Source organism: Oncorhynchus tshawytscha, linkage group LG05, assembly GCF_018296145.1.
Source record: "Oncorhynchus tshawytscha isolate Ot180627B linkage group LG05, Otsh_v2.0, whole genome shotgun sequence".
Classification (NCBI taxonomy): Eukaryota; Metazoa; Chordata; class Actinopteri; order Salmoniformes; family Salmonidae; genus Oncorhynchus; species Oncorhynchus tshawytscha.
This window is the reverse complement of record NC_056433.1, coordinates 25,425,541-25,653,476: the sequence shown is the minus strand read 5'-3', so window position 1 is coordinate 25,653,476 and position 227,936 is coordinate 25,425,541. Positions and strand designations below refer to the sequence as shown.

Below are 227,936 nucleotides of genomic sequence, written 5' to 3'. Positions count from 1 at the left end.
AGAGAGAGAGAGAGAGAGAGAGAGAGAGAGAGAGAGAGAGAGAGACAGACAGACAGACAGACAGACAGACAGACAGACAGACAGACAGACAGACAGACAGACAGACAGACAGACAGACAGACAGACAGACAGACAGACAGACAGACAGACAGACAGACAGACAAACAGAAACAGACAGACAGACAGAGGGAGGAGGGGGAGGGAGGGAGGGAGGGAGGGAGGGAGGGAGGGAGGGAGGGAGGGAGGGAGGGAGGGAGGGAGGGAGGGAGGGAGGGAGGGAGGGTGAGATGTGACAAACATGTGAAGACCTGAATTTAAGAACAAATTATTTTAACCAGTACTTGATTGTATTTACTGGTAACTGTGGGCAGTTGTGTTGTGGGGTCAGCTGTAGTAATTTGTTCTGTAGTGCTGTCCTCGGGTGTTGTAGAGTCTAAATTAGAGAGAGAGAGAGAGAGAGAGAGAGAGAGAGAGAGAGAGAGAGAGAAAGAGATCGGGACAAATGTGTGAATAACTGGAATTCTGAACAAATTATTTTCACCAGTACTTGATTGTATTTACTGGTAACTGTGGTCAGTTGTGTTGTGGGGTCAGCTGTAGTAATTTGTTCTGTAGTGCTGTCCTCGGGTGTTGTAGAGTCTAAATTAGAGAGAGAGAGAGAGAGAGAGAGAGAGAGAGACAGACAGACAGACAGACACAGACAGACAGACAGACAGAGAGCGAGGGAGGGAGGGAGGGAGGAAGATGTGACAAACATGTGAAGACCTGTATTTAAGAACAAATTATTTTAACTAGTACTTGATTGTATTTACTGATAACTGTGGTCAGTTGTGTTGTGGGGTCAGCTGTAGTAATTTGTTCTGTTGTGGGTGCAGATGTTGTAGAGTCTACATTAGGGGAGAAACACACATTTTGTCCTCCAGAACTTGATGATACTTACTGGTAACTGTGATCAGTTGTGTTGTGTTATCAACTGTAGTTATTTGTTCTGTAGTGCTGGCCTCAGGTGTTGTAGAGTCTAAATTACAGAGAGAGAGAGAGAGAGAGAGAGAGAAAAAAAGAGAGAGAGAGAGAGAGAGAAGAAAAAAAAAGAGAGAGAGAGAGAGAGAGAGAGACAGACAGACAGACAAACAGCGAGAGAGCGAGGGAGAGATATTGTCACAAACGTGTGAAGACCTGAATTTCAGAACAAATTATTTTCACTAGTACTTGACTGTATTTACTGGTAGCTGTGATCAGTTGGGTTGTGTTATCAACTGTAGTAATTTGTTCTGTAGTGCTGGCCTCAGGTGTTGTAGAGTCTAAAGCAGAGAGAGAGAGTGACAGAGAGACAGAAAGATTGTGACAAATGTGTGATGAGTTCAGAACAAACTCTATTCACAGGTACTTCATGGTATTTGCTGGTTATTGTGATGTGCTGTGTTGTGGGATGAACTGCTTTATCTCATTGGACAGCCCTCACTGGTTACTGTGATTAGTGCTGTTGTGGGGTCAGCTGTAAATGATAAAACTATAACTTGAATAGCATGAAATGTAGCCTACTGTAGGTTATCGATAGACATGACAACAGTACTATTCTAAGGATTTCAAAAACTATGTCATGTTTTTCAGTAGGTATTTCTAAAGGTACCTGTTGTAGGAGAGGCTGTTGTTGTTGGACATGCTGTGAAGTCTTTAAGGTGAAGAAAATAGAATATTGGTTACTTACACATATTAGAAAATGTTAACAAAAGTCAAATGTGTGAGGATGTTGGTTCTTACTTTGGTGGTGAACAGACTGGCAGTACTGTCCATCTGGAGGAATGGCATTGATACATCCACACGTGTCAGATGTGATGTCATCACATTTCCCATAAGAGACACACTGGTCACATGACCAACGATACTGGTCCTCACATCTGCACTGGAATCCAGTACCATTTGGGAAGCAAACTGAGGACATGAGAGTAGATTAAGAAATCAAAATGACACTTAATCGGTATGTAAGCAATTAAAAATAATAACTTGCATATGGAAGTCTTACCTGTAGACATGTTAACACCAGTGATTTGTATCAGATTATTGATTCTGACAGGGTAAATAGCATTTCTCAGAATGGCTCTCAGTTGATCTATCACTGTAACGTCTGTGGTGTTCAGTTCAATTTCAATCATGTACTCATAGAGAGTCAGTGGTACTGTTGGAACTGAAAATGAACAATGTCAGTGATTAACTTGCTAATATTAAATAGATTTAGATCCATCAATATCCCAAAACAATTGTCATGCGTATACTGGTAACTGTGGTCAGTTGTGTTGTGGGGTCAGCTGTAGTTATTCGTTCTGTTGTGGGTGCAGATGTTGTAGAGTCTACAGCAGGGGTGAAACACACATTTTGTTCCCCAGAACTTGATGATACTTACTGGTAACTGTGATCAGTTGTGTTGTGTTATTAACTGTAGTTATTTGTTCTGTAGTGCTAGCCACAGGTGTTGTAGAGTCTAAATTAGAGAGAGAGAGAGAGAGAGAGAGAGAGAGAGAGAGAGAGAGAGAGAGAGAGAGTGATAGACAGAGACAGACAGACAGACAGACAGACAGACAGACAGACAGACAGACAGACAGACAGACAGACAGACAGACAGACAGACAGACAGACAGACAGACAGACAGACAGACAGACAGACAGACAGACAGACAGACAGACAGACAGACAGACAGACAGACAGACAGACAGACAGACAGACAGCGAGAAAGCAAGGGAGAGAGAGAGATATTGTGACAAACGTGTGAAGACCTGAATTTCAGAACAAATTATTTTCACTAGTACTTGACTGTATTTACTGGTAACTGTGATCAGTTGTGTTGTGTTATCAACTGTAGTAATTTGTTCTGTAGTGCTGGCCTCAGGTGTTGTAGAGTCTAAAGCAGAGAGAGAGAGTGACAGAGAGACAGAAAGATTGTGACAAATGTGTGATGAGTTCAGAAAAAACTCTATTCACAGGTACTTCATGGTATTTGCTGGTTATTGTGATGAGCTGTGTTGTGGGATGAACTGCTTTATCTCATTGGACAGCCCTCACTGGTTACTGTGATTAGTGCTGTTGTGGGGTCAGCTGTAAATGATAAAACTATGACTTGAATAGCATGAAATGTAGCCTACTGTAGGTTATCGATAGACATGACAACAGTACTATTCTAAGGATTGCAAAAACTACGTCATGTTTTTCAGTAGGTATTTCTAAATGTACCTGTTGTAGGAGAGGCTGTTGTTGTTGGACATGCTGTGAAGTCTTTAAGGTGAAGAAAATAGGATATTGGTTAGTTACACATATTAGAAAATGTTAACAAAAGTCGAATGTGTGAGGATGTTGGTTCTTACTTTGGTGGTGAACAGACTGGCAGTACTGTCCATCTGGAGGAATGGCATTGATACATCCACACGTGTCAGATGTGATGTCATCACATTTCCCATAAGAGACACACTGGTCACATGACCAACGATACTGGTCCTCACATCTGCACTGGAATCCAGTACCATTTGAGAAGCAAACTGAGGACATGAGAGTAGATTAAGAAATCAAAATGACACTTAATCGGTATGTAAGCAATTAAAAATAATAACTTGCACATTGAAGTCTTACCTGTAGACATGTTAACACCAGTGATTTGTGTCAGATTATTGATTCTGACAGGGTAAATAGCATTTCTCAGAATGGCTCTCAGTTGATCTATCACTGTAACGTCTGTGGTGTTCAGTTCAATTTCAATCATGTACTCATAGAGAGTCAGTGGTACTGTTGGAACTGAAAATGAACAGTGTCAGTCATTAACTTGCTAATATTAAATAGATTTAGATCCATCAATATCCCAAAACAATTGTCATGCGTATACTGGTAACTGTGGTCAGTTGTGTTGTGGGGTCAGCTGTAGTTATTCGTTCTGTTGTGGGTGCAGATGTTGTAGAGTCTACAGCAGGGGTGAAACACACATTTTGTTCCCCAGAACTTGATGATACTTACTGGTAACTGTGATCAGTTGTGTTGTGTTATCAACTGTAGTTATTTGTTCTGTAGTGCTGGCCTCAGGTGTTGTAGAGTCTAAATTAGAGAGAGAGAGAGAGAGAGAGAGTGATAGACAGACAGACAGACAGACAGACAGACAGACAGACAGACAGACAGACAGACAGACAGACAGACAGACAGACAGACAGACAGACAGACAGACAGACAGACAGACAGACAGACAGACAGACAGACAGACAGACAGACAGACAGACAGACAGACAGACAGACAGACAGACAGACAGACAGACAGACAGACAGAAAGCAAGGGAGAGAGAGAGATATTGTGACAAACGTGTGAAGACCTGAATTTCAGAACAAATTATTTTCACTAGTACTTGACTGTATTTACTGGTAACTGTGATCAGTTGTGTTGTGTTATCAACTGTAGTAATTTGTTCTGTAGTGCTGGCCTCAGGTGATGTAGAGTCTAAAGCAGAGAGAGAGAGTGACAGAGAGACAGAAAGATTGTGACAAATGTGTGATGAGTTCAGAACAAACTCTATTCACAGGTACTTCATTGTATTTGCTGGTTATTGTGATGAGCTGTGTTGTGGGATGAACTGCTTTATCTCATTGGACAGCCCTCACTGGTTACTGTGATTAGTGCTGTTGTGGGGTCAGCTGTAAATGATAAAACTATGACTTGAATAGCATGAAATGTAGCCTACTGTAGGTTATCGATAGACATGACAACAGTACTATTCTAAGGATTTCAAAAACTATGTCATGTTTTTCAGTAGGTATTTCTAAAGGTACCTGTTGTAGGAGAGGCTGTTGTTGTTGGACATGCTGTGAAGTCTTTAAGGTGATGAAAATAGAATATTGGTTACTTACACATATTAGAAAATGTTAACAAAAGTCAAATGTGTGAGGATGTTGGTTCTTACTTTGGTGGTGAACAGACTGGCAGTACTGTCCATCTGGAGGAATGGCATTGATACATCCACACGTGTCAGATGTGATGTCATCACATTTCCCATAAGAGACACACTGGTCACATGACCAACGATACTGGTCCTCACATCTGCACTGGAATCCAGTACCATTTGGGAAGCAAACTGAGGACATGAGAGTAGATTAAGAAATCAAAATGACACTTAATCGGTATGTAAGCAATTAAAAATAATAACTTGCACATTGAAGTCTTACCTGTAGACATGTTAACACCAGTGATTTGTATCAGATTATTGATTCTGACAGGGTAAATAGCATTTCTCAGAATGGCTCTCAGTTGATCTATCACTGTAACGTCTGTGGTGTTCAGTTCAATTTCAATCATGTACTCATAGAGAGTCGGTGGTACTGTTGTAACTGAAAATGAACAATGTCAGTCATTAACTTGCTAATATTAAATAGATTTAATCCATCAATATCCCAAAACAGTTGTCATGCGTTTATTTTTTAGGTAATTCATCAGATATGGTTTGGTCCGACATTACCTGTTGTAGGAGAGATTGTTGTTGTTGTAGGAGAGGCTGTTGTTGTGGGACATGCTGTAAAGTCTTTAAGGTGAAGAAAATAGAATATTGGTTACTTACACATATCAGAAAATGTTAACAAAAGTCAAATGTGTGAGGATGTTGGTTCTTACTTTGGTGGTGAACAGACTGGCAGTACTGTCCATCTGGAGGAATGGCATTGATACATCCACACGTGTCAGATGTGATGTCATCACATTTCCCATAAGAGACACACTGGTCACATGACCAACGATACTGGTCCTCACATCTGCACTGGAATCCAGTACCATTTGGGAAGCAAACTGAGGACATGAGAGTAGATCAAGAAATCAATATGACACTTAATCAGTGTGTAAGCAATTCAAAATATTAACTTGCACAATGAAGTCTTACCTGTAGACATGTTAACACCTGTGATTTGTATCAGATTATTGATTCTGACAGGGTAAATAGCATTTCTCAGAATGGCTCTCAGTTGATCTATCACTGTAACGTCTGTGGTGTTCAGTTCAATTTCAATCATGTACTCATAGAGAGTCAGTGGTACTGTTGGAACTGAAAATGAAGAATGTCAGTCATTCATTTGCTAATATTAAATAGATTTAGATCCATCATAATGACAAAACATGACAAGACAATAGTAATGCCATGGCTCTTAGTACAATTCATCAGATATATATTTCTCCATTATTACCTGTTGTAGGAGAGGCTGTTGTTGTTGGACATGCTGTAAAGTCTTTAAGGTGAAGAAAATAGGATATTTGTTAGTTACACATATTAGAAAATGTTAACAAATGTCAAATGTGTGAGGATGTTGGTTCTTACTTTGGTGGTGAACAGACTGGCAGTACTGTCCATCTGGAGGAATGGCATTGATACATCCACACGTGTCAGATGTGATGTCATCACAATTCCCAAAAGAGACACACTGGTCACATGACCAACGATACTGGTCCTCACATCTGCACTGGAATCCAGTACCATTTGGGAAGCAAACTGAGGACATGAGAGTAGATTAAGAAATCAAAATGACACTTAATCAGTGTGTAAGCAGTTAAAAACATAAACTTGCACATTGAAGTCTTACCTGTAGACATGTTAACACCAGTGATTTGTGTCAGATTATTGATTCTGACAGGGTAAATAGCATTTCTCAGAATGGCTCTCAGTTGATCTATCACTGTAACGTCTGTGGTGTTCAGTTCAATTTCAATCATGTACTCATAGAGAGTCGGTGGTACTGTTGGATCTGAAAATGAACAATGTCAGTCATTAACTTGCTATTATTAAATTGATTTATTCCATCAATATCCCAAAACAATTGTCATGCGTTTATTTTTTAGGTAATTCATCAGATATATTTTGGTCCTATATTACCTGTTGTAGGAGAGATTGTTGTTGTTGTAGGAGAGGCTGTTGTTGTGGGACATGCTGTAAAGTCTTTAAGGTGAAGAAAATAGAATATTGGTTACTTACACATATTAGAAAATGTTAACAAATGTCAAATGTGTGAGGATGTTTGTTCTTACTTTGGTGGTGAACCGACTGGCAGTACTGTCCATCTGGAGGAATGGCATTGATACATCCACACGTTTCAGATGTGATGTCATCACAATTCCCATAAGAGACACACTGGTCACATGACCAACGATACTGGTCCTCACATCTGCACTGGAATCCAGTACCATTTGGGAAGCAAACTGAGGACATGAGAGTAGATTAAGAAATCAATATGACACTTAATCAGTGTGTAAGCAATTAAAAATATTAACTTGCACAATGAAGTCTTACCTGTAGACATGTTAACACCTGTGATTTGTATCAGATTATTGATTCTGACAGGGTAAATAGCATTTCTCAGAATGGCTCTCAGTTGATCTATCACTGTAACGTCTGTGGTGTTCAGTTCAATTTCAATCATGTACTCATAGAGAGTCAGTGGTACTGTTGGAACTGAAAATGAAGAATGTCAGTCATTCATTTGCTAATATTAAATAGATTTAGATCCATCATAATGACAAAACATGACAAGACAATAGTAATGCCATGGCTCTTAGTACAATTCATCAGATATATATTTCTCCATTATTACCTGTTGTAGGAGAGGCTGTTGTTGTTGGACATGCTGTAAAGTCTTTAAGGTGAAGAAAATAGGATATTTGTTAGTTACACATATTAGAAAATGTTAACAAATGTCAAATGTGTGAGGATGTTGGTTCTTACTTTGGTGGTGAACAGACTGGCAGTACTGTCCATCTGGAGGAATGGCATTGATACATCCACACGTGTCAGATGTGATGTCATCACAATTCCCAAAAGAGACACACTGGTCACATGACCAACGATACTGGTCCTCACATCTGCACTGGAATCCAGTACCATTTGGGAAGCAAACTGAGGACATGAGAGTAGATTAAGAAATCAAAATGACACTTAATCAGTGTGTAAGCAGTTAAAAATATAAACTTGCACATTGAAGTCTTACCTGTAGACATGTTAACACCAGTGATTTGTGTCAGATTATTGATTCTGACAGGGTAAAAGCATTTCTCAGAATGGCTCTCAGTTGATCTATCACTGTAACGTCTGTGGTGTTCAGTTCAATTTCAATCATGTACTCATAGAGAGTCGGTGGTACTGTTGGATCTGAAAATGAACAATGTCAGTCATTAACTTGCTATTATTAAATTGATTTATTCCATCAATATCCCAAAACAATTGTCATGCGTTTATTTTTTAGGTAATTCATCAGATATATTTTGGTCCTATATTACCTGTTGTAGGAGAGATTGTTGTTGTTGTAGGAGAGGCTGTTGTTGTGGGACATGCTGTAAAGTCTTTAAGGTGAAGAAAATAGAATATTGGTTACTTACACATATTAGAAAATGTTAACAAATGTCAAATGTGTGAGGATGTTTGTTCTTACTTTGGTGGTGAACCGACTGGCAGTACTGTCCATCTGGAGGAATGGCATTGATACATCCACACGTTTCAGATGTGATGTCATCACAATTCCCATAAGAGACACACTGGTCACATGACCAACGATACTGGTCCTCACATCTGCACTGGAATCCAGTACCATTTGGGAAGCAAACTGAGGACATGAGAGTAGATTAAGAAATCAATATGACACTTAATCAGTGTGTAAGCAATTAAAAATATTAACTTGCACAATGAAGTCTTACCTGTAGACATGTTAACACCTGTGATTTGTATCAGATTATTGATTCTGACAGGGTAAATAGCATTTCTCAGAATGGCTCTCAGTTGATCTATCACTGTAACGTCTGTGGTGTTCAGTTCAATTTCAATCATGTACTCATAGAGAGTCAGTGGTACTGTTGGAACTGAAAATGAAGAATGTCAGTCATTCATTTGCTAATATTAAATAGATTTAGATCCATCATAATGACAAAACATGACAAGACAATAGTAATGCCATGGCTCTTAGTACAATTCATCAGATATATCTTTCTCCATTATTACCTGTTGTAGGAGAGGCTGTTGTTGTTGGACATGCTGTAAAGTCTTTAAGGTGAAGAAAATAGGATATTTGTTAGTTACACATATTAGAAAATGTTAACAAATGTCAAATGTGTGAGGATGTTGGTTCTTACTTTGGTGGTGAACAGACTGGCAGTACTGTCCATCTGGAGGAATGGCATTGATACATCCACACGTGTCAGATGTGATGTCATCACAATTCCCAAAAGAGACACACTGGTCACATGACCAACGATACTGGTCCTCACATCTGCACTGGAATCCAGTACCATTTGGGAAGCAAACTGAGGACATGAGAGTAGATTAAGAAATCAAAATGACACTTAATCAGTGTGTAAGCAGTTAAAAATATAAACTTGCACATTGAAGTCTTACCTGTAGACATGTTAACACCAGTGATTTGTGTCAGATTATTGATTCTGACAGGGTAAATAGCATTTCTCAGAATGGCTCTCAGTTGATCTATCACTGTAACGTCTGTGGTGTTCAGTTCAATTTCAATCATGTACTCATAGAGAGTCGGTGGTACTGTTGGATCTGAAAATGAACAATGTCAGTCATTAACTTGCTATTATTAAATTGATTTATTCCATCAATATCCCAAAACAATTGTCATGCGTTTTTTTTAGGTAATTCATCAGATATATTTTGGTCCTATATTACCTGTTGTAGGAGAGATTGTTGTTGTTGTAGGAGAGGCTGTTGTTGTTGGACATGCTGTGAAGTCTTTAAGGTGATGAAAATAGAATATTGGTTACTTACACATATTAGAAAATGTTAACAAATGTCAAATGTATGAGGATGTTTGTTCTTACTTTGGTGGTGAACCGACTGGCAGTACTGTCCATCTGGAGGAATGGCATTGATACATCCACACGTTTCAGATGTGATGTCATCACAATTCCCATAAGAGACACACTGGTCACATGACCAACGATACTGGTCCTCACATCTGCACTGGAATCCAGTACCATTTGGGAAGCAAACTGAGGACATGAGAGTAGATCAAGAAATCAATATGACACTTAATCAGTGTGTAAGCAATTAAAAATATTAACTTGCACAATGAAGTCTTACCTGTAGACATGTTAACACCAGTGATTTGTATCAGATTATTGATTCTGACAGGGTAAATAGCATTTCTCAGAATGGCTCTCAGTTGATCTATCACTGTAACGTCTGTGGTGTTCAGTTCAATTTCAATCATGTACTCATAGAGAGTCGGTGGTACTGTTGGAACTGAAAATGAAGAATGTCAGTCATTCATTTGCTAATATTAAATAGATTTAGATCCATCATTTTGACAAAACATGACAAGACAATAGTAATGCCATGGCTCTTAGTACAATTCATCAGATATATCTTTCTCCATTATTACCTGTTGTAGGAGAGGCTGTTGTTGTTGGACATGCTGTAAAGTCTTTAAGGTGAAGAAAATAGGATATTTGTTAGTTACACATATTAGAAAATGTTAACAAATGTCAAATGTGTGAGGATGTTGGTTCTTACTTTGGTGGTGAACAGACTGGCAGTACTGTCCATCTGGAGGAATGGCATTGATACATCCACACGTGTCAGATGTGATGTCATCACAATTCCCAAAAGAGACACACTGGTCACATGACCAACGATACTGGTCCTCACATCTGCACTGGAATCCAGTACCATTTGGGAAGCAAACTGAGGACATGAGAGTAGATTAAGAAATCAAAATGACACTTAATCAGTGTGTAAGCAGTTAAAAATATAAACTTGCACATTGAAGTCTTACCTGTAGACATGTTAACACCAGTGATTTGTGTCAGATTATTGATTCTGACAGGGTAAATAGCATTTCTCAGAATGGCTCTCAGTTGATCTATCACTGTAACGTCTGTGGTGTTCAGTTCAATTTCAATCATGTACTCATAGAGAGTCGGTGGTACTGTTGGATCTGAAAATGAACAATGTCAGTCATTAACTTGCTATTATTAAATTGATTTATTCCATCAATATCCCAAAACAATTGTCATGCGTTTATTTTTTAGGTAATTCATCAGATATATTTTGCTCCTATATTACCTGTTGTAGGAGAGATTGTTGTTGTTGTAGGAGAGGCTGTTGTTGTTGGACATGCTGTGAAGTCTTTAAGGTGATGAAAATAGAATATTGGTTACTTACACATATTAGAAAATGTTAACAAATGTCAAATGTATGAGGATGTTTGTTCTTACTTTGGTGGTGAACCGACTGGCAGTACTGTCCATCTGGAGGAATGGCATTGATACATCCACACGTTTCAGATGTGATGTCATCACAATTCCCATAAGAGACACACTGGTCACATGACCAACGATACTGGTCCTCACATCTGCACTGGAATCCAGTACCATTTGGAAGCAAACTGAGGACATGAGAGTAGATCAAGAAATCAATATGACACTTAATCAGTGTGTAAGCAATTAAAAATATTAACTTGCACAATGAAGTCTTACCTGTAGACATGTTAACACCAGTGATTTGTATCAGATTATTGATTCTGACAGGGTAAATAGCATTTCTCAGAATGGCTCTCAGTTGATCTATCACTGTAACGTCTGTGGTGTTCAGTTCAATTTCAATCATGTACTCATAGAGAGTCGGTGGTACTGTTGGAACTGAAAATGAAGAATGTCAGTCATTCATTTGCTAATATTAAACAGATTTAGATCCATCATTTTGATAAAACATGACAAGACAATAGTAATGCCATGGCTCTTAGTACAATTCATCAGATATATCTTTCTCCATTATTACCTGTTGTAGGGGAGGCTGTTGTTGTTGGACATGCTGTAAAGTCTTTAAGGTGAAGAAAATAGGATATTGGTTAGTTACACATATTAGAAAATGTTAACAAAAGTCAAATGTGTGAGGATGTTGGTTCTTACTTTGGTGGTGAACAGACTGGCAGTACTGTCCATTTGGAGGAATGGCATTGATACATCCACACGTGTCAGATGTGATGTCATCACAATTCCCAAAAGAGACACACTGGTCACATGACCAACGATACTGGTCCTCACATCTGCACTGGAATCCAGTACCATTTGGGAAGCAAACTGAGGACATGAGAGTAGATTAAGAAATCAAAATGGCACTTAATCGGTGTGTAAGCAGTTAAAAATATAAACTTGCACATTGAAGTCTTACCTGTAGACATGTTAACACCAGTGATTTGTATCAGATTATTGATTCTGACAGGGTAAATAGCATTTTTCAGAATGGCTCTCAGTTGATCTATCACTGTAACGTCTGTGGTGTTCAGTTCAATTTCAATCATGTACTCATAGAGAGTCAGTGGTACTGTTGGAACTGAAAATGAACAATGTCACTCATTAACTTGCTAATATTAAATAGATTTAATCCATCAATATCCCAAAACAATTGTCATGCGTTTATTTTTTAGGTAATTCATCAGATATATTTTGGTCCTACATTACCTGTTGTAGGAGAGGCTGTTGTGGTTGGACATGCTGTAAAGTCTGTAATGTGACGAAAATATAACATTGCTTCATTGGTTCAACAGAAATAGGAAAAATATTATGACAATTAAATCTATAAAATACAGGACTTTGGCGTTTACTTGGGTTTTGAACCGACTGGCAGTACTTTCCATCAGAAGGAATTGCATTAATACAGCTACAGGGTTTATCTGTATTTTCTTCACATGCCCCATAGATGGCGCAATTGTTACACGACCAACGATACTGGTCCTCACATCTGCACTGGAATCCAGTACCATTTGGGTAGCACACTGAAAAACAAAATATCAGTATAAATCATCATTTTCTACGATTTAAATAAAATAATTCATCAAGAACATAAATATTTCTTACCTGTAGTAATGTTGAGATCAGTGATGTTGATCATGCTACTAAGTGCGAATGGTAAACTGAGGTTTTTCAGAAGGTTCTTCGGTTCGTCTATGGCTTTTAAGTCATTGACATTGACCTCAACTTCCACAAAGTACTCCAGAAGAGTTACAGGTTCTGTTGAATCACATATATGGAACATGCATTTGCATTGTTATGTCAAACCAGAGCAGTTATTTGTGTTATTAAATTGCAATTCGAATATCAAGTTTATTCAGTTTTTATATCAAGTTTATTCATTAATACAGATTCAAGTATTTTATAAACAAATAATAAGTTACTTGTGTATGGCTGGCAGTACTGTCCATCAGCTGGATTGGCATTGATACATCCACATGTTTCACCAGTGATGTCATCACAGGATCCATATGTGACACAGTTGTTATATGACCAACGATACTGGTCCTCACATCTGCACTGGAATCCAGTACCATTTGGGTAGCACACTGAAATGGAAATGGGTTTCAGGACATGTGCATGTAAAAAAAAATGTCAATCAATTATTTTTCTCCTACATAATTAGAAAAGCAATGCTTAGCACTAGCAAGCCCAACAGTATAACTACCAGTAGTGATGTGTACGTCAGAGATTTCAGTGGAGTTGTTGATAGTGAGGGGAAGACTTGTTGAATTCACAGCTGACTTCATTTGCTCTATTGTTTTGATGTCTGACACGTTCACTTCAACTTCAATTATGTAGTTCCATCGATTGGATAATACTGTAAGGATTGAAATAGAGGAAATTGTGACGTTCAGGAGAAGAGTCCCTATGCTCTTTTTAAATACATTGTTTGAATTGTCATTCAAGAGGATGATGTTTGGCTTTGCAAGATCATTTAAAGGTGATCCGTTGCCTAAACTCACCTGCTCTTTTTTCCCTAACATGTGACAGATGTGGGTTGTACTCTGTGTTGAATGCCTTTACCAAGAGAATGAAAGTCAGTATCCACATTTACATTTGCTTCAGAGAGTCCATATCATCTTAGAATATTTTCCACATTTAGAATATCCTGTTTGATAGCTTTTGGGGGTTTCAAGGGTGGTTCAATACTGTATGATCATCTAATCACGAGACTCCACACTAACCAGTTCAACCATTAATATGTCCAAAAAAATCATGATAGTTATGGTGCAAGAACTTAACAGTAGACCGCCTAACTCTTACTAAGATCATCAAGACGCTAAGTTTCTCATATTCTGTTACATTTGTTCCTAAATATTGTCGGAAGGTTTCTATTGGACAGCATGAGGTATTGTTAACATAATACCTGTGAAAAAAGGCTGGAAATCTCAAGGAATTCCCGTGTTTCCAAAACAGAGCATGTCACCAGGAGAACAAGGACACTCAGCCCATTCTTTGTTATTGCCATTCCTGTTATAGGGAAACAAGGCAAAGGAGTTGAGAAAAAAAACAGGAAGAACTGTAAAAACCTACATTCACTATAATGTTTAAAGTACACAATAAAACCCCAAGCACTCTGAAGCACTTATATCATGCACGCTTCATTTTAAAAATGTCCATGGAAGTATCTATTGTTTCATTTCATGATTTGTAATTCTGAGATAAAAAAAATAAAAAAATCTGATTAAGCTGAATCGGGGGATTTGTGATATCATTTTCATTATAACCTTATGTAATGTGCTAATTGAAATAATGAATCTCACCTGGACTTATTGTACAAAAACACTTAGTGTGCAGCCATTTATTTGTAAGTAGGAAAGACACTGTTTGAAATGTGATCTGCTATTTTTACAAAACATTTATGTTATGTTAAGTATAATAGCTGAAGTTCATTCCTCATTCCTAGAATGCCATTGCCTAGAATGTCCCTGTCCCTGGTGAGTGGACAATTCCCAACATGTTCCAATGTCATGTCGAAATACATTATGTAAGACAATTAATTGTAAACAACATATAATAAAGGGGAAGGGAAAGGCGGAGACCTAGTCAGCTGTACAACTGAATGTATTCAACTGAAATGTGTCTTCCGCATTTAACCCAACCCCTCTGAATCAGAGAGGTGCGGGGGCTGCATTAATCAACATCCACATCTTCGTCGCCCGGGGAACAGTCGGTTAACTGCCTTGCTCAGGGGCAGAACGACAGATTTTTACAGCTCAGGGATTTTTTTGTCAGCTCGGGGATTCGATCCAGCAACCTTTCGGTTACTGGCGCAACTCTCTAACCGCTACAGAGTATTCCTCCAAAAAAGTGTCAAAATACATTTCTGAATGATGTGCGGACGGACGTACTGTAGGAAATTCATATAACATAAATATTATTTCAAAGTGAAAATGTTACTGGATTTCTGAAAATATAAATTAATTCTGCTGCATATGGAAGTCGACATTCACTGAATGAAAAACAGATTCTGTATATCTCATCTAACATTATTGATACCCATATTGTGACAAAAGTACAATCATAAACATGAAAATGGGTTACAAATAGCATGGTAGGTCTATAATCAAAGAAATGTGCTTGACAACCACTGTACCATGTCAAACAGATTCATCTTATATGTAATGACAACATGTTTTACTGGCATAATCTCAGTTCTTGTATGGCCATATTGGTCACATCTACGTCGTGGGCCGGGCCCCAAGCCCTGGTGTAACAGACTAGGGCTCTGTTGTCCTTTTGTAGGCCTGCTCTTCTGATTTAGATTAGTAGCCTTCTCTGCGTGAAGGTAGTTGACATTTGATTTAGACATTTCCAGTCCCTTTGTCTGTGCCAGTCTGATGACTTCTTAGCCAGCTTCACTGTCAGTTCTGAATGGAAGATCCTACTGAACTGTCTAAATCAAGTGTCAACTCCATCCTTAGACACGTTGCTATGCAAATCAAACACACTTCTGAAAGTGCAGTGTGGGAAAAATGTATTTTATGTGCCATATTATTGTTCAGGTAGATTTTCATAAATATTTAACTTTACCTTTATTGGCCACACTGCTCTTCCTATGATCATTAGCACGTTGATCACTGAAGTGCTGATGTCCAAATTGTTGCAGGTTTGTTCAAAAGCAGTTGACATCAATCATCAATCGTGTCATGTCTACCACACAAATAACAAAAGGAACACAAGAAAAACAAGCTTGATGTTTAAAAAAATTAAATCGAATGATTTAGCTTTTCAGACAGGAAAGGATCTAATAGGCACCAACAACAGGCACCAGAAAAATATAGGCACCAACAGGCTACAGAATATTTATATAAACACCAATAGGTAGCAGAGAAAACTTAATGGAGCTACTGCTACCACTACCAGAAAGTCTTACGTATAAAACTTGACAGCACAAAATATCTTTAACTAATAAACCAACTAAGGAAATCAATGTGACTACAGATAGCGTATTGTTGGGCCAGTCAGGGCAAATGAATCAGCTGAAAACATGGAAACTCAGATATTCAATCTGTGCTCCTGATATGCACTGTTTTTGATGTTGCTTATATCATGTCAGACACTAAGTAATAATGGGTACAGATACAACAGAAACATTTAGATTGGTATTTAAGCCTCAACTCAGAAAGGAGGTCAGTCTCATTACCATCCAAGTGAAGATCCCATGTAGGCCAATTTCTGTCTCTCCCCCCTCCTTTTAACATTGACCTAAATTATTATTCAGTTCTTCACTATCATCCTCATCTATCATTTCACTGAAAAACAAACGAACAAAAATACCTTACCTTGCTTCTCCTTACTGTTCTGGTTGACAAGTGTAGTATTGTACGTTGCAGGGAGACTCAAAACCCACATCCAACACCGTTTACTGACTGTCACACCCTCAATACCGTGAACTACGGGAACAATTCCTGAAATATGGTAAGGGACTGACTGACTGTGACAGAGCACCTGCTCAACAGGTTTCATTATTTATTCTGTTTCCTTGTGTCACTAAATGAACCTGAGTTAGTATTGAAGAGCAGCGCACAGACACACTTGAGCCATCAGTACAACCATCGTTATAAATTAGAAGTAAAAGGTCATCATGTAAAAACACCAGTGCAGTGGGTCAGTGACTATACATTGTCTGAACTGTCATGAACATTGTGTCTCAACAAAACTAAAATACACTTGATTGCTCTGTTCAAAGGACCGTCAGTTAAACAATAGAATACAAAGCAGTGAATACACACAGCTTGAATTGAACAGTGACAGATGAATACACAGTGAAAAGGTAACTTATTATATTTAATGAACTAAATTGAAGTTGTTGGGTTATCAATATACTTCATGAAGATGATCCTACAGATGATTTTACCAGTATCCATTAGCCTTTACATATGCTTAAATGAGTGATTCTGACTGTAAAATGTATCATTTTGTTATTTCAGGGGAGATTGGCAATGAATAGACCCTTAAGCACAATTAGTGTGTTAATATTACAAATATATCATGTTAATAGTTTTGTTCATTGTCTCTCACACGGGTATACCTGGTTTATGTGAGTTTTGGTAAATAGGGTTGTCAACGACTTCCGCCGAAGTCGGCTCCCCTACTTGTTTCCGGGTGGCGTTCGGCGGTCGACGTCACCGGCCTTCTAGCCATCGCCGCTCCATTTTTCATTGTTCCATTTGTTTTGTCTTGTTCCCCGCACACCTGGTTTACATTCCCTAATCACACTGCATATATATAGATATATATATATATTCCTCTGTTCCCACCCATGTCTTTGTGTGGAATTGTTTTGTTTTGTGTTTGTTGCATTGCGCCAGTCTGGTTTTTCACCCTGGGCATTGCCTGTACCCTATTTGGGGAATTATTGGTGAACCTTATTGTTATATTATTGACGGTATTTTGCGCTGGTCACTTTTGCCGGTTGGCTTGAGTTGTAGCTGTTTGCGCCCGTCTGTTTGTTTCTCTTGGCTAATAAAGTCGTCTGATCACCAATTCTCTGCTCTCCTGCACTTGACTCGAATGACCAGCAGCGAAAACCCTGACAAGGGTAGACCTGTTTTATTTAAAGTATTGAATATAGCAACAGGTGTAAATCTGGTTTGTATGGGTATATAAGGGCTGCAGTGCAGGTGTACATCTGTTTTTCTATGAATATTGAGGCTTGGGCACTGGGGTAGACCTGTTTTATATGAATATCGAGCTTTATGCCCATGATTTGACCTGGTTTACAATTATATATATTACATGTGTAACTCTGTGTTGTTGTATGTGTCAAATTGCTATGCCTTATCTTGGCCAGGTCACAGTGGCAAATGAGAACTTATTCTCAACTAGCCTACCTGGTTAAATAAAGGTGAAATAAAAATAATACAAAAATATACAGGTAACTCCTACAGGTAATGAGTCTGAATTTAAGTCTACTGCCCTTTAACATCCTTTTTGGTAACACGTTTGTGTTAGACAAAAAGTGAAAGAGGCTAATGTAATGTACTTTGAGTTTATATAGGAAATGGTTAGGGTATAACAGGTTAGTGGTCACAATACTAAGATATGCAAACAGGGTTGGGGTGTGGAGCGGATAGCTGCGTATACTGTAGGTACCTTTTGGTGACCTGGGGGAACACAGGCCTTGGCAAAGTGGGTAACAGGGCTATACTTTTTCAAAAAGCAATATGGATTACATGTAAGGGTTACTAATGGTATAAGACTTTCATAGTGGTATGTCGGAAAACAATTGGGAACAAATGGGTTAAGTAGGTTACTTGTGACATCACAACCAGGGCAGACTGCTTTTCATGAAACCCAATCATCAGGATGGGTAGAGAAGTCACATGGTATTTCAATAAGAATCTAAAGAATGCAGTTTCTCTTAGAGGTATAGCGATTGCTGTGCTGTGCTCTGCTAACATTGGTATTGTTATTGAAACTGAACATTTTATATGTTTTAGTTGTCTTTTACCTACGGTTGCAAGGGGAGGGTATATTACTGGAAGGTTGGTTTAAAAATAAATGTGGGTACAGTACTTCAGAATATCACAGGTGTCTGTAATTATCTCTGGCCCTCAGTGTGGCATTATCACATGTAAAATATATACAATCATCAAGTAAGAAGATTTAAAAATATAAAAATAGACCAACAAAGCTGTAAAACATTATCCTAAATAAAACCATACATTTTGTTTAATTTAATGCCATTGAAGTTCAGCATGGAATCCATGATAATTCTTTTTTACACACTTTTATTTATTTTACTATGTCAGTATGTATTTTTTGTAAATGATTTGGCACCAAACCCATGGCAGTTGTGAAAAGTTAAAGTTAAATATTGCATACAATCAAATCACATTTTATTTGTCATGTGCTTTGTAAACCACAGGTGTAGATTAACACTGAATGCTTACTTATGAGTCATTTTCCAGCAATACAGAGTTAAAGATAAAGATAAAATACATATAGAAATAGTGACAAATGGAATAAATACACAGTGAATAACAAATAGCAATAACAAGTAAAAATAACATGGCTAGATACAGGGAGTACCAGTACTGAGTCAATGTGCAGGGGTGCAAGGTAATTGAGGTAGCTATGTACATATACAGTACCTTCAGGAAGTATTCACACCCCTTGACTTTTCACCCATTTTGTTTTGTAACAACTGTCACACCCTGATCTTTTTCACCTATCTTTGTGCTTGTCTCCACCCCCAACTAGGTGTCTCCCATCTCCCATCATTATCACCTATGTATTTATACCAGCGTTTTCTGTTTATCTGATGCCAGTTCGTCTTGTCCCGTCAAGTCATTCCATCATGTTCTGTGCTCTAGTCCAGTGCTCTAGTTTTTGTTTTTCTAGTCTTCCCAGTTCTGACCTTTCTGCCTGTCCTGATCCTGCCTGCCTTCCTGTACCTGCCTGACTCTGATTTGGATTACAACTCTTTGCCTGCCTTGACCTACCTTTTTCTTGACCCTTGTACTATAAGAAACTCTGAGACTCGTACTATCAAATCCAAATAAAATCAAATAAAATGTTATTAGTGACGTGCGCCGAATACAACAGGTAGACCTTACATTGAAATGCATACTTACCCCTAACCAACAATGCAGTTAAAAATATATATATATTGTTTTAAACATACGAATAAGAATAGGAAATAAAAGTAACAAGTAATTAACGAGCAGCAGTAAAATAACAATAGCGAGTCTATTTACAGGGGGTACCGGTAAAGAGTCAATGTGCGGGGGCACCGGTTATTCGAGGGTAATTGAGGTAATATGTACATGTAGGTAGAGTTATTAAAGTGACTATGCATAGATGATAACAACAGAGAGTAGAAGTGGTGTAAAAGGAGGGGGGGGGGCAATGCAAATAGTCTGGGTAGCCATTTGATTAGATGTTCAGGAGTCTTATGGCTTGGGGGTAGAAGCTGTTTAGAAGACTCTTGGACTTGGCGCGTACCGCATGCCGTTCGGTAGCAGGGAGAACAGTCTATGACTTGGGTGGCTGGAGTCTTTGACAATTTTTAGTGCCTTCCTCTGATACCGCCTGGTATAGAGGTCCTGGATGGCAGGAAGCTTTGCCCCATTGATGTACTGGGCTGTATGCACTATCCTCTGTAATGCCTTGCGCTCGGAGGCCGAGCAGTTACCATACCAAGCGTTGATGCAACCAGTCAGGATGCTCTCGGTGGTGCAGCTGTAGAACCTTTTGAGGATCTGAGGACCCATGCCAAATCTTTTCAGTCTCCTGAGGGGGAATAGGTTTTGTCGTGCCCTCTTCACAACTGTCTTGGTGTGTTTGGACCATGTTAGTTTGTTGGTGATGTGGACACCAAGGAACTTGAAGCTCTCATCCTGCTCCACTACAGCCCCGTTGATGTGAATGGGGGCATGCTCGGTCCTCTTTTTCCTGTAGTCCACAATCATCTCCTTTGTCTTGATCACATTGAGGGAGAGGTTGTTGTCCTGGCATCACACGGCCAGGTCTCTGACCTCCTCCCTATAGGCTGTCTCGTCGTTGTCGGTGACCACTGTTGTGTTATCAGCAAAGTTAATGATGGTGTTGGAGTCATGCCTGGCCGTGCAGTCATGAGTGAACAGGGAGTACAGGAGGGGACTGAGCATGCACCCCTGAGGGGCCCCTGTGTTGAGGATCAGTGTGGCGGATGTGTTGTTACCTACCCTTACCACCTGGGGGTGACCCGTCAGTAAGTCCAGGATCCAGTTGCAGAGGGAGGTGTTTAGTCCCACAGTCCTTAGCTTATTGGTGAGCATTGAGGGCACTAGGGTGTTAAACACTGAGCTGTAGTCAATGAATAGCATTCTCACATAGGTGTTCAATTTGGCCAGGTGGGAAAGGGCAGTGTGGAGTGCAATAGAGATTGCATCATCTGTGGATCTGTTTGGGCGGTACTCAAATTGGAGTGGGTCTGGGGTTTCTGGGATATTGGTGTTGATGTGAGCCATGACCAGCCTTTCAAAGCACTTCATGGCTACAGACTTGAGTTCTATGGGTCGGTAGTCATTTAGGCATGTTACTTTAGTGTTCTTGGGCACAGGGACTGTGGTGGTCTGCTTAAAACATGTTTGTATTACACATTTGGACAGGGAGAGGTTGAAAATGTCAGTGAAGACACTTGCCAGTTGGTCAGCGCATGCTCGCATTATACGTCATGGTAATCCGTCTGGATTACCTGCGGCCTTGTGAATGCTGACCTGTTTAAAGGTCTTACTCACATCGGCTGCGGAGAGTGTGATCACACAGTCTTCTGGAACAGCTGGTGCTCTCATGCATGTTTCAGTGTAATTTGCCTCGAAGCAAGCATAGAAGTAGTTTAGCTTGTCTGGTAGGCTCGTGTCACTGGGCAGCTCTCGGGTCTTAGTCTGAGCCTTGATAGTACGAACTGGCCATGACTGACCCAGCAGACTCGGACCAGCTCTGCAACGCTGTCTCCTCCCAAGGAGCCACTATTGGAAGACTTGAGGAATTACTTCATAACCTTATGGAAGGACTCCAGAACTTGGCAGAACGTGCCATAACTGTGCTTTCAATGTATTGCTGGAGCAATTCAACGGATATTCTACTAGGCAGCAAGCCTCTACGGTAACCCCCCAGACTCTCAGTAACACAGCTACCAGTGGCACTTCTCCCCAGCCTATCCTGGCTTCCTGAGAACACCGCTACGCCAGAGATCCAAGAACCTTCCAAACGTTTCTCTCCCAGTGCTCCCTCATCTTCAAGCTGCAGCCCTCTTTGTTTCCCTCTGATCGCTCGAAGGGTTCTCGCCTGGGTGACAGTGGTGAGGAAGCAACAATCCACCATTTTCCTCAGTCTGGAGGAGTTCATCGAGGAGGTTAGGAAGGTGTTAGATTCTCTGTTGTCCAGGAGAGAGGCTGCTCGGAAGCTACTCTGCGTGAGAGGCCTCCCGAAGGGGTCTAAGGCACTGCATCACATTGCTAGCTGAGCCACTTGAGATCATGGTTCGAGTCCAGGTTCTGTCGACGCCGGCCACGACTTGGAGACCCATGGGGCGGCTCACAATTGGCTCAGCGTTGTTCGGGTTAGGAGAGGGTTTGGCCAGCAGGGATGTTCTTGTCCCATCGCGCTCTAGCGACTTCTGTGGCGGGCCGGGCGCAATGCGCACTGACGTGGTCACCAGGTGTACGGTGTTTCCTCCCACACATTGGTGCGGCTGGCTTCCAGGTTAAGTGGGCATTGTGTTTCGGGGGCACACGGCTCTCGACCTTTGCCTCTCCCGAGTCCGTATGAGAGTTGCAGCGATGAGACAAGACTGTAATTACCAATTGGATATCACAAAATTGGGGAGAAAAAGGGATAAAAGTTTTAAAAACTCCCGTAGTGTGGCAGACTATGCTGTAGACTTTCACACGTTTGCTGATAGTTCCTGGAACCCGGAATCTCTTTTCGACACGTTCCTTCACTGATTATCGGAGGAGGTTAAAGACGAGCTCGCAGCCCGAGAGCCTCTCATGGACCTCAACTCCCTCATTGCCTTGACCTTGTGGATCGATGGGGGGCTATGGGAATGTAGGAGGGAGAGGAGGCCTGTTCCCTGGTTACTGCTCCCACCTCGTCTCCGAGGAATCCCAGAAGTTCCCGACGTCCACCTTACAGAGAGAATCCGAGGTCACCCGAGTGTCCACGGGAATCACAGAGGGCGTTTGACTCGCCTCTTCCAGAGCCCAAGCTACTGAGAAGGGCTAGATTGTCTCCGGATGAATATTTATGCAGGTTGAGTACCAGGAGCTGTCTGTATAGTAGGACTACAGGACATTATATTTCCACCTGTCCATTAAAAAGACCAGGCTCATCAGTAGGTATGAGTACTCTGGTGAACGGTACAGAGATGTTCCAATCTCCCATTATTCATACCCCTCTTCATGCCACCCTGTTGTGGGGTGAACAGGCCAAATCTCCCCGGGTGCTCATTGACTGGGGCCGATGAGAGATTTATCGACGCTACCTTGGTTTTGGAGCTGGGAATCTTCACTTAACCCCTCTCCATTCACATGGACTTCAGAGCGCTGGATGGGTGCTCCATTGGCAGAGTCACCCGCAATACAGTTCCCATCAAACTACGAGTATCAGGAAATCATAGTGAGTGTATGCAGTTCCTGCTCATAGAATCTCCCCATGTACCCATGGTTTTGGGGTATTCATGGCTCTAGAAGCACAGCCCTTTCTGCCATGCACGGTGTCTTAAGTCATCACAGCCTGCCCCGGGACATTTTCCTGCGGGCTTGGGAGAAGTCTCGAATCTCTCCGCCATTCCCGCGGAGTACCTAGACTTCCGGGAGATCTTCAACAAGGCCCGCGCTATATCTTTCCCTCCTAATCGACCCTACGACTGCGCCATTGAACTTCTCCTGGGCACAACACCACCTCAGGGGCGGCTTTACTTCCTTTCGGGTCCGGAGATCAAGGCTATGGAGGAGTACATTGAGGACTCTCTCGCTGCAGGGAGTATTCATCGATCTGCCTCTCCCGATGGCGCAGGGTTCTTCTTTGTGGAGAAGGACAAAACCCCGCGTCTGTGTTTTGACTACCGGGGCCTTAATGACATCACAGTGGTGGATTGGCCTCAACCCATCCAGAGTGCAGCTGCAACATTTCCTGGGATTTGTTAACTTCTACATGGCTTCCCCCCTCTCAGCACTCACCTCTCCTAAGGTTCCATTCACGTGGTCTCCAGCAGCTGACCGGGCGTTCTCATACCTCAAACATCGATTCATTACAGCCCCCATCTTAATCTATCCGGACCCGTCCCATCAGTGTGTGGTGGATGTCGATGCCTCGGATCTCAGAGTGGGGCCCGTCCTGTCTCAGCATTCTGCCCAGGACCAAAAGCTGCACCCCTGCTCTTTTCTCTCCCATCATCTTGCCCCTGATGAGAGGAACTATGATGTGGGAAATCGAGAACTCCTCACCGTCAAGATGGTGTTGGAGGAGTGAAGGCACTGGTTGGAGGGGGCGAAACACCTATTCTTACTGTGGACTGACCATAAGAACCTGGAATATCTCCGCACCACCCGTGGGGGGGTCCGGCTAACCAGATGTTTGTCCCGGACTCGGCCCGTTCCCCGGTCCTGGAATGGGCACATTTCTCAAGATTGACCTGCCAACCAGGGTCCCGTCGGACACTGGCTTTCCTCTGTTAATGCTTTTTGTGGCCTTCCATGGTTCCTGATGTCTCCACATTCAACGCCGCCTGCAATGTGTGTGCACAAAATAAGACTGCGCGGCAAGCTCCGGCTGGCCTTCTTCAACCACTCCCTGTTCCTCACTGCCCCTGTTCCCATATATCCCTGGACTTTGTTACTGGTCTTCCTCCGTCAGATGGCAACACCACGATCCTGATGGTGGTGGATAGGTTTTATAAAGCTGCCCATTTTATTCCCCTTCCCAAGTTACCCTCAGCCAAGGAGACGGCTCAGCTCATGGTGCAACACGTCTTCCGGCTCCATGGACTTCCGGTCGACATGGTCTCTGATTGGGGTCCTCAGTTCTCGTCCCGGTTCTGGAAGGCGTTCTCCACTCTCATTTGATCGTCGGCCAGCCTGTCCTCTGGTTTTCACCCCCAATCTAATGGCCAGTTGGAGCGAGCCAATCAGGACCGCCAACCCCACCACCAGGAGTCAGCAACTCGTGTGGGTGGAATATGCCCGTTTCATCGGCCCTTTCCCCATCTCTTTTCATTTGTCTAGGATTAAACCTTGATAACAACTTGAACTTAAAATGGATTAAATTCGTATTTTGTGTCAGAGGCTGAGGTTTAATATGGGAGATCCCTCCCCTTTCCCCCTATGAGAGCCTTTCTTCACACACAGTGCCCTGAGTGCATGACACTTCACACCTCTGTACATACAGTCCCCAGGCTGTTCAATCATTTACAGTGGAAGAGCAGCCAGGAGACCCTCTCAAGATCCGTAGCCTAGCATCTACAGTATCTGAGTCAGGACTTTTTACAGTGGCTCTCCCAGCAACGCAATGTTGAACATAGTTCCATTTTGACTTACTGGTAAAGCTGGTTCATTGGGGAAACTTTCTGTCCAAAAATGATGCAGAAAAATGTATCCATGCTTTTGTTACTTCTAGGTTAGACTACTGCAATGCTCTACTTTCCGGCTACCTGGATAAAGCACTAAATAAACTTCAGTTAGTGCTAAATACGGCTGCTAGAATCCTGACTAGAACCAAAAAATTTGATCATATTTCTCCAGTGCTAGCCTCCCTACACTGGCTTCCTGTCAAGGCAAGGGCTGATTTCAAGGTTTTACTGCTAACCTACAAAGCATAACATGGGCTTGCTCCTACCTATCTCTCTGATTTGGTCCTGCTGTACATACCTACACGTACGCTATGGTCACAAGACGCAGGCCTCCTAATGTACGAAGGGCTATTTAAATACATTTGATTTGATTTGTTTCCTGCACCGTGTTAAATGTCAGATAGCAGCTAGGCTATCAATGTAGGAGGGAAGGTCTCCCAGCTACAGAGTATTTGATGTTGGGAATTAAGATGTTTATCCCTGATATCAGGAAACTGTCACCCTGTAACCAACATTGGTCATTATTAGTAAGTACTAGTTTTGCTCACTTTATGACCACATTTAAAAGTAAACCACAGAAACTTCAACTGGTTTTGTTACTGGTGTACGGTAGGTTCTGCAGTATTCATGAATGCACAACCGTTGACTGCTGAATAAGTAGGAGAATTTGAGTATTGAGTTAAAGTGTACAAGTTAATTGCGCCCAATTGTTTGTGTAACGGTTGTCGTCGGGAGAAAGAGAGGACCAAGGTGCAGCGTGGTAAGTCTTCATTGTAGTTTAATAAAGAATGAATACTGAAACAAAAACAATACATGACAAACAAACAGCCCTGAACGGTGCAACAAAACACAGAACAGAAAATAAACACCCACGAAACCCAGGTGGAAAAAGGCTACCCAAGTATGATTCTCAATCAGAAACAACTAACGACACCTGCCTCTGATTGAGAACCATAACAGGCCAAACTCAAAAACCAACATAGAAAAACAATCATAGACTGCCCACCCCAACTCACACCCTGACCAACTAAAACAACGACAAAACAAAGGAACTAAGATCAGAACATGACAGTTTGTGATGACTTTAGCTGAGACACCAGTGATGTGACTTGATGAACGACATTCCTTTGGAAGACATTGACATCGCTTCAACATAAAAGATTTACTGAAATACCAGATCAGCCAGTCTGCCAAGGAGTCACCAGAAATCAGTGTTATCTTATCCTCTGCCATGTAACATCAGCATCAGGCTCTGGCAAGAACAATTCTTCTTAAATGTGCCAACTATTATTGAATAAATACAAAGACATTATTAGATATAGCAATATTGTGTGTAAGAATGAGTAAGAATAAGTGTTCTTGTTATGTGAAGTGTAATGCCACAGATGCATAACATAATCTATGGCAGTGGTGGAAAATGTACTCAATTGTCATACTTGAGTAAAAGTGAAGATACCTTAATAGAAAATGACTCAAGTAAAAGTGAAAGTCACCCAGTAAAATACTACTTGAGTAAAAGTCTAAAAGTATTTGGTTTTAAATATAGCTAAGTATCAAAAGTAAATGGGATTGCTAAAATGTACTTAAGTAGCAAAAGTAAAAGTTTAAATCATTTCAAATTCCTTATAAGCAAACCAGATGGAACCATTATTTTTTTATTTGACGGATAACCAGGGGCACACTCCAACACTCAGACATAATTTACAAACGAAGCATTTGTGTTTAGTGAGTCCGCCAGATCAGGGCAGTAGGGATGACCAGGGATGTTGTCTTGAGAAGTGTGTGAATTGGACAATTTTCCTGTTAAAATGTAAGAAGTACTTTTGGGTGTCAGGGAAAATGTATGGATTAAAAAGTACATTATATTCTTTAGAAATGTAGCGAAGTAAAAGTTGGCAAAAATATAAACAGTAGAGTACAGATACCCCAAAAAACTACTTAAGTAGTACTTTAAAGTATTTTTTTTCTTAAGTCATTTATATCACGATCTATGGAGATATTGTCCAAGACAGATATGTAGTGGTTATGACTGAACATTAAACTAGTATGTTGTTACTGAATCTTCTTTCCCTTTTGTGCTGTCATACTGTGCACATTTTGAAGCACGGAGACACCTACAGGATCAAATAGAGCAGGGATGTTTTGTCCTCTCTCCAATACGCTAGTGACTGGGTGGAGATGAAAGAAGCCTACCCCTCCCCAGCCCCAGTTCCATCTCCCTTACCTATTATCATACACACAGACAACACCAGCCAGTCTTTTATGGAGACTAAATACATCTACTAAATACAGATTTTATGGAGACTAAATACAATAGCAGCCTTTGCAGTAAAACGCCACCCCATTATATCCGTGTCACATGACAGGAAAGACTGTGCAGCTTCAATATCAACATTTAGCTCCTCACCTCCTTGAATTTGGAAAAGTACCAGCCCCACAATAACACGAGAAGAATTTCAGAACAGAAGGAGTATTTTCTTATCAGGAAGAGAAATTGTAACCAACGCTACCTTCAGAAAACGGACATAATGAATATCAAAATCACACACTAGGGTTTGTGCTATATCATAAAAAATTATTGCTGAAAGAGTAATGCAGTAAATATGGCATAAAAGTAAGACGCACACTCCACATTATGACAAATTCTGGAACTTTAATTGGTTTGATTTAAGAGGTTACATAATAGTAAACGTTACACGTGTTAAGTTTTAAAACAGCCACCAGAGTACATGTATTCAAACCTCAGCTTCAACGTTTCAGACTCGTACTATACGCTCACAGTCGCACTCTTACATTAGACCCAACAGAGAAGTGGATAGCTCAAACAGCACTTTTCAATTCAGTCCAGCAAAGTCCACAGCAGCTGCATCTTCTTTACCCTCCGCAACGTCCAGAATACTTCAGTAGCCAATGTCCAGCAAGCCCCCCCAATATCATCCTAGTATTATGCACAACCAGAGAATTTCAAGTCTAGCACCAGAGTAGCTTGATATGACTGGCCTGGCAAAAAGACAGTCTGTGTTCCTTTCATAGCATTTGTGAGTTGAATACTGACCCTTTTACAGCAACATGTTTTTTGGTGGTGCTTTTTTAAGATCCGGAAGGAACTATAGTTGTACATTATCTTCTGTTTTAATCAAGTTCAACAATCCAGGTGACAGTCAGATTCAAGTAGAATAACTATGCATGTCTTACATCCAGTAAGATGGTCTCATTACACGAAGCTGGGAAACAAACATAGTTGCTAAGAAATCTCAAATCTAAAAATGATAATACATTGTGAAATGTTAGTAAACAGCATTTCAAAGAGACATTGAAGCACATGTGGCAGAATGCATACCAATTAAATGGTTATGTTACTCAAAGAACAAGAATTAGTGCATCAATCATATTACATACTATTAGTGTTAGACATTGCGCACCATGAGTGTGCGTCATAGTATGTTTTACATTGTTAGACATTGTGCATGAGTGTGTGTTGTTGAAGTTTGCTTGCATGAATGAGTGAATATTGGTTTATAGCACTGGCTGATACACCCACAATAAGCCCCAAAATGTCAAGAGAACACTGTTTTAACGTTACATTGACACGAGTGCAATAGCAAGGGTTTAATGAGCATAGTGGTGATGGTGGTGGTGGTATCGAGGTGTCTGTCTGTCCAGAACTCCAGGCTGGGGTACAGAGCCTGGCCCCTCTGTCCTGCCCTTCCTCCAGGCAGGTAGGCTTGCCACCTGGTGAGAGATGGGGACAGCCTGGTCCCCTTCCCTCAATATGGGGGGAGTGATGGAAGGAGACTTCCAGAGAGGGGAGGGAGGCTCCCTAATTATTGTAGGAGTGGGGGACTCAGTCAGGCTACTAGGAATGGAGGATAGCCAAGGGGAACCCATCGGAGGTCTCGAAGGCGAGTAGGTAACTGTAGCCAGAGTCAAGTAGTCTCTCACTACTTGGGGGTGGGGGGGCAAGAGAGGAAGCCACACCCAGGTAGCCACACCCGGGAAGGAAGGGTTTGCAGTAGAAGGAAGTGGGGTGTCCCCTGACCACAGTAAAGGTCTATAGCACCACAGCAGCAGTCTATAGTAGGTCAGGCAAGTGGCTGTAGACCGAGTCCAGCAGGGTCTGGCTGGCCTCCTGGCTCTTGACCCCGGCAATCTCAAAGAGCCGGTCCAGTTTGTCCTCGGCCATGGGGATCTCCTCGATGACGTGCAGCTCGTCAGGGTTTAGGATGTGCAGCATGTCGTCGAAGATGGGTTGCAGGTCGCACCGGTCCAGCCGGACCTGACGTAGCACCGTGTCTTTCTTCTCTGGATGTCACAGAGGAAGAGATGAGGGGAAAGGAAACAACGTCAGAATGAGGATGAGGACAGACTACAACATAGTGTTGATGTTAGCTACAGCTTGTTGTTGTCCATATAATATGAAATTGGGAATGACTAACTGGGAATAAAAGCCCAGTCATCCTTATGTTGACTAAGATGCATCTGATTCAGAAGGGTTTGGTTAACTGTGGAAGACACATCTTCCCCCCTTTTTCCTCTCTCTACCCTACTGATGTTACATTTGCAAAACCCTTGGTTAACATAGAGACTCTGGGAACATCAGAAGGTGGGGGGAAATTAACTATATTCTGGTAATCTGACCAATTGAACATATGCGGTGGTACTTAATGAATATGATGTCAGTTCGGTTGTCATCTGAGACATTCTCATCAATGATAAGATGACATAAACTCTACAGTGGAAAGTCTACACATCAGAGTTATCGGATTCACATGGAATTGTAGTTCAATTTAAATGTTTGAAAATGAAATTATTTGTGATGGGATGAAATGTGATTTTAGCTTCTAAAATGTGAGATTTGGGTTTTCATAAGATAGGGCTCTGCTCAATCAGTGGCCCGCTCCTGTGAAGGGACATAGGCTATAAAACTTTTCAAACACACCCTCCTCTCCCTTCCTATATAAAGCCTTGACGACATTATAATCTCCTGTTCCGAGGATGTGAGGACGACGGTCCGATGTCAGAATGGTTCAGATAATAACTACAGAACGAAGCAAGCATCAGCGTGAGCTTTGGTTGCGAATGGTATGAACTTTGAACTCTTATTCACTACAGAAGTGATACCTCCTAGCCATTGAGTTAGCAACAGCCGCTGCAAACGCAGGTTAGGAAGGAACAGACAGAGTATCCCGTCTACCACACAACGACGTTACTACAACGTATCCCGATTTACCAGCAGATACATTCTTCAAAGGACAAAGGACTCGGTTTGGCAACACGGCCTTTCATCTACCACCAACCTACTGAAGCGCAGCTCAGAGTAAATATTTATTGCATTTTCCTTTTCCAAATGGGCGGTAATTTAGAATGCATAAGATATTGTATTTACGATAGCACAGCTTCGCCCTTTGTTCCTCAGTCTTCCCGCTCTTTCACTCAGATCATTTTCTTTTGTGTAACAAGCTGTCATATCTGTCATATCTGTTCCGCCCGCTAGGGATGTTTTCCTTTATGACGTCATTTGTAATCAAGTTATGATTAATTATGTGTATGTGTAATTCTGTGTGATTAGTTAGGTATTTAGTAAATAAATAATTAAACCCAATTTTGTATTGCTGATTCAACTTGTTAGCCAGGGTTCGTGCAGATAACCGACAATTTACAACTTTCAGAAGAGACTGAATTAAGATGACGATTAATATTGACTGCTATTGACGTAAAATATTACTTGGTCTTTAAGAGTTTATTCGGAAGATAACAGCCCTATAAATATTATTTTGTGGTGCTCCGACTCTCTAGTTAATTACATTTACATGATTAGCTCAATCAGGTAATATTAATTACGGAGAAATTATTTTATAGAATAGCATGTCATATCACTTAATCTGGCATAGCCAAAGACACGACACTAGGTTTCCCCCTTTCCCTTTATTTCTCAAAGTTTTCATAGTTGATGACTTCCTATAATGGAGTATAGAATCAGGTGCAATTGGTAACCAGAAGGGGGCAGTAAATGAAAATGCATCACCTCTGTAAGAGACGTTGTCTAGCATAGTTCCTGAAACAGGACTGCATCATATGTGCTCACCTTTGGTAATGAACGAGCCGGTCCTGCTGAGGGCGGAGTCTTTGCTGGAGGTGGAGTCACAGCGGAGAAGGGGCTCTGATTCATCGGGGAAGAAACCCTTGGTCCGGTGCACAGGAGACTGCTCCACCAACACCCTAGGAGAATCCAAAGGCTTGTGGACAGGACTGTGGCTCGGGGTTACATTCACAGCGGTCATCAGCTGGTTCAGATCAAACTGCAGAGAGAGAGAAAGGAGGAAGAGAGATATATAGAGAGGGGGGGGTGAGCGAGAGAGAGACAGAGAGAAAGAGCGGGTCAGAGTCACTGTCGGGAAACAATGGCTGAGGAAGCAGTGTCCTGAGTCACTCTGGTGTCCGGACAGAGCACAGGGACAGGACAGGGAGCTCCTGTGTGCCAAGCCCCAGCCCCATGCAGCCCGGGTCGAGTGACACAGCGGGGCCAACCTCCCAGCCCCCAGACCACCCACACTCACACCCGCGCGCCTCTCTCTTCCTTGCCTCAGGGAGCGTACACAACCAGCCAGCCATGAAAGGGATTCTGTGGACTTGCACAGACCGGAATGTACTGCCCACGGACCACATGTGCCCAGTCACACACTAACAGGCATAGTACACCACTGTGTCTGCCCTGGGGCACATGGAAGACATAAATAACAGTCTTATTTGGTATGGTAATGGTTTGAACTGGTTGTGACCAGACCGGATGAGCTCATGGTAGAATAATATTTGTCTTCGGTACTGTAGAAAGAAAGGCTTTGCTCTGTGATGTGAAGCACAAAGGACATGGTAGAGGGCATTTCATACAGGTGATGGAAATGCAATGGAAAACCTTCAGTGTTAAAAATCCAATAAAACACAGTTCAATATGGCTTCACAGGAACACAGTGGAAAAGTTCTGATGCTAACATAAAATCTGATATAAAACAGCTCGATGTGGCATCAGACAGACTTCCCTTACTGTACATCTGTGTGTATGTATGACCCATATGCAGCCCCTGCTATCTCCCCTATTCAATAACAAGTTAGTCTGTGCACTAGGTCAGTTTGGAGGTGGATGACACACATCTACTGTGATAAGAGCACTGCTCCCTCCCGCCTCCCACAGAGAACAGATGTGGCCAAATTATGTTACAAACAAATGTTACAAAACCTACCAACTAACCCTTAAGAGAAACCCCTAGAGGCTACAAAGAAAAGACTCATCGTGGAGAGTTAGGAGAAAACAGGGGAAATGGTGTCACTGTCCCAGAAGCTTCCAGAAGCTTCTCTGAGTTGTCAGTTAGTAGCCAGTGACTGAGTCATTAGATGAGAGATTGTGATCTGGCCGAGTCACTGACATAGCATGTAACACAGAACCACTCAGCCCTGATAAAATCCCAGGTTAGGGACAGTGACATTCATCACACCAACATACAGGTGCATGCACGCACGCACACACATACACACACTCAAACACACAATAAATACGCTAGAGGGTCAGGCCCTGTGTAGGGAGGAACTACTGAGGCATCAGAGACACAGAGAACATCTACGTTTTAATTAGATCAAAAACAACACTTTAGTGAATCTGCTTAATAATCATTCCCTGCAGAGTAGCTGTGAATAATTCAAGTGAGTAATTACTAATTGTGGAGAGATGTGTTGCATGTCTATTCATAAACCCTATTCAGCAGAAAAATACAGTAGGGTCTGAAAAAACTGCAATGTCGTAAGACATTGTGAGTAAAGAGAGCCTTTACCATTGAAGTGAATCTTCATATGTTGCGGTTTCAAGACATAAGTGCTAATACTGAGACACCCTAGCATCACTTTGGTTATGTAGGACACTGGGTGTGTTGTTTATTTGTTGCAACCCCTATTACCAGCCTGTTCAACCTCTCTTTCGTATCGTCTGAGGTCCCCAAAGATTGGAAAGCTGCCGCGGTCATCCCCCTCTTCAAAGGGTAGACACTCTTGACCCAAACTGTTATAGACCTATATCCATCCTGCCCTGCCTTTCTAAAAATCTTCGCCAAGTTAACAAACAGATCACTGACCATTTCGAATCCCGCCGTACCTTCTCCACTATGCAATCTGGTTTCCGAGCTGGTCATGGGTGCACCTCAGTCACACTCAAGGTCCTAAGCGATATCACAGCCGCCATCGATAAAAGACAGTACTGTGCAGCCGTTCCTCATCGACCTGGCCAAGGCTTTCGACTGTCAATCACTGCATTCTTATCGGCAGACTCAATAGCCTTGGTTTCTCAAATGACTGCCTCGCCTGGTTCACCAACAACTTCTCTGACAGAGTTCAGTGTGTCAAATCAGAGGGCCTGTTGTACGGCCCTCTGGCAGTCTCTACGGCGGTGCCACAAGGTTCAATTCTAGGGCAGACTCTTTTCAATGTATATATCAATGATGTCGTTCTTGCTGTTGGTGATTCTCTGATCCACCTCTATGCAGACAACACCATTCTGTATACATCTGGCCCTTCTTTGGACATTGTGTTAACAAACCCCAAAACGAGCTTCAATGCCATAAAACACTCCAACTGCTTTTAAATGCTAGTAAAACTAAATGCACACTCTTCAACCGATTGCTGCCTGAACCTGCCCGCCTGCCTGACTAGCATCACTATTCTGGACGGTTCTGGCTTAGAATATGTGGACAATTACAAATACATACAGTGGGGCAAAAAAGTATTTAGTCAGCCACCAATTGTGCAAGTTCTCCCACTTAAAAAGATGACAGAGGCCTGTAATTTTCATAATAGGTACACTTCAACTATGACAGACAAAATTTGAAAAAGAAATCCAGAAAATCACATTGTAGGATTTTTTATGAATTTATTTGCAAATTATGGTGGAAAATAAGTATTTGGTCAATAACAACAGCTTATCTCAATACTTTGTTATATACCCTTTGTTGGCAATGACAGAGGTCAAACGTTTTCTGTAAGTCTTCACAAGGTTTTCACACACTGTTGCTGGTATTTTGGCCCATTCCTCCATGCAGATCTCCTCTAAAGCAGTGATGTTTTGGGGCTGTTGCTGGGCAACAGCTACATATTCGTCACCAAACCCACTGGAACCAGGTCATCTATAAGTCTATGCTAGGTAAAGCCCCGTAGCACCATAGCAACACCCACGCGTAGCACGTGCTCCAGCAGGTATATTTCACTGGTCATCCCCAAAGCCAACACTTCCTTTGGTTGCCTTTCCTTCCAGTTCTCTGCTGCCAATGACTGGAATGAACTGCAAAAATCACTGAAGCTGCAGACTTATATCCCCCTCTCTAACTTCAAGCATTAGCTGTCAGAGCAGTTACCGATCACTGTACCTGTACACAGCCAATCTGTAAATAGCACACCCAACTACCTCATCCCCATATTGTTATTTATCTTCTTGCTCTTTTGCATCCCAGTATCTCTACTTGCACATCATCATCTGCACATCTATCACTATAGTGTTAATGCTTAATTGTAATTATTTTGTCTCTATGGCATATTTATTGCCTTACCTCCCTACTCTTCTACATTTGCACACACTGTACATACATTTGTCTCTATTGTGTTATTGACTGTACGTTTGTTTAGGTATAACTCTGTTGTTAGTTTTGTCGCACTGCTTTGATTTATCTTGGCCAGGTCCCAGTTGTAAATGAGAACTTGTTCTCAACTGGCTTACTTGGTTAAATAAAGGTGAAATAAAATAACAATATAAAAAAGGCATCTCTTATCTCTGCCTCTCTGTCATAGACAGGAGCCATGGGACACTGCAATCACTGATGTTACAGCTGACACTTAACATCTTCCCCAACAGAAGTGATGAAGGGGTTTCCTCCTACTTCTCCTCCTCCTCCCCCTGCTCACATAACATATTTACTGGCTGTCCTGAAACCAATTAGTCAGATAGATGCTATTGAGAGAAACCACACTGTCTTTCTGGTGTTCAAAGTAGTAGGGACCTTTGTCCCAACTGGGGATAAACCCAACAATCAATGAAGCACTAAACAATTTATATTGCTATTCACACAGCCCTAACACTTCTGGACAAGAGGAACCCCTATGTGAGAATGCTGTTCACTGGCTAAAGTTCAGCATTCAACTTTATTGTTCCTTCCAAGCTCAACACCAAGCTCAGGGCCCTGGGATCTGGACACCACCCTCTACAACTGGATCCTGGACTTCCTGAAGACTAGACCACAGGCTGTGATGATTGGCAACAATACCTCCTTCACTCTGACTCTTAACAAAGGGGCCCCCCAGGGTTGTGTCCTGAGTCCTCTGCTGTACTCCTTGTTCACCTACGACTGTGTGGCTTTGCACGACACCAACTCCATCATCAGGTTTGCTGATGACACCACGGTTGTAGGCCTGATAACTACCAAGGACAAGTCAGCCTATAAGGGAGGAGGTATGTGAACTGGCATTGTGGTGCCAGTACAACCACCTCTCCCTCAATGTCAGCAAAACAAAGGAGTTGACTGTTGACTTCAGGAAGCAGAGGAGGGAACATGTCCCGATACACATCAACGGGACTGCAGTAGGTAGAGTCAGTAGTTTTTAGTTCCTCGCCGTCACTGAGGACTTGGCATGGACCAGCACCACCAACCTTGTCAAGGGGGTGCAACAGCGCCTCTACTTTCTAAGGCGGATGAAGAAATTAGGCATGCTACCCTGGGTCCTCTCCAAATACTACTACATCATTGAAAGCGTCCTAACTAGTTGCATCATGGCCTGGTATACATCTCAATCGATCTGCGACCGCAAGGCACTCCAGCAGGTGGTGAAGATGGTCCAGTACATCACTGGGACTGTGCTCCTATCCATCCAGGACATCTACTCGAAACGGTGCCTGAGGAAGTCCCGCAGCATCATCAAGGGTCCCACACACCCCAGTCACGAGCTGTTCACTCCCTTACCATCGGGCAGACGTATTGGAGCATGAGGTCTGACACCAACAGGCTCAGAGACAGTTTCAATCTACAAGCCATCAGACTGCTGAACACTTGAACTGGACTGACTCTCTGCACCTTAGCACACATACACTCATTCACGCACACGTAAAATGATCTCTGTTTCCTGGTGTGTAATGCTACATTGTGCCGAGGCCCTTCAGCGTGAGTGGTTTATGGGTAGGCCTCATTTAACACTAACAATGCAGTGACATCAGTCAGGCTGTAACCAGCTGAGACAGAGGGCTGGAGGAGAGACTCACTCAGCAGCTATGGCTCACCTCTCCCTGGGACTATGACTTGGAGGAGTGGGTCATCTGCAAACTGAAACATGAGGACATCATGCTCCACACTCATACCAACACACGCTGACACATGCAAGAGCTGCATGTTCTGAAAGAGCAAAACCTGGACCTGTACAAATCAGCTGTGCTAGACAATCTGGACCCTCTCTTTCTAAAATTATCTGCCGCCATTGTTGCAAACCCTATTACCAGTTTGTTCAACCTCTCTTTTGTATTGTCTGAGATCCCTAAAGATTGGAAAGCTGCCGCGGTCATCCCCCTCTTCAAAGGGGGTGACACACTAGAAACAAACTGTTATATACCTATATCCATCCTGCCCTGCCTTTCTAAAGTCTTTGAAAGCCAAGTTAATAAACAGATCACTGACCATTTCGAATCCCACCGTACCTTCTCCACAATCCGGTTTCCGAGCTGGTCATGGGTGCACCTCAGTCAAGCTCAAGGTACTAAACGATATCATAACCGCCATTGATAAAAGACAGTACTGTGCAGCAGTCTTCATTGACCTGGCCAAGGCTTTCGACTCTGTCAATCACCGTATTCTTATCGGCAGACGCAATAGCCTTGGTTTCTCAAATAACTGCCTCGCCAGGTTCACCAACTACTTCTCAGACAGAGTTCAGTGTGTCAAATTGGAGAGCCTGTTGTCCGGACCTCTGGCAGTCTCTATGGGGGTACCACAGGGTTCAATTCTCGGCCGACTCTTTTTTCTGTATACATCAACGATGTCGCTCTTGCTGCAGGTGATTCCCTGATCCACGTCTATGCAGACGACACCATTCTGTATACATCTGGCCCTTCTTTGGACACTGTGTTAACTAACCTCCAAACGAGCTTCAATGCCATACAACACTCCTTCCGTGGCCTCCAACTGCTCTTAAAAGCTAGTAAAACCAAATGCATGCTCTTCAACCATTCGCTGCCCGCACCCGCCTGTCCGACTAGCATCACTACTCTGGACGGTTCTGACCTAGAATACGTGGACAACTACAAATACCTAGGTGTCTGGCTAGACTGTACACTCTCCTTCCAGACTCATATCAAACACCTCCAATCCAAAATCAAATCTAGAATGGGCTTTCTATTTCGCAACAAAGCACTCACGCCGACAAACTTACCCTAGTAAAACTGACTATCCTACCGATCCTCGACTTCGGCGATGTCATCTACAAAATAGCTTCCAATACTCCACTCAGCAAATTGGATGCAGTCTATCACAGTGCCATCAGTTTTGTTACCAAAGCGCCTTTTACCACCCACCACTGCGACCTGTATGCTCTAGTCGGCTGGCTCTCGCTACATATTCGTCGCCAGACCCACTGGCTCCAGGTCATCTATAAGTCTATGCTAGGTAAAGCTCTGCCTTATCTCAGCTCACTGGTCACGATAACAACTCCTACCCGTAGCACGCGCTCCAGCAGGTATATCTCACTGGTCATCCCCAAAGCCAACACCTCCTTTGGCCGCCTTTCCTTCCAGTTCTCTGCTGCCAGTGACTGGAACGAATTGCAAAAATCACTGAAGCTGGAGACTCACCTTTCCCTCACTAACTTTATAAATCAGATATCTGAGCAGCTAACTGATCGCTGCAGCTGTACATATTCCATCTGTAAATAGCCCACCCAATCTACCTACCTCATCCCCATATTGTTTTTATTTACTTTGCTGCTCTTTTGCACACCAGTATTACGACTTACACACCATCATCTGCTCATCATCATCTGCTTATCTATCACTCCAGTGTTAATCTGCTAAATTGTAATTACTTTGATACTATGGCCTATTTATTGCCTTACCTCCTCATGCCATTTGCATATAGACTTTTTTCTTGTTTCTATTGTGTTATTGACTGTATGGTTGTTTATTCCATGTTTAACTCTGTGTTGTTTCTGTTGCACTGCTTTGCTTCATCTTGGCCAGGTCGCAGTTGTAAATGAGAACTTGTTCTCAACTAGCTTACCTGGTGAAATAAAGGTGAAATACATGTTTTTTATTATTTTTTAAATGCAGTATTACATGTACATGCTGACACACACACAACCTGGAACAGCCTCTGTCCTTTCCTCTTCAGGCTCCTTGTCTTACAGCTATGATGAAATCACTCTATTGGAATGAGAGAGTATCAACTGGGGAGGCAGTGAGATTAGCAATGTTTGGGGCTCACCACCTGTGGTTTGTGTAAAAATAACCCAGTCACGGAGCTTAGCTCCAAACTGTGTATTAATGAATAAACAAGACTGGGGTGGCAGCAGGAAAATGCATCCTCTCCCTCCCTACTTTCCTCCCTGTCTCCCTCCTTCCTTGGCTCCATTCCTCCCACACATAAGACAGCCTGCCCACTCTGGCGGAATCACCACACACAGACCTCCTTTATGACTCACATGGCTGGGGAAGTCTTATGTCAATGGAACCACACAGTTGAACTTTATAGCTCTCTAAGGAGGAATACCATACGTGTAGACCTACAGTACACTCTGTCTGGTACCAATGAGGCACATGACGGATGTATGATCATTTCCTGGTGGTTTTTTACTCTCACGTCACTTACACCACATGACCCAGTGCTAATTTAATGGAATGAGGAGAAAACCTGTAGTAATGGCCAAAAGTTTACTGAGGGAACATGGGAGACGAGCGAGGGAGGAGCCTCCAGCACACTATGCTCCCTACTCCTGTGTTTCTGCTTCCCTATTCCCTCCCTCACCAAATGATGTATTACCTGCCATCTCATCCACCATGGATTGAGATAAACCACACCATATATTACCAACATTATTAAGTGGTGATGACAAGCAGAATTACAAAAGGCAGTCTGTAAGATATCTAAGGGTCTCATTATATTTCCTAAGAGGACTATGACAAGCCCTTAACTGTAAGAATCTAACCTTGAGCAGACAAGGACACTGGACATGGGGATAATATGAAATGTATCTGACAGAGGGGAGAAAGAGAAGAAGAAAAGTGGACGACGATGAACGATCCACTGTTCCCTCTGACCTCTATAGCGCTAGGAGGCCAAACCAGGACAGTCAAAAGGGCACTTAAGGCAGGAGGGTTGGCCACCCCGCTTGCGACTTCTTTAAAACTAACGTTGGCATCCCATATGTGATTTCTATGTTTGTGTGCATGTGAAGTGACTTGGTACACTGGAGATTTAATGAGATATTATGAGAGCCTGAAGACTCATAAGTGAGGAGTGTCATTTAGTCCAAAGAGCCCACCTGTGATTCAAGATGGGTGAGTACACTGGGATACATAACATATTCTTTATGCCAGAGATTCAAGGTACTGTAGTAGAGCATACCTGAGGATTGTCTTCCATGACGCCCCGTATCTTCTCCACCACGTCGATGCGGCGGTGGCGGTGCAGGGCGTTGATGAGCTTGGCCAGGTTAGCGTCCCCGTCGCGGATGGTCCAGTGTTGCAGGGCAGCGTATGCCCGGTCGTGGTCTGACTGGTAGCCATTGGAGAAGGCTGCCACCTCGCGCTCTGTGGCATTGGCCAGGGACTGGTACATGTCGATCCACTGGCTGCCAATCTGAGCTGCCACCAACTTCAGGATGTCCACACCTGGGTAAAGAGAGGAGACGACAGGTTATTCTTATGCAATGTGTGGAATGGACTGGAGCCATGGATGAACAATGGAAGTCGCTCTTGACTATTAAGTCACATGGATCCATTGTTGATCATGTGACATCATATGATCATTTAACCCATTTTGCAAACCCTTTTTATTTATTTACAGTAATTATGCCCATTAACTACTTAAAGTCACATTAAAAAAGCATGCAATTAGATTACATGATTTCTACTTAATTTTAAGGTCACAGTTCAACGCAACATCCAACTAAACAACCTACATTGCTAATAAGATACAACAACAAAATAATTGGGTCATCTTCAACCACACTAAGCCCTTGTTCCTTTCTTATAAAAATGTAATTTAAAAAATGATCTAACATTTGAGTTGTAGAGATTTAGAGTGTGAGTGTGTATGTGAGTGTGCACATGCGTGTGCGTGCTTGCACTTGTGCTCACATGCGAGTGTGTTACATAAGGGGTTATGACCTCTCAGTTACCATGAGCCTGAGGTCTCAGAAGGTAAACAGAACTGTTTTAGCTGGTTAGCGCTCATGAGGAATAAGCTAGTGGAATCCAGGAATTCACTCTCTGAAAGTGATCTGTCACAGAGCGTTACCTCAGCAGATGCATCTGAAGTTCACCACTACCCTCCACCTCTTCACAACCCAGATCAAATCAAATGGTATTGGTCACATACACATGGTTAGCAGATGTTAATGCAAGTGTAGCGAAATGCTTGTGCTTCTAGTTCCGACAGTGCAGCAATATCTAACATGTAATCTAACAATTCCACAACTACCTAATACACAAATATAAGTAAGGAATGGAATATATACATATCAATATACGGATGAGCAATGACAGAGTGGCATAGGCAAGATGCAATAGATGGTATAAATACAGTATATACAGTACATATGAGATGAGTAATGCAAGATATGTAGATCTGGACACCCTGTCCAGACAGACCAAGCGTGACTCCGTCCTAAGACATTGGCAGCTCATAAAGCTGAATTGGTAATCAGATGGAGGAAGTGTTATTTTCAGTATGTGAAGACAACCTCCTGCTGGGTTCAATGACCCTTGAGGAATCGCCTGCCTGTCCTCCTGTCCAGCCTTTTGTGCTTTAAATTGAAGAACCCTTTTTGGTTTCAGGTAGAACCCTTTCCACAGAGCATTCTACATGGAACCCAAAAGGGTTCTACCTGGAACCAAAAAGGCTTCTCCTATTGGGACAGCTGAAGAGCTGAAGAGTGTAGGTGTGTGTGAGAGTGGCTGGTGCTGACACAAAGGCCTCTCTCTTCTGTTCATGGCAGCTAGATGACATACAATGCATTTTTTACTGATGATTGTCTTATGTGGGCTATGTGACAGGATTGAGAAAATGCTGACTCGCTGGTTTTCATGTAAAAATAGTACTAAGCGACCTCAACTTGTTTAGTGTGAAACGACGCGAGCGGAAAAAGAGAACATGGGGTTCTCCTCCTCACCACAGCCTTGCTGAAGCTGATGGATCTTATCTGAAAGATATCATACACCGCGCCCTGCCTAGCTGTCTCACTTCTGAGGAACGCAGCAGAACATGTTGACTTGCATATACAATAATAGAAATATGTCTGGGGAAAAAACTGTCACTACAGGAAATTTACCAGGCGTGAATACTCTAATTTATATTCAGACTGCCAGGCAGACATATAACGTCACTAGGTGTTATAACTTCACTCAGTCAAAACCGAACATGATCGCTTCAAAACAGGTGTAGAAAAAAACCCATGTCTGTGCCATCCCTGCAGGCATAACCATATTCAATTGAAAGACAAGTCTGTGCATCATAATTCAACTTGAATTAATTGAAATCAAAAACAAAAGCTTAATTAAAAGTGTCACACCCTGATCTGTTTCACCTGTCTTTGTGATTGTCTCCAACCCCTCCAGGTGTCGCCTATCTTCACCATTATCCACTGTATAGTTATACCCGTGTTCTCTGTCTGTTGTAAAAGTTAGTTTTGTTTGTTCAAACCTACCACCGTTTTCCCCCTTGCTCCTGTCTTTGCTATAGTTCTTGTTTCCTAGTTTCCCGGTTTTGACCATTCCTGCCTGCCCTGACCCTGCCTGCCTGCCATCCTGTACCTTTGCCTCACCTTTCTGGATTACTGACCTCTGCCTGACCTGACCCTGAGCCTGCCTGCCGTCCTGTACCTTTGCCCTACCTATCTGGATTACTGACTTCTGCCTGACCTGACCCTGCCTGCCGTCCTGTACCTTTGCCCTACCTATCTGGATTACTGACTTCTGCCTGACCTGACCCTGAGCCTGCCTGCCGTCCTGTACCTTTGCCTCACCTTTCTGGATTACTGACCTCTCCCTGACCTGACCCTGAGCCTGCCTGCCGTCCTGTACCTTTGCCTTACCTTTCTGGATTCTGACCTCTGCCTGACCTGACCCTGAGCCTGCCTGCGGTCCTGTACATTTACCCCACCTTTCTGGATTCTGACCTCTGCCTGCCCTTGACCTGTCCTTTTGCCTGCCCCTGTTTGAGTAATAAACGTTGCTACTTCGACACTGTCTGCGCCTGGGTCTTACCTTAAACCTGCAGTTGTAGCTGGGAGATTGACTGTAAGCCAGCAGTGGTTGGCTTATGATCTGGAAGAGGCCAAGGCTCCACTACAGTTGTCCTGCCCGGAGGGTCAGTGTCACGCCACGAAATTACTTTGTGTTGAACGATGAGACCGACAGACCCTATATACAGTTGAAGTCGGAGGTCTACATACGCTTAGGTTGGAGTCATTAAAACTCGTTTTTCAACCACTCCACAAACTTCATGTTAACAAACTATAGTTTTGGCAAGTCAGTTAGGACATCTACTTTGTGCATGACACAAGTAATTTTTCCAACAATTGTTTACAGACAGATTATTTCACTTATAATTCACTGTATCACAATTCCAGTGGGTCAGAAGTTTACATACACTAAGTTGAATGTGCCTTTAAACAGCTTGGAAAGTTCCAGGTAAGGATGTCATTTCTTCAGAAGCTTCTGATAGGCTAATTGACATAATTTGAGTCAATTGGAGGTGTACCTGTGGATGTATTTCAAGGCCTACCTTCAAACTCAGTGCCTCTTTGCTTGACATCATGGGAAAATCAAAAGAAATCAGCCAAGACCTCAGAAAAAGAATTGTAGACCTCCACAAGTAATTTCCAAACGCCTGAAGGTACCACGTTCATCTGTACAAACAATAGTACGCAAGTATAAACACCATGGGACCACACAGCCGTCATACCACTCAGGAAGGAGACGCGTTCTGTCTCCTAGAGATGAACGTACTTTGGTGCGAAAAGTGCAAATCAATCCCAGAACAACAGCAAAGGACCTTGTGAAGATGCTGGAGGAAACGGGTACAAAAGTATCTATATCCACAGTAAAACGAGTCCTATATCGACATAACCTGAAAGGCTGGTCTGGTGTGAACTGTTTGGCAATAATGACCATCGCCGAAGAACACCATCACAACCGTGAAGCACGGGGGTGGCAGCATCATGTTGTGGGGGTGCTTTGCTGCAGGAGGGACTGGTGCACTTCACAAAGTAGATGGCTTCATGAGGAAGGAAAATTATGTGGATATTTTGAAGCAACATCAAGACATCAGTCAGGAAGTTGAAGCTAACGGGTCTTCCAAATGGACAATGACCCCAAGCATACTTCCAAAGCATACTTCCAACGGCAAAATGGCTTAAGGACAACAAAGTCAAGTATTGGAGTGGCCATCAAAGCCCTGACCTCAATCCCATCGTAAATGTGTGAGCAGAAATGAAAAAGCGTGCAAGCAAGGAGGCCTACAAACCTAACTCAGTCACACCAGCTCTGACAGGAGGAATGGGCCAAAATTCACCCAACTTATTGTGGGAAGCTTGTGGAAGGCTACCCGAAAAGTTTGACCCAAGTTAAACAATTTAAAGGCAATGCTACCAAATACTATTGATTGTATGTAAAATTCTGACCCACTGGGAATGTAATGAAAGTAATAAAAGCTTAAATAAATAATTCTCTACTATCATTCTAACATTTCACATTTTTAAAATAAAGTGGTGATCTTAACTGACCTAAAACAGGATTTTTTAAAACTAGGATTAAATGTCAGGAATTGTGAAAAACGGAGTTTAAATGTATTTGGTTAAGGTGTATGTAAACTTCCGACTTCAACTCGCGTGACAGTCACTTTCAGTTCCTACCAAGCCTGCCTACTGTCATCCGCTTTAGGGGAAACATTTATTTTTTAAAGTGACAGAGCTTGGTTAGGGAGAAAGTCCCTCTCTGTTTAAAAAAAAAGTCCCTCTCTGGATATAATAGATGACCTACATAAATCTAATCCTGATGATTCAGTATGTTAGTGGATGTGTTCAGCAGTGCTATGTCAGCTTCCTAAACCACCAGGCATATGAACGCAGCGGTGGCAGATTGTTTATATTCAAACTACAGAATGCCTGACCTAAAATGGCTGCTAGTAAGTAAATAGAGAGGCAGGGTTGATTTATTTTAAACGCTTAAAAGTAAAAAATACTCTTAGTTAGATGTAAAATAGTTCTCACCGTGATGATGGTGCATAGATATGAAGCAACAATATAACGTTGCCTGCAGGGCAGAGAAAGCGAGCTACTGCATGTCAGATGTGTAAGGTAAAGACGTCCGCATGCATCCCAGCCGAAACGGGCAAGTTGGTGGATATATTATGATGACATTTTGCTACGTTTTTGTTTGTTTTGGACTTTGGTAAGGTTTTTTTTTGGCTGTTCGGGCACACACATTTTTTCTTGAGGCATGCCGAAGTTGGTAGACGAAGTCTATGCCCCTTCGTTGGTGATTGGTCAACAGTTGGGATTCTTCAATAAAGTCTTGTCATTCAATGAGAGATGGCTCGTTTTCATGCGCATTTATTCACTGAGAAATAATGCACCAAACATCTTAGTTCGATGTCAAATTGAATGACAGATTTCTTGAGATATCAAAATCGGACTATTTTGAGGATACTGACTATGGCGTCTCAAAATATAAAAACAGTACTATTGCTAATTTTTCAAGCAAAGGTTTTTTGAAGGGAGTATGCGACCACACTCGTTCAGCCAAATTGAAGCACGCTGACGCCTTTATTCAACGGGTAATTCAGAGAGTCACACAATACCAGTGGTGTCTATTCATGGACGCCAAGGGAAGCCAGGCTTCCCCAAAATAACAATAATAACATCAATTATTTTATCTTTCGTCTCTCTGTGTTTCATAATATTCCTTCAATTCACAAGAGGCTGAATGTATCTCACAGGAGAAAGCAACTGAGCGAGTGAAACACCACCCCTCTGTCTCTCTACGTGTAAGCCATCTATCTGATACTGTACGGTCCAAACAAGTATGACTTTATTGCCGCGTGTGTCATGGAAATACTTCTTAAAAATATCTCTTAGACACCGGAGCATGTGAATTCAATATAGACTTTATTACAAAGTAACAAGCCAAGCCTGTCCATGGAGCAAACTGCCGGTCCCAGAATCAGAGATCTCTTTACATACAGTTTCAGTATGACACAACATACATAGTCACTCATCTTCATGTATATCATCCACATCTTCTGGTATTCTGACACTATTGTTCCCTATTCTTACTTCTAGTCTATCTACGTCCATCTTTCCTTGGTTTCTCCTCCCCTTCTTGGCACATATTCCAGGGAATAGATTATATTGGTGGCGTAAATGATACAAAAAAGTATACAGACATACAAATATTGCAGGTGCATGTCCAAGGACATCCACAAGACTATGCAACTGCCTCCCTCAATCCCACACTGACCCTGACACACACACACACACACACACACATTGATTGTGCTCACCACTCTGAGACACACAACACATGCACCGGAAAAATCCCCCATACCTGTAACATTGAATGCAAGTGAAGCCAGCGAGCATTTGGCCTCCCTTGACAAAAAAAAATTATACAAAATTTGACAATCAGCTTTGAGCTAAACTGAGTGAACTCAACTGTGAATGGTTCTGGCAACAACAACAACAAAAAGCTTGGATTTGGCGTCTCTCCAATCAAATCGCTTTGAGAGCATTAAGATAAAATCGTCCCATTCCTAAATAGCGATGGATGGAGTTAGGGATTTGGACTTGTGGTTTTACTTAATTCTCCATACTGGCCAATAATTATAACGGCAATTTTGATCCAACCACATTGTTATGCCCGAGGCCTGAGGGGATGGTTCAATATTTACAGTAGCTAGATGTAGAAGGCTAATGTTAACTAGCTAACGTTGCTCATGAATGGAAGTTAGGCTAGCGAGCAAGCATTTTAGCCAGTCTAGGACAACAAAAAATAAAAGTGTGTACTGTATGACAGTATGATAGACTGTTTCATCAACATGAGAGGAGGATGGTATTGGCGTTTCTCTACGAGTAGGGTGAGTCAGCATGTTTTTCTACTTGCACGCACGCACACGCACACACACACACACACACACACACACACACACACACACACACGCAATCAGAGATCAGAACCATGGACAGCCAAGTCATATGTTGATTGGACTAAATCGTTTTTGGTATCTTTTAGTTGTCACTGTATTAGACTAAGCAGAGGAGATTTAATGATGTTGAAATGTTGAAGTTGAAATGGTGCTGGAAAAGTGGAGGCAGCTCCTGTTTTCTTTGCGACTTGCGGTAAATCTCTGTGGTTCTAAATCAATAGTTGTTTAGTGGTCCGAAAATGTCGGAAACATTAACTTGCTTAACCATGTTGATGGTCATGTAACTGTTTGTTACATACAACATGCGTTGTGAACAGAGGTTGCTGTCCACTTTTGTGATTGAATTTATTCTGCCACTGTCTTCTTATTGTCTTGGCCTGTCACGGTCGCAAGGCATATCAATTAACAGCAAACAACGCAATTATTACAACACATACAGATTTTACCCAAGCATCGCTACTGCACAATACAAACATATTGTCACATAGTCTCCATCCATTTCAAGCAGAGGACCTGACGATTATCCAGTACCACAGACTATAATGGGAAGTGGTGGTGCTGTAATATTTCCATTAGAAAACTCCTTTGAGACAGCAAACCAGCCACAGCAGGTCTGAGCTGAGTGGGCTGGATGACAACGAGGACACAAACAGCCCACAATGGCAGCCATGCAGTTTTTCTCCTCCAGTCCCGTTTGCTCTGAGCCTCTCTGGGGATTGTCGCTGGTGACAAAGTAAGCTTGTCATTGTAATAGAAGAGACAAAGTGGTCACATAAGACCAGCTTGCTGCTTAGTCACTTTTATTGTTTCAATCTCTTGATTGCCTAGTGCTGTGGTGTCTTGCTCAGTTTTGATTATTTTGTAGAAAATGTTGCTGCCATTCAAATAACACTAAACAACACAACATGAATGTAAGGGATCATATTCAAATCAATCTGCATTGAAAAAAGTTATAATATGAAAGCCTGTTCAAATCCAAGAAGGAAATTACTTTGTCAGATCACAGAGTACACAATGATAGGGACATTTGACAGATTTCCCTATCAAATTGCGCTGATTTCCGAGGCACGTGAATGCAACAGAGCCCACACAGCAGGCCCAACCGACCCAGTCCTAGCCAAAGCCCAGGTCCAATCCCCGCTGCCTGTCCATGTGGCCCACCCTGGAGCTGAGCAGCACGGCCACCTGGGTACTTCCCCACCTGTTTGGCGTTCGTAAACAGCAGGCCCACAGGGGGGATTTTTTACCCTGCTTGCCCTTCACGCCACTTTCTGGACTCGTATGAAATAATGAGCTATTTGTATGATCTTGCCTTTTTCTTATATATATATATGTTTCCCATTCCACTGTTTAGTGTGCCTTTTAACTACTCCAGTAAATAGACATTAAAGCCTTCAGGGTAGCCAATTACACACCTTGGAAGAATTAAGAAACTGTTTTGTTTTGTACTCGAGAGAGTAAATAGCTGTGTAATCACACACACACACGGTCTGAATGTAAAACTCTGCATCTACTTGATAAACATTCTGTAATCCTTTTAGAACATGCCCTAAATTCTCTTGTTTTTTGAAGATTCAAATACAATTAAATTCTCTTTTTTGGAACTGAATGTAGATAAACAACGCAGTAAAAGTGAAGATCATTTGTGTATCTGATCTGGACATGTATATAAAAATATTACTACTCTACTATTTATAACAGTAAAGAAAAGTATGGGAAACATTCCTAAATTCTGAAACTACTAACATAGCAGCCTGAATCCATGTGAATGCAAAAGCAGTTTATCATTGAGGACTTTCTTTGAGGAGTCAATTGTTAAAGAAAAAAGAACAGTCAGATTGCTAACTGAAATACTTTCAAAGGGTATTTTCATGAGTAACAAAAAAGGGAAGTTTAATGTAGTAAGACAATGTGAAGATTAGACTATTGATCATGTTTCAGTTGTACTTTTCTATCTTCGCAATGCCTACATCCCTACTATACATTCCTAGAACATTCTCACGTGGTGTGAGCAGACCGGTACAATGTGCTAAGATCTTCAATTCACACGGTGGGAGCTCTGACCACCGACACTTTCAGCGACACATAACTTTGAAAGCCGCGGCCCACCCAGCGTTCCCCAGCCCTCACTCCACCCTTTCCCGGGGGCATGTGTCTGTGCAATGATAAAGTTGAGTTTCTCTCCAACCACAGAGAACTGGAATAATCTGGTTTGAACTGAACTGCACTGGGTTAGAGCTCTCCCTCTCTCTCGCTTACAAGCGGATGGATATCTGAGGCTGACATCAGGCTGCGGCTGGCGGTATCTTCCTCCTGCCCGCCTGCTGCGGTACTGGGGTTTCACTACTGTAACCTAGCAGCCCCATGTGGCCTCCTCGGCTCCCATGGCTACAGACAACCAGACACATCAGAGAGACAGTTAGAGAGAGAGAGAGAGATACAGACACACAGAGAGAGAGATACAGACACAGACAGAGAGATACAGACACAGAGCGAGAGAGATATGCAGACAGAGAGCGAGAGAGACAGAGATAAAGACAGAGTGAGAATGAAAAGAGGAAGAGAAGGAGGAGGACTGAGGGGTGGGGGGGTGTAAAGGTACAGGGAGTAAGGCAGGGGGGAGAGGGTAAAGAGAGAAGTAGAGAAAGAAAGCGAGACAACAGAGGAAGGGAGAGGTAGAGAAAGATAAAGGGAGATGCGTGTGGGGAGGTGGCAGTTACAGTCTGTTGCAGGCCATGCCCTTGCTTGTGTAACAGCTATACTGTTCTGCTATGTGTCATGTTCTCTTGGGCAGAATGGATTGGATTTAGATTTCCCCACTGGTGCTATAACAGATGGTCGGTCTTCTCGGCTGAAAGTCTCGCCAATATATCGTTGTACCAAAAATGTATTTGTTTGTATGTTTTCTGTTATCTGTCTTTATAAAGTATGTGGCTATACTGTATATAAAAAAGACTTGATAACAAAGTTGCATTTCTTTCTATAAACCTTTGAGAGGTAAAATAAAGCGTCCACTCACCCTGTCCGTTGGAGTAGTAGATCCACTTCTCCTTGGTCTGTGTCGGGGGGCAGGTCTTCTTCTGGATAGCTTTCTCAATGATGCTGCTGGGGTCCTGAACCGGTCCCTTCTTCAGCACTCTGGAGCTCCTCTTCACGCTGCACACCACGATCACCACCAGCACCAGCAGCAGCAGCAGCACGATCATCCAGGGCAAGTGCTCGTTGATGTCAAAGTGTGTATGAGTGCTGGGCCTGGGGGAGCCCCTTCGCGTGGGCCTGTACCCTGATCTTTGCACACCCTGACCTACCCCTACCTCCGATCCATCCTCTACGCCGTCCATGGCCCGCTTGTTGGCTGCTGGGTGGGTGCGGCGGTGCTCACTGGGCACAGAGTGCTTGAGGTGTGGTGGACTCTGTGTGGGGTCCTGGGCTCCGGCAGTAGTGGCCAGGTTCAGCACCTCTCCATCTTTGGGGCTGGCCTCGTAGGAGCCTGCTGCGGTGGAGTCCTGGCTGTTGCCGGAGCTGGGTAGAGTCGCCGTGGTACTCAGTAAGAGCTCTAAGACCTCAGAACCTGCTGTCAGGCTGAAGGCATCTAACCCACAGAGACATACGACCACAAATAGAAAGGGAAAGAGAGAAAGGGAGAGGAGAAAGAGCGAGATATAGGGGGAGGGAGATGCGGAGGAAGATAATAAAATTTAGTCAAAATTGTAAAACTTTAATCCCACAGGCAATCTGCTGGAGGAGCAGAGGAGGGGGAGGGCCACGCCCTGGCCAGACCCCAGCAGTGCTCTCCAATCTAATGTGACACAAGAAGAGCACTAGATTGATCCTTCTACAGCCACCGCATTTATACAGTACTCTACTAAAGATCGAGTGAATTCCATTATAGCTCCAGTCTCAGCAGGGGATGAATGGGAAATTGATTTTGAGTTGAAAAGAGGTCAACAAAATATGCCTGAACACATTCACGTCACTGTTAGTCAATTGACATTGAACTAGATTGACCCTGATAAATTACTATTGCAGGTACAAACGTTGAAGCTACACTGCCTCTATAGGCTAGTGTTAAAACCAAAACAACCAATAAATAGGGGAGTTGTGTTAACTGCCACTGAACCAGAATCAATATACTGTAAAAATGCCCTTACCCTGAGCTGGAATACCCCTGTCTACGACTACAGTATTAAACGGATTAGCATTTCATTATGGCATCCTATAGGGGGATGCTTTTGGGATTGGCACCTGGATCACAGGTTATCCCTTTGCACAGGTAATTCAGAAGCAAGCTGTGTTACCACACATCACCATCTCAACTACACTGATTTCAGTTCTTCACTGCATGGGGACACACTGTCCTGTCTGCGAATTTTGTGCAACAACCTCCTTCACCTCCCCTCTCATTGATAGACACAGTTGAGACTGAGGCATTGCGATCTCTGTAATACGTGTGGAAGTGGAACACCACCTTCAGCTATTCTCACTGAACGAAGGTGCAACTTAGGTGAGAGGCTATTTATCTACACACAAGACAAAGAGCAGTGGCATTAATGGTCTGTTACGGTAGGTTGAAACGGTGAAAAACTACTGACTAAACTGTGGACTAAAGCACCAGCAGAAGAAAACATGTAAGAGAGACTTATACCGTCCTGTGGCTGGAAATACTGTAGCTCTTCCTTAAGTTCCAGACGCCATAAGGTTTATTTTGACAGTCTCAAATGTCTATCAACTTGTAAACCATCAGCAACAACAACTAAATAGTTAGTTAGTCTCTGAGAACTACACTACTATTCAAAAGTTTGGGGTCACATAGAAATGTCCTTGTTTTCAAAGAAAACATACATGACATGAGTTGCAAAATGAATAGGAAATATAGTCAAGACGTTGACAAGGTTATAAATATTGATTTTTAATTGAAATAATAATGTCCTTCAAACTTTGCTTTCATCAAAGAATCATCCATTTGCAACAATTACAACCTTGCAGACCTTTGGCATTCTAGTTGTCAATTTGTTGACTTAATCTGAAGAGATTTCACCCCATACTTCCAGAAGCACCTCCCACAAGTTGGATTGTCTTGATGGGCACTTCTTACGTACTATATGGTCAAGTTTCTCCCACAACAGCTCAATAGGGTTGAGATCCAGTGACTGTGCTTACCATTCCATTATAGACAGAATACCAGCTGACTGCTTCTTCCCTAAATAGTTATTGCATAGTTTGGAGCTGTGCTTTGGGTCATTGTCCTGTTGTAGGAGGAAATTGGCTCCAATTAAGCTAGGTATGGTATGGCGTTGCAAAATGGAGTGATAGCATTCATTCTTCAAGATGCTTTCTACCCTGTACAAATCTCCAACTTTACCACCACCAAAGCACCCCCAGACCAACACATTGCCTCCACTATGCTTGACAGATGGCGTCAAGCACTCCTCCAGCATTTTTTTTTTCTGCGTCTCACGATGTTCTGGTTTGTCATCTGAACACCTCCAAGGTAGATTCGTCTGTCCATAACACTTTTTTCCAATCTTCCTCTGTCCAGTGTCTATGTTATTTTGCCCATCTTAATCTTTTATTTTATTGGTCAGTCTGAGATATGGCCTTTTCTTTGCAACTCTGCCTAGAAGGCCAGCATCCTGGAGTCGCCTCTTCACTAATGACGTTGGGACTGGTGTTTTGCGGGTACTATTTAATCAAGATGACAGTTGAGGACTTGTGAGGCATCGGTTTCTCAAACTAGACACTCTAATGTGCTTGTCCTCTTGCTCATTTGTGCACCGGGGCCTCCCACTCCTCTTTCTATTCTGGTTAGAGACAGTTTGCGCTGTTCTGTGAAGGGAGTGGTACACAACGTTGTACGAGATCTTCAGTTTCTTGGCAGTTTCTCACATGGAATTGCCTTCATTTCTCAGAACAAGAATAGATAGATGAGTTTCAGAAGAAAGTCTTTGTTTCTGGCAATTTTCAACCTGTACACACAAACACACAAATGCTGATGCTCTAGATACTCAACTAGTCTAAAGAAGGCCAGTTGTATTGCTTCTTTAATCATTACAATAGTTTTCAGCTGTGCTAACATAACTGCAAAAGGCTTTTCTAATGATCAATTAGCCATTTAAAATTATAGACTTGGATTTGCTAGCACAACGTGCCATTGGAACACAGGAGTGATGGTTTCTGATAAATGGGACTCTGGCCCCCTATGTAGATATTCCATTAAAAATCAGCTGTTTCCAGCTACAATAGTCATTTCAAATCAAATCAAATCAAATTTTATTTGTCACATACACATGGTTAGCAGATGTTAATGCGAGTGTAGCGAAATGCTTGTGCTTCTAGTTCCGACAATGCAGTAATAACGAGCAAGTAATCTAACTAACAATTCCAAAAAAACTACTGTCTTATACACAGTGTAAGGGGATAAAGAATATGTACATAAGGATATATGAATGAGTGATGGTACAGAGCAGCATAGGCAAGATACAGTAGATGATATCGAGTACAGTATATACATATGAGATAAGTATGTAAACCAAGTGGCATAGTTAAAGTGGCTAGTGATACATGTATTACATAAGGATGCAGTCGATGATATAGAGTACAGTATCAACGTATGCATATGAGATGAACAATGTAGGTTAAGTAACATTATATAAGGTAGCATTGTTTAAAGTGGCTAGTGATATATTTACATAATTTCCCATCAATTCCCATGATTAAAGTGGCTGGAGTAGAGTCAGTGTCATTGACAGTGTGTTGGCAGTAGCCACTCAATGTTAGTGGTGGCTGTTTAACAGTCTGATGGCCTTGAGATAGAAGCTGTTTTTCAGTCTCTCGGTCCCAGCTTTGATGCACCTGTACTGACCTCGCCTTCTGGATGACAGCGGGGTGAACAGGCAGTGGCTCGGGTGGTTGATGTCCTTGATGATCTTTATGGCCTTCCTGTAGCATCGGGTGGTGTAGGTGTCCTGGAGGGCAGGTAGTTTGCCCCCGGTGATGCGTTGTGCAGACCTCACTACCCTCTGGAGAGCCTTACGGTTGAGGGCGGTGCAGTTGCCATACCAGGCGGTGATACAGCCCGCCAGGATGCTCTCGATTGTGCATCTGTAGAAGTTTGTGAGTGCTTTTGGTGACAAGCCGAATTTCTTCAGCCTCCTGAGGTTGAAGAGGCGCTGCTGCGCCTTCCTCACGATGCTGTCTGTGTGAGTGGACCAATTCAGTTTGTCTGTGATGTGTATGCCGAGGAACTTAAAACTTGCTACCCTCTCCACTACTGTTCCATCGATGTGGATGGGGGTGTTCCCTCTGCTGTTTCCTGAAGTCCACAATCATCTCCTTAGTTTTGTTGACGTTGAGTGTGAGGTTATTTTCCTGACACCACACTCCGAGGGCCCTCACCTCCTCCCTGTAGGCCGTCTCGTCGTTGTTGGTAATCAAGCCTACCACTGTTGTGTCGTCCGCAAACTTGATGATTGAGTTGGAGGCATGCATGGCCACGCAGTCGTGGGTGAACAGGGAGTACAGGAGAGGGCTCAGAACGCACCCTTGTGGGGCCCCAGTGTTGAGGATCAGCGGGGAGGAGATGTTGTTGCCTACCCTCACCACCTGGGGGCGGCCCGTCAGGAAGTCCAGTACCCAGTTGCACAGGGCGGGGTCGAGACCCAGGGTCTCGAGCTTGATGACGAGCTTGGAGGGTACTATGGTGTTGAATGCCGAGCTGTAGTCGATGAACAGCATTCTCACATAGGTATTCCTCTTGTCCAGATGGGTTAGGGCAGTGTGCAGTGTGGTTGAGATTGCATCGTCTGTGGACCTATTTGGGCGGTAAGCAAATTGGAGTGGGTCAAGGGTGTCAGGTAGGGTGGAGGTGATATGGTCCTTGACTAGTCTCTCAAAGCACTTCATGATGACGGATGTGAGTGCTACGGGGCGGTAGTCGTTTAGCTCAGTTACCTTAGCTTTCTTAGGAACAGGAACAATGGTGGACATCTTGAAGCATGTGGGAACAGCAGACTGGTATAGGGATTGATTGAATATGTCCGTAAACACACCGGCCAGCTGGTCTGCGCATGCTCTGAGGGCGCGGCTGGGGATGCCGTCTGGGCCTGCAGCCTTGCGAGGGTTAACACGTTTAAATGTCTTACTCACTTCGGCTGCAGTGAAGGAGAGACCGCATGTTTCCGTTGCAGGCCGTGTCAGTGGCACTGTATTGTCCTCAAAGCGGGCAAAAAAGTTATTTAGTCTGCCTGGGAGCAAGACATCCTGGTCCGTGACATTTATAACATTAACAATGTCTACACTGTATTTCTGATCAATTTGATGTTATTTTAATGGACAAAAAATGTGCTTTTCTTTCAAAAACAAGGACATTTCTAAGTGACCCCAAACTTTTGAATGGTAGTGTATGTTGCCATAGTAACATTTTCAATGAGTAACTACTTTTGGATATGAGTAGTGACTTCTCTGACCCCCAAAAAACTGTTTAACATTTTTCACATACAGTATGTGACTCACCACCTGGATTCAGTCTTACAGTGTGTAGCAAAATCTGAAATGTTGTTTTTTTACATTGGATAAAAGTAGAGACTCAGAGCTACAAAGGGACAATGGGAAGGTAATTCTGCATTGAAAGTTGATCAACTTGTAAACTCACTTTTGAGAAAATGGCCTTTGAATGTTTTGGTATCTAGTGAAGAGCTCTTCTTTGTCTACACCCATTCAGCATCGTTCACACCTTCTTAAACTTTAGCCCCACCCATCTCGCTTTGCTCTCGGAGCACACACTTGACGCTCTGGCCGATGATTTGTTTACCTCTGGATAACATGAAAACAGCCTAACCAGCTCTGCTGGCAAGAATTTCCTTACACTTTTTGGCAGACTTTTCCTGACACTGGCCACATTCAACATGTGTTGTACACACATCACGTAAAGTTAGCTAACGAGCCAGCCAGCTAACGTTAGCTAGTTAAACAACAATGAACAGTTCCAACAATGACACAGTGCTGGTAGCTAACCAACAAGGTTCAATGTTAGCTAGCTAACAATAGGCTCTAACTAGAAAAGCAAACGGCTCTGGAATACAAATAATAACGTCAGCTAGGGAGCCAGCTAGCTAACACTAATGTTAGCTAGCTAGCTAAGACATATACAGTGGGGCAAAAAAAAAAATTGTCAGCCACCAATTGTGCAAGATCTCTCACTTAAAAAGATGAGAGGCCTGTAATTAAATAATTTGCAAATAAATAAATTTAAAATCCTACAATGTTTTTTTCTTCTCATTTTGTCCGTCATAGTTGAAGTGTACCTATGATGAAAATTACAGGCCTCTCTCATATTTTTAAGTGGGAGAACTTACACAATCGGTGGCTGACTAAATACTTTTTTGCCCCACTGTAGTCTATATTATAGACAGCCTAATATTTGGTTAGTAGAAAAAAAGAGTAACGTTTCACTTCAATGCTTATATGTGTTTCCGATGAGAAACCTTTGTGATATTTTTCAATATGACCTGTTAGGCTACATAACACTTGGCTGTTGAGAAGAAAAAACAACAGCCACTACAAAGGAACCTATCTCTCTGTTGAATGTATAGCCTTAATGGCTTCCCCTGGTGTTCCTAAGCGTGTGATGTGTCTAAGTAAAAGGGCAGCCGTTTACCCAGTTTATTCCACTTTCCCCTCGATAAGCAATTACAGAACAAATGTACAGACATGACCTTTGTGGACAAGAGTGAGAACAAGCAAGTGAGGAGTTTGGGATTGAATGGAAACAACAACATGTTTTCCGCCAAAGCAGTGTTGTCTGTGACAAGATCAAACATGTCACTTTATCACTGTACAGTACCTGTTGGCCAGGTCAATGTTTGATATGACGGACTACATAGGGAGAATAATAACCATGTGGGGACATTTTGTTGAGGAACAGAAGCCTGTTCTACAGTCTGGGCTTCCCCTTGAGTTTCTACATGAAACAACCCACTTGAGGCGATGTCTAGAGTGATACTCAAATTAAACACATAGCAAAATAGCCTGGGTGGGGGAGCAACAGATATAAATTAGTTTAGGGAGTCGGGTCCACTGTCCCAGGGCACTGCCTTACCTTTGTGTACTGGGCCAGCTGAGGAATAGGAGGGCTCCTGGATGAAGGTAGACTGTGCAGGTCCCGGGAGGATGGGGGAGTTGGGAGAAGCAGGTCCACAGATGTTGTCTGTCTCTCTGGTGCCTTCTGCCAGTAGGGGCAGACCCTGGGCCAGACAGTCTGTGTGTGTCCTGCACCTCAATACACTGGAAACCACATCCGAGAAGCTCCCTCGCGTGCACACCTTACAGCTCACATCCTCCACCTCGCTGCCCCTTTTCTTCACCCCTGAGCCCACAGGGCACAGGAAGTGGGGAGTGCAGGTGTCCCCCTTGGCGAAGGTGTCCGGGGGGCAGTTGCAGACCCGGTCCATGGTGGCCGTGCAGGGGAACTTCTCAATGAGGGGGGCGCGGCAGGGCCTCCTGCAGCGGTGGCATTGCTGAACCCCGTTCTCTCCGCGCGTGAATGTGCCCTCGCCACAGCGGCTGCACTCCCTCACGTTGGTCTGGTTGCAGTGCCTGGACACGAAAGTTCCTGCGGGGCACTTGTCACAGACCAGTTGACTGCCCGTGCTTTGGTCTGTGTGGTAGTAGTGGCGGGCAGACAGGGCCACTATCTCAGTGCCAGGGCTGGGTGTCAGAGGCTGGCTAGAGGCCTCACCAACCACACTGTACAGTAGCTGAGAACAGAAAGAAATGACAACAGAGACAGTGTTGAGCTTAGACAATGTACTGCCGAAAAGATGGCAACACATAGAGTCGCAGGTAGAGACCCAGGCCACAGCTCATTTACCAAATAAATGGATGAGTGAAGTCACCCCTAGAAACCCCCAAACTCTCTGTAGTTAAAAGACAGTGAGTCAGAAACATTTGCAGTGAGTCAACATTATAGGACACATTCTCAACCCTAACATGCTGACCAGACCAGATACGTCGCGTGCACAAGCGTCACAAAATAAATGTAGAAATCCATGTTATTCAATTATTGCACCCACACTGCTCACGCTCGCCAACGAGCGTCTGCGATGCCAAGGGCTAAAATAGAACTCCTTTCTATTTCTGACGCAGATCACGCTGAAAGTCCTGCCTCTCCCATCTCCTCATTGGTTCATAGAAGCAGGTACCCACGTGCCATCTCCTCATTGGTTATACCCACGTGGGTGGTTGAAAGACGAACTGTTGCCGGTCTTGGTGGTAATAATATGAAAGTTTAGATGCCGATCACCGTATAAGTTCAATGATGAAAAAGTCTGGAAGGAGGAGAGATGACTAGAAACGATCCGGTTGGACGTTTTATGTGTGGATTAATTGTCGGAGTAGAGGACCTTGTGCATTTCAGGTAAAATAACAACTCAATGTTTATATCCCAGGATAAAATTAGCTAGCAAAAGCAAGCTAGCTAAATAGGAAAAAATTAGCTAGCAAGTGCAAGCTATCTAGTTAAATTACCATACATGTTTAATGCTTTTCGATCTGTCCCCAAATTAATGTAATTGGTTCAGAGTTTGTGTTGATATTTTAACCTGCGTGTCGTGATCGCGTTTGGTGTAGGGGGACAAAATAAATGTATGCACGATAGCGCACCTGCGCAGCCAGTTTGGGTTCCGTGTAATGCTAAGCCACCTACAGGCTTTCTCACTTACTGCAATGTGACAGAAGCTAGGTCATGTGTCATGCTCTAACGATGCCACCACTATGGAGTACTCCGAGTCAATATTCACGTAATAATAAGAAATTATCCTACGACTACAACTTCATTGTCGATTTTTTGTTATACAGAAATAACAAAAAATGCTGAAAAACTGCTGTTGTGGTCAATGTACATGTAACCAGGTCAAAAATCCCAACCCTACGGTTCGTAATTCTCTCATGTTGGGAAATACAGACTGCAAGAAGAGCCCTGTGGCTTTAGGATATTTGGCGTGGGAAATGTGGGGACCTGGTGTTGAATTAGGCTACACGTAGCTATGTGTTTGGAAAACATTTCGTCACAGGTAAGACATTTAACTTGTTTATTATAGTCCATTTGTACCTCCACTCACCACTTGTAGCTGTATAGTCCGTTTGGTGGGTTGTTGGTCTTGACTAGCTTAATTAATGTTCCGGTCCGTAGCTAGCTAGCACTCACGTAACTGCTAGCACCGTCATAAAAAGGGCCATGAGTGAGGGAAGCCCTACAATATTACGTTTTCTATGCAGTGAGTATGCTCTGGAGCAGGCAATGTTGAAAAGTAATCTTTAAACATCTTGTACTTTTCTTAAATGTAGTTTTGTAATACACTAAAACAAGTAGACAACAAGAAAATTGGGTTTAAAAAATGTCAAGTTTTTACTGTGGGTTAACCTATGTAACCACAGGTTGTTTTTCCCAGAGGCGGCAGGTACGCGATGTTCTATCTAATACCGACTTGGACTATGGATAAATATATTATGTCTACAATCAATATAATTCCATTAGTACTAATAGAATGTTAAGTTTTTCTGTTGTCATCAGTCTTTTGGTGTTGTTGGTACAACCTATAATAGTCCCAAAAAATGAATTTGAAATAACTTTGTAAAGAGACTAAATATATATCAGTCTATTTTTAATCAAGTCGAGCTCAACATGGTTGTATTTAGTTATTTTAATATTTACAGTGCATTCGGAAAGTATTCAGACACCTTGACTTTTTCCACATTTTGTTACGATACAGCATTATTCAAACATGGATTAAATGTTTTTTTCCTCAACAATCTACACACAATACCACATTATGACAAAGTGAAAACATGTTCTTAGAAATGTTTCCAAATTGTATTTAAAATAAAAACAAGAAATACATTATTTCCATAAGTATTCTGACCCTTTGCTATGAGACATGAAATTGAGTTCAGGTGCATCCTGTTTCCATTGATCATCCTTGAGATGTTTCTTTAACTTGATTGTAATCCACCTGTGTTAAATTCAATTGATTGGACATGATTTGGAAAGGCAAACACCTGTCTATAAAAGGTCCCACAGTTGACAGTGCATGTCAGAGCAAAAACCAAGCAATGGGGTCAAAGGAATTGTCCATAGAGCTCCGAGACAGGATTGTGTCGAGGCACAGATCTGGGGAAGGGTACCAAAAAATGTCTGCATCATTGAAGGTCCCCAAGAACACAGTGGCCTCCATCATTCTTAAATAGAAAAAGTTGGGAAACACCAATACTCCCCCTAGAGCAGGCTGCCCTGCCAAACTGAGCAATCGGAGGAGAAGGGCCTTGGTCAGTGAGGTGACCAAGAACCCGACGGTCACTCTGACAGAGCTCCAGAGTTCCTCTTTGGAAATGGGAGAACCTTCCAGAAGGACAACCATCTCTGCAGCACTCTATCAATCAGGCCTTTATGCTAGAGTGGCCAGATGGATGCCACTCCTCGGTAAAAGCTACATGACAGCCCACTTGGAGTTTGCCAAAAGGCACCTAAAGACTCTAAGACCATGAGAAACAAGATTCTCTGGTCTGATGAAACCAATATTGAACTCTTTGGCCTGAATGCCAAGCATCACGTCTGGAGGAAACCTGGCACCATCCCTATGGTGAAGTATGGTGGTGGCAGCATCATGCTGTGGGGATGTTTTTCATTGGCAGGGACTGAGAGACTAATCAGGATCGAGGGAAAGATGAACGGAGCAAAGTACAGAGAGATCCTTGATGAAAACCTGCTGCAGAGCGCTCAGGACCTCAGACTGGGGTGAAGTTTGACCTTCCAATAGGACAACCACCCTAAGCACACAGCCAAGACAACGCAGGAGTGGCTTTGGGACAAGTTTCTGAATGTCCTTTAGTGGCCCAGCCAGAGCCCGGATTTGAACCCGATCTAACATCTATGGAGAGACCTAAAAATAGCTGTACAGTGACGCTTCCCATCCAACCTGACAAAGCTTGAGAGGATCTGCAGAGAAGAATGGGAGAAACTCCTCAAATACAGGTGTTCCAAGCTTGTAGCGCCATACCCAAGAAGACTAAAGGTTGTAATTGCTGCCAAAGGTGCTTCAACAAAGTACTGAGTAAAGGGTCTGAATACTTATGTAAATGTGATATTTTCATTTTTGGGCAAACATTTTGAAAAAACAGTTTTTGCTTTGTCATTATGGGGTATTGTGTGTAGATTGATGAGGGGGAAAACGATAATCAATTTTAGAATAAGACTGTAACATAACAAAATGTGGAAAAAGTCAAGGAGTCTGAATACTTTCTGAATTCACCGTATGGTAAGGACATCCATCCAAGGGACATGAAAATATGTTAGATTCTCAATAGCAAGCACTTGAAAATCCATTCAAATTACAGGTACCACAACTTGGCTGATGTTCTAAACAGCACATTGAGGAACTTCCTCAACATGTTATCTGGTGAAAAAACAGAGTAGCCAGTGTTCTGTTGATGTGTGATGACCTTCTGTTTGACTTTCGCTGAAGGGAATTCTTTCAGGACCAGTAAACGCTGCCATTCTGAAGTGATTATGGCTTGAATGTGTTCCATGGCAGTGAAATGCCATCCGCATCCACAACAGCCCTCCTACAATCCTTTCACTGCATTTACAGTACATCCAGTCTAGCCCTAATGCATGTTTTATTTCCTCTTAAATGTGGAGCTGGCTGGGATGTGACTCTTTTTTTCTAAATTCTTTGGCCAGTGTGCCAATTTGTCACAGAAATATGATGTTTGAGGCAATAACCGCTGATAGGCAGGGAGAGCAAGGGAAGCTGCATCATCATTTTCTGTACATGCAGGATCCTGTTAAAAGTTGGGAGGCAAATCCAGAGTGCTTTTAATGGTTTACACACTGCAGTAGAACTCACAGAGAAATGAGAATGCCCTAATTCAGGCGTTTTCAAATTCTGGGCCTCCCTTCAGAAACAACGATTTGTTGCGCAATTGCACCTTACCATGGGCACATTCCTTTACCCAGGCGTTGCTGACGCATGGCAGATCTTACCATGCCTGGATAGGTCATTTATGTATCAGCTAACCACATCAAGGTTGCGTTTCCTTGCTCAGACGTCGCATGAATTGACCAATGGTTGCATGCCACACAATCTACTGTGCCGTAGAAAGTGGCTGGAGTTGAGTCAGTGTGTTGGCAGCAGCCACTCAATGTTAGTGATGGCTGTTTTACAGTCTGATGGCCTTGAGATAGAAGCTGTTTTTCAGTCTCTCGGTCCCTGCTTTGATGCACCTGTACTGACCTCGCCTTCTGGATGATAGCGGGGTGAACAGGCAGTGGCTCGGGTGGTTGTTGTCCTTGATGATCTTTATGGCCTTCCTGTGACATCGGGTGGTCTAGGTGTCCTGGAGGGCAGGTAGTCTGCCCCCGGTGATGCGTTGTGCAGACCTCACTACCCTCTGGAGAGCCTTACGGGTTGTGGGTTGAGCAGTTGCTGTACCAGGCGGTGATACAGCCCGACAGGATGCAACCAATGGTTGCATGCCACATCATTGACTGCCATCAGGCACCAGATTGCTATAACACATGGGGCTGTTGCTCTGCCCAGGCATTGCTGATGCAGGCCAGATCTTAAAACGCCTGGATAGGTATTTTACTTATCAGATAGCTGCTAACCACATCAAATATTGTCTGTCATAGTTGAAGTGTACCTATGATGAAAATTACAGGCCTCTCCCATCTTTTTAAGTGGGAGAACTTGCACAATTGGTGGCTGACTAAATACTTTTTTCCCCCACTGTACTGTACTCGATACCATCTACTGCATCTTGCCTATGCCATTCTGTACCATCACTCATTCATATATCTTTATGTACATATTCTTTATCCCTTTACACTTGTGTATAATGTAGTAGTTGTGGAATTGTTAGGTTGGATTACTCGTTGGTTATTATTGCATTGTCGGAACTAGAAGCACAAGCATTTCGCTACACTCGCATTAAAATCTGCTAACCATGTGTATGTGACAAATCAAATTTGATTTGATTTGATGCATGCAACGTCTGTGCTGGGGTACGCAACCACCTCTACAAACCCTGGTCTTAATTGCATTTTTAAAACAATGCCATGCATATTTGAAGTCAGGCACTGGAGGAGACAGTCATCAAATTCTGCTGATGACTGGACAAATTCCCCTCTACAGACCAGGGGCCCTGAGGAGTCTGTCCACTTCCCAGGACTCATTACTAATCAGTAACAGTGGTCTCAGGACTACATTTTTTGTAGATGCTTCTGAGTTTCATTCGGTTATGTAAAATCATCATGTGAAAATCGACCCCTTGAGAAGGAAAGCACATTTGAAGATTAGGGGTAATTAAGGGCAACATCATTACTCAAACCATCTAATTGTTAGCTGACACACTCTGCCTGTTGATGATGATCATGAGGAACAAAATGTTCCAGCTCCAGCCACATCACATATTTACCCAATAAAAAGCAAGTGTGCAACTGGTAATATTCAACATGTGACACAATGAAGGTACATTGGTTTGGTGGCCTGAACAGCGGTGTGTGTGTGTGTGTGTGTGTGTGTGTGTGTGCGTGCGAGAGGGAGAGCGTGCGAGGAAAGCGAGTGAATGTCCCTCCCTTCTAGCTCAGATAAGAGAGCAGGCTCGTGTCCCTGCATCTCCTGTTTGAAAAAACGCACTGCTGGCATCCTGTCAGGAGACTGCTGCTGTCGGAGAGAGAGTGCCCATCAACACCACACCTCGCCTGTGAGTGGCCATGAATCACTGATAACTACCTCTATCACTCTGAATCTACCTCAAGCCTCTTCAGCATTTCATACCTGCCATGCAGGATACAAAGAGAAGGAGGATACATACTGTAGTATAATCTTGTTTGTAGATATCTATTCAATCGTATCCTCTAAATCTAATACATTTGATACATGATGGATGTGTGTAGGCTACACAGCTGTTGATAGGACATTATTAATACTGAAGGGAAAAGCTAAAACCATAGCATCACTAGTTCTATGACTCATATGTTTCGAGCTGAACCCCAGGAGGTTAGTGATAGTGATATCAGGATGCTACCTCCCTGGCTGGAGGACAGAGGGGAGAGAGGAGAGGAAAGGATGGGCCAGCCCGTTTATGCCGTGTCACTGCAGTGCTGCTGCTGGTTGCAGGGCTGGTTCCTGGAGACAGCCAGACTCAGCAAAATCTGCACTGCCTGCCTGAACACTTTGTAATTCAACCTCCAACAACAACACGCCTGTCCCAAGACGTACACAACCCCTTTGTACAGGGCCTCTTTGCACATCATGCACCCAACAGTAACACAAAGAAAATGCTTAGGCGTTTGGGCAATGGTTTTCAATCAGCATGGTTCAGTGACATATTGAACCAGAACCATCTATCGGTTTCAACAATTTCTCATCCTTACTGTGAGAGGATGATGTGATCCATCTTCACATTTTCTGCATGAGACATCTGTGACAAGATGGCACACCCAGATCCCTAAGTATACTATCAGTTATGTGCCTAAGGTCTAGGGGTCGAGTGCACATGATGACAACCCCTGTGATTGTAAGTGTGTGTGTGTGTGTATATGCCTGTCCACGTGTTAGGTAACACCTCAAAATTTTGCCGACTGCATAGGCAAGCATATCTCTGAGCACACACAAAGGGAAAGTGAAAGCATTCATCAGAAATCTTTCACTGAGAAACGGGAAATGGACAGACACTGCCATTTGGCAGGTGTATTTATTTTATTTTACATTTCCTGACATTATCTTAAAATAACCGCATATACAGTATATACATGTGCCGCAACATGCTGCATTCCAGTGTTGTTGTCAGAGCCTCTAGTATCATCCACAACATCTAGCTCACAGCCTAACTGTGCTGTTGTACATGGAAGATATGGATGTTTGCCACAACAGTGCAAAAGTAACTATGTGTGTATCTTGAACATCATTGAGATTTCCATAAGCCATTACAATAACAGATAACACACAACCAAACCAGCACCTGTTGCAACATCATCATGCAACTAAACTTAGAGGAAAAGTGAGTCTGTTAGGATGCAGTCATGCCTCATTTATCACTGACAAAAGCCAGTGAAGCCTCCTCCTTCATGGGCCAGTGAAGAATATTCTTCCTAATGTCACAATGTACTGCCAACAACGCATCACAAACAACCAGTGGACTTCGCCTGAGAGAAGATGCACAGAGGGGCCCAAACACTGAACTGACTGACATGCATTGTAATATTTGAATGGAAAATATAATTTTGTTAAAATATCTGTTCCATGGTGATTCTAGGAGATAAGGACACCCCATTTACTGCTTAAATGTTAATCATTGATTGTAGTGGATGATGGACTACATTATCTGTAAAGAAGGTTAGATACCACCCTACTATCAGGATTTGGCCAGATATTACAAAAATTTAAATAAATAAATAAATTGATAACTAAACATGCATAGATTTCTATTTGGTATGTTCTCTCTGGCTGATATGTTGGTATAGTGCTCATATAAACATTGCCCTGCACTGTAAGTTCTGAGTCCATTCCGAAATGTCAATAAGGCCAAAATACATGGATCTATGTATAAATGAAAACATTACTTAAATATACATGTTAAATTGGATGGAGGCAGGGTGGGTCAACATCCACAACAGTATTTCAAATGTAGTCAATGTTTTCCCTATGTTTTTCTCCAGCATGGAGAAACAAAGCTTGAAGTCTTTGTATGTGAACCTGAAGTCTTTTTTTATGGGATGTTTTCAGTACATATATGATCTCATAGGGGTAGAGTCCCATGGTAGCTGTTTGAATACAGGGCTTCTTAAGATGATATTATATATCATAAATATTTTACAGTAAATTAGTGTACAATGAATTCATGCTAGCTAATAACAAGAAATGATTCCCATTTACAGGTAACCTGCAATATGATGAATATTTGTGCCATTCTCATTGGGCAAACAATAGTCATATTTGTGCCATTGTTCTCCATCCTTCCATTCTGTTCTGACAATAGATATGTTTATATATATATATATATATATATATATATATATATATATATATATATATATATATATATATATATAGTAGCCTATTATATAAGATTACCTGTACAATACATTAATTATAGAATAATCAAAGTTAACAATATATTAACTTGACTAATTGCACATACCGGCAAGTTTAAATCGGGACAAACGCAAAAATAGGCGATGTCTCTTTAAATCGAGAACCTGCCGGGGAGTAACGTTACTCTTATAATAAGAAAATAATAGACAAAGGTGCCTTGTACTTACCGCCACAGACATACAGAGCACTGACATTTTCCAGTTCTGAGCAAATGTTTGGCTACTTCTCATCGCACAGGGTGGTACATCATTCCTGCATGAGCAGGACACATATTCTAGAAACACTACTGGCTATGAAGCAATACCAACAATCTACTGCTGGTGTTCCTTCAACCGGCAGTTTTTTATAGTCTGTGTGGCGAGGGTGGACTAGCTTCAGATAGTATGAGATGAGAGATTGGTTCTGAAAGAATTGTATAATTCCCATAGCGATAATGGATAAGAAACTGAAATTCTGCCTCCTTTGGTCCAGGTTCCTGTGCGGTCTATGCAGCAAAGCCAGGGCGATGACTGAATAGGGCGGGTACTGGCGACAGACGTCACCAACGAAACTCGGTACTGGCGCTCCGCTCGCCCAAACCAAACGCAGTTGACTCGGTTTCCAGGAAGAAATTGCATTTACATTGGGAGACAAATGGAAATACAGTATGTCGGCTTTATATGTCTGGTGTCCTTTACTTTCAAATACACCAGCATGAAAAATAACTCTGAGGCTCAAACTGAGGTTACATTTCATGTTGATGAAGCTATGTAGATTATAGGTAATACAAATCTTGACTGATCTAACGTTAGCACAATGACTGGATGTCAATGGTAACAGCTGTTAAAGTATAGAGTTAGCAAGTCATAGTTAGCAAGTCATTGTGCAAACGATAGTTAGCAATTGAGCTAACACTAGTTAGCAACTTCAAACTGCAGGAAGAGACATAAAAATGGTATCCACAAGTTCATCTGACTCTGAGGAAGTAAATAAAGGGTAAATTGCCAAAATCCCGGAGGTATAGCTTTAAATATGTCCAGTGGGCTTTAAAGGCCCAGTGCAGTCAAAAACGTGATATTTTCTGTGTTTTATAGCCCTATTTAAACTAGGGCAAATCACATACAATTTCCCTATGTTTTCCTACTCGCTCACAATGTCAATTAATGGACAATTAGTCCATTGTCGAGCACAGGGATGGGATGTTACCCTATATTAGCATGCTGTTCTGTGATTTTTAAAAAGCTAAAAGATCCACTACCGAATGGTAGCCTTAACCCATACTTTCTGTTTTGTGATAGGGGATTTGCACATATTTTTGCATATCACACAAAGAGTGGGATTGGGTTCATATTGGCATAGTCATGCGGACTCTGCACATTTTAAGAATGGGAATTCTCTGTTTAATCCCCAAACCATTATTACCATGAGACTACTACACAGCTGAATGAGCCGTTCAATTCATGTGTGTCAGTGGAAAAGCAATGGTCCAGCATCAGTGATGCAGGATATTGTGCTTTGCCTTCAGACAGTGACTCCAAATAGAGCCAGCGGATCGAGGAGCACAACACTATATCTGACGTGCACGTGGAGGGGGAGACAAAGGGATGAAATGGGAAAAAGCCCTCACATGCCACTATGTAAGTGGGATAGTGACTCAGCAGATGGATAGAAAAGGCAGATATAGTGCCAGAGACTGTCTGGGGATTCGCCTGCCTGGCCAACATTCCTGTGCAATCAAGCTGTGACGTGACATTCAACATGGATTTCCTTCCCTTCGCCTTAGGGGCATCTCTGTTGCCCTCAGATTAAATGTCACTAGATTGCTTTAAATATAACCAGATATAGGAAGGTGAGAAGTGTCTCCAAGTTCTGCGCTCAAATCAAATGTTTTAATCAAGTATAAAATAATGTTATGGGGACTGCTGGGTGCTCAGTATCTGTTGAAATGTGACCAGGAAGTAGGGCAAATATCTAGTGAAAAATGCTAGTTGGCAGGTTTTAACAGAGTCTGCTTAATTCACTCATCTGGTACATGTGGGATAAAAATATGTTTGACATTCACTGGGGATTTAGGCTACACCAGAAGGGCATAGGGTGTGGTTGAATCAACTGGTTGAATCAACGTTGTTTCCACATAATTTCAATGAAATTACATGGAATGTAGAATCGACTTTGAATTGACGTCTGTGCCCAGTGGGTACCTTATATTAATAATATATTGCAGTCCGAGACTTTTAAATATATTGTTTTTATATTTGTTACTAATGTTTTGGAATTAAATGAACGTGCGGCCTTGATGTTTTGGGAGAGAATGCATGCCAATTTTAGGAATTGAAATGATAGGCTGATATTCATCAACCTTCTTGATATTGATAACATTATATATTAAAGTATTTGACCATTTGTCCACTAGCTACAAAACAATTAGACATTTTGAAATGCCTTATAGATATCTAATATAAATTGCCTACTAATCTTAGAGGCAGTTCTATTCAGCATAGGTCTACTCCGCTGTTTGTGTCTATCCTTCCCAGACTGTTTCACAAGCCAACTGCTGCAATAGGAATGTTAAGTTGGACCTCTGCTGGTCATCTTGGTCTGTTACAACCTGACGAGTGGATGTGTCTTGACTGTCTTCTGAAGTTTAAAAAAAACTTTATTTAGCCTACTGTAACTGCTCTATCATCTATAATCAAGCTCTGTGTATTCTATGTTTATTTAAGTAGACTATTGTTGGCTATTGTATTATCTTGTGTGATATGTTTCTAAAATAAATTGAGTATAGGCCTTTATGAATTTGTGATAAATAGGCATAGGAAAGGCAAGGGAGAGTAGCCTAAGCTACGTCTAAAATTAGTGTGACATTTGCCTCACTTAGCACCAAACTCCACACTCTAGACGCCGCATTCACGTGCTAATCGGACCTAGGAAACTCTGCAATATCTGACTTTCTAACTGGTTGTAGTTTCACAGTTCTGATTTGGCAATTTAGATTATTGTTTGTTATTTTGTAAGTATACCTCTATGTCAAGGTTTGGCAACATCCAATAGTCTATACATTTTGTTTTATCTAGTTTTATTCACCTTCTCAGTTTTGCACCTGAATCCTTCTTGACTCCTGATGCTTTGCACCCCCCTGACAAGACAGTAGGGTTGACTATTTTACAATTAGCTTAAATACACTGAACAAAAATATAAACACAACATGTAACAATTTCAAAGATTTTACTAGGTTACAGTTCATATAAAGAAATCAGTCATTTGAAATAAATGCATTAATTCCACTAGCCTCTGCGTAAAAACAAAAAACAAAAATCTATGGATTTCACATGATTAGGAATACAGATATGCATCTGTTGGTCACAGATACCTTACAAAAATAAGGTAGGGGTGTGGATCAGAAAACCCGTCAGTATCTGGTGTGACCACCATTTTCCTCATGCAGCGTAACACATCTCCTTTGCATAGAGTTGATCAGGCTGTTGATTGTGGCCTGTGGAATGTTGTTCCACTCCTCTTCAATGACTGTGCGAAGTTGCTGGATATTGACGGGAATTGGAACACGCTGTCATACACGTCGATCTAGAGCATCCCAAACATGTTCAATGGGTGACATGAGTATGCAGGCCATGGAAGAACCGGGACATTTTCAGCTTCTGGGAATTGTGTACAGATCCTTGTGACATGGGGCCCTGCATTATCATGCTGAAACATGAGGTCATGATGGCGGATGAATGGCAAGTCAATGGGCCTCAGGATCTCATCATGGTATCTGCATTCAAATTGCCATCGATAAAATGCAATTTTGCTCGTTGTCCGTAGCTTATGCCTGCCTGCCCATACCATAGCCCCACTACCACCATGGGGCACTCTGTTCACAACATTGACATCAGAAAACCACTCACTGACACAACGCCATGCACACTGTCTGCCAACTTCCCGGTACAGTTGAAACCAGGATTCATCCGTGAAGAGCACACTTCTCCAGATGTGGAGGTCCTGGGCTGGCGTGGTTACACGTGGTCTCCGGGTTGTGAGGCCGGTTGGACATACTGCAAAATGATGTAAAACAACGGAGGCGACTTATGGTAGAGAAATTAACATTACATTCTCTGGCAACAACTCTGGTGGACAATGCTGCAGTCAGCATGCCAATTGCATGCTCCCTCAAAACTTGAGACATCTGTGGCATTGTGTTGTGTGACGAAATTGCGCATTTTATGGTGGCCTTGTATTGTCCCCAGCACAAGGTGCACCTGTGTAATGTTCATGCTGTTTAATCAGCTTCTTGATATGCCCCACCTGTCAGGTGGATGGATTATCTTGGCAAATGATACATGCTCACTAACAGGGATTTAAACAAATTTGTGTACAACATTTGAGAGAAATAAGCTTTTTATTCATATGGAACCTTTCTGGAATCTTTTATTTCAGCTCATGAAACATTGGACCAACACATTACATGTTGCGTTTATACTGTATTTTTGTTCAGTATACGTACCATAGTTTTCAAAAAGGATTTCAGATTACACTCTGTGTCAATGTTAGGATTTTCAACACAAGGTGGCAGCACATCTCACTAAGTGTCAATGTTCACTGATCAGAGACATAGGCTATAGTATAAAAGCCAGCAACCAGCAAATTAAAGTCCATTGTTTTCTGACAGTGGTTGCATTAATAATATAACATATATTCCCAGTATACAGTTTCAATATACAGTAACTGAAAATAGTTGCTACTTTGCTTGCCATTGCAGTATTACTGTAAAAGTTTAGTGTGTGTATTTATTTGACTGAATGAACCATAAAACATACCAATAAGAGATCAAAGTGACGGTACTGAATCTTCATTCTCTACTCTACTATAAACTAGATCTCTATTCCCCAGTCTGAGCCGGCCCTGGTGTCCCTCCATGTTTAGCATTTCTGTGGTTAGATTCATTTGAATAGAATTTGTGTTTACGCTGCTTTCTATAGGATGTTGATACTCTTCTCAAATGGACCCACTCAAGCGAATTTGCACTCTGTACTTCCTTTTAAAGTGACACTGCATGTAGTACAGATAGGCCAAACATGGATTTCTCTGCTAAGAGGGGACAGGGGAGACAGATGGGACTCACTGGACCAACTCTTCATTGGAATTTAGGACCAGCAATTTTTCCTGACCATATGAACTGACAAGGAGAAACCTGGGCCCTAGTCATAGCCTATCAGCAGAGGTATACAATTTATATAGTTATTATAACAATTTGCTATAGTATAGGTCCCCAACTTTTCCCTCGTCAAGTAATGTGGTCAGGAAAAAACCCAAGCCCTAATCATAATGCAACCTATGCAACAGTATAACTTTAGACAGTCCCCTCGCCCATACCCGGGCGCGAACCAGGGACCCTCTGCACACATCAACAACAGTAACCCACGAAGCATCGTTACCCATCGCTCCACACTTGCTCAAGGTCTCAGAGCAAGTGACGTCAGCGATTGAAACGCTATTTAGCGCGCACCACCGCTAACTAGGGGAATTATGAAATGGGACATATTGGCTTTTTGGCCAGAGCACCAAGGTGTGTACCCCCCACAACACACACCTCTCTCTCACTCAAAACGTGGTATGGGACACTACGTGGATATGTAGGTTTATCACACAGTGCCATTCACAAGCTCAAATATTTATTTATAAGAAACAAATATTATACAATAAAATATCTTAGTTACCTATTTAATACAATGAAAGCGTGGAATGACCATTATATTCGCTGGACAATGGTCCGGTCAGGGCTACCCCCGAATTCCCTACAATATGATCAAGATAGGCTCCATGGTCCCATGTCGCCCCCATGGACCGATTGTCGTCTGATGATGCAAATGTCGAAACGAATGTTCACCAGGAAACTAATGGCCACCGTTGACGCTCAACACTGATTCAAGAGATGGACTTCTTTGATCCCAAACCATTACACTGTTCATGCTCTCGGCTAATGAACGAATGGCAGTCCAACTTCCTCTCGCGGGACTCTCCTTTCTAAATATCGCGGAGTTTCCTTCTGTTTTGTATGTGTGTGGCAGGCGTAGTTTCGGGCAAGTCTAAGAAAGGTGGAGACTTTCGGGATAACTTCCTGTACAGTAATCTTGATATCATTAGCTACAAAGATAGGTTTGGTTGGCTATCCAAGCAAAGACGAATGGCTTAAGTAACGGTGTGCTAAACTTGATTATCGGTTTTGAATTAAATACACATACAGTAGCTAGCATTCAAGCTGCTATATAACTCAAGCAACCGGATAGCAGATTCCAAACATCTCATATAGCGAGACGGTCCTGGCCACATTGAAGGACAGTATGGGTGAGTATTTTCGTTGTGTGGTTTTGTTTATCGTTATGCTTATCCGATGTTCCCCGCTTCAAATTGCCTTGTTTTAACCAATAAGAGGGATACATTGACATCATCAATCGTGACTGGATTTGGAGTAAAGTTATGCTCCTTGTGAGATGGATCAATCCACAAACGTTAAGTTAGCTAGCTAGTTACAATAAGTTAGCTACCATCAAGACGTGATAATGTCAGCTAGCTAGCTAAATCCATAGCTTCCATGCTGTCATTAGCTGCATCTTGCCAGCAAGTTAACTCAATTATCTAACTACATAGCTGGCGCTAAACAGGCAATTAAATGGCCATGTTTTTGCGCCAGGAGTAATGGCTGCTGTATGCATGTACAGTGGTTAGCTAGCACCAACTAATAATTTCACTGTTTTAATAGCTCCAGTGGAAAAGCAAATGGGATGCCATCTTCTCCACCCTCGCCGTTGTACTTGTTTGTTTACTTAGCTAGAAAGGGTTGTGCGTTGAGACATAAGTAACGTTGGCTAAGAAGCAACATTTCCCTCCTGCTTGTTATTTTTGTACAGCATTCCAAGCTAGGTTTGCCCTTGGATCGCTTTCTTGCAAATATTGGGTCAAATAGGTTTTCCTTGACTTTCGACAGTCTGTTCCACACCCAAAGTATGGAGGAGATGATCTTGACACGTTGAAAATGTGAATCTGCATTTCATGAAGCCAGTTAGCTGAAAGCATAATGTTGGATGTGTAACATTCAGAGTGAAGTTGTTCAACACTTCGCTATGTTGTGGAACTGGTTCAGGTTAAGACTTATTTTTAAACATACTGTTCACACGACAAGATTGTGTCTTCTGTTTATTACTGTGTTGTCGTTTCTTATAGAGTTCAGTAACTAACTTGCTTTGCAGTAGCTGATATGTTTAAACATGTCAGAGACAGTTGTGAGCCCCTCACATTCTCTCTCTGTGGCATGCTCTCAATCTTTCCATCTCATACTTTGCACATCTGCAGTGTGGTTTGTCTTAAAGGGTAGTTAGCATAAACATAACATATGGATTTTCATCACAATCCGTATCAAAGTCCCAATGTAAAGTTACACCTCAATTATTTTTTCGAGTTATTACATAAAACGGATCAGAATACCAAAGAATGCTGACGTCATGCCTGAAATAACATTTGCAGGGTGTGACGCAATATGGAGGACCTTGCAAGCCAGCCTATTCCCCACAATGTCAACTCCAACAGAAATAACGTAAAATGTATAACTTTAAATTAAACCAAATCGTAGGTACTCATGACTATTGGTTTCAGTACAATGTTCTGCCAACTTACAAGCAAATACTTTATGAATTTATATTTACAAATCAGCTTGCATGGTTGCTAGCCTGCTCACGTTAGCCCTACTATCCTGTTAACGTTACCTTAGCACTGAGTGAGTTAACTAATTGCTATCAACACCAAGCTTACGGCTACATTAAAGTAAACCAACATTTTGGAAATGCATAACGCCATCTAACACATTTTCAAATAATGTGTCCGATAAATTTGTTCATATGGCTGAAGGCTAAAAACAGACAATATCTTGTTTCTACAGTGTGTTTTAGTTTGAAAGAATGTATTTTCCGCTTTTATCAAATGTGTACATCACACACCAACCATTCACTATAAAACCTTTATCAACCGAAAAAGCTTAGAACAATACCCAAAATTATGGGGAAAAAAATAAGTATGCCTAAAACATTTATTTAAAATAACAAAAAAATACGAACAAATAAGAGTAGGCTAGATGACAATGCAGCGCCATAAAAACAAATTCAGAACAAATCGTCCAAGAATATGCTGAATGTTCTGGATGTTCTTATAAGGATTTTGGAGTTATTGAAAGGATTGAAATTGAAGAATTGTCCAAGTAGGCTAGGTGCAAAGATTTCTCAGGTACATTTTGGAGAACTCCCAACTGCAACTTGAAAGTGTAGGCAACGCTCTTCAGGTAAGACTCCAGCTGTTTAGTTGTGGTGTACTTCTGAACCAGTGACTTCAGATCCTTCTTCCGGCGCTGACAGAGATGGCCGCCTCGCTTCGCGTTCCTAGGAAACTATGCAGTATTTTTTTTATTTTTACGTGTTATCTCTTACATTGGTACCAGGTAATCTTAGGTTTCATTACATACAGTCGGGAAGAACTACAGAACATAAGAGCAACGTCAACTCACCATCAGTATGACCAGGAATATGACTTTCCCGAAGCGGATCCTGTGTTCTGCCTTCCACCCAGGACAACGGAATGGATCCCAGCCTGCGACCCAAAACAACGACGTCGTAAAAGAGGCAAACGAAGCGGTCTTCTGATCAGGCTCCGGAGACTGGCACATCGCACACCACTCCCTAGCATAGTACTCGCCAATGTCCAGTCTCTTGACAACAAGGTTGATGAAATCCGAGCAAGGGTAGCATTCCAGAGAGACATCAGAGACTGTAACATTCTTTGCTTCACGGAAACATGGCTCACTCGAGAGACTCTTAACGGAATCGGTGCAGCCAGCTGGTTTCTTCACGCATCGTGCCGACAGAAACAAACATCTTTCTGGTTAGAAGAGGGGCGGGGGCGTATACCTTATGATTAACGAGACCTGGTGTGATCACAACAACATACAGGAACTCAAGTCCTTCTGTTCACCTGACTTAGAATTCCTCACAATCAAATGTCGACCGCATTATCTACCAAGGGAATTCTCTTCGATTATAATCACAGCCGTATATATTGCCCCCCAAACAGACACATCGATGGCCCTGAACCAACTTTATTTGACTCTTTTCAAACTGGAAACCACATATCCTGAGGCTGCATTCATTGTAGCTGGGGATTTTAACAAGGCTAATCTGAAAACAAGACTCCCTAAATTGTATCAGCATATCGATTGCGCAACCAGTGCTGGTAAAACCTTGGATCATTGCTATTCTAACTTCCGAGACACATATAAGGCCCTCCCCCGCCCTCCTTTCGGAAAAGCTGACCACGACTCCATTTTGTTGCTCCCTGCCTACAGACAGAAACTAAAACAAGAAGCTCCCGCGCTCAGGTCTGTTCAACGCTGGTCCGACCAACGCTGGTCCGACCAATCTGATTCCACGCTTCAAGACTGCTTCGGTCACGTGGACTGGGATATGTTCCGCATTGCTTCCAACAACAACATTGACGAATACGCTGATTCGGTGAGTGAGTTCATTAGAAAGTGCATTGACAATGTCGTTCCCATAGCAACGATTAAAATATTCCCAAACCAGAAACTGTGGATTGATGGCAGCATTCGCATGGAACTGAAAGAGCGAACCACTGCTTTTAACCAGGGAAAGGTGACCGGAAACATGACCGAATACAAACAGTGTAGCTATTCTCTCCGCAAGGCAATCAAACAAGCTAAGCGTCAGTATAGAGACAGTAGAGTCACAATTTAACGGCTCTGACACGAGGTATGTGGCAGGGATGACAGTCAATCACGGATTTCAAAAAGAAAACCAGCCCCGTCACGGACCAGGATGTCTTGCTCCCAGGCAGACTAAATAACTTTTTTGCCCGCTTTGAGGACAATACAGTGCCACTGACACGGCCCACAACCAAAACCTGCGGACTCTCCTTCACTGCAGCTGACGTGAGTAAAACGCGTCCTCAGAGCATGCGCAGACCAGCTGGCTGGTGTTTTTACGGACATACTGTATTCAATCAATCCTTATCCCAGTCTGCTGTTCCCACATGCTTCAAGAGGCCCACCATTGTCCCTGTTCCCAAAAAAGCTAAGGTAACTGAGCTAAACAACTACTGCCCCGTAGCACTCACTTCCGTCATCATGAAGTGCTTTGAGAGACTAGTCAAGGACCATATCACCTCCACCCTAGACCCACTCCAATTTGCTTACCGCCCAAATAGGTCCACAGACGATGCAGTCTCAACCACACTGCACACTGCCCTAACCCATCTGTACAAGAGGAATACCTATGTGAGAATGCTGTTCAACGAGACGGCCTACAGGGAGGAGGTGAGGGCCCTCAGAGTGTGGTGTCAGGAAAATAACCTCACTCAACGTCAACAAAACATAGGAGATGATTGTGGACTTCAGGAAACAGCAGAGGGAGCACCCCCCTATCCACATCGATGGGACAGTAGTGGAGAGGGTAGTAAGTTTTAAGTTCCTCGGCGTACACATCACGGACAAACTGAATTGGTCCACCCACACAGACAGCGTCGTGAAGAAGGCGCAGCAGCCTTTGTCTTGTCACCAAAAGCACTCACAAACTTCTACAGATGCACAATCGAGAGCATCCTGTCAGGCTGTATCACCGCCTGGTACGGCAACTGCTCCACCCACAACCGTAAGGCTCTCCAGAGGGTAGTGAGGTCTGCACAACGCATCACCGGGGTCAAACTACCTGCCCTCCAGGACACCTACACCACCCGATGTCACAGGAAGGCCATAAAGATCATCAAGGACAACAACCACCCGAGCCACTGCCTGTTCACCCCGCTATCATCCAGAAGGCGAGGTCAGTACAGGTGCATCAAAGCAGGGACCGAGAGACTGAAAAACAGCTTCTATCTCAAGGCCATCAGACTGTTAAACAGCCACCACTAACATTGAGTGGCTGCTGCCAACACACTGACTCAACTCCAGCCACTTTAATAATGTGAATTGATGGAAATTGATGTAAAGATATATCACTAGCCACTTTCAACAATGCTACTTAATATAATTTTACATACCCTACATTACTCATCTCATATGTATATACTGTACTCTATATCATCTACTGCATCTTTATGTAATACATGAATCACTAGCCACTTTAAACTATGCCACTTTGTTTACATACTCTACATTAACTCATCTTATATGTATATACTGTACTCGATATCATCTACTGCATCTTGCCTATGCCGTTCTGTACCATCACTCATTCATATATCTTTATGTACATATTCTTTATCCCTTTACACTTGTGTGTGTATAATGTAGTAGTTTTGGAATGGTTAGGTTAGATTACTCGTTGGTTATTTCTGCTTTGTCGGAACTAGAAACACAAGCATTTCGCTACACTCGCACAAATATATTTGATTTGATTTATTATTATTTTTTAATTCTGTTGCTTGTGGTGGAAAGTTGCTGCTCCATTTTCATTTCTGATGCTGTCGTTGCAATGCCTCTGAACTTTCAAATGGTGGGGTGAGATAGCGCCAAGTAAATGTTATGCCAGTCCTCCTCGCCGTTGTTGGTCTTCGCCAAGTCTTGCATCATAGCAGTTCTATAATTCTGAAAATATAAAATGGAGAAGCAGATTATCAACCGTGTTATTGGCCTTGGGCATGCTGTCATTAAGAATAATAAAGCCATTGTTATGGTAAACAAGACATACCTTTTGGTAACATTGGCTTTCTTCCAAATTCGGGTTCCATTACTTGTCAGGGATGTCACTGGGACCTTGGATAACTGAGTGCCACTGGAAATTTGGTGGACTATAATTTCCTCTTCATGTTGTAAGCCTACACTCAGTGTATCCACTCTTTGCTGGCTGAATACTGATTTGTGTCATTGGTGACCTGGCAGCTTTTCATTGTTCTATGCTATTGATTGTGTTTAAGACATGGGTCTTTAGTTTTATCTTGTAATTTGTGGTATTAAAAAATGTGAATGTAATTTTACATGAATGAAGACATTATGTAGAATTGCAGGAAATTATTTTAGAAAACGTAAACTTTTTTCAGACCCGCAAATAGGATCTCTGTCAGCCCATGGTCTTCAGGGATGATTTTGTGATGTCTTATATTAAATGGACATATTAGACTGTTAAAATGTTGGAGGATATATAAACATTGGATTTCAGTAGCTCTAATTTCATAATTTTCGTTAGTAGGCCTACCCATGTCTCTCCTCACTCAGAAATCCTGCTCACTGATGTCAGTACCAAAGCTGATAATTGTGACTTGATTCAATTGTAATGACGTGAATAATAATAATGATGGTGAGAGCCCAGTAGAGCCCTTTAATCATAGGCTATTGCTATGCATTATTTTAATGAAAAGAATCAAACGTTGTTTCACGTTCTTTAATAAAAGACTCATAAACAGAAACTGCCAATAAGCTATACAGCTGGCTTCAGTTTCTCCGCCAAATAGGCCTACAAGGAAACTTGACGACGTTGAGTGCGCAAGGGGGGGTCTGTACGCTGCGTAGTACCTTCCACAAAAACATTTGCACTACAAAGACACAAGTGGAAGTTCTGACAGTTGAAGTCAGAAGTTTACATATGCTTAGGTTGGAGTCATTAACTTTTTTCAACCATTCCACAAATGTATTTTTAACAAACTGTAGTTTTGGCAAGTTGGTTAGGACATCTACTTTGTGCATGACACAAGTCATTTTTCCAACAATTGTTTACAGACAGATTATTTAACTTATAATTTACTGTATTACAATTCCAGTGGGTCAGAAGTTCAAATCAAATGTATTTGTCACATACACATGGTTAGCATGTTAATGCAAGTGTAGCGAAATGCTTGTGCTTCTAGTTCCGACAATGCAGTAATAACCAATTCCAAAACTACTACCTTATACACACAAGTGTAAAGGGATAAAGGATATGTACATAAAGATATATGAATGAGTGATGGTACAGAACGGCATAGGCAAGATGCAGTAAATGGTATCGAGTACAGTACATACCCTACATTACTCATCTCATATGTATGTAAAAAAAGTGACATAGTTTAAAGTGGCTAGTGATACATGTATTACATAAAGATGCAGTAGATGATATAGAGTACAGTATATACGTATACATATGAGATGAATAATGTAGGGTATGTAAACATTATATTAAGTAGCATTGTTTAAAGTGGCTAGTGATATCTTTACATACATTTCCATCAATTCCCATTATTAAAGTGGCTGGAGTTGAGTCAGTGTGTTGGCAGCAGCCACTCAATGTTAGTGATGGCTGTTTTACAGTCTGATGGCCTTGAGATAGAAGCTGTTTTTCAGTCTCTCGGTCCCTGCTTTGATGCACCTGTACTGACCTCGCCTTCTGGATGATAGCGTTGTGAACAGGCAGTGGCTCGGGTGGTTGTTGTCCTTGATGATCTTTATGGCTTTCCTGTGACATCGGGTGGTGTAGGTGTCCTGGAGGGCAGGTAGTGTGCCCCCGGTGATGCGTTGTGCAGACCTCACTACCCTCTGGAGAGCCTTACGGTTGTGGGCGGAGCAGTTGCCGTACCAGGCGGTGATACAGCCCGACAGGATGCTCTCGATTGTGCATCTGAAGAAGTTTGTGAGTGCTTTTGGTGACAAGTCGAATTTCGTCAGCCTCCTGAGGTTGAAGAGGCGCTGCTGCGCCTTCTTCACGACGCTGTCTGTGTGGGTGGACCAATTCAGTTTGTCCGTGATGTGTACGCCGAGGAACTTAACTCCACTACAGTCCCGTCGATGTGGATAGGGGGGTGCTCCCTCTGCTGTTTCCTGAAGTCCACAATCATCTCGTTTTGTTGAGTGTGAGGTTAGTTTCCTGACACCACACTCCGAGGGCCCTCACCTCCTCCCTGTAGGCCGTCTCGTCGCTGTTGGTAATCAAGCCTACCGCTGTACTATCATCCGCAAACTTGATGATTGAGTTGGAGGCGTGCATACCCACGCAGTCGTGGTTGAACAGGGAGTACAGGAGAGGGCTCAGAACGCACCCTTGTGGGGCCCCAGTGTTGAGGATCAGCGGGGTGGAGATGTTGTTACCTACCCTCACCACCTGGGGGTGGGCCGTCAGGAAGTCCAGTACCCAGTTGCACAGGGCGGCGTTGAGACCCAGGGTCTCGAGCTTGATGATGAGTTTGGAGGGTACTATGGTGTTAAATGGTGTTAAATGCTGAGCTGTAGTCGATGAACAGCATTCTCACATAGGTATTCCTCTTGTCCAGATGGGTTAGGGCAGTGTACAGGGTGATTGCGTTTTCATACACTAAGTTGACTGTGCCTTTTTAAATAGCTTGGAAAATTCCAGAAAATTATGTTATGGCTTTAGAAGCTTCTGATAGGCTATTTGACATCATTTGAGACAATTGGAAGTGTACCTGTGGATGTATTTGAAGGCCTACCTTCAAACTCAGTGCCTCTTTGCTTGACATCATGGTAAAATCAAAAGAAAGCAGCCTCAGAAAAAAAACTGTAGACCTCCACAAGTCTGGTCCATCCTTGGGAGCAATTTCCAAACACCTGAAGGTACCACGTTCATCTGTACAAACAATAGTACGCAAGTATAAACACCATGGGGCCACGCAGCTGTCACACCACTCAGGAAGGAGACATGTTCTGTCTCCTAGAGATTAATGTACTTTGGTGCAAATCAATCCCAGAATAACAGCAAAGGACCTTGTGAAGATGCTGGAGGAAATGGGTACAAAAGTCTTTATATCCACAGTAAAACAAGTCATATATTGACATATCCTGAAAGGCCGCTCAGCAAGGCAGAGGCCACTGCTCCAAAACCGCCATAAAAAAGCCAGACTACGGTTTGCAACTGCACATGGGGACAAAGATCGTACCTTTTGGAGAAATGTCCTCTGGTCTGATGAAACAAAAATAGAACTGTTTGGCCAAAACGACCACCGTTATGTTTGGAGGAAAAAGGGGGAGTCTTGCAAGCCAAAGAACACCATCCCAACCGTGAATCACAGGGTTGGCAGCATCATGTTGTGGGGGTGCTTTGCTGTAGGAGGGACTGGTGCACTTCACAAAATAGATGGCATCATGAGGGAGGAAAATTGTGGATATATTGAAGCAACATCTCAAGACGTCAGTCAGGAAGTTGAAGCTTGGTTGCAAATGGGTCTTCCAAATGGACAATGACCTCAAGCATACTTCCAAAGTTGTGGCAAAATGGCTTAAGGACAACAAAGTGAATGTACTGGAGTGGCCATCACAAAGCCCTGGCCTCAATCCTATAGAAAATTTGTGGGCAGAACTGAAAAAGCATGTGTGCGAGCAAGGAGGCCTACAAACCTGACTCCGTTACACCAGCTCTGTCAGGAGGAATGGGCCAAAATTCACCCAATTTATTGTGTGAAGCGTGTGGTAGGCTACCCGCAACATTTTACCCAAGTTAAACTATTTAAAGGCAATTTTACCAAATACTAATTGAGTGTGTAAACTTCTGACCCACTGGGAATGTGATGAAAGAAATAAAATCTGAAATAGTTTTCTCTGCTATTATTCTGACAATTCACTTTCTTAAAATAAAGTGGTGATCCTAACTGACCCGAAGACGGGGAATTTTTACTAGGATTACATGTCAGGAATTGTGAGAAACTGAGGTGTATGTAAACTTCCGACTTCAACTGTACATAGAGGTCGACCGATTTATGATTTTTAATAATGACAATTACAACAATACTGAATGAACACTTATTTTAACTTAATATAATACATCAATAAAATGAATTTAGCCTCAAGTAAATAATGAAACATGCTCAATTTGGTTTAAATAATGCAAAAACAAAGTGTTGGAGAAGAAAGTAAAAGTGCAATATGTGCTAACGTTTCAGTTCCTTGCTCAGAACATGAGAACATATGAAAGCTGGGGGTTCCTTTTAACATGAGTCTTCAATATTCCCAGGTAAGAAGTTTTACGTTGTAGTTATTATAGGAATTTTAGGACTATTTCCCTCTATACCATTTGTATTTCATTAACCTTTTGACTATTGGATGTTCTTATAGGCACTTTAGTATTCCCAGTGAAACCCTATAGCTTCCGTCCCTCTAGTTAGCGCGCGCTAACTAGCTAACCATTTCACTTCGGTTACACCAGCCTCATCTCGTGAGTTGATAGGCTTGAAGTCATAAACGGCGCAATGCTTGACGCACAACGAAGAGTTGCTGGCAAAACGCACGGAAGTGCTGTTTGAATGAATGTTTACGCGCCTGCTTCTGCCTACCACCGCTCAGTCAGATACTTGTATGCTGTCAGATTATATGCAACGCAGGACACGCTAGATAATATCTAGTAATATCATCAACCATGTGTAGTTAACTAGTGATTGATTGTTTTTTATAAGATCATTTAAATGCTAGCGAGCAACTTACCTTGACTTACTGCATTCGCGTAACAGGCAGTCTCCTTGTGGAGTGCAACGAGAGAGAGGCAGGTCGTTATTGCGATGGACTAGTTAACTGTAAGGTTGCAAGATTGGATCCCTGAGCTGACAAGGTGAAAATCTGTCGTTCTGCCCCTGAACAAGGCAGTTAACCCACCGTTCCTAGGCCGTCATTGAAAATAAGAATGTGTTCTTAACTGACTTGCCTAGTTAAAAAAAATTGGGGCAAATCGGCTCCCAAAAATACCGATTTCCGATTGTTATGAAAACTTGAAATCGGCCCTAATTAATTGGCCATTCCGATTAATCGGTCGACCTCTAGTACATAGTAGCTCAGTAGCACCAACATTTGGTTTGGACTAGCTAACGTTAGTCAGTTGGAATTCAACTGAACAAAAATATAAACGCAAGATGTACAGTCTTGGTCCCATTTTTCATGAGCTAAAATAAAAGATCCCAGAAATGTTCCATTTGCACAAATAGCTTTTTGATCTATAATTTGTGTACATCCCTGGTAATGAGGATTTCTCCTTTGCCAAGATAATCCATCCACCTGACAGGTGTAGCATATCAAGAAGCTGATTAAGCAGCATGATCATTACACAGGTGTGCCTTGTGCCGGGGACAACAAAGCTACTCTAAAATGTGCAGTTTTGTCACACAACCTATGTCTTCCCAGTCACGTGATATCCATAGATTAGGGCCTAATTGATTGATTTCCTTATGAACTGTTGCATTTTATATTTTTGTTTGGTAGCATTGGTTCTCCATATGACGTTGACAAATAGCGACATTGTACGTGTGGGTGCCCCGAGAATCGAGCCCACAACCCTGATGGTGCAAGCACCATGCTCTACCTACTGAGCCATACAGGCATTGTAGGTAGTTCCGCAGATATCCGGAAATCAATTCTTCAGTATTTAAAAACACTAAAATATAACTAAGTCTTTGATCCCACTGTGTTTTTACTTTGAGTAAAAACCAGTCGCTTCCTACCTTTTTAAGCCTTTAGGTGTAGTTAACCTCGTACCTTGTGCAAAGTCAAAGTATCAGGCCTCCAACTTGAACTTTGCTATTTAACTACCACACACACACACACATCAGAAGCTTTTCCGATCAGTGGGAAAGTATGAAGTTATGAGTTTCCTCTCTGCTGATATGGTGGATAGCAGTTAGTCAGTCAATGTGTGTGTGCATACTGTGTGAGCGTGTACTACATTCTAGAGGAGCCTGGGTCGAGCTGCTCAGAATGCGGCTGGCATGCAGGTCGCCTTCGTGGCCTTGACTGTTTCTCCCTCTCCAATTTTATACATCACTGGGTTACGTAAGCCACACATTGAAACAGAGCCCAACCAGGAAGTACTGTAGTGAGGGAAACAATCATCTGGATCTGGAGGTCTTTTCTATCCAGCTGTCTCTGACTCGAGCCTTGAGAAAATGTCCTTCTTGAGTAATTTCACTTCTACACTAGGCCAGGGTAGGCCCTGGGGCCGTTGTACATTCTGTCTCAAGCAGCATGTAAATTCTAAATTGAAACTCTATAAAGGAAAAAATAAATACATATATATATATATATATATATGAAGGATACAGTGTGTCAGACTAGCTAGACTGGACGTGGAAGTATGTGCGCGTGCGCACCTATTTGTGTAAACACAATGGTCCGACTCAAAATGGTCTGGATGTAACAGCTTCTAATAAAGTAGGTAAAGGTGCCAATGTTTAGGCCTAGGTATTGGCTAGATAGTAATGAGACTAGATCATTGTCTGGCTCTCTACACTTCTCTTTTATAAGGTGTTAAAATCAGAAATCCCAGTCACAGAAGCTTTATGATCAACTAGGCTACATGTTTAATGGCCAACTTATGACAAGTTTAGTTGAGCTTGACCTTTATGACCCCCTCCCGGATGTTGACTAGTTCATCCCTAATGTGTTCTGTAACTGCACCACTGGTCATTGATTGAACAGCAGTCTCAGATGGGATAACTACAGCTTTTACGTCAATATAGGACTAAGATTGTTTTCAACTACACCGGCTCTGACGCTCTTCAGATGTGGCAGGGCTTGCAAATGACCTACATGCCTTCTATGCTTGCTTCGAGGCAAGCAACACTGAACCATGTGTAAGAGCACCAGCTGATCCAGACGACTGTGAACACGTGCTCCGTAGCCGATGTAAGACATTTAAACAGGTTAACATTCACAAGGCCGCAGGGCCAGATGGATGACCAGGACATGTACTCGGAACAAACACTGACCAGCTGGCAAGTAGTGTCTCCCTGACCCAGTCTTTAATACCTACATGTTTCAAGCAGGCCACCATAGTCCCTGTACCCGTAGCACTCACATCTGTAGCCATGAAATGCTGTGAAAGGCTAGTCATGGCTAACATCAACAACACCATCCCAGACATCCTGAGTCCACTCCAATTCACAGAATGCACCATAGTGCCCTCAAAACTCATCCCTAAGCTAAGGTCCCTGGGACTGAACATCTCCCTCTGCAACTGGATCCTGGACTTCCTGACGGACTGCTCACAGGTGGTGAGGGTAGGCAACAACACATCTGCCATGCTGAACCTCAACTCGGGGCCCCTCAGGTTAGTCTCCTCCTGTACTCCCTGTTCACTCACGACCGCGTGGCCGCACATGACTTCAATACCATCAAGTTTGCAGACGCCACGACATTTGTAGGCCTGATCGACAATGAAACGGACTATAGGGAGGACAGCCTCTCCCTCCAGTGTCGGTAAGAAAAAGGAGCTGATCGCGAACTATAGGAAAGGGGGGACTGGGGACGCCCCTCATTCACAATGAGGGGGCTGTAGTGGAGCACGTTGAGAGCTTCAAGTTCCGTGGTGTCCCCATCACTAAGGATCTATCATGGTCCAAACACACCACCACAGTCGTCAAGAGGGGACGACAATGCCTTTTGGAGACAGATTTGGCAAGGGCCCTCAGATCCTCAAAGTTCTACAGCTGCACCATTGAGAGCATCTTGACTGGCTTCATCACCACTTGGTATGACAATTGCTTGTCATCTGACCAAGGCACTACAGAGGGTAGTGCGTACAGCCCAGTACATCACTGGGGCTGAGCTCCCTGCCATCCAGGACCTCTATACCAGGCGGTGTCAAGAGGAAAGCCCTAAACATTGTCAGACTCCAGCCACAGACTGTTCTCTCTGGTACCTTATTCTAAATGGATGAAATAATATCCCATAATGACAAAGCAAAAAAAGGTTTGTAGACATTTTTGCCAATGTAAAACTTTTTTTTTTACTGTGAAATACCACATTTAGACCCTTTACTCAGTACTTTGTTGAAGTACTGAGTAAAGCGATTACAGCCTCGAGTCTTCTTGGGTATGACACTACAAGCTTGGCACACCTGTATTTGGGGAGTTTCTCCCATTCTTCTCTGCAGATCCTCTTAAGCTCTGTCAGGTTGGATGGGGAGCATCGCTGCACAGCTAATTTCAGGTCTCCAGAGATGTTCGATCGGGTGAAGTCCGGGCTCTGACTGGGCCACTCAAGGACATTGAGACTCATGTGGTGTCTTGGCTGTGTGTTTAGGGTCATTGTCCTGTTGGAAGGTGAACCTTTGCTCCCAGTCTCAGGTCCTGAGAGCTCTCTCTCTGTACTTTGCTCTGTTATTCTTTCCCTCGATCCTGACGACTAGTCTTCCAGTAACTGCTGCTGAAAGACATCCACACAGCATGATGCTGCCACCACCATGCTTCACCATAGGGATGGTATTTGCCAGGTGATGAATGGTGCCTGGTTTCCTCCAGACGTGAAGCTTGGCATTCAGGCCAGAGAGTTCAATCTTGGTTTCATCAGACCAGATAATCTTTTTTCTCATGGTCAGAGTCCTTTAGGTGCCTTTTGGGAAAACTCCAAGCGGGCTGTCATGTGCCTTTTTACTGAGGAGTGGCTTCTGTCTGGTCACTCTGCCATAAAGACCTGATTGGTGGATCGCTACAGAGTGATTGATAGAGTGCTGCAGAGATGGTTGTCCTTCTGGAAGGTTCTCCCATCTCCACAGAGGAACTCGGGAGCTCTGTCAGAGTGACCATAACGTAACAAAATGTGGAAAAGTCTAGGGGTCTGAATACTATCCGAATGCGCTGTATACAGCTATTATATTTTCTACTCCCTATATATAGCCATGTTATTTTTACTCTTTATTTTTTTGTTATTCACAGTGTCACTTTCATTTAATGTTTTTTCTTCTTTTTTTACTCTGCATTGTTGAAGGGCCCGTAAGCAAGCATTTCACTGCTAGTCTACACCTGTTGTATACGAAGCATGTGACAGTTAAATATTGTACCTACTTTTTCCATTACTATGATTTCAGCCCCCTTGGTAATGCATTGCTTTGTGTTTCAAAAACATCCCTCTCTTGAAAGCAAACGCGGTCTTCATGAACCGGGCCCCATTCTGCTCTGTCGGCCGCTGGCAGACGCATCATAAAAGAAGCTTCTCAATCAGTATTACTGGACAGCAGCTCAACATTGGGATTGGTCCAGGGGGAAAACACCCTTTTCACTAGCAATCAATTGAATCTGAAATTGCAGGTCATGGCATTTGCCTAGCCTACAACATCCACCAATGACCCAGCCTGCATGGCTGGCTGTCTTGGATTATGTTTTATCCCATTGTCTGATAAACATCTCCTTTCTCAAATAGCACTTTTTTAAAAAGCATTTTCACAGGCTAGTTCCCAAGACATACACAGACAGACAAGCAGAGAGAACTGTAGGATATTGAGCAATGGGAGAGAGAGAAACTCTAAGTGCCTCCCTTATGAAACTGCTGTGGAATGAATCCCAAAGCTTTTGATCATCTCTATTGCTGACTCTCCCCTAAGTGTTGTTGTGACACAGTGTGTTTCTGTTGCCAAAGGGCCTGAGTGAGTTACTGAGCCCAGTCTCTCCCCTTAGTCTCCACTTCATTTAGCATTAGCATATAGCCTAGTCCTACCCTCCCTATTATGTTAGTTAGATCTATTCCTATGCTTGCCAATAATGGTGACTCACAAGAATGTGTACACTTACTTGGGGTTATTCATAGTGTTGTATGTTGAGTTGTCTTGGAATGTGCTCTGAGTTTAAGGCTTTCCCCCACCCCCTTCTACTTACAGAGAAACAAACCTGTGTTTATTTGGTGACCTTGTATGGAACAGAATGCTTCAGGCTTGACTTTCAGAATGTGTTGTTTTGGTTTTATAGTGGGGCCCTTGGAATCAACACCCAGTTGCAAATGGTGTAGACTACATTCAGCCTAACTGAAGCAAACCAATGCTTTACATGGCATGCCTTTTATTATTGTGCTAATGTGTGTGAAAGCAACTGAAATGTTTAATCAAAAAATGTTTCAGTCATCTTTTGTATCCAAAGATAGGCTATATGATGCTAGTAGTATTCAAGATTGTTCTTCTTTCACTTCAAGTAGGGCTTCACTTCTATTTCAACGGGTATGCTCTTAAGTCAGTTTGTTACAAGGCCACCACCTGTGGTGTGCTGTGTGTGTGTGTGTGTGTCGCCTGCCTGTCTCCCCTTGAGCGGGAGAGGATGCTGATTAGAGAGTGGAAGCCATGGTCCTGTTCTAATGACACAGTAATCTAGCAGCAGTGATGGCTCTCATAAAGTCAACCCAACATGAAAGCTTTCTCTGCTTTAAGTCTGTCCGGCCCTCTTTGTTAGACATTTTAACTAGCCTTCTGCAGGACTGACTTTCCATGAAAAACACAAGTACCGTACACTGTAGGATAAAGAACATTTTAAGACATGTTTGTGTAGACAACCATTGGTTAGCGAGACAAGCCAGGCTAAGTGACCACCGTCTCAGTCATCTGAATCATGGCAGCTCACTATCATGACAAAACACTATTTATGTAAAGCCATGCTTTCAGACATTTGACTCAATATAATTTATGTCTATAATGATGGCCACTTCAGCAGAAAAGCCTATTGGTAATTTGAAGCACAGTCAGTCGAAGCCTTTCCCCTGCTGATCCTCAATGACTGCGGACCAATAGCCATCCCATGGTACTGTATGTGTTCTGACTAAGGCATTGTCAGCCTGGCAGCCCCGCTGACCTAAATCCTCAATAGTATGCCATTTAATGCACAGGCATGTCAGAAAGGCAGACAGGCCAGCAACGGGAAGCATAGCACGACACTGAATGGATATCTGAATCACAAATTAATCTAAGGGTTGTCATGTGTAGCCTGTGTGTCTGTGAGGGATGCTGGCATGCTCTCACGACTTGCAAGTGTTCCATGAAAAAAAAGATCACTTTCCAATGTTGCAGTTGGTTTAGTACTTGGCCTGGCTGTTGGCGGTTCATTGGTTTTGTGCTTTGGTAGATCCAGGCTTGGAGCAGTGGGAGTAGTCGACAGGACATTGGTTTTGTGCTTTGGTAGATCCAGGCTTGGAGCAATGGGAGTAGTGGACAGGACATTGGTTGCATGGCCTCAAGCTACATTGGGACTCTACTGTACTGAAGCCCCCCCCCCCCATCGTCTGTGGGCTGCTCTCACTATTGTGTCTTGGCGTCATAGTATTGATTGGTGTGATCTTTCCCTGTATATATTTGTCTACAGTGTTTCTTCCTGTCTTGGACGTGCCAGTGGTGTTATTTCATTAATCAGCGGACCCACTTTGTTCCAGTAGCACGCAGGGCACAGCTAGTCTGGACCTCTCTCTCACTGTGAGCATGTGCTTTAAATCCAGCCGTGTCGGTGCAGTCCGCGCCCTAGGCCTACAGCAACTAAGCTGTTTTGAGCAGGTTGAAGTATTACATGTTTTATCAGCCCAGGTCTCCTTCAAATCTCATGAAAGATAACTGGAAGGAAGTTTCACCCACTGGTCAACATGGCACCTGAATGGAAGTATTCAGAAAGCCCCCAGCCTACTGTACTGGAATAGATGGCCATGCTGTTGTACTAACAACCTATGTGCTGTGATGTTTTTAGGAAGGGATTTCATCCTGAGGAAAAACCAAGAGGGCTTTCTTTGTCTCATTACTCTGGCAGAAAAAGAACGAGTCAACACAGGACGATCTAAGACAAAACGGAGATGATTTAGCCCCTTTTATAGGTCAACGAGGATGCCTTTGGTAAAGGACACTTGGAGGCAAAACACGGTGGTATGAAAGCGGCTTGTGTCCCCATTCGGTGAATCTCCATTTACCCACCACTTATCTATATTAGCAGTGGTGTAGCCTACATTGAGAAGGCTCAGCAGGCCATGAAGCTGGATTCAGTCTAGAGGTTGACCGATTATGATTTTTCAACGCTAATACCGATTAATCTGACAATTTTTTTTACATTTATTTTTATTTATTTGTAATAATGATAATCACAACAATACTGAATGAACACTTATTTTAACTTAATACATCAATAAAAATACATTTAGCCTCAAATAAATAATGAAACCTGTTTTAAATAATGCAAAAACAAAGTATTGGAGAAGAAAGTAAAAGTGCAATATGTGCCATGTAAAAAAGCTAACGTTTATCTTCCTTGCTCAGAACATGAGAACATATGAAAGCTGGTGGTTCCTTTTAACTTGAGTCTTCAGTATTCCCAGGTAATAAGTTTTAGGTTGTAGTTGTTATAGGAATTATTTGACTATTTCTCTCTATTATACCATTTGTATTTCATATACCTTTGACTATTGGATGTTCTTATAGGCACTTTAGTATTGCCTGTGTAATAGTATAGCTTCCGTCCCTCTCCTCGCCCCTACCCGGGCTCGAAACAGGAAAACACGACAACAGCCACCCTCGAATCATCGTTACCCATCGCTCCACAAAAGCCGCGGCCCTTGCAGAGCAAGGGGAACAACTACCAAATCTCAGAGCGAGTGACGTCACTGATTGAAATGCTATTAGCGCGCACCCCACTAAGTAACTAGCCATTTCACATCGGTTACACCAGCCTATTCTCGGGATTTGATAGGCTTGAAGTCATAAACAGCTCAACGCTTGAAGCACAGCGAAGAGCTGCTGGCAAACGCACGAAAGTGTTGTTTGAATGAATGCTTACGAGCCTGCTACTGCCAACCATCGCTCAGTCAGACTGCTCTATCAAATATCAAATCTCCAGTTCTCTGCTGCCAATGACTGGAACGAACTACAAAAATCTCTGAAACTGGAAACACTTATCTCCCTCACTAGCTTTAAGCACCAACTGTCAGAGCAGCTCACAGATTACTGCACCTGTACATAGCCCACCTATAATTTAGCCCAAACAACTACCTCTTTCCCAACTGTATTTAATTTATTTATTTATTTTGCTCCTTTGCACCCCATTATTTTTATTTCTACTTTGCACATTCTTCCATTGCAAAACTACCATTCCAGTGTTTTACTTGCTATATTGTATTTACTTTGGTCAATCCCTATACCAGTCTGCTGTTCCCACATGCTTCAATCCCTATACCAGTCTGCTGTTCCCACATGCTTCAAGAGGGCCACCATTGTTCCTGTTCCCAAGAAAGCTAAGGTAACTGAGCTAAACGACTACCGCCCGTAGCACTCACATCCGTCATCATGAAGTGCTTTGAGAGACTAGTCAAGGACCATATCACCTCCACCCTACCTGACACCCTTGACCCACTCCAATTTGCTTACCGCCCAAATAGGTCCACAGACGATGCAATCTCAACCACACTGCACACTGCCCTAACCCATCTGGACAAGAGGAATACCTATGTGAGAATGCTGTTCATCGACTATAGCTCGGCATTCAACACCATAGTACCCTCCAAGCTCGTCATCAAGCTCGAGACCCTGGGTCTCGACCCCGCCCTGTGCAACTGGGTACTGGACTTCCTGACGGGCCGCCCCCAGGTGGTGAGGGTAGGCAACAACATCTCCTCCCCGCTGATCCTCAACACTGGGGCCCCACAAGGGTGCGTTCTGAGCCCTCTCCTGTACTCCCTGTTCACCCACGACTGCGTGGCCATGCACGCCTCCAACTCAATCATCAAGTTTGCGGACGACACAACAGTGGTAGGCTTGATTACCAACAACGACGAGACGGCCTACAGGGAGGAGGTGAGGGCCCTCGGAGTGTGGTGTCAGGAAAATAACCTCACACTCAACGTCAACAAAACTAAGGAGATGATTGTGGACTTCAGGAAACAGCAGAGGGAACACCCCCCATCCACATCGATGGAACAGTAGTGGAGAGGGTAGCAAGTTTTAAGTTCCTCGGCATACACATCACAGACAAACTGAATTGGTCCACTCACACAGACAGCATCGTGAGGAAGGCGCAGCAGCGCCTCTTCAACCTCAGGAGGCTGAAGAAATTCGGCTTGTCACCAAAAGCACTCACAAACTTCTACAGATGCACAATCGAGAGCATCCTGGCGGGCTGTATCACCGCCTGGTATGGCAACTGCACCGCCCTCAACCGTAAGGCTCTCCAGAGGGTAGTGAGGTCTGCACAACGCATCACCGGGGGCAAACTACCTGCCCTCCAGGACACCTACACCACCCGATGCTACAGGAAGGCCATAAAGATCATCAAGGACATCAACCACCCGAGCCACTGCCTGTTCACCCCACTGCCATCCAGAAGGCGAGGTCAGTACAGGTGCATCAAAGCTGGGACCGAGAGACTGAAAAACAGCTTCTATCTCAAGACCATCAGACTGTTAAACAGCCACCACTAACATTGAGTGGCTACTGCCAACACACTGTCAATGACACTGACTCTACTCCAGCCACTTTAATCATGGGAATCGATGGGAAATGATGTAAATATATCACTAGCCACTTTAAACAATGCTACCTTATATAATGTTACTTACCCTACATTGTTCATCTCATATGCATACGTTGATACTGTACTCTATATCATCGACTGCATCCTTATGTAATACATGTATCACTAGCCACTTTAACTATGCCACTTGGTTTACATACTTATCTCATATGTATATACTGTACTCGATATCATCTACTGTATCTTGCCTATGCTGCTCTGTACCATCACTCATTCATATATCCTTATGTACATATTCTTTATCCCCTTACACTGTGTATGACAGTAGTTTTTTTGGAATTGTTAGTTAGATTACTTGCTCGTTATTACTGCATTGTCGGAACTAGAAGCACAAGCATTTCGCTACACTCGCATTAACATCTGCTAACCATGTGTATGTGACAAATAAAATTTGATTTGATTTGACCATGGCCTTTTTTGCCTTTACCTCCCTTCTCACCTCATTTGCTCACATTGTATATAGACTTGTTTATACTGTATTATTGACTGTATGTTTGTTTTACTCCATGTGTAACTCTGTGTCGTTGTATCTGTCGAACTGCTTTGCTTTATCTTGGCCAGGTCGCAATTGTAAATGAGAACTTGTTCTCAACTTGCCTACCTGGTTAAATAAAGGTGAAATAAATCAAATATATAAAAATCATAGACTGAATTATAACATAATAACACACCAAGCCTTTGGTCATGGATTTGGTCGAATCCGGAAACTATCATTTCGAAAACAAAACGTTTATTCTTTCATTGAAATACGGAACTGTTCCGTATTTTATCTAACGGGTGGCATCCCTAAGTCAGAAATGATCGTTTCCGGATTCGACCATATCAATGACCAAAGGCTCGTATTTCTGTGTGTTATTATGTTAGGGATTATTATTATTATTATTGCTGTTACATTGTACAACTTTCAATGTTATGTCATGATTATGTACAATTCTGGCAAATTAATTACGGTCTTTGTTAGGAATAAATGGACTTCACACAGTTCGCAACGCGCAAGGTGGCCCAAACTGCTGCATATACCCTGACAATTTCCCTAATTATAAGAAATTCATGTTAGCAGGCAATATTAACTAAATATGCAGGTTTAAAAATATATACTTGTGTACTGATTTTAAAGAAAGGCATTGATGTTTATGGTTAGGTTTATTGCAACGACCGTGCTAAATCATCACCCGTTTGGCAAAGTAGGCTGTGATTCGATGAGAAATTAACAGGCACCGCATCGATTATATGCAACACAGGACACGCTAGATGACTAGTAATATCATCAACCATGTGTAGTTAACTAGTGATTATGTTAAGATTGATTGTTTTTTCATAAGATAAGTTTAATGCTAGCTAGCAACTTACCTTGACTTCTAGCTGCCCTCGCGTAACAGGTAGTCAGCCTGCCATGCAGGCTCCTCGTGGAGTGCAATGTAAGGCAGGTGGTTAGAGCGTTGGACTAGTAACCGGAAGGTTGCAAAATCGAATCCCTGAGCTGACAAGGTAAAAATCTGTTGTTCTGCCCCTGAACAAGGCAGTTAACCCACCATCCTAGGCCGTCATTGAAAATAAGAATGTGTTCTTAATTGATTTGCCTAGTTAAATAAAGGTGTAAAAAAACAAAATAATCGGCCAAATCTGTGTCCAAAAATACAGATTTCCGATTGTTATGAAAACTTGAAATCGGCCCTAATTATTCGGCCATTCCGATTAATTGGTCGACCTCTCGTTCAGACCAGCAGTCTGTCTGCAGGGCATTGTTTACCACTGGCCACAGTCAGACGGTATCTCATCCTGTTGTTACACGGACAGAAATTAGGGGCTCATCCCTCCCGTCAGGGGGCCTCCATAAATGTGTTGTGGTGAAGCGAAGCGCAGTGCTTACAGAGATTAGCTTAAGGAGAAGTAAATAGCCTTATCTGTTGTGCCTGGGCAAATGATCGACGCTAGGGGAATAGATGGCATGGATCATTTAAGGAGAGTTTTTCTCTCTCTGTCTCTCTCTGTCTCTCTCTGTGTGTCAGTGAAGTAGCAAGAGTGTCCTTGCCAGGCCTGAGTGAGGATGAGGATCTGAGTGTCTGGTGGCAGCCTAAGGAAAAGAGGCTGTTGCCTGGCTCCCCAAACTCCTTGCTCTGGCCAAACGCTACGCCACGCCCACAGACATTTAGTTTCATCTCCTGTCTGGATCTGAGTACCACCCCTACGATATCTAGAATGGATTGGGTAGAGATGATCCAATCGCTGAGTACCACCCCTACGATATCTAGAATGGATTGGTTAGAGATGATCCAATCGCTGAGTAACACCCTTCCATTTTGACGTCCCCACAAACTACTTCAACAATGGCAGTCTCAGACTGAAGTATGTAGCAAACAGAGCTACAGAAGAATTCCGTTTGCGTCGTCAGGCAAAAGAGGCTGAGGGATCTTTCTGGCAGTCGTTCCGTTCCCACAGACTGGTCCCAGTCCAGCCTGGTGTTTTCAAGTCGTAATGGTTGAGGGTTTGGATCCGGGGAGGGAAATCTTGGATCTGCGATTAGGGTTAATTTCTCCCTGGCGCAGGCCCAGGCTGCTGGGCCAACACAGAGGATGATAGAGGAGCAGAGCCACCGAGCAAGCCTCTGCTGCAGTAAGCTTGGTTGGTGTGTGTGTGTGTGCTGCTGCCCAGTGTGTGTGGTTTAGTGCTAAACTACGCCTCAGCTGGCACCGAGGCTCAGCCAAAGACGTTGCCAGCTACACTGCTGTGTGTGCGCGTGCATATTCTCACAGCCTTTCCCGACTGTGTGCACCATTGACTCATTGATGTGCGTGTGTGCTGGAATGGTGTTTCTTTGTTCTGCTTGTCTGTGTTGTCTAATGGTCCCATGTGTGCTGGCTAGGTTAGCACAACACCGCTCCTGACTAACATGGCACGCTGGATGCTCATTGGGCTACAAACTGTTGCGTAGTCCTATATTTATAGAAACGGCCTGCCCTGACTAGCCAGCTGTTCCTCCTCCACATCATCATGGCCTCCGACACTGAGAGGGCAGGACACATCAGACAGAACAGCAGTGGCTGACTGGGCTAACACACTAGCTATCATTCTAATGCGAAAAACAGTGGGCCAGATGACAGAATAGGGTCACAGGAGAGGATTTCACTCTGAGTTAACAGCTCTGGTTTAACAGATAGTTTGGTCCCATTGATCCAGACGTGGTGTCCTCTGAGAGGAAGCAATAGTAGGCTGTTATGAGACTCTCATCGGTCTCTTATACAATTCCATTTTAAAGATTTTCATCTGTAGCTCTACTTCTTTATATTTTCTCAACTTCCAGTTATAGGATTTCGTCTCTGCTTATTGTAGGGGTTTAGTCAGCGTTTTAAGCATATCTTTCAAATGGCTCTTTTCTCCGATAGTTTAAGACTAAGTCTAACAATCTCTCTCTGACTGTAACCTTATTTCCTTTGTTGCCACAAGGAGACTGGCTAGTACACTGTACCGCACTGTATCGCTGTGGCTTGCTTATCTCCCACATCGCTATGTAAATAACCGTGGTCAACAGAGATTGCGTCTGTGTGTGAGCGAACAACCAATCGGATTGGTTTCAGGCGTGTGAATGACTGAGTCGCTAGATATAGCCCATTCCCAGGGCACTGTAGACAAAATGACATGGCTAGGAACTACAAGTCTGTCATCTAGCAGATGACTGTCTTCTCTTTCCCAAGGCTTGTTTTGGTGTGCTGTGGTCGGCTGACGATGATCACTGGATGGAGAAGTGGCAGACAGTCTAAAGGCCGGTTACTCGTTTTGAGAGCGTGGTCAATGTATTGACTGAGCCTCACTGAGTCACAAGGTGGTCTAGACTGGATTGGTTTAGCAGAAAGTAGCAGATACCTAAAGAGTTCATACCATAGTAGGTTATGTGGTTTGATGCATCTGTGTTTTCCCCAAAATTTGCTTTGCTTTGTTCACCCTCCTAAATGCAAAAACATTCTTCATCCGCATCATGTTCAAGCATGCAGGGATGATCGGCGTCAATATTGAGTGAAGAGCTAGGATGATCAATTGCAATCATGAGTTGTGTGCAGTGATGCCCCCATATAGGCTAGCTGTTGCAAGGCTTAAATCTTAAGGACCAGACTTCTATTGACATCAGGACTGTCCTGCCTCTACATGTCAAAACAATGTGTCTCGCAATCTCTATTGTTCTAATGGTAGGTCTTTCCATGGCTCTCTCCATCTCTCCAGTAGAGGTTGTGGTGGAGTATGAGTACGAAGCCCTCCATGAAGATGAGCTGACCCTGAGGCTGGGAGAAGTGATCAGGAATGTCCGCAGGATCGAGGAGGAGGGATGGATGGAGGGAGACCTCAACGGGAAGAGAGGACTCTTCCCTGACAACTTCGTCAAGGTGAGCAGAGCCTCTCCCTATTTAGACAATGTTATGAGAATTCCGGTTGACAGGTACAGTAACGAAAAGGCCCATATAGGAATCAAGCTGACAACTCTGGCGTTGCAACATGAACCGTGTTCCCGGTTTTAACAAACAATCATGACTGCTGGTTGCAGACTTGGGACTCATAAACCCTGGTGCACCAGGAAATCTTACATTCCAGTTGAAGACATGCACACAATTCTCTTTCTAATGTACCGTGAAATGGAGTTGTCATAGTACTCATTGCAACTTTTACATCAAGCTAGTTTTTACCATTGAGGACCACTTTGGAAACAAGTGTTTTTTAAAATTAATACCTTAACCCTTTGCTCTCGTGGGATTTGCCCGGTATGGATAGGGCTAACTTGAAATGTTTCTTACAAAATAAATATGTAAAGCCTATGCATAACCATGGTAACAATTGAGAAGAGAACAGTTAGGCGATTATGGGAACATTATTAGACCAAAGGTGAGGGCACAACAGTTCACTTGACACAACACTGAATTCAAATGTTACTGTTGATTTTATGTACATTTTACATTTACTGTATTTTTTGCCGCATTTGTTTAACGAAATCTGAAAATAATCTCAATACATTCAGTACCATGATATTCCTGAAAAAGGTGAAAAAAAATGACAAGGGTTTGAGTGAGAGGACTAATTAGTGTCTCCAAGTGGCCGCACACCTCTCCAAAGTGTGCACAGTTCCTAAGTCATTTCAATGCACTTTTATGACTGAAAGAAGAGTCTCCGACCAAAAGGTGTTTTTCGTTTTTTTTTGCTCCTAGCTGTGCGGTTGAGGAGCTAGCACACTTGTCGTTGTTTTGTTTGGAACACAACCCTGCATCCCGGCATCACACAATTACCGTTTACACAATCCCAAAAATGTCAATTTTGTAAAACGCTGTCTGTGTCAGGTGTGCATCATTTGAAAGCCTGTTCTATTGCCAACATGACTAGCTAAGTTCTAAAATAGAATATTACAGTGTTAGTCTTTAACAATGCAATTCAGGGAAACAGATCATCGTTTTGGTGCGTATAGAAAGGAGTGCATTCAGGTCTGTGACAAACAGGCTCATTCTGTTCAGAACAACCCATGAAATGACGCCATGTCATCTTGTAACTGTACATCAAACATAGTGACATAGTGATTAAACATTGACACATAAAACTCATGATATGGACATTTGAAGTGCACATTTGGTGTTTTGGCTTGCTTGTATGACATCAAATCAGTATTTATTCTAATCCTCAATGCCTCATCTTTCAAAATAGATTGAGTCCTCTTAAGTTTCAGCATTTCTCTCACTCCGACAACAAAACATTTGCAAAAATTGCCCAATTACTGTGAGGGCTGGGGGCAACTTCTTGTCGCACACGGTGCTCAAGTTCAGAATGGCTGTCAGTCAAAACCCATACAGCGCTGTGAAGCGTAGACCCAGAGCTCTGATGTCATTTATAGCATGTTACTGTGTTCCCCTTTTGGCGTTTATCAGTGCCTTAATCTGCCATTTTCAACCCATATACATACGGGTACGAGTGTAAATGGCTACGTATGTGCTCTGTGCGATCCTCTGGGAATACATTGTACATCTTTTATTTATATAAAAAATATATATATAAATTCTATGAAAGTTTTATAATGAAGTCACAGAGAACGGCTGCTCTTCCCTCTTCCATCCCTCCTGACTGTAATCCAGAGTAGTGAGATAGATAATTCTCTAAGGAGTCTGGAAGCTGTGAGGAAGGATATATTGCTGTACTGAACTTTGCCCCCGGAAGCTGTTAGAAAATGTTTCGTCACAGAGGCACTTATAAAGGAATTGGTCTTTACTCAACGCCAATATGACAAGGTTCTTTGAGCTGTTGCTGAAGTGCATTATAATCAACAACTCTGCTCTGTGCCGGTGGAGGTGTTACTGTTTTGGGTGTTGGCAGTGCTGTCACACGTCTTCACCTTGTTTGCAATTTTGTCACCTCAGAGTCTTACTGAAATCAGTTTGTTTGGCCCTCCAAGGAGAAAATGGATGAAACTCCTTTCCTCAATATGTGATTGTTCTCAGTTTGTTGGAAATAGTGGCCAATTATGCAATAAAAGTTAGGTGTTTTGTGTATCTGCTACATTTGCTGTTTGTTCAGCTTCAACAGCGTGAGCTATGCAAGTCAGCAGTAAACTCTATAAGGTGTTATTGTTCTAAGAATGGCCGTCAGCTTCTCTTGGGACAGAGCTTCGAGTGTCTCTCTTTCTCTCTTCCCTTTCAGCAGTCTGGCTCCTCCCAAGGTCTCTCAACTCCTTGCCCCCGGCTGTCTCTCTTGGCTTGCTTTCCTTTTAATTTTTTAAAATGGATTGAATGAATGCATTGAAATAGTTTAGTAATTTATAATTCAGGAGTTGCTTGAGTCAGGACACTGGTTGAGTCAGGAAGCTGGTCTCCAGTTGGCACAGGAATATAGACTCGATGACCTGCGTGAGAGAAGCAACACACAAACACACACAGTGTTGCTGTCTGTCTCCTCTGCTGTGGAAATGCCCAGTCAGCATGTGTAAACCAGGAAGCGGATGGAGTGGGGTCAGTCTCCGGCTAGCCCTCTCACCCATACTGGTTTATCCCTTCACTGGCAGGACAGGGGCAGAGCCAGGGAGTGTGAGGAGTGGACAGAGCCAGCGGCCTAGCCCTGTAATACTTCACATACCCCAATCATATGTGAGTGGGACTTTGCTGACGTTGGCTGCTTCCCCCTCTAGACACACAGTTAAACTCTTGATATGGATAGACTATGTAGGGCCCTCCCTGTAAAATCTGCAATGCGGAGAATGTGAATGGAATCAGAGTCCAGACATTAAAACTGATTACTTATTTTATTTATTTTAAAAATGTATCGAACTCAGTAGGGAATCAACTAAATGTATTGAACATTTTTTAATTTGCCCAAGTTTATCATAAGACATGAACAGAATGCATCAGTGATTCGTGTTTCCTGCAACTTCCTGAAGAGGCAACAAGAATTCCTTAGTGTAACCGTTAGCGACGATGCTTATGAAAAATCTTCTGGTGACATTCTCAATTAACTACAAAGTAGCCTATTCATACCTGGCAGAATGATATGATTATTTGCATCAATCCAGTAGGTATTTGTTTAGCATACTCTACCATCACATGTGCACCACAAAAGCAGCACTAAATAACAGCCTTTTGCTTGGTGCACATTGGAATTAAAGGATAATTACACCCAAAATCTATATTTCGAAAACATTTCCCAGACCTCAAGTGGTCTCCTGATGTGGTTTAAGCATTGTTGTGGACTTAGAACATCCAATTGAATTGTTTTTCCATTTAAAATATTTTATTTTTGAGAGCGAATACCTGAAAGAACTGTGGAAAATGTAAACAAAAAAAAAACTTATCGGTCAAAGAATAATAAAACCTTCTATATGGCTGTAACTTTTTGCCCCTTGAACTCAGGATCTATTCAGGAAATTAATCTAATAGTCAGGGTGCGATACTGCGACCACAGTCACATTTGCAACCATTTGACCAATTGGTCAAAACAGTGCCAGTGATTCGTTTTTTTTCCTTCCCTTGGTCATGTTAGTTTCATGTTTTGTTATGATCGTGAATTTGCATATTCAAAAAGTAATGTGCAACCAAAAATAAACCAACTTTCTGAAGAGGCAACAACGTCACGGGAATAAAGGGCGGCAGGTAGCCTAGCAGTTAAGCGCATTGGGCCAGTAACCGAAAGGTTGCTGGTTTGAATCCCTGAGCCGACTAGGTGAAAAATCGGTCGACGTGCCTTTTGAGCAAGACACTTAACCCTAATTGCTCTGTAAGTCGCTCTGGATAAGAGCTTCTGATAAATGTCTAAAATGTAAATGTGATCAGGGTTAGACATACAGGGCTGTCTGCTGGCCCGGGGAGGTTTTGGAAACACTCCAGGCCAGTTGATCATCCCCAAGTAGTCCGCTTGGGCCAGTGAAAAGAATATTGGGGTAATGCTTTTGTTTAAATCCGAACGATTCCCGAAGCTGTTCGTAAAGTTTTTTTTATCATGCACGCTGCACACGTACAGTGTAGCATATAGATAATCTGTCGGGCAGAAAGAGTGCGCAGCTCTCAAACAGCTGGTTGTTGCTCAGATTATTATTTGGGCCAGTAGCTTTTTTTGCACTGGCCTGGAGTGCCACTGGCAAATTTACCTGAATGTCGAGCACTGTGTGTGCAGTGCACGTAGTGCTTATGTCTACCACTTTGTGTAGGCCTTAGCGATGCCAATGATAGCCTACCTGGCAGAAATGCCTTCTCGAACATGTGAATTTATAGCATACACATTTGTTTGTATCTGTAAATATGAATAAAATTGGTAAATTATGAGCCTTGTTGGTTAAGCCACAGAAAAAGTGAGCAACCTTCCCACTAGCCATGATTGGCTGAGTTAATGACTGGGATGGACATACCTATAGGGATTGGTCTGCCATATTCAAGGCTTCTGTCTATTTGAGCTCGCCAGTCTGTGTTGGTAATCCTGGCGAACACAACTTTTTTTTAAACGTGTAGTGGAGCTCTCCTTTCTGGAGAATCAAGTTTTGAAAACATTGGAATTAATGTATGATAGCCAAAGAGATGGAGAAAACACCTGTCTCTGGATTACATCTTCAAACTAAGGGCAACAGTGGTATGGCATTCCTGACAGGGAGACGCATCCATCATGCTTGATGATGTGTTCAGTTAAGATAGCTACATTTTCAGATATTACACGTTTCTAATTTTGACACAGTGGTTTCATTTCAAGCTAAAGTGTATTGTTAGCTAGCTGACGTTATTTGTTTTCCAGAGCCGTTTGCTTTTCTAGTTATACCATAATGTTAGCTAGCTAACATTGGACCTGGTTGGTTAGCTTCCAGCACTGTGGCATTGCTGGCACGTTGTTCATTGTTGCTTACCTAGCTAGCTATATGTCTTATGCTAGTCAGTAAATATTTGCAAAAAGGTGAGCTGGGCTGGTTAGACTGTTTTCATGTTATCCAGAGGTAAACAAATCATTGGCCAAAGCGTCAAGTGTGTGCTCCGAGAGCGAAGCGAGATGGGTGGGGCTAAAGCTTAAGATAGCGTGAACAATGTAGAATGGTTGTAGACAAAGAAGAGCTCTTCACTAGATACCAAAACATTCAAAGGTTTTCTCAAAAGTGAATTTACAAGTTCATCAACTTTCAAAGCAGAATGACTTTCCTGTTGTTCCTCATGCAGTGTATAAAATACCATTTTGTAGCTTTTTTTATACCATTTTGAGTCTCTACTTTTATCCAATGTAAAAAAAGACACAATTTCACATTTTGCTACATAAGACCAAATCCAGGTGGTGAGTCACAATTGTACAATTATATATATATTTTTATATATACTCTGCTTCAAAAAAATAAAGGGAACACTTAAACAACACAATGTAACTCCAAGTCAATCACACTTCTGTGAAATCAAACTGTCCACTTAGGAAGCAACACTGATTGACAATAAATTTCACATGCTGTTGTGCAAATGGAATAGACAACAGGTGGAAATTATAGGCAATTAGCAAGACACCCCCAGTAAAGGAGTGGTTCTGCAGGTGGGGACCACAGACCACTTCTCAGTTCCTATGCTTCCTGGCTGATGTTTTGGTCACTTTTGCATGCTGGTGGTGCTTTCACTCTAGTGGTAGCATGAGACGGAGTCTACAACCCACACAAGTGGCTCAGGTAGTGCAGCTCATCCAGGATGGCACATCAATGTGAGCTGTGGCAAGAAGGTTTGCTGTGTCTGTCAGCGTAATGTCCAGAGCATGGAGGCGCTACCAGGAGACAGGCCAGTGCATCAGGAGACGTGGAGGAGGCCGTAGGAGGGCATCAACCCAGCAGCAGGACCGCTACCTCTGTCTTTGTGCAAGGAGGAGCAGGAGGAGCACTGCCAGAGCCCTGCAAAATGACCTCCAGTAGGCCACAAATGTGCATGTGTCTGCTCAAACGGTCAGAAACAGACTCCATGGGGGTGGTATGAGGGCCCGACATTTGGCATTTTCCAGAGAACACCATGATTGGCAAATTCACCACTGGCGCCCTGTGCTCTTCACAGATGAAAGCAGGTTCACACTGAGCATATGTGACAGACGTGACAGAGTCTGGAGACGCCGTGAAGAACATTCTGCTGCCTGCAACATCCTCCAGCATGACCAGTTTGGCGGTGGGTCAGTCATGGTGTGGGGTGGCATTTCTTTGGGGGGCCGCACAGCCCTCCATGTGCTCGCCAAAGGTAGCCTGACTGCCATTAGGTACCGAGATGAGATCCTCAGACCCCTTGTGAGACCATATGCTGGTGCGGTTGGCCCTGGGTTCCTCCTAATGCAAGACAATGCTAGACCTCATGTGGCTGGAGTGTGTCAGCAGTTCCTGCAAGAGGAAGGCATTGATGCTATGGACTGGCCCGCCCGTTCCCCAGACCTGAATCCAATTGAGCACATCTGGGACATCATGTCTCGCTCCATCCACCAACGCCACGTTGCACCACAGACTGTCCAGGAGTTGGCGGATGCTTTAGTCCAGGTCTGGGAGGAGATCCCTCAGGAGACCATCCGCCACCTCATCAGGAGCATGCCCAGGCGTTGTAGGGAGGTCATACAGGCACGTGGAGGCAACACACACTACTGAGCCTCATTTTGACTTGTTTTAAGGACATTAATTACATCGAAGTTGGATCAGCCTGTAGTGTGGTTTTCCACTTTAATTTTGAGTGTGACTCCAAATCCAGACCTCCATGGGTTGATAAATTTGATTTCCAATGATAATTTTTGTGTGATTTTGTTGTCAGCACATTCAACTATGTAAAGAAAAAAGTATTTAATAAGAATATTTCATTAATTCGGCTCTAGGATGTGTTATTTTAGTGTTCCCTTTTATTTTTTTGAGCAGTGTATAAACAAATGTGTGCTGGTGCCACGAACTGAAAAATGTACTATCACCAGTGGAAAGAGTTAGTGTCGAACTCCTGATATTAGTTGTTTTTTACAACCTTGCAAGTGGAACAGTAGTAGTCTATATTATGATCGTTTTCTGTAGAATCAGCATGTGAGGGCTCTGCAAAGCATGTTCAAAAGCAGGTTGCCATTAGCTCTTACTTGTTTAGCGAGGCGGACTCCACTGGAGACAGAGATTTCAGAGTGCTTTTTCGAGCATTCCTGAGAGATTCCGGCAGAGTGAGTAGAGCGGGCTGTGGCTGGCTGGCTGCTGTCCTAGCCTTTTTCTATGGTCTGAGCTGGAAAAGGGGCAGGTCTCAACATGAGCAGACACAGGCCCATAGAGTAGTAAAGTAAACGTTTACATATACACTCAGAGCGTACTGTATTCTATCAGTTATTAGTGGTTAATTTTGTGGAAATGTTCAAGCACACAAGGTGAGAAACCTGTGTCAGAGGAGAACTTTGAGTACAGTTGCTCAATAGTGTGTGCTTATGAGGAGTCTAAGGGCCTGTTAAAGCACTCTGAGGAGGAATGTCCCTGTGTAGTTGCTGCAGCACAGCTCAGTGATTAATGGCATTTCTGAGGAGGGTGTGGACATAGGTCTACAAAATGGTTGATTCCACTTCCACAGTTAAAGGGAAAGCCTTGTCCTACATGAGCTTAAACGTTAGCGCTAAATAAAGTGAGTGACTACACATGAAATGATAGAGGTTTGGCCTGTGAAAGTTACCTTGGAAGTTCAATATGAAGGCATCATATCTGTATGCTATCAGTTCCTGATTTGTAGGTTTTGTGTTCCCATTTACCATTCAAATCAGGGATACAAGATATATCGGTGAGCATATCGGAACCGGCCGACATTAGCTAAAAATGCCAACGTCGGTATCGGCTGTCTAGTTTAACGCCAATGTTAAAAACCGATGTCAAAGGTAACGTGCATACCTATAAAATGTAGGTATGACGTAATAACGCCACTTAAAATTTTGCGCTACACATGCAACACTGCATTCCTAACCTAGCCCACACAATGTCTGATGTGTGGATCGAGCAGTCATTTGAAAGAGTAAGAAAATTCCAGCAAGACAACTCTTAAGGCGAAATCCATTAAAGCCAAGATCATGGATTTCATTGTCCTTGACAATCAACTGTTCTCTGTCATGGGTGATGTTGGCTTTCGCCGACTGGTCGAGCACCGGTGCACACTACCAAGTGCGCAATTTTTCAGATGTTGCCCTACTGGAGTTACAAGGTAGTAGCGTCATTGCTATTAGGTTCACGATATGCATACTATGGAACGCCGTTTGGGTCTTTGCGTGTCAAAAAAGATACAGTAGCACTGTCAAAGCTGTACAAAAAACACTGGCCACAAACTATGTGTTTACAGTACCGCGTTGGTAATAAAGCATAATTTCTTCGACCGCAACTTTTGGGGTAACTAGCTTTATCTTGGTACCTAGCTATTACCAATACAACCAGCCTGAAAATGATGCCCAGTAGAAACTGCAGTCATTTCATTATTCTTAGCAATGATTTAGGAATCTTTGTGATTTAAGTATTAGCTAGGTTGCCACTTGTTGTTCGCCTATTGAAATTGACCTTCAGTTCATGAAAATATATAGCTAGCCAGCTACTTAACCCTGTTGCCCAAAGCTAAAGTTATAAGCAGCCAGCTAGCCTCATCTGGCTAGTGAGGCTCTACCGTACCGGGTTATGTGTTGTGAAACTAGCAACAATAAAGATTAGGCACAATAGTGGAATTTGCGGTTTGTCTTCAAAATAAAAGTATGTCATTGACAGTGATGCAAATTAATACAAATAGTAAAATTTGGAGGTCGGCCGATTTATCGGAATGGCCGATTTAATTAGGGCCGATTTTCATGTTTTCATAACAATCGGAAACCGGTATTTTTGGACACCGATTTCGCCGATTTTATTATTTTTTACACCTTTATTCAAGTCCGTTAAGAACACGTTCTTAGTTTCAATGACGGCCTAGGAACGAACGGTGGCTTAACTGCCTTGTTCAGGGGCAGAACGACAGATTTACCTTGTCAGCTCGGGGATTCAATCTTGCAACCTTACAGTTAACTAGTCCAACGCTCTAACCACCTGCCTCTCATTGCACTCCACGAGGAGCCTACCTGTTACGCGAATGCAGTAAGAAGCCAAGGTAAGTTTCTAGCTAGCATTAAACGTATCTTGTAAAAAACAAACAATCAATCATAATCACTAGTTAACTACACATCGTTGATGATATTACTAGTTTATCTAGCGTTTCCTGCATTGCATATAATCGATGCGGTGTGCATTCGCAGAAAAAGGACTGTCGTTGCTCCGTGTACCTAACCATAAACCTCAATGCCTTTCTTAAAATCAATACACAGAAGTAATATTTTTAAACCTGCAAATTTAGCTAAAAGAAATCCAGGTTAGCAGGCAATATTAAACAGGTGACATTGTGTCACTTCTCTTGCGTTCATTGCACGCAGAGTCAGGGTATATGCGATAATAATAAACGTTTTGTTTTTGAGATGGTAGTTTCTGAATTCGACCATATTAATGACCAAAGGCTCGTATTTCTGTGTGTTATTATGTTATAATTAAGTCTATGATTTGATAGAGCATTCTGACTGAGCGATGGTAGGCAGCAGCAGGCTCATAAGCATTCATTCAAACAGCACTTTCTTGCATTTTGCCAGCAGCTCTTCACTATGCTTCAAGCATTGCGCTGTTAATGACTTCAAGCCTTTCAACTCCCGAGATTAGGTGATGTGATGTGGAGGTAAACCCAGGCCCTGCATGTCCCCAGGCACCCTCATTTGTTGACTTCTGTGATCGAAAAAGCCTTGGTCTCATGCATGTCAACATCAGAAGCCTCCTCCCTAAGTAAGTCTCACTGCTCTAGCACACTCTGCTAACCCTGATGTCCTTGCTGTGTCTGAATCCTGGCTCAGGAAGGCCACCAAAAATTCAGAGATTTCCATACCCAACTATAACATCTTCCGTCAAGATAGAACTGCTAAAGGGGGAGGAGTTGCAGTCTACTGCAGAGATGGCCTGCAAAGTAATGTCATACTTTCCAGGTCCATACCCAAACAGTTCGAACTACTAATTTTGAAAATTACTCTCTCCAGAAATAAGTCTCTCAGCTCCCAGCTGTGCCCTGGACACCATTTGTGAATTGATCATCCCCTATCTAGCCTCAGAGTTTGTTCTGTTAGGTGACCTAAACTGGGATATGCTTAACACCCCGCCAGTCCTACAATCTAAGCTAGATGCCCTCAATCTCACACAAATCATCAAGGAACCCACCAGGTACAACCCTAACTCTGTAAACAAGGGCACCCTCATAGACGTCATCCTGACCAACTGGCCCTCCAAATACACCTCCGCTGTCTTCAACCAGGATCTCAGCGATCACTGCCTCATTGCCTGTATCCACTACGGAGCCGCAGTCAAACGACCACCCCTCATCACTGTCAAACGCTCCATAAAACACTTCTGTGAGCAGGCCTTTCTAATCGACCTGGCCCGGGTATCCTGGAAGGACATTGACCTCATCCCGTCAGTTGAGGATGCCTGGTCATTCTTTAAAAGTAACTTCCTTACCATTTTAGATAAGCATGCTCCGTTCAAAAAATGCAGAACTAAGAACAGATACAGTCCTTGGTTCACCCCAGACCTGACTGCCATCGACCAGCACAAAAACATCCTGTGGCGGACTGCAATAGCATCGAATAGTCCCCGGGATATGCAACTGTTCAGGGAAGTCCGGAACCAATACACGCAGTCAGTCAGGAAAGCTAAGGCCAGCTTCTTCAGGCAGAAGTTTGCATCCTGTAGCTCCAAATCCAAAAAGTTCTGGGACACTGTGAAGTCCATGGAGAACAAGAGCACCTCCTCCCAGCTGCCCACTGCACTGAGGCTAGGTAACACGGTCACCACCGATAAATCCATGATTATCGAAAACTTCAATAAGCATTTCTCAACGGCTGGCCATGCCTTCCGCCTGGCTACTCCAACCTCGGCCAACAGCTCTGCCCCCCCGGCAGCTCCTCGCCCAAGCCTCTCCAGGTTCTCCTTTACCCAAATCCAGATAGCAGATGTTCTGAAAGAGCTGCAACACCTGGACCCGTACAAATCAGCTGGGCTTGACAATCTGGACCCCCTATTTCTGAAACTTTCCGCCGCCATTGTCGCAACCCCTATTACCAGCCTGTTCAACCTCTCTTTCATATCGTCTGAGATCCCCAAGGATTGGAAAGCTGCCGCAGTCATCCCCCTCTTCAAAGGGGGAGACACCCTGGACCCAAACTGTTACAGACCTATATCCATCCTGCCCTGCCTATCTAAGGTCTTCGAAAGCCAAGTCAACAAACAGGTCACTGACCATCTCGAATCCCACCGTACCTTCTCCGCTGTGCAATCTGGTTTCCGAGCCGGTCACGGGTGCACCTCAGCAACACTCAAGGTACTAAACAATATCATAACCGCCATCGATAAAAGACAGTACTGTGCAGCCGTCTTCATTGACCTTGCCAAGGCTTTCGACTCTGTCAATCACCATATTCTTATCGGCAGACTCAGTAGCCTCGGTTTTCGGATGACTGCCTTGCCTGGTTCACCAATTACTTTGCAGACAGAGTTCAGTGTGTCAAATCGGAGGGCATGCTGTCCGGTCCTCTGGCAGTCTCTATGGGGGTGCCACAGGGTTCAATTCTCGGGCCGACTCTTTTCTCTGTGTATATCAATGATGTTGCTCTTGCTGCGGACGATTCCCTGATCCACCTCTACGCGCAGACGACACCATTCTATATACTTTCGGCCCGTCATTGGACACTGTGCTATCTAACCTCCAAACAAGCTTCAATGCCATACAACACTCCTTCCGTGGCCTCCAACTGCTCTTAAACGCTAGTAAAACCAAATGCATGCTTTTCAACCGATCGCTGCCTGCACCCGCATGCCCGACTAGCATCACCACCCTGGATGGTTCCGACCTTGAATATGTGGACATCTATAAGTACCTAGGTGTCTGGCTAGACTACAAACTCTCCTTCCAGACTCATATCAAACATCTCCAATCGAAAATCAAATCAAGAGTCGGCTTTCTATTCCGCAACAAAGCCTCCTTCACTCATGCCGCCAAGCTTACCCTAGTAAAACTTACTATCCTTCCGATCCTCGACTTCGGCGATGTCATCTACAAAATGGCTTCCAACACTCTACTCAGCAAACTGGATGCAGTCTATCACAGTGCCATCCGTTTTGTCACTAAAGCACCTTATACCACCCACCACTGCGACCTGTATGCTCTAGTCGGCTGGCCCTCGTTACATATTCGTCGCCAGACCCACTGGCTCCAGGTCATCTACAAGTCCATGCTAGGTAAAGCTCCGCCTTATCTCAGTTCACTGGTCACGATGGCAACACCCATCCGTAGCACGCGCTCCAGCAGGTGTATCTCACTGATCATCCCTAAAGCCAACACCTCATTTGGCCGCCTTTCGTTCCAGTACTCTGCTGCCTGTGACTGGAACGAATTGCAAAAATCGCTGAAGTTGGAGACTTTTATCTCCCTCACCAACTTCAAACATCAGCTATCTGAGCAGCTAACCGATCGCTGCTGCTGTACATAGTCTATTGGTAAATAGCCCACCCATTTTCACCTACCTCATCCCCATACTGTATTTATTTACTTGCTCTTTTGCACACCAATATCTCTACCTGTACATGACCATCTGATCATTTATCACTCCAGTGTTAATCTGCAAAATTGTAATTATTCGCCTACCTCCTCATGCCTTTTGCACACATTGTATATAGACTCCCCCCTTTGTTTTCTACTGTGTTATTGACTTGTTAATTGTTTATTCCATGTGTAACTCTGTGTTGTCTGCTCACACTGCTATGCTTTATCTTGGCCAGGTCGCAGTTGCAAATGAGAACTTTTTCTCAACTGGCCTACCTGGTTAAATAAAGGTGAAATAAAATAAATTTTAAAAAATTAGGCTGGTGTAACCGATGTGAAATGGCTAGCTAGTTAGCGGGGTGAGCGCTAATAGCGTTTCAAACGTCACTCACTCTGAGACTTGGAGTGGTTGTTCCCCTTGCTCTGCATTGGTAACGTTGCTTCGAGGATGGCTGTTGTCGATGTGTTCCTCGTTCAAGCCCAGGTAGGAGCGAGGAGAGGGACGGAAGCTATACTGTTACACTGGCAATAATAAAGTGCCTTTAAGAACATCCAATAGTCAAAGGTATATGGAATATAAATGGTATAGTGAGAAATAGTCCTATAAATACTATATTAACTACAACCTAAAACCTCTTACCTTGGAATATTGAAGTCTCATGTTAAAAGGAACCACCAGCTTTCATATGTTCTCATGTTCTGAACAAGGAACTTAAACGTTCGCTTTTTACATAGCACATATTGCACTTTTACTTTCTTCTCCAACACTTTGTTTTTGCATTATTCAAACCAAATTGAACATGTTTCATTATTTATTTGAGGCTAAATAGATTTTTATTGATGTATTATATTAAGTTAAAGTAAGCGTTCATTCAGTATTGTTGTAATTGTCATTATTACAAATACATTTTAAAATTCGTCCGATTAATCGGCATCGGCTTTTTTTGGTCCTCCAATAATCAGTATCGGCGTTGAAAAATCTAAATCAGTCGACCTCTAGAATGATTCCATACTTTTATGTTGAATGCTAACCACAAAGTCCACTATTGTGGGTAATCCTTATTGTGGCTAGCTTCACATAGATATGTCAAATAAGTTAATAAATTAGGGTTATTTTAGATGACACCTAGCTATGCTACTGAAACAGATTGTGTTATTTGACACTTCAAACGGCGTTCCATAGAAATCCTGGTTGAGAATGGAACAAATGAACAACGAAACAAAACAGCACAGCAAGTAAGTGAAAGAAATAGGTTTTGATTATCTTTATCTGGTAATGGGGACATACGTAAATGCCAACAAAATGACTTTTTGTTTGCGTGTAACCTTTTATTTAACTAGCCATGTCAGTTAACAATGAATTCTTATTTACAATGACGGCCCGCACGACGCTGGGCCAATTGTGCACCGCTCTATGGGACTCCCAATTGCGGCCGGATGTGATACAGCCTGGATTCGAACCAGGGACTGTAGTGATGCCTCTTGCACTGAGATGCAGTGCCTTAGACCGCTGCGTCCTTGTGTGTGTGTGTGTGTTTACTATTTAACTGTACTGGAATACTTAAAAGGCCGTAAAAAAATTAAATACCGGTTATCAGTATCGTTTTTTGTGTTTTTTTGCAAGGAATATATTGATTATCGGTATTGGCCAAAAAAATTAATATCGGTGCAATACTAATTCAAATATTGCCCTGCAGTTTCTATTCCCATATGAAACTATGGACGTATTGAACATCTCAAGAGAATATCTTGAGAAATACACACTGTCAAATAGAATCTCCCGAACTGAACTCAATACAGTAGGCCTACCTCTCGTGCCCACCTCCTCACACTATCATTGAGTCTACGCTGAAACTGCAGCCTCGCAAACCTTATCTAAATGCAGCCCCAGGAGGAGTTGGCTAGCTAGCTCCACAGCACACAGCAAATCAGCCGACATCATCATGATATGGGAATTTCATTATGTGATTGATACTACATTCACATTTTAGTCAATTAAACTACAGTGCATTTTACAAAATTAGTTTAAGAAAAACACCGATCACAATCATTGCTAGCAAAACCTTCAAAACGGCCACTATCAGCAAGATCAGTGTAGGCTAAATGTAAGTGATCCTCTTTATAATTAGCCTAAATTAATCATTGTCCTCTCCGCTGTGTGTGGTGTCTCTGGTGGCAGGAGATGAAGAAGGAGCCCAAGGAGGTGAATGTGACAAAAGAGGAGGCCAAGGAGGAGGCGCAGCCCCAGCGGAGAGAGAAGAGTGCAGGGAATGTGGCCAACCTGGTACAGCGGATGAGCACCTACGGCATCCCAGCTGGGGGCTTCCAGCCACACTCACAGCCCCGCGGTCTCAAGAAGAGTAAGTCAGTTGTGTGTATTAACAGTTGGCTGTGCTTTTATTGTTTAGGAACACATGTAGATGTCTCTACTCAAGCACTACCTTAAAAACTTGGAGGAATGCCTAGGGCCCCCCCCCATTCATTTCTGTGGACTTCAAGGGATATTTATGGTTTTGTCAAAAACACTTTATCGTCTTCCCCAGAGTCAGATTAACTCGCAGAAGTTGCTAACTTGCGTTGCCGCAATTGCTAACTAGCGTTAGCGCATTAATTGGAAGTCTATGGGAACGGCTAGCATGCAGACATAAAAATGGTATCTAAGAGTTCATCTGACTCTGGGGAAGTAGATAAAGGGCTTAATTTCCAAAATCTCAAAGTATCCCTTTAATCTACCATGGACTAAAGCCTACTGCACACAGATGGAACCCACACATTAAAATATGTAATGCCAATACTGAATGACTCTTGACTTGTGGCTCTAACTATATTTCCCAGTAATGATAGCATTAAGACAAGTGGATGTATTCATTTAAATAGTTTGTTGTTCATATTTAGACATGCATGTACTGTTTTGTCTCTGAATTGGTTCCTAAGCTTATTCCTGGACTAAAAAGCACTTTCAATGAAGATTCTCTCATTGGGCCCTTGAAGCAGGACTTTAAGGTATTGAAGTATCTTAGTTATTCATTTTTCCTTTACTACCCACAACAAGCAAGGGAAGGTGTCAAGAAGACTAGAGAATGCTTATTTTTTAAATATTGTAAACCAACAGAGGTTATGTTCCTCTCTTGAGTATCGCTACTTCAATATAACACTCAGAATAAACTGCTTTCATTTCATGTTTTCCATCTCACTGTGGGAGGAAATAAATCAGTTTTCTCTTCTCTGAAGTGTGTCATAGATTCTAGGTGGATACTGGATATTGGCTATATATCACCTGCTACTGTATTTGCTAGTCATGGAGGCTTTTCTTCCACCTTGAGTCTTTTGTATAGCCTACACAACCATTCTCTTGTGACATTGTCAATATAACTTGATTTAAAGTGTCAACAGCAGGGTAACGTGAATGCCAAGTAGTCCCTATTGAAATGCAGCATTAAAGTGGAGATGACGAACTTCTGATAATCGTCTGTCTCTGCAGAGGCGTGTGTGTGATGGTATTAACAGCAGCACTTGGTCTGACAGTGATGCACACTGACTGTAGTGGCGCTCTTGCCACCTGTTGTTAAAAGTTTTCAGAGAACAGTATATTGGAATGAACAAAAACACTCTGGAGCCTGAAATTAGTATTTGACCACCAGTCAAATGCTGGTAAAATGTCTGAGGGGAGGGTGAATTTCATCATTGGCTGGTGGTGGGCCAAAAAGTTAGTTTCAGGCCCTATACACGTGGGTCCTAGTGTTAGTGCAGTTCTACTGAGCAGCTGTTATGTCTCCTCTGTGGTGACTTCTTGCAGGCTAGTTTACCCTGGCCAAGTCCCAATTATCTCTCCTTCCTCCCAAAATGTGCACTTGTTCACTTCTATTCACTGATTTGAAAGGAACTGATTTGTGGGAAGTGGTGAATGAGAGTACACTTCAGGAGAAAGGAGATATTATTGGGACACATCCCCTCTGTGCAGCTTTGAACTGCCACAGGAACACCTTGCTGACAGTCGCATAGTGCTTCTTGCAGGAGGGGAGTATTCTCATCCACTTCTTAGATTCAGACACCCTCTAGGGCTGGGAATTGCCAAGGACCCCGGGAGACTATACTTAAATGGCAATTCTATATGTATTGCAATTCAATACTGTGATTTTATTGCGATTCCATGGTCAAAACCTATTGCTCACCATATGTCTGCTGCAGAGGGACAAGAGAGCCATGAGAACTAGTTTTGATCAGTCATGGAAGTAAAAGTGCTGAAAACTAATTTGCTCCCTATTTAAAAAGATTGAGAACAAGCTGTGAAAGAAAAATATTGGGAGTTTTTGTGCAGTTACAGCCAACTAGCTCAAAAAGAATATTGCGATATTGTCAAAACGATACGATAGCATCAAAAATAATATCCCAAACTGTATAGATGTTTTCCCCCATCACTACTGCCCTCCTCAGGACACCAGGGTACACACACGTGCGTCCAGGAAGTTGAAGCCCTGAGGCGGCCCATTGAGCAGCGAGCAGACTGGTGTAACTGGTATTCCCAGTCTTCTCAGACTCATGTCCTTTGTGGTTGCAGAACCTAAGAAACGGCAGTGCAGGGCTCTGTTTGAATACGTGCCCCAGAACGAGGATGAGCTGGAGCTGAAGATAGGGGATATCATCGACATCAATGAGGAGGTAAGGCTAGTGCTTCGTAACACTGCCCTGCATTGAGCTATTTCCGCTGCTCGTAATGACTTTCCTGCATTGGGTTTCCTTACCTGTGCTTTATTTCATGTCTCCTTGTTAGACTCATTGTTCTGTTGAGAGTTGATTTGTAGTTTTTTATTTTTTTAGGTTAAGTTTTGCGTTGGAGAATGAAAGAGAATTGCCATGATCTCTGTAACTATCTGATCATTTTAATTCTGTTTACATATTACCATTACATTGGATGCAAATTGTGACAGCTAATAGTATCTTAGGCTGTTGTGATTTATGATAAGGTCTATTATATTATCATAAGGTGATTGAGGCATTTATTCTAAGGTGATCAGGTATTCATTGGCTTCTGGTTGGTTGTTCCAGGTGGAGGAAGGCTGGTGGAGTGGAACCATGAATGGCAAATCAGGACTGTTTCCCTCCAACTTCGTCAAAGAGATGGAGACGAACGCAGACGGACAGACAAATGACTTAACAGATGAAGCCGGTAATTGTGGAGCTGGCAGAGCTTCAGTAATGAAGGCGTGACTCATGTTTAAGCAGAGCGTGTCATAACAAGTTAGTGCTGCTAAAGAATGTAGCTTCTTGGCTGAATCTCCAGTCCTTTGTGTTTAAATGATTGTGTCTACATGAGAGACGGCGACAGCCTACCTGTTGAGATGAGTGCATTCGGAAACTATTCCGACCCCTTGACTTTTAACCAAATTTTTTTACGTTCCAGCCTTATTTCAAAAATGGATGAAATCATTTCCCCCCCCCATCAATCTACACACAATACCCCATATTCACAAAGCAAACACAGGTTTTTAAACATTTTTGAAAATTTATAAAAATACTTTAATAAAACATTTCCATAAGTATTCAGTACCTTTACTCAGTTGTTGAAGCACCTTTGGCAATGATTACAGCCTCTAGTCTTCTTGGGTATGACGCCACAAGCTTGCCACACCTGTTTTTGGGGCGTTTCTCCCATTCTCCTCTGCAGATCCTCTCAAGCGCTGTCAGGCTGCACAGCTATTTTCAGGTCTCTCCAGAGATGTTCGAGTCAGGGCTGGACCACTCAAGGACATTCAGAGAATTGTCCCGAAGCCACTCCTGCGTTGTCTTTGCTGTGTGCTTAGGGTTGTTGTCCTGTTAGACTGGAGCAAAGGCTCACCTTCCGAGATCCTGAGCGCTCTGGAGCAGGTTTTCATCAAGGATCTCTCTGTACTTTGCTCTGTTCTTCTTTCACTCGATCTGTCTCTCAGTCCCTGCCACTGGAAAAACAACCCCACCGCTTGATGCTGCCACCGTAGGGATGGTGCCAGGTTTCCTCCAGATGTGACGCTTGTCATTCAGTTCAATCTTTGTTTCACCTGACCAGAGAATCTTGTTTTTCATGGTCTGAGAGTCCTTTAGGTGTCTTTTGGCCAACTGACATTTGCCTTTTACTGAGGAGTGGGTTCAGTCTGGCCACTCTACAATTTAAAAGCCTGATTGGTGGAGTGCTGCAGAGATTGTTGTCCTTTTGGAAGATTCTCCCATCTCCAAAGAAGAACTCTGGAGCTCTGTCAGTGACCATCGGGATCTTGGTCACATCCCTGACAAAGGCCCTTCTCCCCTGATTGTTCAGTTTGGTCGGGCTGCCAGCTCTAGAAAGAGTCTTGGTGGCCCAAACTTCTTCCATTTAAGTATGATGGAGGCCACTGTGTTCTTGGGAACATTCAATGCCACCGAAATCTGTTGGTACCCTTCCCCAGATCTGTGCCTTGACACAATTCTGTCTCGGAGCTCTACGGACAATTCCTTCAACCTCATGACATGCACTGTCAACTGTGGGACCTTTATATAGACCGGTGTGTGTGCCTTTCCAAATCGTGTCCAATCAATTGAGTTTACCACAGGTAAATTTTTGGAAAATATTTGGTGACGTGGTAAAAGAGGACATCAGTGCCAGCTATGTTATGTGGTGATTGTGAGGCGTAATACAAATTCGACAGTCACAAGACAGGACTTCAAATAGGCTTATTGCATGTCAAGGGAACTGTAGCCCACAGTTTCGATAGGTTAAATGGAAATCTGGACACTGACTATAGGTCTATAATCTCTCATAGCCCTAATATTAACTCCTGCAGAATTAAGCATTTCTGGCAGTAAAATGATACACAGGTGTGGAGAAATATGATGTATTTCTTTCTGCATCTTGAGAGAATGCAATGCTCAGTTAGATACCATCTGTAGAGGTGTCGCCTTCATCATAAGAGCGGATAGTATTTCGACCACATAAAATATGCATCAAAGCCAAACTGAAATCTTATCATAAACGCGTCATTCACAGCTTTCTTTTTTCTTAAAACCCGTCAAACTGATGTCATTTTGACATTTTGCACAGAGAATCTTTCCTGAATTATTTTTATTTTGTATTTTATTTATTTTTTATTTATTTTGTTTTTTTGGGGGGTTTATTGTATTTTCTCCCAGTACCTAAGCTTCTTTGCTCCACGAAAGGTGACAGAACATTACCGATGTCAACTGGATTAAAGCATTCATTCTATCCATCTATTACATTATTCTGTTGAGCAAGGCTTTATTTAGTCTTCTAGGGCTACATATGATGACAAAAGATAAGCTACTTGTATCTAGTTATAGACAAGTTCACTAACACAGCCTACCAAAATGGCGGAGATTATAAGCAGAAACGTATCTAAATCAGGCCCCCCCAAAAAATCCTGGACCCTCCCCTTTCTATATTTGTAGGTTATGGTTGACTGAGGGCCTCAGATTATCACTTTATCACATATAGTCAGGCAGTTTCAGATGGGTTATTAGCAGGTGTGGGTGAACAAACAGCTGACCTGCACACCATTAGTGTGTGTGTGTGTGTGTGTGTGTGGTGGGGGGGGGGGCTAGCTTGTGTATTTTTCTCATGCACAGGTGTGTACATACACAAATGCACGTGTTTCTGCACGTTTTGCTTTGTTCTCTTCGCCTCATGCATTGTGTCCTTCCCACAGACGCCAGTGGTAAAGAAGCTCTGCTCCCCCCCTCCCCCACCCACCCCTCTCCAGGCAATGGAGTGATCACCCAGCCCAAGAAGATCCGGGGGGTGGGCTTTGGGGACATCTTCAGGGAAGGCTCGGTCAAGCTAAGGGCCCGCCTGCCCAGCACAGAGGGAGAGGAGAAGAAAGACAAAGTAAGTGAGCTGAGCCGGTGCTCAGAGATGTCTGTCTGAGATGTCACTCACAAGGTGCACCTCAACAGGTTCCGATAAGGCTCACATACGCGCTTCCCCTTCAAATAGACTGAAGTCCTCTGAGAATCAATTCACAGTTGAGAGGAAGACGGGAATGTTTTTTTTAAGTGTCCAAAGGTTCCCAACCGTCTGTTGTATAACAATAGGAAGAATGTTTATGGTTGGCGTGTTGACTTACTCAGGGTCAAATGACTGAAGTCAGAAATGTATTTCAACTGGAATGCAATTGAAACCAATGCTGGTGAAAGTAAAATGGTAGGTTTACATTGGATATTATTGGTTTATGAGCTTCTTTTACATTAACTAACATTCTGAGTTCAGCCTAAAGCTGGGTGACATGAACAAAAATACATTTCAAGATAAACTGACTGCATTATCACAGTTAAGATAAATTGAACGATAAGTTTATAGCAATGTGCACCAGTTATTTTTATATATTACCCTTAAAACTACGAAGACTTTGAATGTTGTAGTTATCAATTGTCCCATTAACTATCACCTGTCTTAGCAAACTTATTTCATTTCAAACTTCACATTTCTCTAGTAGGGCCCTGTAAGTTATTTCTTGTAATGAACTATATTAGCAAAATGTCCACGATAAATGGTCGGTGTCGATCATTTCAGGTTTATCGTCCCAGCGCTAGTTCAGCCACCATTACACATGCTCCTGTATGGGGACCACTAGTCAGCATTGTTTAGTGTTGTGGTGACTGTTTAAGTCCTGGGGGAAGTGATGCAGCGTGGGCTGGGCATCTTTATCAACCTTTCCTCCTCCCCAGCTGATAGCCTTTATTTTTTATTTTGGTTGGATGGCAGGCAGGCAGTTTCCCTGCTCCCTCTGACTGACCTAGTTTCCTGGCGTTGTATCTGAGGGCGATATTTCAGCGTATCTGAGGGAGACCAACTACAGCAGCACACTCAGATAATTAGTGACATTAATTTGCATGAATAGTGATAACTTAATAGTCCTGCTAATAGCACACTCTAGGTTTAGTTGACAATTTCTAGCTTCCATTCAACCCCCTCTGAAACTTTTCTCTCACCCCCCCTCCTTCTCCCTGTTCTCTCTTTCATGGCAGCGTTGGTTCAGTCTTTGTCCCACAGCTTACAACGTGGCATATTCCATTACGCTGTCGTTCACACAGTCAATCCATCAGTAGCAGCATCTCTGGCACTTTCCACTCACGCGCTCCCCCTCTGCTCTCTCGCTCCCCCTCTGCTCTCTCGCTCCCCCTCTGCTCTCTCGCTCCCCTCTGCTCTCTCGCTCCCCCTCTGCTCTCTCGCTCCCCCTCTGCTCTCTCGCTCCCCCCTCTCTCTGCTCTCGCTCCCCCTCTGCTCTCTCGCTCCCCCTCTGCTCTCTCGCTCCCCCTCTGCTCTCTCGCTCTCTGCTCTCTCGCTCTCTGCTCTCCCCTCTGCTCGCTCTCTGCTCTTTCGCTCTCTGCTCGCTCTCTGCTCTTTCGCTCTCTGCTCGCTCTCTGCTCTTTCGCTCTCTGCTCGCTCTCTGCTCTTTCGCTCTCTGCTCGCTCTCTGCTCTTTCGCTCTCTGCTCGCTCTTTTGCTCGCTCTTGCTCTGACTGACCTAGTTTCCTGGCCTCGTATCTGAGGGCAATATTTATTTTTCGCTCGCGCTCTATTTTTTGCTCGCGCTCGCTCTTTTTCGCTCTCTCTTTCGCTCTTTTTCGCTCGCGTTCGCTCGCGTTCGCTCTCTTTTCCGCTCGCGTTCGCTCTCTTTTTCGCTCGCGTTCGCTCTTTTCCGCTCGCGTTCGCTCTCTTTTTCGCTCGCGTTCGCTCTCTTTTCCGCTCGCGTTCGCTCTCTTTTTCGCTCGCGTTCGCTCTCTTTTCCGCTCGCGTTCGCTCTCTTTTTCGCTCGCGTTCGCTCGCGTTCGCTCTCTTTTTCGCTCGCGTTCGCTCTCTTTTTTTGCTCGCGTTCGCTCTCTTTTCGCTCGCTCGCTCTCTTTTTTCGCTCGCGTTCTTTTTTGCTCGCGTTCGCTCTCTTTTCCGCTCGCGTTCGCTCTCTTTTCCGCTCGCGTTCGCTCTCTTTTTTTGCTCGCGTTCGCTCTTTTTTTGCTCGCGTTCGCTCTCTTTTTTTGCTCGCGTTCGCTCTTTTTTTGCTCGCGTTCGCTCTCTTTTTTTGCTCGCGCTCACTCTCTTTTTCGCGCTCTTTTTCGCTCGTGCTCACTCTTTTTCGCTCGCGTTTGCTCTCTTTTTCGCTCGCGCTCCCTCTCCTTGTGACTCAACAGCTTGTTACTCATAATCTAGAGGACATTCACCTTAGCTGAGACAAAACACTGAATAAGCGTAGGCCTGCCTGACTCTACCACTTATCTGTCTGCTCACTCAGTAACTAACAAAGGCTTCCTGATGTTGGTCTACGTTTTAGCTTAAGTCATATAACCCATATGACATACTGTAGCAGACTGGCATACTCGTCACAAACACTGACCTGCACGCTGACTAACACACTGTCTTTTGACCAATCGGTGAGTCCGCTGATGACCCTGTGCTCAGTGTTCATTCCGGTCAGGCATGCCTAGTCTCTCATTGGTGGGGACCATCTGAGCATTGTACTGTGCATCCAATCATGTCGGTAAATCCATCTGTGGTTTGCTTCATTTTAGCCAATCCCATTATTACCATCTGCCGCAAAGCCCGCCCATTTCAACGTGACAGACTCACAGAAAGCAGAGGGGGACAGCAAAGCAAAAGGTAAGGGGGAGGGTAAAGGTCCCAGTGTGTATGATTAGAAGTGACTTAAACACAAAGTGACATCTCGTGTTATGTTCTCAGAGAGTACAATAGGTGTATTTTGTCATGCCCCTAATGCGTGTGTTTTGTCATGCCCCTAATGCGTGTGTTTTGTCATGCCCCTAATGCGTGTGTTTTGTCATGCCCCTAATGCGTGTGTTTTGTCATGCCCCTAATGCGTGTGTTTTGTCATGCCCGTAAGGACCATTGTCCAACACATGATAATCATAGCACAACATTTATGGTGTTTTTTTTATTTATTGTGATTGTAAAATGTTGTTCTTACATTGAGGTTCAAGTGGGATATATTGTCATGTGGTGTGGGATGTTGTGCTTCCTAAGAGTTCAACTTTTAAAGCCAATGGTAGGTTTAGGGTTAGCCAATCGTAACGGTATCACTAGGAATAAACTTAACACATCCATCACTTTTCATTTTTATTTGATTTATTTCACCTTTATTTAACTAGACAAGCCGGTTAAGAACAAATTATTATTTACAATGATGGCCTACCCCGGATGACGCTGGGCCAATTGTGCGCCGCCCTATGGGACTCCCATTCACGGCTGAATGTGATGCTGCCTGGATTTGAACCAGGGACTACAGTGACGCCTCTTGCACTGAGATGCAGTGCCTTAGACCGCTGCGCCACTCGGGAGAACTTGACTCTTATTGGATGTGTTTGTTTATTCTGTCGGTTTTGTTGGTGAATGACTGCATTTCTCAAGAACAGTATTGTTCCTCTCCCCCCCAGTAAAAGAATACTGCAAGGCCACATTTGCGTTTGAAGCCACAAACCAAGATGAGCTGACACTGAAAGAGGGCGACGTCATACAGATTTTGAGTAAGGTAAGTAAAGCCACCCGGACCAGCACCAGCTGCTGGCCTGTGGCCCAGCCAATACTCCGTCGAAAAGCTTAAAGCTACTACTACTCCAAACAGGTTTTAAAACCAACTACGTAACTGTCCCACTTGTAAGGGAGAGAGTTTACTAGAGGATGTATAGGCTTGTTCCCAGCCACATGTTTACACTATACACCTGGAAAATGTGCCTGTTTGCGTATAGCTATAACACATATAAACACAGTGAGTTATCTATTTGATCCTGGTCAACATGGTCCATCCCAGTCCGTGCTCCTCAGTGTGTTCATCTCACTTCCCGGACCGGACCCAGGTATAGTGGTACTGATTGTTCTCATCCACCTTACTGCACATTCTCCAGCCCTGCTTGTCTATTCTTGCCTAGTGAAGTACAGTTGAAGTCGGAAGTTTGCATACACCTTAGCCAAATACATTTTAAACTCCAGTTTTTCACAATTCCTGACATTTAATCATAGTAAAGAGCCTGTCTTAGGTCAGTTAGGATCACCACTTTATTTTAAGAATGTCACAATAATAGTAGAGTGATTTATTTCAGCTTTTATTTCTTTCATCACATTCCCAATGGGTCAGAAGTTTACATACACTCAATTTGCATTTGGTAGCATTACCTTTTAAATTGTTTAACTTGGGTCTAACGTTTTGGGTAGCTTCCCACAATAAGTTGGGTGAATTTTGGCCCATTCCTCCTGACAGAGCTGGTGTAACTGAGTCAGGTTTGTAGGCCTCCTTGCTCGCACACGCCTTTTCAGTTCTGCCCACAAATGTTCTATAGGATTGAGGCCAGGGCTTTGTGATGGCCACTCTAATACCTTGACTTTGTTGTCCTTAAGCCATTTTGCCACAACTTAGGAAGTATGCTTGGGGTCATTGTCCATTTGGAAGACCCATTTGCGACCAAGCTTTAACTACCTGACTGATGTCTTGAGATGTTGCTTCTCCTGCCTCATGCCGCCACCCCTGTGCTTCATGGTTGGGATGGCATTCTTCGGCTTGCAAGCCTCCCCCTTTTTCCTCCAAGCATAACGATGGTCATTATGGCCAAAAAGTGAAACTATTTTTGTTTCATCAGACCAGAGGACATTTCTCCAATAAGTACGATCTTTGTCCCCATGTGCAGTTGCAAACTGTAGTCTGGCTTTTTTTATGGCTGTTTTGGAGCAGTGGCTTCTTCCTTGCTGAGCCTCCTTTCAGGTTATGTCGATTATAGGACTCGTTTTACTGTGGATAGACACTTTTATACCCGTTTCCTCCAGCATCTTCACAAGGTCCTTTTTCTGTTCTGGGATTTGCACTTTTCGCACCAAAGTACATTCATCTCTAGGAGATGGAACACGTCTCCTTCCTGAGCTGTATGACGGCTGCGTGGTCCCACGGTGTTTATACTTGCCAACTGTTGTTTGTGCAGATGAACGTGGTACCTTCAGGTATTTGGAAATTTCTCCCAAGAATGAACCAGAGTTGTGGAGGTCTACAATTTTTTCTGAATTCTTGGCTCATTTTATTTTTATTTTTCCATGATGTCAAGCAAAGAGGCACTGAGTTTGAAGATGGGCCTTGAAATACATTCACAGGTACACCTCCAATTGACTCAGGCTGATTGACATAATTTATCAGAAGCTTCTAAAGCCATGACACAATTTTCTGGAATTTTCCAAGCTGTTTAAAGGCACAGTCAACTTAGTGCATGTAAACTTCTGACCCACTGGAATTGTGATATGGTGAATTATAAATTAAGTAATCTGTCTGTAAACAATTGTTGGAAGAATTACTTGTTATGCACAATGTAGATGTCCTAACCAACTTGCCAAAACTATAGTTTGTTAACAATACATTTGTGGAGTGGTTGAAAAATGAGTTTTAATGACTCCAACCTAAGTGTATGTAAACTTCTGACTTCATCTGTAGGTGAATGCTGTGAGCAAGACCTGGTCCAGGACCCTAGGGACAGATTTGAGTATGTAGTCCTAATGATTCTGATTAGGATTTAGGTAGACTTGGGTAGTTTGCTGTAGGCACAGCAACATTTTGTAACAGAAAACTAGTGATCATCTTATTGGACCAGTTCAGGTAGTACCTCTTCCATTTCAGAATGGCCTCTAAACATGACCCTGATCACCATCGAGCACCCTGCTGTGTTTTGGAAGCAGCGTGATGGTAGGAAGCTGTCACCGTAGCAAATAAGTGATCTATTGCAGTTAACTTCCCTTGACATTGGCCAGAGACTTGGGACTTGGGTCCCTGTTGAATTTTACACCCTGAAGAAGAGCATGAGTGCCATGACTGGGAACGTGGCCAAGACAGTGCTAGGTCATATGGAGAGGTTGAGTTACCGTTAAGAGGTGGCTCTTGAGTCATGTTTTGTTATTTAAGACCGACACATTATGACAGATCACGTTTCGCTGTGGATTAATCATGTTTAAGTGCCATCTAGTGTCCATTAAGCAGACTTACATGTGATGTCTAACATGCAGTGAGGTTGTAGGAATCTCCACAGATGCCTTTTTATCAGTTTTGAAGCTGATTTTGAATTTGATGATATTGAATCAAATACATAATTGTTTGTTCAGAGAATTTGTTTTTATTACCAAATGGCCTGATGCAGATATTTGGAAACCTTCTCAGACTCCTGTTTCTTTTACTTGTATTTTATTTAACTAAGTCAGTTAAGAACACATTCTTACTTACAATTATGGCCTACCCCAGCCAAACCCCCTAACCCGGACGACACTCAGCCAATTGTGCACCGCCCTATGGGATTCCTGATCATGGCCGGTTGTGATACAGCCCGGGATCGAACCAGGGTCTGTAGTAACACCTCTAGCACTGAGATGCAGTGCCTTAGACCGCTGCACCACTTGGGACTCCCTTAGGAGTCTTTGCTATGTTATTTTATCCTAGCCTTTTCATGGTAATGTTTGAAAAATGCTTGACCAGTAAAGCTGTTATGTTTCAGGACACAGGGGAGCCGGGGTGGTGGAGAGGGGAGATCGGAGGTAAAGAGGGAGTTTTTCCTGACAACTTTGTGGCTGTGATGTCAGACGCAGACAAAGAGGTATGATGAAAGAAATAGTGAACTCCAGATCACATACAGTATGTGTTCCCTAGTGGTCTTATCCCTAGATAGCCTATGTGTAAAGTCAGTCATTTGTGTAATGATCATACATGTTTCATTATTAAAACGTAAACTATTTCCTTTTATTTTGCAGCTGGCTCCCACATCAAGAGGATCAGTCAAACTGTCTCCCAAGCAGGAAGCAGAAGAGGTAGGCTGGGCTTTCCACATGCTTGTGTTAGAGTACATGGTGTTGGTGTATGCTCACGGAAATCATGTGGGACTCTTCCCTTGATATGGAGAGCAAGTCTAATGAGAGTGGTAGCCTGGGAATGTTCTGTTGACTGGTCAGATTGGGGTCTCTGTCAGGAGTCTCCTATAAGTCATCATACACTTTAGACGGGAAATGATGCTTTCTCTAGATATTTCTATGCGTTCTAGTTACTGAGCTCTCAGTGTTGATCTCGTCTCTAGCTAAGCCCCCTCACAGCTGTTCTGTTTAAAGAGAAGTGCAAAATATCACTTTTGTGAGTCTTTGCCTTCAAAAAAAGTATCCTCCTGCTAAATTATTTTAATATGTTAAGGTTGAATTTCAGGGAAGTTCTTTTAAGAGCAGACTAAAATACTCCTTTTAATTGTAAGTAAAGTTCCTGGTACTTGAACTTCAATGACCCTCTTTATTAACTCTGTCGCCTCCCCGGCCCATACAGTGGCTGCTGTTGTTGTGTCACGGCCCGGTGGAGAGACCATAGTGCTCTGCCTCACCATATGGCGGTCAAGCAGCAGCAGCAGCAGTGGTGGTGAACAGCCTTCTGGCCCAGAGCATTAGGAAGTTCTTGCGCCATAATGGATCTCACTGTTGCCCTTTATGTTCTCGGTTCTGCTAGATGCTCAGTAGAGGGCAGACATGAACAATTCTCCATTAAGAGAGGCGGTCAGGCCAGTCTCTCTCGCTTTCTCTTCCCTTCTCTCTCTTTTTCTTCATCTTTATTTCTAGGTTGTTATTGTGAGCATGTTATAAAGAAGTCCCAGTTTTTGGATTGTTACAGGATACATCCTAGTAAAATATGCATCTTTGCGAAGCTGGCAATCTGAATATCAAACTTTGAAATGGTCTTCCTGACTGGCTGTATCAATCTTATTATCAATTAGGAATTGCCTTGACATTATCATTGCAGCAATTTATTATTTTTTGTATTTATTTTTTGCAAGTACAGACGTCTAGCGCTAGCTAACATGAACTACCTAGCAAAAAATGTTACTCATAGAATCAATGTAATATTGTGATACTCTTCTCTTCTTCTCTTTTCAAAAAGAAAAGAAAAACAATAAATGCATGAGCCTGGGGAGACCAAGTGGCGTTGTTTCAACCTTCGCAGATCTCGACTTTAAGATCATTGTAGAACGGAAAATGAATTGCTTGTTGTTTTCATTTGGAGCACGTGCTTCTCTTCTGACTGATGCTCTTGCCTCAGCAGCATTAGAGGTCTGGTGTCACTCCTCAGCCCTCCGTACTCGCACACACTGATGGGCCTGATTCTTTCTAACTCGGGATCAAAGTGTTAGTTGATTTGTAGATCAGTGATTCGGCACAGTGCGTTGCTCAGGCTGACTACATGGAACAGCTGCAGTGTTATCTGCATCTGTGGCACTTGAAGCCTTGTGTTTCGATTTGATATACTGTTTTAAATTGGAGATGTATCAGGTAAGAATAATGTCAAAACATGTTTGTAATAATTACAGAAGCCAGGCAGAAAGGAATAACATGAATTAGGAAGAGTTTTAAGAAACTGATGAACAAGAACCAACAATGATTGAACCGACCCTGACATTCTTCTTTGTTAAACGTGATACACCTGAGCCAAAGTAAAGAAATGTAGTTGGGTCACTGACAACATGAACACATTGTCCCTTTGAACAAACCGTTAAACCCAGGGCACCTTTCTTTGTTGCCATAGTGCCTATTCAAGTAGCTAGATGCAGAGAGACTCTCACACATCTTAATAAAAAAATGTTCTCTATGCTTAAATAAGCCTATTGGCTGTCATTATTGTCCTGTCAGTGCATTATGACTTGTCAGCTTGTGCAACTCCAGGTATTTTGGGTTGCTTTTCTTTAGAAAGAGGCTTGACTTGTCATTTTGAACATATTCCCGGAATGTTAAACCGAATACAGTGGAGCATTAAAGTGCTCTTTCACTCTCTGCTTGTTGGCCATCATGGTGCATCTGCTGGGAGTCTGATGATATTTAAACTAACGAGTGCTACTGTAGCTGAATGAGAAGTCCTCTGTCACATTGACCTACTTTCTGTTTTTCAGAGACCCAAGAAGCCACCCCCACCATCAAAAAGCATAGGTAAGGCCTGCTTATAATGAACGTGTGACTGTCGTCAACCTCCTTTTTAGATGATCATGTCAAGGATTGTAAAAGTCAGGGGCGTAACTTTCACTGGGGACGACGACGACATGTCTGTATCACATTCTGAAATGGCATTTTTGCCCCCCCCACAGTTTTTATAATTGGAATGTGACACACAACGAGGTACGGGTGTGCTTTAGAACTATGCAGGCACCTCCAAGCGGTCGGGTAAGCAGTTTGGAGTGTTTATCCGACTGGATTAAAAATAATAATAATGTCCCACCACACTTCTTAAACAAAGTAAAGTTGCGTCCTTGGTAAAAGTAGATCACTATCAATTAACAGAGGCAGGCAGTGGATTACTTCTTGTCTCTCAGTGTTTGTTTCCAAGAAGCAGGAACCTGTGGTTTTGCATGCGACTCTTCACTACGTTTTCAAACTTCCCCACTCGTGTCGTCTCTTGCCGAGTGTTAGTACATTATCAATCAATATGGGCAGAAGAACACAAACGTGCCTCTGCTTGTCTATCGGTGCACCCTGTCACCTAATATCATAATCTCTAGTTATGAATGCTCCAGAGGTGATCATGATTGTAATTAGTTGTTCACGTCTCCATCGGTTTGGTTGACAAGGCAGCCGGTCTTGGGGGTAATGGCCAGAAAGAATGCGATGGAGAGGTGGCGTGTTCTAATCGCTTCCTCGCTTGCTCAAAATGATTTATAGATTGGAACGATTTTCTCAGAAGTGGTGACGGCTGTGAAGCTCCGGGAGGGGCGGGGCTAAATTGTCACATTATTAATTAATGCACTTCCTGCCTTGAACTGAGAGGGCTGTGTTGCACTTTGACCCCGACGGGTTTGGGATTCATGGAAAATAAACATCTATGAATTCCCCAACTTTGTCTTGTACCATATTGTAAATTCAGTCCAGATCTGAATCCTTGATTGTCTACTAAGGCGAACAGGGACATGACGCATGTAGATATTTAGGAGCCTTTGACTCCTGTCTAATGGCCCATTGTAGTCTCATGTAGCAGACTTCTAGGGCCCTCATCCCGGCTGTTAATGTGATAAAACCCACTATACCAGGAGGTCTTAACTTTGCCATAGATCTACATCTCTAGAGCGGTGGTTTTCAATCAGGTGTGCCGCAAAACTTTTCCTAATCTTGATTTTAACAAATGTAACACTCACTTAAAAAAAACATGACCTGTGGAATTAACATGGAATTTTGATTTGGGAGCATGGTAACATCTGTGTCGTTGTTTCAAGTCCGGTGCGCTCATGCTTATGTAATATTTGTATAGTTTAACACAGGATCGGTGTCCCGACCTCGGGACGGTTGAGCTAAGGTGATTAGCATGAGCTTGTAAGAAACAAAATCCCAGGACATAGACGTATCTGATATGGGCAGAAAGCTTAAATTCTTGTTAATCTAACTCTAGTGTCCAATTTACAGTAGCTACTACAGTGAAAGAATACCATGCTATTGTTTGAGGAGAGGGCACAATTATGAACTTTAAAATGTATGAATAAACCTATTAGGCACATTTGGGCAGTCTTGATACAACATTTTGAATAGTTATGCAATAGTTCATTGGATCTGTCTAAAACGTTGCACATACACTGCTGCCATCTAGTGGCCAGAGTCTTAATTGCGCCTATGCTAGAATAATTCATTATGGCCTTTCTCTTGCATTTCAAAGATGATGGTACAAAAAAACGCATCTTTTACCAGATCTAATGTTTTATATACTCCTACATTAAATTCACATTTCCACAGACTTCAAAGTGTTTCCTTTCAAATTTCAATCATTAATATGCATGTCCTGAGCTACAGGCACTTAGATTTGGGTATTAGATTTGGGTCATTTTAAATTAAAATTGAAAAGGGGTGCATCTTTAATTAAAGGGGCGCGCATCACAAGCCAAGTTATTTTATAATTTTACTTGGTCTCTGAGAACCATTTGCGTAGGCAAGTCTGATTTAGGCTTAGCTCTAGCCTCTGCCATAGAAACAAACGGAGCATTGCTTTGTGTCTGTGGTTGCACTATTACAATGCTGAAAACCACTTGTCTCTAGCCCAAACCATTCAAAAGTGAAGACCCATTTCATGGGGCCTTCATTTTTTTTCCTTCTACTGATCATGGGATGCTCTTAAAGGGGTACACACAAATTAATCATCATGAGTAAGGAACTATGAAAATGGTTCAATTAAATCTTATTTAATTTTTTAAACCATGTCACAGATAATTGATGATTTACAGTTGTTGGTTGACATGATACACAGTGCCTTTAAAGTATTCCTACCCCTCGACTTTTTCCACATTTTGTTAAGTTACAGCCTTATTCTTAAATTGATTAAATAGAAACAAATCCTCAGCAATCTACACACTACCCCATAATGACAAAGTAAAAACAGGTTTTTAGAAATGTTTGCTAATTTTTTGAAATAAAAAACAAATGCCTTATTTACATAAGTATTCAGCTCCTTTGCTATTAGACTTGAAATTGAGCTCGAGTGCATCCTGTTTCCATTGATCATCCTTGAGATGTTTCTACAACTTGATTAGAGTCCACCTGTGGTAAATTCAATTCATTGGGCATGATTTGGAAAGGGGCACACCTGTCTATATAAGGTCCCACAGTTGACAGTGCATGTCAGAGCAAAAACCAAGCTGTGAGGTCGAAGAAATTGTCCGTAGAACTCCAAGACAGGATTGTGTCGAGGCACAGATCTGGGGATGGGTTAAAAACAAAACATTTCTGCAGCATTGAAGGTCCCCAAGAACACAGTGGCTTCCATCATTCTTACATGGAAGATGTTTGGAACCACCAAAACTCATCCTAGAGCAATCAGGGGAGAAGGGCCTTGGTCACGGAGGTGACCAAGAACCTGATGGTCACTCTGACAGAGTTCCTCTGTGGAGATGGGAGAACCTTCCAGAAGGACAACCATCTCTGCAGCACTCCTCCAGTCCTCCAGTCCTCCACCTCCTTTATGGTAGAGTGGCCAGACGGAAGCCATCCTCAGTAAAAGGCAAATGACAGCCCCCTTGGAGTTTGCCAAAAGACACCTAAAGACTTTCAGACCATGAGAACAAGATTCTCTGGTCTGATGAAACCAAGATTGATCTCTTTGACCTGAATTCCAAGCGTCACGTCTGGAGGAAACCTGGCACCATCCCTACGGTGAAGCATGGTGGTGGCAGCATCATGCTGTGGGGATGTTTTTCAACTGCAGGGACTGGGAGACTGGCCAGGATCGAGACAAAGATGAACGGAGCAAAGTACGAAGATCCTTGATGAAAACCTGCTCCAGAGTTCTCAGGACCTCAGACTGGGGCGATGGTTCACCTTCCAACAGGACAACAACCCTAAGCACACAGCCAAGACAATGCAGGAGTGGCTTCGGGACAAGTCTCTGAATGTTCTTGAGTGGCCCAGCCAGAGCCTGGACTTGAACCATATCGAACATCTCTGGAGAGACCTCAAAATAGCTGCCCAGCCAACATGGCAGATCTTGACAGGATCTGCAGAGAAGAATGGGAGAAACTTCACAAATACAGGTGTGCCAAGCTTGTAGTGTCATACCCAAGACGATTCAATGCTGTAATCGCTGCCTAAATTATAAATTAACAAACATTTCTCAACCTGTTTTTGCTTTGTCATTATGAAGTATTGTGTGTAGATTGACTTGGCTATTCTATCAAGCACCTTTCACCTAGATATCTGTCTTAATTTTAATTTTTTTTTTTTGTTTAACCGGATAGGCTAGTTGAGAACAAGTTCTCATTTGCAACTGCGACCTGGCCAAGATAAAGCAAAGCAGTTTGACACATACAACAACACAGAGTTACACAAAGAATAAACAAACATACAATCAATAATACAGTAGAAAAATCTATATACAGCATGTGCAAATGAGGTAGGATAAGAGTGGTAAGGCAATAAATAGGCCATGGTGGCAAAGTAATTACAATATAGCAATTAAACACTGGAGTGATAGATGTGCAGAAGATGAGTGTGCAAGTAGAGATACTGGGGTGCAAAGGAGCAAAATAAATAACAGTATGGGGGATGAGGTAGTTGGATGGGCTATTTACAGGTGCAGTGATCTGTGAGCTGCTCTTACAGTTGGTGCTTAAAGCTAGTGAGTGAGGTAAGAGTCTCCAGCTTCAGAGATTTTTGCACTTCGTTCCAGCCATTGGCAGCAGAGAACTGGAAGGAGAGATGGCCAAAGGAAGAATTTGCTTTGGGGGTGACCAGTGAGATATACCTGCTGTAGCGCATGCTACAGGTAGGTGCTGCTATGGTGACCAGTGAGCTGGGCTTTACCTAGCAGAGACTTGTAGATGACCTGGAGCCAGTGGGTTTGGCGACGAATATGAAGCGAGGGCCAGCCAACGAGAGCATACAGGTCGCAGTGGTGGGTAGTATATGGGGCTTTGGTGACAAAACGGATGGCACTGTGATAGACTGCATCCAATTTGTTGAGTAGAGTGTTGGAGGCTATTTTGTAAATGACATCGCCGAAGTCTAGGATCGGTAGGATGATCAGTTTTACGAGGGTATGTTTGGCAGCATGAGTGAAGGATGCTTTGTTGTGAAATAGGAAGCTGTTTCTAGATTTAATTAGTGGATTGGAGATGTGTTAATGTGACTCTGGAAGGAGAGTTTACAGTCTAACCAGACACATAGGTATTTGCAGTTGTCCACATATTTTAAGTTAGAGCCGTCCAGAGTAGTGATGCTGGATGGGCGGGCAGGCAGGTGCGGGCAGCAACGGTTGAAGATCATGCATTTAATTTTACTTGCATTTAAGAGGAGTCGGATGCCACGGAAGGAGAGTTGTATGGCATAGAAGCTCGTCTGGAGGTTAGTTAACACAGTGTCCAAAGAAGGGCCAGCGGTATACAGAATGGTGTCTTCTGCTTAGAGGTGGATCAGAATTACCAGCAGCGAGAGTGACATCATTGATGTGTCCCTGTGTTGATTGGAAAAAATGTTTTCTCTTCTTTTAGGTTCATGTTTCCAAATGGTGTTAATACTTATTGCAAGAACGCCTCCTATCTAGGAAACATCTGAAGTTTCAGGTGCTTGCAGAGCACTGCAAAGATTTCTGTACTCTCCCTTTTAGTCTGCACAGGAAACACTTGAGTGTCTCACATCCTCCTCCTGCTTGCAGAATGTCTGTTCAGTTTGCTCTGTGTACGAGTGGCTGTCCTCAGACTCGTAGAGCGATTGTAAAGAGAGGGGGACGTTATTAACCAACAGGAACATGTTTCACTTTTCAGCTCGCAAACCCGAGGTCCCGTTGGCTGACAAGAAGCCCCTGCATCCGCATCCTGAGGACCGAGGTAAAGTTTGCCCTCTTCCCCATCCTTCCACCTACCTGCCCTTTCCCATTAAGGGATGAGAAACCTTTCCCCTCTCCTCTCTGGGTGCTGCCAACACTTCCCACCTTCCAATCAGCTCCAAGGGACGTGGCTCTCCAGATGAGGTCAATAGGCTCACACCAGTCACATTCTCTCAGATATCACATACATTTTTATATTAGTGTTACTACACAACCTGGCCCTGGTGTGCTTGTGTGTGTAGTTACGAAAAAGCGACATTGCGACACTCCTACGTGCCGAACCTTTAGTCTCCGTATAGTATAAATTAGTCTTAAGTCTCACACCAATGAAGAGTTTGCTCTGGCTTGAGCATTTGCACCCGGAAGATGTAAGCTGTAATTTTGACATTTGCCTTTTGTGTTTGGGCCCCTCTTAAAATCACATGAATAACTTCATGACTAACTAACTGTATATGCTCATTAAAGCTGATCCCAAGGGTCTAGACTCAAGACAGACACCTGTCATACAGATCAAGAGAAACACAGGGATTCACATCCTTGTAGTGTTTGTTGACAGTTGATCCACTTGTAGGGAAATGATGATGCAAATATCCTTTTGGTCCCCTCACTTAGTCAGTGAGCAGCAGCTGCACCAGTCCTGCTATGCCTACCTGACCATAGAATATCCTACCACGGGCTATTAGAGGTGAACAGTCTCATCTTTTCACTTCACATGTTGTGTCGTCTTGGATAAAAACAACACTCGTGTCCTCTTCAGCCTTCTCTTTATTAAGATGTGGTTTACACAGTTATTGGACAATCAGATGTACAGTGAATTGCAATCAGAAATTTGAGAGCACTTTGGCCTCTACTTCACATATAATATGGATGGTTTTAATAATTGATCCTATAGAAATTCTATGATAGGAGACATTATGCATCTCTTTGGAGGTGTGTGGTCCTGTCTCCTTCGCTCCTTCTGTTCTGTGTGCACTGCGCACCTTCCCACTCAGACACAGACATCAAGCCCCACCCCCTGCCACTCGCAACAAAGACTAAAGATCGTCTTCCTCTCTGACAACAAGCAACTTCAACTTGCTATTTACATTTGAGGTTTGGTCCAACGAAACACATTGAGACATTATTTTTTTCTGTGATAGAGGAGAACTTAACCTTTTGTGATGATACCCTTTTTATGTATCGACTCCCAAAATTTGAAACAGAGCAGACCCTACTAAGACAAGAGTATCAATGAATAACATTGTCGAAAATGTTTGCTCAGTTTCTGTCGTGCACAGCATTGCGGTACCACATACCGCTAGCAGCATTTTATCCACTGTCTTACAGTGCCTTTGGAAAGTATTCAGACCCCTTGACTTTTTACACATTTTGTTATGTTACAGCCTTATTCATTTTTTTTAAATAATCCTCATCAATCTACACACAATACCCCATAATGTAACTGAAATTTAACTGAAATATTCAGACCCTTTACTTAGTACTTTGTTGAAGCACCTTTGGCAGCAATTACAGCATCGAGTCTTCTTGGGTATGATGCTACAAGCTTGGCACCTGTATTTGGGTTTCTCCCATTCTCTGCAGATCCTGTCAACTTCTGTCAGGTTAGAATGGGAGCGTCGCTGCAGAGCTATTTTGAGGTCTCCAGAGATGTTCGATTGGGTTCAAGTCTGGGCTCTGGCTGGGCCACTCAAGGACATTCAGAGACTTGTCCCGAAGCCACTCCTACATTGTCTTGGCTGTGTGATTAGGGTCGTTGTCCTGTCGGTAGGTGAACCTTCGCCCCAGTCTGAGGTCCTGAGAACTCTGGAGCAGGTTTTCATCAAGGATCGCTCTGTACTTTGCTCCGTTCATCTTTGCCTCCATCCTGACTAGTCTCCCAGTCCCTGCCTTTGAAAAACATCCCCACAACATGATGCTGCCACCGCCATGCTTCACAGTAGGGATGGTGCCAGGTTACCTCCAGGTGTGACGCTTGGCATTCAGGCCAAAGATTTCAATCTTGCTTTCATCTGACCAGAGAATCTTGTTTCTCATGGTCTGAGAGTCTTTAGGTGTCTTTTGTCCAATCAATTGAATTTACCACAGGTGGCCTCCAATAAAGTTGGAGAAACATCAAGGATGATCAATGGAAACAGGATGCATCTGAGCTGCGTTTCGCGTCTCATAGCAAAGGATCTGAATACTTATGTAAATAAGGCATTTCAATTTATTTATTTTTATTACATTTGCAGAAATTTCCTAACCTGTTTTCACTTCGTCATTATGGGGTATTTTGTGTAGATTGCTGAGGATTTGTATTTAATCCATTTTAGAATAAGACTGTAATGTAGCAAAATGTGGAAAAAGTAAAGGGGTCTGAATACTTTCCGAAGTAGTCTGTTTTATAAATGTACAATGAGCATATAAAGTGTGTGTGTGTAAGGAATTGGCAACTTGTTCTCATTCTGAGAAATAAGCACCTTATCCAGGTAGGCCGCTGATTTCTACATCTTAACAGAGTCAACAGGCTGTTGTTCAAACAGTTGGAGACTGACAGGAGGGTGTATTCATTGTTAGCAAGCAAATAGATCCTAGTGGGCAGACTTTAAATATAACAATTAGCTGGTTACTCACCAGGTGGGCTTGTTTTCTAAATTGCCTAAATTGCCTGCTACCAGATGTTGGGAATTTAATGGATGTGCATTGTGCATATTTCTGGTTAAATTTGTAACAAATGTTTTTACCTTTTTAATTGTGCAACTGAGCATATTTATAGAACGTTAAAAAAAATCTAGATAGATTTTGTGAATTGCCCATAAGTTTGAAAAGACTCGTGATTTTTAGGACATATCGCCCAGCCATAATCCCTGTTGGTTTCAGAACAGTCAGCTGCAGCCCATTGTCTGGTATTTTAATGTGAATTGTGTCACTGAGACGCTGTTGCTCGACAGCAATGTGCTACTTTTTCAGCATGTTTTATGAACAGGCAGTCAGCTTCCTGACCAACGTCTCTGGGATGTTCATGTTTACAGTTAACACACTCTAATGCCAGGGAACTAATCAAATAAATCAACGATTTGAGAGAGGGGAAGCGAAGGGGAACACTGATTTGCGTAAGAAGGCTGGAGAGGTTGTTAACAATTGTTGGACAAAGTGTTTGTTGTGAGTGTGCCGTTAACACGGTGATTAAGTTGTCTCTGTAATTAGTCACTTATAAGAAACAAGGAGGTGGGTCTATCCGCTGAAGACATATCACAGGCCTGTCTTCTGACTTACTTTTGTGTGTGTTTGTTTGTTTTCAGGCCCTTTTTGTATACTCCGTCTCTGCAACACTTTTACGTAATTCAATCAATCGTGATTCAATATTACTTCCATCATATGTTAAGGAAGTCTCGAGTTTCTGCTCACCTGAGTTAGAATAACTCATGATAAGATGTAGACCACACTATTTCTGTAGTGTGATAGAGCATCCCCAATCAATTGGATGAGTCCCTATTATGTAGGTGCATGGAAATGAGCCAAACATTTAGTTTGAATATAGTAATAATAAACTACACAGCAATCTGACTCCATTATCCTGTGACTGCTTTAGGTCCATAATCGTATCCAGTGGTGTTACGAACCCCTTTTGGCCCGACAGTCTAGGGGGGGGGATGGTAATGAGACCCGTAACATAACTCATGCAAATTATTGTGACAAAGTAAAAGTGTGAACGAAATAACCACGACAACAGAAATCTACCGTCAAACTCCAGGTTTATTTATAAACACACGGTAATGGGGGGGGAGCAGGAAAAGGGGCTGAGCTGGACCCAAGGAAAGAAACAATAAATATACAAAAACACCCCTAAGCTAGACTAGCCTACTTTAACAACAGCTAACTAACTAACCAAAAATACAGTGGGTGGTCCGCCCAGTTCTAACTAGTGTATTTAACAAAGTTCACCTACGGGTAGTGTATGCCCATGGGCGACTTGTCTTGGTTTCCCCCTTTTCCCACCAGCAACAAACAAACACCATTACCAAAAACAATACTCACAGGTGATGACAAGGTGCTATGGAGGTGCTCAAACAAAAGAGAGGTTAAGACACAAATCGAGAGTGAAACACCGAGACCTACAGACATGGCATTTACAGAGAGATTGAGCTCTAGAGCAAACAAATGATGGGGTTTTTAAACCATGGGGAAGGAACTGTGATAGGGTAGGAAATAGGAGGAGGTGTGTCTTCTGATTGATGATTGATTGGGGAGTGATGATTTTCACCTGTGAGGGGAGAAGGAGAGAAAAGAAACACACACACAGGATACACACACACACAGGATAACTGTATCCGTGGGTATAGCCAAGGTTGCGAGCCTTGCGCCGCCACTCGGAATACTATAAGATGCACGTATCTAGGTTTACCGTTTTGCAATTATTAAGAGGCCAAGCAACAAGGAGCTAATATCTTGCAATCGATGTCTTCGCATTCAATTATTGAGTAAACCTTAGCTCACAGATGCACAGTTAGAGACCAAGCATATATGCTATGTAAATTGTGAATTAAATTTACCATTATACATTTCACCAAATAATTCAAGGAATATTATTCAAATGTGAGGACTACAGTTCGTAGCCATTTAAAAGTAATCCGATGTTTTACAGTTACACAATACGAATACAATAAATAAAAAAGTATATACCAGAAATCTTCACTGTAAAAAGAAGAGAACTATTTCACCTGTATGACATACAAACGATCATAGCGTCATTGGTAAACCGTTCTCCTGATGTTTAAACCCAGCTTTTATTCTTCCAAAAGCGCCAAATCCCAGTATCTCCCATCGTCTAACATCACTTTGCATGACCAAAAACATTCAAACAAAGTCATTAAACGTCACACGCATTGTCTAATCTAATCACCACACCTCAACACTGTATGATACAGTAAGAACACACCCCTCTTTGAACTATCCGCCTTCCGACGAACAGAAAAACACTTTCTCTGTATCACTAAACCCGTAGCACTTGCAGTACAATGAAACATATCAACATTCAACAACTCTTTCTGAACTCTTGAAACAATCCAAACATGGCAATTAAATTTACACAGTAACATTCATTTTGCCAATTAAAGTTTTTATTTTATTTAGCCAATTAAAGTCTGGAACCAACAAGACCATGCACAGCTTCTACCCCCACGCCATAAGACCGCTAAACATTTAGTTCTAGTAGCTATTGGTTAACTATCTGCATTGCTCTTACTGTTTATTATCTATCCTGTTGCCTATTCACTTTATCCCAACCTAATATTGTACATGTCTACCTCCAATTACTTCATACCCCTGCACATCGACTCAGTACTGGTACCCTGTGTTTTTAGCCAAGTTATCATTACTCATTGTGTATTTATTCCTTGTATCATTATTTTTCTATTATGTCTCTATTTTCTTTCTCTCTGCTTTGTTGGGATGTGCCCTAAGTAAGCATTTCACTGTTAATCTACACCTGTTGTTTACGAAGCATGTGACAAATACAAGTTACATAAAATGTAATTGCATTTGAGTACTTAGTGTTATAATCAGTCATGCAGTGTTTAAGTACCCATCAATAGGAACATTTCATAGCTCACGGGGTTAAGGTGATATCAATGAATTAGTTCCGGATCTATCAGCTTGTGTGTGCAGATGTATCTCAACCTCGAGACAGGCTTGAATCATGTTGGACCGCCGTGCTAACGGCACATTATGTGAGTCCAGGAAACCAGAAGCCTAATAGAAACGCAACCTATAACATTTTGGTCCCATGTTTCATGAGCTGAAATAAAATATCCCAAAAATGTTCCATATGCACAAAATGTGCATAGTCCAATTTCTTCTTTGCCAAGTTGTGGCATATCTAGAAGCTGATTTTAAACAGCATGATCATTACACACGTGCTGGGGACAATATAAAGGCCTCTCTAAAATGTGCAGTTTTGTCACACAACATAATTCCATGGATGTCTCAAGTTTTAAGGGAGTGCGCATTTGGCATGCTGACTGCAGGAATGTCCACCAGAGCTGTTACCAGATAATGAAATGTTAATTTCTCTACCATAAGCCGCCTCCAACGGTGTTTTAGAGAATGAATTCTGTAGTACTTCCAACCGGCCTCACAACCGCAGAACACATGTATGGTTTGCTGATGTCAACGTGAACAGTGTGCCCCATGGTGGGGTTATGGTATAGGCAGACATAAGCTACGAACACAATTGCATTTTATCGATGGCAATTTGAATGCACAGAGATATCGTGATGAAATCCTGAGGCCCATTGTTGTGCCAATAATCCGCCACCATCACCTCATGTTTCAGCATTATAATGCACAGCCCAATGTCGCAAGGACCTGTACACATTTCCTGGAAGCTGAAAATGTCTCGCCTGCAGACTTACCAGACATGTCACCCATTGAGCATGTTTGGAATGCTCTGGATCGACGTGTTCCAGTTTCCCGCCCATATCCAGCAACTTCGCACAGCCATTGAAGAGCAGTGGGACAACATTCTACAGGCCACAATCAACAGCCTGATCAACTCTGAAGCTGTGTCGCGCTGCATGAGGCAAATGATGGTCACACCAGAATCTGACGGGTTTTCTGATCCAAGCCCCTACTTTTTTTTTTTTTTTTAAGGTACAGTATCTGTGACCAACAGATGCATTTCTGTATTCCCAGTCATGTGAAATCCATAGATTAGGGCCTAATTAATTTATTTCAATTGATTTGATTTCCTTATTTGAACTGAAACTCTTTGAAATTGTAGCATGTTGTTTATTTTTGTTCAGTATATATTTAGCAATTCACTTCTAATTTATATGTCCTGTACTTTATTTTTACTTAGTAACTCTGGATAAAAGTGTCAGGTAATTAACAAAAATATACATTTAGCCTAAGTGTTTAGCTTTTTATGAGTTTAATGTAAGTTTTCTTTTAGTTTCATCCTAAAATTCCCTTAGATATAAAAAGCAATCGTAGCTCCAGGGTTTTAGGCTGAGTCTCATAGGGCCGCTCACTATTGGCCCAGCGTCATCCGGGTTTGGCCGGGGTAGGCCGTCATTGTAAATAAGAATGTGTTCTTAACTGACTTGCCTAGTTAAAAATGTTATTTGCATGTAGCGTTATGATGTCATCAGGGTAAATGGAGGGACAATGTGACAGTGAGCGGACGGCTACTGCATGTTTTTTTCTTCCAGGCAATCCATTGTGACAGGACTTTATTAGCAGTCCTTTAGCCTAGATTATGTGTCTGTTTTTGGCTTACATCTGGGCTTCTTGCACATTTGCCCATTTCATGCACGAAGGCGCTTTGGTATTAACGTGAAGTGCTGCACTTACACACATTCACTGTACGCTACAGAAGTGATGTCACTGGCAGTCCTCAGGGTGGCTGAAAAGCTTTCCTTCGCCCTGGCACTAACCCCGTTCAAAGGATGACTTCAGGGACACGGTGACACTTCCCTTCTCTCTAGGCCTCGATTAGCTAAAAGAAACACGTTGCTGTTTTACACTTGTTCGTGCTTTGCATATCTTATCGCCCTCTATGCATATGAATAATTTGTCACAGCGTTGTTTGTTTGTTTATTTCTCTGTCAGGAATTAAGCATTTCCCTAATGAGATTAGGGGTTGTCTATTTTAATATTTCAGTGGAATATCCCTGGGAATAGTTGATCCTTACATGTCCTGGCAGCCGAGAATGAAGAATGAATGTGCCTAAAACAACCAGGACCTCGTGCAACCTCCATGGTCTTGAAATGTATACAGTACTGTGCATACAATGTGAAATATTTTATCACAATGATCATCCCGTCTCTGTCTCTCTCTCTGTCTCTCTCTGTGTGTGAAGGTGACAAGATGGATCAAAAACTGTCAAAGCCTACTGCCCCTCTGGTCCCACCCAAGAAACCTGTCCCCCCGCCAGGCAAGAGTAAACCAGGCGTCCTCCCCCCAAAACGTCCAGACAAGCCTCTCGCACCCTCCCTAGGGGCCAAGTAAGCCTCCCATCCTTCTACCCGTCCCACTGTTCTTCCAGCTTTCCCTTTGTTCATATTGGATATTCACTTAAGGAAGGACAACATTGTGCAGTAGTAGGTTTTATTGGCAAATTCGCAGTCATAGACTAAGTTGTACACCAATTTACAATCCTAATAATACAATAGTAAAATCCTAAACTAGCATAAACGTTTAATATGGTACCATTTAAAATATGCAATGTATACAAAGCAACAATAGCAAGGTTTGGGGTGACCACTTTATAAAATACAAGAGTTGTTATGAAGGCATTTCTTAGGCATCTGGGCTGTATGGTGTGTGTTGATCAGTTTAGGGAAGTATGGGATGGGAGAGTTCTGATAGCAGCCTGTCTGTGTCATGGGAGTGTTCAGTTTATGGCTGTTGTGGGTTACGTCCAGTGACCTGCTGTCTCGTTGGGGGGAGCCCGTGTGCAAACTGGGAGCTCTGCCGAGATTTGGCAAATGTCAGGCAGATCTGCTTCCATCAGTTCTCCCGGGACCTGATTCCTAAGGTTTCATGGGCTTCCCCATAGCTGGTGTACGACTCGCCCAGAATGATTCTGCACGCTCCCTTCTGGACCCGCTCCAGCTGAGCAGTCAAGGTTTGAGTGAGGCCAGGGTGCCAGGCAGGTACCGTATACTCTAGAAACTAGTCTAACGTATACGATGTAGATGGATCGTAGGTCTGCTGAGGTAGTATAGATGCCTTTTGAGGACGAACAGCTTCAAACTACAACAATATTAATAACCAGTATATTTTAGTTTCAGGCATTTGTTTATGGCTTCGAAATGATTGCATTCACGCTGAAAATATCTTTCCTGTTTTGCTATTTAAGTCTCAACGTGTAGCACAAAAGCCTTTTTGAAATCCAGTTGCATTCCTAACATAATGTACCTATAACTCCAGCCATCAGGATTGTATTACTGCCACGTCACCGGCCTTCTAGCCATCATTGATCCATTTCCATTTGTTTTGTTTACAGCTCTAGTAATGTTTTGCTACTGTTATTGTTGTTATCCCCCTCCTCTACAGGCACAATGGAGAGGTGCCTTCCACACTTCCAAAGTCTGATTTTGAGCCAACGTTACCCAGCAAACCAAAAACACTGTCGGGTGACTGGGGGGACAAAGCCCTTGACATGGGTATGTAATGGCTCCACTTTTTATTTTGAAGAAATTCCTAGCAGTAAAACCTTTTTAACGAAGCATGCAATGAAACCTTCATAAGGGGTCCGATTTTATGTGTGTGTGTGTGTGTGTGTGTGTGTTATGCTCAGCTTGCTCCAAACACAGGGTCACGTTTCATCTATAAAACCATATATACACTTCCAGCTTCTTAGGTTGAATGTTTCTTTATGCGTATAACCTCCTGAGTGGCGCAGCGGTCTAACGAGGCAACAGACACCCTCGTTCGAATCCGGGCTGTATCACAACCGGCCATTATTGGGCGTCACGCAATGGGCCCAGCGTCGTCCGGGTTTGGCCGGTGTAGGCCGTCATTGTAAATAAGAATTTGCCTGTTGTCACGACTTCTGCCAAAGTCGTTGCCTCTCCTTGTTCGGGCGGTGCTTGGTGGTTGACGTCACCAGCCTTCTAGCCATCATTGATCCATTTCCATTTGTTTTGTCTTGTCTTCCCACACACCTGTTTTCAATCCCATTCATTACCTGTTGTGTATTTAACACTCTGTTTCCCCTCATGTCTTTGTCAGAGATTGTTTTATTGTCAAGTGTTGTTTTATGTTGTATAGGTGCGCGACGGGTCCTCGTACCCATGTTCGTTTATGTATGTACGTATTTAGTGTTTGGAGCATGTTAAGTGGACTTATATTAAAAGACTCCGTTTGACTCTCCTGCGCCTGACTTCCCTGCCACCTATACACACAGTCTGACACCTGTTTAAATAAAAATGTTAATGAAATGCGTAAAACCAGTTAGTCTATATAGCTGTGGTAAAATAAAGTTCCTTTACACTCGTGGGATTTGGCCTATATTGATAGGGCTGCATTTAAATGTTTCTTACAGAAGAAATATGAAAATGCATAAGCATAGTGGCAATTAAAAGAGCACAGTTTGGAGGTTTCAATGACTCAGAGAAGTGTCACGAGGTGCTTTTTTAAAAACTCCTAGCTGCGCTGTTGAGGAACTAGAACAAGCTCACTTGTAGTTTTGTTTGGAACACAAGCCTGCATCCCCGCCATCCACACAATTGCTGTTGTTGTTTACGCAATCCTAGAACGGTCCATTTTAAATGGTGATCTGGGTCAGGAGGGCATAATTTGAAAGCTTGTCACAATAGACACACACAAGCTCATTGTGTTCAGAACATCCCAGGGTATGACGCGATCTCATCTTTTAACTATACATCAAACACAGTGATCATAAATGTTGACACTGTATATGACATGATATGGAGAATGGGAAGTGCATATTTGGACTCACAGGTGTTTGGCTTGCTTGTGTGACATCAAACCAGTATTTATTTTAATCCTAAATGTCATCTTTCAAAATAGATTGAGTCCTCTTAATTTATAGCATTTCCCTCACCCGGACAACACTTCTTCTTTCACAATTAATGGGAGGGAGGGGGGCAACTTGTCGCGTGTGATGCTCATGTTCAGAACGGCTGTCAGTTAAAACCCATACAGAGCTGTGAAGCGTAGAACCAGAGCTCTGACGTCATTTATAGCACCTTACTGTACAGCCACTGTGTTCCAATTTAGACACTTATCAGTGCCCAGATCAGCTATTTTCAACCTACATACGGCTACGAATGTTTTTCAAAAATAAAGAGCTTACTTCGTTCATTTTACAGTTCAATACCTGCTTATAGACATTTCGGTAATGATGCCTTTTCTTCAGTGTGTGCAGACCTTATTTTTTTTGCATCCATTAGCAGTACTTACCTACAATTATGACCCCCACTAGTTGTTTATGGCCCTCCACTATGTCCCATTTAAAGTGTCTGTGTGCCTGTCCATGTGGAGTACCACCAATGACTGAATATCAATGGACAAAGCCATCGACCACGTGACACCATTCATTCTTATGTGAAAACTCAATAGTGCATTGAAGCCAAATGAAGTCGGTTAAGATGGCGTCTCATGGAGACATAACATGTGCGGTTTGAGCTACTCTGGGGAGTGATGTTGCAGGCTAGCTCAGTGCTGCTCCCTCATTGAGTAACCGAGGCAGATCGAGGTACTGCAGGCTGCCATTAGCAACTAAATTCTCCTTAACTACTTCTCTGTGCGATAATCAGTTCAAGGACATCTGGTGTATTAGAAGCAATTATTGGTACCATGATTGTCTTCTAAACATTTTTTTATTTGCATGGCGATTGACCATAAAGATTGCCATTTTTCCAATCTCTAGAATGGGGGATGCTAACTGCCTGCAGTACCAGGGTCAGCCTTTAACCTCTGTGGCTTCAATGAGAGGGGCAGTCGTTCTCTCCTGCGTACCACCAGCACCAGTTGTGTGTGTGTGTGTGTGTGTGTAGCATTCTGCAGTAGGTCCCTCTGTGTTTTTAATTGAGTTTTGGGATGAGTTGCTACTGGCTGATGGTGTTCTATCTAAACTGAGGATTAGTGCATTAGATCCATATTGGAGTTGTGGATTACTCCTCCTGCTACAACAGGCTGTTGGAGTAATGTTCCCAAGAACAGGAAACACTGACCTAAAAAGAGGGGGATGAGCTGAAACCCCTTTTTAATCATTCAGATATTCATTTGTGGGTGACGACATGTTTACTGTTGCCTTTGTTCTTTTTTCTTTAAAGGTTGATTCGGGGACATTCTTTTCCATTTTTCCTTCCAACATTTTAAAAAGTCCAGTACCCTTTATGTGCCCATTAATTAAGAGCTTAGTTTTTTACTAACATTATGCATATTTTGTGTGTTTGGTTTGCCCTTTGACACGTACACTGCATCACAGATGCAAAATGAGACATCCGTAAACTCTGAAACGCATTCAAAGTCAACTGGTTTAATTTCAGCATCACGATTTCCTCTCTGAAGCAATTCAGGCCTACCGTAACACATGATCAAATGCTGTAAGATATATTGACAGCTCTGTAAAATCCCAAATTACTAAAATACTTTGTTTTTATTTTTAGAGTTTGTGTCGCTAATGTGTTGATTTAATCCTCTAAACTCATGGGTGAATAGGTTTTTGGATGATAGAGGGAGAGAGGAGGAGGATGAAGGGATAAAAGAGGATGAGAAAGAGGGAGGGAGGTTGGCTATGTTTACATCACCTCTCATTTCATGCCAAGGACAATCACAAACAGGAATACACAAGAGAAAAGCTTTTAGGAAGAGATAAAGGCATGGAGATCGAGCTAAGGGAAGACAAGGGAGTTTAGGCGAGGTGAGTTCTTAGAATCATGTCATCATGGGAGGTAGAAGTTTCCTGGGGAGTCGTGTCTGTGACCCACTTCACTAAAAGCATCAAAAGAGCTGCTAAAACCATAGGTCATTAGCCCTGTGGGATTAGGGTGTGAAAACAAGCAGGGGAAAACACTCCTCATTCTCCTTTATGTCAACTTCACTCCCCTGGGAGTTCTGTAATGTTACTAAAAGTCCTGCCTATAGTCTTTATATACAACGTTAACACGTCATTTGAAGGGTACATAATAATCCGTTTTTAAGGCAATCAAAAAAAAAAAATGTATGAATCATTACTCCCGCATTTGTTATTGTTACTAAGCTAGTTATTCTCACATTTGTTTATATTTCCTTAAACGTTCTGCTTATTCCTTTACCGGGTATTGCTGGAATGTCTACCAATGGCATGGCCATTTTTTTATGAGAAATTGCAGGTCACTCAAAACATTAAGTATTTATATAAATCGCGCTCACTTTAGATTATGGACTGCAAAATCTACTACTTTCCTACTTTTCTGATTCCTGATTTCTAAATGGTTTGTGAGTGTGGGAGTAATGATTAATAAATGGTGATCACACAATTTTATAAATGGTTCATTACGTGTTACCCGTAGGACTATATAGTGCTTACTTGGATGTTTTTCTCAAAGATTGTCATACTGTTTGGCGGTTTCAGTGTGTACAATTCTCAATGAAATGTGATTACAGCCCCATTCCTTAGTTGGTCTTCTTCCCAGAACTGTGTCTCTTCAGATGAAAAACATGTGTGTTATTCTATTTCTCATTGAAAGCAAAACACAAGGCGATAGAATAACAACTACTGTTCAGTGGTTTTGGTTGCAGCGTCTTATTTCTGTCCAGTTCTTTGTTCCATTTCATGAAAAGCCTAGGACCTTTCTGCTGTCTGCATTTGTAAAGGAAAGTGTTATTTACTTTTCTCTATACTCCTCTCCCTCTGTATCTGTCTCGGTCTGTTTCCTGAAGACCTGATGAGCTTTGATGATCTGTCATCTACCTCTGAGAAGCTGTCTCACCCCACCGCTAACAGACCAAAGATGGCTGGAAAGAGGCTTCCCGCTCAGTTTGGAGGAGGCCACTCTGTGAGTACACAGACATACCAACACGCTACTGAGGACACAACTCTGCACACAGACTTGTAAAACCACACACGTTAGTCTCGCTCCATACATTACGTTTGCACATCAAATTCCTCTCAAAAACACATTTGGCTTGCGGGCCCTATCTGAACAGCAAATGTACATCACCGCATTCCATACACAGATATCGCACCTTATCTGAACCTCATGATGGGTCGGGGGAGTTGATGTGAGATTGGGAATAGGTTGCTACATGTCCACTTGAAAAGACATCAGACATTTGAGTTACATGAAAAGAATAGCAGACATTTGAGTTACATGAAGGGCTGAGAGGAGAGCTGTCAGGTCGCTCAGATTTGTCTGAGATTGACTGAGTTCCCTGAAGAGTAATGTGAAAGCTTTCCTTTAGAAACAGATTAACAAGCCTGTGAGTCTGTCTGTGAGTCTGTCTGTGAGTCTGTCTGTGAGTCTGTCTGTGAGTCTGTCTGGGAGTCTGTCTGGGAGTCTGTCTGTGAGTCTGTCTGTGAGTCTGTCTGGGAGTCTGTCTGGGAGTCTGTCTGGGAGTCTGTCTGGGAGTCTGTCTGGGAGTCTGTCTGGGAGTCTGTCTGGGAGTCTGTCTGGGAGTCTGTCTGGGAGTCTGTCTGGGAGTCTGTCTGGGAGTCTGTCTGGGAGTCTGTCTGGGAGTCTGTCTGGGAGTCTGTCTGTCTGAGGATGTCTGGGAGTCTGTCTGTCTGAGGATGTCTGTCTGAGGATGTCTGGCAAGGTGTGTCAACTACTGAGCAGACCTGTTTTTGAATTTTTGTCTTCTCAGCCAAACAAGGACATCAGCGTGGAGAAAACCTTCATGTTTGACGAAGAGGACCGCCTCAAGCCAAAGTTGATAGACGCAAGAAAGGTAACAATGACATTGACGTGTCTGATTGCATTGGTTAGTGTCTAACCTGTATTGAACTTGTAGGTGTGTTACACTAACCTCATTCCAGAACAACTGTTTTGTATGTATGGCAATAAAGTTTTCTGAGTCTGAATCAGTGGCCCAAATGCACATTAGATCTATCTCTATTCCAATACAAATCATCCCAAATGGATGCTATTTCTGCAAATTAGTCACTTCAGCCAATATTTGCACTCAGCAAGGAATTAATATAGAGGATACAACACCCCAAAAAGAACAGCAAAATATATGTCTCCGTTCAGAAACTGAGTCAGGTTTGTCTATAGATATTAACTAATACATCCTCGGAAAACTGCAACCGTAATGTGATCTTCTGTTAAATCATTGAGACCTCTCTCAGTTCCTCTGGGCAATCCCTCACTAATAGGCGCTGTCCTCCTGCCAGGTTGTTTTCCTCCTGGCATCCCTCTCGCTGTCCCTCCCTCCCTCCCTCTGTATGTAAGCCACCCTGTTGCTGTATGAAAGCCCTCTTATCTTGATGAACCCTGATCCCACCGGCTCCAGTACAGCACAGTCGCAAGCCTCTGGCATTAAGCTCCCTGAGGTCACACAAGATGTACGTACACATACGTCCAGTTAATAATTTACACGCATGCAGTCACACACACTCACGCAGATATTCACATGCATTCACAAAATAATGCTCTTTTGCAATCCAACAAATCCACTCAGGCCCAATGTAAGGCCGATTTTTAGTCATACTGGGAGACTGTGCTAGTTGTCCTACAGAGGCCGAAAGGGGGGCATCCTCATGTTTCTAATGAAAGCTTCATGTCCATCCTCGTGTGTGTCTTGTTAGCGTTTCCTCAGATGCCCAGTGGGGGAGTAAAGCGGACATGCACCTCACGCTGACTCTGTGGGGGCAGGCCAGTGCCACTGGAGGCCCTCTCAAAGCACCCACCAGACTCTGGGGGCACCAGCTGTTTACCTGTACCACTTAAATCGAGTGACTAATCCCTGCGCATCAAGCCCCATAACTGTGGGCTACAAACTTCTATAGGTTGAATTAAAGATACCCTTTGGCTCCTTGGACATTTAAATCCTTTAAAATTAGATGTTGACCCTCTCGGCAGAGGAAAATAAGGAAATGAATGAACTATATCCTGAGGTGATGGGAGGCAGGAGAACACAATATTAAAGCACCCCTGACATAACTTCAGAGGGAGAAACAGGGGATCAGTTGTGTTCAATCCTAATGAAATGGCCTTCTGCAGCTACAGTACGAACTGAATGCTCTGCAGCAGTGTTTCAAATGGCTACTGTAGCTCCCTCCTAGCAATCATGGCTGGTCGCTGAAGACAACTTACGGTATGTTATGACCAGAAGAATTGACTTGATTAATTTTGAGCAAGAAACACTGACATCATTCATTAGTCAAATGCATTCAGAATGGAGGTCTCAGCCAGGGCAAAAATATTTTTAGACCACCTCTCTCCTCCTTCCGCAGCCATCCATGCCCAGCTCACACTCCCAGTCTCCCGTCCTCAAGCCCAGCCCATCCCCGTCAGAGGGGCTCAAGGCCAGTGCGGCTTCAGCCCCTGGCCGCAGAAGTCCCAGCCCAGTCCCCTGCGCGGAGACCAAGCCCAAGGCAGAGCCAGAGGAGCGGAAGTCTGAGCTGCAGGACCTCAGAGGCCAAATGAAAGAACTGCTGCTGTCTGTGGAGCTCCTCAAGACCCAGCAAATGTAACTAACTGCCACTTTCCTTAGATCTGGCATTGTTCAGTTCCTACTATTTACTCTGTACTCTTCAAATGAAGCGTTATGTCTTTGTTAAGATGTCCAAACAAATGTTGCCTTGTTTAGATGATAAGGCTTCATTATAAAGCTAGCTACATAAATCAGTCAAAATTGTTCTTTGTGTACCTTTTTCAGAGCAGTATTTTAGCTACTGTCCTATTTTTTTATTTTGCCCTACGGCTTGTATATAGGCGAGTCATTGTTGGAACTTGTGAGTGGAGCCTGTTCAGGCAGAGTAATGGTGATGTGATCTTATTGTTGATCAGATACTAGCCTGTCATGTGTTCAAGCTCTGAGGAGCCTTGTAAATATTCAGGATTTGCTTTGCAGGAGAGAGATGGCAGAGCTGAGAAGCGAGCTGGACGAGGAGAGGTTGAAACGAGTGGCCCTGCAGGTAAGTTGATGACGGTATCTGTCTTTACATCACAGCTTGTCAGAGTGTGTAAGCTTGACAGGTCCAGCCAGCGGGTGCGAGGTGGGCTGGAAAGACAGAGGTTCATACACATGGTGGAATGCTTTATGTCCCTACTCAGCACTAGTAGGGCTGTGGGGGTCATGACATTTTGTCAGCCGGTGATTGACAAGCAAATAACTGCCAGTCTCACAGTAATTGACCGTTAATTAACAAACACATTTAGCATCTCCACGCACAGCCTACAAGCCACTGATGCAGACGTTTTGGAACATCTACATTTCAAAAAGTCTAATAAATCCATGTAATACAGCCTACACCTTCACAATAAATCCATGTAATACAGCCTACACCTTCACAATAAATCCATGTAATACAGCCTACACCTTCACAATAAATCCATGTAATACAGCCTACACCTTCACAATAAATCCATGTAATACAGCCTACACCATCACAATAAATCCATGTAATACAGCCTACACCATCACAATAAATCCATGTAATACAGCCTACACCATCACAATAAATCCATGTAATACAGCCTACACCATGACAATAAATCCATGTAATACAGCCTACACCATCACAATAAATCCATGTAATACAGCCTACACCATCACAATAAATCCATGTAATACAGCCTACACCATCACAATAAATCCATGTAATACAGCCTACACCATAGCAATAAATCCATGTAATACAGCCTACACCATCGCAATAAATCCATGTAATACAGCCTACACCATCGCAATAAATCCATGTAATACAGCCTACACCATCGCAATAAATCCATGTAATACAGCCTACACCATCGTAATAAATCCAGGATTTATTTTTGACAGGTTTAAGGAAACACAATATGAAGAAAATGTAGTCTATTTCAGAAGAACAGAATAGCATACTCTGAGTTGTCCTTATGTTAGGCCCTGATCTGGCAATGCCATACAGCTGTGGGCTACACTAGTTCATTTAACAGATAACATTTGCTTTGAATTCCATTGTGTTATTTTATAGTATTTTATAGTATGAAGAATACAATTGAACATAGCTGAATAAAATCTAAATTATAATTTCTCCAAACAATTTCTGAGTGAGTGTGCACATGCGGTTAACCTAGAAACAGGTCCTCCTATTTGCTTAATTTGGAGTTATTTATGCAACTTTATTTGTGATACAAAGTTGGGCTATATGTTAATATGTTTAATACATTCTAAGGCTGCATGTTGTGACTCTAATGATGATGATTTGAGCTCTGTATTGTTTCTTGCACAGGCTGCACACACTTCATCAGTCTCTCATTCACAATTTGACAAGCACATGATAATTAGCACATGATAATGAGCACATGATAATACCTAGAATTTCCACGGCAGCAATGCACACTCGAAAATCCATGCCGTACCTAATTCTGAGGCGCATATTGAAGATGCTAGAAGAAATGTCAATCTTTTTGTCAGCCAACAAGATGAGTAGGTCTAACGAACAGCAAACGCAATAGCCTGTCAATCTACTATCCCCCATAGTACAGAAGGTGACGTTCTATTGTCCTTCTGTGCGAGATAAATATTCCAAACATAGTCTGGGACAGTTGTGGGATACGATAGATCCCATATTAATACAACCACTTGCATCAAAAAATGTTTAAAAGCAACAAAGCTGCTGCAACAGATCAGAACGTTTAGTTTAAAATGTTCGTAAACTATTAGGCTATTTCTTCACATAAGCGCAGCAATGCGCACACGGCAGTAGGCTATAAGCAGGATACGCCACTTAGGCTCTACATCGGTTGTAAATTGGATGAATCTGCTTAATTTTAAGAAGTTATTTGGCCACTTTAGTTGTGATACAAACCTTATCAAAACATATAGGCCTCTGGGCTAGGCTTCATGAGGTGTGCGACTATATGAAAAAGTCACAAATAAAATATATGATCTGTTTCTTGCCTGCAAGCTGGGCATCATTTACAAGTGATCTGCTAATGTTGTCCCCCATCAGACTATTCTTAATTTAATCTTGCCTTTACATATACTAAATAATATATTTGTGAAATTAGTTTTGATTTAGAATGGACCGTTATCACACACCTGTCTCAGAACAGGGGCAGGGGGAAAGAATACATCTCATCTATGCACTTAAATAGCAAATTAAGGAGCTTTTTCATTTGAATTCTGCCAGGAATACAATACGCCTGTTGCAAAGCAATGTGCTTAATATTAGGAAAGTTGAACAATACATATAGTAGGCCTAACCTGTTTTCTCACTCAATTGCATAGCCTATAGAAATGTTGTGCCACATGAGCTCATGGGCTCTCATTAATTGTTGTATTTAATTTTGATTAGATTTGCATTGTCATAGTGATTAGATTGACAAGAGTGCTGACTACTAGGCAGTTAGCAGGTTTGGTAGGCTACTAATGACTATCAGCAGCATCAGCACTTGGAGAAGCCTAGTTTCCGTGACTAAACGGTCACGTGGAATTTGACTCGTGACCGCCGGTGTTGCGGTAATACAGTCCAATCAAATGTATTTATATAGCCCTTCGTACATCAGCTGATATCTCAAAGTGCTGTACAGAAACCCAGCCTAAAACCCCAAACAGCAAGCAATGCAGGTGTAGAAGCACTGTGGCTAGGAAAAACTCCCTAGAAAGACCAAAACCTAGAGAGGAACCAGGCTATGAGGGGTGGCCAGTCCTCTTCTGGCTGTGTCGGGTGGAGATAATAACAGAACATGGCCAAGATGTTCAAATGTTCATAAATTACCAGCATGGTCAAATAATAATAAGTCACCGCAACGACCCTAAGCACTACTCACGGAGTCGGACCCGGTATACCCCAACCTTGTCCATCCTCCCCAGGAGCAATGAGGGGAGGTAGGCCTGTGCATACTCTTTCCCTCTCTCTCCTTTGAATTCCATTTATGTCAGAGCTTTTCTCTGATGAATGCAATAGATTTTCATATGGTGGCTTATTTCTGCCGTTGTCAGTCAACCTGCATATTAGTATTCAAATGACACTGAGCATGAAATGGCAGTGTGTTTTGCACAAATATTGTAAATGGAATGGATGGGTTAAATTGGACCGCAAGTGGAAATAAGACTTTAATTTCATTCGAAATCTGATACCCACGTACCACCTCCCTGTGAGACTTAGCTATGATGTTATCATCAGAATTGCATCCGGTGCTGGTTTCCCATGAGAAATGAGTTAAAATGGCGTCTCTCTGTGTGTGTGTGTGTGTGTCTGTCTGTCTGTCTGTCTCTTTCAGATGGAGATAGAGAAATTAAAGAAGATGGTTCATTCGACGTGAACTCTGACCCAATCAGCCTGGAACATCAGTCACCTATCGGTCTGTCTCTAAGTAGAAACAGGAAGGGGACGATGGCATTCCTATAATACTTTTAGTTATCATCAACCTATTCCACATTTGTAAGATTTACATTTTTGCACATATTAAGGTTTTCTAGTTCTAGAAAGGTGATAAATACAGATGTATATGTTTTTTGTTACTTAGTTTTTTTGTTTTGCCAACACAAACGATCGAGGCCTTACTAACTACTGCGCTGGACTTGCAGTCTCTGCATTCTCTATGGGAATGTGTGAGGGTTGCTCTCAATACTACTGATTCTGTACAAAGCGTTAGGGGATTCCTTTTTGTTTTATTTTTTTTATGACTTGCAGGTAGTTGATTTTAAAGATGATTCTGATTTTCAGTTAAAGTATCCATATTAGCCTCCTTTTAGATCATAATGAATTATATTGTGATCTGTTGCTATAGCAACAGTGTTGTACTCCATTGCTATGGCATAAGGGATCATTTTCTTTTGTTTTTTTTTCTTCTTCTAACATTCCTATCCAGGGTAACACTGTTGTGCCTGTTAAACACATTAAAGTGTTAATATTGGGAGATTACATTTATCAAACTGTTTAGACTTGCTGATGATATATATTTGTAAATTCTGACAATGTGCTTAGACATATAGAGGGTCCTTTTTTTTCTTTTTCATGTTGTTCTTCTTGTAATGGTCACATGGACCGGTTCTCTCAGAAAGAGAGTGACAGGTGTGTTATATCGATCATGTATTTGGTACCATCAAATACAGCCAATTATAGCGCTACTTGAAAAGAGCACCAGTGGTTTATAAGATGAACCTCCATTTTATTTCACGCCACGGTCGAAGTTGTGGCTTTCTCATTGATTGTTGTTATCTTGCACCAACTCCTGTACGCCAAATTGCTCTGACCCCTCTTTTATGAAGCATATGCAGCTCTGTCTAAATCTCTCTCTGTAAACAAAATCATGTGTGCTTTGAAGAGTGAGCAATCTCTTTCTAACCTCCCAGATGAGACCTGAAGTCCTGTATAGCAGTGACCTTTGTGTGTTTCCATGTTGTCCTGAATGTGTCTGGTTCACATGTCTTTATACTTGGACCAAGTAGAAACGTGGAGCATAGAGGCCAACTGAGCACATAGTCCAGTACACAGTATCTCTGCCATTTCTCATTACTGTAAGTGAGAGGCTGAATGGAAATGCATTGGGGAAGAGATCTACTTGATACAGAAGGGTTAAGCTCTGCACTGTACCAATGCACAGCCAGCACCACTTTGTCAATGAAAAGTACGTGATTGAACTCAACGAAGGACAAAGTGTTTTTTGATGGGATGCGTTCAGTGTACCGGACAGACAAATCATGAAAGAAATTGCCTTTGATGAAAAGCATCTTTGAGGTTGTCGCTAGATTATGCAGCATTTTGTTGATTCCCAATGTGTTACCCATCATGACCAGAAGGATGTTTGCCTCGACTCCAGATCATCCTGAACACTGTGGATTGCCTTCTTTCTCTGCATCCTTCTTCATATTCTATTTTAGCAAGCTAATTATTTACATTTTTATATATATATGTGTGTGTGTGTGTGTGTGTGTGTGTGTGTGTACCAGTCAAAAGTTTGGACACACCGAGTCATTCAAGGGTTTTTCTTTATTTTTTAATTTTCTACATTGTAGAATAATAGTGAATACATCAAAACTATGAAATAACACATATGGAATCATGTAGTAACCAAAAAAGTGTTAAACAAATCTAAATATATTTTAGATTCTTCAAAGTAGCCACCCTTTGCCTTGATGACAGCTTTGCACACTCTTGCCATTCTCTCAACCAGCTTCACCTGGAATGCTTTTCCAACTGTCTTGAAGGAGTTCCCACATATGCTGAGCACGTGTTGGCTGCTTTTCCTTCACTCTGCAGTCCAACTCATCCAAATCCATCTCAATTGAGTTGAGGTTGGGGGATTGTGGAGGCCAGGTCATCTGATGCAGCACTGGGGCATTGTCCTGTTGAAAAACAAATGATAGGCCCCTAAGCTCAAACCAGATGGGATGGCGTATCACTGCAGAATGCTGTGGTAGCCATTCTGGTTAAGTGTGCCTTGAATTCTAAATAAATCAGACTGTGTCACCAAGCACCATCACACCACCACCTCCATGCTTCACGGTAGGAACCACACATGCAGAGATCATCTGTCCACCTACTCTGCGTCTCACAAAGACACGGCGGTTGGAACCAAAAATCTCAAATTTGGACTCATCAGACCAAAGGACAGATTTCTACCGGCCTAATGTCCATTGCTCGTGTTTCTTGGCCCAAGCAAGTCTCTTCTTCTTATTGGTGTCCTTATTGGTGTCCTTTAGTAGTGGTTTCTTTGCAGCAATTTGACCATGGATGCCTGATTCACTCGGTCTCCTCTGCACAGTTGATGTTGAACTGTGTCTGTTCTTGAACTCTGTGATGCATTTATTTGGGCTGCAATTTCTGAGGCTGGTAACTCTCATGAACCCATCCTCTGCAGCAGAGGTAACTCTGGGTCTTCCTTTCCTGTGGTGGTCCTCATGAGAGACAGTTTCATCATAGCGCTTGATGGTTTTTGAGACTGCACATTTTTCAAAGTTCTTGAAATGTTCTGTATTGACTGACCTTCATGTCTTAAAGTAATGATGGACTTCCGTTTCTCTTTCCTTATTTGAGCTGTTCTTGACATAATATGGACGTGGTCTTTTACCAAATAGGGCTATCTTCAGTTTACCACCCCTACCTTGTCACAACACAACTGATTGGCTCAAACGCATTAAGAAGGAAATAAATTCCACAAATTAACTTTTCACAGGGCATGCCTGTTAATTGAAATGCATTCCAGGTGACTACCTCATGAAGCTGGTTGAGAGAATGCCAAGAGTGTGCAAAGCTGTCAAGGCAAAGGGTGGCTACTTTGAAGAATCTCAAATATAAAATATATTTTGAGTTTAACACTTTTTTTTGGTTACTACATGATTCCATATGTTATTTTATCATTTTGATGTCTTCACTATTATTCTACAATGTTGAAAATAGTAAAAGTAACGAAAAACCATTCAATGGGTAGGTGGTGTCCAAACCTTTTGATTGGTACTATATATATATATATATATATCTCACACACACACTGATCTCACAAAATGGGAAATGATTCCTTCTTCACATGAGTACACCAAGTCGTGTACTATCCTCAGGCTTAGAATCTTATTCCTTAAAAGAAAGCATTCCTGATCAGGGACTGTGCTTGCACGTGTTTGTGTGTATGCATGAAAGGAAACCTGAAAGCCTGTGTATGTATCTGTGATTTGGGGTTTGTCTTAAGTGTGTTTGGCCTTGTTGACTGGTCCGGGTAAAATAAAGGGCAAGATTACACATTGATCCCTAAAGCAATAATATCTTTCTCTTTTCCATCTATCAATGTTTCTCATGGCTACATTCTAAGTTGAGCTTGAGCAAAGAGTTAATCATGCAAATATATATATGAAAAAGCTATCCATATAACTCATTCAGCTTATTACTGTACACTCAATTATTTGATGCAAAGAAAATAGGAAATATGTGCACATTTAACATCTGTTCAAGTTATCTTGTTTACATGTGCTGTAAAATTGCATGAACTGAGATTCTTCCAAAATGAATAAATATAATCTTTATTTACACTCATGAGTACCAGGTTATTTTATGTGATATTGTCCACTATTTTGGATCTCTTGTCTTTTCTCTCCAACACTAGAGATGGGTACACTATACCCTCATGGGGAGTCATTTTCATGGCTTGGTAAGCTAGAGAAAATACACTGCTCAAAAAAATAAAGGGAACACTAAAATAACACATCCTAGATCTGAATGAATGAAATATTCTTATTAAATACTTTTTTCTTTACATAGTTGAATGTGCTGACAACAAAATCCCACACACATTATCAATGGAAATCAAATTTATCAACCCATGGAGGTCTGGATTTGGAGTCACACTCAAAATTAAAGTGGAAAACCACACTACAGGCTGATCCAAATTTGATGCAATGTCCTTAAAACAAGTCAAAATGAGGCTCAGTAGTGTGTGTGGCCTCAACGTGCCTGTATGACCTCCCTACAACGCCTGGGCATGCTCCTGATGAGGTGGCGGATGGTCTCCTGAGGGATCTCCTCCCAGACCTGGACTAAAGCATCCGCCAACTCCTGGACAGTCTGTGGTGCAACGTGGCGTTGGTGGATGGAGCGAGACATGATGTCCCAGATGTGCTCAATTGGATTCAGGTCTGGGGAACGGGCGGGCCAGTCCATAGCATCAATGCCTTCCTCTTGCAGGAACTGCTGACACACTCTAGCCACATGAGGTCTAGCATTGTCTTGCATTAGGAGGAACCCAGGGCCAACTGCACCAGCATATGGTCTCACAAGGGGTCTGAGGATCTCATCTTGGTACCTAATGGCAGTCAGGCTACCTCTGGCGAGCACATGGATGGCTGTGCGGCCCCCCAAAGAAATGCCACCCCACACCATGACTGACCCACCACCAAACCGGTCATGCTGGAGGATGTTGCAGGCAGCAGAACGTTCTCCACGGCGTCTCCAGACTGTCACGTCTGTCACATGTGCTCAGTGTAAACCTGCTTTCATCTGTGAAGAGCACAGGGCGCCAGTGGCGAATTTGCCAATCTTGGTGTTCTCTGGCAAATGCCAAACGTCCTGCACGGTGTTGGGCTGTAAGCACATCCCCCACCTGTGGACGTCGGGCACTCATACCACCCTCTTGGAGTCTGTTTCTGACCATTTGAGCAGACACATGCACATTTGTGGCCTGCTGGAGGTAATTTTGCAGGGCTCTGGCAGTGCTCCTCCTTGCACAAAGGCGGAGGTAGCGGTCCTGCTGCTGGGTGGTTGCCCTCCTACGGCCTCCTCCACGTCTCCTGATGTACTGGCCAGGAGACAGGAAGACTGGTAGCGCCAGGAGACAGGAAGCATAGGAACTGAGAAGTGGTCTGTGGTCCCCACCTGCAGAACCACTCCTTTATTGGGGGTGTCTTGCTAAATGCCTCTAATTTCCACCTGTTGTCTATTCCATTTGCACAACAGCATGTGACATTTATTGTCAATCAGTGTTGCTTCCTAAGTGGACAGTTTGATTTCACAGAAGTGTGATTGACTTGGAGTTACATTGTGTTGTTTAAGTGTTCCTTTTATTTTTTTTGAGCAGTGTATTTACTCATCAGTAAATGGAGACCCAGTAAGAAGACTGACACAGCTGAATTGATCGGTCCACATCTTATTATAACGAAGGGAGTCTATCGGATGAATCAGGGCTGACTGATAACATTTTGATTTGATTTGACACCTTATAGGGAAGATGGATAGGAAACTGAGTTCTGCAATGACAGGAAACATATTTTACGCGTGTGCATTCTCTACGGATCGTTAAGCATGAGCCTGACAGAACCATAGGCTACCTGCATATATGACGACATTGGACAGGTCGAACCTAGTCAGATGTCAGTGTTGGCCCTTGGAGCACTGCTGTTCTGCAGAGAGAAAGTGTGAGAGACTTACTCTGTCAGAGGCTAGAGTCAATTTCACTGAACCGTCACACAATAACATATGTCTTAGCACTGCCAGAATGGTAATTTCCTACACCTTTTCGCAATCTGAACTTTGACTACTCTGTCTCTTATGAAAGCATTTTCTGCTCTCTCATCATTCAAGGAAAAGGGGAACGGAAAGTCTCCCAGAGACAAAGACGTGTGTCCTCCTGCCTCACGTGTCTAGGTCAGCTTGACAATAGCAACGGTGAGCACTTACGTCCTCTATACTGAAACCCTGGGTAGGGGTTGACAAGCATTATGGTATAGTGCTTTCTCCTGCATTCCTTTGGTAACACTGTCCCGTGAATAACACAAGGTTAATTTTCTCCTACCATAACTGGTATTGTGACACCACAAAAGTGAAATGCACTCGGTGTAAAAGATTGTCTAAATATGGTGTTCAGTGCAAGGAAGGTCAGTGAGGGTGACGCGTAATTGATGCAGTAGAGTGGGTAGTAATTGTAGCTTCACTTCCAATTGGCTTGTTGACCATGGAAGAGACATGGGAGGGGTTTTGCCATAGTGATTCATGAGCATCAAGATGTGGTTTTACATTGCGATGGTCAACGGCCTTCTAAGTTCTGTTGATTAGTATATTGCGATATACAGTTGAAGTTAGAAGTTTACATACACTTAGGTTGGAGACATTAAAACAAGCTTTTTAACCACTCCACAATTTTCTTGTTACAAAACTATAGTCTTGGCAAGTCGGTTAAGACATCTACTTTGTGCAAAGTAATTTTCCAACAATTGTTTACAGACAGATTATTTAATTTATAATTCACTGTATCACAATTCCAGTGGGTCAGAAGTTTACATACATTAAGTTGACTGTGCTTTTAAACAGCTTGGGAAATTCCAGAAAATGTCATGGCTTTAGAAGCGTCTGATAGGCTAATTGACGTCATTTGAGTCAGCTGGAGGTGTACCTGTGGATGTATTTGAATGCCTAGCTTCAAACTCAGTGCCTCTTTGCTTGACATCATGGGAAAATCAAAAGTAATCATTTAAGACCTCAGAAAAACATGGTAGACCTCCACAAGTCTGGTCCATCCTTGGGAGAAATTTCCAAATGCCTGAAGGTACCACGTTCATCTGTACAAACAATAGTACGCAAGTATAAACATCATGGGACCACGCATCCGTCATACCGCTTAGGAAGGAGATGCCTTCTGTCTCCTAGAGATGAACGTACTTTGGTGCGAAAAGTGAAAATCAATCCCAGAACAACAGCAAAGGACCTTGTGAAGATGCTGGAGGAAACCGGTACAAAAGTATCTATATCCACAGTAAAACGAGTCCTATATCGACATAACCTGAAAGGCTGCTCAGCAAGGAAGGAGCAACTGCTCCAAAACCGCCATAAAAAAACGCCAGACTATGGTTTGCAAAGATCGTACTTTTTGGAGAAATGTCCTCTGGACTGATGAAACAAAAATAGAACCGTTTGGCCCTAATGACATCAGTCAGGAAGTTAGAGCTTGGTTGCAAATGAGTCTTCCAAATAGACAATGACCCCAAGCATACTTCAAAAGTTGTGGCAAAATGGCTTAAGGACAACAAAGTCAAGGTATTGGAGTGGCCATCACAAAGCCCTGACCTCAATCCAAAATTCACCCAACATATTGTGGTAAGCTTGTGGAAGGCTACCCGAAACGTTTGACCCAAGTTAAACAATTTAAAGGCAATGCTTCCAAATACTAATATAGGTTATGTAAACTTCTGACCCACTGGGACTGTGATGATAGAAATAAAAGCTGAAATAAATCATTCTCTCTACTATTATTCTGATATTTCACATTCTTAAAATAAAGTGGTGATCCTAACTGACAGAGAATTTTTACTAGGATTAAATGTCAGGAATTGTGAAAAACTGAGTTTAAATGTATTTGGCTAAGGTGTATGTAAACCTCCGACTTCAACTGTATTACTCCGATATTTCGATGAAAAATACAGCCCAAAAAATTGGAAAGCAATGTTTGCCAGAACACTAACATCATAAGATATTTGCAAATGACTGTGACATTTGACTGTGATATTTGTCATTTGTACAGGTTTTCACCAATACAATAATACCATGTTTGGTCGCTCTCACCACTCAATAGATTGACATGGTAGTTAATTGAACAGACTTGTTTAATTCTCTAAGGTGCCTATAGAAGTGTTGCCAGCCTTAACCATCTGTGTTATTGATATTTCATAACAAGCACCCTGTTTCATAACCGGTAGCTAATGCTCTATGGAAGAGGAGGCTATTATGATAATTGTCAGCCAGGATTACGCTGGGTGCAATTTCTTTCATTCTGAACACGGTTGTGGGCATTCATTTAGAGAAAGAGGGTCTAAACGTGTGTGACAGTGTGCAAGATCTAACATGACATGTTAGGTTGAATTATTAAGACAAACGTTGAATAAGTCATCGTAAATAATAAGAATCTTCTTATCGGGTTTTGTTTTGAGTTGTTTCTCCTTTCTAGCTTATAAACAGTTGAGTATCATTTCATTTTCTTTTTGATGGTACAGTAGAAGCTGAGCCGAATGCTTTCCACATGTTCCATGTTGTTCCTGTGAGAATCAGCTGACATTACATTTGATAAACCCTCTGGTTCAAAGCGTGTCGCTCCACTGTTCTCAGCAGCATGGTCACTGCACACACTGACTCAGAGCACCACCCCGCTGCTTGGAGATTACATGCTGCTACCTCTCAGGATTGAGTTATTGGATTTTGGAGCTTTTGTCCATAAACAGAATAACTCTTTACTCCGCCAGGACTGAAGTTCACTGAATCTCAGCCTGGTCATCTGGAACAGCTGTGGAGGTGTTTGTATTCTGTTCATGCCAACTGTTGTTCACTTGGTTTGCCTCCGTTTGACAGTTTCTGATGAAGTGTTTGGGTGTACAGGGTTCACAAACAGAGGGCTGATTGGTCTCTAGCCAAGGGACACCGTTGCCTTTCAAGGCCAACCCATTCTGTTATAAAATGTTTGGATTGCCTGTCACTTCTCATTAGTTCAAGTTCATGCAGACAGATATAAAATATGAAATTCTACTTTTAGCTCTCACAAAGAATGTAATGTTTCTGTCTAACTGTAATGATAGAGTAGCTCGATGTTATAGTGATGTATGTAGGCCACCTTGTGTATGTGTGTAATCTGTTCACTACCATATTGTCTTGTTCTAGTTCTCCTTTGAAACATTTTATTCAAATGTGTCCCTCTGGCCTGGTGTGTGACCAACATGTTTTCTTATCTGGGCAATCATACAAGAGCAAATAACATAGCAAGTAACTTTTAACATTCACAAAGGATGTCATGTTTCTCTCAAACTGTAATGTTGAAGTGATGTGTGTATGTAGTGTGTTTATCTCATGTATGTCATTTGTTTTCTAACATACAGTCTCACATTATAGTTCTCCCTTTTGCTCTAATTACCCCTCTGGCCTAGTGTGAGTCTGGACATCATTGTTTCCTATCTGGACAGACTAAATATGTCATCCCCTTGGGGCCATTTCAGTCAACCCCCTTTTCTTCAGTCTTTTCAACCCAGTTCCAGCATTTTTGAAAAGGGTGACAAGAAGATTGAGGATATTTATACAGTATATTTATTTCCGGCATCCTTTGCTAAGTCGTGTATTCACAGCTGTATGGAGAGCTCGAAGGTTAGTTAGATTGAGCAGAGAGTTGACGAGAGGCGTGTTACTTGTAGCAGGCAGTTTACAAAGTGCATATGATGGATGTTGTCCACTCCATATGTTCAAGGGAATAGAACAATGTTTGACGTATGTAATGTTTGACTTATGCATGTGTCTATTTCTTGATAGTTTCTTTGGATTTGTAGAAGGCAATCTCTTGCAGTAAAATGTTTTTCTTCGAGATGATTCCACCCTCTCGCCATCCGCTCCACCCACCTGGCCCCAAGGTCCGACTCCACAATGTCATTCATGTTTTGTATCCAGTCCTTGAAGTCACAGCAAATACTTGTCTGTGTATGTTTGTTACTTTATTTCAGCTTTAAATAAATAATCAAGCAGAAATGCAACCCCCGAAAGGATGGCGTTTGAATCCATCACTTTTGCAATGTGTTCCATTATGTGACATAATTGAGAGATTCATTGATTTTGTGACAGATATTCCAAACTAAACACAGGGCCTATCCAACTGTTACAGACGGATAGGCCCTGTGGTAACCTGTGTCTTGTGTTTGCTATGATAAGGTGTTGCACCGAAGAAAAGAAGACAGAGCACGTGTTGAAAGTTATTTATTGGATGATTGATTTTTATAAAGACAGAGGAGTCCTGGGATACAGTCCACTGTAAATCTAAACGCATGATATTGGATTCAGAGCTGGTGAGATAGCAGAGAAGTTTGAATAGACTCAAGTCATTAACCCCTGAAGGACACAGAGATATGTTTACACTCTTACTCTGGTGATGATGATGATGATGATGATGATGATGATGATGGGGAGTTTAGGGCATCCGACCTCCATGTTGTATGGATGTACAATACCAGTCAAAAGTTTAGACACACCCACTCATTCAAGGTGGTACTATTTTCTACATTGTATAATAATATGAAGACATCAAAACGAGGAACTAACACATATAGAATCATGTAGTAACCAACAATTGGAACAGAAAAGTGTTAAACAACTCAAAATATATTTTAGATTTGAGCTTCTTCAAAGTAGCCACTCTTTGCCTTAATGACAGCTTTGCACACTCTTGGCATTCTCTCAACCAGCTTCACAAGGTAGTCACCTGGAATGCATTTCAATTAACAAGTGTGCCTTATTTAAAGTTAATTTGTGGAATTTCTTTCCTTCTTAATGCGTTTGAGCCAATCAGTTGTGTTGTGACAAGGTAGGGGTGGTATACCGAAGATAGGCCTATTTGGTAAAAGATCAAGTCCATATTATGGCAAGAACAAGCAAAGAGGAACAAGCAAAGAGCAAATAAACAAAGAGAAACATGAAGGTCATTAAATCTGGAACATTTCAAAAACGTTGAAAGTTTTTTCAAGTGCAGTCTCAAAAACCATCAAGCGCTATGATGAAACTGGCTCTCATGAGGATCACCACAGGAAGGAAGACCCAGAGTTACCTCTGCTGCAGAGGATAAGTTCATTAGAGTTACCAGCCTCAGGAATTGCAGCCCAAATAAATGCTTCACAGAGTTCAAGTAACAGACACATCTCAACATCAACTGTTGAGGAGACTACATGAATCAGGCCTTCATGATCGAATTGCTGCAAAGAAACCACTACTAAAGAACACCAATAAGAAGAAGAGACTTGCTTGGGCCAAGAAACACAAGAAATGGACATTAGACCGGTGGAATTCTGTCCTTTGGTCTGATGATATTTTTGTTTCCAACTGCCATGTCTTTGTGAGACGTAGAGTAGGTGAATGGATGGCCCCCTCCAGTGATATGAGAAGGAGCCAAGGCAAGGCATGCAAAAAATATGCAAGGTGTCTTTGTCTGTTTAGGGACGGCCCCAGGCTGCTTATCAACATGAAGGATTGTAGTAAAAGGATGATATGTAGAACAATACTCAACATATTGCGTACAATATTATGCTCCACTTCCTAGTTGAGTAGCTATTTGTAGACAACAATATACAATACATAGACTACACAGGACAAGATATTGGTAAGGGAGGAACCATGTCCCATTAATTAACTAGCTGGTATGAAATTTCCCCCAGCTCCTCCTCTGATTCCAATGGTCTCTTGATGCAGTCCAGTTAGTTTGGCTCTGTTCTGTACCATCATGCCATGTGTTGTTTTGAAAAGGAAATGCTCATCACAAGTCCATGAACACATTTTGAAGGACCCTTATGGTACAGTATGTAATAGGTCAGGGTTCCCCAACTGGCGGCCCACGGGTGATTATATTTGGCCCTCAAGTTTTCTGAGCATTTTCAGTACATAAAATACTGTAAAAACTCCAGGAAATGAGCTCCAAGTGATTTTAAAATAGGAAATCTGGTCCCAAATACTCCCACACATAATAGACACGTGATCGTATACCAATGTAAGCAAGGTTTGAAATGATTACGTTTTAGTCAAACATATCTGTTTGGGCTTCTTGCAGTCAATATGCAGTCTACAAATTATTTGTAATTATTAACTGGGTGGATCGAGCTCTGAACGCTGATTGGCTGACAGCCGTGGTATATCAGACTGTATACCACGGGTATGACAAAACATGTATTTTTACTGCTCTAATTATGTTGGTAACCAGTTTATAATAGCAATAAGTCACCTTGGGGATTTGTGGTATGTGGCCAATATACCACGGCTAAGATCTGTATCCAGGCACTCCGCATTGCGTCGTGCGTAAGAACAGCCATTAGCCGTGGTATACTGGCCATATACCACCCCCCCCCCAGGCCTTATTGACCATCCGCTCAAGAAAAACATTGGCCCGTGGCTGAATCCCTGTAATAGGTCCACTTCTGACCTCTGGCAGTCTATTGCTTGAGCTGTTTGCCTGTGGCTGATCTTTGGCCTCTATACTTATATGTAGCGAATGAGGAGGAATATCCAGGAATGGAGTCTGGAACCAGTGACACTATGTGGGCTTACAGGTCAAGCCCACCATGCACCACAAAGGTCAAGATCCCTTGGCAAAGGTGATGTTTATTATTCCCATGGTTTACTGCCATCCCCTAACCTTCGCTATGGAAACACTTGAAAATAAGGTGGGTGATTAGTCTCCCACTCTCAGAAAAAACATTGCACCGCTTTAATCTCAAGACTCCTGTGGTCTGTTGGTAGTTGGCGGCAAGTTCCCCAGAGGTTAGAGCGTTGGGCCAGCAAGGTAGCTAGTTTCAATCCCTAATGCAACAAGGTGAAAAATCTGTCAATCTGCCCTTGAGCAAGGCACTTATCCTTAACTGCGTCAAAAACATACTTCAATTTCATACCTCATAAATCTACAGGTTACACACTGGTACATGCAGTAAAACAGGACAAATATAAGCACCCACATTTTGAGTTAAGGAGCAAGATGTCAGAGCAATATGTTTAGGAAATACCTTTTTGTGTAAGAAAGCCATGACTATTTGCCAATTTACTATGTTTTTGTGTTCGTCTTACGTAAGGAAATAGCACCTTGTTTTTCTTTGTTCCATTTGTTCCTCTCTTGTTTTTTGAAGCAGGACACGTCCGATGGTACTGAGAGAGGAGAGTATATCTCTGTGGCATGAATACTATTCTGCACCACCAGGAGTTGTTTGCTGAAGGAAATTGGTCCTCACAAGTCTATTCATTATTTTGGTTGTACCCTTATTTCATGGTCCACCTCTGACCTCTGACAGTGTGTTGCTTGAGCGGTTTGACTTATTATTATCTAATACACTGTTATTAGATAATACATTATTGTTGTTGTTATTATTATTATTACACTGGGTGCATTTAGTAAAATACAGATGAATCTTCAATTGTGATTTAATTGAACTCGCCATCTGCCTCTAGTGTGTGTGTGTGTGTGTGTGTGTGTGTGTGTGTGTGTGTGTGTGTGTGTGTGTGTGTGTGTGTGTGTGTGTGTGTGTGTGTGTGTGTGTGTGTGTGTGTGTGTGTGTACGTACGTACGTGTACGTGCGTTTGTGCTGATTTTGAAGGCCAACACTTTGGATATGCTGTTAACAAACAGTCATTAAAAATGCAAATGCGGCTGGCACCACATATGCTTGCTTTGTCTCTTTCCTTAGTGTAATTATCATTTCAGAACAGTTCATGTTATCTGGCCAAATGCTTTCTACTGTAGCGCTGCCAAAGCTGGACTTAAGGGGATTGTGTTTAGCTACCATGAAACATATCAGTCAGCCAGTATTCATACGCCTGAATAAATGGCATGTAACTGAATTCCTCCATGGGTATGCACTTCAGTCAGATCCCCTTGAATGCTTTATAATCCTGTCCAGTGTTTTGGCATATAATGTATTTTACAAGGGCCTCCAGGCAGCTCACCTCTAGCTTCGATGTTGAGGAAATGTAGGTAATATGTAAATACCCTTCGCCAATTACAGGGTAGATATGGAAAGTTTGAAAGACATTTTTATGGAAACTATGCACCAGTGTGACAGAAATCTACTCTAGCATTCTAGCATGATGAGAGAAATTAACATTTTAATGTTTCATGTCTGTTTTCATCGTGAATCATTGGTATTCATATTGTTCATGGATGATGATATGTTGAGACCTCGGTGTTCTTTCCTCTCTTTCTCTTTGCCCTTAAACGTTCTTTTTTAATCAATCCCGACATCGCTGGTGAGAGCAACCGGAAATCCAAACTGATGAAATAATACTTTACCTGATAACTACAATAATTTATTGCTTGCACCAGAAGACGAAGACTATCATTGCCATATCGACCTTTCATATCCATACTGAGGAACCTGCTAATGTTCCTCCTGCTGGAAGAGAAACCTGCAAAGCCATATGCATGTGGTGAATGCATGTCAACCACACACCATACCCTTATATCCGACACTTTAACTTTCTCTCTCTCTCTTCCACTGCACACACACCTTCAGATATGATGTGTTTGTTTCTTTTCACCTTAAAGTGACTGTTATGTGGATGATGTTAACAATATTTGTTGGTCTGATGTGATTAATAAGGAGCATCCAGATGCTGTACCTGATGAATTTATGAAATTGCTTCTTCCAATTATTGATAAACATGAACCTGTTAAGAAACGGACTGTTAGAACTGTTAAGGCTCAATGGATTGATGAGGAATTGAAAAACGGTACGGTTGAAAGAGATGGGGCAAAAGGAGTGGCTAATAAGTCTGGCTGTACATCTGACTGGCTGACTTGCTGCAAATTGAAAAATGATGTGACTAAAGTCAACAACAAAAAAATAAGAAACTGTATTATGAAGCCAAGATCAATGATATAACATTTGAGGTAATTTAAATTCAATTATGGGCAGAAAGACATTCAAACTCTATCTTTTATCGAATCAGATGGCTTATTCATCACAAACCATTTGATATCGGCAATTATTTTAATGATTACTTCTTTGGCAAATTGGGCAAGAAATGACAACAACGAAGAGTGAACCATCGTATTCATGCATATAAAAACAAATATTGAAAGGAAAGCATTGCAAGTTTGATTGTTGTAAAGTTATTTTGGGAGAGGTGGAAAAGGTATTGTTAAAGATCAATAATGACAAACTTCCTGGCATTGACAACTTAGATGGAAAGCTACGGAAGATGGTGGCTGACTATAGCCACTCCTATCTGTCATATCTTCAATCTGAGCCTAGAGGAAAGTATTTGTCCTCAGGCCTGGAGGAAAGTCAAAGTAATTCTGCTACCCAAGAATGGTAAAGCGGAATTTACTGGTTCTAACAGCAGACCCCTAAGCTTGCCGCCAGCTCTTAGCAAACTGTTTGAAAGAATTGTTTGACCAAATGCAATGCTATTTCTCTGTAAACAAATTAACAACAGACTTTCAGCATGCTTATAGAGAAGGGCACTCAACATGTACTGCACTGACACAAATGACTGATGATTGGTTGAAAGAAATTGATAAGAAGATTGTGGGAGCTGTACTGCTAGATTTCAGTGCAGCCTTTGATATTATTGACCAAAACCAGTTGTTGAAAAAACATACACTACCGATCAAAAGTTTAGAACACCTACTTATTCAAGGGTTTTTCTTTATTTTTTTTTACTATTTTCTACATTGTAGAATAATAGTGAAGACATAAACTATGAAATAACACATATGCAATCATGTAGTAACCAAAAATTGTTTAACATAGACACTCTAATGTACTTGTCCTCTTGCTCAGTTGTGCACCGGGGCCTCACACTCCTCTTTCTATTCTGGTTAGAGCCAGTTTGTGCTGTTCTGTGAAGGGAGTAGTTCACAGCGTTATACGAGATCTTCAGTTTCTTAGCAATTTCTCACATGGAATAGCCTTCATTTCTCAGAACAAGAGTAGACTGACAAGTTTTAGTAGAAAGGTATTTTTTTCTGTCCATGTTGAGCCTGTAATCGAACCCACAAATGCTGATGCTCCAGATACTCAACTAGTCTAAAGAAGGCCACTTTTATTGCTTCTTTAATCAGGACAACAGTTTTCAGTTGTGCTAACATAATTGCAAAAGGCTTTTCTAATGATCAATTAGCCATTTAAAATGATAAACTTGGATTGGCCAACACAATGTGCCATTGGAATACAGGAGTGGTGGTTGCTGATGATGGGCCTCTGTACGCCTATGTAGATATTCCATTAAAAATCAGCCATTTCCAGCTATAATAGTCATTTACAACATTAACAATGTCTACATTGTATTTCTGATCAATTTGATTTATTTTTAATGGACACAAAATGTGCTTTTCTTTCAAAAACAAGGACATTTCTAAGTGACCCCAAACTTTTGTATACTTGCATTGCCTAGTGAAAGTCTACATACACGTTGCACAGTCTTCACATTTTGCTGCTTTAAAATTAAATCTAAAAAGGGTGTCAACTATATTTTTCTTCCTACAGATCTACACAACGTACTCCACATTTGTGAAGTTAAAGAAAATTATAGAAAATGTTCTCAATTTTTATATATACTGTATATATATATACTGTATATAAAAAGATGTCTTGATTATGCATTTCTTCACACCCCAGAGTTAATACTTGTTAGAAGCACTTTTGGCAGCCATTACAGCCGTGGATCAAGTCTTAAGGCAACATGGTTTTATCAAAATAACTCAAGCTCAGTAAATTTGGTTGTCTCTGATTTTCAAGCAAATGTAATTCAGTACTGAGACTAGACCACTCAGGAACACTCAACAACTCTTGTCTTCCCAATTGGAAAATATATGGAATAATTTAACAAATGTCTTGTGTTTTAACTTGAACTTGTAATACATATGGCAGAAATACACATACAAGATTCATAGAAAATTCTTGTAATATCTGACATACAGTATATGGGTGATTAACATTTAGACATATATAAATGTTGCCTGTATTGTACAAAAAAACATACTGCACGAGAGACATGTAAGCTAAGCTTTCTAAGGTCTCACATACATGTACATGGGACATGCACATTTCTAAGCACTTGCATATCACTGTCTGATGTCATTGACGGATGCAATGTGACACTTATTGAAAAAAGAAGAAAAGTCTGCCATGAGGAGGAGTAGGAGTAGCGGGAGGAGAGGAAGTGGAAGACCGAAGAAGAGGGGGAGGAGGAGGTAAGGAGAGAAGTGGAGGTAGAGGAGAGGAGGACCGGAGGTGGTGGAAGAGAGGGGTATGAAGAGAAGAGGAAGAAGAGAAAAGGAGGACAGGAGGAGGAGGAGGCACATTTTGAAGTATTGTGGTGGCAGCCTCATGTTACGGTTATGCTTGTCATCAGCAGGGACTGGGGAGTTTGTCATGATCAAAAGATATATGAAAGGAGCAAAGCCCAGGTAAACAGTTAGAGTTAGAGGAAAACCCACCGTAGTCTTCTGAAATCCTAACCCAGGATAGAGTTGTATTTTTCTATGGGATAGTTACACAAATTGAATGCCAAAGACACACCAGAATGGCTTTCCAAGAGGTTGTTAGTGTCCCTGAATGGTCCAGTCTCAGTCCTGACTTAAATCTGTTTGAAAATATTGCTTTTCATTAATGATTCCCAACCAAATTTACTGAGGTTGAGCATAAGAGTTGTGCAAGGTTGCTAGAATCTTTTTCAAACGGATTCACAGCTGTAATGGCTGCCAAATGTGCTTCCACCAATTAAGACATCTTCATGTTTTACTTTTTATACATTTGGAAAATGTTCTATAATTTTTCTTTCACTTTGAAAATGTGGAGAAGGTTGTGTAGATTGGTATCACCCTGCATACCTTCAAAATGATTTGGCAATCATTTATTCCAACAACACAGTTTCCATCATTGTTTGTCTCAAAAAAGAAAGTTTTACAAAATAAAAATCCACCCCTACAGCTGTCTTTTTCCATTACATATGTCGCCACTTTGTGTGGCAACGTTGCTTTTGTTGAATATACCTTGGTCAATGGAAACCTGCTTTTGTACAGTCTGTGTGTCGCTTCTTTGGCCTGGGCTATTGTTTGAATTCAAGACCAGATTTCTCTCAGTTTGTCAGTGTCAGAGTAGCCACTCATTTTGATCATTTGTGAGGTATTAAAAAATATTCAGCTAATGTCTTCTGCAATGTAAATTACATAAAATTGCATGAAATTCATTTTTAAAATTATGTTTTTTTACTCAGACCCTGCTAAAAAAAAAATCTCCATGTGTGGAAATCCTAAAATCGCCTCTGCTGTACTATATGAGGGGCATACGGTAGGATATTATAGTGTGCTGGGAAGGAGACCTGATTTGATGACAGCCTTGAGGGATTATGTGGATGAAAAGTCCTTTGATGCATTCACCTTAGTGGAAGGCTTTTTATAAAGATGCTTGAAGAGACTATTTCCATTATTGGTAATGTCGGAGGGTTGAGCCACTTACAAAAACATCCCACATAATGCACTGTAAGTGCACATACCGTTGCTATAGCGCCTCACTGTATACTTTTCACAGATAACAGCCAAGGGATAAGTAAACTGTCTAACCGTGACTGACACTAAGTACAATACTTAGTGTCAGTCACAAAAATATATGCAACAATTTCAATGATTTTACTGTTACAGTTCATATAAGGAACTCTGTCAATTGAAATACATTCATTAGGCCCTAGTCTATGGATTTTACATGACTGGGCAGAGGTGCAAACATGGGTGGGCCTGGGAGGGCAAAGGCCCACCCACCCATTTGTTTTTTTCCCCATAAAAGGGCTTTATTACAGAAAGAAATACTCCTCAGTTTCATCAGCTGTCCGGGTGGCTGGTCTCAGATGATCCCGCAGGGGAAGAAGCCAGATGTGGAGGTCCTGGGCTGGTTACACGTGGTCTGCCGTTCTGAGGCTGGTTGGACGTACAGCCAAATTAACATTCAATTTTCTTGCAACAGCGCTGGTGGACATTCCTGCTGTCAGCGTGCCAATTGTGTGACATTGTGTTGTGCAACAAAACTGCACATTTTAAAGTGGCCTTTTATTGTCCCCAGCACAAGGTGCACCTGTCATCAAGGCAAAGGGTGGCTACTTTGAAGAATCTAAAACATCAAATATATCTTAAGCAAACAAAAGGTAGTAGGCCTGTGCTTTTTGCTATTTAATTTAACAGAAGGTAGGCCTATGGCATACGCATACCCTCTCATAACCCTTCAATTTGAGTCCTGGTTTTAACTTCACTGACACAAAGGTATTATTTAAAGAGTGGATGGTGGGTACAGAAATTTGACCAACAAAACTATGGATAGCATCCTAGCCTAATTTCATCCGCCAAAGAGGTAGTCCTTCCTCTTATTTCTAATTTGGGAAGAAATAGGCTCTAACACAAAGCCCTCTTTGTTGTTAGTAAAGTTGAATTAAAATGAAGACCGTTGAAATGAATTCGGCCTACTCGAATGTGCCTATTTTCAGCACCATGAGGTGTCCATTTATGATTGATTGCTGCCGCTTCAAGTTTCAGCCCCACAATGTAAGTTTCTCGAACCACATTTGTGTGATGCGATGACCCACTTGATTATAATAACTAGATTAGCAGTACCGATTTCAGCATGTAAATCTTGGTGGGAAATATATTTTTTTAGATGCATGCCAGCAAAGCCACTACACAACACAACACTAAACAATACATTAATCGGAATTTAACGGTGACAAATGGTGCCCACAAACTTTTCGGGCCTACATAAAGCTGTTCCAACAGCAGAGTACCAACAGAAGTCCCAACACCGTATCACTGTTACACCTGACGATCAGCAGAACATGGGCTTTTCTTACAGTATTCTCCCTTTAAACCAAATCAGAACCGTAGGATAAATAAAAGGGGCATATAAGCAGACAACAAAACCGCTTACAATATTCGATGATGACATTTCTCTAAAACAGGCTATAAGCTACATGTGCAACACCAAGTCAGAACAGTAGGCTAAATTATGAGGGGAAAATGGACCAAATTATTAGGGTGAGGCACATTGGCTACTAACAGCTTACTACACAACATACACTTAGTATTACTTTCTTAGCTACTGTATACATACAGTTGAAGTCGGAAGTTTACACACCTTATGTTGGAGTCATTAAAACTTGTTTTTCAACCACTCTACAAATGTATTGTTAACAAACTATAGTTTTGGCAAGTCGGTTAGGACATCTACTTTGTGCATGACACAAGTAATTTCTCCAAAAATTGTTTACAGACAGATTATTTAACTTATAATTCACTGTATCACAATTCCAGTGGGTCAGAAGTTTACATACACTAAGTTGACTGTGCCTTTAAACAGCTTGGAATATTCCAGAAAATTATGTCATGGCTTTAAAAGCTTCTGATAGGCTGATTGGCATACTTTGAGTCAATTGGAGGTGCACCTGTGGATGTATTTCAAGGCCTACCTTCAAACTCAGTGCCTCTTTGCTTGACATCATTAGAAAATCAAAAGAAAGCAGACAAGACCCCAGAAAAAAATGGTAGACCTCCACAAGTCTGGTTCATTCTTGGGAGCAATTTCCAAATGCCTGAAGGTACCATGTTCATCTGTACAAACAATAGTATGCAAGTATAAACACCATGGGACCACGCAGCCGTCATATGCTCAGGAAGGAGACGCGTTCTGTCTTCTAGAGATTAACGTACTTTGGTGCGAAAAGTGCAAATCAATCCCAGAACAACAGCAAAGGACCTTGTGAAGATGCTGGAGGAAACAGGTACAAAAGTGTCTATATCCACAGCAAAACGAGTCCTATATCGACAAGTTAAAGCTTGGTCGCAAATGGGTCTTCCAAATGGACAATGACCCCAAGCATACTTCCAAAGTTGTGAACAAAATGGCTTAAGGACAACAAAGTCAAGGTATTGTAGTGGCCATCAAAGCCCTGACCTCAATCCTATAGAAAATATGTGGGCAGAACTGAAAAAGCATGCGCGAGCAAGGAGGCCTACAAACCTGGCTCAGTTACACCAGCTCTGTCAGGAGGAATGGGCCAAAATTCACCCAACATATTGTGGTAAGCTTGTGGAAGGCTACACGAAACGTTTGACCCAAGTTAAACAATTTAAAGGCAATGCTACCAAATACTAATATTGTGTATGTAAACTTCTGACCCACTGGGAATGTGATGAAAGGAATAAAAGCTGAAATAAATCATTCTCTCTAATATTTTTCTGACATTTCACATTCTTAAAATAAAGTGGTGATCCTGACGGACCTAAGACAGGGAATTAAATGTCAGGAATTGTGAAAAACTGAGTTTAAATATATTTGGCTAAGGTGTATGTAAACTTCCAACTTCAACTGTATCTCCCTGGCATATTACGTAATTTATGCAGCTGCATTCAATACCTTTTTTGGACTCACCTTGTTGTGCTGTGCTCACTTGAACAGGAAGGTGTCGCGGCTGTCCTTCCTGGGGAAATATTGTCATCAAACTTTTTCATCAAAGTCTGGCATTCTCTGGATTTATGGTGTTTCAAGACAACTGGGAACTCAGGAAAAAAACAAGGTCAAATCATGACGTCAGTGTATTTGGTCCCATGTATTCCTAGCATGCTATGACTACATCAAGCTTGTGACTCTACACACTATGATCTTTGTCTCTCTGTAACTTTCTCATGGTGCATTCCACTTTAATGTAGATGTGTTCAGAAACATCTTCCATTCTTACTTACTTCCTTTCCTAAGTCTCTTTCTTCCTTCATTCCCTAGCTTCCTTTCCTCATTCCCTAGCCCCTTTCCTCACTTCCTTTCCTTATTTCCTTTCCTAGCTCACATTACTTTTTTAGACAGTCAACCTTCTTCTTAGTCAGTCTCTATGCTCTTGTCAACCTCTAGTCCACCAGATTCCTCAAGACCATGCAAGACCTTGGCCCCACAAAAAAAGAAGGATTCATCAGATGCACAATTGTGTGATGGGGAGGATGTGTCCATCTGACACCAAGGATAGACACATCTTCCTTGTCTTTCCTCCTTCTCCGGGTGGGCAACAATACCTCACTCACTCATGTTTCAGTATCAGCTGGTGGTGCGAGAGATGGGGAGGATGTGTCCATCTGTTGCATAGGAAAGACATATTTTCCCTGTCTCACCTTCTCCTGGTGGGCAACATTATACACATACCTCACTCTAATCCACCTTTTTGTGTAATAGTGAAATGCCCCTTAAAATTTCAGCGCTAATTTGGGAAATGCTCACCAGGCAACAAAAAAATCCCGGAACAGCAAACCCTCATCCTAACCCTCATAGCAGAATGCTGCAGAGTATGTGATCGAACAAGGCCTACTGCTGTTGAAAGATCAACAAGGTCTCCAGAGCCTGGAAACCAAACTTCAGGGGTCTGACTTCAAACTGAAACTAGCGAATTTCATTCCACTTTGTATCCAAAGCTCCTTTGGAGAGATTCAATTTCACAGCATTACATTCACCCCGTTGCTACTGCACTTTCACATATTTGCTATCACTTGTGCTCTTGTTCATTAGCTGCTGTCCGGAATAATCCGAATAACATCTAAAGCGCCCGACAGCGAAGTGGAGTAGATCATGAAGAGGTGGTTGCAGCAGGCAGCAGACCGGGAAGGAGAGAGAAGGAGATGAGCCAGGGGTGTGGAGGCACTTGTGCCATGATAGACATGGGGAGAGGGGTTTATTTTGAGGGTGGATAATGGTATGGAGTGAGTATGTCCTAGCTGGTGGAGGGAGAGATGACGAGGATGTGTCCATCCATTGCCGAGGAGCGACACATATTTCCTGTCTCCCCTTCTCTTCCCCTTCTCTTGCGGGGAATCAATATACACTTACAGTACTTCACTCATCTAGGGAGATGGAGAGGATGTGTTCACCCAACAATGAGGATAGAAACATCTTCCCTGTCTCTCCTTCTCCTGCGGGGCAACAATAACTCACTCTTTCATGCTGTATTACCAGCTGGTGAAGGGAGAGATGTGGAGAATGTTTTCATCTGATGTTGAGGATAGACATCTTCCTGATCTCTACTTTCAGAAGCTCGGAAAATACACACTAACCCAACACCAGGTATAATGTTCAGGTTTTGGCCTCCTGTTGCTTAAGTGTCATTTGAGTATGACTATCCCTTCGATTCCTTTTCCCACTTCCTACCTGGATCACACGTAGGTAATACGACACAACAGTGCAAAAGTCCTAATACAGTAATATATTTTTTATTTCACTAGGCAAGTCAGTTAAGAACAAATTCTTATTTACAATGACAGCCTACACCCGCCAACCCGGATGACACTGGGCCAATTGTGTGCCGCCCTAGCCCAATCATGACTGGATGTGATACAGCCTGGATTTGAACCAGCGCCTTAGACAGCTGCGCCACTTGGGAGCCCAAGTTAAAGGGAAAGTTCACCCAAATGCCCATACCCTGTAAGCAGTCTATGGACAAGGTATGCCAGCATACCTTACTTTGGTTTTGTTTACCTGGCCACTGTTTCAAATGTAAACATTTTAGCATTTGTGGCACCAATCCAATGCAAGTCAATAGTACCTATATTAGTTTGTTTTGCACTTCATGTCAGAAACTGTCTGTTTTTCTATGCTTCATGTTTTTTGTTGCAACTTTTAATAAACCAGATGGATTTTTTTTATTGACTTTATCTGCTACTGCTCTTCTCTTTTGTTTAAATGCAGCAATTAATAGCAAAGTATTTTAATGTAATTTGGGGAGTAGCTGGTTTAATGTAGCCCCATGTAAGATCTGAGTGGCAGCCTGTATCTGGCCCACCTTTTGGATAGGGGACCTACACGGGAACTCAGCCGTAACTTTCTGCAGTATGTGGGCCAAACCTTTACAATCATTTTGCACTATAGCCCACTATATCAGAGCTGGGCCACACAGAGCTGGGCTTTTTTCTAATTTGATCGGTCTGCAGTGTGTGGGCCAGATCTGGGCCACTCCATTTGAATCTGATGGTGATGCAGTATGTCCGCCAGCTTCGGGCCAGGGACTTTGGGCCAGAAAAACACAAAGTACGTGGCCCACATCAGAGCCCAAGTAATTTTGCTAACTAGAATGTAAGGGAATTTTGTATTTTTTCACCCAACTTTTAACCTAAATCCAATGACACGGTGACATGTTTTATTGATTTCATGCTGAATTCACGTTATTTGACAACTCAACCAAATGAAAAATCAAAACTTAACGTTTTGATCAGCAAGAGCAGAGCAGGGCCCGATTTCCCGATAGCGTTGGTACTCAGGCGAACCAGTGTTTTAAGGATGCATCTTTCCTACAAGGGCCGAAGATGTAACATGCGTTTTCCAAAACATGTGGTTTAAGCATGTGTTGATAACATACAAAATGATAGAGGCCTCTAGTAGAGGTTGACAAGGAAGTCAATTCCTGTCCAGTCTTGTCCTGTCAATTATTTTCCTGTACTGTCCTGATTTTCTTGGCCTTTCCCAATAAAAATCACTCCCGTCCCGTTCTCATTTTTGTGCACAGAAATATATACTGTAGGTTATTGTGTTTGTTTAGGAAGTATTGAAAATTAATTCAGTAATGCAATATGTGACTGTGATATGTGGTTGCCTTATCTATGATCTTAGTTATATGTACTGACTTTAGGCCAAGTCACTCTGGATAAGAGCATATTCTAAATGAACTAAATGTGTACTGAACAAAATAATGAGAAGTATTTCTGTCTGTAATAAAGCCTCTTTGTGGGGAAAAACTTATTCTGATTGGCTGGGCCTGGCTCCCAAGTGGGTGGGCCCATGCCCTCCCAGACCCACCCATGGTTGCGTCCCTGCCCACTCATGTGAAATCCATAGATTAGGGCCTAAGGAATTGGTTTAAATTGACTGATTTCCTTCTATGAACTGTAACTCCGTAAAGGTTTGAAATATTTGTTTATATTTTCGTTCCATGTAGATTGATTAAGCTGAAGGGTGAGGACCTAGACTCCAGCAGATTGGTCTGCTCAGAACAGCACTGGCATAAAACTGTAGCCCACAGCTGAGCTGTGCGCAGACATTAACATTTAACAACACATTAACATTTACAACGTTAACAGAATTATTATTTATTTTTTAAACTGTGCTTCAGTACTGCATAAGTCAATCTATTTTTATTTTACTCTTCGGCTTAGATGGCAGGGGTTTAGTTAAATACACAAACAATTGGGTTTGACAGTAAAGTTGTTTGGAGCAGAGCAGCTATGCAGCTTCAGGCCGCTTATCCAGCTCTCCGGTAGGTAGCCTATTTGATTAAACCGCATAATGGAAAAAATAGGGGTAGGATTGTAGAGAATCGAAGGACCATGAATGTAATAAGAAATGTTAGGTGCTGGCTTAAGGCCGGTAGCAACCACTACAGAATGACCAGTCAGAACAAGGATGACGTGGATGTCCAGGTTAAGGGGAGTTTAATTTGAGACTCTGTGACAGGAGCTGGTTGAAGCACAGCTGTGGGAGTGGCGAGCTAAAGCTCCATGGCAGGAGCCGGTGTAGTAGGCCCCACTACTAACTTAAGCTCCATTGTCGAAACAGACTGGATCTGCACGCCTGGGGTTGGCTGGAGCACAGTGGTAGGGTGCTCCGCCAGGGTGAGCTCCAGTAGCTCCTCTGGCCCTGGAGAAAGTTGTAGCACCGCCGTGATGGACTCAACAGCATGGGTCCGATCCGAGAGACCGGGGATAATGGTGAAGCTAATGTGGAATGGCTCTAGGTCTCGAGCATCTTCTGATGTCTGGTGTCAATGAGCTGGTCACGATGGTGCAGCAGAACCTCATTCTGGCTTATCTGTTGTAGTATCTGTTGCATGACGATCTCTGAGATGATGCCATCAACTTATTGGGCAGCTTGGTTGCACAGGTCTCTGTTCTTCCCCTCTAAGAAGTCTTTCAGTTGCAAGAGTAGAGAACTGTTGAAGGACTGGGTGAGACGGTCAGACTACAACTGGCAGTGTCCATCAGGTAAGTACTGGCGACGGTGGTCAGGTGGACTGTAGGAACCTTCCATCTTCCGGACTGCTTCAATGAGCTCATCAATCTCGTCCCACTGGCTGTGTAAACGCAGTGAGACCTCTCCGGTTATCACTGGCGGTCCACGCTCATGTCCATGCTGATCTCGGTGATCTCTGGTCGAGGTTTAACACTGATCCTGAGGATTTCTGGTCGAGGTTCGACAGTGATCTTGGCGATCTCTGGTCGAGATTAGCCTGAGGTGGGAACCCTGTGAATTAGCAACCAATGAAAAGGCTGAGGCTCTTTACTCTATTCTGCTGATCAGCCAGGGTGGTGACTTGGACCGGTGATGAGTTGTTGAAGAGGAAGAAGGCCACTTTAACTGCAGTATATCCCATCTCAAGTGCTCAAGAAAACCCTCTAACTACTCTCCCTCATAGGAGTGGTATGTGGATGTGTGTGGTAGTCTGTGCCTTGACTCGTAGCCATCGCCGTAATTGTCGAGATATTTTGGCAGTTGAGCTGGTCGGTGCGGACGGTCCACATCTTGTGGAGAATCTTTTCTGTTAACTGGCATGCTTGGGCTGTAGCAGTTACTGGATCTGGCTCGTAAAGACCATGAAAAATAGGGGTAGGTTTGTAGAGAATCAGACCATGAATGTAATAAAAAACCTTAGGTGCTGACTTAAGGCCGGTAGCAACCACTACAGAATGTCCGGTCAGAACAAGGATGAGGCGGATGTCCAGGTTAAGGGGAGTTTAATAGAAGAATATGTCCACATTCACACACACATCTGGCCACTCATGGTTCAGATAACTGAGAATCATGTCCGGTGTGACGACCCTCCCACTCTGTCTGCCGTATTCTCTCTTTGTTCTTGTTTCCTTATTAGGATAATGGTGGGCGGAGTTGGGAGGGTTGTCAGCTACATGGGAAACACCTGGGCCCGGTGTGTCCCAGGATAAATACACCACTTCCCCATTCATGGAAGAGACTCTCTCCATGCAGACACCTTTATAGATTTTGTTGTGTATCTTGGTGGTTTTTGGTTGTTTGCTTTGGCACTGTTCAACACCCTGCATTATCACATTCATGCATGCAAAACACTCACTTACACTACTGATTACACTCACCATTGTATATTGCACTTAGTTTACTTTATTTAATAAATATATGTTTTGTTACTCCTTATCTCCACGTTGTCTCCCTTTTGTTACGGGCTTTGACACGGTTCGTGACACCGGTGAGAACTAACATTAATTACGTTTGTTTAGATGCACGCACAATTAAACATCAGACAAACAGGGGTTCAGTCAACAGGAGGGAATACAGTGGAAGTAATCATCAGGATAGGGAAAGCATCTTTCTGACCACACAGCGTGTTGGGGTCATAGACAAAATTAAACTGAAGTCCCGGGAATCAAGGCCACTTATGTGGTGATAAGTATTTGGTGTGACCTTGACTATTAAGACACCAACAAAAGTGTGGGTCCTCTGAAATGGGAGACTAAGCTGCCCGACTAGAACTAACCAGAAGGGATGGCTAGAATTAGCTGACAATCTGGTCGTTTTAACAAGCCGTCTACTCGGTTTCTTTGTTGTCAAAGACAACTCCAGCTACTTTTGCTAATATATCCCTCTTTCCTTGGCTCTAATATTAATGTTAGTGATGGGTCCTTGGCTGCAACAAGACATTGCAATTCCTCTATTGAAAGCTCCATTTAGCCTACTGACATAGATTGGCATCTGTTGTAACCTATAGTGACTGGCTACAACTGGAGCAAGGAACAACAACAGCTTCCACTCTTCTGGGAAGGCTTTCCACTAGATGTTGCAACATTGTTGCTGGGACTTGCTTCCAGTTGGCCACAAGAGCATTAGAGGGGTCCGCACTGTTGGGCGATTAGGCCTAGCTCAGTCGGCATTCGATGGGGTTTGAGGTCAGGGCTCTGTGCAGGCCAGTCAAGTTCTTCCTCACCGATCTAAACAAACCATTTCTGTATGGACCTTGCTTTGTGCACGGGAGCATTGTCATGCTGAAACAGGAAAGTACCTTCCTCAAACTGTTGCCACAAAGTTGGAATCACAAATGTCTAGAATGCTGTAGCGTTAAGATTTCCCTTCACTGTAACTAAGGGGCCTAGCCTGAACCAATAAAAACAGCCCCAGACCATTATTTCTCCTCCACCAAACTATACAGTTAGCGCTATGTATTGGGCCAGGTAGTGTTCTCCTGGCATCTGACAAACCCAGATTTGTCCGTCAGACTGCCAGATGGTAAAGCGTGATTCATCGATCCAGATAACATGTTTCCACTGCTCCAGAGTCCAATGGCGGTGAGCCTTAAACCACTCCAGCCGACGCTTGGCATTGCACATGATCTTAGGCTTGTGTGCGGCTGCTCGGCCATGGAAACCCATTTCATGACACTCCCAAGGCAGTTTGGAACTTGGTAGTGAGTGTTGCAGCGGAGGACAGCTGATTTTTACGTTTCCACTTCACAATAACAGCACTTACAGTTCACTGGGGATGCTCTAGCAGGGCAGAAATTTGACATGCGAAATCGAGTGCTGTTTAATGTGCCAAAGTGTTTTTTGATAGTCACATCCATCCACTGAGGAGGACAGGCAGCATCTCTGGTGCACTGGTGCTACAAACATAATCCTAGTGATCATTGGAGATGTATGTGAAGATTCCACACTGATATCACAGGCTTGGTTCACAAGCAGACAAATAAGGGGGAACATGGCGACATCACTCTTCATTTCCACCTTATATGGCCTACACTATAAGGAGGGTGGAGTCTGAGTGATACAGCATTGTGAAAATGACTCAGTCACATCACAAAAGGTGATTAAGGAAAGCTCTCTTTCATCTAAGCTTTATCTGCTAAGCATTCAAATAGATCGTTTTTTCTGCATGCATTATGTTTTTAGAGGGCAAATCCACAATAACGGAATTGCACTGAGACTCAGATTTTTCACTTAAAATGTATGCCAAACAAAAACCATTGATTTTAAAGTTTAATAAAACATACAACTCTATGCACAAGGACTACTTTTAACAATTTTACAATGAACATTTTGCAAAAACACATTTACTGGAAAAGCTGTGCAGATGCAAACTATGGTAACAGAATTTTGGAAAAATCTCCCTCCGTTTTTGATGTGACCATGTTGTCACGTTCTGACCTTTATTTCCTTTGTTTTTGTCATTATTTAGTATGGTCAGGGCGTGAGTTGGGTGGGCAGTCTATGTTTGTTTTTCTATGATTTGGGTATTTCTATGTTTCGGCCTAGTATGGTTCTCAATCAGAGGCAGGTGTCATTAGTTGTCTCTGATTGAGAATCATACTTAGGTAGCCTGGGTGTCACTGTGTGTTTGTGGGTGATTGTTCCTGTCTCTGTCTTTGCACCAGATAGGACTGTTTAGGTTTTCCATGTTTATTGTTTTGTAGTGTACATTTACATATTAAAAGAACCATGGACACTTACCACGCTGCAAATTGGTTCTCTGATCCTTCTCGCCTCTCCTCTTCGGAAGAAGAGGAGGAAATCCCTGACAGAATCACCCACCCAACTCGGACCAAGCGGCGTGGTAAACAGCAGCGACGACAGCAGCAGCAACAACAGCGGCCAGCATCACAGGACTCCTGGACATGGGAGGAGATACTGAACGGAGAGGGACCCTGGGCACTTGCTGGGGAGTATCGCCGCCCCAAAGCAGAGCTGGAGGCAGCGAAAGCTGAGCGGCGGCGATATGAGGAGGCAGCACGGCAGTGCGACAGGTACGAGAGGCAGCCCCAAACATTTTTTTGGGGGGGGCAGACGAGGTGTGGTACTAAGCCAGGTAGCAGACCTGAGCTCACTCCTCGGGCTTATTATACGCAGCGCATTACTGGTCAGGCACCGTGTTATGCGGTTAAGCGCACGGTGTCGCCAGTACGTGCCCATAGCCCGGTGCGCTATAGGGCAGCCCCCCGAGAGTGCCATGCGAGTGTGGGCATCGAGCCAGGGCGTATGGTGCCTGCTCAGCGGGTCTGGTCGCTGGTACGCAGTTTTGGTCCAGGTTATCCTGCGCCGGCTGTGCGTGCTGTGTCTCCGGGGCGCTGGGAGGGTGCAGTGCGTCCTCTGCCTGCGCTCCGCTCGTGCCGGGCAAATGTGGGAGTGGAGCCTAAGGGAGGTGCGTGTAGTGAGCACTAGATCTCCGTGCTTACCCACAGCCCGGTTCAACCTGTGCCTGCACTCTGGAGGGTCCGGGCTAGAGTAGTTGTCCAGCCTGGGGAAGTGGTGCAAGGTTGAGCTCCAGTGCTCCCCCACAGCCCGGTCCTTCAGGTGCCTCCTCCTAACACCAAGTCTCCTGAAGGTCTCCCCAGCCTGGTGGTTCCTGTGGCAGCCCCACGCACCAGGCTGTCTCTCTGTCTCTTCCCTGCAGGTGGTCCTGTCTGTCTGCTGCCGGAGCCTCCCGCCTGTCCGGCGCCGCTGCCGGAGCCTCCCGCCTGCCCGGCGCCGCTGCCGGAGCCTCCCGTCTGCCCAGAGCAGCTGCCCCACCTCTGTCCCGAGCAGCTGCCCCACCTCTGTCCCGAGCAGCTGCCCCACCTCTGTCCAGTGGGGTCATTGAGAAGGGTGGCCATGGTGAGAAAGCCACGGAGGCGGACAATAAGGCGGACTAAGACAATGGTGAGGTGGGGTCCGCGTCCCGCGCCAGAGCCGCCACCGCGGACAGACGCCCACCCAGACCCTCCCCTATAGGTCAAGGTTTTGCGGCCGGAGTCCGCACCTTTGGGGGGGGGGGGGTACTGTCACGTTCTGACCTTTATTTCCTTTGTTTTTGTCATTATTTAGTATGGTCAGGGTGTGAGTTGGGTGGGCAGTCTGTTTGTTTTTCTATGATTTGGGTATTTCTATGTTTCGGCCTAGTATGGTTCTCAGAGGCAGGTGTCATTAGTTGTCTCTGATTGAGAATCATACTTAGGTAGCCTGGGTGTCACTGTGTTTGTGGGTGATTGTTCCTGTCTCTGTCTTTGCACCAGATAGGACTGTTTAGGTTTTCCATGTTTATTGTTTTGTAGTGTTCATGTGTACATTTACATATTAAAAGAACCATGGACACTTACCACGCTGCATATTGGTCCTCTGATCCTTCTCGCCTCTCCTCTTCGGAAGAAGAGGAGGAAATCCCTGACACATGTTTTCCCAAAACTCTGTTTAATATCTGCTCTGAGTTAAGCTGTCTGCAGAAACAATGGGTGTCGGCTCTGACATAACACCTCAATTTTGAAAACATTGATTTTAGTTATTGAACTTCAGTCAGTGAAGTGGTGACAGAATCGCCGTAACGGAATTTAATCATGGGTCCCTGATCTGTACTGCACAGAAATGGATATGAATGTCATTCTCTTAATGGTGATGTATCTTAAATAGTTACACAAAGGTAGAAATATGCAATATCCTCCTTTGCATATTTGGGAATTCTTCTGTTTTAATGAGCTCGGACAAAATCTGGAAAAAACAGACTTCTGTGTTTCACATGTTTGGACAATCAAAGTAAAGCTCAGAGTACAGTACAGTATAGTACTGTACATTAGGGGTCAATACAGTAGAGTACAATAAAGTTAGGTATAGTTCAGAACTTTAGTGTACTAAACTCGTGTGCTCCATTGTGTACTGTACTGAACTCTATTCTACTCAACTGTACAAAACAGGACTGTACTTTACTCTACTTCTCTTTGCTGTACTCTACTGTGCTCTTCTGTAATGTTTTGAACTATAGGTTACTCTACTTTTCATGACTGTGCTGTACTGTGCAGTGTACTTGTGTACTTATGTACTGGGCTGTACTGTGCAGTGTACTTATGTACTGTCCAAACTTGCGAAACAGACCAGTTTGGTAACTGAATTTCAAGTTTTAAAGACTTAATAATTCATAGTTGACTTCTCAGACCATGATACCTCTGGGAAGTTTGAATAAATGTGTTTTTGTTTACTTGATGCAATGATGGTTAAGCTTTCTGACTCTGTCTGCTTCCTTGAGTTTAGTGCAACATCTAAAGTAGAACGTGGTTGATACGATGGTTAAGAAAGTGTAAGAAATGGGTCAAGTGAGCTCCATGCAGCATTGGGAGAAATGTCATGTGCCTCTTGTTTCTATGGCCTCCTTGCAATATCCTATATATGTGAGCACCTGCTGTATGGTACTTCATATAGCCTGCTCTTTGTTTTACATTACATTGGCTGAGTGAGATGGGTGGTGCTCAACCCACGCTTAAATAAACAGACTTCAGTGTGCATTCAAGTATGTGGCATAGCTTGGAGCTGCTTGGATAGGCTACTCAACTCATTCAGAGATTAATGATTGAAAAAATCTTCGATTGCAACCTGATTCACTTTTTGGGATTATACAGAGAATAAACCTAATGACGCCATATTTTATCTAGTTATATATATGGATTTCAATGGCATCCAAATAGGAGCCTGCGCGATTTCCTGTTAGTCCAATCGAGATGCGATGTGTTGAATTCCGTAATGAAGTCAGCACATGTCACTATTGTAAATTATGGAACGCAATGATTCTGCTGTGGTCGATTTACTCGCCGCGGTAGTTTGTAGGCGCATCACCAAAGCGCTCCACTGAGGATCCCCGCCACTGACTAGTGCAATTTCTGTCCATATTATCACAAGAACATTTACAAAGTTTTTTCAATTTTTTTTATTGGCAATTTTGTGGAAGGAGGCAGTCGGACAGTATTATTTTGATGGAATGTGAACAAAACTAAAGGGATGACTGAACACTTCTAAGGTAAGTAATTTCAAAAAGACTCACGTTATTCTTATTCTATATTATACGATTATGATTGCGTGTCTTTGTGGAGAACTTTGATTTATTTTCAAAATCTGAATTTTGACAAAATATTGACATGAATGTGAAATGTAGTCAAGGGTAGATATTACATTTCCGGTAACAATGTTGTACTGTCACGCTTGGATAAAGGATTTGGAGACGGGCCGGAATACACAATAGGGGTTTTTAATACACCCAAAACAAACACGTATCCTGGGCTGTACGCAAACGAAAGAGCGAGGGTAACCTCGTTGAACGACACCCGTAAAGCACGTAGCATAACAGCGGCACCAACACATAGGTATTCACTCACATGTCCAACGGACATGGGAACAATAATCGACAGGACAATGGTGAACAAAGGGCACACTTATACAATTAATAATCAACTGGGAATAGGGACAATGTGTGCGTAATGACAGTTCCGGAGGGATCGGTGACATGAACAGTAGGCCTAGGCTATGCTTAGTTCAGACCGACAGTGATGCGTTTTGGGTACACCAGAAGAACATTCATTTCCAATGGACCATTGCGTTTGCCTTGCAGAATTGCGTGGCAGAGGGAGTTGCAGTGCGTTCTGTGTTCTGTGTGATGCATATGCATCAACTTGTATGCGTGGACGTGATAGAAATAGTAGCAAAAGGTGAATGTTCAACTTTTGTTGCACACATAACAATTTGGAATTACATAATGGAAAAGTTTGACTGCATAATTTATTAAGCAGCGTTGATGCAATTGTTTTGTCAGTCTGATCAGGGAATATCATTGCTCAATGCACTGTCAAGAAGCAGGGAATGTGTTGTATTGATTTAGGCTACATCATTATCACTTCTGCAACTATCTCTAGGCTAGTCTAATAAACCATATGAGAGCAAACAATGCATTTTATAAGCTATAAGCTACTATAGTATATCCATTGGGATTGATGTAATCGTGCATAGGACTATCCCACTGGGCACAGACATCAGTTCAATGTCTAGTTTTGGTTAAGTTGTTAACTAATGAGAATTTAGCATGAAATCAACAACAAATGTCACCACATCATTGGATTTAAGTTAAAAGTTTGCAAACAAATATATGAAATGACCTTACATTGATGACTGATTGTCAAACAAATCACTTCAAAAAGTAAGCTACCTGTGCATGTTCATCCACTCCAAAATAACTCCAGTATTCGAACAGTGCACTGTGCACCAGCCTTTTGATGAATGGAAAGTCACATCTGTTACAAAATAGCAATTGTGATTAGGTCTACACTCCTCTGGCCTGAATTAATTAATGCGTCTCGCTGACAAATTACCTTTTTTATAGAAAGAAAAATTGGAACACCTGAAAAGGGGCAATCCATCCACCATATCACAACAAAAGAATCACGCTACACGTTAGCACCTTTGTTCTGATACTGCTTGGAAAAGCAATGCAGAAGTTGGAGAAATCCAACGCATGAGACACACTGCATGCACGGCAACCTAATCCAGCAGATGAGTCGCAGTGGTGCAGAATCCCTCCCATTGAAATGAATGGACTTCCACCGGAACACATACAGTTTGACGCAGTCGGTGTGCTTGAGACTTATACATAATGCTTTCATGCATAATACATTGCAGATGGAAGACCAAGGCCTAAAGTACATGATGTATGCAGTGCACATATGACTGGAGGAAGTTGATGTAGAGCTGCAGGCTCATATTTGGAGATAGTTAAAACATTACTTTTTATTTACTTATCAGCTGTGGCCACAGACACAAATCTGATTAGATAATGCTCACTCATATCTACATTTTCGTTTATCTTCAGAAAATATCTGAACAGAGGAAATTGCATTGTTTGTAACAATGTAGCATTAGTGAGATGTGAATATAACTTCAGGAAACAGCAGAGGGAACACCCCCCTATCCACATTGATGGAACAGTAGTGGAGAGGGTAGTAAGTTTTAAGTTCCTCGGCGTACACATCACAGACAAACTGAATTGGTTCACCCACACAGACAGCATCGTGAAGAAGGCGCAGAGCGCCTCTTCAACCTCAGGAGGCTGAAGAAATTCGGCTTGTCACCAAAAGCACTCACAAACTTCTACAGATGCACAATCGAGAGCATCCTGTTGGGCTGTATCACTGCCTGGTACGGCAACTGCTCCGCCCACAACCGTAAGGCTCTCCAGAGGGTAGTGAGGTCTGCACAACGCATCACCGGGGGCAAACTACCTGCCCTCCAGGACACCTACACCACCCGATGTCACAGGAAGGCCATAAAGATCATCAAGGACAACAACGACCCGAGCCACTGCCTGTTCACCCTGCTATCATCCAGAAGGCGAGGTCAGTACAGGTGCATCAAAGCTGGGACCGAGAGACTGAAAAACAGCTTCTATCTCAAGGCCATCAGTCGTTAAACAGCCACCACTAACATTGAGTGGCTGCTGCCAACACACTGACTCAACTCCAGCCACTTTAATAATGGGAATTGATGGGAAATTATGTAAAATATATCACTAGCCACTTTAAACAATGCTACCTAATATAATGTTTACATACCCTACATTATTAATCTCATATGTATATGTATATACTGTACTCTATATCATCTACTGCATCTTTATGTAATACATGTATCACTAGCCACTAACTATGCCACTTTGTTTACATACTCATCTCATATGTATATACTGCACTCAATACCATCTACTGTATCTTGCCTATGCCGCTCTGTACCATCACTCACTCATATATCTTTATGTACATATTCTTTATCCCCTTACACTTGTGTCAATAAGGTAGTAGTTTTGGAATTGTTAGCTAGATTACTTGTTGGTTATTACTGCATTGTCGGAACTAGAAGCACAAGCATTTCGCTACACTCGCATTAACATATGCTAACCATGTGTATGTGACAAATAACATTTGATTTGATTTGATTTGATCTGCTATATCTTTAAATATTTTAAGTTGTATATTAAAGAGTTTAACCTCTCTGGGATTGTTCGGGACGTAAGTTCCACCTTGCCAACAGCCAGTGAAATTGCAGGGCGCCAAATTCAAACAACAGAAATCCCATAATTAAATTCCTCAAACATACAAGTATTATACACCATTTTAAAGATAAACGTCTTGTTAATCCAGTCACAGTGTCCGATTTCAAAAAGGCTTTATGGCGAATACACACCATGCGATTATGTTAGGTCAGCTTCTAACCACAGAAAACCATACAGCCATTTTACAAAAAAGGAGAGGTGTCACAAAAGTCAGAAATAGCGTTAAAATTAATCACTAACCTTTGATGATCTTCACCGGATGGCACTACCAGGACTCCATGTTAGACAATAAATGTGTGCTTTGTTCGATAAAGTTCATCTTTATTTCCAAAAACCTAATTTGAAATTGGCGCGTTATGTTCAGAAATGCATTGTCTCAAACAAACATCCAGTGAAATTGCAGAGAGCCACATCAAATTACAGAAATACTCATCATAAACATTGAGATAAAAGATACAAGTGTTATACATAGGATTAAAGATAAACTTCTTGTTAATCCAGCCACAGCCACAAAACACACCATGCGATTATGTTAGGTCAGCGCCTAGCCACAGAAAACCATACAGCCAGTTTCCAACCAAGGAGAGGTGTCACAAAAGTCAGAAATAGCATTAAAGTTAATCACTTACCTGTGAGGATCTTCATCTGATGGCACTCCCAGGTCTCCTTGTTAGACGATAAATGTTTGTTTTGTTCGATAAAGTTCATCTTTATGTCCAAATACCTCCTTTTTGTTCCGCTTTTAGTCCAGTAATCCAAATGCACAAAGCGCGGGCACAAAGTCCAGACGAACAGTCAAAAAAGTTCCATTCAAGTTCGTAGAAACATGTCAAACAATGTTTCTAAACAATCCTTAGGGTGTTTTTATCATAAATATTCAATAATGTTTCAACCGGACAATACTGTTTTCATTAGAAAGGAAAGGGAATGAACCTCACGCTCACGGCCACACGAGGTTCAAAAACTAAAGGCTTTCAGCCTGACCACTTGTTGAAACAGCTCTTATTCGCTCCCCTTTCACAATACAAGCCTGAAACAACTTCTAAAGACTGTTGACATCTACTGGAAGCCTTAGGAAGTGCAATCTGACCCCATAGACACAGGATATTGGATAGGCAATCACTTAAAAAAACTTCAAACCTCAGAATTCCCACTTCCTTGTTGGATTTTTCTCAGGTTTTTGCCTGCCATATGAGTTCTGTTATACTCACAGACATTATTTTAACAGTTTTGGAAAATGTAGAGTGTTTCCTATCCAAATCCAAATATTATATGCATATCCTAGCTTCTGGGTCTGAGTAACAGGCAATTTACTCTGGGCACGCTTTTCATCCAAACTTCCCAATGCTGCCCCCTATCCCAATGAAGCAATGTAAAGGGTTTGCATTCCAAATCACATTCTCCTGCTGAGAACAGAGAAATCTGTCATAGTACACAAGTAGGCACGTATTAGGCTATGATACATTTGATTTCTAATGCAATATCTTCAGCGAAGGGTTCAGGGAACTTGACTCAAACGACTTTCCTATTTGCCTATCACACACATTTCTCCCATGTATTTAATTCTGCCCTTTATGTACACGTGCAGAAGCATTAAAGGGAAGGTGGAAGTGTAGTCATTGTACTCATGAAAAGCTTGGCCTTTCAGATTGCTGCATCAGCCACAATCAACATTCAGAATCTTCATGTCAATATACGAAGTCATCCCTCGCCTCCTCAGCAAAATGCAGCCCTATCATTTATGTTTTTCCTCTTATTCTTCTTGTAAAAATACCAAATTGTATGAAAATCAATGATTATCCACCTCACAGAAGATCATTAGACCTAACGTTCGATAGACCACAATACTCTCAAACAGAGTAGTCATTACCTCCGCAATGCAATCAAATAAGCAAAATGTCAGTATAGAGACAAAGTCGCAATTCAACTACTCAGACACGAGACGTATGTGGCAGTGTCTACAGACAGGGTTTACATCACGGACAATCACTGACTTCCAGACAAACTAAACACCTTATTTGCCTGCTTTGAGGATAATACAGTGCCACTGACGCGGCCCGCTACCAAGGACTGTGGACTCTCCTTCTCCGTGGACAACGTGAGTAAGACATTTAAACGTGTTAACCCTCGCAAGGCTGCTGGCCAAGACGGCATCCCTAGCCATATCCTCAGAGCATGCGCGGACCTGCTGGCTGGTGTGTATACGGACATATTCAATCTCTCCCTATCTCAGTCTGCTGTCCCCACATGCTTCAAGATGTCCACCATTGTACCTGTACCAAAGAATGAAAAGGTAATGGAACTAAATGACTATCGCCCTGCTGCACTCACTTCTGTCATCATAAAGTGCTTTGAGAGACTAATCAAGGATCATATCACCTCCACCTTACCTGACATCCTAGACCCACTTAAATTTGCTTACCGCCCCAATAGGTCCACTGACGATGCAATCGCCATCACAAGAGGAATACCTATGTAAGAATGCTGTTCATTAACTATAGCTCAGCCTTCAACACCATAGTAACCCTCCAAGCTCATCATTAAGCTTGAGGCCCTGGGTCTCAACCCCACCCTGTGCAATTGGGTCCTGGACTGCCTGACAGGCCGCTCCCAGGTGATGAAGGTAGGAAACAACATCTCCACTTCGCTGATCCTCAACACTGGGGCCCCACAAGGGTGTGTGCTCAGCCCCCTCCTGTAATCCCTGTTCACCCATGACTGCATGGCCATGCACAACTCCAACTCTATCAACAAGTTTGCAAACGACACATATCACTCAACGTCAACAAAACAAAGGAGATGATCGTGGACTTCAGGAAACAGCAGAGGGCCCCTTATCCACATTGACGGGACAGCAGTGGAGAAGGTGGAAAGTTTTAAGTTCCTTGGCATACATATCACTGACAAACTGAAATTGTCCACCCACACAGACAGTGTGGTGAAGAAGGTGCAACAGTGCCTCTTCATCCTCAGGAGGCTGAAGAAATTTGTCTTGTCACCGAAAACACTCACAAAGTTTTACAGATGCACAATTGAGAGCATCCTGTTGGGCTGCATCACCGCCTGGTACGGCAACTGTACCACCCACAACCGCAGGGCTCTCCAGAGGGTGGTGCAGTCTGCACAACGCATCACTGGGGCAAACTACCTGCCTTCCAGGACACCTACATCACACAATGTAACAGGAAGGCTTAAAAGATCATCAAGGACAACCACTGCCTGTTCACCCCGCTAACATCCAGAAGGCAAGGTCAGTACAGGTGCATCAAAGCTGGGACCAAGAGACAGAAGCTGTTTATCAACCTCAAGGCCATCAGACTGTTAAATCCCTCTGAAACATCCTGCATTAATAATAATTTATTTAATGTCTAACCCCTAGATTAAAGCTCTCGTATGCAGTAGCCTAGTTTAACAGTGAAAGGGAGGTTCATGAACGATTTTTTCAAATATAATCACTGGGAAGAACTATGGTTTGAATACAACATAGCATTTGTATTTGTTCTAAAAAATCTGTTGTCTTCGCTTAGGTCACATTGGAAAATATGTCATTGGACTTGTGTCCCTTCTCTTTGTTGAATAGCTCCTTAAAGATACATTATTTTCTCACAGAGGTTGAATGATTTCTCAGGTCTGCATGACAAACTGTGGATGCGCTATAGATGTTTGGAACTACACTGCTCAAAAAAATAAAGGGAACACTAAAATAACACATCCTAGATCTGAATGAATGAATTATTCTTATTACATTTTTTCTTTACATAGTTGAATGTGCTGACAACAAAATCACACAAATTATCATTGGAAATCAAATTTATCAACCCATGGAGGTCTGGATTTGGAGTCGCACTCAAAATTAAAGTGGAAAACCACACTACAGGCTGATCCAACTTTGATGTAATGTCCTTAAAACAAGTCAAAATGAGGCTCAGTAGTGTGTGTGGCCTCCACGTGCCTGTATGACTTCCCTACAACGCCTGGGCATGCTCCTGATGAGGTGGCGGATGGTCTCCTGAGGGATTTCCTCCCAGACCTGGACTAAAGCATCCGCCAACTCCTGGACAGTCTGTGGTGCAACGTGGCGTTGGTGGACGGAGCGAGACATGATGTCCCAGATGTGCTCAATTGGATTCATGTCTGGGGAACGGGCGGGCCAGTCCATAGCATCAATGCCTTCCTCTTGCAGGAACTGCTGACACACTCCAGCCACATGAGGTCTAGCATTGTCTTGCATTAGGAGGAACCCAGGGCCAACCGCACCAGCATATGGTCTCACAAGGGGTCTGAGGATCTCATCTCAGGCTACCTCTGGCGAGCACATGGAGGGCTGTGTGGCCCCCCAAAGAAATGCCACCCCACACCATGACTGACCCACCACCAAACTGGTCATGCTGGAGGATGTTGCAGGCAGTAGAATGTTCTCCACGGCGTCTCCAGACTCTGTCACGTCTGTCACATGTGCTCAGTGTGAACCTGCTTTCATCTGTGAAGAGCACAGGGAGCCAGTGGCGAATTTGCCAATCTTGGTGTTCTCTGGCAAATGCCAAACGTCCTGCACGGTGTTGGGCTGTAAGCACAACCCCCACCTGTGGACGTCGGGCCCTCATACCACCCTCATGGAGTCTGTTTCTGACCGTTTGAGCAGACACATGCACATTTGTGGCCGGCTGGAGGTCATTTTGCAGGGCTCTGGCAGTGTTTCTCCTGCTCCTCCTCCTCCTTTTGGTCAAAAGTGACCAAAACATCAGCCAGGAAGCATAGGAACTGAGAAGTGGTCTGTGGTCACCACCTGCAGAACCACTCCTTTATTGGCGGTGTCTTGCTAATTGCCTATAATTTCCACCTGTTGTCTATTCCATTTGCACAACAGCATGTGAAATTTATGGTCAATCAGTGTTGCTTCCTAAGTGGACAGTTTTATTTCACAGAAATGTGATTGACTTGGAGTTACATTGTGTTGTTTAAGTGTTCCCTTTATTTTTTTGAGCAGTGTATAAACAAACAATGCACTAAAATTGTTCATTTCAACACACTCCATTGATCGTGGACTACAGGAAACGTAGGACCGAGCATGCCCCCATCCACATCAACGGGGCTTTAGTGAAGCAGGTCGAGAGCTTCAAGTTCCTCGGTGTCTACATCACAAAGGACCTATCATGGTCCAAACACACCAACACAGTTGTGAAGAGGGCACGAACACGCCTCTTCCCTCTTGGGGATCTGAAAAGATTTGGCATGGGCCCTCAGGTCCTCAAAAAGTTCTACAGCTACACCATTGAGAACATCTTGACTGGCTGCATCACCGCTTGGTATGGCAACTCCTCGGCATCCGACCACAAGGCGCTGCAGAGTGTAGTGCGTACGGCCCAGTATCACTGGGGTTGAGCTCCCTGCCATCCACAACCTCTATATCAGATGGTGTCAGGCCCGCGAAATGTTCAAAGACTCCAGCCATCCAAGTCATAGACTGTTTTCTCTCCTACTGCACGGCAAGCAGTACCGGAGCACCAAGTCTGAGAGTAAAAGGCTCCTGAACAGCTTCTATCTCTGCTGAACAGTTAATCAGATGGCTAGCAGGACTACTTACACTGACCCCCTTTTTTTCACTATCTCTATGCACACACTCAAACATTCTACACTGACACACACACACACACACGCAAAGACACCACACACACACACCCACACATAAGCACACCTTCACACTCTTTCACACAGTAATCAGACCCCGTGATTTATTCCACATTTTGTTACGTTGCATAACATTGAGTAAATGTATTAAAAAGAAAAAAACGGAATTATCATTTTCACATAAGTATTCAGACCCTTTACTCAGTACTTTGTTGAAGCAACTTTGACAGTGATTACAGCCTCTAGTCGTCTTGGATATGACGTTACAAGCTTGGCACACCTGCATTTGGGGAGTTTCTCCATTCTTCTCTGCAGATCCTCTCAAGCTCTGTCAGATTGGATGGGGAGCATTGCTGCAAAGCTGCAGGTCTCTCCAGAGATTTTAGATCGAGTTCAAGTCCAGGCTGCCACGACAATGCTTCACCGTAGGTATGGTGCCAGGTTTCCTCAAGATGTGACGTTTGGCATTCAGGTCAAAGAGTTCAATTTTGGTTTCATCAGACCAGAGAATCTCGTTTCTCATGGTCTGAGAGTAGTTTAGGTGCCTTTTGGCAAACTCCAAGCGGGCTGTCATGTGCCTTCTACTGAGGAGTGGCTTCCATCTGGCCACTCTACCATAAACGCCTGACTGGTGGAGTGCTCTAGAGTTGGTTGTCCTTCTGGAAGGTTCTCCCATCTCCACTGAGGAACTCTGGAGCTCTGTCAGAGTGACCACTGGGTTCTTGGTCACCTCCCTGACCAAAGCCTTCTCCCCCGATTGCTCAGTTTGGCCGTGCGACCAGCTCTAGGAAGAGTCTTGGTGGTTCCAAACTTCTTCCATTTAAGAATGACGTAGGCCACTGTGTTCTTGGGGACCTTCAATGCTGCATACATTTTTTGGTACCCTTCCCCAGATCTGTGCCTCGACACAATCCTATCTCGGAGCTCTATGGACAATTCCTTCGACCTCATTCTTTGTTTTTGCTCTGACATGCACTGTCAACTGTGGGACCTTAGATAGACAGGTGTGTGCCTTTACAAGTCCTGTCCAATCAATTGAATTTACCACAGGTGAACTCCAATCAAGTTGTAGAAACATCTCAAGGTTGATCAATGGAATCAGGATGCACCTGAGCTCAATTTCGAGTCTCATAGCAAAGGGTCTGAATGCTTATGTATATAAGGTATTTCTGTTTATTATTTTCATAAATTTGCAAAAAAATTGGAAAAACCTGTTTTCACTTTGTCATTATGGGGTATTGTGTGTAGATTGATGAGGGGGAAAATTATTTAATCATTTTTAGAATAAGGCTGTAACGTGACAAACTGTGGAAAAAGTCAAGGGGTCTGAATACTTTCCGAATGCACTGTACGCCGCTGCTACTCTGTTGTCTATCCGGATTGCCTAGTCACTTTTACCCCTACCTACAGTACATGTACTGGACATATTACCTTAATTACCTGAACTACCTCATATCCCTTCACATTGACTCGGTACAACTACTCCTTGTACGGTATAAAGCCTCGTTATTGTTATTTTATTGTGTTCATATTTTTATTTTTTATTTAGCACATTAAAAAATGCTTAAAACTTTAAAACTTATTGTTGGGAGAGAGCTTGTATGTAAGCATTTCACGGTAAAGTCTACACCTGTTGTATTTGGCGCATGTGACAAATAACTAAATAATAAATTTGATTTGATTTATTTTTCTATTTTACTCCTCAGTATTTGTATTTGTAATGATGTTTGACCGAATTCTCAAAGCCCATCACAGTCAATACTAACAATACAAGGCCTTATTATTTTTTGGAATACCAACAATCATCTGTAACTTCAGATCAAGAAATGTATAGAGCAGGCAGGCAAGCGGAGAAAAGTCCACAAGGCACATTTTACTAACATCTTCTTAACTTGTAAGCTCTGCATTGAATATTATAGCATTATTCATGAATTGAACGTATTAAAGCTAAACAAATGTATTTCAAGTCAGCCACGGTAGCCTACAGGGGGTGAGAGCACCAAGTTGACTGTCTTAAGTTATTTCATATATTATCTCAACCTTATATCACTATCATTCCCTTGAAGGCATGTGCATTTGCTGTCATACTGAATGTCTCACTTTTTTTGATGGTGTTAGATTCTGCTACCACCTTTCTTGAGGTCATATAGTTCTTTATTGGGATGTTCTCTCCTTTTAACATGTTCATTGGAATACCTTCTATAGAAGAAGTCCTGCTGTACAGAGTCAGACCCTTCTGATTCCAATAAACAGTCAGTTTCCCAAGAAGTATTACACATACTATATGTACTATATGGTATCATTATACACGGTCTGAAATGTTTCTATCTACCCTGCATCTCTACCACGTATGGCCATTCATCTCCAAACAGAATTTCAAGTTACATTTTAGTTACACTCAAACAGTTCCAGTAACTATTTTTTCAATAGTAGCACACACGTCTTGTAGCCATACAAAAGGATTGTGTGAAACCCAGATATTTCATTACAGTTAATTAACTATTCATTCAACTTTTACATTTAAGTCATTTAGCAGACTCTCTTACCCAGAGTGACTTACAATAGTGATTATATACATTTTCATACTGGTCCACCATGGGAATCAAACCAACAACCATGGTGCCCTGGTGTTTCAAGCGCCATGCTCTACCAACTGAGCCACACAGGACCATAAAGGTTAATTATATTGTGTGGTTGTTTTGTGGTGTCCCTCGGAGTCGTCAAAAATACGGACGTTTTAGGACCTGCCAGTGTTTTACACGTGATTGACAGACGTTGGGCATACATTGGGGGGAGTCATAATATTCTGATACTGGAAGTATCCCCTAAACTTGCTTCTGAAATCCTTTTTTTCTGAAATGATTTGTTTTAAAACGCTTAAAAAAAAAAAAGAAACCAAATATTTCCAATGTGACTGTTCACAGATCTCCTCATGTGTCACCGACTCACTTTATGCAGGCCTACACCATGACTTGTCAAATACTAAGAGAATAATAAAGTGAGAAATGATGTGACTGTGCAAACTTCTGTTAGAATGTTTTAGTATTCCTCAGAGAGTGTGGTACCTAGGCTGAATTGCAGGAAACTGCACTGCTGGAAACCTGGAGCATGGAAAAAATAACATTCTCCTCGCATAGAGAACATCTAAAAACGTTTATTGTGATTTTGTTTCATCTGGTAGACTTTGATGAAGTGTTTTGAAACTGACAAATACTATTTTGGGGTGTGTAATGTTGTAGCTTCGACACAATGGCAGAATGATTGGCTCGCACCTGGCCTTTAGAGTTATAGAAAAAGCTAACCTTTTGTCTGACTTGTTGGGAAAGGTCAGCTGTAAATGGACGATTGCTTGCTGGCTGCTGGTTCTCATAGCTGAGACACACCTTCAGAGCTTGGGGGTGTCTGCCATAGGATTCACTGCACTGATACTGGCCACAACAAACAAATCAAATCAAATGTATTTATATAGCCCTTCGTACATCAGCTGATATCTCAAAGTGCTGTACAGAAAACCAGCCTAAAACCCCAAACAGCAAGCAATGCAGGTGTAGAAGCACGGTGGCTAGGAAAAACTCCCTAGAAAGGCCAAAACCTAGGAAGAAACCTAGAGAGGAACCAGGCTATGTGGGGTGGCCAGTCCTCTTCTGGCTGTGCCGGGTGGAGATTATAACAGAACATGGCCAAGATGTTCAAATGTTCATGAATGACCAGCATGGTCGTCTAATAATAAGGCAGAACAGTTGAAACTGGAGCAGCAGCACGGTCAGATGGACTGGGGACAGCAAGGAGTCATCATGTCAGGTAGTCCTGGGGCATGGTCCTAGGGCTCAGGTCAGTTAAAACTGGAGCAGCAGCACGGCCAGGTGGACTGGGGACAGCAAGGAGTCATCATGTCAGGTAGTCATGGGGCATGGTCCTAGGGCTCAGGTCCTCCGAGAGAGAGAAAGAAAGAGAGAAGGAGAGAATTAGAGAACGCACACTTAGATTCACACAGGACACCGAATAGGACAGGAGAAGTACTCCAGATATAACAAACTGACCCTAGCCCCCCGACACATAAACTACTGCAGCATAAATACTGGAGGCTGAGACAGGAGGGGTCAGGAGACACTGTGGCCCCATCCGAGGACACCCCGGACAGGGCCAAACAGGAAGGATATAACCCCACCCACTTTGCCAAAGCACAGCCCCCACACCACGAGAGGGATATCTTCAACCACCAACTTACCATCCTGAGACAAGGCTGAGTATAGCCCACAAAGATCTCCGCCATGGCACAACCCAAGGGGGGGGGGGCGCCAACCCAGACAGGATGACCACATCAGTGAATCAACCCACTCAGGTGACACACCCCTTCCAGGGACGGCATGAGAGAGCCCCAGCCCCTGTAATAGGGTTAGAGGCAGAGAATCAAACTCCCCAGTCCACACGTACAGTGACTAGTGAAAGTCTACACACCCCTTGCACAGTCTTCACATTTGCCTACTGATGTACATAAAATACTCCACATTTCTAAATTGAATGAAAAACTATAGAACATTTTCCAAATGCATGAGAAAAAAAAGTATTGATTGTTTATGTCTTCACACCCCAGAGTTAATACTTGGTAGAAGCACCTGTGGCAGCCATTACAGTTGTGAAACATTTAAGAAAGATCCTAACAATTTTGCACAACTGCTAAGGAAACATTGCTAAAAACATTGTCAAAATTGCTCATGCTCAGTAAATTTGTTTGGGAGTCACTGATGGACAGCAATATTCAAACCTTGTCTCTGATTGTCGAGCAGATTTAAGTCAGGACTGAGACTGGACCATTCAGGAACACTCAACACCTATTGGAAGGCCATTCGGGTGTGTGTTTGGCATTAAAATGTGTGTAATTGTCCCTCTGAAAAACACAACTCTATGGCAGGGTTAGGTATTTAGAAGACTATGGCAGGGTTAGGTATTTAGAAGACTATGGCAGGATTAGGTATTTAGAAGACTATGGCAGGGTTAGGTATTTAGAAGACTATGGCAGGGTTAGGTATTTAGAAGACTATGGCAGGGTTAGGTATTTAGAAGGCTATGGCAGGGTTAGGTATTTAGAAGACTATGGCAGGGTTAGGTATTTAGAAGACTATGGCAGGGTTAGGTATTTAGAAGACTATGGCAGGGTTAGGTATTTAGAAGACTATGGCAGGGTTAGGTATTTAGAAGACTATGGCAGGGTTAGGTATTTAGAAGACTATAGCAGGGTTAGGTATTTAGAAGACTATGGCAGGGTTAGGTATTTAGAAGACTATGGCAGGGTTAGGTATTTAGAAGACTACGGCAGGGTTAGGTATTTAGAAGACTATGGCAGGGTTAGGTAGTTAGGTATTTAGAAGACTATGGCAGGGTTAGGTATTTAGAAGACTATGGCAGGGTTAGGTATTTAGAAGACTATGGCAGGGTTAGGTATTTAGAAGACTATGGCAGGGTTAGGTATTTAGAAGACTATGGCAGGGTTAGGTATTTAGAAGACTATGGCAGGGTTAGGTATTTAGAAGACTATGGCAGGGTTAGGTATTTAGAAGACTATGGCAGGGTTAGGTATTTAGAAGACTATGACAGGGTTAGGTATTTAGAAGACTATGGCAGGGTTAGGTATTTAGAAGACAGGGTTAGGTATTTAGAAGACTATGGCAGGGTTAGGTATTTAGAAGACTATGGCAGGGTTAGGTATTTAGAAGACTATGGCAGGGTTAGGTATTTAGAAGACTATGGCAGGGTTAGGTATTTAGAAGACTATGGCAGGGTTAGGTATTTAAAGACTATGGCAGGGTTAGGTATTTAGAAGACTATGGCAGGGTTAGGTATTTAGAAGACTATGGCAGGGTTAGGTATTTAGAAGACTATGGCAGGGTTAGGTATTTAGAAGACTATGGCAGGGTTAGGTATTTAGAAGACTATGGCAGGGTTAGGTATTTAGAAGACTATGGCAGGGTTAGGTATTTAGAAGACTATGGCAGGGTTAGGTATTTAGAAGACTATGGCAGGGTTAGGTATTTAGAAGACTATGGCAGGGTTAGGTATTTAGAAGACTATGGCAGGGTTAGGTATTTAGAAGACTATGGCAGGGTTAGGTATTTAGAAGACTATGGCAGGGTTAGGTATTTAGAAGACTATGGCAGGGTTAGGTATTTAGAAGACTATGGCAGGGTTTTTATCTGGGTTTTGCTCCTTTCGTATTTATTTTCATCATGACAAACTCCCCAGTCACTGCTGATGACAAGCATACCCATAAAATGATGCTGCCACTACATTATTTCACTTAGGCTATACGCTTTGGGCTACAGATGAAAAAAGGTATGATGAACTTCACAGGGTGGTGAAAGTGCATGGTATGAGTTTGATGCTTCTTTCCAATAAAATGTCAAGGGTCTTATTCTGGTGACATGATGATCGATGCTTGGCTGCCATTTGACAAATAAAAATGAATCTAGCTCTTTTGTCCATAATAATATCATCATGTAGGCTATACCTGCATATATATCTGGCTAGAGTGAACGTGCCAAGACTATAGTGGGCATATTCGCTATATAATGTAACAGTTTTTTTTGTGACAAAACCATCAGTAGAGTTGAAAATGAGAAGGAAACCCATTGTCATTTTTATTCGGTGTTTGGGAATTTACTGTAAAAGCTATTTTTATGTGCACTACCTCATCACGCACAGCCTTTCATCCATAATATCTCCATTTGATGAAAACACATCTCTGGTGAGAAAATGTGCATGTTGTTTTTGTGTGGATTTTAGAATATTCAAATGAAAATATGTAACCAATTGGATGGGAACTTAGCTTAATGACTCCCAAGCAAATTTACTGAGCTTGAGCAATTTTAACAAAAACAATGGATAAATGTTTCCCTAACAGTTGGGCAAAGTTGTTGGAATCATATTCAAAATTATTCACAGCTGTAAAGGCTGCTGAAGGTGTTTCCACCTAGCATTGTGTCTGGGGTGTGAACACATGCAATAATACATGTCATTTTTGGGGGTGGGAAAATGTTATAGACAATGTTTTTACTTTTAAAATGTGGAGTCGGTTGTGTAGATCGGTGAAAAATCCAATCAATTCCCCTTTGAGATTTAATTTGAAGGCAGATAAATGTGAAGGCTGTGCAAGGCGTGTGTAGACTTTCAATTAGCTAGGCTAACTGTTTATGTTGGATGTGGTGCAGTGGTTCTGCAGCAAGGCTCTGGATCTATAGCTAGTTTATGGGGTCTGTTAAGATGCTGGTGAGCTTGGATGTTTATGTAGGTGGCACAGATGAATGATGATTATGGTGATGAAGATAGAGAAAGAGTTGTTGTTGTTGATGATGATAATGTTGATGAAGATAATGATCGATTTGATGTAACAAATGTGAAGAAAAACCATGTTGTTGACAGGTCAGGGTCAAGCCATCAATCTTGTGCCAGGGGTAATTGTTTGCCAACTATTCTTCTCTTTTGAACATTAGCCTGGAGTAAGAATATGTTTCATGCTCCAAAATCTGTCATTGCTGTCCAATTGTATGTCCGTGTCAAAGAAGTTTCATATAGAATGGCCATAGCAAAACATAATTGTGTATTGTTGCAACAATTAAGGTTGTGTCCAATGGTTTGCTGACATGTTTTTATGGACTGCTCCTGACAGTTCCATACTCCACTTTGCAACAACAACAACTACTGAACACCTCTGCAATGGAAAGCAATTACTAAATTACTATGTAACAACATGTCGTTGATACCAGAGTAGCTACAGGTTTATTACACAGGTATAAGACTAACTTATTCTGTAGTCTGTTGGCGAGGCTAACTTGCACATCAACAGCAATATAATGATATCTGTCTCCTGTTGTGTCTCTCAGTTTAGAATGTCAGTCTGAACTCTTTGGAATCAAAGGTGATGTCAGAGCTGGAACAGAGCTGGCCCTTACAGGTCACTGCATGCTGAAGAACCTACTATTCAGCGGAAAGACATTTCGCAAAAGTATTATAGTGTTTGATTGTGTGTGTGTGTGTGTGCGTGCTTGTTTGTGTGTGTGATTAAACTTGAACTCTTGTGGACACAATTAAACTTGAACTCTTGTGCAATCCCATGCAGCACTCCCTGTATGACCACCAGAAAATGGAGGTTCTGTTTTCACAAATCACAAATCACAAATTAGTGTTTGTGTGCGTGCATGAGTATGTGATTTGGTGTCTGGTTTGGGGGTGTTTGTGTGTCCAGTTTCTGCATTTGAACTCAAAAACAGTGTAACTAAAACACTAAAGAACATTTTTATAATCAGATTTCGATGTTAATTTAGTCTCTGGCTAAAGTTATGTGCTTCTTAGTTTAGATTGAATTTCCAAGAAAGGGTCAGTCTAACCCTTGCTGCTGTTGTGTCGCTTGATTGCACTTTCTAGAAAACAGGTGACAGAAACAAAGTCTCTCCAGGATTCTGCAATTCTGAGTTCACCATTTTTTTGGTTGCAAAATCAACAATTTCCTGCATATCAGAGGAGACTGGTGGGATGAGCTATAGGAGGACGGGCTCAATGTAATGGCTGGAATGGAATTCATGTAATGGAGTCAAACATGTGGTTTCCATGTGTTTGATGTGTTTGATACCTTCCATTTATTCCATTCCAGCTATGACAATGAACCGGTCCTCCTTTATCTCCTCCAACCAGCTTCCACTACTGCATATTCTGCGAGGGCTCGCAAATTTGACCAATCACTGCGCTATTTCCACATAAAACAGTCAAACCCATCACTGCAGTATAAAAATAGGGCTCACAATTTCAACCTGTCCCCGCACGTTTACCGCATAATGTGGTTCAGTCAAGCCATATGGCAACTAACTTTTACCCTTGTCAGCGCATTTTTGCGACAAATTGCCATGCAAAATGTCAGAATTGCTGTAGAAAAATATCACCTCAAATCTTTGCAAAATCCTGGAGATCTGAAAGTATCTGTCACCAATATAAATGTATTTCTGACTGTTTCATTGTGGACACATTGTATTGAACATGTTCATTTTGGCTGCCCAGGAAGCGGTTCACACCTAAGCATGGCTCTTACGGGGAATGAGACCTCAGCTCGCCCCGATTATGCCCCCCATTATCTCCTGGAGGGTGATCCATTTGCCTCCAAGCTGTCCAAGGAGGCCGACATCGTGGCTGCCTTCTACATCTGCATCATAGGTAAGTGTCAATAAAGTACAGAGAGGTACACTGCATAGGGAAGTAGACTCATCACACTCCCTCATATCGTAAACTCATACACTCCCTCATATCCTCTGCTCCACCATCTCTCTTGAGGCATAGCCTAACCATTCTTCAATGTAAGGAGAAATTCTGATTCGATTACGTTTGCATTCAGTTCTGATTCATCAAGGTTGTCCATTGAAGTATTCAAAATGTATTTGAAAAGGGTTTTGAATAGAAGGTCAATAACTCATCCCATACTGTAAAATATGGTGCTGGATCTTTGATGTTATGAGGCTATTTTGCTTCCACTGGTCCTGGGAACTTTGTTAAGATCAGTTGCACAATCATGAACTTTACCAAGGACCAGGACATTTCAGCCAAAACCTGGTTGTCTCTCCCAGGAGGCTGAAACTTGGCCGCAAATAGATCTTCCAGCAGGACAATAACCCCAAGCACACATCAAAATCCATTAAAAAAAGTATTAATTGACCACAAAATCAACACTTTGCAATGGTCATCTCAGTCTCTGGACTTGAACCCCATTGAAAACCTGTGGTTTGAATTCAGGAGGCCAGTCTATAAACGCAGATGAAGCACATCAAGGATCTGGAGGAATGGTCTAAGATCCCTCCCAATATGTTCTCCAATCTCATAAAACATTTTAGGAAAAGTCTCAGTGTAGTTATCCTCTCAAGGGGAGGGTGCTGGAGCATTTAAAACGGGGGATCCAATCATTTTACACTTATTTTTTTATTTTATTACTTGTTAAACAAGTTCTCTTTCTCTGAGCAATAAAATAATATATATTTTCAATCCTTTTGAGCATACAATACAGCTCACTATTTATTTTAGAGTATTTTTTGCTCATCTTTATCAAGGGTGTCAATAATGATGAATCCCACTGTACATCCTACTTTGAAAATGCAGCTCTGCATCGCCATTTTAATGTCGACATGATCTTAACCCCCAGAATAGCTTTAGGGATGAAACATGTGAATTCTAGGAAGTTCCATCTCTTTTGTCCTCATGTTGGGGTTTTCTGCTGTACAGTGCCTTGCAAAAGTATTCATCCCCCTTGGCGTTTTTCCTATTTTGTTGGATTTCAACCTGTAATTTAAAGGGATTTTTATTTGGACATGTAATGGACATGCATAAAATAGTCCAAATTGGTGAAGTGAAATGAAAAAAAAAGACTTATTAAAAAAATTATACAAAATAAAAAACGGAAAAGTGGTGCATGCATACATATACACCCCCTTTGCTATAAAGCCCCTAAATAAGATCTGATGCAACCAATGACATTCAGAAGTGACATAATTAGTTAAATAAAGTCCACCTTTGTGCAATCTAAGTGTCACATGATCTGTCACATGATCTCAGTGTATATATATATATATACACCTGTTCTGAAAGGCCCCAGTCTGCAACACCACTAAGCAAGCGGCACCATGAAGACCAAGGAGCGCTCCAAACAGGTCAGGGACAAAGTTGTGGAGAAGTAAAGATCAGGGTTGGGTTATAAAAAAATATCAGAAACTTTGAACATCACACAGAGCTCCATTAAATTCAATATTTAAAAAATGGAAAGAATATGGCACCACAACAAACCTGCCAAGAGAGGGCCGCCCACCAAAACTCACAAATCAGGCAAGGAGGACATTAATCAGAGAGGCAACAAAGAGACCAAAAATATCCCTGATGAGGATATCAGATGAGACAAAAATGTAGCTTTTTGGCCATCAAGGAAAACGCTATGTCTGGTGCAAACCCAACACCTCTCATCACCTCGAACACCATCCCCACAGTGAAGCATGGTGATGGCAGCATCATGCTGTGGGGATGTTTTTCATTGGCAAGGACTTGGAAACTGGTCAGAATTGAAGGAATGATGGATGGCGCTAAATACAGGGAAATTCTTGAGGGAAACCTGTTTCAGTCTTCCAGAGATTTGAGACTGGGACAGAGGTTCACCTTCCAGCAGAACAATGACCCCAAGCATACTGCTAAAGCAACACTCAAGTGGTTTAAGGGGAAACATTTAAAAGTCTTGGAATGGCCTAGTCAAACCCAGACCTCAATTCAATTGAGAATCTGTGGTATGACTTAAAGATTGCTGTACACCAGCGGAACCCATCCAACTTGAAGGAGCTGGAGCAGTTTTGCCTTGAAGAATGGGCAAGAATCCCAGTGGCTAGAAAGACATACCCAAAGAGACTTGTAGCTGTAATTACTTCAAAATGTGTCTCCCAAAATGGGGGTGGATAGTTATGCACGCTCAAGTTTTCAGTTTTTTTTGTATTTTTTCTTGTTTCACAATAAAACATATTTTGCATCTTCGAAATGGTAGGCATGTTGTGTAAATGAAATGATACAAACCCCCCCAAATCCATTTTAATTCCAGATTGTAAGGCAACAAAATATGAAAAAATACCAAGGGGGTGAATACTTTTGCAAGCCACTGTACATGCCGTTCTGTATCCATGACTGAACTGTGCATTTACAGTGACTCAAATCAAGTGAGTGAATAAACACAAGAATATATTGATTTATAGAAAGATACAGTTATTCAATCTCTGTCCCTGTGCTATGCTATGCTCACCTTCGTACAGTAGTACAACATTGGGGTAACTCAGGATTTATTTTCCGGTCTGTCAGATTATCTGTTTCTCTACTTGAGGCTGTGTACCTGTCACTAATATTTTCTTGTTATTTAATCTCGCCACAACTGTGTGTGTTCAGATTGTTTTTCATAGCAACTCAGTATTTTCTATTTTACACTGTGCTGAGCCATTTGCAAGCCATGTAATGCCCTGTTTAGTCTAACTAACGTCCTGACCCAACAAACCAATGGTGGTGAAGATGTCTCACGCGGGGGTCTCATTGCATTTTGATGCTGCTATTCAGTGAGATATATGGATACTGTGGTGTCTGTCTATTAATTGATTCATGTCCTTTTTGAGAGGACACACTCTATAGGTTACCAAATGAATTTAGGCATTGTTTTCAATTAACTCTGCAAATCTTCCAACTATTCACTTTTTTTCACAACTGCAACCAGTTTGATGCCAAAACATTGACAACAAATACATATTAACATTGTAAAATAAATAAAACATGGTAAAAAAATATATAGAGAGGATATTTGATGCTGAGACATGGTATACACTAAGATGATGGTTTATATTTTGGCTAAGGTTTTACATCTTTGTCATTCTAGTTTTTTCTTCATCTTATTCAATTATTGTATATATTTGACATGTGACAAGGCCACACATAGGGTCAGAGATACTCAAAGTACTCAAAAGTGCCACTAAATGTTTTGTCATTTTTATGTTGTCACCGCTGGGATTTGATCGAGCAACCTTTTGGTTACAGGCCCAACACTCTAACCACTAGGCTACCTACCACCCTTAAATATATACATACATCTATTTGAAATCGAATAAGAATGGGATTTTACTCCAAGATGTTCAGTCCAGATCCTATGCCCACCTTCATCACTGAAAAAATGAACAAACTGGAACCTCATTTGATATTTTTTTCTAATCTGTTTATCATATGATGGAAGTCAAATGAAAGAGATATTTCATTGATCTTTTCTTTGAATTTCTCTCAATAAATTGCTTTGTGTGTGAAACAGGGTCATTCAGCTGATGCAGTCCAGAGTGAATGGGAGAATGAGACACATTCACTAGAGAATGAGCACTAGAGATTCTGCTCTTCATACCGTATGCCCTCATATCACATAGAATAGAGCAGAGGATACGGCCTGTCTACCACTGATTCCAGTCCAGTAAGGGGACAGGGACCATGGAGGAAGGTTAAGCTGTTATCAGCACACTGACGTTGTTATTGACAAATAAATACATGGTTGTGAAGGACAGACGAGCAACAACGAAGAGCATCAATGGGAATACAAATAAGTTGTCATGTGTAATTGGAGTCCATTCGATGTGTTGTCACATGTAATTAGCACAACTTGTGTCACACACATAGTGAGTGTGTAGACATGAGTCAAAGCAGAGGTCATAGAGATGACAAATGATTTATTCCTTTCTTTTGTGCATGGAAATCAATTACTTAAAAGCATATTGATCATTTCAGACTGAGGGTGGATGTCAAAAACCTTTGTTTTCTTGTGAAAGTAGACAGTAGTCAAAAAGTGTTTGTAGACAGTAGTCAAAAAGTGTTTGATCAACCCAAACATGCATGTACACTGCCTTTACCCACAACCCACCTGTCTTTTTTTTAACTTAACAGTAGGGCATGCATCATTATCATGTATCAAGGCTCTAGAGATAAACACACACAGGGCAAAATCTCACGTATTAATAGGGATAGTATTACAACATTATAATTAAACCAATTAAACCTTATAATTAAACCAATTATGCCATAGGCCTAAGTATGTAAATGAACCAACTTGTAGGTACACCCTGTCATGTTGCATTTTTACAACTTGTCATGTCTTCCTCTTGTCCTCTGTTTTCTCTGCAGGGATCCTGTCTGCCACAGGAAATGGCTATGTTATATACATGACCATCAAACGCAAGACAAAGCTAAGGCCGCCTGAGCTCATGACAGTCAACTTAGCCATCTTTGACTTTGGCATATCAGGTAAACCATTCCGCAGGCTTTTCATAAAGTATGTCCTTTTACAGTGTGTCTCTGCACAGAACATGGTGGATTAGTCTTGTGTATTCTGTGTATTTAAAATCAGAACAGCATGTATATGAACAATGTTAGCGCGGCATTAACATTCTCGGCTGTACATCCTGACACATAGGAATGGTTGTCATGGTTGGAAGAAGATGAATTGGTGGAATATAATGACAACAAAGAAAGAAATAGGGAGAGAGAACCACAGAGTTGTTTTAAAATCATAGACATCATACAACTGACATCATTGTTTGAAGTCTCATCATCTGATCCCAGGTCTGTCCACACCTAATATCCCAGTATCTCTCTGTCTGAATCACCATTGTTGAACTATATTACATTGATATTTCATTGTTGGGTGTGGAGTGCCTAATTACACTCCTGTCTCTCTTTCAGAACAATTGATGCATGTTCCATCAATTCCTTGGAAATTAATATTTACGTAACAGGCCAATATTTCTCTCAATCATTTACCTTTTTAGGCATGTTTGATAACTCAATACTAGAGAATGCTAAATTGTGGCTAAACCTGAAATTTGTCCTTTATCGCCACCCTATGGATATTAGAGGAACAGCATCACGTTAACGCCAAAGTTACTCTACATTGCCTGTTGATCACAATACATCGATAGACTAGGCCTTTGATGTACAAGAGATTTAGTTCCATTGCAAACAGTCGTCTTAGTTAAGAAATGTAGTTTAAAAAATAACATTTATTGTGAATATTTTAGCACCTCAATAAGTCCTAGCTGTGACCCAGACAGAAGCAGAATTCACAACAGTGTGTCGCTCTGTCTCAGAACAAGTTCTGGCCAGCTCTCTGTGCCTCATACAACCACAGGATTCTCACTTGTTTATCTGTGTCTGGGCCAACTACGTCCCTCTGTATGAGACGTTCGTATTGCTCTCTAGGATTAGAACCATTATAATGAATATCAGAGGTCCAGAATGTTCCAGAATTACCTAGAATGGCCCAGAAGGTCCAGAATGGTTGAAAGTCCATTTTGTTTGGTAGTCGTTTTAACCTGATACTGTAGAAATCATGAACTGAAACAAAGAGTCTATTGCTAACTCTGAGAGTTGGTAGAGAGTACAGCTTTACTTGCTGGACCTCTGTGGCGTCAGACTGGTGCAGTGAGGATGTCTCTTCACACAATGATGGGAACGATATAGGGCACTGGGAAACACTATTTATGATCACCTCTTCTGTCACATGTTTGCCTCAGGATTGTTAATATACTGCATCTGTTTCAAGCAGACCACCATAATCCCTGTGCCCAAGAACACTAAGGCAACCTGCCCAAATGACTACAGACCCATAGCACTTATGTCCTTAGCCATGAAGTGCTTTGAAAGGCTGGTAATGGCTCACATTAACACCATTATCCCAGAAATCCTGGACCCACTCCAATTTGCATACAGCCCAAACAGATCCACAAATGATGCAATCTATATTGCACTCCACACTGCCCTTTCCCACCTGGACAAAAGGAACACCTACATGAGAATGCTATTAATTGACTACAGCTCAGGGTTCAACACCATAGTACCCTCAAAGCTCATCACTAAGCTAAGGATCCTGGGACTAAACTCCTCCCTCCTGGACTTCCTAACGGGCCGCCCCCAGGTGGTGAGGGTAGGTAGCAACACATCCGCCATGCTGATCCTCAACACTGGAGCCCCTCAGGGGTGCGTGCTCAGTCCCCTCCTGTACTCTCTGTTCACCCACGACTGCGTGGCCAGGCACAACTCCAACACCATCATTAAGTTTGCTGATGACACAACTGACCTGGCCGGGTGGTGCCAAAATAACAACCTATGCCTCAACGTAATCAAGACAATGCAGATGGTTGTGGACTACAGGAAAAGGAGGACCGAACACGCCCCATTCTCATCGACGAGGCTGTAGTGGAGCAGGTGGCGAGCTTCAAGTTCCTTGGTGTCCACATCACCAACAAACTAGAATGGTCCAAACACACCAAGACAGTCGTGAAGAGGGCACGACAAAGCCTATTACCCCTCAGGATACTAAAGATTTGTCATGGGTCCTCAGATCCTCAAAAGGTTTGACAGCTGCAACATCGAGAGCATCCTGACTGGTTGCATCATTGCCTGGTACGGCAACTGCTCGGCCTCCGACTGAAAGGCACTACAGAGGGTAGTGTGTACAGCCCAGTACATCACTGGGGCTAAGCTGTCTGCCATCCAGGACCTCAACACCAGGCGGTGTCAGAGGAAGGCCCTAAACATTTCCAAAGACCCCAGCCACCCCAGTCATAGACTGTTCTCTCTACGACTGCATGACAAGCGATACTGGAGCGCCAAGTCTAGGACCAAAAGCCTTCTCAGCAGCTTTTACCCCTAAGCCATAATACTCCTGAATAGGTAATCAATTGGCTACCTGGACTATTGGCATTGTCCCACCTCCCAACCCCTCTTTGACGTTGCTGCTACTCTGTGTTTATCATATATGTATAGTCACTTTAACAATACATTCATGTACATACTACCTCAATTAGCCCGACTAATCGGTGCACCCGCACATTGGCTACCCGGACTATCTACATTGTGTCCCGCCACCCACCACCAGCTAGCCCCTCTTTTACACTACTGCCATTCTCTGTTTATCATATATGCATAGTTACTTTAACCATACCTACACTTACATACAGTTGAAGTCGGAAGTTTACGTACACTTAGGTTGGAGTCATTAAAACTAGTTTTTCAACAACTCAAACATTTCTTGTTAACAATCCCATTTTGGCAAGTCGGTTAGAACATCTACTTTGCGCATGACACAAGTAATTTTTCCAACAATTGTTTACAGACAGATTATTTCACTCATAATTCACTGTATCACAATTCCATTGGGTCAGAAGTTTGCATCCACTAAGTTGACTGTGACTTTAAACAACTTGGAAAATTCCAGAAAAGGATGTCATGGCTTTAGAAGCTTCTGTTAGGCTAATTAACATAATTTGAGACAATTGGAGGTGTACCTGTGGATGTATTTCAAGGCCTACCTTCAAACTCAGTGCCTCTTTGCTTAACATCATGGCAAAATCCCAAAAATTCAGACAAGACCTCAGGAAAAAAATGGTAGACCTCCACAAGTCTGGTTCATCCTTGGAAACAATTTCGAAACGCCCGAAGGTACCACGTTCATCTGTACAAACAATAGTATGCAAGTATTAACACCATGGGACCGCACAGCCGCCATACCGCTCAGAAAGGAGATGCGTTCTGTCTCCTAGAGATTAATGTACTTTGGTGCAAAAAGTGCAAATCAATCCCAGAACAACAGCAAAAGGACCTTGTGAAGATACTGGAGGAAACAGGTACAAAAGTGTCTATATCCACAGCAAAACGAGTCCTATATCAACATAACCTGAAAGGCCGCTCAGCAAGGAAGAAGCCACTGCTCCAAAACCGCCATAAAAAAAGCAGACTATGGTTTGCAACTGAACATGGGGACAAAGATTGTACTTTTGGAGAAATGTCCTCTGGTCTGATGAAACAAAAATGGAACTGTTTGGCCATAATGACCATCGTTATGTTTGGAAGAGAAAGGGGAGGCTTGCAAACCGAAAAACACCATCCCAATCGTGAAGCTCGGGGGTGGCAGCATCATGATGTGGGGGTGCTTTGCTGCAGGAAGGACTGGTGCACTTCACAAAATAGATGGCATCTTGCGGATGGAAAATTATGTGGATATATTGAAGCAACATCTCAAGACATCAGTCAGGAAGTTGAAGCTTGGTCGCAAATGGGTCTTCTAAATGGACAGTGACCCCAAGCATACTTCCAAAGTTGTGGCAATATGGCTTAAGGACAACAAAGTCAAGGTATTGGAGTGGACATCACAAAGCCCTGACCTCAATCCCATAGAAAATTTGGGGGCAGAACTGAAAAAGCTTGTGCGAGCAAGAAGGCCTACAAACCTGATTCAGTTACACCAGCTCTGTCAGGAGAAATGGGCCAAAATTCACCCAATTTATTGTGGGAAGCTTGTGGAAGGCTACCCACAACGTTTGACCCAAGTTAAGCAATTTAAAGGCAATGCTATCAAATACTAATTGAGTGTATGTAAACTTCTGACCCACTGGGAATGTGATGAAAGAAATAAAAGCTGAAATAAATCATCCTCTCTACTATTATTCTGACAATTCACATTCTTAAAATAAAGTGGTAATCCTAACTGACCTAAGACAGGGTCTTTACTATGATTAAATGTCAGGAATTGTGGAAAACTGAGTTTAAATGTAGTTGGCTAAGGTGTATGTAAACTTCCAACTTCAACCGTACTACTACAATTTGCCCGACTAACCGGTGCCTGTATATAGCCTCGCTACTTTTATAGCCTCGCTACTGTATATAGCCTCGCTACTGTTATTTTTCGCTCTTTTTACTGTTGTTTTAATTTGTTTACTTATCTATTGTTCACCTAATACCTATTTTTTACTTAAAAGTTGCACTGTTGGTTAGGGCCTGTAAGCATTTCACTGTTGTATTCGGCACACGTGACAAATAACCTTTGATTTGATTTGATCATTGAGGGATCTGAAAAAAACAGCACTTGTTTTCTGTGAAGTGGATGAAGACGATGGTTTTCATTGTGATTCTCATACATTCTCATGACTACTACATTACTGTACATGCATACTATACAGTACCAGTCAAATTTGGGACGCACCTGCTCATTCAAGGGTATTTCTTTATTCTATTTTCTACATTGTAGAATAATACTGAAGACATTAAAACTGAAATAACACATATGGAATCATGTAGTATCCAAAAAGGTGTTAAACAAAACTAAAATATATTTAAAATGTGATATTCTTCAAAGTAGCCACTCATTGCCTTGATGACATTCTCTCAACCAGCTTCATCAGGTAGTCACTTGGAATGCATTTCAATTAGCAGGTTTGCCTTGTTAAATGTTAATTTGTGGAATTTCTTTCCTTCTTCATGCATTTGAGCCAATCAGTTGTGTTGTGACATGGTAGTGGTGGTATACAGAAGACAGCTTTATTTGGTAAAAGACCAAGTCCATATTATGGCAAGAACAGCTCAAATAAGCAAAAAGAAATGACAGTCCATCATTACTTTAAGACATGAAAGTCAGTCAATCCCGAAAATGTCAAGAACTTTGAAAGTTTCTTCAAGTGCAGTCGCAAAAACCATCAAGTGCTATGATGAGACTGGCTCTCATGAGGACCACCACAGGAAAGGAAGACCCAGAGTTGCAGAAGATAAGTTAATTGGAGTTACCAGCCTCAGAAATTGCAGCCCAAATAAATGCTTCACAGAGTTCAAGTAACTGACACATCTCAACATCAACTGTTCAGAGGAGACTGGGTGAATCAGGCCTTCATGGTCGGATTTCTGCAAAGAAACCACTAGTAAAGGACACCAATAAGAAGAAGAGACTTGCTTGGGCCAAGAAACAAGAGCAATGGACATTAGACTGGTGGAAATCTGTCCTTTGATCTGATGAATCCAAATGTGAGATTTTGGGTTCCAACCGCCGTGTCTTTGTGAGACGCAGAGTAGTTGAATGATGATCTCTGCATGTGTGGTTTACACCGTGAAGCATCGAGGAGAAGGTGTGATGGTGTGGCGGTGCTTTGCTGGTGACACTGTCTGTGATTTATTTAGAGTTCAAGGCACACTTCACCAGCATGGCTACCACAGCATTCTGCAGCGATACGCCATTCCATCTAGTTGTCGCTTAGTGGGAGTACAATTTGTTTTTCAATAGAACAATGACCCAAGACACACCGTGTAAGGACTATTTGACCAAGAAGGAGTGCTGCATCAGATGACCTGGCCTCCACAATCACCCGACCTCAACCCATTTGAGATGGTTTGGGATGAGTTGGACCGCAGATTGAATGAAAAGCAGCCAACAAGTGCTCAGCATATGTGAAAACCCCCTCAAGACTGTTGGAAAAGCATTCCAGGTGAAGCTGGTTGAGATAATGCCAAGAGTGTGCAAAGCTGCCATCAAGGCAAAGGGTGGCTACTTTGAAGAATCTTAAACATAAAATATATTTTGATTTTTTGGTTACTACATGATTCCATATGTGTTATTTCATCGCTTTGATGTTATCACTATTATTCTACAATGTAGAAAATAGTAAAAATAAAGAAAAACCCTTAAATGAATAGGTGTGTTCAAACTTTTGACTGGTACTGTACATTCCCATGTCTTTACAGCACACAGTGATCATCTGAGGTGGTAACGTCTCTGTGTTTCCTCTTGAAGTCACAGGGAAACCGTTCTTTGTGGCGTCCAGTTTCTCCCACCGCTGGCTGTTTGGTTGGGAGGGCTGTCGTTTCTATGGTTGGGCTGGCTTCTTCTTCGGTGTTGGCAGCCTCATCACCATGACCGTAGTTAGCCTAGACCGATACCTCAAGATCTGTCATCTCAGATACGGTACAGTGGGCTATGCTCTCAGTTTGTGTTAGATTTACAGTAACACAAGACCTTTATTAGAATGAATAATTAGCACTTTTGAGTGATCTGTGATATCTGAACAGTTTGAATAAACACTTTATTGTGATAATGAACCAATAAATGATCAATCCCTCTGCCCAAAATTCTGCCCACAGGTACTTGGCTGATGAGGCACCATGCCTTCCTGTGTCTGGTGTTTGTCTGGCTCTACGCAGGCTTCTGGGCCACCATGCCCCTGGTGGGCTGGGGCAGCTACGCACCAGAGCCATTTGGCACCTCCTGTACCCTGGACTGGTGGCTGGCCCAGACCTCCGTGGCGGGCCAGAGCTTCGTCATGGCCATCCTCTTCTTCTGCCTTATCTTCCCCACCGGCATCATCGTCTTCTCCTATGTTATGATAATCTTCAAGGTCAACTCCTCAGCTAAAGAGATCTCCCACTTTGACACCAGGAACAAGAACAGCCATAGCCTGGAGATGAAACTGACCAAGGTGTGTGTGTATATATATATATATATATATATACACGGAACCTTACCTCAGAGATGCTTTTACTATTGTGGAACAGACCTGTGATGTGGTTCTACTTGTGTCCTCCAGGTGGCGATGTTGATCTGTGCTGGTTTCTTGATAGCGTGGATCCCGTATGCAGTGGTCTCAGTGGTGTCTGCGTTTGGCGAGCCCGACTCAGTGCCTATCTCTGTCTCTGTGATCCCCACTCTGCTGGCTAAGTCCTCTGCCATGTACAACCCCATTATCTACCAAGTTATTAACCTGAAACGCTCCTGTGCAAAATCCTCCTGTTTCCAAGTCCTGAAGAAGTGTAGACATTTTAAAAAGTCAAGGTATTATTACTTTCTCTTATACTTTCTATTCCTCTGAACAGATTGTAGATCAACAGTTAAAACGGTGTAGTTTACGTTTATTTTGTTTCACTGGTTACTAGTTTGAGGTTAAACTGCATAGTTTAACATTTATCTTGTTTAACAGGTTACTAGATCAAGAGTTAAAACTGCATAGTTTAACTTTTCTCTCGTTGTATCTCCCATAGGATTTACACCATTTCTGGCTCACTTAAAGACAGACCAGCCGTAAAAGAGTCTCACAGTGAAATGTGAGAAAAGGACAGTGATTCTCTTCTGTGAAATGACTCTTGGTTTTTCCCCTCACCAGTCCAATCACAACCCTGCTATCAACTGCTAAGACACGGACCACCGCTCACCACCCAGACCTATGCAACCCAGCCTTGCTGTATCTATGTTCCTGCTCCAAACAGCTCTCTGTACTCTCCTACTTCATGTCCCTCTCTGTGTGTACAGCTCAAGGCTGGCGCCAAGATGTTTTTTTTTTTACACTTTGTACAGATTATTTTGTATTGTGTACTCGTGCACCTGTGACTTGCATAGTTTGAAGACATTTAAACCTTTATGTGCACCTGTAAGATCTAAAGCGCTGTTCAGAAAGAGGTATGATATACTCTAAAGAGAGCTGGAGGGACTGTGGTGTTGGCGTTTAGCGTTGTCCCCTGCTTCAGGCAGGTCTGACTGTAGCAGCACTTTTCATCAACGATCAAAGTCATCATATGATTCTTACTGTCCCTCTATGCATGTTCACAGATGCCGTTGACATCACGAAACAAAATACAATTTTAGATCATACACAAACTGCACGGTCCACTGCTCCGTAGCAGCCAGTGGATGAAGTGGTTGGACCAAATAATGAAGGAAAACAGCACAACAAAGTCTGTTAAAGTAGTGGCTATGTCTTACAGGACTATGTTCCTGTCATTGTTAACCATTCTGTATGCACTGATGTCAGTCTTAGTTGAGATCAATGTTGGTAGTAAAGGTTTAACCCATTCAAAGTGAAGTATATTCACACACAAGTAGTCAGAAATCCTTCACTTAACAACAGTTACCAAAAATGTACACACAGCACCTTAGCTGGAGTCCTTAATGGGGAAATTGCCACGTCCGTTTGCGATATTAAAACTACAAAGAAGTTACTGCAAACCATAAACACTGTTTCTTTATTCTCTCAGACATCATTGCAAATGCAATAGAACAGCAAAATATGTACTGCAATTGTTTTTACCGCGTTGGCCGACGCTCCTAACTCCCACTTTGTCAACAAAACAAAAACAAATATACCTAAGAGCCGCAATGAACAGGGTTCACAGGATCAGTTGGATAGCAACCCAATGAAATGACGTTGAACAAACATGGAATAGACATTGAATTGACGTCTGTGACCAGTAGGAAAACAAGCAGTCTAGCATGTTGGAACTATTTCACATTGTCTAATGCAGATGAACCAAGTCCACTTGATCAATAGTTATTGCTCTAGTATCCTGTGGTGCCACTGGTGCCAATGACATCTATAGTCCCACCAACTGGCCTGGTGCAGCCATTTAAAGTTGCAGGGACTTTATATAGAGCCCCACAGTGGAGGTGCCATGATACCCATAAAACCTACAGGGAAATGGTTTCAATCGTTTTCCCACCATTCACTACACAAAACACAGCCCTTATTTGAAGTGTTTCTAAAATCCCCTATTGGAAAAATGAATGGTGGAAAAATGTTTGGAACCATTTCCCTGTTTGACCGCTAGGTTTTATGGGTATTATGACTTATACTGTGGTACTCTATTCACAAAGCTTCTAAGAACACATACTTAATGTTTACATACAAAATTGTATGGCCCCATGTTCATCGGTTCAGTTCCTATAGCCTCTAGTGGTGTAGCGTGGCTGACTTTGAATGCAGAAAGTAATCATTCTCAAATTCATTACAGGTTAATTAATTGAGTGTATATACCAAATCTGTAGTCAATCTGATTCATGAGAATAAGATTTGTAAAATATTTGAAGCATTAGCATCTGTACGAACATGCATCTATATGTACTGTGCGTACATATTTGAATGCAGCAACATTTCAAAACCATTAACATTAAAGACTGATGTAATGAGTCTAAATACAAAATCTGGAGTAATTGTGAGATATAGTTCACAAGGAGAAAACAATTTGCAGATCATTTTGAGCATTAGTGTTACATACGCAAAGAATTTGTTAATAGTTTCCTTGTTTTTGGAGATAGCAATTCCAAATTCTGTCAAGGTGTATCTTAGGGGAGATGACAAATTTGAAGTTTATAGGCCACTGTGGAGTGGATTTACAATGGTTTAAATGGACACATGAAATCAGATTTTTGTACATTCCACATTTTCTGTCATTTGGTCCTATGGTTCATCAGCAGAAGATTAAAAAATATATTTTTACCATATGTGCTAAACTGCATCTACTGGTATAGTGTGGCCATCTTTTGAAAGAGTTCAAATACCACATTTTGGAATAAATCTGACTTTTAGTCCATGAGAAGAAGATTTTTTATGATTATTTTAAGCATTAGCTTTACGTAGTCAAAAATGTGAACTGTTCATAATTTTGTTATTGTTTAAGATATCAATGCCAAATTTAACATGGTTCATCATGGTAATGTATTTGATGAGTATAAAAGTTTCAAGTTGATAGGCCATTGTGAAGGGGATTTACAAGCGGTTTAAATGGACATTTAAAATCTGATTTCCTGATTATCAATAACTCAGCCATCTCCTAACCAATCCCTTAGCCTTCCTCAAACTACGTTAAGCGATGTACCATGGGCCTACATACCGAAGTTGGTGTTATTTGGTTCATGAGAATACGTTTTCAAAGGATTTCCAAAATGTCTAAGATGGTGGAAAATCTATGGATGTCATGGGTCCTTGAGGCAAATTTGTTCAGCATGAGAAAAGACACGTCATTCCAAGGTTTCTCTAGATCAAACAAGGTGGAGGAAATGAGGGTTTAAGTGGGACTGCTTATAACAGCGCCATCTATAGGCCATCAGAACCATTATTTTTGACCAAGTTACTCAAGGCATTTAGTTTCTGTGCACCAAATTAGAAAGAAAATGACCAATCCATGTTTGAGTTATTTGGCCATTTAAAAATATATATATATATATATATCTAAGAATAACGATAGCTTTCACAGCTTTGCTGTGAGCTCCTAATAACAGCGGCCTTGGGCGGACAGTGGCGCTGTTTCCCCTACTGTGTCTTTAACTCACATTGAGACAGGCTACAAGGCAACTTCTGAGAGTGTTATCTTAGTCTACTCAAGAGCTGGAACTCTGATTAAAGTGTTTACATGTTCTAATAAATCGAAAGATTGCTCAGAAGTCAGAGTGTTTTAATCAGTTTATGCTTACTTCAATTATGGCCTCACGCCAATTAAGATAAGCAGAGTAAGGTGTTTACATGATAATGCCTTACTCTGTCTACTGCCGTAATAATATCACATTCATTAGTGTGCATATAAACATCCTAATTTAATCATTCACAATAATGTTTATCAAAAGTATTTTACATGATACTGTGTGTGCGTGTGTGTGGGGTCCAGGCATATGCAAGAAAACCATTTTTTGAAAAACGTCTAAATATTCAGTGTAAATAATTATCTTATTGGTTATTATAAAATGTCATACTGTCAATTTTTGCATTTTGAACTGTTCATCTCCACTCTAACTGAGATGGTCAGCATTCACCACACTGTAAAAACACAAGTATGGCTGTGTTGGGATGTCCTGTCAAGGCCTGAAACATCCACAGACAGTGGGTGATAGCGGTTGATGTGTTGATAGGACCAGGTCTCACTGACCTCTTCAGAACAATGGAAAGGCAGAAGGATCAACACACCTGCACTCAGCCCAAGGGCCAAACATTGGCAAGAGGCATCAACGATGTTTATTTCATAGTATTTATTCAAACGCAATATCTCCTCTCTTAGTGTCTTAGTAGAGTTGTGTTTTTGTTGTTTGTATTCTTTTCAGTTTGTATTCTTTCAGTGTTTTGCTGATAATCTGATTTATTTGTTTATTATTTTATTATGGTAAATTTTGAATGATAGTATTAGGAAAGTTGAGTGACGTCACGTTCTATAATGTTAAGTACTTTTCTTAAATGTTTGAGATGTTAATCTGTAAAAAAAATACATGTCAACCAAGAGGTTCATATTGATGTCAAAGAGGTAATACGTGTATTTGCATATTTCTCATAGAGTGAACTGTAATGCTTACCTGTTATCACATCTTGTTAACGCACAAAAATGATGAATGAGGAAGGAGATAGCTAACATGTCGTTATTTGATCTCAGGTATAGGTCCATTTCTTTCCTTAGTGGACTCTCTGTCCGTCTCCACTTCACAGTATTAGTCTCGTCACTTTATATGCCTCTGTTTTAATGAGGATGCCCTACTGCACTTCAACAGGGTTTGATTGTGTCTCAGGAAAGAAGGCTCTAATTCATTGTATTTTCCAAACAAAATATTTGAAATTATTTGAATGTTTTATCATGAAGAACATGGTCTGAAGCAGCAAGGATAGTGGTCCAGGAGGAATATGTAACATTGCTTATTGTCATACTCTTTGTGTTTCCTATGAGCATGTGTAATATAACTACTTTCATACTACCTGTAGTTTTCATTCAAGTACCATATGTCGCACCTTATACTTCATTCCACATTCTTTATGAGGAATAACTTTTTGTTCCTTTATTTTGTAAAGAAAAGTACAGCATTCGATAGCAAATCTGTTGTGTTGAGAAAAGATAAGTGCAAATAAAGGTGCAGTTATGCACATATATTTAGTTGGTATATATATTTTATTCATTTTTGAAAAGGCAGCCTCATGAGGCATCCTACACCCTCATAAGGAAAGAGAAGAATGGTGCACAAATAATAAATAATCTGGCTCCTATGTAACTGAGTCCCATGACACTTCCACTGTAAAGCATATATATATATATATATATATACATATATAGCAGCATTTTAACGGAACATTTATGAGGGCACTTGGCGAGACCCAAATGCACACAGGAGACAGATGGTTGGGATCCGATATTTATTATAACAAAAAGGGGTAGGCAAAAGGCAGGTCAGGGACAGGCGAGAGTTCATAAACCAGGTCAGAGTCCAAACAGTACCAGGCGATAGGCAGGCTTGAGGTCAGGACAGGCAGGGGTTCAGTGATCAAGTCTGAGTCCAAACAGTACAAGGGCATAGGCACGCTCGAGGTCAGAACTGGCACAGTGGTCAGGCATGCGAATTTGGTGTCAGGACAGGCAAGGGTCAAAACCAGGAGGTCTAGGAAAAAACAGAGACTGGGAAAAAGGAGCTAGGTAAAACTGGTTGACTTTGGAAAACAAGGCAAACTGGCACAGAGAGACAGGAAACACAGGGGTAAATACACCAGGGATAATAAGTGACACCTGGAGGGGGTGGAGACAAGCACAAGGACAGGTGAAACAGGGCGTGACAACATTTCTATGCTTTTGAGCGAGCATGGACCAAACATTTTATTGTTGTATTTAGTGGCTGACAATAGCACTTAACAGTATTTTATTTAATTTGTCTCTTAACAGTATTTGATTTAAAGTCTCAAGATCTTGCTGTGGAAATGGATATGCAGTACAAGATTGCAGATGTTCTTCAATTTTAATTTCATGCTTTGGTCTACCATAATCAGATAGTCAACACAATCCATGGAGTTCCTTCTTGTTCATGAGGAGATTAAATCTTTTAATTTCATCATTAGTTAGGAAACATAGCTTTTTGCATCATACCCTTTAAATGCCATGCTTAAATGATCTCTGATGATCTGAGGAGATTGTGACATTAAACGATTGGGTCTCCCCAAATTAACACTCGTCTAAAGTAATTGTGACCTACTGTTATACTTGGCCTGCAGACCGGGTCACTATGGGTGAATATGCACAGAATATGTGATTTTGTGTAGACATTCTATGAATATGAATACAAGGAAGTAGCCAAACTCCTAATATGGCTGTAATGTTGGTCTTTGAGATCCTATTGTTTTGTAAAGCCTATTCCCTGTGGCTCACTGGGGATTTCATCAGGAAATGTACCAATTTAAGATTTTTATTGCAGATTGAGTTTGTGAACGTTGATGTGTTAATACTAAGACAATCCCCATATTGTAAAAAATTACACACATTTAATAAAAACCTTTATATTATCAATTCTACTGTGTCTCAGCATTCGGACTCCTCATCATCAATCATCAAATACATTTTATTCTTATAGCACTTAATACAAAGTAATTAGTCATAAATCAACTTAAAAGCCCAAACAAAACCCAAGATAGCAAAAACTGACAACGAAAAACTCCCCTAGTAAGGAACAATCTTTCAGGCCCTATAGAGGGAGCCATCCTTCCAGGCTTTGAAGTAACTGAACACAAGCACTGCTTTTTCACTCTGACTTGATGAGATGCATTGCCATTCCAATTATTCCAAACTTTTAGATTTCATCATTCAATTCTGCATGGTGGTGTGGAAAAAAACATGTGGTGTTAAATAAAGAAATATATAGTGTTTTGTAGAAACAGCCAAGTGACATTTACCTCCAAATCTCCAGTGCACTGCTACTAGGAATAGCTGGCTCCCCCTCAGCAGCAGACGCCTGCATAAGGACATCACTGGCGGTCGGTGCCATTTAAGATGAGGGAGGAAAAAAACATTTTTCATAAGTATGGCCTTATTTCTATTACAGCATTTTGGATGACTGTCATTGATATTCCATTCACCCAGCTCAATGTAACATTGATAGGTTTAGGCTACTACATGATACTGTAATTTTCCCTATATCCCATCATGAGGTTGCTACAACCTAGCCTTCGAATGGAAGAATACATTGTAGGTGCACAGGTCGAGAGCAAAATTAGAGTAAACAAGGTGACAGACAGTGAGTGACACATTCAATACCGACTTGCACACTCTTGCCTGTATCTACCTGATCTAAGGCGTGATCATTAGTCCAACACCTGCAAACAAGAGTTTCTATTGGACAAATTCAGGTATGTTCATCCCAGTTTTGTTCAGTTTGCTTTCGTTTAAGAAACGTTTTTCAACAGAATCGTCAGAATCAACAGCATGATCACTTCGCTCGTTGAAGAATTCCTTCTTGCATCTACGTGTTGTCCTCCTCTCACCTTTTCCATTCACTGGTGGACTTCATTGCACAACACAACAGCTGTCTGTAAACAAGCAGAACCTTCATACCATAACTGCTAACAACTACACACAGCCTACATCGTTGTCACCATATTAGCTAACGTCATAGTTAGCATAGCTACTAGAACTAACACGTTAGTAAACCCACTATAAACACGCAGTACAGTGTACAGCAAGAAGTTTAGCGGTTCCACCGGCGGGACCCGGTGGCAGTAAATTAATAAAAACCAAAAGCTTACCTTGACTTGGAAGAAATCCAGTGTTGGATAGCCATAGCCAGCTAGCTAATATAGCATCCCTCTCTGTTTGAGCCGGGTGTTTGAGTAGGCTAAACTAGCCAGCTGCATTCGCTAGCTAAGTAAGTAAAAGCTTCTCCTTCATTTTATAAGGAATGTATTTGTTCAAAACTGTTCAACTATTGTCTTTCTCTCTCTTTGAGTCAACAACTCAACACATTTTATGCACTGCATTGCTACCTAGCTGGAGCTTATGCTTTCAGTACTAGGTTCATTTTGTTATCCTTGGGTTGATTGGGTGGACAACATGTCAGTTCATGCGACAAGAGTTCTGAAGCTCTGATAGGTTTGAGGACATCCTCCGGAAGTTGTCATAATTACTGTGTTATAGTCTATGAAAATGGGTGAGAACCATGAGCCTCCTAGGTTTTTTATTGAAGTCAATGTACCAAGATGAGGATGGAAGCTAGCAGTCCTCCAGTTACACCATGGCGCTACCCTACAGAGTCCTGTTGAGGCTACTGTAGACCTTCATTGCAAAACATTGTGTTTTACTAAATTATTTGGTGATGTGAATATATTTAGTATAATTGTATCTAAAAAGGATAACTTTTTTAATGCTTCACTATTTTTATTTTTATGATATTCACTGAGGAGGATGGTCCTCCCATTTCTCATTTGAGGAGCCTCCACTGCTGGACATGCATTCATTCATTAGCTGTCTCACTGAGACACTTTTGCATTTATTCTGGTCGAGGGATGGAGGGAGGATAAAGGTTGCCATTGCCAGGGCCCTGTGTGAATGCAGAGGGGCACGGCTGTATCAAATCCTGGGATTCATTCAGTTCACTTGAATGTTTGCTACGTTGCGGAAGGGTTTGTACTGAACTAGGTTTTCCCAAAACGTTCTTGAACAGACTTTGCTCCGCAGCGGTGCTGCTTGAAGCAATGAGTGAGATATATAAAGGGCAGCAGTGTATTTTGAACGGCGTTTTTCAACTGGTCGTTCAGTTCAGCACCGCTTCCGTTTTATAATTAGCACAGATGTAGCATAATACATTTTGAAATTGTCATTATTCTCTGTGTAACTGGTGTGAATTGACTAGCTAGTTAGCGGTGCGTGCTAGTAGCATTTCAATCGGTGATGTCATTTACTCTAAGACCTTGAAGTAGCTGTTTCCCTTGCTGTGGCTTTAGTGGAGCGATAGGTAACAATGCTTCAAGAGTGACTGTGGTCAATGTGTTCAGAGGGTCCCTGGTTTGAGCCCAGGTTGGGGCAAGGAGAGGGACAGATGCAATATTGTTACATTGGTGCCAAGTTGGGCTCTGACCTGTGGAAAAGGAGAAGAAAAAGGTCAAAGGGGGTGACTGTAACCGATGTAAAATGGCTTGGGTAGTTAGCGATGTGTGCTAGTACGGTTTTAATTGGTGACGTCACTCGCTTTTGTGGAGCAATATGTAATGATGTTTCGAGGGTGACTGTTGTCGATGAGTTCAGAGGGTGCCTGGTTCGAGCTTGGGTTAGGGCAAGGAGAGGGACACAAGCAATACTGTTACATCTGTATGGCTAGATGTGCCAGGGAGATTATTTGCTGTCAGTCTTATTGGTGTAGCAGGGATCTGGTGGCTGATCTGGTTCATTGGAATGCATAAGGGAGAACCTGGGCACTAGTGTTTGTGTGGAGTAGCTCAAATATCGGGTCCTGTCAGTTGATTAATATAATTCTTCTAGCCGTGATCCCCATGTTAATTAAATGTAGAGGGCAATAACATGCTCCAGCGTGGAAAATGATTGAAAAATGGATTGATAATAAACCATTCATTTCCTCTGCACTTCCACTGGCTTAATGGTAAGAGTGTGTGGAATGATTTTGTAAACAAAGATATTGGATAATGAATCTGGCAGGTTTGATTGAACCCCACCTTCACAATTCCATTTGAAATATTATTTAAACTATAGTGCCATTAAATATGAATTCATCCAAGCCCTCATTGTAGCTACACACACAGTGAATGGGAGGCAAACTGAACTGTAGGAGTGCTATGCATTGGGAATTGATTGAAGTTATAAATATTCCCCGCCTTAGGCAATACTAGTTCACATACATCAGAGGTGTGGGCCAACCGCAGTCTGTCATCACATCCTCAGGATGGACAGACTGACAGATGGACGTGTTGGTTTGGGACCGCACATGGAACAAACAAGGACACAGAGACTCCGGGGTTTGTTTGAGTGAATGTGTGTGTGTGTGTCCTGGAGGCAATGGGTCCATTTGTGTGTACATGCAGCACACGTTTATCCCGAGTCTAAGGCCTGTAACAGTATGCGTACGTGTGTGTCTGCGTGTGTGAATTCAGTCAGTCCCCTCCATACTCTGCGATGCTGTTAACTTAAGGATCGGACCCGTTTAAAAAAATGACATACCCAAATCTAAATGTCTGTAGCTCAGGACCTGAAGCCAGGATATGCATATACTTGATACCATTTGAAAGGATACACTTTGAAGTTTGTTGAAATTAAAGTAGCAGAATATAACACATTAGATCTGGTAAAAGATAATACAAACATAAACACATGCGTTTTCTATATTTTTGGGGGTTCCATCATCTTTGAAATGCAAGAGAAAGGCCATAATATCATATAGGAGTTTAGGCGCAATTTAGGTTTTGGCCATCAGATGGCAGCAGTGTGTGTGCAAAGTTTCAGACTGATCTAGTGAAGCATTGCAATACTTGACAATATTTTCTATCAAGTCTGCCAAAATGTGACGAATTGGTCAGTTGATACATTTTTAAGTACATAACTATAAAGAACATACAAAAATGATATGGTAATTCAAAATGTAAGTTTACACACTCCCAGGAACGTCATGCATGATGCATAATTAGCTTCCCTTCAGAAAAAACACTAACCTTCACACATCTATATGGCCGTACAGGGTGGGTGTGGGGCCAGAGACAGCAGGGGTTCAAACTGTAGAACCCAGTTCCTACATTTGAATATAAAAATGGATTTTATCAAAACAAAACTAGGCTATCTCTGGGACCCTCAGGATGACAAATCAGAGCAAGATTACTGAATGTAAGTACATTATTAAGTACATTATTTACCTTCAGAGGTGAATGTATCAAACTAGCTGCCTGTTGTACACTCTCTTCAAACAATAGAATGTTTTTTTTCTCTGTAATAGCTACTGTAAATTGGACGGTGTGGTTGGATTAACAGGAATTGAGACATGTAAGACATATAAGACATGTCTATGTCCTGGAAAGTTTGCTGTTACTTACCATGTCATTCTAGTCACATTAGCGCACGTTAGCAACAACCGTCCCGGTATAGGGACACCGATCCTACGGGATCCTTAAGAGGTTTTTAATACACACACATTGTTCAGAAGAGCAGAGTTACTTTCTGGGTTACTGGCACAGCTCCAGTCTAGAACAGAGACTGATGTGGAAATGTTCTGGAAACAGGTTTGGTTGCCCTGTAACGTTATAAAAATGATATCAAGACAAAAGGATGAGTCAGGCAGTACGTGTGCAGAGAATAAGGGCTAATTACTCAGAGCAGAAACTGGTCTATCAAATGAGAGCTAAATGATTTGTGTGAGGGACCTTGTTGTCTGCTGTGTGATAGGAGGAGATTGTTGACAAATACTAAAGATGAATCATTTTCACTTGTAGTTTATGAGAAATAAAGTTAGTTTGAGAGTAAAGAATCACAGTAAGTAGAAGAAGACCAAGGTCTTTCATAGACAGTTTTTTATAGACAAAGGTTTTAATGAAAATTGTATTTTTCTGTTGTATAAAAATGTCACATATGCATACTATTTATAGCTTCAACATAGCAGGCAGTAGAAAATAGCTTACATTGAAAATATTCATAGCATTGAAAAGCATACTTCTAATAAATTCAGACTGAAACATTCCTTTACATAATCAATTCACTATGGTTCTATTTTTGGCTGGTCAGGTTATTATACTGTTCCTCGCTACAATTGAAATGTAAAGATGTTCCTGGAGTTGGATCCCTTCAGTTCAGCCAGACGCCTGCATACTGTATCTAAACGTTTATCTACACAGTACGTCAGGTGAGACGAACATATGTTGTCCTAAATGTATTCTCTGCCATTTATTACGCTGATTACTGGATTTATGGAAGACTGTTGTTCATTTGGTGCTCTGACCATTTTGTAGTATTTTGCTGAAGCAGATATATCGTTGAAGAGTAATGCCATATGTTTTCAAAAACATCAAATATCACCTATACTCTTAAAGTAGTTATTCAACCACCACAGTGCAGAATGTGACCTTGAATATCAGGTGAACGAACACAAACACACACACACACTGCACAAGCTGAGATGTCATAGACAAAAACGTTTGTTAACTCATGATTAGTTTAAATGCAACTCACTCTAACCACTGTCATCATCCAGCCATAGTACCAACACAGCACAGTGAAACATAAATCAGAACATTGTCTGATCACAACAAGGCTCACTCATACTATATTCTCTATACACTCCTAAACGGTCCATTCTCTGCCCAGAAACACAGTGTTCGGCTGTATTGACACCCAGTGACGGACTTACCATTAGGCAGAAGAGGCAACTGCTTCAGGCCTCACATCATCAAGGGGCCTCATGATCTGGTCATAATTAAAACAAATAATACTAGTAATAATTTAGAAAATATGTATAAGTTCTCCCCTTGAGGCCCCCCTATGCTCCACTCCCCTGACAAATGACCCACTGTCGTGGGCTGCTCAGCTCATCGCTCTCATTCTGTCCTGCTTCAGCATGTTGGTTCAGCAACAGCAAAATCTGAGGGACGCTTTAAAGTTACAAAATAAATGGGGAGGGAAGGGGGTTTTGCCTGGCTACTGTGTCCAGGTTAATGAGACCACATTTTTCATTATAGATAAATTATTTATTTTCCATACTGTGAGTTGCAAAAGTATTGGGACTGTGACACATTTTTTTTGTCAAAGTGCAGACTGTCAGCTTTAATTTGAAGGTATGTTCATCCATAATCGGGTGAACCGTTTAGAAATATCATCACTTTTAGTACATAGTCCCCCCATTTTAGGGGACCAAAAGTATTGGGACAAATTCACTTATACAGTATGTGTATTAAAGTAGTCAAAAGTTAAGTATTTGGTCAAAAAATTCATAGCATGCAATGACTACACCAAGCTTGTGACTCTACAAATTTGTTGAATACATTTGCTGTTTGTTTAGGTTGTTTCAGATTATTTTGTGGCCAATAGAAATGAATGGTAAATAATGTATTGCGTCAGTTTGGAGTCACTTTTATTGTAAATAATGATAGAATGTGTTTCTAAACAGTTCTACATTAATGTGGATGATACCATGATTATGGATCATCCTGAATGAATTGTGAATAATGATGAGTGAGAAAGTTACAAAGAAATAAATATCAGTAGAAGTGTTTAGAAACATATTATATTCTTACTTACATTAAAATAAACTCCAAAATTGTAAGGGTTTTCCTGTGGTGAAGGAGAAGTGGACCAAAATGCAGCGTGGTGGTTATTCATGTTCTTTAATAAAGGAACTAGACATGAAATAACTGACAAAACAATAAATGTGCGAAAACCTAAACAGTCCTTTCTGGTGCAAACACAGAGACAGGAACAATCACCCACAAAGTATGATTCTCAATCAGAGACAACTAATGACACCTGCCTCTGATTGAGAACCATACTAGGTCGAAACATAGAAATACCCAAAACCTAGAAAAACAAACATAGACTGCCCACCCAACTCACGCCCTGACCATACTAAATAAATACAAAACAAAGGCTGGCTGACTGGCGGCACTGGCGGCCCCTGGCTGACTGGCGGCACTGGCGGCCCCTGGCTGACTGGCGGCACTGGCGGCCCCTGGCTGACTGGCGGCACTGGCGGCGCCGGGCACACTGGCGGCACTGGCGGCGCTGGGCAGACGGGCGGCTCAGGCAGTGCTGGGCAGACGGGTGGCTCAGGCGGCGCTGGGCAGACGGGTGGCTCAGGCGGCGCTGGGCAGACGGGTGGCTCAGGCGGCGCTGGGCAGACGGGTGGCTCAGATGGCGCTGGGCAGACGGGAAGCTCCGGCAACGTTGGAGAGACGGGTAGCTCAGATGGCGCTGGGCAGACGGGAAGCTCCGGCAACACTGGAGAGGAAGGCTCTGGCAGCGCTGGACTAAGGAGCTCTGGCGCCTCTGGAATGAGGGGCTCTTGCGCCTCTGGACTGAGGGGCGGGAGCTCTGGTAGCGCCGAACAGGCGGGAGACTCCGGCTGCGCTGGAGAGGAGGAAGGCTCCGGCAGCACTGGACAGGCGGGAGCACCTGTAAGAGTGAGACGGAGAGACAGCCTGGTGCGGGGGGCTGCCACCGGAGGGCTGGTGCGTGGAGGTGGTACCGGATAGACCGGACCGTGAAGGCGTACTGGAGATCTTGAGAGCAGGGCTGGCACAGGCCGTGCAAGGCTAGGGAGGTACACAGGAGGCCTGGTGCGTGAGGCTGGCACAAACTTCACCAGCCGACTAACACGCACCTCAGGACGAGTATGGAGCGCTGACCCAGGTGCCATCAAATCCCCGACACGCTCCGTCGGGCGAATTCTGTGTCTCATGCACCAACACAGCAACTCCCTCATATCTCTCTCCT

The 227,936-nt window shown here is 42.4% G+C and overlaps 4 protein-coding genes across 8 annotated transcripts in view; 2 read left to right on the top strand and 2 right to left on the bottom strand.

Annotated features, from left to right (window-relative positions):
- Positions 1–16,700, bottom strand: part of LOC112251496 — a 30,150-nt gene extending 13,450 nt beyond the window's left edge. The window contains exons 1-48 of the mRNA XM_042322696.1: positions 16,586–16,700; positions 15,834–15,953; positions 14,167–14,270; positions 13,763–13,817; positions 13,465–13,617; positions 13,181–13,345; positions 12,864–13,016; positions 10,519–10,689; positions 10,388–10,429; positions 10,087–10,248; positions 9,825–9,995; positions 9,673–9,735; positions 9,385–9,546; positions 9,123–9,293; positions 8,992–9,033; positions 8,691–8,852; positions 8,429–8,599; positions 8,277–8,339; positions 8,037–8,148; positions 7,975–7,982; positions 7,726–7,896; positions 7,595–7,636; positions 7,294–7,455; positions 7,032–7,202; positions 6,880–6,942; positions 6,590–6,751; positions 6,328–6,498; positions 6,197–6,238; positions 5,896–6,057; positions 5,634–5,804; positions 5,482–5,544; positions 5,192–5,353; positions 4,930–5,100; positions 4,799–4,840; positions 4,392–4,469; positions 3,998–4,075; positions 3,620–3,781; positions 3,358–3,528; positions 3,227–3,268; positions 2,820–2,897; positions 2,402–2,479; positions 2,024–2,185; positions 1,762–1,932; positions 1,631–1,672; positions 1,224–1,301; positions 941–1,018; positions 562–639; positions 356–433 (exon numbers count right to left, since the gene is read on the bottom strand). Of these exons, the coding sequence (XP_042178630.1) occupies positions 356–433; positions 562–639; positions 941–1,018; positions 1,224–1,301; positions 1,631–1,672; positions 1,762–1,932; positions 2,024–2,185; positions 2,402–2,479; positions 2,820–2,897; positions 3,227–3,268; positions 3,358–3,528; positions 3,620–3,781; positions 3,998–4,075; positions 4,392–4,469; positions 4,799–4,840; positions 4,930–5,100; positions 5,192–5,353; positions 5,482–5,544; positions 5,634–5,804; positions 5,896–6,057; positions 6,197–6,238; positions 6,328–6,498; positions 6,590–6,751; positions 6,880–6,942; positions 7,032–7,202; positions 7,294–7,455; positions 7,595–7,636; positions 7,726–7,896; positions 7,975–7,982; positions 8,037–8,148; positions 8,277–8,339; positions 8,429–8,599; positions 8,691–8,852; positions 8,992–9,033; positions 9,123–9,293; positions 9,385–9,546; positions 9,673–9,735; positions 9,825–9,995; positions 10,087–10,248; positions 10,388–10,429; positions 10,519–10,689; positions 12,864–13,016; positions 13,181–13,345; positions 13,465–13,617; positions 13,763–13,817; positions 14,167–14,268 (5,257 nt within the window). The 5' untranslated portion in view covers positions 14,269–14,270; positions 15,834–15,953; positions 16,586–16,700. The remainder of the gene's footprint in view (positions 1–355; positions 434–561; positions 640–940; positions 1,019–1,223; positions 1,302–1,630; positions 1,673–1,761; positions 1,933–2,023; positions 2,186–2,401; positions 2,480–2,819; positions 2,898–3,226; positions 3,269–3,357; positions 3,529–3,619; positions 3,782–3,997; positions 4,076–4,391; positions 4,470–4,798; positions 4,841–4,929; positions 5,101–5,191; positions 5,354–5,481; positions 5,545–5,633; positions 5,805–5,895; positions 6,058–6,196; positions 6,239–6,327; positions 6,499–6,589; positions 6,752–6,879; positions 6,943–7,031; positions 7,203–7,293; positions 7,456–7,594; positions 7,637–7,725; positions 7,897–7,974; positions 7,983–8,036; positions 8,149–8,276; positions 8,340–8,428; positions 8,600–8,690; positions 8,853–8,991; positions 9,034–9,122; positions 9,294–9,384; positions 9,547–9,672; positions 9,736–9,824; positions 9,996–10,086; positions 10,249–10,387; positions 10,430–10,518; positions 10,690–12,863; positions 13,017–13,180; positions 13,346–13,464; positions 13,618–13,762; positions 13,818–14,166; positions 14,271–15,833; positions 15,954–16,585) is intronic.
- An 11,295-nt stretch (positions 16,701–27,995) lies between these two features.
- On the bottom strand, positions 27,996–66,450 carry tnfrsf21 (tumor necrosis factor receptor superfamily, member 21). Its single transcript, XM_024420456.2, has 6 exons — positions 66,112–66,450; positions 56,890–57,547; positions 49,813–50,385; positions 39,993–40,258; positions 31,448–31,661; positions 27,996–29,664 (listed from the first exon to the last, which is right to left on the bottom strand). The coding sequence occupies exons 1-6, from the start codon at positions 66,172–66,174 to the stop codon at positions 29,435–29,437; spliced, it is 2,004 nt and encodes a 667-aa protein (XP_024276224.1). The 5' UTR covers positions 66,175–66,450; the 3' UTR covers positions 27,996–29,434.
- A 5,420-nt stretch (positions 66,451–71,870) lies between these two features.
- Positions 71,871–153,148, top strand: LOC112250370 (CD2-associated protein). Of its 5 annotated transcripts, none has more exons than XR_006083400.1 (19): positions 71,871–72,265; positions 96,407–96,567; positions 111,452–111,632; positions 113,831–113,931; positions 114,319–114,439; positions 116,946–117,124; positions 119,802–119,889; positions 120,681–120,775; positions 123,762–123,860; positions 124,015–124,071; positions 126,180–126,216; positions 131,517–131,579; positions 139,420–139,564; positions 140,619–140,728; positions 144,957–145,072; positions 145,881–145,964; positions 146,410–146,580; positions 146,824–147,332; positions 147,472–147,609. XR_006083400.1 is itself a non-coding variant. In XM_024420457.2 (19 exons), the coding sequence occupies exons 1-19, from the start codon at positions 72,262–72,264 to the stop codon at positions 151,487–151,489; spliced, it is 1,980 nt and encodes a 659-aa protein (XP_024276225.2). In that variant the 5' UTR covers positions 71,878–72,261; the 3' UTR covers positions 151,490–153,148. The 5 variants fall into 5 exon arrangements, 3 of the variants coding, with proteins under 3 accessions (XP_042177678.1, XP_024276225.2, XP_042177677.1); XM_024420457.2 differs by lacking the exons at positions 146,410–146,580; positions 146,824–147,332 and adding exons at positions 148,092–148,155; positions 151,448–153,148 and having other exon boundaries at positions 71,878–72,265; positions 96,410–96,567; positions 147,472–147,707; XM_042321743.1 differs by lacking the exons at positions 146,410–146,580; positions 146,824–147,332 and adding exons at positions 148,092–148,155; positions 151,448–153,148 and having other exon boundaries at positions 71,879–72,265; positions 147,472–147,707.
- Positions 153,149–183,677: 30,529 nt separating this feature from the next.
- opn5 (opsin 5) lies at positions 183,678–218,924 on the top strand. Its single transcript, XM_024420451.2, has 7 exons — positions 183,678–183,926; positions 201,675–201,827; positions 206,331–206,450; positions 212,761–212,931; positions 213,108–213,442; positions 213,551–213,795; positions 214,002–218,924. Exons 2-7 carry the CDS (start codon positions 201,695–201,697, stop codon positions 214,066–214,068), a joined length of 1,071 nt encoding a protein of 356 aa, XP_024276219.1. The 5' UTR covers positions 183,678–183,926; positions 201,675–201,694; the 3' UTR covers positions 214,069–218,924.
- Positions 218,925–227,936: the final 9,012 nt, after the last annotated feature.

Bases quoted from the DNA above. Each gene is read 5' to 3' on its own strand.
- tnfrsf21 (XM_024420456.2), bottom strand. From the start codon at position 66,174: ATGAGAAGTAGCCAAACATTTGCTCAGAACTGGAAAATGTCAGTGCTC. The intron at 57,548-66,111 runs GTAAGTACAAGG...TTCTGTTCTCAG, and splicing joins TGCTCTGTATGTCTGTGGCG to CTACTGTACAGTGTGGTTGG. The intron at 29,665-31,447 runs GTGAGCACATAT...TGTGACATCCAG, and splicing joins CGGCTCGTTCATTACCAAAG to AGAAGAAAGACACGGTGCTA.
- LOC112250370 (XM_042321743.1), top strand. The intron at 117,125-119,801 runs GTAAGTGAGCTG...GCTTCATTTTAG, and splicing joins GAGAGGAGAAGAAAGACAAA to CCAATCCCATTATTACCATC. The intron at 126,217-131,516 runs GTAAGGCCTGCT...TTCACTTTTCAG, and splicing joins CCCACCATCAAAAAGCATAG to CTCGCAAACCCGAGGTCCCG.
- opn5 (XM_024420451.2), top strand. From the start codon at position 201,695: ATGGCTCTTACGGGGAATGAGACCTCAGCTCGCCCCGATTATGCCCCC. The intron at 213,443-213,550 runs GTGTGTGTGTAT...TGTGTCCTCCAG, and splicing joins TGGAGATGAAACTGACCAAG to GTGGCGATGTTGATCTGTGC. The intron at 213,796-214,001 runs GTATTATTACTT...TATCTCCCATAG, and splicing joins AGACATTTTAAAAAGTCAAG to GATTTACACCATTTCTGGCT.